Here is a 284,418-nt window from a genome sequence, read left to right on the forward strand (position 1 = left end):
AAGTTTTGATCTGAAATAGTCCATTGTATCTCTGGCTGTATATTTAGTCTGACAGTTGAACAGCCACTCAGGCCTTACGTTTTTGCAGCCTCTAACAAGTTACTATTATTACTACTTTTTTTATAATTGTTCTGTATTTAAGCCCATCCATTCACCGATTAATCATGATTACTTTTACTGTCCTTGCTGAAGAAAGCAAGGACAGCATCATATTGTCAGCATAGTGTTGATACACTGATACTCAGTGTGGGGATACTGAGTTTATAGTGGTTTGACGTGTTAGATTTTTGCCACATAAAGCACTTCTGCTTGTAAGTAAAATATATTTATTTCTTCCACTTTAAAAATTACAGTCATATTAAATACATTCAATTTTTACTGAAAGTTTAATTTATTTCAATAATTAAATTCAATTAGTTTTCCAAATATCTTCCCAAATATAAGTGTTATGAATATTTTTAAAGGCAATTTGTAATTTTCAAAGTAAAAAAGAAACAAGCTGCAGTTTAAAATTATTCTTAAGATCCAAACATTACAAATACCAATCATAAAAAAAACTAAAAGGCAAGAAACTAAAGTATTTAAAACACATTTTGTATCCAAGCAGTATTTTAAAACCGCTGTAAACATTTTTGCTACATCATACCAGCATTTAGCCTTGATACACTGCTGAGAAATAATATAAAGAAGAGAAAATTTTTAATCATAAACACGGTGTAACAACAAAACACCTCAGTTTAAAAAAACCTCCACGCTATTGTGTTGGGAGCCTTTTGGAAGCTACACGTCATATCTATGCGTCGGTCTGAGAAGAAGGACGCTCTGATTACGGAGAGCGGGCTAATGTTAACTTCAGAAACTGCTTTTTGGGCACATTTTTCTATTCAAAATAAAAGTGTTACTCGAACGTTTTGAAACATTTTTGACAGTAAGTCCCAGTCGGTGTTATTTCCCCTCAGAAGAGTGAGGCTTTTCCCCCTCCGAGCTGGTAAAACAAAAAATAGTTGGCTAACATTGCACGCTAACGGCTAATGCTGCGTAGTTTCATTTCATTGAAAACAGACTGCAGTAGCCCGTTAATTTTTTTTTACGCCTTTTGGTGTTTTCTACGACACATATCTCGGAGACTGACATGGGCCTGTACTCAATACATTTACCACATAATCGATAGGTAATGGTTTGCATTTGAAAGTGTTGACTGTGTGCAGTTCCTGGCAGGGATGTTGAAGTGTTTGAATTTGAGGGGAATTCCTTGTTTAGCTACAATTAAGCAACACAAAGGGCCTTAACAAAAATTTTAAATTAAAATTTACTATTAAAGTATCATAGTTCTGTGGTTGCAATTATTAAAAAAGTATTAGACACATGTTGCTCCTTTTAAAATTAAATTTATTTTTTCATCCTGGAAAATAAATAGTATATCATTTTTGCTCAAACATAGCAGATAATTAAACTTAAAATATGACCTTGCTTTCATGAAAACTCAAAAATATCCATAAAAATGTATTATGTGAATTCTTAAATTAATTACATTTAAAAATAAAACATGAATCAAAATTTTCTGTATTTGTTATGATAGTCACAGGTCTGATCCAATCAAGGGGAAATTAGGTAATTCAATTTACTGGCCAATAAATGCATGTCCATTTCACTCTGCATTAGAACGACAGTCCCCAGTTGTGTCTCCCCATATTTACACACTCAGTCTCCTAACTGTGATCTCAATAGTACCATGGAAAATGGAGCAGGAAATTGTATAATTTTACATGATACAAGTTTATAATGAGCAAAGTGTCTCCTGTTCAGTTAATGTCTGTTTTGTTGTATTTACATTAAAAATTTCAATTGATTATTTATACTCATCCATAATTTTGCAAAGTGAAGCAGATTAAAATCTCCGCTCACAATTATTCGTTGTTGGCCTGGTGTTAATCTGTTGAAGGTGTAATTTTTTTTACGATGATTCACGTCACATTCACACTTGCAGCAGTTTATTGCTTTCACCGTCGTTCTTCTGTTTTGTTTTTAGCAATAATGAAAAGAAGAGCAGATACAACATATTCACCTCTGCCGAGGACGAAGAGGCGGGTCGATGAAAGCAGCTCAGATGACGAGTCATTATCTAGACAAGGTAAGTAAATTTATGTTCACCATTAACGAACAAAATGCTTTGGCAGTTTAAAAGAATTAAATAAGTGCTCTTTGTGTGCTAACCGGACTAACGTGCTCTTTGCACGTTTTCATTATGGATTTGATGAGCTAAATTTGCCCTGGATCTGTCAATTCCAGATGTTTTTAAAGAAAAAGAGATAATATCCTAAACTTTATAGACTGACACACACCTATTGTTCTACTTGTATGTGTCTTCTTGTCCAGACTCGAGCCAAAATGACTCCCTCAGTGACCAGGAGGATCACAGGCCGAGCTTCTCTATGCCGTCTATATCAGCATCCTCCTTTGATGCCCAAGACAATGACGACTCCGCTCAGACCTCCTCAAAGTTCTCCATGTACAACAGCGTGTCGCAGAAGCTCATGGTGATCAAATCAAAACCTCATTATATTTTTAGATATTTTGAGATCTCTGAAATCTTACTATTTTGTAGTCAGATTGTTCAGAAGAGTATTAAATCCTGTGTTTTAATAACGTTTCTGTCATGTCTTCTTCCACAGGCAAAAATGGGCTTTAGAGAAGGAGAAGGTCTGGGTAAGTTCAGCCAGGGGCGCAAAGAGATCGTAGAGGCTTCTACCCAGCGTGGAAGGAGGGGTCTGGGGCTCACGCTGCAGGGTTTCCAGGGAGAACTCAATGTTGACTGGCGGGATGAACCAGAGGTCAGCAAAACCAGTGCTCACCTTTTGTTGTTTTCACCACTTTTACGTTAGACACGTTTTGTTAGAACAAAGATCTCAACTTTGTCTTCACAGCCCAGTGCAACTGAGAAGGTCGACTGGTTTCCAGAATGCACCACAGAGATCCCAGATGCAGATGAGCTGAAGGACTGGTTGATTCTGGGACCAGTAATTTATCAACATTTATCAACTTTGACACATTTATTCTTGTTTTTTGCTTTATTTAAATTTATGTCTTTGTTTTATCTCTGGGCAGAGAAAACTAAAAATTGAGGATGAAACAGAGTTTTGTACAGAAGATCTTCTTCACACGCTTCTACGGTGCAAGGTGATATTGAAAATACCTGTTATTTATTATGTCTGATGTAATATAAGAACTGAAGGAAATAAAAGCTACTTAACTAATTATGGCACTAAACTCAAAGAGAAGTTTTGTCCTGATAATTTATGTGTATTTCATCTACAAAGAACATTTCAATTTTTAAACTTTTCAAACCAAAGCTGCCTTCAGTAAAAATTCAAAATTTTGATATTTAGCTAATTTTTTCTTCTATGAATTATTGCGAAACTTTCATGGTGTTGGGTACTTTTTTCATCTTAATCCAAAATGTTGTGGTACGTAGACGGTGTTTGATGATCTGGAGGGCGAGGAGATGAGGAGAGCCCGAACACGCTCCAACCCTTATGAGACGATCAGAGGAGGAATCTTTCTCAACAGGTAAAGGTTTATGCTGCAAATCACTAGCTGCTCTTTTTTTTTATAACTCTAGATAATGTTAAAATAATCTTATTTATAATTTTGCTCTGTTGTATAGGCTCATTTTGTACAACTCCAAGTTATAGGGTTTTTTTTAGGTTACAAAACATACTTACAAAATAGAACTGACTCATTTGTCACAGTTAATGAAGAAATGTTGTATTTAAATGCTTTTCGTTTCTAAAAATATTAATTTTTACTAATGGCATTACAACTCAATGAAAGATCAAAGCTGTATGTAAATTAACATTCACTTTTTTTAGTTTATATTCTCAACTGAATGCAGCATGTGAGAAAATATTGAATGAAAGTGTAAAAGCCATGCTGATAGAGAATTACCATCTATAAATACCACATGGTGGAAACCTTTAAAATGTGTCAAGTATGGGAAGTCTCTTTAAGAGATTTTGACAGTAGGATAAAGGTGCTGATTTATGTTTTCTTTAAAAGAAAAATAAACAATTCTGAGCCCAAAAAGATCTCTACAACAGTGAAGCAAGGTTTATAAAGATGTTACAGAAATAGCCACTATGACAGATCCAAATGCCTTCAGAGCAACAAACTAAATATAATAACTTTTATTACTTTTAGTAATTAAACAGTTATACCACAATTACAATTTTAATGGCATAAAAATATTGAAAAGCAAGGAATTTTGTGTATAAAATTGTTCTTGTTTTGTCATCTCATCACTTTTTCTCTGTATTTAGAGCAGCCATGAAAATGGCCAACATCGATCACTGCTTTGACTACATGTTCACCAATCCGAAGGATTCTCAAGGGGTGAGCATGTTACACCTAATACACACGGTATAGAAATTCTGGTTACAAAACGCAGACCCACATAAACACATTGATCAAATAAACTCTCTCATATTGTGTAGAAATCCCTGGTGAAGGACCGCGAGGGCGAGCTTCTGTACTTTGGCGACGTCTGTGCCGGGCCCGGTGGCTTTTCAGAGTACATCCTGTGGAGGAAACGCTGGCACGCTAAAGGCTTCGGGATGACGCTGAGAGGGCCGTGCGATTTCAAACTGGAGGATTTCTACGCAGCGCCCAGCGAGTTGTTTGAGCCTTACTATGGTGTGTTGATAAAACCGTCACGTCTCAGAGGGCAGAAGAGAGGCATCTTATATTTGAGATCATAAATGATTCAGTGGAAGCTTGACCTGTGCTGTGTGTGTCCCAGGTGAGGGTGGAGTGGACGGGGATGGCGACATTACACTGCCTGAAAACGTGACCGCGTTTCGTAACTTTGTCATGGAGAACACAGACAGAAGAGGGCTGCATTTCCTCATGGCAGACGGGGTAAGACGACTTCTTAGCAGTAACTGCCTGAGGTTTTTTTTCTTCACATGTTTCAGAAGCATGACGTAAGCCTGGTGTTGTCAGTGTAGTCAGCTGGTGATCGATTTTGATGAGATTTCTGGCATTGGTAGGGTTTCTCTGTGGAGGGCCAGGAGAACATCCAGGAGATTCTCACCAAGCAGCTGCTGCTCTGTCAATTCCTCACTGCCCTCTCCACTCTCAGGACAGGTACAAGTGTGTCTAAATGTTTTCAGAAAACTCAACAAATTCGTGGAGCTCTCTCTAAGGAAATGTATCTTCTCTTTTTTCTTGCAGGTGGACATTTTGTATGTAAAACCTTTGACCTCTTCACTCCTTTCAGCGTGGGTCTGGTGTACCTGCTCTACCTCTGCTTCGACAGAATCTCTCTCTTCAAACCCGTTACCAGCAGGCCAGCCAACTCTGAGAGGTTGGCTCAGTGACAAAATGATCCAGACAAGTTTATTTGTGTTGAACTCAGGAATGAGACATCTAGATTTCTCATACCTGAGAAGTATTTAAGCCTCGATAATTAATCTCTGTATAGATCAGTTTCAAAATCAGCCTTTTTATGGCTGTAACAATTTAAGACCCGCTGAGGTATTTTTCATCTTCCTTCTGTTGGCCAGGAATCACGGCATTTTGGATGAACTGCAGCTGTCTGATTGATCTTTTTTCGTTCAATGACACCATTACTTACTTTGTTTTTAACCCCACTGAGTGTAATTTAGTGCTAATTTATGGAACCAAAACCAATGACAGCAGCTTTTACTTAAATAAGCTGGAGGAAATACTGACCCACGCACTCCAGAGGTATAAAGGTCAAAGTAATAATGGTTTTAGAGCATTTGAAGTGTTGTAAACTTTTGCCACATACAGTAGCTTTTAACATTGACCTTATAAAAGATTTACAAGACTAAGATCTAGAGGTAATTTAAGGCTGGTTTTGTCACCACTGCTTGGGGGATTGTTGGACTTAATACTTAATGGCTTACAGAATTCTGTTTATCTCTTTATAGTTTTATGTTTCCTGTTAAAATAGCAGTTGGTCTAAATATTAATCACCATTGTAATGCAGCTCAGTTGAAATTAAAAATTTAGGAATGCTTTTAATTGGAAACCTGAGCCACAAGTGTTGGTCACATTGATTCCCAGTCTGAGTTGTTAGAAATTTGCTGTATAAATAATTTTGACCTTGAGTCATCGGTACTTTTTGGTTATTTTAATTTTATGCAAAAACCATAAATGATCATTACAAATACAAAAACATGCACTTGTCTTATTTTTATATATATCCCAAAAATTCACCTTCTCTCAAGCAGTTAGATTTCCATCAACAACCTGTTTGTCGTCTGTTGCTGCCAGTTCTGTCTGCAAGATTGACCTAACACTAAACTTAAAGAAAATTTGTCAATCTACTTTTCTGCTTTTGGCCAAGTATTTGTGATACAATTTCCTCCTTTAAGTAAAGAAGCTACTGTGTGATGTTCAGGTACATCGTGTGCCGCGGTCTGAAACCAGGTTCGGACGCTGTCAGAGAGTACATGTTCAAAATCAACCTGAAACTGAACCAGCTCAGGAACAGGGAAACCGATGTTACAGAGGTGGTTCCACTGAACATCATAAAGGACGACACAGACTTCTTTCAGTTCATGGTCAACTCCAATGAGAGGTAGTGACGCCGTTTTCAACACGTTTTACCAGCTGCTTATTTAACAACAGCCCTGATAAAGACTGCACTCTACTGTGTCTTCAGCCTCTGTGTGGTCCAGATTAAGGCCTTGGCTAAGATCCACGCTTACGTCCTGGACCCGTAAGCAAACACAACTGGGTGCAATATTTGTGCTAACTCATAATCAGATGAATGTCATGTCTGACAGTGACTGTGTTGTCATATTTAAAGGTCGCTCTCAGAGCCGAGACAAGCTGACATCAGGAAGGAGTGCTTAAAGCTTTGGGGGGTGAGTGGAGAAACTGTAAACTCTACAGATTTACTGTAATTTGAACACCTTCTTTTCCAGAGAGAAATAAAAAAAGAGTATACATCAATATGTAAATGTTTCTTTTGAAAGAGCTGAATAATTAATTTTCTTAGTTTTTTTTCACATAACTGTTGTTTTATACTGTCACTTATGGTTAACTGGTTTCTGATTCTAGGTACCAGACAAAGCCAGAGTCGCTCCTTCTTCATCCGACCCAAAAAACAAATTTTATGAGCTGACAAAGGTTTGATATGAACGATATGGAAATATTTTTGTCTTTTATGTAAAATCTTGAAAAAGATCAAATGTTGTTGTGTTTAAAGTGATTTTTCTTTCCTGTGTTGTGCCTCAGAACTCAGATGTTGATGCGTTCCAAAGCAAGGTAACTCCTCTGGACTCCAAGACGCTCAGTAAGCTGCGACAAATTTTTGACTACAGGTGCATTGTGGGAGGTGGAGAGCAGATCTTCCTGCTTGCACTGGGGGTAGGTCTGAAGGGACAGGGCTTCCACTATAATTTATTTATATCTAGAGCAATACCAGAGTGCCAATTATGTGCTTTCTTTAAAACTCGTTCTGTTATCTGAACGGTGCAGAAGTCTCAAATATACACGTGGGACGGGAAAATGCCCCTGCGCTGGAAGAAAATGGAAAATTTTAAGCTGGAGCTGCCAAGGGAAACACTCCTCAGTGTGGAGATCGTTCAAGAACTGAAAGGGGAGGTGAGAACCGGGCCAAATCTTAATGTTTATAAAAACAAAACAAATGGAGAAAAAAAAGATCTGAATCAAATATAACACCATCTGTTTGGTTCTCAGGGTAAAGCTCAGCGCAGAATCAGTGCTGTCCATGTAATGGATGCACTGATTCTTAATGGTACTGATGTAAGAGATCAGCACTTCAACCAGCGGTAAGATGTTGGTTCTATTACAAAGTTATCTGGATTTATCTTTAAAACACGTCATTTTGTTCGTTTTGGATTCACTCAAAGCAATTTAAGGAATCGGAACTTTTCTCTTGTTGGGAACATTCATGTATGTTTTTGGCCCCTCAAGTGATATCTGTACTACAGACATCCACCACAGTTTAAAAAAAACGTGAAAAGAGCTGAGATATGTTACTGTTGGCCACAGTGTTCCTGTTTATGCTTTGTGTTTTTAATATTTGTAGAATCCAGATGGCTGAGAAGTTTGTGAAGGCGGTGGCGAAACCCAGCAGACCAGACATGAACCCGATCAGGTGATAACTGTACCAAATTCAGCCGTTTTTACCACTTCTTTCACTTTTCACTGGAAAACATCGAACTTAAATTACAAGTACCTTATATTTTATTGTCAAAATTCATCTCAAATTTGAAATTGAAGTCATGCTGCCAAATTATTTTAATTTAAGTGGCCTCTGGTACTATATAGTAAATATTCACATGCTTTTTTCTCCCAACCAGAGTCAAGGAAGTTTACAGACTAGAGGAAATGGAGAAAATCTTTGTCAGGTAAAAAAATGGATCTCCCATTGGCTACCTGTAATTATAGGGTTTCTCTGTTTTCTTCAAGATCAGTGCTATTTTAGTTGTTTTCTTAAGAAATTGTCTCCATCGATGCAAATTGATCTCTTTTTTTTCCACAAACAGACTAGAGATGAAGATGACCAAGAGTTCAGGAGGCGTCCCTCGTCTGTCCTACACTGGCAGAGATGACAGGCACTTCCTTCCCACTGGCCTCTATATCATTAAAACTGTCAATGGTGAGTATTTGTGCTTTTCCATATATAGCAGTGGATGTGTTAAAATATAAAAATAAAAGCAAAACTTTGTTTTTCCTTCCTTCAGAGCCGTGGACGATGGCATACAGCAAAAACTCAAACAAGAAGTTTTTCTATAACAAGTTAACCAAGGAATCGACTTATGATATGCCACCAAAGGCTGCTGCTCCTTTCCGGTAGGTATACGTCTTTCTGTACAGAATACAATACATTGCAAAAGTGTCCATACACCGTTAAGATGAAGGGGTGTTAAGTGTTAAAAGCTTTAACTGGCAATGATAGACCAACAGAAAGTAAAGTGGAAGGAAAACATTGTTCCCAGAGTGGAGCTTTGCAGTCCACATTTTTATTTGTGATAAACTTTTAAAACCAAGTGTTGTTTTCCTTCCGCTTATAACTTTGCACAACTTTTTGGTGGTCAACTACATAGAATCCTAATCAAAGACAGTAAGTATAATAAATGTCAGAAAAGTAGATAACCTCTGAAATATCTGGTTTGTTTTAATTCTTCAGCGTCTGTCACTCTGAGCGACTCTTCTGGGCCTGGGTGGAAGGTGTCATCGTCCACGATTCTCAGACCCGAACGGACCCAGAGAAACTGTCCAAAGATGAATTTTTAACCTTCATCCATCAACGTCACCAGTACTGAATAAAGTAATGAACCTTCAAGAGCTTCGTCAGCTGCAGACCGTCCTCTGAGGCACAAAGTGATGGAGCGCCTCGGAAAAGGCCGTGTGATCCATTGATCATTATTTATTTGACAATTAAAGGACGATAAAGTCTTCAGATTGTAAAACGTTTTTTTATGTGGCCACTCAACTTATTGTTCATTCATTAAACTGCTTTAAGACCACTATCAAGCTCCTTGCTTTCATGACTTTCAGGGAAGTTTTTTTAACTGAAGGTATGAATTATTGGCTGTCCTTTGAACCAGTTTGCTTCCTCGATATTTCCTCCCCCCTCAGTGAACTACACTGAATCATACTGCCTTACACAACAATATGGAGACAATGAAAATGATGCTGTTTTTACCATGCTTTGACCTCTCTTGTGCGTCTGTGTTTTCTCAACTTTTTGATAGGTGATAGACTTTGCTCTGCTTTCATACATCACTTTACCAGTGATGGGGTTAAACTATGCATCAGTGTCTATATGGTCAGTGTAGCCTTCTTTAGAACTGCTATAATGCCATGACTCGTCTTCTTCACAGAAGATGAAGCTGGATACTAAAACCAGCCGCAGTTCTGCTTTGTCCTCACTTTTTTTCCAGCCTGGTTGTAGCAGCTCACTGTGTGTGACCTAAAACTCTGTTTTTACATTTGACTTCTTTTGCTTTTTGTGCCTGACAATTGTAAACACTGCAATGTATTTATTTTTCTGTTGAGTGAAATCTCAAGTTATTAGATGTAAATAGTAGTGAATAAAGGGATGACACTGTTACCACACATTGGTGAAACTAGATTAAAGTCAGATAATCAAAGATATTTTAGAGCTTCATTTTTGCCTGTTTTGCCCTCCATAATTTATGGTACAATCTATAAATAGGTGTATTTTTTATTGCAGTGAAATAATCTAATACTAATTATTTTTAGAAAAATCCAACTATTAATTTGATATATTTATTCACTGGGGTTAATAAATACTTTAGGAAACAATTTCAATGAAAAACTTTACATCGCTAATGTAAAAAACAGAAACGTAGCCGGAGTGGAGCATTATTTAAAATTTATGCTGTTTTTTTTAAAGGGCCAAAATGTGTGTGGAACTTTTAGTGATCTGTCACTTTTTGTCCCTAAGATATAAATGTGATGTTTCAGAATACCCAGTTTCTGTCACTCTTCTGAATGGATCACTATCTGTAATAATAATGGTAAAGGCAAGACAACAGGCCATTTAAGTAACTACAAGAAAAAAATTTGATTCTAGAATGAATTTGGTCCATATTGACAAGTATCAAAAAGTGTCCCCACAACAACCTCGTTTAAGTTTTTTTTAACACATCTTTACTATTGTTGAGGAAACTGAATGAAATGTTTTTACATTGTCAATGATTTGATCAAAAGTTAATCCTTTGAAGAAAATTGTCAATTTTATATTTCCACCAAGAAACCATTTTTAAGTAACATACATTTTAAACCTGCCAAAATCGTCAAGTTCTGACTCCTTTTTGTTTGTTTGGGTTTTTTTTTAGAAGAAACAGAATGACTCGTTTTGAACATATAACAATCTGGGCTTTTATTTTGAAGTTTGAGTCACTCAACCAATCAGATGTCAAAGGTTGTTGACAGGAAGTTCTGTTGTGAAACATCACATTGCTTGTCGCACCGAGGAGAGGATCAAACGCTCTTATCGGTAGGTAATTGCTTTATTATTTTTGCACCAATGCTAGAAATGAAACAGTCGGATATACCTGAAGGTGGGGATATGAAGGTTGCTTAGTGACACTCAAGCTAGAAGTTAAAAACAGGGCGTTGTCGATGATGATGTAACCTCGTTTTGTATTCTTTCACTCAGACCTTCAGCTGCAGGAGTTTGGAAGCTGAAGATTTGAGGATTTTCTCTTATTTGAGGAGCAGCTGCCCGTCAGTCATGCTGAAAGCTCTCGGACAAGCTTTTTTCTCCACCGGACTGCAGAGTCCTAAATTCACAGCAGAGGAGGCGAAGGTAAATTATTCCCAGTTGGCTCATAAAACCAGAATTTCAGACCTTTAATTGCTCTATCCTCCCGTCTGTCATGGGACCGGTTTTCTGGGTGATGTAGATGAACTCAGCACAGCTCACAGTTACATTATTCAACAGCTGTTCTTATTATCTCTTAACACACTCACTGACTGAACCTCAGATAAAAATGAGAACCATTACCGTTTCTATTTCTCAATATAAATTAGTCACTATTGGGCAAATATGCACCTTGGACATGCAACATTTTGCAGTTTGGGGATTTTTTTCTTTTTTAATATCTCATTGAGATCTTAATAATAATACATAGAATTGTTTTTAGTTGACTAAAACATTAAGATCAAATAAGAATGGCACTATTAACCAAGCAACATAATGAGTTTTTATACTATTGCAAACATTTTGTTCTATGAAAATAAATTAATTAGTTTAAAAACAAATAAGTTTTGGTGGAAGGGATTTGAACAACAAACAAACAAAGGGATTGGAACAACAAAATTGCATCAATATACTGTATTTACTATTGTGTACAACTTTTATCTGCATAATGTCTGCTTTGTAAACACTGACAAACATACAGTCACTATATTCAGTGTTTACATACAGTGAATATAAAAAGTGTACACAGCCGTAATGAAATTGCAGTTTTTAGAGATTTCAAACTATTGGCAAACCAAAATGACCAAATCTGTTACAACAAAAATAATTTAGAGCAAGAAAAATCTACTTAGTTACACTACATTTTGTTGCTCGTACTTGTGACAGTGCAATGACAATAAAGTTGAATTCTATTCTATTCTATTCTATTCTAATCTATTCTATTCTATTCTAATGAATGGTTGAAGCACCTTCCTATTCAAATACAGCTAAGTTTGGGATAAGGAAAATTTAACATGGCAGTGGCAGCATGATGCTTTAGGGTTGTTTTGTTAAGATGGATCAAATGTGAACTGTTCCTTAAAATAATACAGCATGAATTGATCCCAAATAATCAGTTTGTCTTCTGGTCGATCTAAAGATGGATATATGTTTTGTTTTGAAGTTGATCCCAAGCATAAATGCAGGTGACAAAATGACAAAAAGACTGGTTTCAGTGGAAAGTTGGAAAATCTAGACTTAAAACCGTGGGAAAGACAACACTTTATCTTTAGCACAAGTGATGCCCCCTGAAAGAAGACTGAAGGCTATAATTAAATCAAAAACTGCTTTTACCATGTATTATTTTTAGAGAAGCATTTATGATATTGTGATCATTTGAAAAGAAAATGCTTAGCCCAGAAGTGAAAACACCACCAGCCTAAACTCTGATGATCATGGGTCTTTGTTCAACAGGGTCAGGACTATGAGATCCGCACCTACCATCCCACCAGGTGGATGAGCACCACTGTGAGTGGGATGCAGGGCGATGAATGTACGAGCACCGGCTTCCGCAGGCTCTTCCGCTACATTCAGGGCAACAACAAGACCAGTGAGTCCGTGTGAAACTTTGACGCATGAACAGAGAAGCGGGGGTAGAAGCCACCGTGTTTTTGAGAAATGTTGTTTGGGTTTTTTTTCTTATGCAAAGCACTTAACTTTACAGAATATTAGGCACTTAATTAGAAAGAACCAGTCAAGTGAAGAAACGTGCAGATAAACTGCAGCTCAAGACAAAGAAGTTGATGAATAAATGCAAGAGAAAGGGCACTTTAGTTCCTGCTCAGCAGTTTGCAGCAGCAGCGCTGCTTTTGTGTGACTCAGCAGTTTGCAGTAACATTATTGATGATGTTATATATTGTTTGTGTTGTTCTACGCTGAAGTCTGCACCAGAGGGAGAGTTCTACCTTTAAACACAAGATTTAATCTTTTCAATCCACCATCTGGTCAGGGGTCGTCTTGCACCAAAGTTTTGATTCAAGCAACAGAACCCGATATTCTCCCAACAAAAGCTCGTCACGTCTCAAACCAGGAACCTGTTGCCTGCTTTTTCAACCCTCTCCAGAGACCAAGGTGGAGATGACCGCACCCGTCACGTGCCATGTGGTCCCTGGAGCCGGCCCCGCCTGCGAATCTCAGTTTACCGTGTCCTTCTACATCCCAGATGAGCTTCAGGAAAACCCACCTGAGCCCACTGACCCCGATGTGTTCTTGGAGGACCGGAAAGAGTTCACTGCATATGTCAGGTAATGGACACTGGCAAAAAACAAAACAAAATGGAGATTGGGATTTCTCCTGCCCTGAAAGCATTGGTAAATAGAATGGTGGGTCTGGTGGCCGTGCAGTGTCAGTTGTTGATTTGTACATCTGACTTAATTGAATTAATGGCTAATCTGGATCTGGTATTTGATTGAAGACTCTACAATAATTCAAGAGAGAAAAATATGATGATGAACTGAGAGAAGAATAAAAAAAGGTGGAAGGAAATGACATAAATTATGATCATAAAAAGAATTTTAATAATAATGAAATAGAAACACATGGAGGGCTAAAATATGTCAGTATAACCTGTAGTTATGTCCACATCAAGCAGCATTGCATCATTCACATCAAACCTCCAGTCAAGTTGGTTTTTCTAACCTTTGTAACTCAAACCAGGTTGATGTTGAAAGCACATTACTGCCTTCTAGTGGACAGGGTTATGCCCAATTACAGCTAATTTTTGTATGTGAAATATGTTAATTTAGATCTATGGTACATGCTAAATATTAAATCATCTCTTTGGTTAAAGAAAAAAAACAGCTCAAATAATGTGAATCTTTACTTTTATTTTAGATAGAGTCGCGCAAATATAAAGGGCTTAAGTTCTAATTCATGATCCTATTTCCAGGACTTATGGCGGTTTTTCCAATGACAACTTGAAGCGGGAAGAGCTGCTGAAGCTTTTGGAGAGCCTGAAGAGGGACGGTGTCGAATTTGTCGACAAGCCGTACTACACGGCCGGGTATGACAGCCCCTTCAAACTGACCAACCGCAGGAACGAGGTGTGGGTCCTCAAGAAACAGAGCAGCAGTAAAGTTGCACCTATCAACAACTTAACAAATGCTCAGACTAATATTGAAAAGGATGAGTCGGTCATTTACCATTTAGATGCACTTATTGATTTTGATGACAAGACCAAATACTTGGAAGATGCAGCTGTGATTGGTACTACATGTCCAGCAAGTGGCGCTAACTGGATTAAAAAGTGCCTTGATTTAAAAAAAAAAAAAATTAAAAGCACATAATTTTTGCTTTTGATTGTGAATATTCTTTTACTGGTTTAAAGGGAGATTTTATTAACTAACAGAACAATGTGTTAACTTGAAATGAGTGTGAAAGCCAAGCATTGGAGCAAATGCATCTGCTGCTATTGCTCCATATGGGAATAAACAGACCAAAAATCTTGTCCCATCTCTCGTTAGAGATGTTCCACAACAGTTGCAAATGATTTCAAACTTTTCCCATTTTTGCCACACTACAGCAAATTATTATTATTATTATTTTATTTTTTTTTTTAACAAAAACATTTCTATCCAGCATCCTATAGTCAATATTTGGTAAAAAACCTTCTTTCATTGCAGTTGCAAGCTTTTTATGGTATTTACATTCCAGTTTTGCCACCTTTAATTTGACTCGGTTCTAGAAATTGGCCAATTCTAACAGAGGAATGAGCTCTGACTGTTTAGCTGTGAATCTCCACCACAATTTGAAGTCCACTCCTCCCAAGATATTTAAGGCCACCTTCCTATCAAAGCACTTTGCCTGTAGGCCAAAAGCTTCATGTTGTTTTAACCTGAACAGAACTCCCCCTTCCACATGAATGCTGTGTAAGCTGTTTGTTCAGACTGAAAATGGGACTTCCTTTTCTTTCTTTCAACACTCTCCCATAAAGGGAGAGTGTTGAAAGAAATTCATTCAGAGCATGCAGATTCTCCCACCTGAGCTGTCAATCCCTTCAGCTCCCCCAGACCTACCAAGGTTCACTTTTTTTCCCACTTGGTCTGTTATCTAAAATCTTGATAAATGGAAAATGAACAAAGATAATTCGCATTGACTCATATTTTTATACTTTTACATTGTAGATGAAAATGACAACTTTAGCACTTTGCAGCAGATCATTTGGCCCTGCTTGGCGTTTGTCAGTTTGAGAACTCCCAGCTTACCTGGTCTCAGACCTCACCCGCAGCCTCTCCCATCAGATCCATTATGATTAATGGATCTGATGGGAGTCACTATTTCTGGATGCGTCACACCACTGGAGACTCATCATTTGTCATTTTTCTCTGGAGCTAGTGATGGATGAAGGCATGTTAAGTTAGCAGGTGTCGCTGTGTGGCTCAGACCTGCGACACTTTTAGATATCTAGAGGGTTGCAGATATTTACAGAAAGGCAGTCATAAGCACTAACAGGAGATTTTTTATATGAGTAATTGTGTGATACAATGTTCTTGATTGCTTCTAATATAATGTTGAATGTAAAGCGTTTTCATCAGTAATAAAGAGAACTAATTAATGTACTTTTTTGTAAAATCTTTTATTACATTTACCTCCACAATTCATTTGGTGACATTTGATTTGTGATGTAAAAACGTTCTGATTGCCCTCCACACTCCAACGATTGTGACCTTTTATCGGCCAGATCAAATCTTCGCCGCTGTTCGCGTTGCCCTCGTCTTTCTAAGTTTCATCTCTGCTGAATCACTCATTTTATTTATGGCTGGATTGTTCCCAATATCATGTTCAGACATTCAGCACAATTAGCTTTTTTGTTTTTCTCTTTTAGAACACAAAAACACACGTCTCAGTTTAATGTAATTTAAGGTGCCCACTGAAGTGTAGCATCAATGCTGGAAACAGTTACATAGGGATGTTTCCTGTTTTAATCTGAATGCCAGAGTCGGGCATTTTAGCTGCGTCACTGTGGAAGAATTGGTGAAGAATTAATTGAGACTTTGGCGCCTAATTGTATACCAGTGGTAAACGTTAGCCATTTATATGTTGGATAATATTAGTTTGAAGCTCGGAAATTTAATAGATAGTGGTTCAGGCCCAAATGGGAGTATTAAATCAGCAGATTTGGAAATCTCTTCAGAAAGGAAACTAAATAAAAAAAACAATGATGGTGAAGTATACTTCCTGGCCAGAAGAAAGTTTCCACCTGCATTCAACAGACCAAACAATTACAGTTACCAAACAGCTGGCAATAGATGGACAAATGGCTGACATATAATGGATGAATGAACAGACAAAACGAGGGAAGAACAAACAGATGAAAGGATGTAAAAATTTAAACTAAAGGATTAGGAATAAAGTTTTGAAAATGTAAATATCTTGAAACTTCAGCCATGGTAATATTTCTTTTTCCATCCTTATTCTGACCTGTAGAATACTTCAAATTCAATAATTTCCCAGAATGTTAGAAGCTCTGGCTATGTACAGTGTTTGTTTTAATTCATCATCTAAATGTGACAAAGTTTACACAAATGAGTTTGTATGTATTAAAACCTAAGTCTCCAGGTCAGACCTTCTCATATGTGAACTATTCCTCTTTGAAGCGCGGAGAACAAAAACCAGCTACACAAGGAAAACAGGACATCAAATTTCCCTAAAAGCCTTTTTCAAGATTTTAACATGTTTAACACATAAATTTTTAAAATCCACTAGCATCTCCTGGAGAAAAAAAAAGAAAAGAAAAAAGGTAAGTGATCAACAATTCAAACAGCACCTAGACACTGACTAGTTTTCAGCTCTGTGGAGCCGTAGCAGCATGTTGACCAGGTTGCAGTATGTTGCAGTGCTGGAAATATTCCAGATTACTCTGCTGATCTCTTTTTTTAGTCACACCCTGTGAAGACGCTGCGCAGATGCACGTGCTAACAGAAGGACAGCAGGAAGCGTCTGGAGTGTGATCATAGCCGGGAAGGGAGGGTATTGATTCCCTTCTGATGGCCAGATGGAGGCAGCTTGTGGAGGACAGGTGACTGCTGAATCACACAAAACTGTATGAGGAGATCTGTGTTTCCGTTCCTCTGAGAATACCTTCCAGAGAGCTTTTTTTTTTTTTTAGTTTAGTTTTTTCCTACAGTGTGGAGTCAGAACGGCTCACTGTTGCTCAGATCCCTAACGAGGATGACCAGGAGGAGATGTAACTGATGACTCCATAGAAAGGGAAGAAGAGAGGAGGGGGTTGAGCTTTCCAGATGACCGAGGAGCATGGCATGACCATGACGCTAATGAGGATATGATTTGGTGCATCAGGCAGCCAGATGGCCCTGCATCACCCAGAGAGAGAACTGACATATTTAAATATCACCTTATTTATTTATTTATTTTTATTATTACAGACGTATAAATTAAGCTTGGCACTTCACTCCCACCCCTATCTGCCAACCAGTCTCTAACAAAGCTGCAGAACTGAGATGTTTCCAAGCACGAGACAAGCGCTCAGTCATCACCACACAGAGGCTGAGAGAGACACACAGGCTGGTACATCACACGCCTGTCATTTCGGTGCATAAATCTGAAGGGAGCATATTTATCCAGCTGTGAGCCCCAGAAAAAAAGATTTACACAAGTCAGGAATGAGGACAGGAGCAGTAGGAGGAATATTAACAGAAATGTCTGTATCAAACTACAAGCCTACGCTCATGGCTCCTAAACAGCCTAGAAATCTATGGAGGTCTAGTGTTTTTCCAGGTCTTGTACTTCCAGATTGTATTCTCAATCCAGCTGTCTAAGTTTTGTACACATCCATCATCTGTTGGTTCATCAATCCATTGTAAATCAGGACCATCCATTCATCAATCATTCTATACATCATCCAAATGTTCATCTGTGAGCCATTATCATCCATCCATCCATCTTTTAGTCCAACATTTGACCATTCATGTTACATATTTAATTTCTGAGCAGATTATTGCCAAAGTAGTTCTTTGTATTTGTACAGCAATCTAAATCTAAAACTCCATAAAAAAGTATAGAGTACTGAAATTTGACATGAGACCTATGAAGCAACCCTCCTTATAAGGAATAAGGAACAAAATCCCAATGCCCTGTAATGAGAAATGAACAATTTAAAAGTAAACACAGGGCTCTAAAGTTTTATAGTTTATAAAACAATTAGTCAGACTTAGTCAGACATCATAAAAGAAATAGTTTAAGCTCTACACACATCAAACAGATTTGTCGCCAGACAAAAACACACTCTCAGATTGAGTTCAGATTAACAGCCAGTTCTGTTTAATAATAAACTCTTTGGTTACCCACATGAAAACTAAAAGAGCTGGACAATAAAATAAGATCTTTTAATATACATTTACAGGTTTATATTTAACTCCCAAACACAACTCATGACTAAAACGATCTTTAAAACATAATTCAAAGTCACAAACAGAAACAGATCTAAGCACAGTGCAAAGTCTACAAACTAAAAGTCAAGATTTTTTTCATCCAGTCTTGGTAACGTCCTCACTGATGCCATCTCTAGGTGGCAGCACTGAGCCCCTCTGCACGTCCCGTGGACCACTGAACACATTAACGGCTGAGCTGTGAGGAGAAAGTAAAAAGCTGGTGTTTCTACAGTTGAAGGTGTACCGTCAGGCTTTCTGTCTGCTGTACCTGGTCTTCCATTCAGTTTGACTTTGTAAACGGTGCTGCTTTCAGTCACTTTCTAAAGCCAGTCAGCAAAACACAGAAACTGAGCTTTTACAAGTTGAGCAAAAACCACATCTTTACTTTCCAGTCTGTTCAAAAACCACAGCTGCAAAGTTAACTGTTTACAACTCCGATTCCTACAAGTCACCTTAGCTTGCCCTCAAATGCTTGTTCTTTAATTAAACTAGAGGGAAAATTAAAACATTTAAATAAAAGACACCAGATGTTAAAGGACGACTTCTTTTAACAGGCGGTGAATCACTAGAAGATTGAATGAAATCATAGGAGCAGAGCCTTTTTTCCACTTCAGATAGCTCTGCATGGTTTGTGATCAGGTGACCACCGGCATCAGACCCCTTCTTCAGAGGCAGCACAAAGGGGGCTGGAGCTCAGGGAGGGCCCTCTTTGGACCCCCTTCTAGGTTATGTTCCACATGAGCTCAGCTCATCAAGTGCCATTGGAGTCTGTGAGCATGGGGAGAGTCCGGACCTCCGGGTTGGACAGATCTTCAGCAGTTTCTCCATTCTCGCTCTCAGCCAGCTCCCCTTCGCGCTCGCAGATCACGGTCATGGGGCTGCTGAGGATTCTGTTCCGGGCGTTGTATTTACTGCTGGCGGCAGACGGCGGCGTGCGAGAGCGTCCGTACTTTGAGATGCCGATCGAGTAGGGCGAGGACGTCGGCGACGACAGACCCTCGTAGCGGCTCCACTCCACTTCGGATGCCCGCTTACCTCGGCTGGGAGAGCTGGAGGGGCTGTTTGGGGTCATCGGCGAGGTGGGCGAACCCTCCGAGCCCTCCGAGCGTGTTCGCTGGGAGCGAGGGTCAGTGGAGCGAAGCATCTCGGCGGCAGACATCCTGAAACTGGTCTCGGAGCGGCTTCCCTTCTTGAGGAGGAGGGCCTTGAAGGAATCGCTGCTGGTGGAGGTCTTGCGGAGGTTGCGCTGGATAGACCCCGCTTGGCGGGGCAGCGATGACACCGTCCCCGGAGACAGGCTGGTGGGGGTTGACGGTGGAGACTGGGACTGGCTCCCAGTTAGGGATTTGTCTTCTTCAGACTCCCTACGTCCCAGAACTTTCCGCTTGGACCTGTGGACACAAAGACGACTTGAACAGTGAGTTCAAGGGTTAAATTAGCCACAACCAGTACAATAATCTAAGTACAACACATGTAAATCTACCCAAAGCAGTTTTATTAGTTTTGTTTTACCAGGTTAGCAACGCAAAACCAGAGTCAGTTGTTGGGTTTTGGTAGCAACATTAAAAAAAATGCCAAATTTAAGCTATCTTAAACACTTTACTCAAAATTTAAGCACTTTTAAAACAAAGAAAATGATATCAAGCACCAGTAGGGATCTCAAGAACCTTTCTTACAGAGTTACAGGATATTTGTTTGTTGTGCACCACTAAATAGTGTGCAGAGTAAAATTTCCATTTAGACCGAAGTGATTAAATCAGAACACTAGAGTAAATGTTTTATTTAAAAGAGTCTGATCCCATGCCCCAGTATGCCTTGTAGCGCCCCTGTGAGAATGTAATTAAATGCATTGAAAATGCAGAGCGGGAACCTGATGCTCAAGGTAAAGATATGTGAAAGACATATGTAGAATCTGTAATCCTCTAGACTTCACAAAAAAAAAAAATCCTCCATTTAGGAACAGGAGAGAAAAAAAAAATTAAACTCTCACTGGAGGTCATAAAAGGGAGGACTGAAAACATGACTGATTATTAGAATCTCACTTCAAAATGCATTTTTGGCCTAAATTCGATCTCATCCCTGCAGCCTCCCTCTGCAAGTTGCTGTTGTCACTTGAGCATTGCATAAGATAGGGAATCTGAATTCAGTGGACCGTGATGGCAGCATACTGAACAGCATCAACAGTTCTGGAGGTGAACACATGTGCAATATGAGACCAAGCTTCAAGCACGCTATCGATCTCTTCCTGCTGGTCGGTTTAGAGTGTTTTATTTCAGATAAGTTTTCTGCTTGGGCTCTGAAGACTTTTCACACAGGATGTTCATCAGTAACTAAAAAAAAAACAAAAAAACAACAACAACACAGAAACCAGATGTGAAAGCTAAAAATAACTTGGTGTCTCCCAGCTTCAATTGCTTGGTCAGAGTTTAAACTCAGTAAATTTTTCCTTTACTGTCTCCAATAGGTGACCACACTGAAAAATCTGGATTTGTTTTTTTCTTTTTATGATCAAAGATATTAAATTAAAATCTTTTATGGGTTTAATAAAAATCAGATAGAGGTTAGTGACATAAAAATAGGGATAAAATTCATGAATCCTTAATTTTTTTGTGCTCAACACTACTACCTCTACTAAGCAACCTGCTGCACAAATTCATATCATCCTAAGAGAAACAGTCACTGAACGTATGTTGCCCCAAAATGTCCAATTAGTTTTAAATTTCTGACCATTTTGCTGCTAAAAATCTCCAATTGTGATCATAAACAGGCGTAAAAAAAAATCTCTAAATGTCTAGCACTTCCAGAAATCCTAACGTGAAATTATTCTTTACGCTCCGTCCCCCCCGAGGTGTTGTGGAGGAGGAGTGTGCCAAACAAATACAAACAACTCGCCTGCGAGCTGCATGCAGTCTTCATCTTTAATTAGGCTGCACAACAACAACAACAACACCATACTTGTACACGTGACGCAAGGGGTGTCATAAACGCACCGAAAACCCCTCATCTGAACGGAGATAAAATCCTGTGAAAATGAAACGCTGTGAAGCTCAGGGAGAAGTCCGACTGCCGCTGCCGTCGCACGTGACCGCGGAGCACAAACTGGCGGGCTGCATGGGATATTTATGCGGAGCAAGGCAGAGCAACGTATGCAGAATGTGTCACAGAGAGCAGAAACGTGAAGACTGAAGATGGGAAAGTCTCCAGTGGCCTCTAACCTAGATTAGGACTTACGGGTGTTCAATAGTTAATAATAAATGAAGAAACTGTCTTTCTTTTCCCTCCTCTCCTGTTGAGAATGAGCAATGATAATGTGACTAAATGAACACAGATGCCTTCATGAACATTTAATGACTCATTTTGGCTTCTGAAACATCGTGTTTCATCATTAAACTGTCCAGAAAAGGCTTGCTTCAATACTGGATAGTGCAGGATTAGTAAAGTTATGTCGGAGAGGTGAAGAAGTGGAGGATAAGAAATCAAGTCCTGAACAGTGATGGAGAGGAAGGAGCTTATCAGTTTGTGAGGATGAGAGAATTGGATGATGATAGAGGGTTCGGAAGCAGGAACGATAAATAAGAGGCGGCTTAGGAGAACAAATTACATTTCTGAAGTTGGACCCTGAGATTAGGGGAGTTGTGATGAGTTCCTACCTGTGAATCACAGCAAAGAGGTCCTCTGTGGTTCTGGGTCGGGTAGCAGTGGGAGTAGGGGTCACCATGTTCCTCTCAGACGCCCCGTTCGCTGACGGGGACGATTCAGCCGTGTTGGGTTCAAAAACCTCACCTGGGGGCAAAAAAAAAGGCAACTTATTTACATCTTCATACAAAAAACAAGACATAAAAAAAACCACTCATGTCTCCATCTTGTCGCTTTAACCTGGCGATATCCAAAGAGGTGGAATCCCTGACTGTCCTCTTACATTCTCCTCCACTCCATATGTCGCCTTCTCATCCTTCCCTCGCTCAGGTCTGAGCATCAACTGCCTGCAGTCACAGTTTACACTCGCCTCGTCCTCCCCTTCATCCTCTCTACAGGATCAGTTCCCCTCCCTTCACTCCACCATGTAGCCCCTCCCCCCGCCGATCTCCCTCCAACCACAAAACAGCGTCTCCCCTGGGACACGTGCCCCCATCCTTACCTCATATGAAGAGAGTGAGAGAGGGAGGGAGAAGGGAGGAGGGGTGGACCGGGCCAGAAAGGACTGATTTAGGGAGATGGAGTATGGAAGAATAGCCCCCAAAAAAAGAAAGAGAAAATGGATATTTGGACTGAGTGGTTTTCCTGTCACAGATTCAAATATCAAGTTCTCAATCTATTTTTAGCCTATTCTTAAAGTTTTAAACAAAAAGGAATTAAAGGCAGACAGAAGGCTCAATAAGAGTAGGATGGATGGAGAGGAGGACAGATGTATAAATAAATGGCCTGGCAGATGGGTCAAAGATTAGATAGTCGGATTGATGGGTTGGAGAATGGAGGGAAAGCTAAATGCAACTTTTCGACAATGAGTTTGGAAATAAAGTCTGGAAACACAATTATATTTCCAGCTCTTTTTTTTTTTTCACACTTCAGATCGGAAAGAAAAATCCATGCTTTTCCAGCCTTTGTTGGAACTTTCCAGAGAGAGTGTGGTGGGATGGGTGAAAAAGAGGAAGTGTGTGTCAAAGAGAAAGTCTGATTTTATGCAGCAGCACTGCTGGCCCAGTGATAAGCCACAACATTCAGTTTTCATAACCAGAAAAAAAAATCTAATTTCAATTCAAACAGCAGCCAATAGCTCAACTTCTAACCATAGAAGATTATCAAATAAAGCTTAAGTGTTGAAGTTTCTGGCATTAGGGTCTATCCTGTTAAAAATTAATACAAAATCGAATTCAGACCCACCCATATCATCATCCTTGGAGCTGATGGACCCAGTGGTGCTACTCAGTCCATCTTCCTCTTCTTCTTCTTCATGAGCCTCTCCATTTGCAAGTTCATGATCAACGCTTCTGTCTTCACTTGTACAGCAGGAGTCATCCTGGTCTGGTGATGTCTCACCTCTCCCTGACAGCTCAAAGCTTTCTTGAGTATACTCCTCTTCCTGTTCCTCACTCTGCTCTATCACCTCCTCATCTATCTGCCTGTGTGGTGCATCCACCTGGTCATCTACTTGGGTTAGAGGAGTTGCATCCTGAAGCTGTGTCTGGACATGTTCGCCTGTGCTAAACGGCAATATCAGAGAAACTTTGGGTTTCTTGGCAACGGCTGGTGGCTTTTGTTTGACGGGGGAGCTACGTTCCTTGTTTTCTTCACCGTTTAACATGCGGTAACTCTGCTCTTCAGTTTCCCCATTGATGGTAGCGCCATCTGGTGTTTCATCTGTGAAACTGCAGTCCAGTGACAGCTCTTCCAGAAACTGTGACACAGGTGAAGGCGGGGTCTTGAGCAAATCCTGTTCCGATGAGCCAGTCAACGAGGTCAGTACAGTGGGATGCCCTTGAGAGTAAGTCAACTCCTGGTCCTGATGTTTCATACCCAAAATGGTTTCTAGACTTGTTTCGATGTTGTCTGATTTACTGTTGATTTCACTCTCTGGTCGTCTAACTGAGCGGAGTTGAACACTCTGCAGCGCAAACGGGGTGATCAAGGGCTTGGGCGACTTTGAGGGGCTATTGGAAAGATCTGCCATAGGAGAATCTTTTGCTGTCTTCTTAGGAGGAGAGGTACACACTGAAGCAAAAGTAGGAAGTGGAGGAGGTGGAGGGGGCCCTATGGCAGGGAGAGGCGGGGGAGGGGGTGGACTGAGGATCCCATTGAAAGATGAGCTGGTATGGATTAGCATGTCTGGGGACGGTGGAGGAGGGAATTCTGGGGAAGTGGAGTGAGCAGGGAAAGAAGTATCCTGCGGAGGTGGAGGAGTAGAACTTGGAGGGGGAGGGAAGGGTGGAGGTGCATTGAGAGGGGTGGTAGGAGCTGAGGAGGAGAACAGCAGTGGTGGAGGTGGTGGAGGGGGACCAGAGCACTTCAGACTGTCTGAGGTGTTGGAGGACAGCGAAGTAGAGGAGGATGAGACAGAAACAGAGGAGAGGAGAGACGACTTTCTCTCCGGGACTTTCGGTCTAGGTTTTCCACCCGACGGAGACATGGACCTGACGAATGCGGGTACCGGCGTTCCAGCTGTGGGAGTGTTTGACTGACTGGAATAGCCGCTGGATGGGGAGGTGAGTCTGTGTACCCGGTCCGGTGAGGAATTGGAGGGTTTGCTCTTTGCAGACACCTCTACGTCCTGAGATGGAGCCCCCTGGGTGTGACCTGCTTTCTGAAACTTTCCTGGATGAGCCCCAGCTGTGACCCTATCTGCAGCATGGCCAGGAGGTGTCTGGACCCTCTGGTCAACTTGGCTACGTGGGTAGTCTGAGTAGTATCCCCAGGACTCGGCATAGTCAGAACGCAAGCTGCTGGTGTCACTGGGGGTGGGCGTGAGGTGGCAGAGAGAGTACACGCTTGGCATGCCAACACCATTGGCATTAGCTGCTAGTGAGGCTGCAGAGCTACCTGCACTGATGCTGCTCTGACTGCGTGACCGCATCACCCAAGGGTCATCATAGTCACTGCTTGGACTGTGCGATGGTGAGGAGGGCGAAGCTCCCTTTTCCTTTCCTTCTCTCAGTCCCATCTGTAAGCTTTGCTGCAAGCTAGCAATCAAAGTCTCACTGAGCATACTGCCATTTGGCATATTAGCACCGCTAATGGCAGCGACGCCTCCTAGGGGCTTCTTTGCTGAAGGCTTGCGTCTCAGAGAGTCTGTGCGAGTCGGGGGAGGAGGGGGTTTCCTGGACTTGCGGAGGGAGATGCTGCGGGAGAGGGAGCGGTCACTGTAGAGGCTTCCAGAGTCTTCCTCACCGACCATCTCGCGACACTCATACATGCTGTGTCTGGAGGCTCGTCCAGCTGTGGCGCCATGCCCGCTACCGTGACTTCGGGAGCGTAGACCTGAATCCAGGTGCATAGAGGTGTAGTACCCATCGTTATCCTGAGAGTAGAGTGAACTTGAGTCGGTGGTGGTCCTGGAGGAGTGTTCCAAGCTGCTGTAGAGCTGGTTGATTGGGGTTGAGCAGCTGGAGGTCAGGGTGCGGTGTGGAGTCATCACATTTTCAGGCGTGTCATAGATCCAATTCTCTTCTGGTAGGTAGGACGGTGGAGTGGGGGCCAGGGTGCTGCGGCTGTGGATGCTGCTGTCTGAGTGACCTGACTCACTAGCTGGCCTGGCAGGTGTGAGACAAATGTCCTGAGGTGTGTGTATGGGGGTGGAAGTGGTCAGGAATGGACTTTGGCCAAAAGCGGTTGGACTGGACATCAGGTGGTCGGTGTTGGTAGAGGATCCCTGGCTGAGTGCTCGAGACATAGGGTAAGCTGAAACTGACTGACTGGAGGTCTTGAGGCTAATCACTTCAGTCGAGCTAGACAGTGTGGCATTGGGGATGTAGGAAGTGGAATAAGCAGCATGAGGGGAGACAACGCACGCCGTGCTGCCTCCCCACTCAGCAGGGTGTGTCCCTCTGACTTCTTGAGACTTGGGCCTGGGTAAAGAGTTCATCTTCGGAGTATTCCTCATGTGCACCACTGTGTTGTCAACCTGAAGCTTCCCAATCTGCCTCTGAGGCTGGTCCTCTGGCTTTTTGGGCGTGCTGCTATAGATAGGATCAGCACTGAGGGACACCCTGGCACCTTGTCGAGGGAGGCTATGAAAACGGGAGGGGTCTCCGTTAAACAGATGGGGCATCATTACGACCCCCGAGCTGTCGCTGCTGGAGATGGAGATGCTTCCCGTGGAAGAGGAAGCAGATATACCGGCCATCTGAGCGGCAATCCCCTGTCCTCTTTGTGCCCGGATTCTCCTCATACTCGGGGGGACAATCTTCACTTCCTCCGTCTGGCAGCTCGAGTCTCTGGTCTCTGAATGTCGGAGAGTTGAGTTGACGCTCCCCACTCGGCCCAAAGTGGAGTACTGTCCTGGGATGAACATGGACTGTGGCCGAAGTTCTCCGCCTCGCCCATTAGCTGCTGTGGGGGAAAAAAAGAAACATGTGATGGTGAAATATCTTTTTTTTTGGTTCAACAGAGCCTTCTTCTCATCGGACCGGACTTTCAGATGAACTGGGAACAAAAAGAGATTACTAATTTGATTTAGCGTAACCTTGTCGCATGCATTAATAGAATCTGGTCTTTGTCATTAACGAGGAAATGATGATGGGAGACACTCTCCACTACACTTCCTCTCTGAATCTTATTGTAGCTCAGCCTAATAGATTACTGACCACTTCACCCACATTAACATTTACACAAAAGACACATGAGCATGCATGTGCATTGCAAACATGCTCATTCAAGATCAGAAACCCAAGAACATGCACCGAAAGAAGAGACAAAAAATACGCATACTAACCATTCTGGCTTGTGCACAGTCTGAGGAGTGAATGTACAGAGAGAGGATGTCTAATCTCATTTATGGATGGTTGTCCTGTTGATGTTTGTGTTCGCGCACTCACTCCTGCGTCCTTTCCTTTCTCCCTCCTCCTTCTGTCTCAACACCATGCATACACCCTCTCCCTTCCTCTACTAAAAGCTGGACTGACAGCTTGGCTGCTGCTTCTGCTGCAATAGATAGATTAAGCTACATCTCTACTTTGCAGGCAGCTCCAGTGCTAAAGGAGGGAGGGGACAAAGCAGCGGGATAATTTCCCCGGAGCGAGCTCTGCAGACACTCAGACGCTGTAGTCAAAGGGGGCACTAAACAGACTTTAAAGCTCCATTCCAATCTATCCTGATTGATCTCAGTGACCAAAGAAAGAAAAGACACATGAAATACTGCAACCATGTGACAACTGAGGGAAATGTAAACATTAGTCATGCTGCACTGTTAGAGCACTATGTCAGCTCAAAGAGCTTAGTGTCGCTTAACACCCAGAAGAGTAACTAAGGTTAAAGAAGCATATAAACTTTTGTAGGGATAGTTCAGATCTTGGAGAGTCATTTATTCTGAAGCACAATTTCCAGAAACAAAACACCTCATGTCGCTAGACTTAAAAAAAAAAAAAACAAAGAGAGAAAAAACTATGAAAGCACAATTATAACCACAAAAAGACTTGAAGCCTTTATAACTGGCTGTTGGCTGTGGGCTCAGTTTAACTGGGTGGAGAGCAGAATTCCAACAATGAAATATGAGCTGCTGCAAGGCTTCTGTCAATTACCAGCAACTTAAAATTCATACACATTGAACTTTTTTACATTTTGTCATTACACCCATGAATCTCAATGAAATATAATGGGATTTTATGTGACAGACCAACACAAAGTCGTGACCAATCTTGAAGGGGAAGAAAATTCCAAAACCTTTTCCTTTGATAAAATGTTTTACAAGGAAAAATCTGAAAAGTGTGGTCTACATTTTCTTCCACTCCCTTCTAAATAAAATTTAATGCAACCAATGACCTTTGGAAGTCCCCTAATTAATAAATGGAGTATGTTTTATTTAATCTCAGTATAAATTCAGAAGTTCTGTGAGGAGCTCAGTGTTTTTCAAAGTGGGGGATGTGGCCCTCTGGCAGGTGCTTCACAAATTTGGAGGAGAAATTACAGAAAAAGGCAAAAATTAAAAAGTAATTTTTTAATCATAAATTTCTAATTATGCTTTTTATTATACAATGTAAACTGACAGGGCGGGCAAGAGGAGCTTTAATCAGATAAGCAGCCATAAGATCCATGGTAGCTCTGGAGTAGCTGCAGAGATCCAGAACTTTGGTGGGAAAATCTGAATGGCTCAAACCAAGTCATGGATATATCACATGGCAAACATGTGGAAAAGACTAAAGGTGAAATCCTAAATGCACAATGCTTTCTGTGGCAGAAAAATTAGCTATAGCTAATAACTATAGCAAGACATAACGTTTCTCTTTATATAAAAAAGAAAAGATAACCCACCAGGCATAGATAAGAAAAAAAAGAGAGAAAGCTTTCAATGGTTGTGACAGAGTGCAGGATGCTCATGCAGAGAGTTAGCACAGAGGGCTCCGCAGAGATCCGTACCTAGCTCCTGGTTGATGTTGTCAGGCAGCCCTGATATAGTCTTTCTGCGTTTGACCTTCTTGGGCCGGCGGGGCACGGTGTCAGTGTTAATGAGGGAGCGCCGGATGCTGGCCTGGCGGTCAAACACTGCCCCTGGAGGCCGGGAGGGCGAGAGCAAAGGCAGGCAAGACACAGGCAAACAGCACTCGGTTAGTCAGAAGGAACAAACTCAATGACATGCAGAGGGTTTCAGGGTTTTTAAAAAGCTCAACATGCAACATTAACAGGTCAGGAAGTGAGAGTAAGTTCAAACATTAAAGTACTTGTTATCTTGTTTTATTCTTATTAACTTAAACATATTCTTAAAGCTTTAAAAACTGATTAATTTAATCTATCAAATGTATAAATGAGACTTAAATCTAACCAGAATTTCTGAACTGTCCCAGCATTTAGCAGAGAGCAAATATACACAATAACGCCAATATATTAAATGCATTGTTCTTATTCACATAATCTACAACTATTACGGATTTATAAGCAATTTAGAATCACCTAGCAGCCTCAGATTATTTAAAAATAAACTTTAAAAGCTGCAAAGAGTTCTTAAGGATGTTTGATGAAGAGAAATTATCCCAAAAATTGACGCTTAACATCTAAATTTGAGTGAATACAATTAGAAAATATTAGCGTCATGTAATAATTGCGAAGTTCTTTACAACAAAATGGTTTGGCATTTGGTTAATGTTTATTTCTTTAAAAATGAGAAACTAAGGTAGATAAAGGTAAAAAAAAAACATGCACCTGGTAGACACAGCATGACATGAAGTGTGCACATTCACACAGACAGTGCTTCATGCCTCTCTCACTCTCTGTCTAGCTTCCCTTCAGAAAGGCTGAAATGTCAGAGTAAACTCCCTTCCTTTGTGCTGTGTGGCTAGCTGGTGACAAGCTGCAGAGCGTCAGGGAAGCAGGATTTGATCGGAGGCCAGATAGTGTCTCTCAGGCTTCTCCTCAAAGTGACAGTAAAGTATCTGATCTCTCCACGAGTCTGCACGTGCGCTTTGGAAGTTCACTCGGTGACCTGAAGTGACAGCAGCTGAAGTCAATGCTAAATGAGTGGAGTAAAACCAGATTAGGCTCTGATTAGTGTCTGCAGGAGCAGCTGTAGGTAAATAATGAGTGGTGGAAGAATACAAATAATAAGAATGCTTCCATTTATGTTTTAAACACCAAATCTTGCTAAATGAGATGTTCCTATTGGATAGCAGTGAAATACAAATGACATGCTAACAGGGTTATGTCAACATGTTTTGCTGGGTCCATGTGTCAAAAACAATGGGGATCTGACAAAGTCAGCAAGAATCTTCGACCTCTGGAGAAGCTGTCAACAGATTTTCACACACAAACACCCACTCACACATACATAGAGGAAAGGTGAAGGTCAAACCCATTCAGATAGGATGGATTAGGAGATGGAAAGTAAACCTCCATGACGTATAGTTTAATTTTTTCTGCCTAAGTGATGCGATTCAGTTCCTGATTAGTTTATATTCAGCTCAGAGAGTAAAAGAAAGAAAAGGCGAGGCAACTTGTTTCCCTTCTGAGCTGTAAGAAAACAATATAACACACCTGTAATGTTGATGGGCACCACATCTGTGGGCACGGCCTGAGCCGCCTGCCTCATCTTCTCCTCCGGGGTCGGGAGGGGCGGAGCCTTGTTCCATACCACCTGCCCGTCAACTTCAGACGCCTCCCCGACCTCGCTCCCACCCTGTGGCGTCGGGGATCTCACGGAGAGCTGAGATTTGTCATCCTCCGCTGACGAAGCTGTCGACTGGAGGAGGACAACAAAACGAAAGTTTAATGCGGCGGAAAATATGAAGCTTAAAAGAAATGGTGAGAACCAGCAGGAACTAGTACGACAAAACACGGGAGGAAAAAAAAAATGTGTCTGAAAATCAAAAAAACTCCAGATATTTGTCTTAAATCATCAACTGAAGGCTCTTCATGGATTGACCTTTAAGTGTTTCTGGTGCTATGAAGATGTTTTATGATCAGTCGGATCCAAATGAAATCAGGCCGTTGACCAAACAGCTGAAGATGGCGCAATAAAAGCTGCAGGCCAGCAGCAAGGAGAGAGACAGAATCATTCAAGCGGTCAACTGAGCTGGAACACTAAGAGCCCTCAATCATAAAATCGCACAGGGGAACAGACAGTTATGTTAAATTGAGCCATTAGTCACCAGCAAACCAGTCATTTTAACATCTTTGTGTTTTCATACAGAGGACAACTCTTCCAAATAATCCTGGAGAGATCCCTTCACATTCATGGTGACACACAAGCTCTGGTTGTTTGTTCTGGATGTAGGGGGAGGATGATATGGAACAAATAGTAATTTAAGTTTCTGAAAATACTGTCAGCTTTGTTTTTCATTCAACATTATTAACTGGAATTTCTTGAGTCAGTTATAAATCAAAATTCTTAGTGTGATGAGAAATGTTCCATAATAAATGACAGGCGATACGATAAATGCCCACCCCTAAGTGGAGGTGTGGTGCTACTGACCGACTCCCATAACACACCTAAAGAAGTGACTCTTTAATTTAGTCAAAGCTCACTCTTAGCCCAGGATTTAAGAGCATGGCAAGTCTATAACCTTACTGTGTTTTACAGATTAAAATAAAAGAATTCCTTTAAGATTAATTTATTTTGTTGATCCAGACCTCTTTAAAAATAACAATTAATTATTTGGATAGTGAATATTTATTGTTAATGGTGTTAAACTTTTGAGTGAAAATGGTGTTTAATATTCAGTGGAGCAAATTAATAAATCTTAAGCTTAGCTGCAGTTTGTGGAGTCCACACCCCACTGACCAGAAAAGCTTTCTCAGCCAGAAAGGAGCTGATATCCGATTCGCTAAGCCTGGAGTGCTAAATGTGCTTTCACACTCTCTTCACTCCAGTTTGTGTGAAACTGTTTTTAGATTGCTTTTTTTTTTCCTTCTTCTTCTTCCACCCACTAAAGAGGCATGATTAGTTTAACTCAGTCAATTCAGACAACCAACTCAGTGATTGGAGGACAGAAAGAAGAGCACAATTTTTGGAGCTCGACCAACACACTGAGAGGTGAAAAAGAAGAAACGCTGACCACAAGTAAGGCACTTTCTCAGTTTAATCCTGTTGGCTATCTGGTGCTGCCAATGTTGACAGGCGAAGATGTTTAAGTTCATATCTCTTTCATGCTCTCCCTCTAAGAATAATGTTAGGCTTCAGTTTGTCATCAGAATTAGGCTATAAGCTCCTGATAATCCTTTGAAACCAATTTTAAGCATTGCGGTTTTATTTCAAAATTTTATTATTAAGTTCACTTTAAATAAATTTGTAATCTTGAGGATTATACAATGTGCTTTACTGGAAAGAAAAACTACTTAAATTATTACAAGTCAGACTGATTTAAGAACCTTAATATAATTTAAAGTAGTTTTAGCTCATCGTTATTTTAGATGTATGCAATTATCCCATATATGCAACTCTAGGAAGTCTAAAAAATATGAAAGCAGGAGCTTAATGAAGGATCATTAGGTATAAAGGTAACAGAACAAGGGAAGGGCAATCTTAGGGGGAAAAAAAGCAGAGTGGTACTTTGGTAACAAGAATGGATTGTTAAACATGAACCCAGTTTCCCTTTCCTAAACAGACTGTCAGGTTTAGTTAGGATCAGGACAAATACTGATGGCAGGGAAAGGAGAGGGCAAACAGCAGAACGGATGACAAGCAGACAAAGAGGGCAAGAGTGGAGTGGAACTATGGCTGGACTTGTTGGAAGTAGGTTATTGTGAAGAAATGAAAATGACGAGAGAAAGGGTGACAAGTTACAATAACTGTGTTATAAAGGTCAAAGGTCAGAGCATCCTTAAACTGCAAAATAGAAGTAAGCTGGAACATAAAATCCAGAGAGATAAATATTGAATTTACTTTATACTGGTGACAGAGTACATGAGTGTTACATAAAGTAGCACCAATATATACATATCATGACTCAAATTAAAGCTCTATATCCTGTCTTACTTATTTTTAAGTATAAATACAAAATTTCCCTATGAATTTATTTATATTTCAATTGAGATTACACTTCAAATGTAACACTTTTAAATAAACTTTCAGTACGAAGGACTGATGGATGAATCCATAAATCTAAATTATAGGACAGGTAATAAAGCTTGAAAATACAAATATTTCATTACATTTACAAACAGCTATAACATAGTTGATCTTTTTCAGACTATACTCTATTTATATAACGTGCTGTTTACCAAATATGTTCAATAATCACAAGTGTATTAAAGAAAACTTACTTTGTTTAGCTTCATAACCTTTGTTTCTCTTTTGTGTATTTTCTCAATTTTCTATTTATTTTTTTCTAATTTTGTTTTCCATTACTGCAATAAAACCACTATGAACAAAATGCACACCACTCTAAGTTTGTACAAAAATGAGTATTAAGTGATCAACACTATGACTGACTAAAGCTAGATAGAATAGCAACTCAGAAATGTCTGAAAATATGTATTTTCCTTTCTAGCCACTAGAGGGCAGACAAAGATTGATTACAGGCTTTATAGCAGGCTCCTGCAGAACTTTAGGACATGCTGGGATCATTAAATCATTCCAATTAGTGAGTTTCACAGCATGGACACTGTAAAGACAAAGAGAAAACCGGTTCACAAAGACCACAATAAAAAAATTACCTTAAACCACACTTTTAGTTCAGCAACTTTGCTAATGTTAAAGACATATTTTCAGCATGTTAACTTACACATCTATATGTGCTTACACACATACCTTTCTGTCATTTTCATCATCCTCGTCATCCTGTAGGCTGCTGGTGGACTGTTTGGGGTCAGAGAAAGTGGGACCCTGAGAGTAGTACTGAGAGCTCCGGAAGCCATCTTTCCTCAACTTATCACATTCTGGAGAGGCAAAGATAGATAAAAATAATAAAAAAAAAAAAAAAAACATCAATGGCAGTAAGAAGGTGACACGAGGGCGTGCTTATGGCTATTGCTACAGCTTGAGTAGAAATGTACAAGTTAAGATTGTACACTTTCAGTTTACAGAGAGTTTTTCTCAAATCAAGGCACTTAACTCAATTTTAGCTACAAATGGGGAATGGAGATCTGTTGAGCTAGACAATATATCTAGGGACATGATGCCATTTTAGCTTATTCAAATACCAGTAATATAAACACTTCCTCCTTGGAACCGGATTTTATAACCTATGACCTAAAAGGAGAAATCTTGGGTGTTGTGAACTGTCTTCTAGCACTTTTTCTTTCCATTTAATTTCCCATTAATATGCTTGGACACAGCACTCTGAGCTTCTTCAGCATTGACTTTTGAGGTCTTACATCTCTTATGGAGGACATCGGTGACTGTCTGCTGGAAAATCTGCAATCTATCCAGGATTTAATGAGTTCCACTTGTCTGACTTAAATTACTCAAAGTAACTAATTATTTTTCAATGTATTGAGATTATAACACATTAAATATTGAGCTTTAATCTATTATTCCTATTTTATACGGCACACGTCTGCTATGTACATTTTCTGTTGTCCGAAGAGAAAAATATTCTAAACTGAGCTTGTTTTGTACATCTGACAGTTGTGTGAGTGTGATCCCTTTTGTACTCTGCCAAGTGCTGCTTCTGTGTCTTTTTGTCACCACCTGCTGTCATGAGGACATGATGTGCATGGGCGTGTGCGTGTGTGTGTGTGTGTGATCTGAAGAGGTGTATGTGTTTATGTGGAAGCAGAGGAGGTGATATCAGTTTCAGTCTGTCACACACAGATGGCAGAACCATCCCTCTCTCCCCTGCTTCCTCCTGTTCTCACAGGGGGCATTTAACACACTGTTGCTCTGTTTGTCAGTGTCTGCAGTTTTCCTTTTTTTTTTTTCTTTTACTAGTGCCTCTTTTGTTTTGCTTTTTTATTGCACAACTTTTTGAGTATAGCCCACCTTATGTATTCAAAATCTAAAAACTCGATTTCAGTCAACAAGCTTGAGCCTTGATTTAATGTCACATCAACAAATATCCGCTTCTTTTTAAGTATTTTTTTGCCTTTTGAAACTTTGCTAATTAGGACGAATGTAAAAAAAAAAAAAAGGGTTAGGGTTAAAAAAAACACTTTTACTTTATATAATTGTTTTTCATACACACGCAGAACCTCTTGATGAGTTCTGGCTGCGTATCAAAGTGCACCCACCTTGCTATTCGCTTGGCACCTCAGAGATCCTCCTTTTGATCCTGTTTTATATTTAATTCATCCCCAAAGCTAATTACAGCCTATCCCGACGGAGCGACACATCGATGCATGTATAATACTGTCAACTAATGGAGCCTGATGGGGCCAGCACACAGAGCCGATGTAAGAACAAGCTGATGAGGTGCCAGTCAGTGAGATGGGAATTAGAAAAGGATGATGGTAATTAGGAGGATGACAGAGAGAGATTGGTGGAACATGATTTGAGATGGCTGATAAAAAAAAAATACACCAGAGAGAAGTGCTTTCAGTTGCTAGGCAGGATGGAGGAAGAAACAAAGGAATAAAACAAGTAAAAGATGTTCAGTGTGTTTTAAAGAATGACTAGATACACAGTCTAAGAAGTATTTTACACCTTTATAGCTAAACTATTACATCATCACATCTTATTTCTTCTTTTTTAATTTAGTTTCTGCAATTTTAAATTCTGTAGTAATAAGGCATTTCAAACAAAAAATGTAGCTTTTTTTTGTTGGTGAATTTACAAACCTATCCAAAGAAACAATCTGCCAAAAACCACTAAACAATAATCAGATTAACTATGAGCAATTATAATCTAATGCACAAGTAAAGATTTCTGCAGGATGGTGCAACGTCGCCACGGTGTATGTGAATGCATTGGAACTCTACTTTTTCTTTTCCCTGTGTTTGCAGCAGCAAGGACAAACCACTTATTCACACTTTAATCTGTGTAATCATTTTCCATATTTTAGACCCAGTGCACTCCAACGCAGACATTTCTGCTTAGTGCTGATTTTTTTTTTCCATTCAAAAAAAAAAAAAAAATTCCATTTAAAAAAAAAGAAACAGCCATGTGTTTAGAGGTGCATGCTGGTGGAGGGTTTTTAGACTTTAGTGAAAATGTGCAAAAATCTCTGAATGTGAACGCTGCATTCTGTTATTGAAGGAGCTGAAATTAAATGTTTACGTTTCTTACATGTAATTCAGTTCTTGAAGGCAACTAGCTCACAAGTTTTTCTGCAACTCATCATGTGAAAAGGCCTCCTATTGGTGTCAAAGGGACACAGAGTATTGATTATTCCGAAATGTGGAGCAGTAAGCAGAGTCATGTGTCTATATTAATGTACTGTAGCTGGTTGTGCCTGCATGAAACTGAGATAAAATCTTATTTAATTAACCTTCGTACCCCTAATTTACTCTAGCCCTAAAGCATACAGTAATTTTCTCTGGGTCACAATCCAACTAAAACCTTTTAATAATGAAAATATGAACCATTTTGTGTAATAATGATTGCACAAAGATACAAAAATTAAAGTTTATAATACTCAATGCTGATTGTGATTTTTTTTCTCCTGTTTTTAACGTTAAATGTTTGTATTTTCATTTGACGTAAAATGTTTTTGTTGACTTTAAGAAAATTCTGAATCCAGAGAATTCTGGATCAGGATGGTGACACATGGAAGGACTGTTTTGGATTTTTTAGCTACAAGAAAAATGGAATAACAGTACAAAGTTGTAACTGATGTGCCGTCATCAACAAAGTCTGGCAGGCCTCCTGGAATTGGACAGGTGCTTTCCCTGGACACCTGTTGTCTGTCAAATAGGACACCTGGGGGGTGGGACTGTGTTGCGTTACAGGGGTTTTCATTCAGGTGATGTTTGTGTGCTTTTCTGCTTAGCGACATTAATATTTCAGGGAGTAATATCTACTAGTAATAGTTCAAGGGTGAAACAAAAAATGGGAAAATAATCAGCAGTGAGACAGGGACTCCAAAAACTGAAAGCATCATTTTACGACAGGTTGTTCCACATTTGCTCCGGTTTCCCACCATTAACTCCAACACCCAAGGCCAGACCAGTGTGTAAACGTTCTGTTTACAGTAGTTCAACACACACACACACACCCACACACACACACACACACACATGCATGGACCGCATCAACTTCTCTCACGATTATCTGAGCAATGAGGTGATAAGGAGATTTTTCCAAAACCTCTTAGCAAAACCAGTTTCAGGATTCACCGGTATTCCTGCTTCCCTTTCTGGGAAACTGATCATTTCATATACACAGTTGTGTCTGTGCTGCAATGTGACTCCATGTGTTTACTGAGCAACAAAGGTGTGCCTTGTCTCTAAATACACCGGACAAACAGGAAGGAGGAGGATCTCACAGTGTTGTGTTGCTGGATAAACACAAAATTACGTGTTTGGACATTTTTTTACTGTGTCGCGCACAAAGACTAATTGCCTTGACGCAATGAGAAATGTTGATCTGTTTACTGTTCTAGTGATCAGAATTATTTAGCCAGTAACACATTTATAACTACACAGAAGACTTGTCCTTTTTAAAATTGAAATATCCTGAATCATTTGCATTTTGTTGGATTTTTTTTAATGACAAATCTATCTTTGGAGCTAGAAATTAAATAGCACCTTTGTTTAAGATAAATACCTATTTTTAAAATAGTCTAAATGTAAATTATCTCAAGTTAATTTACATTCTCTCTTTGGCACACCCTTTTCACAAGGGAGAAATTCAAATCATCTAAGAATAAACAGGACTATTTAAAGGAATATCATTTGCTTTTCATTTGTTTGAGTTTGCTTTTATAATTCATAAATTTAGAGATTCATACATTTTTGTCCTAACAATATTAGGACAGGAACCCCTATAAAAAAATTAACTATTTAAAATAGAGATGCAAAAAGAAATATAATGTAATCAGAAGATTTAAACCTGGTTCAACCCTGAACAGTGAGAAACTGGTTTGTATACCAGTTACCATATTAAACACAACCAGGTTGTGTTGGCAATAATACTCTTGCAGGTGACAGTTGCTACTAAAAGAAGACGTCTCCATGTAAGCCATTTTTACTATTATCGAGTTGTTTGAACTGCATTTTCTAAGTCGCATCACGACATGTCTACATTTTATTCAGGCTGCAAGACAAGAAGTGAACAAGGCTTTCATTAGATAACAGGAAGGCTGAATGGAGTGAAGTAAATCTTTCAACCTCTCTCACTGAGCATCCTAGCTTCAACATACTTTAACCTAAGGCTCTCATACTCTATTTTGTTATGCTAATGATGCTAACTGCCATAAAAAATATGTATACGGTATATTTATTTATTTATTACAAGCAATGTATGACTTAACAAAGGGCTTTTTCAAGGTGTTTAGGTATTTACTTTAGGCAATCTTTACCTCGTAAAGCAGTCTTAAGGTTGACCTTTGCCTGCCGGTGAAGGTCTTCTACACAGGGCGGCCTGCTGCCGGGGAGGAAGACGTTCTCCTGTTGATGCCAGGGAGCCGTGTAGTGGACCGTCCATTTGCTCTCCTCGTCCAGGTTAGACACAGCTGCAGAAACAACAAAGACTAGGTTATAAACTTCATTGAATTACCTGTGTGAATTACTTTGCACCTAAAGTACCAAGTCCCACCATCCATTTTATATGGGGAGTTGTAGTATATTGATAAAAACGATCAAAAATGCTAATGTAAAGTCATTATGAATTTCTTTTTATCAAGTAGGGTGAAATTTGAGAAATATCAATGAAAGTATGCCTCAGTATATCTCCTCAAAGAGAGCATTTTTCCATTTCTCTCTCAAAGTGTTACCTTGGCTTAATCAGGGATATTTTTTACTATAGGAAATTGGCCTAAATAGTAGCTAGAAGCACAATAAATTGAAATAGGTTGTAGTATAAAGTCTTTATAAGGCAATATACAAATGATCTTTGAATTTTGAACGTTTTAATGGTTACTCGTCTCCACAGTTCAAGAAAAATACAGAACTGCCAAGGGAAATAAACTAATTACCATTGCTTAATTAATGGGTAAAAAAGAGTTTGGCTCCCAGTAAGAAATGGGAAGAAATGAAATGGCAAATTGTGGGTATGAAATAACCCACACTTTCAATTTCAGTCAATTGGTAATGACTGAAAAGTGATTAAAGAGTGTGTTTACACAAACCGGCGGAAAAGAAGGAAAGAGAGGACTTAGGTGGTCTTCGAAAGAGGTGCCAGATTCCCCACCATCAACTCGACACTTATTTGAGACATCGCAAAGAAGTTTCACAAGTCAGAGGGGAGGAAAAGAGGTACAGCACCATCTAGGACTGAACTAAAACCTCTATTCAACCAAGCCCTTTACAACAACAAAATGTTTCTCCAAGAGACAGATGTTGTGACACACTATTTCTATTTGAAAGCACAACATGTACAGCATTGTTCCAAACACAAAACTACAGAGACTGAGAAACACTCACTATAGATAACCTTCAATGTGCCTTTTATCAGACAGACATTTTCTTCACGCCACTGGAATGAAGGAATTTCTTCCTAATCTGTGTATCCATTTCCATCTGTAGCCACCATTACCTCACTTGATGAATGAAAATTTGGTTCAGACTCTTTAAGCTTACCAAGAGAACGCAGCCAGGCCAAGGTTGGCGAACATGGATGTAGAACTAATTCCATTTAAAGCAGCATCTGTTTCACCCTCATGACCACTACAACTCTGAGAGATCGGCACAAGTCCCGACCGGAGCAGGATGAAGGGGGCTGGATCACAGCAGTGGATGTAGGTGTGGGGAGTGTTTTTGTTCTTTCCTACACAGGTGCAAATGAGCCACGGTAGAATGCACTGCATGTGTGTGTTGGGGGTGGATGGAGGCAATAGTGGATAAGAGGGGGGGGGCGTAGAGCTACAAATGGGTAATTAAATAACATGTAGCCGCTTTGATATACAGTTAAACTTTTAATATCTCTCAACAGCGACCATTACAAAAGGCGCTTCTGTCTTTAACCTTAGAGTTAAAGACATTCATTCTTTCTACCTCAGAGAAAATTGGTAGCAACTCTTAAATTTGGCACCTTCATGCCTCCACAGCTCATTCATAAATGTTCAACCATTCACTGCTTAAGGAAGAGAAGGTTCATTGTATTTATTCATGTCCCCTCTCCATTACTTCTTTTTGTCGGTTCCTCCATTTCTGCTACGTGTGTGTTACATGTAGTCATCCTGAATTGCAAATGGCCGATGCAGGCGAGGAGTCTGGGTCCACCCGCTCAACATTATTGTTATTGAGTAGAATAGCAACATGGGTGAGCTCTAAAACCAAATTTTTAAAAAGTGAGGAAACGCAAGCATGAAAAATGCTGAGATTTACTCCGATTGGTTACCATTGCAAGGCAGGTTTCCACAACAGGAACGTTTTCTAGGTGCAAGGGTAGGTTTCTGGGGCCCTTATTGCCCCAATGCGTCTCCACAGCATTTACCAAAGTGACAACAAATTATCAGGTTACAATTTTTAAATGAAATGTGGTGAGAAATTGCCAAGCACTTTGAATTGGTTAAATTTTTTTAACATTATACTACAGTCATGTGTGCTCATAGGAGAAAAGAAAAGTTTGTTTTGTCTGTTGAACTTCAGGAAAACCGCAAAATATCCAAAACGGAGTTTCTATAAACCAAGGCTGAAGACACGCATTGCCATTGATCAACAATAACTAAAACACTGATCAATATATGAGATGTAAATTTGGTAGTAATTATTATGATGGCAACTCAAAAAATCAAAAACGCTGTGGGTGGGTTGTTGGATGGCTGCCCTAGCGCACCTTAACTTAACATGTTTTCTGGGGGAAGCCCCAAGTACATAAAGCACTTTGACCTGCCTTGTTGCTGAAACATGCTACACAAGTAAACTTGCCTTGACTAGATGTTAAATCATTAGTCTATTTACAGCAATCTGTGGACAAAGAATGTAAATAATTTATTCAAATGTCAAAGTTTAGGGTTTTAAGCCCTTTTTGTTATAAAACAAATAAATTATGGATCATTAACAGATTTTTAAGAAGTAAAGCACATCTGCTGCTCCAAGTTTGTGTCATTTAGACTCCTTTTGACACGTCTTTCAGGCATTATTGATTAAAGTATGACAAAAATAATTTTACATCACAACTTGCATCAGATCACTCTTCAGCAGACTGTGAATAAGAGCTGATTTTAAGCTAATCAAAGATTTCACGTTCACCTTTTTTTTTTTTTTTCTTTTTTTTTTTTACTGTCGCTCACACACACGCAGACGGGACAGGTAGCCCCCTCCCCCAGCCTCCTCTCCTACCATGGGCTTTGAAAAGAGTAGTGAGCAGACCAAGGACATGGAGACTGGGGACACAAAGCCTGTATTGTCCCACCGCATCAGTCTCCACATCAGGCGTTTCAGTGCCACAATAGCCCCTAGCTTCCAAACACACACACAGGACACTGGCGCATAAGTCTTTTTGAAAGTTCAGTAATCCCTCTGTCCACTGACATCCCGCCCTCCCTAGGCTCCTACCATATAGAAACTGGGAAAAAAGAGGCTAGTGAGAAGTTTGAGGAGCACGTTATGAGAACCAGTAATGAGAAACAGGCTGCAGGACAATGGGAACATGGTGGACAGAAAATAGTCTGTACAATATCTATGTTCCCTCTAAACTAAGTCCTTTTTTACCCTCAAATCAATACAAGTTACTGACATTTAAACTACATTCATGGTTCCCCAACTGCAGACCAAAATCACCTGATGGGACTGGAGACGTTTTAGTTGTACTCAAGAAAAATTATGATACAAATTCTTTGCAAACAACCAAAGAAACTTTGCAGCGATTAAGTTTGATGTGTGCAATAAAAGTTGCAGTAAACTACTCAGAATCTCTTGGAGACCATCTTGACCCCAACATAAAAATGAACTTTCTTCTTCACGTTTTTAAAGGGGAAAAGCAAAAGTTGTCCAAGACTCCAAAACATTCGTGACCGGTCGTTTATTTTCCAGGATACAAAATATGCTGTGAGGAAGCTTTTATTTTAACATGTGAGAACACTAAAGGGTGGAGGTAATGATTAACAACACCTCAGCCTCAACTTTGACACAAACATAAGCTATAAATAACCTACAGATAAACTTTTCAAGCAGCTTGTCCTACGTCAAGGAGGTCTAAGTCCTCAAGTGCTTAATAAACACTCATTGATTAAATAAGTCGTGCAATATTATCCTAGGAGTACTAAGCCCAGTCTACTTCATCTGTGTAATACTTATAACTTGTATTTTCTTTACTAAATACAGAACAAAATCACCACATTATCTCTGAAAGTAAAAGGAATCCAAATCATCTGTTGTGATTTAAAGTATCTTCATTTTCTTATCAATGCTGCGCATCAGTACCACAAAATCTTTGACCAAAGGTTACCTGGTAACAGGGTGAAACACAGCGGAGGCAGCGGTAAGGCAGAGTGGCCACAGGAGACTATTAGTTGTAATGAAAATCGTTTAAACATTATTAATTCAAGTATTTTTTTTTCCCCCTTTGCAGAAGTTAAAACATGAACAGCTGCCGGAAATCCATATATAGAGCCAAAATTTTGTTTTAATCTGATAACAGCAAAAATGTTTATCAGCATCCAAAGGAATAGAAGAGATAATCTTACCCTTCCTCTTGAAGTACTTAATTACAGATTTTAACGAGGTCCCAATAAATACCATTATTCCGACTGAGTGTGATATTCTTAAACAAACAAAAAAAAAAAAAAAGTGGCAGAAAATCAGCCAAATCCTGGAAGTAAATATGGATATAGGAAGATGAAGATGTGCTGCTGAGGACGCTCACATTCTCACAAGTCCACGCGGGCGTCTACTGTGCTGACAATACGTCTCTAACCCTACATCTCTCTACAAACACACACACACACGGTCCACCAATCCACCCCATCATCAACACTACCACGCCTCCAGCAGCCAGTCCGGTCCTCAGAGACACACACAGCCGGAGGAGAGGGGGGTGGGAGGGGGTGAAGCCCCGGCCTCTCTCCTTCGCTGTGCGATGGTTACCAAGGAGTTCTGGCAGCCCAACCCTTTACTTCTCATCATAACAGATTCTTCTGCAGCATCTTTGTGCATCTATGCTGACAGAGCTGAAAGTCAAAGCTTTTGGTTAAAGCACACAAGCTTTGACAGCTGATAATTATTCTAATATATTTCTCTTTCTTTCTTTCCCAAGCTTTCTAACTTGCTCTTTGACTAAAAATCTATAACATCAGATCCTTAGACACTCCTACAACCAGGAAAACAATATGCATCAAATTACTGCAATCACACTTATCACATAAAATTTAATATTAATGAACAATTTTTAACTCGTAAAAAGACCCTTGCGTCTTTTCAAATAATCTTAATTCCCTCTGTCTGGCTGTACCTGATTGCTGTGTTCACATAAGACCATTGCATCTGTGCTACATAAAAATAGACCCAATGTCCAATCTGTTGGAGTCTATAGCACACGAACTCCAACACCACTCTTTCAGACACACACCCATTAGTTTAGCACAGCCCCGCTTTTAGTAGCCGTATTTAATTTCAGCCAAAGCGGTTGAAATATAAAGGGAGGTGAAGTCAAAGGGGTGCAACAAGAGCTCGAGTCAGACAGCAAATGATCCCCGACTTTGTATAGAAGGGCTTTCAGTTCTCACTGCTTTCTGCATCTCTCATCAGCACTATAAGTTCAGCTTTAAAGTGCAGAGACAAAAGAATGCTGACAATTTGTCAGAAGATCAATTACACAGCTTGTTTCTCTAAATTCTGAAGCCTTGAAACATTTGATTTAACTGGAAGTGATACCAAAACTATGCCTATCGATATACACAGAAAGTTAGAGAAAACATCAGCAAGTGCCCCTGTAATTTCAGTGTTTCATATCTTTAAACTCAAAAAAGCATAATGAGCCAACAATTCAGTGACCCAAATTTAGCTAAAATTGCCATAGTTGGTACACAAGTGGTTGCAAAAAACTGAGCAGGGAATGACAACCCCAATAAGAGGATCTTTAACCAGAAGGAAAATACATTCTTCGGTATCTTCATGCTGTTTTACACGATCTGTAATTCTGGTCTTTATAAATGAATGGAAATAGGCTAAAACCAGCATCGGCAGGACAAAAACCTTCAAAAATCTGAGATCACAACCAGTAAAGACTGATTTTACTGTGGTAAGAGCTGGGTGGTTAAAACCAAGCTTGTACAGTGCTAAGCTATAAAAAAACATTCTTGACTACAACTTTAACGTTTCACTTAGCTGGACTCTAAGCCTTTAATCAAACTTTTAAAAAACTGATATTTGGATATTCCTTTAGGCTTTTTGAAACGTTGAAAACATCACAACAACTTTACATACATTAATTAATCAATGCATTACTAAATAACCATACACAACCCTATTTTAGACAGTGAGTATCATGGAAGCATTAAGATTTTTGCATAATGTTTTCTTAGTGAAGAATTACCTTCTTGTTTTGCTGATAACCTTTCATGCATCTACACTATACCTTGTCCACGCGTACAGTATTAGTTTAATATATGCAGACACGAGCTCAAGCAGCTTCTGTCATTAGAGTGCCTATTGTTCTGCAGGAGGCGTTAACAAGCACGCACCCACTGTCTGACAGTCAGGTCAACATCTCTATCTGCTGAGGGAGCACTTCGAATCTAGGCCACCTCCTGGATTAGGGATATCCATTCATACGTTCATCTGCTGCGCCTCGCTGAAGAATGGAAGCCCCCACTTTAGCCCAGCCCAAACACTATAAATCTTTCATCTGTTCATACTCCAAGCAGCATATGAAGGAAGTCTAAAGACTGTCTGGAAACCTTAGGGGGAAAAAAAAAGGACAAAACAGATTAAAATGACTAATGTTATTAAAAGGGAGTCCTATTAATGTTAGTCGTTTGGCATTTCTTAAATTCAGATTATAAAAGCGTAAGCGGCTGGAATCCTTTTTCTTTTTCACACAGCCAATGAGTTTAGTCAATAAAACAGAAATAGTGAAAATTACTTGCAAATGTACTCCAGTGATTTTCAGGAAAATTTGCTTAAATCTTGAAATTCTTATCCAACCGAAACCAGAGTCGCTTAAAAAAAATGTGATGACAGGAAGGCATTTAAATTTGCTCATTAAATTGTTTAGCAGTTGTGTATGAAAAAAACCCTTTTAGTATTATATCCCATGACAACACTGCTACAATCTTTAAATGCTTGAACGATTGTAGTAGTCTGTAGAGGGAGAAATCAGAGGGAGGTAATGTCTTAATAATGTCTCAGTGATTTACTGTGGCACAGAGGCCAGGCAAAGACCGATGAAGGACCGTGGCTCTTCCTCCTGTCGCTGGGCTCGTATTATCTTTTGTGTTTCCCATTTTGTTTTCACACCCCGTTTGGATCTCCCCATCAACCTGGCAGAGGCAGCTGGACAATGTCTCTCACATTCAGGCCCGCCTGGAGAACAGTTGTCTACAAGTTGGAGGGTTGGTGGTTTAATCCCAGGGTTTCCCAGCACAAACCTCAAAGTGTTCTTGTTGGAGAAACAGAACCACACACTTTGCTGGATGGATTTATGGATGTGTGATTGTCAACTTTGACCTCTGTGAAGATTCCTGACACATTACCCATGTCTAGAATCTGTCAGTTTCTGCATGTTTTTTAGCATTTTAAACACAACTTTTAATGTATAAAAAGTTTCCTTCATGCAGATATTTGTACAAAAGTTATGTTTTATATGCAGAAAAAAATCTAACTAGATGACAGATGGACAGTCAGATGCACAGATAGACTGAGGGACAAAAAATAGTGGTTCGACGGTTGGATGGAAAACAGATGATGGACATCCGTCGTGTGGACGGATGGACAGATGGATACGTCTTACAGTGACTTCCACACTATTCCATACTGACATATTGTTGTGTAAAGTAGTTATCAATTCAAGAAGCTTAATAAAGCTGTAACATCTGATGTCTAAACAGGCATAAACCTCGCCACGTCTCCCAGCATCTCTCCTAATTACGAAGAGAGTGAAGCCGATCCTTCAAACCCTTCAGCTCTGCCTGAACCACTTTGAATCCAGTCCCTCCTGCCATCTACTTTCACAAATCCCAGTTTTTCCCTTTTTCTTCAAGTGCTTTCATGACAGCTAATGTACTCGAGTGCTATTGATTTTACCTTCCTCTCTTCTCTAGTGAACCCCTCTAAGGCTCAAACCTGGCACATCTTTCTCTCTCCTATGCAGAAAAACAAAATTTCCTGCTACATTTTGCATCAATGTGAGAGCAGTTTTCATTTTCTTGTACTTTAATTTAAAAATACCCAACTATTTTCATCACATAGGCTTAACTGAAGCAGTGAATATACCACAGAAATATTTGAAGCTGTTTTGCATTTCTCTTACATTGCCTCAATGTGGTTTAAATGAAAATCAATAATTCATAGAAAGCAAAGCTGTGTATTTGTTCACTAGCAGTTTTCCATTTTCACATAACCGAATGAGAGCTAAACAGTAAGGCTCAGTCGAACCCGATCACTTGGCTTCTCTCGCTGCTATAAAGCAAGACATGAATAATATATTAGTAATGAGTCAGAAGGGTGAAAGAGGTAACATGACATGATCATGGTAGAGGGGATGAAACTGTAAGCGTCTGATCAATGCAATGGACATAGTTCAATGTGCTAAGGTTCCAGAAGCAAGTCTGAGAACATTTATGAAAAAGCCTGGATCTAATATAAAAAAGACAACCTAAAGAAAAAGTAGTACATCTCCTCTCCTCTGAAAGTGCAATACCCTCATTGGAAACTATGACTGAAAAAAAAAAAAGTTTTGCAGTTTCTTTTCATCCTTTATAATGGAAAAAAAAAAATTAACCATGAACTAAAACTTGTGGAAAAGCTTTTGTAGATCTGCTGTTGTAGGCAGTTTTACAGATAACAAAAAAAGGGCAGTTGAGAAAAGTTCAACTTTTCACTCTAACTTTCACTAAAACCCGACACAAACAGAAGTCGAGGTGACAGACAGGCTCGGCTGAATAAACAAGTGCTGAAAGATGTTTCTCCACCCCACCCTCTCCCCCCAAACACTAATGATTTTACCATAAGGTAAAGTTCCCGCACCACACCTCACCACACAAACACACACACATTAATTTTATACACTCCCATACTCACCGAGTGAAATTTTCTCACTCAGCAAACCCAATATTTTCATCTCAGCTCTCCCGTTTATGTATCTTTTCCTTGTATTTCTGTGTTTTGGTATCTTCAGTTCTTCACCTTAAACATTTTGGATTCATCCTTCTGTCTGACATGCTTCTCTGAATCAATACAGACATTAATAGTCTCAGTCATTTACACCACCATAATAATGTTCTTTCTTACTTTTTTTACATAACTTGATTAAAATTAGAGATGCACTCATTGGGATTTTTCTTCATCAAGATTATTGTTTGTTTTTGTTTTTTGTTTTTTTTAGTTCCAACCTGGTGATTGCATTTTCCAATGTTCTAAAGCACACACAAGAGAAACAATGAGCCAAATGTGATCTAATGAAGTTTTCATTTTTAAAGTAAGCTGAAAATGTAATATTTATAAGATGACAAAATCCGTGTTTGTGTCAAAGCTAATCTTTAGCAGATTTGTATCTAGCACATAAAATGTAGCAAAGTACACGCCTAGTGTTATAGTGTTGTTGCTGAGAATTGGAGGAACACTCTAGAAGCAAAAATTGGATTCTTTATTTCGCAAAGCAGCTGACAAAGAGTGGTTAAAATAAATCATGTTCCTCTGGGAGCCTCTGTGTGAATACTTTGGTTAAAAAAAAAAAGTAAACTTCTATAAGGTTTCTACAGCTTAAACCTTTGATTTAAGGTGAAAAAAGAAAGAAGAGAAAGAAGAACCAACTCAGCAGTCTGCATGTGTGTGTCTTCTCTGTTGAAAGGCAGGAGGGGCCTCCTTTTATAAGCAGCTCTTCTTTTGTGATCCATGTGAAAAACCTTCACATTGGAAAGACAAGCTGCTAGCTACGCCCTTCTTTTACAACCAACATTGCAAACATGATCGGACTGCGTTCTCCGTGTTTGTGTGGTTTCATTCAGCTGTTTTGATGTGGTGACAGATATGTTGCTTTATTTTCTGTTTCAACACTACAGAGTTCTCAAAAACGTAATGTGCGTTCATCCTCAGGGTGCCTTTTGAAACAACACACAATACCAATGGGGTGAAAAATCAAAGTGAAATACAAAAGGAGCAGAATTACGCAGGAGGTGTAGTAGGATTCACATAAAAGTAGAGACATCGTTTGATGTGGGAGGACCTCAGATCTAAAGCTTGACTGAAAAGGTAGATGTTTGAAAATTAAAAATAAAAGAAAGATGAGATAAAGACAGCTGATGGAAAAGTCAGACGTGCAGGGTAGAGGGAAAAACAGAGAAGAGATGAAAGTGTGAATCCAAAACCCCCATTTGTAGGTCTGGTTGAAAAAAAATAAAAATACACACAGGAAGGCAGACACACAAACATACACCACCGCCCAGCATGCTCTGCAATCGTGTCTAATTTTCTCTCCTCCAGCGTCCGACCCCAACGATCAACAAACACCTTTGAAATTCAAGCCAGGATGAAAAGGCATGTGGGGCGCACTGACAGCAGACAGAGGATGGGGCTATCGCCATTTGACTGTGAGGACAGGCAAAAATGTTCAACTGTTTAGTCTAAAATGAAATCTCCCAAAACAAGGTTGAAAACAATCACCAGGAGAATCCCAAAATGACAAGATGAACAACCGTTGCAAATTCAGTTAACAGGCCTACTTTTGTTACCTAATGTCCTTAGTGGATAAAGGAGCAACTCAGGGAGTTAAAATGTTGTTGTTTTACAAGAAGATTAATGGGTTTTTGGAGCTTTCAGACTATGTGACAGTTATGTGACTAATTTAAGACATCTAATACCCCGTCATGGTGCATTTGTAGCCAACTGTCCCTGGCAATGCCGTTTTAAACCACCTGCCATCTTACTCCGCTGGCTTAGCGCTGAGAGGACTAGGAGCTAAAAGAAAAACAGTAAAGCCAAAACTCTAGACGTGTGTTATTGAATCAAGAGCCACAAGGACTTTTTTTTTCTCTTGTGCATAATTTGCTTGGCCATCTGGAGATTAAAGTTTAATGCTATCTACACAAGTCACCAGTGGTCTAATAATTTCTGGCTAAATAAAAAAAAAAAGTTCTGCTCTACCATTAAAGCTTGATTCCACAGACAGAGATGAGTGAATATTAATCAGCACAAACATATCAGCATATTAAGTTTTGGTTGTGGCATTTCAACAGCACCTGCTAATGGTCAATTTTATGTCATCAGTTTCTAATAATTTTTTCTAAAGATTCCTACCAGCCTCAAGCTTAGTGATGACATTTACTGAGTACCATTTGTTCTCACTTCACTTTTTATGTTGGGTAACAAGTACACGTTCACAATATGACAGAAATAATAATAAAAAAAAAATACTAACGTTTACAGGAAGACATAATACTGTGATATATTTCTTAAATAATGCACTGATAAAATTGTGAGCAACACATATTTTCCTCACTATTTTCTTATAGTAAGGACGTTGGCCTCTAAGATCAGGACCAGGTGTGGAAATGAACAACAGCAAAAGTCAATCTAACTGGACAAACATATACATGAAGCACTGAATCAATAATGCTAGTTAAAACAATATTTGGGCTAATATGTTTAGTTAAGTTTCATAGAGTGGAGGTAAATGTATTGATTACTTTCTGATGTTTGGCCAGTTACCCTCCTGTAATAGTTCTCTTATTCGTTTGTTGAGTGCCACCACTAGGATCAGACATTCACATAAAAAGCAGGTAATTATTTTAATAGATGAAACATAGCTAAAAGACACAAGTGCATTGCTCTAAAATGAATTGTGATAAAATATGGATCCGTCAATATCATCCTCCACCACATAAACAGACCTGAAGAACATGTTTGACGTGATACTTTAACGTCACTGCAGTAACACAACCCTGCAATTACAATAGGATCCGTTACCATCCACCCATATTGTCTCTGCTCTTATCGACTCTTGGACTTTCTTGTTCTCTGGTGACTCCATTGAGGATCACCCACATCAATAACCACAATCTGGTTTTGAGGGTAAAATCTATGACATAAGATGACTACTCTGCACTGTACTGGCATAAAGCAATCTTTATGAGACTGTAGATGGACGTGAACATCATTGTGCAATTGTGAATAGGTGCCTGCAGCGATTTTTGCATTTAAACAACATAGAATGAGACACATGAGCCTGGATAATAAAAAGAGGTCAGCACCGTTGTGCTTCTAATGTATTAATATATATTCTTTATCAGTTTGTCCTGTTAAAATAGAAGACTCTGGTTTCAGGAAAAAAGAGGTGGAGGGCAGAAACATTGAAAGTACCCACAAACAACCCTGACATTTTCACACAGCTGCACATAAAACAATATTTTGGATTCCACCCTGGCTTCCTGCCCTACATTTCAGCACCAGGTCTGTCTGCTCTCCTCTCCTGAGGGGGTTTGTGTGTCTGTGTTTCCTTCCTCTTCCTTCATAGCACCAAACAATTATTAATTCAATTCTATAATTAACTTCACATATGAAATACAATAAATCTGACCTTAGACAAAAAGAAGGGATACATCATGCAGAACTTGCTAAGGTCCACACAAATTTAGCTTGCTGTTTTTAGTCATTCCTGATGAGATAAATACAAAAACAATCCAGAATTTAAACCAAAAATGTAACTATTGTCAGGCTTGAAACAGATAACATGCCAAAATTAGCATGGCTGGATGTACAGATGGAACATTTAAATAAGATGATTAGGAGTTAGGTCTGCAAATACAAATACTTCTTCATACTAATTTATTGTTTCTATACTCGTCCAGTCATTGAAAGTACTTGAGTTAAATCCCATCCTTTGACTGAGAGAAGCCTGGTAAGTGATTGCTATTTACTTAAATGACACTTCAACTTGGTGAGGCCCCTTTGCATGTTGCCATGGCCCCAAACATTCAGCTCCTGCTGATGCAAAAGAGTTTGTTTCTGATTTAGATTGAGAAGCAGAGATTTAGGTTAAGTGCCTCCGATAGCTGAAGGGCACAATCCAACAAGCCACCTGGAGCTAGCCTGTATCACACTTAGGAAAACCCTAGCAACATGTATCTATCAGGCAAGCATAAGGACACCACTGGAAGGTGGACTAAAGCCATATTACTTAAAATGTCAGCATGCGTTTCATCTATAGTTTTTCTTCAAGAGAAGAAACGCTGGCAACGCATGCTTTGACCTATTTCTTACAACGGATCTCACTTTCCATTGCACTTTCCACTGCAAAAACAAACCGTTCAATCAACAATCAGAAATAAAAACAAATGATCAGCAATCACAGCTAAAGGAAGAGGACGAGACAATCCGTTTGACAATGGGGACACAACTAGAGGGCTGGATACGAGATTGGATGCTGGCTCTGGTGGCTGGCATCGATTCTTTTTTTATCGTAATGCATGACTGCATTTGACACAGCTCATCAGACCTGCAACATTGATCCAGTCAGTGTCATCTCTTGGTTCATCGCAGAAAGTGTTACAAAGATCACCAATTCTCCATAAAGATTAGGGAGTAAAGATAAACACTAAAGCCTTCAACAAGACTTGAAATCATCTCTGATCAATTCACTCCTCCTCAAATTCCTAACCCTGATTATGTCATATATCTTATATTGCCCCTTCTAACCTCCTCCCCAGGACTTACCTGTTTCATATCGACTAGTTTTGATTTGCTGTCATATCGTAATCCTCAATTATTTTCAGGATTATTTTCAGAAACCTTTAATACTTTGTTGCGGATAAACTGCTTCTTAAGTTCTAGATATTTTAGTTAGCATTCCAATCAGCACAATGTGCAAAAACTATATTCCTAATATTGATAGACATGCATGAATATTTAAACACAACTTTACAAAGACAAGTGTCAAGGACAAGTCAGTGAGCTCAAATGTAAATGATCTTCCTCCCCAAAACGGAGGAAACAAAAGAGTGTGGGGCTCCTTGGGAAAGTCCACTTTGTACACAGTGTTTCAGTGGATTTCACCTTCTAATGCAATGCTTAGTGGCAAACTATGAATTAGAGGTCATGACTCCCAACCTAGGTTGACCTTCTGTTGGTGGCTTTCAAAATAAAAAGTAATCTTTGCGCTTCAAACAAGTTTTCTGTTGTTTATCTGCATGATGGGCAGTTGGCACACCTCAAGATTGTACACAACCTTAAAGAAAATCCCACCAAATCTAAAGGGTCATTTAATTTTTTTGAGGTCTATGAATTTAGTGAAAGCAGAAAAAAAGAGGAGGGCTGGAGGTTTAGCATTAGTTCGAGAGAAGTCTGTAACCTGTTCATAGACTGGTCAAACGTTGGCTGAATTATGCAATAAGTACACAAAATATACAGTGAAAGCCAAATTTATTCATAACCTTGGCAGATTTAAAATTAAATCTTTTCATTTTCTAATATAGTTCTTCTGACTGTGTGTAATAATAATGTACTGGAGGAACCAATTCTAGACTTTTGACTTGAATTGGTGAAGGGAATTAAAACTTAAGAGTGAAGACAAGGAGGCTCTCTGATCTCAACAACTTAAAGCTCATTACCAAAGACAAATCATCAAAAATACAAAACGTTGGCCAACTATAAAGATGAATAAAATATGAATGCCTCCTTTTTTACCCTCAGTTTTTGGTTGTTGATTACAATATAGCCCACTAAAGAACCTAAATATAACATCCTTCAAAATAAACTGACCAGGATCAGTTGACCTAATATGAGCAAACTGTGTGTTGTAATCCCTGTTACTTACTTAAAGTCGAACTTAGTGTTCTAGGATAATTTGTAGAGTTAAACAACACTTACAGACATACTGTGCCTGTGTAGTAGATCTTTAATGTGGAAATTTGGAAATTCACTATATAGATGTGTGTATTAAAGCACATGCATGTGTTAACCTCGACCTCTACCAATGATAATCCCGTGTTTAGACCTCGTCTGGAGGTTAAAAAAAGCATGACCCCGAAATCTACTTATCCATGCGTTCCCTCCTTCTCTTCCCCATCAATCCCCTCCTTCCTTAAAAAAAACGCCCATGCTTCCCTCCTCCCGCTTCCCATCCATCTAAGCTTCCCACCCCCTTCTGTCCCATCTGGGCAATAATGGGCAGGTTGGACGGAGGCTTCAATTGAGAGTGTAAACCTCTCTTGGAAGCAAAGAGCACCCCTCTCCTAATGGGACTCTGGGGAAATGATTACAGTTCCCTTATCAGATATTCCAAAAATTTAAGACCAACATCACTCCAAATTAAATACCTCATGTGGCTTTTTTGGGTGTAGATAAATGGGCGCTCAGAGCCTGAGAGGAAATAATTAAGACACAATTCTATCTAGTTAATGTCAAAATGTTTTCAATCTGTTAATTTTCTCTTAGAAAATATTCTACAAATGCAGTAATCAAAACTACTGAGTGAAACAGTGATTACTAAATACAGATTTTGAAGCCTCAGATTATTTTGTTTGTCTGTACTCTTATGACCCCTACTGGTGAGAATAAGCAATAACTTGAAGCTCAATCCAGGTTAGTTTCATGCAAAACAATCAACAAATTTAGCTCATTTTCACACAAATAAATAAATAAATAAATAAAAATAATAAAATAAAAACGTACAACTATCATCAGCTAATTTCCTCCTGAGGTTGCACAAATAAAGAGGCAGCTGCAGCTAGTTTTGTTTCTACATTTTACTTTGTCTGCATCCCGAGTCCACCTATCCATGTATATGTAGGGAAAACCTTCAAATAAAAGATGTTGCCATGGTGAGGACAACTCATTAAGGCAACAGATTTAAAGAGGCTCTTAAAATCACTTTCTCTCTCCTCCATGTCCCTTTGCTCTCTCCTTTATAATCAGTCTCTATGGGGGGACATGAGCTTTTCAGAGGCTCGACTGGGCTTTGAATGGCTCAATGGAAGCCTCCAGCTGACTGGGACCTAACTGGGGTCTAGGATTGAAGCTGGGGATACACCAGTAGAAAAAGAGAAATAAAAGATGGAGCTGGTTAAATGTGTACTCTCGGATTAGTTGGAATGTTCTTCACTATTTAATCATAAGCCATGTGATTGAATTAATTTAGCATCAGGGAAATACCCAAACATTAACAATGCATGCACTTTTAATATCATTTTTGCAAACTATTAATAGAATACGCTGCAGACAGGCAACAGGCAGCTCATCGGGGCAAGCGGGGCCAACGTAAGCAGACCAGACTGAAAGCAGCGTGAGGTGGAGAAATCTCCCTCTTATAGCAGCTCTCATTAAAGAAATGCGCTGTGACTGAGGTCTGTGCAGCCAGTGATTAAGCACGCTTAGCCAGCACCACCACTTGCTTAGATTTTTTGATTAAGACTGGTGTGGGATTTCAACAGGCGAAAGCTGGAGTTGGAGGGGCCTGGAAAAAACTTGCCTAGCTCATCGGCAGTGGATTAAAAATGTATTTAATAGGATGTGCAGGCATGCTGATTAATGTGCTTTATTTAATCTAACCCATGTGCAAAGCTTATGAGACTAACCGGCTGACACAAAATGACAGGATATCTTATCAGCAAAGTTGGTTGCCATCTTTTTATCGATCACAGGTGTCTTGTCTGTCTTGCAGACACAAAAAAATCCTGTGAAACTCGGGTCTGCTGAGAGAAATACGATACGACAGAAAAAGAAAATAATAGTTGCGCTCTGAAGATCTCAAATTCATCTTGATGTTCTCCCACAATTAAACCACCAGGTGGCTCCAAATACCAGAGAGAAGTCAACAGGAAACCTAACATTGAACATAACAGGATGTTCATTGAGTGAGTGAAGACAACAACTAGAAACACTAGAACATAAACCAAAAGGTACCATTGTCATGATAATCTGATATCTTTATAATAAAAAAAAAATGTGCGACCATCTGCTTTGTCACAGCTCTCCTATTCTCAATCCTCTGACTAAATTAATCAATAATGGGAAAAAGGTCCCTGCAGATCCCAGTGATTATCTGGTTGTTATGTTCTAATGTGATAATCATATCACTAAGTAAAACTCCATTGTAAAACATATGGGGCCGAGAGTCTCTCCAACACCTGATCCCTTCGTAGTGACACTGCTGACTCAGTCCTCTCCTTCATCACTTCCAATCTCCTGAACGAAGAGCCAGCTGAGCCCAGACACATTCATCATCAGTGACTCACGTTTACGACAAAAACCCATATCTGTGACGCATCCCGTTATATGCAAGTTTAAAATTATGTGGAATATCTGACGAGATACGTGGGCTGTTCAGTGTTGGGAAGATGCACTTAAACCTGCTAAACTGGATACATAAAGCTTTAATACAAAACCATAAACAGTAGTTTGCAGTTACAATCTGCCATAATACGTATTTTAATGCTGCCTAAAATGTAGTTACTTTTCAATTTAAAAAATATACACACACGCTGTTATGCCACTCTTTTAAATTCCAACTCCAAAGACCTGCTTTCAGATAGGATGTTTGCAACGATAAGTCTTCAAATGATGAAGAAGTGACGTGCTTTACCTCTGAAACATCAATAACATCTAATTTTCAACAAAAGATTAAACAAACTGTTTCTTTGAACAGCTCTTACTGCTGCTCATGTGCAAATAACATAAATTTGGCAGCCAGGGAGAACTAATGCTACATTCAGTCAGTACCCAGAAACCAAATGTTCGTTTCAACTTCAATACCAAAAAGATGTCCAGTAATAAAACAAAAACAAACATAAGTTCTAAGAGTGAAATACAAAATAAAGTGTTTTAGGAATGACATTCTAGTGACACACTTATAACAGTGTCCAAGTGATGCCAGAGAAAGTAAAGCGATATTAGAAGATATTTAAGAGAAAATAATTTTCTGTGACACATCTAGGCAGGTCTTCTGTTCATTCAAGGTGAGAGTAAGAAAGGACAAGAATTTCTGCAGATAACAGGAAGGGTGAATGGAGTTTTATTTGACATTTTGGAGCTTCCAGCCTCTGTTATGGAACATACTGGATTTAGAAATACTTTTGTAAATCTCAAAATTAAGTAGTGTTTTTATTGTCTTCATAGACTTTATTACACTGGTCTCACTTATGCTAACAGATGCTAAAGCTAGTTGAAAAACTCAGCTGTGTAATAACTTTTAATAAAAAAATTATCAAGAGGTCAAACTTGTAAAAATGCATGATTAAAATAAGTCTGCCATTATTTATCAGCTAAATGTTTTTCTGACACCCATTTGACTAATAACTGACCAGCTTTTCCTCATGAAGGTTACTGAGCTTAAAGCAGCTCTTCTAGGATTCTGTGTTTATCTCTCACCTGAGATTATTGGAGCACTAGAGGTTATTGTAGTAATAATAAATTACCTTGTAAGAAATGACACATTAATCCAGTTAGCAGAGATGAAGCATTGAAGACTAAAAAAAAAAAAAAAAAGAAAAAATTGAGACAAACACAGCTGCTTTGAAGAAAAACAGCCTTCACCCATTTTACAGTTGAATGACCCAAACCAACCCCTGACCCCCAAATCCTTAAAGTGTGTGCGTGCACATGTGTGTGAGAAATCCCCTTCTCCTTCATCTCATTAAGCTATGTGTCAGGCTCTCCACTCCATTGTTCTCCCACCTCCAACCTGCTATTCATGGCTGCTGTGCACATTCAGGCGAAGTGTGCACTTGTCTGTATTCATCAGTCTTTGGGAATGTGCTGGATTTAGGTCTTGAGTTTTGCAAGGGAATCTAACATTTCATTGTTCATTTGTGAGCCATTTACAACTAATCCTACACTACTTAGGTCAGGAAAAACACTGAACGGATGAATCTTCCATTTTGGGGTCATAAAAATGTCCAGGTTTGCTGAATTGCTGAAGATGCAGCAATGAGGTGTTCTATTCAAAAAGGAAGCTTGAATAGAACAGCTCAAGCTTCCTGTTGAGCTGTTCTATTCTTCTTTTAAATGCTAAAAATGATGATAAAGTGATTATGTTTGTGTGTCTAGGAAACAAACAAAAGGAGATTATGATGAAGAACTGTGGTCAGACCCCTTTCATATTCCCAGAACCAAAATCATATTACCTTAACTGGATTTTAGCTGAGCTTCCCCCCATTCTAAGAGTCAAGAGCCATTTCATTTAGCCTCATCTCGTTACTCTATAAGCCTGACCTCTCTCAGGTGCCCTTCCCCAGGGAGCAATTGCTTTCATTGGCCAATAACTGACCCTGCCTATTTCCATCGAGGGTTTATGGGGGATCCTGTCAAACAGCTGCTCCAGAAAAGAGCTGGAGAAGAACAGAAAGATAAATCTGGTTTAAAGAAATCTGACTATAATTTAAAGCCATAAACGCCCCTGTAAAAAAGGAGACCACTTTCTAGAAAAATAACAAAGAAAACTGAAAATGATAAATCAGCATGAAATCAAGTAAGCAAAAGTGAACAAAGAACGAATTAGCCAAGTTCCAGTCCGGGGGAGTTTGTCAGTAAGGGGATCATTAATCCAGCAGTTGGACGCTGATTAAACGTTGAGAGCAGGGACAATACAGTAGCAAAGGCTGCTACATCTTGACCTGTCAGGGCGCATTAGTCCAAGTGATTGTGAGGACGTTTTATGGTTGCTTGGCAGCACTTTTTTAAGCTTCAGACTTTTTTTTTTTATTATTGTAGTTTACAGTTATAAAAAGTGCATGGACCAACAAAAGAGCCAAAAAAAAAACTGATTTAAGGTTACAACAGATCCTGCTCAGCACAGCTTTGGTGTTTTATTTATAGAGATTTGGTATATTGTGTATTGTACAGTACACAAAAGAAGTCTACACATAAGTCAAAGGCATTTCATTCCACCTCATCATGTCTCTAATGGTTCCTTTATGTAGTGGCAGAGGTGAAAGTGGGTCACTGCCATAACCCAAACCGGGTGTCAGCTCCTTCACCCCCGGACTGTCAGCTCTCTTACACACGTCCCTGCGTGCCTGGCCCATCACCTCCAGCTGCTTGCCATTATGTCCTGTTCCCAGGGGTGGACACCCAGTGGAGCGGCTTCAGTCATGTGTCCCAAGTGACACGCAGTCATGCATGTCATATGTGCATGGCTGGATACAGAAGTTTCACATTTTGTCGCATGACAACTACAAACTTCAATTTTATTAGTAGTTTATGTGACTTGCCAATGCAAAACAACACTTAGTCATTATAGTCCCCGTGAGTCAATATTTTTACAGGAGTTTCCTAATATATTGCGGTCACAGCGGGTCTAGAGGCATGATACGTAAATAATTACGCAACATTTTTGCCATCCAGGTAGTACAGGTATACTGAGATAAAGATATCTTTGTATCATTATTTCATCCATAGTCTAGAGGCTAAAGGTTTTGCCCATTGTTCTTTGCAAACTAGACCAAGATCAATCAGATTGAATCGGGTGGATTTGGGATATGTTCAACTGGATTTAAGTCTGGACTTCGATTGGGTCATTCCAATACCTGAATAAGCTTTGATCCAAACTAATAAATTGAAGCTCTGAGTGTTAAGAATGTTCAGCTGATGTCCTGCTAGCAGCTGAACCTCCACGAGAGTTTCCCCCAAAAATGCCCTGCATTTAGCTCTATTCAACTTTCCTGTTCCTGCAGAAGGCAATTATTGTACAGTATGATGCTGTCACCACCGCGCTGCACAATGGGGGAAAGGTGTTCAGAGTGAGGTTTGATAAGTTAACACAGACACAGTTCCTGATAACACAGACATTTTGCATCTAGGTCCAAATTTCTCATCTGACCAGAGTCTAACAAGATTTATCATAATCTGCAAAAATAATTTTGTGCCTTCATTTAACAACAGTTTTCCAGTTCTTCCACCTTATCTATAAAGAATCGATCTGGGGGTGCATGGCTAATAGTTGTAGAGGTTTGAGTATTGAGTAATGCTATACACAATGGGTCTGACTACTTTTGCAATGCATTGTACCTAGAATGTTAACGTCAGCAAATTTCAAAGGCAGGTATACAAAACTAGAATCCCAAGTAAGAAACTTCATGCATTATGAACAGTATTTTTGCAAGCCTATGGTGAGGGTCGTTTGGGGTTTCCCTGGATGAACCCAATCAATGCCAATAGGTAAAGGCGTCTGGAGTCATAAAGTCACAATCCATATCCATCCCACAAAGGACATCCAGCAAATCATACAGAATCACACACACACACACACACACACACACACACAGAGAGAGAGAGAGAGATTTACCCTCAACAACAGACGGTACAGATCATTCAGTAACAAGAGGATGGAAATCAGCTAATGGGAAGAGACAAAGCCCAGCTTGGAAGGCTTCTCCTCCATGTGTTGTAACCGTTGCTCTGACAAATGGTGTGCAACTATTTCCCTCAAACAGTTCAGTGACTTCAAAGAAATCTGTAGATGAAGCTAAATTCAAACGCATGAAAGGTCTACAGGCAGCTTTCAGATAGCAGAAGGCACTGCAATCACAACGCTTTCTTTAAAAGCGTTGATCGACAAGATCTACAGGACAAAAGTTGTTGTCTCTCAATTTTTTACCTTTTCCCTCCAGACAGGTTGTTGTTTTCCCCAGTGACCCTTCAACCACAGGTCCCAGCAGTGGTTTGGGCGTCCAGAGAGAGTCCTGTTTCTGGTGCACCTTCGAAACGGAGAGGAGACGTTTGCGCAGGCAGCCTTCTGGTTTGGGGGACCTGGGGCTGGGGCAGGCCTGACCCTGGAGGCTGTTCCCCATGTTGCTACAGGGCTTGAAAGAGCACAGAGTTTGCTTGCCGCCCGGACGGTCTTCATAGCAGGCTCTGTCCCAGCAATTGACCGCTGGCTCAGATGAGAGGCACTGTATGTATGTGATCATCCCGAACCAAGACCTAACCCCCTGCCACCTGCCCTCCCCTTCTCTCCAGGACCTAAGCCCCCCAACTACTCCTCCTTCTTGTCCAAGCCTCCTTCTCAGGATCCTCTGCTGGAGGTGATGTGGTTGAGACCTCCCCCTGCACTCAAACCCTCAATAGGCCTCCCCCCTTCATTTCTAGGAGGATAGGATGGAGATCTAGAGGGGTTTCTGAAACCCACATGGGATTCTATGCCCCCACCTCGTCTCCTCCTACCGTTTTTGTCTTTGCTTTCCTCCTCTCAGGGATGCTATTGACCTGAATTGATTTGCCTGACAAAAAGGGCGTGGGGCGGGGAGGGTGGTGCAAACGGTGTACGATTACAGGAATCAACTCCAACACAAATATTTTGCAGCGCTATTGCAGCACAAAGTTGTTGAAAACTGAATCATGGCTGTCAGTGGGATGACTGAATCCAAGCATCTTGCAAAAACATGAGTTGTAAGCCACAAATTTGACCACAGTACATTTCTGCAATACTCTTAAAACAGCAAAAGTCAATTTTAAATCCAGTGGAAGCGAGTTATTTGAAAATACCTGTGGTTAAGATATGCTTTATGTTCCTCCCAGAAGCAATGTGGTCCTAAAACACATTATAAACAGAAAAAAAGATCTGCAAAGCTCAAGAAATCAGTTATCCAAAAGTGAGTGTCTTTAAAGGAAAATCCAAACTTTCAGACGAGTCCTCAGAAAAGCATCCACAAGCACCCTTCTTCCTCCTACTTCCATTTGAGAAAGCAGCAGCATTGTCCAGAAGTCCACATGGTCTCTCCTCTCAGCTCCTCCTCCTCCCGCTGCTCCTCGGTACTGCTTTTCTAATCTGTAAAACCAGATTATCTAGCCACCAGACCCTTACTACTAGCTTCTGATTGTGACAGACATAAAACACAGATGGACACCAGGCTGCTGGTAATGAAGTGCAGTAATTCTTCAACACAAATGTGCAGAGCTTCAGGAAAAATCACGCAAACTTCTGGCAAACATGTTATCCTGGGCCAAATAACAGATTTACCTCCATGTCAAAAAAAATGCCAGAAGTTTAAACTTACTAATTATTGAAGCTCTGGCCTTATGCCTTGGAGGCTGCAGAGGAGCACCATGTGGAGAGCAGATTGGGAAGTCTGACACAAACAGGTGTAAGCACAGCAGACACCAGATGAAAAGTTAAGTGGCAGGTCAGTAAATACTGAGAGATTAACAAACAGGTTGAGAGTAGCCATGACCAGAACAAATCTTATGTCAAGTAAGAGAGAACTACATGTTGGCATCTAGATGGACAACATCTAAATCCCAACATGTAGACATGGACATGTGTTCTAGAAAAATGGGAAATGTGGAGGAAAGTGACTAAAAGAATTTAATGGCCAAATATCTCCCCCTAGTGGTGGCTTAAACAGATCCTGGCTGATGGCATTCATGTTTTTTTGAGGTGTAAAAGGGAAGTATAAGGGAATCATACACAGTAAGAAGAACCGTATAAATGTTTCCTTCATTACTTTGGAAAAATATGAAGATTACTTATGAAAGGAAGAAATGACCTGTCTCCAGTAACGCAAGAAATCATTTCTTGCATGACTGGCAGCTATGAAATTCAACAATCCTATCTTTTTAGAATCTGTGAATGCGTCATACAGCTCTTAGGTTTAGAAGTTACTTCTGAAAACAAATACTTTCAGTATCACTTAGGTGCTAAAACTAAAGTGAGGAGATAATAATAAGGCTCAACCATCTGTTTCAGCTTTCAAACTGGATTTAGAAACATAGGCAGTTTTTTAAGGTAATTAGACTTTTTCTTTTCACATCAGCTTACAAACAAGTATTTTTCAATAGTCATATATTTCCACAGTTTCTCTTAAAATTAATAATATCTAATTTGAGTGATAAAAGGGCAAACAAAAAATGGCTAATTAGTCGAAAGTCTAAAAGAATTTTTGAAAAATCAATCAGATGCAAGATTAAGTCTATACAATAACAAAAAACATGCAATTAAGGATAAAAACAGCAACTGTAAAATCTCATTGTACTGCTTGATTTCAGTTTGCATCACTCTTTATAAACTTCAGCAATTCAGTGGATAAAATCTATATTAGAAGACTGTTATAATCTATGTAGCTAACCATGTTTCAGGACTAGAGCTGCTGATTTTTTTTTTTCAGTTTCACTCTTAAATCCTAAATTAATATTAAAAGTCAAAAACACCCAAGTAACTGTCTTAAGCTAAAATTTACTTTATTTTCATGGGAAGTCTATCTCAACTTGTAAAACTCCTAAAATATTCCAGAAAACATGTTTTCCTCAAAGTCAAACAGATTTCTGTGAGTCTCTGGATCCTTTCCTAACTTGTTTATTTTTACAAAACTAGTTCAGATTTCTCCATTTTAATTTTAGAAAATCTATGAGGTTTTAGTTCAGGGAGTCATTAGCTGACAGTGATTGCCTGTTCATTTTTTTTTTTTACAGCAGAGCATAAACCTAAAAAAAGGAAGAGGGACTGAGTGACTGTCACTGTGCCAAAGCCGCCACAGATAACCAGGGGCTAAAACACCCATTACCAACAGTTATCATTTCCACAGCATTTGGTGAGGCAGCCAACACACAAGCCGATTAACCAAACCCTAAACCATGGTGCTCTCACACACAAATTATAAGTGACAAACCATGGAATGCACAGGAACACACAGACACAAAAAACAAAGTGTGAAAACACACAGTTCACAGACTGTGGCCTTAACTGCACTTATCCTCAATCCAACTGCACACATGCATGCAACTGTGCACAATAAACCATTAACGCACAACCAATTGAACACATATTGGACATCATTTAGTTGGTTCTGTGTGTTCAGGATCAAATTCCCATCCACTTCCTGTCAGTGGTCACGTTAGTGACTCTGAATACTTGTGCGTCCTCTTCTGGACGCAATGCTCAGCTTAGGTTAGGATGGGATGTATAGACATGTTTTTACATTCTTGTGGACGCACACACACATCTGCACAGATATTGTGTGTTTGGAATGGGGGGGAGCGGAAGGCCATAGGAGAGAAACAATGGTTTCCATGGACACGTGTCTGTGAAAGGACTGAGAGGAGCACCTGCATGCTGAGTAAGTCCTCTGTCTGGGGAAGTCTTCCACTCGTCCACAGGGAGTCGACCATTGTCTTCCCATGGTTCACTTTCCCACTCCGTCTCTCTAAACTTCACACTCGCTTCTTGGGAAAAGTTTTTCGTACCTTTTAATTACTGTTTCAGTTTAAAAATACAATAAGATCTTGTTATTAAGACTCAAAGTTTTTAAATTTCTACAGTTACAAAAAAAAAACTATTGTTTTGGTGAGTCTATTCAGGGGACAAAAGGTTTACTGCAATCCCTGCAGATCCCACTGACGGCCAACAGGAACTCCGGCCAAGAACAAAACTTGTTTACCATTTATCAGTCAAATAATTAAAAAGGGCATAAGTAATAACTCCAGATTAATTTTAGATCTCCAAATGTGGCACATTTTAAGTTTTAAGTAACTCAGATACACCCTACAAAAGATTACAGTTCTAGTAACATAAGTAAATTTAAAAGATCAATCAGAAAACAAAAATACAACCAACAAAAACTGCTTTTCCCTGACTAATTTTTAAATTTTTTTGAAGATCCCAAATTCCTCTTTAAAAATTTTAGTTTTAGCTTCTTTTTTTTTCATTTTACTTAAAAAAATCATTATATCATAATATTTAAGTTTGGGTGGATTGCATATTTATGATTTCTGTAGATGTAAAGAGATTCACCTTTAACCTGAATTTAAAGTATAAACCCACCTCCCTGCCAGAAATATTTCTCCTCTCCTCTTTTCATTTCCACACCTCCTTTCTTCCTGTCCGCTGCAGAAAATCACACTGTCACATCAAGCGTGAGAACATCCATCAGCGCCGTGATCCACGCCAAGAAGGCGAGTATATGGGTCAGCTGAGGGTCAACAGGTCACAGTCTCTACAGACATGGACTGCACAGGTGTTTTGGTTGAGGGGGGGGTCCATCACCATCTTACAAGTCTGGAGAGCTCAACACAGTCAGTGGTGTAATTTAGACTTGTTGCTTCAACCAAGGTAAAATGTGACTCAAATGCAACCAGGAAAATACTCTTCTAGGTATAAAACTACAGCTTAAACTAAATGGGCTTAGGAACGGTAGGCTGCTTTTTCCACTCCAAAAAATAGCTAAAAGTGTGACCTAGTGTTGAAATATTCTTTGTTCTGCCATCCATTTTGTGAACCATTGATTTGGTATCAGCCACACAACATGATGGTGCCACCTCCATACTGAACAGCAAGAGTTTTTAGGCATCATCTTCTTGTAAATGTGGCTAAACAGTTCAGATTGTGTCAAATTAAATCTCCAGCTGACCTAATCAAGCTGTTATTTCAAGAAGAAAATTAGAAAACGTGGAAATTGCTTAAAAATGCTTGTCTGAGTAACAAATCAATACATATTCCTGTGCTTTCATACATGAAGTGCTTTTATACATAAACTGACGCAAATTTAAAACTAAAAGCAATAATTTTAGCATTAATTTTACAAGAAATGTGATACGTACACACCAAAAATTTATAGAAAAAAACCCTAATTTTTTGACTATATGTTGTAGGTTAATATTGTAAAAGGCAGGTCACATAAAACTGTATGAATGTCCACAGCAATGAGATCAGTAATAAACTGATCTAGTTAAGAGTCTGGAATGTTTTGTTGTTCATAATATGAGCTTGACAGATTCTTCAGGATACTTTAGATTACACTGTCAATGCCTTATTTTCTTAACAGAAACATCAACAGCCTCCATTTTCTCACATGTTGGAGTGAATTGAAGAGATCAGTTACACAGTGGACCACATTCAGCTCAGCCAAAAATATGTTCTTGCGGCCTGGACAGAGCCCAAGACGGCCTTAAGCAAACTTGCAACTAGGTGGTCAGTTGAACTCCAGGCAGGGCTTAAATTCACAGACGCCAACAGAGATGAAGAATTTCTCTACCCGTCACACGACGGGAAACCTCCTCATCCGAATGACATCTTCATCTTCGACTAATCCCTGAACACATCCCGGCCCATGTTCACGTTCTCCACTGGGGCTCAAGCCCTGAGATAACTTATGTAATGCACGAAAAGCCGAGCCGAATCAGGGAGCATAAATCTACCCAGCACACAGGCCTTATGCTCTTATACGAGGTTTTGGTTTTGGTGGTGGAAACAGATGGGAATTCACTCCAACCGCAGCTGGGAGTGCAGGAACACGGACAGAAGAGTGTCACATCTGCCTCAGAGCTCAGGGGGAGCTTGTTTAAATAATACAAGCAATCTTTCAGCCGCTGGCAAACTGTGTAATCTAGTGGTTGGATCACAGAATTTAACATGATGCAGAGTATTTGGGTCAGTATGCTAAAGAGTTTTGATGCTACAAAAGCCAAACTGGACGCATTTCAGCTGACATGAACCGAGTGACGGTTGAAAATGTTCATGATCAACATTGCTTCAGTAAAAAAATGAAACTTAAAAAAATAAATAAAATTGGCAGTGCAACATCTGGTTCTGTCCATGTTTGAAGAGTCCCAATCTCTGTGGACTGTCTTTCATGATTTAGTGCATACAGATGAAAAACTGGGATACTGAGAGATACAGTTGATGTATTCAGTTTATATGACCTAATTTCCTCTGTTGTGAATCTACAAACAGCCCAAAAAATGGCTGCAGGGGAATAATTTGCTAAATAGCAAATAGCATCAGTCAATTAAAAGCAGATTTGTTTCAGTAAACATATCATCCAGCATTAATTTTGGCTTTTTAAGACTGTATGGAAAAATGAAACGTATTGATCAGTAACAATAGATAAGTATTATGATAAAGTGTTTTATGTAATTCTAGTTTTAGTTTCAAGGTTTTCTTGAACTTTATCATGTCTTTGATGCTGTTCAAAGTTAGATGTGAAATAAACATTACGTTCTTACATAAGGAGACTAAATGTAGTTTTAAGGCACACAGATCCTTACAGAAACAGTTTTATCAGTTTATATCAGCAGGTTTATGAAGTATTTAAAAGTTACTGCGAGAGTAAAACAATCATTTGGCCATACGTCAGCTTTTGGTATCAAGGTTTTAGATGATCACAGTCCTGCCCCTCCCCCACCTGTAGCTACACACTGCAGGTCAGCTGGCTGAAAGAAGGCATCTAGCAAAAAAAAAGAAACCAAGCTGTTTGGAAATATTCACTGTTAAAACTACAGGAGTTTATGCAAGTTAAATTCAAGACTTTATAAAACCTTTTTTAGATCATTATGACTTTTTTTTTTAAAGTTATGAATAGTACATAATGAATTCACCTCGACAGCTTCTATTTAAACTTCAAACAATACAAGGAAGTTAAAGCTAATATCCTGCAGCTGATATCCCTCATTTTAAATCCCTTCTTGATTAAAATACATGGTTTTCCACGGCAGATGAGTTGGCCATTACTTTTGACTTCACTTTCCTAAAACACTCACTCACACAAGAGACTGAATATCCAACTCAACTCCTTCTAATGGGGCTAAATGACCTAATTTCTCAGCACATGGAATGAATTAATGAAGCTAAGACATTTCTGGACAAAAGAAAAAGAACTCTATAAACAGAAGAAGCAATGGATGAACAAATGTACAAATTTCAGAGTTTGGATTGGAAACCAGGCTTATATTTGAGGTCCTGCAGAAATCCAGACTTTACTTTTATCAATTTGATGCATTTAAACTCTCTGTTAAGCGGACGACGGACAGCTACCTTAGCAGATAGCCTGACTAATTATAAATCTAATATCAGCTCGTATTAATTAATTTACTACACACAGAGCAAGGCAAAATGGCATTAGATTCTGGCCAATAAACATGTAGAAACTTCTACTGACCTGAATCAACGTTTATTCTCTACATATCTACACCAAAATAAATAAATAAATAGCACAAATATTCTTAATATAATAATGTGTTATTCAATCAGGTGTCTGATTACATGTTCAGCTTCAAAAGTGTGGTTCAGTATAAATATGATTATACATAGAAATGTAATATGTTTTACACGAGGTTAACAAACAATTTCCATTTCCAACCCATTTCAAAGGTTCCAGAAAAAAACACAAATTGGTTTCCTCTTACCATCAAGTAATGACCAACACATGGCTTCACTTTGCAGCTGCTGCTTCACCAGCTGTTACTGTGGTCAACAAGCTCACACATGAAAGAAAAAAACGAGTTGTTGCTTCTTGAAGACCATGAGCAATTAATTCAAATGACAACGAGGAGTGTGTAGGTTGAAAAATGTTAACTGAAAGGAAAGGATAGGAATAAAGTTTATTCATGTGGCTAAATCAGAGCCCAGAACAAAGAAAGAAGTGCTTAAAGAGGCTAAGAAGCTGAGTTTTTCCCTTTACTAAAGAGAAGCGCATAAGGAAGGATGTGGAACAAGGACTGTCAGTAAGGGAGGTGGGAGTTTAACTTTTCTTTGTCTCACAGAGTCGAGAGTTTGTTCACAGAAACGCAGACAAAGCAGACTCTTCGATGTTATGAACTCATACTTACCTTTCAGACAGAACATGTCCCTTCACCGCCTCATGCAACAATAAACTAACACTGGTTTCTTCCCTCTGGTTCCTTTCTTCCGAGTAATCCTCTGTTGTGCACTCTTCCTCCTCTCCTCGTTTCTCCAAACCACTCGCTCTAAACTGTCCGCATGCCGACACTCAGATCCTGACATATTCGATCCGCGCTCCATCTCCCTCCCTCTCTCCTCTCTCACACACACACACACACACACACAAATGTGCATGCTCTGAGTGGCAGCAGGCCAACTTCTACACTGCAGGAAACCGCTCAGAGACCACCCCTCTCTCTCACCCCCACTGATATTCCTGCCCAATCAGAGGATGAATGTGATATTGAAGCATAGCCTCTATCTACAACTCAACAACCACGAGTTTCTGTGTTGGTCTCCTTAAAGCAGCTAGATGCAGACAAAAAAATGTAATAAACTCGTAGTATTGGGTCAACAAATTAAATTAAAATTAATTTAATAGCATGAAAAAATATAAAGAAAGCGACCCCGCCCACCCTGTGAATGTGTTTGGGACACTGGTTGTAGACGGGAATCTGGGCAGTCAGCAGTTTGCAGTGAGACAGGGGCCCCAGTTTGAGACTGATCTTTTGTTCACTGATCAAATATAATCGCTTTAATCCTCACAATTCACCTATTTGTTATCAGTTGCAGCCACGAGCTTGGTAGATTACAAGCCCTACGAACTTGACTGCCACTTAACACAAAGATGAATAAGTTTATTAAAGGGGCAATATTATGTAAAATCAACTTATTTTAGCTTTATATCATTCTATAATGTTATCACTTTATCAAAAACAAACTTGGAGTATGGCTTTGATTCTTACATGCATGTTTGAGAAATTCTTTAATGTACCATGACAAATATTAAGAGATGCCTAAACACTTGATCACAGAAAGCACCGCCTATTTCCACAAAGCTCCTCCTTGGAGCTGCAGTCTCCAAGCTGACCTTTTGCCTCACACAGCACCCCTCCTTTGAGTCTTCCCCACACAGTTCCTCCAGACTAGCGGCAGCTTCAATTAACAAAAACCTGGTGAAACCTCACATCTGCTGAGCTTTTATTCAAGTAAAACTTGTAAATGGCATAATGGAGAAGGACTGTTGTGATGACATGCTGAAGGCGGAGTGTCATAAAGAGCAGAAGCTCCTTAGAAAGACAAAGGCCAATTTCAAAACGACAAATTGCGACGTCAATTTGCAGATAAATCTAATATCAGCTCGTATTAACTAATTTACTACACACAGATAATATGTTTGACAAATTATGTTTATATGTCAAACATAATCTTTTATGTTATGTTTGACATATTAAGCCTTTTTATAACTGAAGCCAACATAGTTGCAACTTCATAATTTGACACCTTGAAATTGGGTCTCTGTCTCTTTAAGCAGCTGCTCTTTCCTAGATGAAGAAAACATTACGTATTTGAATTATCTTGGCTTTAGTCTAAACTGTTCCTCAGGAATTTCACAACCACTCATCATTTAAATATGTGACTGAAACACTTCATGTATTTGTTTGTGACACAAACAAACATACGTTTCTATGTATGTATTTTTTAAACCCGATCCTCTCCAGAAACCAATTGAAAAGCACTTCAGATAAAAAATAAAAAATAAAACAAAACAAATCAAGAACACCTGTGTGTTCTAAGTTCCCAGGTTATATAAAATCTTTGGAGTACGGGTAAAATTCTAAAGAATCTCTATTTGAACACCATATGAAATAACATAAAATATTGCTATTTCATTTAATTATTAAAGGGTTGAAACATCCATTTTGTGTGTATTTGGCTCTCAGAAACAAGCTGATCCTTTGTCAATATGGCCTGTGGGCTCCGACTCATCTGCCTTGACCTCATGTCAGTAATTAGAGGCAGATCACCGAGTGAATGTGTAAGCATGACAGCATGACTGTCAGCATGAAAAGACCATAAAAACAGAGTCCCAACTAAAAACACATGTAAATCCCTAAATAAACCCACCTGACCAGCCCGTAAAAAAACCCTCATCAAGCTGCCACTTTAACTGGAACGCGCTCAGCCATAATGGCCTCAGTTTTAAGCATGTCAATAAAAATAAAAAAGCTATGCCTCAAAGGCAACTGCTTCAGCCGAATTAAATCTCCATTCTCATGGAGCTGAAGCTTTTAAAGTAAGAGGGAAATTCTCTTCAAATATTATAAACCATGCCAACATAATCAACCTTTTTAAAAACATTTCAAAGAACATTTCTAATTATTCCTTAGTAAAACATATTTGATAAAGAGACCGATGCCTCAACTCTAAAACACAGTTGACTTAATTGTACAACTGAAAAGAAATGCACACTTAAATTAAGAACATTTATATTTTAATTTTAACAGTAAAACAAAGTAAAAACCTTAAAAAATAGTTTCTCCTTTTTTATATCTAAATACATACCGAGGACATTTTGGTTTCAATTATTCTTTGCATTCCCTTGCTCCAAATTAAATTCTCCAGTTAATGTTGCTTTACTATACGTAGCCTACACATTAAAAATTATATGATTTTTTTCCCTTTAAATTTCCATTTACAAAAGACAGTCATTTATTTATAGATATACACACACACTTTTTATTTACCTTTGTATGCAACTTTTAGATGGTATTTTCCATACAATCATACAAAAAACATAGGATACTTGTGATAAGCAAGTTGCTATAGTTTACTTAAAAAACTAAATTGTACTGGTTTTGTGTTTACCGTTTCTAATATGAGATTTGTTGTTCAACAGCAACAACTAATTCCTCTCCTTCTTGTGATAAAGTCTGCTATCTGACTCTTACAAGACATTAAGCAACAACTGGCACGGTTACACGTTTCCTGATTGGACAGGCCCTCCTACCTGTGGTTACTGAAACTTTGATCAGACCGCAGTTATCAGTCTCCAGGATTGTCTCTAGATAAAACACCGTCATAAGTCTTGGATCATAATGGCCCTTACTAATGCTTATCAGAGTGCTTCACATCCATTCTTACATGCAGTGCTGCACAAGTACATTATGGTGTGATAGCGTGAGCTTTGTGTGCTGTCTCAGTGCGTGATAAGAATGGGCAGATAAAAACGACAAGCTCCTTGAAGCAGGCATGAAGGTTCAGACATGCAAACAGGGGGAAGTTTGCATGTCTTAAATATATTTAAGCATGAAGGCCTCTTGGTTAAACATGTTTTTTGGTCAAAATAAAACGGAGTGGGAGAAAAAATACGATCTGTCCCAAAAATGACCCTGACAGAGCTTTACTTAAATTGTTGACAGTTTTTAAGCTGTTGGATTGTGTTGTGACCACATCAATGGACTGGATCCAATTAAAATAAGCTGCCATTCCTCTATCCCTTTAAAACTGAAATCCTGTTCAACAAATATAATCGCTTGGCTTTTTTTTCTCTTTCCATTGTTCATCATCCATTTGTACCATTAGGGAATAAGATACCAGAACAATGAGATGTTCCTGGAATGAAAACCAGAATAAAAGATGCAACTTACCTATAGAAGATCCCATTTTGATCAGCACATAAAAAAAAGACAGAAAACTGCAATTAGACACAGTTTAAACCAATGATTTACCCATTTATCTTAAAGGAAGCGTGCGTGTTTGCTATTTTAATCATCTATGTTCAGCCTCATGATGCATCCATGTACTGGGAAAAGGGCCACAATATAAGATTTCCGTGTCTGATTTTTAATGTGGCCTTGCAGGTTTGTTCATATCTGCTAATCTGGATTTACAAATGTTCTACATGGTGATGATGAGCTTATTTCAGTGTATGGAAATGTGTCCCAAATGCTCTCAGACTGTTATGCAAGAGTTTCAATAAGCATCTCGCAAACATCACTTCTGTTCCAAGCAGACACAGCCAAAAATGTATAAATACCTCCTTAATAAAATTTATATGAGACCGAATTCTGGTTCTGATTGCAACAGCATTTCAGTGCCAAGGTATAGTGGCAATGTAGGTTAATCTGTGTTCTCAAAAATATTACCAGCCGAACCGACATACTGTAGATCCACAGAAAACCTCAAGCAAATACTACTAAGCCTCACAGCACCCAACTTTCATGTCAACATGTTTTGCATTTGGCAAAAGTCAAAGTCTTGACTCAGAATTTGACATCTGTTACATTTTATTTGATGACCTCATGTACTGTAGATAACAAACAGCTTTATGAGAAGCAATAATGTAGACAGGAGCCCAGACAGGCCTCTGGATGACTAAAGTTTAGCTTTAAGTTAGTTAGCCTTGAACTTTGCAGACAAGATTTTTGAAGTTTGGCATTATGACAAGCAGAAATCCAGAAAATGTTCAAGTGGAAGTTCTGTTGTAATGATCAGATTTGTTTTTAACTCCGAAAATAACTCCAGCTTTCACATCAACTTGCCCATGAAAATTTACAACTTCACTAGCAGAACCTACAGCAGCTTGTAGGTTCCTGAGCTTGTGTACCAGGCGGCTCAAGAAGGTCAAATTGAGCCTGACCAGGAAACAATCAGCTGCATACCTATTACCGTGACAACAGAGGCAAACACCCAAAAAAGTCAGGCAGCAGGCTGCGTCAAAAATTGCAGGCTTTGAGTCTGAAGGCAGTAATTTTAAAGCTATATTTACTCTGAGGCAGTGCGCATGGCGGCCCACGTGTCTAGTAATTGGGTCTGGTGAATGCATAAATGTGATCTCCAGTTGTTATACATGCAAAAGTGGAGAATTACTCTAAAGTTTCCTTTGCAAAGTATACAGAGTACGAGTTGTCTGGACGAGAACAATTTCAGAATGACCCGTCTATGACTCCGACTCTGGCCTAGCATTAGCTATAAAAAGACATAACCGCACATAACAGAGAGACAGGAAGAGACAGAAGACAGAGGGCAGCGCTAGATTAAGCTACCAGACCATTTGCATGGGAGAAACAAAGGGTTGCAAATGTGACACATGTCATTGTTAAAAGGTCTGGCTGGTTAAAAAAATAATAAAAAAAATCAAGCCTGGTCTTAGTAAGGAATAAATATAATTTATTAGTGTCCTCAAGATTTGTTGCTTGCCAGTACAACAAACTTATAATGGTAAAACCGAGGATTTATTAAAAAAGAGTTGTAGCTTTCTGAGGAACTACATGTGCAGTAAACATGGATAATGTAGACAGACCACATATCAAAACATTATCCAGGAAAATATTTATTTGGCTCTAAAGACACTTTAGATAATAAAAAGAAATTCAGGTATAGTGAAATCAAGCAACAAAAATTCCAGTAACATTGACAAGCAATCCATTTTCAAGAAACTTTAAATAACGTGTTATTTTTGCAACACATTGTTTGTCTGACAAACTGTTTGAAGAGATTGGAATGGTACCCAATGAGTCATCAGTTTAATGTTTTATGATAAAAACATCTAACATAAGGAACAATTTAAGCTTCACCAAGGTGCTGCTCTTTGACTTATAGAAGCATTTCAAGCCCTCCAATTATTCAAGTTATGTGCATCTCAGAGCTGTTATAGAAAATGGGCATGTTCAAACACAACACAAAATTGAGACGTGCAATAAACAACAACAGTGGCGACAAGCTTCACATTCCTGTCAGGGAACTTATTTGTAGATTAAAATGCTCTCATTTGTTCAGAGTGACAGATTAAAAATATGATATAATTTGTAGTAGTTGTCAAATTGAACAGAGACAGTAGTCTAAGCAAGGACCAAGTTAAATCAGAGTGCTTCAGTACTATTTCACAAAAAGAGAAGATGCATGATACTGGAACTACAACAACACGACTAGGCAAGATTTAGCATTCTTGAGAGAAATTGGAGAATTGTAATTTTTTTGTTAACATTTTTTTAAGTATTTGTTGTCAGTGCCCAATGATTCAATCCAGGTTTGAGTAGTCCATGTATGAAAACCTTCTTGGTTGTCTAATTCTGAGGTGAACTTCATCTTAAAAAAAATACTGAAAATGTTCTCTTTTGTTTTCCAAAAAGCCTAAAGTTATAATGTATCAATAGCTGTGACATAAGGAAAGCTTGTTCAGTGTAGAATGATTCCATATCTTTAGTTTTTGAATTAAAGAGGATCAAATACAGTCCTACTTTAATAAAAACTGTCAAATAGTTCTGATACACTGGGAGACTGATTTTAGCCACATGAGCTACTTGTGCTATTCAAGACACAAGATCTGTTTCTTGTATCTTATTAAACCATTAGGTGAGTTATTATGAAGCAGCATTAGTGCATTTTGCATGTAGGTTTCAAGACAAAGCTACAGCTACAACCACCGTTCTATAACTCTCAGTGACAGCTGACTGATGTATAAACCAAGATACGATCAGTGTATAAATGGACTAATCCCAGGCATAACACCCAAGAATCTCTATGAGAACTAGAAATTACATTTTCAAATCAACCAAGACGGCCAAATAGGAAGCATAAATTCATCCATTTAGTTCACTTGTTCACAATAGTCAGTCATCCAAAGATGACACATACCCTCTGTCTGACATCAATCCCTCAGTAGTACCAGGCTGTGACACAAACATTTACATGACGTCACCTTCTTCCGGTCTGACAAGTCTTTATTTATCAATCACACACACGCACATGCACAGAGCCTTCTTTCACTGCCAACTCAATGTCGACCCTCTAAATCAAACAGAGCTCCCACTCACTCGCCATAGCAACACGGAAGTGCAGGTTGTAAACACACAGAGAAAGAGGCAATAAACAGACAGATGTGTTTCTATATTTACTTCTCCATATAAATAAAATGATTGAATCATTGGTCTTAGAGGGAAAGTGGACAATTGCATGGGCATTTCTTTTGATTTTTGTGTTCTTTCTTCATTCTCACCTATTTTGTGTTGAGGTCTGTACACCCAGTTGTCATCGTCCTCAGCCTCGTCTTTTTGAGGCATGTGAAGATGAGTGCGTGAGCGCGAGCGGCGGTTGGGAACCAGATGGAGATCGCTTTGACTGTGGAAGAATCGTCTCCCCTGGTGGGAGAGGGGGGACATATTGAGCCAACTGAGAGCCCGCGAAAGCCCTGCTGGCTTTTCCTTGTGGAATGAAGCAGATCGCCGGTCTCCTCTCATCTTTCCTCAGAGAAGCAAGTTTAGGAGGAGGTCAGATGAAATAGTTTAAGAAAATTAGCCTCCTTAGTCACTGATCCAGTGGTTGAATGTCTGTTTTAGGAGTAACTCCAAATATTAAGGGAAAGCAATCCAAATCCACACACATTCCAATCAGATTCCACATTGAGGAGTAAATTAGTTTCAGGAGGAACTTCATCCATGAGCCAAGTATGTTGTCCGACTCCACATCACGACTTCGTCTCAGCAGCTCCCAACTTTCGACCTCGTTCATATCATCCTCCTTTCACAAACTGAAATTCTTTCTTCAAACCATCCTTCCACATCTCCTCCGTTTCTTTTTGCTTTACGTCTTTGGGCATGATTCCAAAACCCAAGGGAGTAATTAGGCAATCCAGTTAGCTGGAAAAACAACATCCACCGCTTTATGCAGGCTTTCCGTAATAAAAAAAAAAAAAGGGTGGGGAGAGAGATTTCCAAACTTCCAGAAGATAATTAATGTTCAATCACAGCGGACTGGCAGTTGTAATTTACAACCACGTGTGTTTTCCAGCGCTGTTATCTCTGGTCACTGGAGCTAGTAAGGTGGCACAAACCGTCAGTGCAGCGGCAGACGAAGAGGTTAAGAAGTGTCAGTCTCCCTGGGTCTATTCCCAGCCTGATGGAGGTATTTGCATGCTCACAGGAGAGCAAAAACACAGTCACATATCTTATCCTCCTGCCAAATAAAGATCTCTCGTCTTCTCCTGATTCTTCTAGTTTTTTCCTCCAGTATTGAAGATGCTGGTAATGGAGGAAGAGGTGAACCAAGGAGGGGAAGGTTCTTTAAAAAAAAAAAAAGCAAAATAAAGAAGAGAAACAGAAAATGCTCCAGGCTGTTGGTAGCCCCCAAGTTCAGGAAGACCAATCAGCTGATCAGCAACTGAGATAAGACGTATCAGAAAGACTGCACCTGCTGCACACCCAAAAAAAACAAACGGTTTTAAAAAGAAAGCCCTGTCTGCTGAGGATTCCCAGAACTTTCTGCTCCTGGAGAGAGCAGACTGCAAGTGTATGACTGTGAGGAGCTGCCGAGAGTACACCCAGCCCTAAAACACACTGAACTGAAATACGAGTCAGCCCTTCCCTTCTTCCTTATTTCCTGCCTTTCTGTTTTTCTGCGATCCCTGATCTCCGCCCATCTCCTTCATCTGATAGCCAGCATGGCAACTACTCCCCACACCCTCCTTTGCACCTTGTTTTACCTCTTCTACCTTTTCTGTTTACTCTCCGTGTTACTCATGCTCTCCAGTCTCCTGCTTCCCTAATAAACCTGCATTTCGCCGCAGGACAATTCAAAAACCCATAAGAGCTTTCTATAGCTGGTATGCACTGCATGTTAAAGGCATGCGAAAAAAAGTGTCTTATAGTTCACAGCATGTTTGGGTAGCTGGCTTCAGCTCCCTGACATGAAGGGAGCAACTGGAATAGCAGGGTAGTTTAAAAATCAGCCAAACACTAACAAATTTTGTGGGGAAAAAAACCCACTTGTCATACACACAGTCACACACAGGCCCTCAGGAACAACAGCTCCTACCATATTTATTAGGGAGGTGGAGTTTTCCCACCCAATTGTGAATGCAGAATAAGCATGTGACCACCAAGGTGTGACAGTAGGTTGTTTGTTCGAACAGCAGTAGTCTGTCAGTTTCACAATCTTAAGTAAACTCACCCATAAAAAAGTTAGTGGGTTACTTGTTGTAAAATAACCTGCATCTTTAAGACACTATGTTCCATCTCGGGATGGATCGGTTACGTTACTGAAAACTGATTCCTCATTCGGTGTAGTCATGTAGTGTAAACCAACACTCCAGAACTCGTTGCTCATTCAGGTTCCTCACATTAATTTTTTGTTTTTTTCACTTTAAATCAGAAAATAAATAAATATAGCTGTGTTGCTAAGTTCTCAAATGGTAATCATCAGGAACAAATAGCATATTAATATACAGTGACAGATATGGCTGCTTTTAAAGACCTTTGTTCAGAGTGATGACACACGAGGCCACAGTCCGTTAATATTTAACCAGGACTATTTTCTATTGAGCAGAGACGGAGGGATCAGTTTGGCGTTGAAAGACTAATAACTAACAGGCCATTATGTTGATGAGGAAATTAACTAGTTCAAACATGCAGGCATTAGACAGGGTACCCTCAACACCATGGGTGAAAAAAATAAAAAAGTGCAATTTCTTTCAAAGCCAATCAACCCCCTAGAGAACAAGAAAGCTGAGAAGGTCAGCATCCTAGTTCAACCCCCTACTTCATTTTTATTTCATGAAACGTACAAGCAGTGCCAATAATCAATACGAAAATCGATACCAACGGCTGGATCTTCACGCAATGCACATCCGGTCAATACTGGGTTGGATTTAATGCTCAGGTACAAAATCACAATAAATATGTTGTCAAAGTGACAAACGTCTGACTATGTCACCATTTGTCACTTTGATGTGGCTTAAAATAAAGCAGTTTGCAAATTATCTTGCAAAAGCTTTCACATCGTTTGAACTTTCTCACATTTTTCTATGTACTTCAGTGTTTTTTATTGGGTTTTTGTGACGACTGACATGAATTTGCATTCATCCCTTTCTAAGCATATACCCCCCCCAAATAAGGGCGAGGTTCGGCTAGGAGAGAGTTAATCAGAGAAGCAGCCAAGAGGCCTGTGGCAAATGTGAGGAACTGGAACCACAGAACCGTTCCTGGAAACAAGGTCTGACATTTCCCTCTGGGATTAATAAAGTATATTGATTGATTCATTCATTCATCAGCTTTCTCTGTAGGATAGCTGGAGTCAGTCTTGTAAATAAAGGTAACCAGCTCTGTCACCTTAGGGAAGTTGCAAAGCATTCTGGGCATGCTCTGGGAGGAGACCCCAGGACAGACTCTGAGCTTTCAGGAGGAACTTGATGTTCCCTCTGGCCTGGGAACACTGCAGGATCCCGAAGAATGAGCTGAAGAGTGTTGCCAGGATGGGGAGCTGCTTGGCACAATAAGTATAGGAAGTTGTCCATCAATGAAGGCTCAACACAGCTGTCCTGGGGTCCACTCCTGGTCTGGACCTTTTACTTCATATCTTCCCTCTTCTCTCTCTGACCCCTGGCTTGTCTGCTAAACTGTCTACTAAAGGTCTTTTTCGAAACTAGAGAGACTTCTGGGTAACTTCCAGTATAAATTAATTAGGAGATAGTCCTCTAATTCCAGTGAGGGTAACAGAAAATGTTTAGCACATAATTGAAAAACACCTAGGAAACTTTCAAGTTTTTTTGCTTTCATCCATCTAAATTTTTGAAAAATCACTCCTATATAATGTTGTTGCTTCTTTCCTGCTCCACAGGAGAAGATGTAAAGAATCACATGCAGTAGCTCTGTGTGCAGTACAGAAATGAGAATAATATATAAAAAAAAAAATCATCCCAGTTTAATGAGATTTTTAAAAAGACCTCTGACCGTGCAAGTTACCATGAAGGGAGTATGTGTGTTCAGGTAAATGCTGTCTGGTTATCTCAGACGGGAGTGTGATTATATCAGCACAGAAAGTTAGCTGTGGTTAGCCATGAGATGACACATGCCTTAAACATGTACAAGATAAGATCTTACCACCATTAAATCATAAGAAAGGAGACAGGTTAATCTGAATTGCTGGATAATTAAATAAATTAAAAGACATCTAAAGATTATCAGGATCCTAAGAAATGCAATGCAGCTTTTTTCCTGCAAACAACAAAAACCTATTATTTGATGACTTTAAGTCAATTATCGTAATTTGCAAAAAATACAATAATTCAGATTCCCTTCTGAATTCACTGATTATCTGGATTACACAAGAAAATCCTGTAATTTTAGCCAACATAAAAGCAGCCCTTCTAAACTGACTAAACTACATATTGAGCTAAATAAACACCCCAAAGATCAAATACATCAGCTACTTCGTACATTCACTTCTGCACGACACAAATGGCGACATATGAGTACGATCTGGTTGCAAGGTAACTCAATCCAGCACAAGAGCAACCACTGACACTAAATACACCCTGATCAGACGCTCTTTTAAAGGATAAACATCACTTCCTGAGCTTTACGAGAGAGAAAAACAGCCCACAGAAGTGCATCCACACGTCCACAATTGTCTCATCCAGATAGAAGCCCTGGCCGGGCGTCCTTGCCAAGTTTCAAATCCCAGCAAGTCGAGTTGGTTTCTCAGCAGCAGCATGTCTCCAGAGCCAGTTAAACACAGGGGTTCAGCTGCACCGCAGAGGAAACCTTTTATTACCCCTGAGCACCTCGCATTTACAGGGACAGTTACGTGGGAGTTTGCGCTGGTGCAAGGCTGTTTCTATCCAAGACCACATGTGGGAACAAACTCACAAAAGCAGAATGCGACAGAGTTGGTAAAATGTTTTTGTTTTTGCATTGTGGGTGCAGATTTTCACACTATTAACGAAATGCTGCCTGTAGTACGACAAAATGAGAAGCTAGAAAGATCTGCCTTTAATTAAACGGCACAATTTATCTAGCCTTCACTTACCCTGCCTGTACCTCAAGAAATCTATGCTTATGTTTGTTTTTGCACATTTGACAGCTTTTTTCCTGCAGAGTAGACAAATCTACAGTAGGAAACTGAGAAGAGCAACATAAAGAAAAAAAAAAGTTTATATTAAATTGCTGCAACATGTAGTATGAAAACTGACTGATTTATAAGAAAAAAAACGCTCTGCATGTTATGGATTATCCAGTTCTCCCATAGGTAGAACTAGTTTTGCAGGAGCTTGAGTAGTTATATTTACACTACATCACATACATATAATTGATATGTTCAACACTACTCCTGTTTTCCTTGCATGTCATAAATTACCACGTACTAAACTGTTCTATAAACAGGTGAGATATTCCACAACTTGTAAAGAATCACAGAGGCCCTGCAGGGCTTGTAGCTAAGCAACAACCCTCTGAAGGCAGACAGGAGGGCTGCTCAGCTCTCTCGTCTTTCTCTCTCTCTCTATATATATATATATATATATATATACACACATATAGAGAATTAAGTAAAACTCATTAAGAAGGATCTTTGTTCAATTATAACCAGAAAAAAAATTTCTGAGGCTTACAATATGGTTTCCATGGTATTACGAAACGAATCGAGCCCACAGCCTCACAGATCCTCTATCGAACTTATCAGTGGAGATGCGTTGTTTATCCACAGATTTTTAATTAATTTAACACCAAACCCGTCTGGACATTTGTTTCCAAAAAACTCAAGATTTATTTTTTTTTACTGAGTTACAATTTATGAATGCGTAACAGAGATTATATAAGCACATTAAAGTCTGAGCCTCCAAACTTTAATCTCGGAATACTTTTTACAACTTTTATATGCAATTCCCATTTCCAACCACATGGTGGCACTACTTGTTTAACTTTACTTGTCCCAAACTCTCTTGGGCAGACACTTTAATAGTATATTGCCTTAATGCAAAGTCAAATGGGCCACAAAATATCTGCAGATGCTGGCCTTTATTCATTTATCCATGTTGAGCACCACAGAATTAGGCTTCAGTTCATAAACAATGAAGGCCTGGAGGGAAATAAAGTTTGTGTATTTACAAGACCCTCTGTCTGAGTGTGTGTTGTGCGAAGATAGCAATCTATAGTGGGTGATAACGCAGTTATTTCAAACATTCAAGGCCTATCTATGGCCTCAGTGGAATAGCACTTTTAAAAATCACACACACACTTCGGGACTTGCTGAGTTGTTAAATGTTGACCATACTTCTGGAAACACAAAGGTCAACAGGTGTCAGCCAAGTTTGAAGAAATCCCTATTCCCTCTAGCCATGTGCTTGAAATAGCTAAAATCCAGCGGTCATACAGTAGTGTCGCAAGAAAACAAATGTATATATTTATATGTGATATTATGTGGAGGGCTTTCACTGAAGCAGAGAATCCATGTCAGTGGTGTGGTCATTTTTTCACAGAATCGAGAGGCTTGGGAAATAGATGGAACATGTCATTCTCCATTTAGATATTGTACAAGTGAATAACTGTAATTCAACCTATTCAACAATGACAGCAGCCCACTGTCATTGTTGTTGCCAATAAAATTACAGTAAAAAATAATATTCTTAATGCGAGCCCCACGTGAACTACTTTTAAAATATAGATGTTTTAAAAAAGTGTTCTCACATTAGAACACAATGAAGAGAAGTCCTGCAGCTACAAACCTTTGACCTCTTACTTGTGACCCCAACGTGCCAACAGACTCACAGCTGCTGCTCAGTATATGCTTAGAAGTGTGGCTGTGTGTATTTTAACAGTTATGCACTGAGGATCTATGGATACTGGGCCATTTAATGTGTCTAAACACCCTTGTACTTCCTTTAAACAAAGACGTGTGTGTCTAAGACCTACATCTGAGAAGCAGCAAAGTGTTGCAAAAGGGCCTGGAAGCAGACTTTGTCCCGGGTAAAGGTTTGTTCATGATACTGCCCTCGAGTATATTCGGCCAAATACTCTGACATGCAGGCCATCTGAACAAAAGACGAGACAACAGCTCTGAGGTTAGTCTTAAAAAGAACAGAAAGAAGTGGTGCTCCCGCTTATAGGACAAATGAACTCTGGTAATTCGAGAACACCCAGCAGGGCTGCGTCCAGTGGTTGAAGCAGAGAAAGGGCGCGGCCGACTATGCATTCCTGATCAGTCATGCCTGAGCAGAGGGGCCAGTCCAATGGACCTGTAGCCAGATGTGTTCTGCATGGGCTTTGGGCGTTCACATTTATTGTATGTTTCTGGTTAAAGTCTGGCTATTTTAGGAGGAATATGGGACTGCAGTAGTAAGGAGTAATATTTTGCATTTATAAAGACACTGTCATCATTTTTACTGATCTCTTTGCACTTCTTTGTTACAGAGAACAAATGGAAGGTAACTTGCTTCCTCAAGCAACTATACCTGAATGCCAAGGAGGAGGTCTGAATCAAGCACGCAGCACTAAAAAATGTTTGGCACCCTGACTTGTTTGAATGTGTCAAAGGAGTTCCTGTTTGTACTTATCTAAAGGACAACCTGTTTGTCATTGCTACAGTATTCACCTGGGCTTGTGTCATCCTACTGGGTGGTTGAACCTGTTTTAAACTTCACTCAGTGGAAAAAACCATTACAACAGCTTCTTTGCTCATACATTACATGGTACAGGTGTACATAGGCATAGTTCACCTTGTACCTAAAAAGGATTTTAAACTGTGGCTAATAGATGAAAATATCTTGGAATTTGAAGTTATAAAATCAGCTCATAAGAAGGGCTGTGTAAGGCTTGACTGTATGCTAATGGGGGCATTTCAGCCATTTGATGCTGGTGTCTTGGAACAGGGACAGTTTTAGATCATAAAACTAAAACACTAAAAACTCTTGAAATTGGAAAAATAAATATCAAGACAAGAAAACAATTGAAGGCAAAAGTCAATATGTGTAACCAAACTGGAAGAAACCAGAATCAGATACAGTAAACCTAAACATGACTCATCATAAGTTCAAAATCAGAAGGAAATACAGTGGAAACACCAACAGGTGTGCCATTACAGTCTATGGATAACTGGGTGAATGATAACCTTGTTCATAAATCATGTGACTACTGGACAGAGAGAAAAATCTGGAACTTGGTTCCCTGTAACATTTAGATATGTCTCTGCTTCAATGAACCCAGATCAAATGATGAGGTCATTAGCAAGACCCTGTGGGACTAAGGAGGCCAATAATTCAGACGTTTTGGTCCAGGCATATGTCTGCAGTACAAGTTTCCCGGGTCTTGAGGGTCTGGAGTTTGAGAACTGGAGACGGGCCAATTGAAAACAGACGCTACCAAGTCAAGCACTCATCGACACACTTTGATTTCTAAGTAGTTACAAAGTATGTCAAGACATGTTTGCAGTTTGTTTAAGCTGTGTGAGAGAGCAAGACTTTCACCAAGTAACAGGAAGGCTAAAAAGGAATAAATTTGCTTTGTTTTATCATTTTCAGTATTCAATGGCTGTCCGTCATATAATATTAATATCACAAAGGACTATTTGGAATGCAGTTTTTGTTGGCCATTACATTACAAATGTAAGGAATCCATATTTTGAATACATATCTGCTGGATGCTGCATTGCAATGACAGGCAAGAGACAGAGGAGGAAAACTGAAAACAGGGGATTTATTGCAACAGATATCACTGCAGTGTGTAACAGTAGCATCATATATTTTTTAGATCTGGTAGCCCGAATTGATCTCCAAGAACTGCCATCCAACAAAGCTGACCTATTAACTGTTTACGAGAAAGAATACTTTTTATTGGTTCAAGTCCATGTGTCAAAAAGGTCAAACGTTAAAAAACAACTATTAGAGGTGGAATAATGGTTCATGATTACATTTTTAATCCTGAAAAATATTAAAGTTATTAGGATGTTTTCGAAAACCAGAGTACATAGTGCCCCGGTATGAAACCAAAGGACAAACTTGATCTATGCGTTTGCCACAGAGCTACTTTGGTTACAAAGCCAGGGGATCTGTGGTTGCACTCCAATAATGCTGAACTTGTTATAGTGGTTATGAAATATAAACAACACTCATATTTCTGGCATTTCTTGAGAAGAGTCTTTTGAAACAGAAAATTCCATCCCATAATTTAATGTGGTTTAAATAATTTTATTGCAAAAAGTCAAATAAAGAGTTGAATTATCTAATTAGTCCGTAACTATTCGAGGCAATAGCCGGGTTTCTAGCAGCAAGGTAAAAACAAAACCTTTTTCAAAATATTTTTTTCTGTCTTTTTGGATCATGCTGTACTACTGCTGTTGCTGCACCCTGTCAGTCAGCTGCTCGTAAGAAGACTTCTTTACAATTTTAGTGTTTAAAAGAAAGACAAATTTGGCTGTTTTGAAATACTTGTTGTCAGCACAGGCAGTCCTGGGGTGCCCATGCTTGATCTATGGGTCAGTTAAATAGGCAGACAAGGGTTAAGGAAAAGTTCAGCTCATGTGCTGACAGCCAATTTGGCAACCCACCAGGAGTCAAATCTGGCAACACGCCCATCAAACCCCAGAGGAGCCTGCTTTCTGTTGTGTGTCTGACAGGCAGTGTGAGTCAAAGGGCGGGGGAAATACCAAGCACAACAATAAAAAAAAAGACCAAAAACCTTCTTAAACAGAAGGGAAAAGCACCGAAAAAACAATGGGGGAAAAGGTGTTTTGCAATATTTTCCAAGTGTTTTCATTTATAAAGCATTTTTAACAAGCATACAAGCGGAGAGAGGAAAACTAATAAAAGCCAGGATGTGTGAAGAAACAGTAGCAGAGGCTGCTGCTGCAAGTTTGTGTGGTCCTCATCAACAAAACTCTACCAACAATTATTCTGTTGGTGTTAGCACAGACTTAGAAATGAGGGTAAGATTCATATGTGGTAATAATAAAATGCAGAACAGACAATGAATAGAAGAGGGGAAAAAAAGAGATAAGGAGCGACAGACGAGAATTATGCTGATTAGGCAGGCGGCAGGACGACCGTTAAAGAGACAAAAGGGGCTTGACTCAGTCTGGCTGTGTGTCGTCTAAAGCTGAGAGCTGTCAAAGAAACACACACACGCTCACGCAGAGTAAGTCTACCGTTACTCTAAGCTCATTCCTTCTTATCTGGGTTCACATCAATACATCAACCTTTCACAAACTTCACAAAGCTGGACTGAGATCAGCTTTAATTTACCAATAAGCTCTCATAAACATACAAGTTCGGGCTCATTCCTGTCTGCAACCTCGCTCCACGCTGCTGGCTGACTTTCCTCCTTTCCGATCCAAGAAGATCTTCCACAGCCCATCATCCTTAGAGGAGGACTTCAGGATGCAGCTGAGATCAGATCCTGGATGTGCTGCCTGCCAGCCGTTACATGCTGGGATTATAAGGAACATTACACACTAACTGCAGGTGTAATAGCAAGCAAACAAAGTAATGAAGGCAAAGAGGGAGTTCATATGATTAACAACGTTAAAAGCTGTAAAACGGGCCTCAATCCCCCCCATTTATGTCCGCCCTCTGTGTACGGTTCATCTAAGGTTGATTTTTTTTCTTCTTTACAATAAATCTCCCTAAAACACCCCAAAAAAACAGACGAGTTTCAACATTTTCCCTCTTTCTGGACCTCTCTATTCCTCATTATATGCTTCTTTTGTTCCCACACAGTCTCTCAATTCGTGGGGAGGAACATAAACTCTCGGCCCACCTCGGACTCCGAGCCAAAGGCCACTGGTTGCGACCACCCGCCCACCCACAGCGCAGTCGGCGCAGCAGGGTTTTCCATGCGAGTCTCTGTGAGCGCGTTTCCTTGCAGCTGTCCTTCTTCACGCTCGACTGCATGCATGTACCTGTGCCAGCTTACAGGTGTGCATCTGTATCTGCCTGCAGGCGTCTGTGTGTCTGGTTACGCAGTCCGCAGAGGGAAATCTGTGCAGTTGTTTGTTCAAGCTCTGCTCCCACCATAATAACAGCACGCACAGGTCGTCGTTACAGGATGGACAAAAATCATTGTTTTACTTTAATAAAATAGTGGAGACTGAAATTACAGCCCTCTCAGATCGGCATTGTGTGTTTTTCATCGTATCTCAGGTTCCATCGGTTTGTTGGCCTCCTCCAGGGCACCGTACTGTTTTCAAATCAGCTCAGATTTCTGGGATTGTTGGGAAGAAAACATCTACTAGAGGTGGGTTGACATATCTGTTATCCATGGATAATCTTTGCTCGGAGGAGCAAGTGAACAATGAAAATCATCCCTCCACCTTAACTAGGATTTTGCTTGTTCCACTGAATCTTTTTCATTATTAGTGAAAGCTATTTGTGTTTTTCCAAATGTTATTCAAACTAATAACAGAGAAAAAGGCTAAATAGTTACCGCCAGATTTCCTTATTAAAATAAGTGATGTTCCAATCAGTTTGGCAGATGAAAATCAGACAATTTTTCCCAAAATATTCCTTCCAATTTAGTAAGAAAATGAAAACCTCCTCTTCTTATGTCACTAAATTCTTCAACAAATGCATTTTTCTTGGTGTGCTTCTTGTTTTGAGCTTAGTAAAAATCAGATACAGCTCAGAAAACATGATTTAATTTATAAATTGAATTAGTCAAGATTTTCTTTTTAAATAAAACCACTACCCTCAATGAACCTGCAGCTTTTTCTTCTCTTTCATAGTGAATGTTGGTACACTTAATTGTTAAGTTTGTTTTCTAGAAAATCTAAACCAGAATCAATAGGTTTGAAATCCAGGGAAAGCCAGAAATCGGTATCACTTCAGAAAAGCCTGATCAGGGGAGCTCTCATAGTTAAGGCTAATTCCTCAAGTAAAAAAAAAAAAACTCCATGCAACATGAAAGAAGAAGTTTCATAATGAGCATGAATCCTTAGCAATCAGAATACCCCTCCAAAACACTCCATTCCAGTCAATCATTTGCGGTATTGATATTGCACAAACCAATATTGTGATGGTCGTCTGTTTGTGATTTACTGTGGGTACTTCTAGGAATCCTGCAACATCCATTTGGTTCATTTATGTTTTATCCTCTTACTCAAATGCTCATTTAATTAGGTGGTAACACCAGAGTTAATAAAATGTGGGGGATGAGAGCAGTTGCTATGGTAGCCAACAACACTGAAGCGGACAGGCCGGCACATGCAAACACACAATTTGAATAATTTTAAGGGGATGAAAAACCCTGAAGACACCTTGGAGATATAAACATCCATCAGTCAATGAAACCATTTTCCCCTAATTATGGAGGAAAAAAATTATCCATCTTACACACATCCTGACAGATGACTGGAAAATAGCTACATGAAATAAAATCTTTACTTTTCGGTTGCAAACCTATGACAAGCTAATAAAAAAAACTAAACAGAACAAAGTGGAGTTAAACTGATCTTAAATAAGTGCAACACTGAAAAAGAGACAGATATATTTACATATTTCCTTGTTTGTCCAATTGGGAAAACAGAAAACAAGCAACCCAAACAGGCAATGATGTCACGGGTTTTTCACGGATCCGTGAAAAACAGAGAAAAAACAGGATGCCCACTCAACACCTTCCTGACCCCCCGTGCATCGCCCAGATGTTTAGGGTCTCAGAAGTGAGGTTTCCACTTCCTTAAGAAAAAACATTTCTTTTCCCCATGTGAAAATAATGGGACGGGCAGTAAATCTCTGGATCCAAGTGACAAGTCAGACCTGTTGGACAAGTCAGCTGGAGCTTGAGACTGCCGGCGGGAGAGGGAGACATGAAGACGAGCAGCGTGAAGAGGGGTGATGTGGGTCATAGGGGTGTGAGAGCGGGTCAGAGCACTGCAGCGAGGAAGCGTTATATGACTCAGCATGAATAACGGATTCGCTCTGGGCAACTCCTAAAGGCTTTCCAAATGTGCCCGACGTCAAAGATAATGACCTGAACAGATAACTGGTTTTATTTTAGTTTTTGTTCCCATGTCAGTGAAGACACCCAACGAGTAATTTCCAGTTCACGGTACTTGACTGTACTCCTAAAAAGACACAACATCCACTTTATGGTCTTTTAATTATTCAAAATAGTTAGAAAATCAGCTCCACATTTTGGTTCGGCAGCCACCACCGAAGCTCAGAAATTACAGAGTTTCTATTATTTCCTTAACATCTAGATTCCTACAAAGAGAAAAACAACCAGATTCAAAAAAGTGCACTGCAGAGTGTGAGTGTGTAATCTCACAGGACTACAGAGTGTCAGACAAATAAAGCACTTACCTATTGAGATGTGGAGGAAGGGTCAAAGAGAGGTCAGATGAAAGCAGGGTGAAGGTCATGTGAAGAAAAAACAAAAAAAATTCTATGTTTATTTGGCAGATGAATTTGTTCAAATATAACCTGTGTGTGCTTTTGAACTTGACAGGAGATAAATGTCACTGCACACTGAGGCAAGGCTAGCCGAGGTATGTTACAGAAAAAAAAATACAACAAAAAAAGCTTCAAAGCTTTACTTAAGAGGAAAAATATGTAAAATGAAAAAAAAAAAAGGCAAAACACAATTTTAAAACAGATAAACGAAACTTCAACTTAACTGACAATGATCAGGTAAAATTCAAAACCAATTTTAGTGTCTGATCCAAAAGATTTTACAAGATTTGGAGTTTAATTTTACATTTTCATTTAAACTTTTTTTTTTCAAATTAGCATTAGTAAAATTAGCAATTAAACAATTGGTTATTAAACATGTAGACTATTATTGTTGTTAGCAAGTACCACATCCCTGGTTCCAACCCCTGTTTTAATTATGTGACCTGATGCGGACCAAAGAGAAGCAAAAAGCAAATGAGGTGAATTAGCTGCGCTTCAGTCAGAGGCCTCATCAGATTTGCTACAAGACTGACTGCTACTGGAGTCATTGTCATAAAAATACTACCACTGTGTCATCTAACCTTTTATTCATACAGTGATGGACACCTTAGGTGTGTGGGGGTTTTTTTGTTGTTTTTTTACAAGCCACATTTAAAAACTATACATGAAATCAATGTAACAGCATCAGCTGCATTTCTAAATCTAATGGGACAGTAGCAACACAGAAAGCAGTCGGCACATACAGAAATACAAACTCCCGGATGTGAAATATGATCTCTGAGCCAAGCCTTCTGTGTGCAAAAGTTAAATAGTTCATGATGTCAGAGCTTATACAAGCTGCATTGATGCTGGGAACCAGCTGACGTGACACAACTCTAAAATATTCAGTAATTCAGGAGTGAGAAAGAGGAAGAGGAAAGGTGAGATGTTTCAACTTTTGGTATTCTCCCAATTAGTTTATTTAAAATAAAACAAAACAATACAGCAAAAATGTCGCTGATCAAGCATTTTGGGCAAATGACTGTTCGCGCCCACAGGAAAACCCCGTACGCAGCAAAGGCAAGAAAACTTATAATAATTTTAAAAAAGAAAAATATCAAAAACAAAATGATCACCAAGATGAATTCAAAAAAGAAATATCAACCTGCCTGTAAATACCTAAGCCAGTTATAGGCTAAAACAGAAACTCCTCACGTGTGAAAGGTTGTAAAAAAAAAAAGTGTTGATGAATGCAATCATCACCTCAGATGTGTGGACAGTCGACTAGAGAAAGCCGGTAAAGAATTATGAGTGTGTGTGTGTGTGTGTGTGTGTGTGTGTGTGTGTGTGTGTGAACAGGACAAAGTCCTCGGGGCTTTGACTCATTTGAACTCTTCTTGATGCTACAATGAGACATGACCAGGCAGTCGCTACTGCTCAGCTGAGTTATCCTTCCAGATGAATCTAGGTCAGCCAAATAGACAATTAAAATGCTTGCTTTTCACAATGGGTCATATAACTGTTGCAATTATAAAAGAGGACACAGATAATAATAATTCTCTTTGAATTTGTTCACAATCGTGGTTTCAGCTTGACTAGCCTGATTGGTCAGAAACTCAAAAATCTCATCTTTTTTAAACAATCAATATACCATAATTAACCATTAACAGGTCACAAGCCCAGCACTCTTCAGGGCAGAAGTTACTGTCTAAAGAAGATCTATAGTTTGACATTTTAGTATCAGCAAGGTGATTCTCTGTTTTATTCTTCACAGTGTTCAGCCTTTATATAAATGCTCAGTATGCCCACATTTGGAAATCTCGGTCAACATCCTACATTCTCTAAAGAAAGCCAATACAAACAGACAATGTTCATAATTAATAATGCTGACACCTCAAACTGTGTCAATTGTTTCTTAGTGCATCTGCACCTTTAACATCTGATATCTCAGAATTTGATACTACTCACAGTATTTGCAGCTGTGAGAATGACCTCCCATTGGAAGCTGCATGCATTAAAAAGCAAGTCTGAACAGTATCTATAAATGGAGCTTCACACTTTCCTGTCTTTAATGTTAAAAGAATAGAAATACATGAAGAACCATCACCTTTGACACGAATTTGCTCCACAGCTGAATTTCATCTATTAAGATGGAATTCAGTGAAAAGTCCGTCTTCCAGTCCGCTGGTCTGGACTTCTTTCAACTCTCAGTCCTGACCTTGTCCAGCCTGCACACCGCCAGCCTGAACAATGCAAGCTCAGATCCCACACTGCAGCACCTGCTGATCACCATCGGCTCTTTATCCGTCTTCCTCTCCCAGTTCACACATTTTTGTTCTTTCTTTACCTCCTTGTCTCGGTCTCTCAGTAGTTTAATTCTCCCCAAAAAACTCACACCATGTCCCTGGCAAAGATTGTTTCATATTTAAACAATGTGTTCTATTAGGTAATGTTTTATATGCAAGTATTTGCCGAGATGCTCATCCAAAGAAACACATGCACAAACATGCATACCTGTATAGGGGGTCTTCATCTGCTTTTGGGATGAAATCCTACTTGCTTTCACAGGCATCTTACTTGAAAACTGCACATAACACTGACAGGACGACTTCAATTTAAAGGCTACACACGAATCAGCAGGCATTCTCTGCACTGCCACACACATGCTGACCAATCAAAAACCTGTTATGAAGAAAGAAGAGGGGGTGTACTGCGAGTGGTGAATTCATAGGAGCCCCTAATAGTGACCCCCTGCAAAACTCAGGGTTTCTGCAGTAATGTGGTCACTATCTGCCACAGTGTGCGGTTGCCAGGGTGACATAAGGCGGCCTGTTAGTCAAGTTTAACGGGATCTCCGGCCCCTTTGAGATATCAAGTTGGGGGGTCAACGGCAAAAACCTCAGGGTTCTTTGAAGAACTAAGCTGCAGAACAATACAGCCTGATGCATGGGCAGGTTTCATTTGTTGTGTATCTGCTTTGAAAGAGTGAATTCAATGATCTGAGCCATCTCTCATGGTGCCTTAACAGTGATAGTTTTCTTACACATGTAGCGTATTCCAAGCAGTCCAACAACTTCAAGATGCATCTCATTTGACCAGAAAGCTTTCTTCTACATTTCTGCTGTTTCCCCTAATGTGACATTAGTACATCGTAAATGAGACTCCTCAAGGTTTTTCTTCCAACAGTGCATAGCTAATTGTGTTCCTGTCAACAGATTTTCCCACCTAATCTGTTTTTTTTCCTGCAACTCATCCAAGTTGACATGCACCTCTTGCCTATTTCTCCTAGTTAGTCAGCTTATGTGGACAGTCAAGCTCTTTTTTAGGCTTGTAATTGTGCTATCCTCAAATTATGCTTATTGAGACTTTCTAAGCGTTGGATATTATTTCATAGCCAAATCCTGCTTTTAAACTTTGGCTCTGCTTCCAGGTTGACCTGTCTGCCGAGTATTTTTCTCAACTACACTGCTTTGTGTTATTCTATTAGATAAATTTCTAATAAAATAGAAATTTTATTGTAATGTGACAAAATACTTCTGCACAAACTGCATGTCCACACCTCCATGTCATTCTGCAGGACAACAGCTCCTGTCGTAATGAGACGATGCAATTGGCTTATACAGCTCCACATCCATCTTGCAGACTGTCATTTCAGGTTTGCCTCTAAATGCTGTCAGCTCCATCCTTTGTTTAAAAGGTAATTACGCATGTGGCCAACGTTTAGCACCGGTTGTTTTTTATGGTTTGCTTTAATCACAACCTGCGATGCTTTGCGGAAGTCTCTCCACTAACCCTTCCCATAGACAAATCCATCACCGCCGCTCTCGTTTTCCGATCCAGCAGGAAACAACTGCGAGAAACGTGTCACATCCTGTAGCTGGACATGGTGACAATCACAAAGAACAATCTGAGGGGTGCAATTGGATGAGGCAGCTGTCTGATTAAGAGCAGTTTTCCTCTGAGCTCTGAGCGTAGTGTCTGGGGAAAGAGGAGGATGGCGGCAGGGGCAGGAAGTAGAACAGGATATAGTTGACAGCGCCATCTCCCACAGGATGCTGGGACTTGCAGGGTTGACAAAGGAGTAGTTTACGAGGAAAAGGCTGGAGATAGATGAGGTTAAATCTAAATGCCAAAAAATAAAAAATAAAAAACAAGCGATCAGTTTTTAAAGAGATATACTGAAAAGGAGCGCCCCAATCCACAAATCATTCAGTTACAACATGCTCTACTAATATCGTCAAAAATAAATAAGAGCACAGTTATGTTAGAGAAGGACCTGAGGGATTTAAATGTTAAATTTTACTGAAGAACTTGGTTCTCAAAACCAAGACTTTTTTTCATTAAATTTACCTCTAAATGCATTACTCTCCTCCTATTTTCCTCCATTATTGCACCGTTAGAAACAATGAAACAACAATCTGGTTTGTGTTTGAGGATAAAAAACTGAGATCTTAAATTAACTGAGACACAAAAAAGCTGTGTCTTGCTTTTTTTCTAAAAACCCTTCAGACTGTGCAATAAATCTGTCAGCATTTTCAGACAGGGGACTCCAAAGGTTGCTTTTCTGAAAAGTTTAGACTTAATTGTGCTCTATTTGATAGTTTCTCAGGGACAAATCACTGACAACATGCAGAAGAATGCTCCTTTTATGATCCATTGCTCATTGATCACTCTGTCTGCATGCTTAATTTTATTAGTTTGAACATCGGAGTAGAACAATAAACTGGCAACATTAAAAAGCAGGATTTATCTCTTCTCTAAAAGGCTTCATTTCTGTACTCAGAGAAACAAATAACATCTCTGTTTCTATGCATGCGTCTTTCTCGGACGAAGTCATTGTTGACGCTATTAGCAGAAATTAACGTGTTCGTTTATATTTAATTCAGCAAATACCCCTGGTCCAGTGATTCCATTTGCAGCTGTGTCTCTTTCCTACATAAACTCATGGGCAAAACTGTAACCATCATTAACTCTGTATGCTCTCCACATAAAGACTGGAGCTGAGCCAGTGCTTCCAGGTTCCTCTGCTTCCGTTCAGACCGGACGGAAACAAAGCCCGGTTCTGCTGAAAGTGTCTGCATTAAAAGGAGTGGTTTCTTTTCACCGTCGTCTTTGCTGCTAAGCTAAAGAGTCGATGCTAACACATGAACTTCTGCAACTTCTAAGGTTTTTGCCAGCTGGCATTATACAATATAAGCAGTTAAATTTCCCAATGTTGCATCAGATGTAGGACTCACCTGTGTGTGTAACTATGTGACTATATGATTGTAATCCAATGGAAAATCCAAGGTATGCTTTACTTGAGTTTGAATGCAATTACATTCTAAGTCTGAATAGTAAATGGGTCTGTTTGTCTTATAAAGAGCCTTAAGATGACATTTGATATAAACACTATACAAACAAACTGAATTACACCAAATGTCATGTTGTGTCATGCATTAATTTATTGGCTCTTTATTTGACGTGCTGCCGAAACATGTCACTGTGTGTGTGTTTGGTGCCAGGTAGCATCAATCACACAGATGACACCACACAATAAAAAAAATAATAATTTATGCAAAAGTCTGCCAGTCTGCTTGATGGGAATTAATTATTTTATGTAATGCCTTTACAACCTAATGCACGATGCAGACAGAGCAACAACAATTACATGCACCTAAAACCAAAACATTTAGACTAACGCCACTTATCAGTGCGACTGACATTATCTGCAAACACCTGATAAAGAACACATTCGTCAGCAGAAAATAGCTTCACATTTTTGTGGTATGATTAAACAATGGAAATATTTACCAGGAGAAATGGGGTTCATATTTCTAGGATTTCATTAACACATCAGGTCAGAGACTCGTTGTTTTAGAGTTAAAGTTCACCATTTATTTATGGTAAATATTTTTACATTGGGCAAGCTTTAAAGTAAAAAAGGACAAGAAAAACAAATAAGAAGAATGAATGTGATGTGAAAAGAGGGAAGGAAACAAAAAAAGAAATCCAAGAAGGACACAAGGAAGAAAAGCGATTAAAAAAACGAGGAAGGAAAGAAAAGGTAGACTAGAAGGAACAGAAAAGGGTACAAAGAAGAAAAGAAAGAAGGGCACAAGTAAAGAAGAGAGGGAAGAATGGAAGAACTTGAAGATAAAAATGGAGAAAGGACACACGAAGTGAAGTCAAGAAAATGGAAGCCAAAAAAGGAAAGTAAAGGAGTGAATGAAAGAAGGAATAAAAGGAGTCAGACTGAAAATATTGAAACAAAAAAGGGATGGCAGTAAGGGTTCAAGGAACAAAGAAAGAAAAGAAGGAATAACCACACAGAAGAATGGAGGGAACAGAGGAAAGAGGGATGAATCTGAGGAAGTTAGAATGGAAGAACACACGGCAAAAGAAAAGGAAGGAATGAGGGAGATAAGAAATGAAAAAATAGAGGGGAGAAAGAATGGAAAGACAAAAACAAAGAAAGAACAAGGGGAAAAAAAGACCTATACATTGAAATAGCATCTGGAAATGCAAAGCTTATTTTTCACACTTGTTTTCTTTTTCCCTACTTTTCTAGAACTGGAAAAGTACTGAAGTCAAATTCTTCAGTTTTCAAGAGACTCTAGGAACTCTGCGGTAACGAGATATTAATGCAAAAACTAACCATAAAGTTACTATTTTGTAGCATCAATAAAAATTTGACTAGATTCAGGTAAGAAGGAAATTAGCATTTTGCTATATCCGGTGTATTTAAGGGTTTGTACATTTACTAATGCACTATCCCATTCCAATACAATCAATTCAATTGTCTCCAACTGACCAATGTAGACAGAGTCAGCTCCAAAGAATCTAGTATGTTAGTGTGTGTATGTTCTTTGTGGTTATACTACATTTCATGCTGACTGGGGCATGCACTGGGCTCATGCAGACTTCAAGTCGCACAATAGGCTTCTGTGTGAGACTGTGTGATGGCGAGAAAAGATTAAAAAAAAGACGAGGGGAGAGGACGGAGTCGACTTTGTAGGTCAAAACAATTAAACATGCAAAGGTTAACTGTAAGAAGAATCAGACTTTTATTTACAAAAATTGCCCTTTGTTTTGAAGTAGTAATCAAATTAAAATTCTTATGTGAAGAATTAAAGAAATAGACAATGACCTGTCAACAAAATTACATTTTTGTGAAAGTTTAAAAAAAAAAACGGGTCATAAGAAATATTGGGGCTGTGACCTTTAATTGCTTAACTGCACATGTGGCAAAACTTAGTCAGCTACACCCAAAGTACTCCACCCATTCTGTCAGCAAACTGGAAACTATTGGGGTCGTGGCCAAACCACACATTGCTCTGTTGCTTCAAACCAAACGATAAATATGAACCCCAAGTTGGGGAAGCCATGAGCTAAAACAAAGAGAGCGAGCGGAGTAGAGAGGAAAGCTGCTTAGGACTCCAGTGTCACCTCCTTCCCTTTCATCCCCAGTACAGCCCACAACCACATGAAAGGACAACTGGGTTGAGTTTCCACATGAGGAAGAGACAGGGGTGTATGGATGTGTGCATAGACAGCTCAGATGGTTATGAGGAGGTCCCTCTGACCTTATGGCCCCAATCTTAAGAAGTAGAAAACAGCTGTTTTCCTGAAGACCTTCTCAGTTTCTACAACACACACAGACACTCATCCCTGACCAATTAAGGACCTACCCAGGCCATTGGTGGCTGTTTACCATACACTCCCTGCTTTGTCTTTCCTTCCCAGTAATCTCCCTTTATCCTTCTTTGCTTGATAACCTTTCAACTTTTCATTTTGTGATTCTGAAAAATTTTATTTTATTACACCAATGGTTACCCAGCGCTCAATAACTCATTAACCTGAGGAAACATAAAAAGCCTCTTCACATAACATTATTTACAGAGGGAAAAGCTATCAAGCACATTGGGTCCTATGTGTAAGTTCAGCATTTTGTCTGCGTATGTGCAAACATTGTGGTCTTCAAAAGTTAATTGAAATTAATATGGCATTTGATTTGTTTTTAAATGCACAAATAATACTGGTTCCGTAAAGAAAAAAAAAACAGACTTTGAAAACCAGAGGCATATTATGGGTAGAAGCAGAGCTAAGAATGGAGAATAGGATTCAGTCTCTGTTTTCTTTCCCCTTAAGATCTATTGATAAAAGTGTTTAATTACTCAAGTATTTTAGATAACACCACTCCTCTCCTTTGGTTACATGTTGCCCATCTGCGTTGTTTAGTCTGGATGTCATCTCTCCATCAGGTAAATGCAAAACATTGGCAGTTTTTACTTCTGCTTCAGCTTTAAAAAATAAAACTGGGGATGGGCCAGATAATCCCATTTTGCCTTAATGTTTAGTGGCATTTACTGATGTGATGATAAAATGGTAAAAAAGGAAAAAAAAAAACTGGTAATAAATCATTGCTGCCTATAGCTAGCGCCCTAAAATGCATGTTGCTAAAAAAAAAAGTCAATAGCTGAAATTTAAGTATTAGACATTGTATACTAGCAAAGAAAAAGTAGCAATGTTTTATAGCAAATTGTTGGAGTCATCTGATTTTTTTGAGCAAATGCTGTAAAAGAAGGGGTTACTCCTTTATTCAGAGACTAGAGTTCCTTATTTCAAATCTACTCCTTGAACTCCTTCATATTTGTCATTTCAACAGCAAAAACTTGCACAAGGTAGTTCATCATCCAAGGATGATGGGAAGAAAAGACAGCCACTTTTTCTAGATTACTTGCAAAAAATATATCTAAAAACTATAAATCCACTTTTTTCCACCTGCAATATATACTTTGTGTTGGTCTGTTACATAAATCTCAACAAAATACATGGAAGTTCATGGCTTGTACTGGTTTGTTACAAGACACTTTGGCCATCTGCCTTTCAGGACACTATATTAGGATTGTAGCTGGATTTTCAGTATATTGCAAGATCTTAAATTCAGTTAAGAATGTCTGTTTTTGTGCTCATCATGACATTTAGCTTATGTGACAATGCTGATCTGCTGAAGGGAATGAGAAACAGTTTTTTTCCCTCTCTGACAAAAGCAAAATCTGTTCTTTAAAAGGACACAAAAAAGGCAACACAGAAGAGGGATTAATTTCTCTTTGGAGATGAGTCAGCGTGAACACCGGGCAGAGAGGTAGACATCCCAGTAGCCTGTGTCTGTTTTGCACGTGAGAATAACAATGAGGCATCAGGAAATAGCCACCACAAGTGTGTTTTCAGACACACCTAAAGATTATGGTCTGCTTTCATTAATATAAAGGTTACACCCTGCGGTTAAATAAGCTGCTGTAATGTTTTTATTTTATTAATGTGAGCATTTCAGTTTGGTAAACAATTAAAGACAAAGAGTGAGAAAATACAGCGGACAAAACTGATAGAAAACGGCAGAAACACAAACAAAGACCAGATTTGTACATAAAATATAGATAAAACAGAAAGATTGATAGATTTGGCTTTTCCTCTCAGCCCTGGGGGATCTGACATTTCCATCCAGACCACTCATCACTGCCTCGCTTTTCCTACAACAAAGACCCTTAGTCTCATCTCCAGACCTGCCAGGTCTCAGAGGGGGCGCAGCATTGCTCCCCAAAGAACAAGAGCTCTCACTTGGATCATTACCTGCCTAGCTAACCCAATCTCATTCAGGACCTTAGAGCCTCTAGAATGAGTTTCTCCAACCGTCCCAGGAGGATGAAGGCGGAGTGAGGCCTGTAAACCTGGAGATGTAGCTGATTGGGCAGATTCAGTTCAGTGTTAGCAGACTTTAGAGCCACACTGTTGGGGCTGAGGGTGTTTAAGTGTAAAAGGGGCATGGTGGGGGATTTCTTTTATGTGGTGCGGCCTTGTTAGCAGCTTTGGGGCCCCATTCAGGCTACTGGATCAAACGAAGGAGGGATGTGTGTGTGGAACTGTGTGTGTCGGAAAAATAGAATTAAGAATCTAAAGAAGAAGAAAGGATTTTTTCACCACAAATATTTCTTTTAACAGAAGTAACCTCCAATGTGTTGGCTAATCCTCGCCTTTTTCCACTATTATATTGTAGACATTAAATTCCAAGTTTTTCAGACTCAAATTAGTCGTGTTCTCAGGCCAATTGTGGCCAAAACGTTCTGAATTTACAGCAGATGTTCAATAGAAATTAGCCTTAAACTAGAATAGTTAGGATGGATCAATGGATGGTTGGACAGATAAAGTTACAGAAAATGTTGAGTGAAATTATACATTCATCTTAAACATCATATTGGGGAAGCACTGAAACTCAGCACACACAGAACCAGAACACAGGAACCTGCTTTCAGCTAGAAACCATCAGAGCCAGCAGTGAATCCAACATGAGTGAAACTATCCAATGAAACAGCAAAGATGACACGACTGACAACAATAGTTACCTGATACGCCGGTACCACAGAAGTACATTATGTCCTGCAGCCTGAAGCTGGCCATTCAGTTCCTCGTGACTCATAATCCAGTGTGCAAATATACATGCCAAACATAACAAGGTAAATGCAGTGACCTAATGAAAGCTTTGGTGTACCAACCATTGATTGGCAAGCCTATAGATTGAATACTAAAGAAAACAAACAAATATAATTGCAATACAGTGAACCCTCGTTTTTCGCGGGGGTTACGTTCCGAAAAGAACCCGTGATAGACGAAATCCGCAAAGTAGTTACCTTTATTTTTTACAATTATTATACGGCAATTAAATGTAACTACATTGAAACCAAAGAACTAAGCCTGTTTTCAGGCCTAAGCATTTTTTAAAAATAAAAATAGAACGCTTTCTTACAAATAATTACAGTAAAATAATCATTTTAATCATCAATACAAAGTACAGTAAATCAAATTGTGACTAGTGTATTTCACTGTTCCTCTGACTGTGACGCTGGGGCCTGACTCCGCTCTCTAGTGTCGTTTTCTTCTGAAGCCTGTGATGCAGGTGTGTTTTTTCGAGAGAAGAACATAGTTATCGATAGTTGTTGTCGCTTTTTTCTTCTGGACAAAAATATTTGCCAAAATTTGCCTAGTTGTAATGCGTACATTTAAATACTGTAACGTTATTGGCACACAGGTAGAGAAGAAGCACGGAGACTGTTTAGCCAATCAGGACGCAGGACACAATGCACTGTGAAATAAAAAACTGCACAAAAAACCCCGCGAAGCAGCGAGGCTGTGAAAGGTGAACCGCGTTAGAGCAAGGGTTCACTGTAACCGGTTCCTGTGTAACTGTGTGTGGAAGGAACCCAGTTTCCTTCAACACACGGTTGAGACAGCATACCTTAGCTGGCAGTGACCTCAGTACTCAAGCTTGTGGCCCAAAACTTTACCTATTTTCAAATTCAACCCCTTTCTCATCTTGGAAAGCACTGTCTCAACACTCGGATTTGTGATGGGAATGCCACCAGTCTCCAAAACATCTTTTTTCCCCTTCTTTCTTTTAAATCTGGCATCCTCAGAATGTTTAGACAAGAAAAAACCTCAATGACTGGCAAAGTGGAGAAAACTCAAGCCAAAAACAACAACAGCAGAAAAAGCTCAGACAGACACTAATATATTCAGAGGATATGGTTTACAGAGGAAGCACAGAAGTCAACATTTACAACAGCCTAAAGCAACATGCAATTACTCATATCCATCATTACATCCTTCCATAGCCATAAATCCTATAAACCAACAGGTAAGACATCTGTAGACATATATACGCTTGGTAACCCATCAGCTATTGTTGTCTGATCTTTTCACTCTTTTCTGCTTCCATTAATGGCTGTTCAGACTCCAGCAGGGATTAAGAAGATTAAACAACTCTATAGTTCTATGAAATTATCCTTATCATAATCCCCACCATTGACTCTGAAAGTTTAGTTTGAAGCACACAGGCAAATGATGGATTTCACAAGAAGGACCAACCTGACTACGACTTCAGGCCAAACATATGAAATCACCCAACACCACATCTTGTGCAAACAGGAGATGCTGACAGTGACTAAGAGCTGTAAACCGGTAATCGTCTCTTCTATCACTCTGATGGAAGCTTTGAAATTATCTAAAGTTTTGAACACACATCCATACATGACCTTATAAAACCCCACACAATGAAGTCTCTGTAGATAAGGCAGACAGCGCAAACTGCTTCTGGGGGAAAAATTCAGTAGCCAATGGGGATTCCAGCTGGCAGTATGTCATATTTCACAGAGCAAGAAACACACATGCACATGCTTTAGTGGGACAGTACTGCAGGGAAGTGGGAAGATTGATGAAACACGGAGGACCTGCATCAAGAAAAGGGTGAAAAAATAAAACCATACCATTAAAGCTGGTTTTGCTTTTTCGTTAATTAAGAAATTACCAGCAAAAAAATAAATAACTTCAAAGTTTCATATAGCCAAGTCTGCAGAAAAGTCAGAGCTACCACAATGAAAAGGCTTAGAATCATGAGAGGAATGGATCAGCATGTCCAAACATGTTATTTTTAACTGAAAATATGTGCAGCATTTCTAACTAAATAAAATGCAGATTTATGTCGACATCTAACACACCTCTGCATGTTGAAAGTTCCCTCCTTGCATTGACTCCAAGTAACCTTAAGGTAAAAGATTATCTGAAGAAAAGAAAGAAATGGCTCTGGGCTTTATTGATTACTCTCAATCCTGCAGCCTTCACAACCTTTGCGATACAATCAAGGCATCCCATGCTGAGAATCCCAAGACATGTTCTGCCCTAAAGCAACTCATAATGTTTCACTTTTGACAGGAACGTCTTGCATCACCTTCAAAGCTCAAAATAAGCTCAGCAAAAATAAACAAGTCTTATCATATTCTACTCACCTTTCTCACTAATGCATTTAACAGTCTGGTTCAGATGAGCTTCAACCTCTAGTCTAATCACACTTCGCGGACACAATCAAAAACTCCCCTGTCGTCACATGCTTGTTCAGCAGGAGGAATTATGGCAAAGTTAGTAACTCAAGGAAATCAACTGAATTTCTTTAGAAAGGAAAATTGGAAAATAAACTGAGCTTCTTCAGTGTTTTACAAGGACCAGACTGGAATGTATGCATGTATTGGAATGTTAAGTTGACTTTACATTTTTCTGATATAAACTGGATCTTCTTAAAGTGACTTGAGATGACATTTGATGGGAATCACCACAATAGACTACTTTGAGCCAATAGACTACTTTGATGCTATTTTTTGTAGAATATTTTAGGTGGCATGCATTGAAATTGCGTTTATCAAAAATATATTTGACCAGATGAATGAACTTTCCATGTTTTTTTCCATCATAAAGACAATAAGATACCTAACTAGCATCAACGCTAACTCCATGATCTACTTGGATTTTTCGCTCAGTTTTTTTACATATGTTATAATTACAAGATGTATTTAAGTTGTGAGGTTCTTCTTTCCAAAGGTTTTTGAGTCAGTCTATAATGTCATTACAGTGTACAATAATAATGTATTATTTTCAATAAGATTGCACAACCCTAGTCTGTTTTATAATTACACAGTTATATTTATCACCAGTATGAATACTTGTTTTTCTGTGCAAAAAAATAGATCATGTTGCACATTTTATTTTAGAAAGTTGTGTGTATGTACCATAAATCACAATAGTTTTACCCCAGGTCACCGGTATATTCCAAGAATCTCAAGAAGACCAAGCCAAAGTCAAACAAACATTTCAAAAGGGGAAAAAAATGTAATCACTCAATAAACTACAGTAAAGGGTGCGGTATTTATATTATGGCATATGACGACGATAAACCCTTCAGTTAGAATTGAGAACAGTGTATTTTACTGCTGGTCTGACTAAAATACAGACATACAGCGTGGTAGCAGATATGAAATAAGCTTCTTTTTTTAAAGAGAGCTGAATCATGGGTGTGATAACTTATTTTTGTCATTAAAGTGGAAAAAGTCTTACCATGTTAAAAAAATAATAAGTAGCAGTTGTGGAGTGAAGTGTTTTATGTGGTACTTTCTCATTCTGAAGGGATTTCTCTCCTTACAAAGCTCTTGATGCAACAGTAAACAGAACTCACCTCAACAATGTCAACACCCTGCTTCTACCATCATCTCCTCACTGTGGCGACAGCTGATGAAAAAGTACTTGCAGACCTAGAGGTGGGACTTTTCTGTCACAGAACTCTGGATCTAGCCTAAACTAAAATAAAACAAAGCTAGTCCATTAAACCGTGAAATTGCTCAATGCAAGCGATGGAATGTACAAATAACAAAAACTGAAGTGTAAAAATGGCCTCTTGTGAAAGAACAAAACAACTTAGCGACCTTCGTATTAGCTTGTCTTGTTTATTCAGCTGAGGAAGTTCAAGTTATGCGAGGTCACCGATGTTTAGAGGACTAAATTTATGTCTGAAAACACTCAGCCAACAGCTGTTTGCAATGACTTCTCTGCCAATCCAAATATAACAGAAAGGTCCCAAGTTTGCACTATGGACTTTATTCCATCATTGCTGATATAATTACACAAAGCATATTTTAACATCCTTAACAAGGATGGATCCAGTATAGTCTCTCAGTCACAATGCATGGCTGTGTAAGTCTGAATTCTATAAAAATAAAAACCCTTTCTTCACCATAGAGTTAATATAGAAGCGAGTGCAGTAATGTGTAAATGCAGGACAACAATAGCCTTAAAGCTCCTATTATATGAGCCACCACCTGCTGCCGTTTGTCATCATGTACTGTATAGATGCATGTTTGCCTGCCACCCTGTCTCCTCTCTGTACTCACCGCTGTTAGATTATAATATTCCACACAGGATGTAGTGAACCATTTAAGTTGTTAAATTTAAAGCTGTTAAGATTGCATGATTCTTCTTCTACAATCAAACGTACAAAAACAGAGTTTTACATTTGCAGGTCCACATGAGTTTATGCGGACCTCCGGCTCTGTTTTGGAACCCAAACTTGGGGTTTTCCCCATAGATGATTATTCGTATGAAGGAGATTCAAGATAGGCAGTACACAGTGGATGGTATTGTATTGTAGGATCAATGGAAAAGCCACTAAAGGTTAACCCTAACATGCACTTACAAAAAGATTAACATTTTTGCATGCATGTGAATTAGTACTTGATGCGCAGCCTGTAAATCAAACCGCTCTGGTGACACTTAAATAACAAAAACATAATAGCCACCCCTAAACTTAAAACAGTGACACCTTTCTACTTTTTCAGCAATCTGAGATTCAAAGCAAACAAGCTGGTATTGAACTCCATATCCCCTCATCTCTTCCTCGTCACAGGATAAACATCCTACATCAAGGCAGACAGACAAGGCAAACTATAAATTGCATAATTATACACAAATGAAAACAAAATCCACATGTGAATGCTATTGAGTCTGCAACGACAACAGACAATATTCCTTAGTGATTTAAGGCTCCTGTAAGCTCCCATTCCTCAAACCCCCAAAAATCCTCCTCAATCCCAGCACAATCATGCAAATCTAAAACAAAAAATGCCAAAATATCAACCAAGTTTAGTCTTAAAGTATAGTAGTCCAAATATAATTTTTAATGTGGTTATTTTGCTGTTTTCTGTATTTTTAGGCATGAACTTTAAATAGGCATGATTACTGATATAAAGGCTTATAGAACCAGCAACATTTTCCATTCCTAATAAAACAATTCAGTGGAGCTCAGAGAAAGTGCCAGAGAGGAGTTCTGACCTTAGATTGTATTTAAAATAGAGTGCTGCTTTGTTGCCCCTCCCCCACCCGTTGCAACCACATTCTTCCTTCGCTTAAAATGAAAGAGAGAGAAAAGTTAATCTGTTTGGAAAAACTTCCAGCCACAAAACACAAACAGCCATGCCATTCTAACAATGGCAATAAAACCCACTGCTCTTCATCAAGCAACAGTTATTTTAAGACCAAAGTCAGCAAGACTACAACCCAACTAATTAACTAGCTAATATCAACTTTATAAAGAGCAGCGAGGCAGAAAGATCAATTATTCTGAACAATTAGCTCACATGAGGCTACTACGTTCGGCGGGTGTTGACATTTAGATTTTTGCTTAAGCCCATATAGAAATTCTGAAACAAAAATATATTTTCAAGATATTAATAATGAACATGTTCAATTATTTTACCTTCAGTAGTAATGATTGTCTTTTATGTTAACTAAAAGCAAGTGATGATGTGAAAACTACAAGCTGCTTGCAGCCCAACATGTATGATTATCTTACACACTAATATATCCAAGTAATGACACCATCTGCGATATAAACAACCACAGCAACAGAAAAACAAAACAGTCTAATTCATTTGTTAATTCGGAAACTGGTTATGGGTCAAAATATTTTAGATAATTTGGAAGATTTTATTAAAAACCACTAAAATCTTATATCGTGCAGAGTTTTATGACTTTTTATTGGAAGAGAATGTAGAAATACCACAAGTTGTGTGCAACGCAGAGAAAAGCATCTGTGTGTGCGTGAGTCACTTTAATCATTTTCACACCAGCAGAAAAAAAGGCCACGCATATTTCTTCTGACATGATTAGAACTGCAGCGGCATGCTGGTTGAACAGTTCTGGTCGTCAAACACAACAGACGAAAAACAAGCAAATATGAGGAAGGTTTTTTTTTTTTTTTGTAAAATAAAGATGAAGATGAAAATTTAAATGGATTATGAAAGAGACAAGGCAAGCAGAAGATGAAGGGAACCAGAAGGCTCTTATTTGTTGTGTTCAGCATGACATCAAAGTGCTAAAATGGTTGAGATGACAGAGGAACGCTGTGGAAACCATATGAAAGAAAAGAGAGACAAAGAGTAACAGAACAGAAAAAGCTGGTAGAAAAGAAGAGAATGATGCATTATGTGACATCTGTAGATAGAGCCATGCAAAAACTGAACATTTTTTAAAAAGAATCTATCGTCTCTTTAGGATTATATTTACTGCACCATTCCAGTCTCTTGGACAATATGTCTTGCCTTTAATTTGGCCTGTGGGAGTTGAGGGGGGAAAAAAATATCATCCAGGCTCATCCATCATAAAGAGTTTTCACCAGGGATTTGCTGGCAGCTCCGCTCCCGTTTGTCTTTCGAGGAAGTGTATTTCGTCCCAAACATCTGGTTGTGTGTGATACTTTTCCTCCGTAACAATAGCTGTGTAAAAATCTGCAGCGTGACCTCAAACTGGAATTCTTCAACTGCACTCTAAATAAAACCGTTCACAGTTAAAAAAAAACAAACAAAACAAAAACAAACAATTAGACAAACCTCAATTATTTGGTACCACTGTAATGACAGAACAATCTGCCGATGAGCCCAACTAAAATCTTATTTGGACTTAGAGAAGATATGACAAAGTTTGACTCCAAATTTAGTGAAGCCGTATCTTTTTTTTAAACTTGCGTGGCTCTCAGTTGTAAAAGAAATGCGATAAACTGAGTGCATTTCTAGATCTTGTGTAAAACAGTAGAACTAACATGTGCAAAATGATGAACATGTGGAAGCTGAGATTTTTTGAAAAACATCAAAACAAGTTAGATCCAGCATCCCAGGGGACTCTCAGTTCGTCCTCTTTCTGAAAACCATCACCGCAGTGGGGATTAAACCGTCTCCTTATTGGCTGCTTATTACCCCACAGCAACCTCAACTACCGAGGAGCTGGCAGACCAGTCCCACATGTGGCTTCTCTAAATGTGGGAACATACTTAAGCACATGTGGATATCTATAATAAAACAAAACAAACAAAACAAAACAAAAAAAAAAAACACATTTTTGGTTCTGGTTCACTTTGCAAAATGAACCAGTTTACAATGTAGCTCAGATGTAGTTTTACACCCAGTCAAGCCACCGTGAACAGTGTCATTTTATTTTGGGCTCACAAAATAAAATAAATTTGGAAGTTTTTTTATTGAATAGAATTAGACAAGGCCTCTGTTGTCGGAGCACCATGGATGATGACAAACAAGTGTGTTATGCCAGGATTCCTGGACTCCTCTGAGCATTGAACAGGACTGTATCCAAATTCAGGGAGGTCTGAACAGAAGCGTGAGAGAGGGCAGCTGTGAACTTCACACACACAAGAACTCTAAAAGTCTAAAAGGTCATCATAAAGTTCATTAAGTATTTCTACATTGTTGAGGATGTAAAAAATGAAACCTGCAGAAACCACAGAGTGCAAGGAAGAATGTACAGTAGGAAAAATTAGAGGACGGAAACAATGACAAAGCTAAACAGGATGATGGAAAGAAAGAAAGCACAACAAAGGAATGAAGGTATTACACAAGGAAAGACGGAGATCCAAAAGCACCCTGGAGGGGAAGGATGATTGGACGGTAAATGGAAGAAAGACGGACACGAGAAAGAGATTAAAGAAAGACACAAGGGAGGGAGGACGCACACAAAAAAGAAAAAACAAAAACAAGAAACTGAGAAAAGGAAAAGGACACAACAAATAAAAGAAAAGAAGGGAGGGCAGAAGGACAAGACTAGGAAACAAGAAAAAGGAGGTGGGGAAAGGTAAAAGAATACAAAGGAGGCAGGATAGGCAGAACAAGAAAAAAAAGATTTGACATATTTCCATACTCATTTTTTCTTTTTCCATATTTCTGGAACTCTGTCATACAATCAACATCAGAATCAGCTCCCTATCAATTCTCCTGAAGCTGCAGCTCTTTCCCAGTAATTTTCCCCATGTTTCTCCCCTCTCACTGATCCCTCTCCGTCTGTACAACTGGACCTGAATCTTTTGTTCCCCGTGGGAGCAGGTTGACCTCCAGAACCAGGCCGGGCTCCTCTCTCCGGAGCGAGTTCTGTGGGAACCGACTTGTGGATTCTGCCAGCGTAATGACTGCTCTCCCATCAATGAAAGGCAGGGAACCGGGGTGAGACAGAGTGAATAGTGAGCAACGAGAAGTGAAGCAGGAATAAATGCGGCTTGCATGAGCATCGTTGGGTGGCAAACCGGAAAAGAAATCAAAACAAAACGGTAATTAGTTTATCCAGGCATGAAAGCACTTTGCAAGGAAAACAGACTTGGATCTCAGTCAAGCGAGTTTTTGCAACTCAACCGGAGTAGTCTCACCCCAAGTAACAACTGTCCATCAACAGACACTTGTGTATGGTCCCAAAGACACACCAGGGGTCTTAGAGGAACACTTTGGCATTGCAACACACCCTCAACATGACAGCATGGAGCAGATGAAAGATAGGGCAAAGACATGTGCCTATAATTATCTGAGGGATAGAGGAGGAATGCTCGGTGTGGAAGAGTGTGAGGGAAAGACAAGATGAACTACTGGCGTTAGTGGGTCAGCTGGAAACAAGTCTCCTTTTTACTCTGTGTGTCAATGTGTGTGTGGGTGTGTCTCCAACGTCAAGCTGGTGGGCATCAAGACGTCTGACAGGGAAGCCCAGAGACTCATCCAACTCCAATTAACCTTCACCAGTTTGACCTAGATACATTAAAAATAAAACACTCCCGGTTCAACGCAGGGCTATATTTGGCCGAAGGACTGGGAGTAAAACGCATAGTTAAAAACAGCGCTCACATACATACAGTGCCTGGCAGAAGTATTCACAGCCCCTTGAACTCGTAGAATGTCATACACGAGTCAAGTTACAACTACAGACTTTAATAAATTTTATATGATTGACCGTCATAAAGTTGGTGCTGTCGTGGGAGAACATATCCAAGGTTTTTAATTATTTTTACAAGTGAAAATATAAAAAGTGCGGAAGGCATTCCTGTTCATTTCTGTCAGTTAATACATTATAGAGTCACCTTTTGCTGTAATTGCAGCTGTAAGTGTGTCTTTGATGAGCACTTTTTTTAAGACAGTGATTTTTAATCTACTTTTGGTCTGGACTTTAACTAGGTCTTTCAAGTAATTTCCTCTACTCTCTGATTTCAACTGAGAGATTTCCAGCTACTGTTTAGTCTAAACAAAATGGTCGCCTCATTTCACACGTATGGGTGCAGCAGGAAACATTGTTTATCCAAATACAGATGACTCGGCTATTTTGGCCCAAAGCAGAAATCCAAGCTGGGCCATTCAGCTTTGTTTAACTCTTCACTCTGTGCGTGTCAGGTGTTCCCCTGCTGAAGTTCCACAGGACGACCTCTGAACTTTGCCCTGACGGGATCTGCTTCAGCACAAACGGATTAATGGTAGCAAAATACACAAAAGTAGATGCCCCGTTTGACCTATTCAGTCCAACCTTGATTACTTTAAGTCGATGTGCACACATTTACTATGTCTGGCCCCCCTTTAACTCAATAGTGGTCTTCCAGCACGAAGGGGCCCCTCACCCGTAATATGATCCACCTCTGAACTAAGGTAAAACCTCCAGAGGAACTTGTCAATGGTAAATATTTACATGCAAACTTTAAGGGTGTATTATGTAATACAGCAAATTCAACACTGCAGGCCAGCAAAAGTCAACATAGGATTAAGTATTAAAGATAGAAAGAACTACAAATCCAGCTTTGAAAACATGTAACAGCATATGTTTGGCAATACCACAACCTGCCTGTGCTCTCTGAAGTCACACGACGCGAACAGCAACTTTCATTCAGAACGCCGCCAGCTGATCTGACATATTCAAATGCAGCACTCACTTCCTGGAGTAACCCTGCAAGGCCCTTCAGAAGGCAGGTGGTGGTTTTCACCTTTATGTGTGGAAAGATTTAAAGTAAAGCTGACAGGCCTCTGCTGTAATAAATTGGAAATGAGAGCTTCTGTACACTCAGGGCTGCGCTTGGGGCCATGTGTGAGCTGGCAACTGAGAGTCTCGCAACGTAACACACCGCATTCCTGCCTGCTCTCCCTCACCTCGTCTTCAGCTGCAATGAAAAAGCATAAACGAGTTTCAATGGGAAGAAACCAGGGTTGTGCATTACAGACGAAGAAGTCATGGTGTGTGTGTGGGTTTTTTTTTTTGTGTACTCCTTGAACACGCCTGCTTCACTCCCATGTTTTTATGCATCTATTCCTGCTCATCATACAACGCTCTCACTTAAGTCTGGGATCTGTCAGCTCAGCTTAAATTCCCACAACCACTTTTGACTCTCTGACAGTGACTCACAGTCGGACCCAAGACAGGATGAACCAACTACTGTCACAAGGACGGAGAAAAAAGGGGAAACAAAAGCCTGTGAGTCAGAACCGAAACCGCCATCTTTCAATGGCGCTTAGTAGAATCTGGGCTGGACGTCTGAACACTACTTTGTAACATTCTTTAGAGGCAAATTAGATGAGCAAAAGAGCTCTGACATAAATCAGGAGGTAATATAATTCCATAATTATCGTGTTCATGAACATTAGAGCACAAAAAAGGGTTAAGTTAAAGGCACAGACACAAAATGACTTTTACTTCAGATCTAAGTCAGAACTTCCTAATGTTTCTTCTTATGGAGTGCTAAAAGTGACACAGATGAATAAGATAAGAACTTATCATTAAACAAAAATCTAAAACAAATACATTTAATAATTCTCCTTTTTGCAAATTGTTAATTTTATTTAAATGTTTAGTTGATAATTGTTGCCTGCATTAAATAGCTCTTATCTGATCAGTATAACTCAGGGGTGTCAAACTCCAGTCCTCAAGGGCCACTGTCCTGCAGTTTTTAGATGTGCCACAGGTACAAAACACTGGAATGAAATGGCTTAATTAAGTCCTTCTTGTGTAGATCAGTTCTCCAGAGTCTTGCTAATGACCTAATTATTCTATTCAGGTGTGGTGCAGCAGAGGCACATCTAAAAGTTTCAGGACAGTGGCCCTCCAGGACGGGAGTTTGACGCCTGTGGTATAACTGTTCTGTGCTGGAATCGCTCAGATACAAAAGTCTATTTGATAAGCCAAAGCAAAACATCTCATGGCTCACTGTTGAACAACAACCATAACAGAATAAAATACTAAAATAATTTTACATAATCTTTACATAATTTTAAACAAGTAAGAATGTGCTGTGTATTTTTCCTATATGTTATAATAACAAATCTAAATGATCCTTGGACTTTTGACACTCCATAGAAATTCTAGCACCACGAGTATGTTTTTGAGTTTACAGAATGTTATTAAATTAATAGGAAGGCGTGTGAATAATTATCCAGCAATTTCACAACTCAATGAATTCAATGTTAACTTTATATATTTTTAGAAAAATGTATTTTAAAATATCAGCTGATAAACAATACAATTAAAACACAACTTGAAATCTTGATCCAAACAATGAAACACTGACTATTCTAAGTAACTGATACGTTTATGCACATTTTGTTTTTATCGTAATATATAGGGGGTTTTTTATTTATACTGTGGCACTTTTGGCACTCCACAGTCAGTTCAGGCGCCAAACCATGAGTCAGTGTCTGAGTTAATATAGAACCAGTGTGCGGAACAAGTAGCAGCTTTACAATGACAAGCAAAACAAATTAAACCCCTGGAGTCAGGAAATTGATTTTCCATTTATCCCTCTGTTGACCAACTTTGTTTACATCTTTGAAACTACAAGAAGAAGCAGAGGAAAGGTTGTCTGCGAGGCTTTCTGTGATCTTGTTCGCCAATAAAGTTCTACAAACAGATGGTCAATAAGATGAGAGGAGATCCATCACTTTTGAAAGGACTCTATGCCCTCTATCAACATAAGTTTGAAGGAGGACAAAGACAGCAATGTGTTCAGAGGACACAGGTCAGTATTCCCTGGTTGTGTCAATAGACAAAATGTGAGTCACCTTGGACTTGAACAGACTGTAAGAGAATGTAAGAGAATATAGACACCTGTCGGATAGCTGCCAGTTGTCCAAATAACTAAACTTTCAGCAACAACGTAAGCACAACAATAAAGCCTACTGCAATACACCGCGCATTTTCTGGGGTTTGGTGTAATGTTTACAATGAAGAGGCAACCGTGTAGAACTTACGGATTTTAACTTTCTTTGGATCCAACCTGAGGACCTCAGTCTGCAGATTGTGCAGGCGCCCCTGAATCCTGCAGGACCTTCTGAACACCATCCCTGCCTCCATTTCGATGCCCAGGAAGATGTCGCTGGCATGTCGGGAAAGGTCTGAGAGTTGCTGGATTAAGCTGGTCAGCGTGTGACAGCCAACCTCATCCAGAGAAGAGTATAAAACAGGTCTTCGGAGTTTGCGTCTCCCGCTTCCTTCCCTCGGTTTCCAGCCGTCCCTCGCCGATAACCGACTCACACGGCGCGGCTCAATAGTCCTCTGATGAAAGGGCATATTTAAATCATACCAATAACCTCAGCGGGAACCGAAAACTGCACACGAAAAAAAAACCCCGCTGCAAAACAAAGTATGTTGTTAGTATAAAATTACATTACAACAAAAAGTAATATTCCCAAGGCTATGGAATCCCTCAATCCCGCCATATTTATTGTTTTCAAAGCATGGCACTTTGTCCTGCTGCCGTACACCGGAGACGTTGCCTCTCAAAGTCTATTCAAATTCAACCAGACACAGAGCAAGCTGCAGGAGAAAAAAAACACAGCAAGAGGAAAAAGTCAGGAAAGAAGTCTGTACCAAAACCCGGAGAATACTACAACCACCTGTAGGAACTGGAGAGGACTCAGTTTACCTGCCTCCTTCTGAGTCAGCGGCTTCACGGAAAAGCTGGAGCGGGTTTTCTCAATAACGGAGCACGGAGGGACAGCAGCGAGGGAAGGATGGGTAAAATAAAACGTCTGTAATTTCTGTTGCTGTTTATTCATGGCAGGCTACATCAATCTACCAATTTTCATACGTATCATATTTACGTTCTGTTTGAATTTCCATAGAAAAAGCCAGAGTTAAAAAAAATCATTATAATAATAGAGTTATTATAATCAAACCTCTGATTTATGTTTACTTTTATATTTATATTTAATAGTTTGTACATTTACAAGTTTTGAACAAGACTTTACTATTTCCTTATCAAAGCTATTCCAGATTTTTAAAATTTTTTAGGACATTTACTGTTTTCTTGTAAAGCACTTTCAACTAGCAAATGATGAATGGTGCTACAGAAATAAACTTTCCTTTTGCAACACAAGCATGTGCCTTTAAGTTCGTGCTTAGTTTCTTTGTACATTGCCAGTGTTATAATGAGTTGTTCCAAACAGAAGCATTTTAATGGAACCAATTTAATGAATGTTTTGTTTGTCATTGTTATCTAAACCATTTATAATTCATGGGTTTCTACTGTAGCATATACGTTGCATTTCCCCACATTTATGCACTGCACACTATGTTTGGAATTGATCAGGGATGGACATAGCATGCTTCATTTACTTTTTATGTTTAAATTGTCTTTTGTTTTATATTACATTGCTATTTTCTTTTACATTATATCACCGTGGCTTTTAGCACCATTGTAGCTGACTCTCAACAATAAAAAAAATGTCTCATCTGTTCTTTCAATTTACAAAAGAGAATTTGTAATAAAGGGATGGAGTACCTATATTGTTCAGGATGTGACACTTGGTTGTATTACATGAATTTATAAATCCATGGACTGTACTGGAGCAAAAAAAGAAAAATAAAACTAATGTACTGCTAACCTAAGGGTGAAATTGTTCTGTCGTGTAGTACAAAACAAGAACACACTGAAACAGGAGGAAGAGCAATCATTTACTCCTCCTGGGGACTCAATTCAACTTTACTGTGAAAATAATGTAAGAAGCAACAAATTCAGTAGACTTATGTGATAGCAGTTGCGCCCCCTGGTGTCTGTAAGAGAACATGGCATTTATACTGAGCTGCCTGCATGTGACCCAGGCAAGTATTTTGTCATTTCTCAGCAAACTGGAAGCTCCTTCCTTCTTTCCTCCCTTCCTTCCCAATAAGAATGTACAAAGTGGCAATAGCTTACCAGCTCATTCACTAGTAGTGAATACAATGATACACCCATTGTTAAGGAGTGTTTTGAATGTGTGACACCCAATGTGATTCATTTATAAAAACAGGAAAGACAAGATTGATCATCTTGCTAGGCATGATTACGATCCGTGTTTGTCATTCAACCCAAAGGAAATGGGTTTGATAGAGAAACAGAGTGGAGATAGCTCACCACTGGTGGGAAAAGGAACCAGTCTGATACTATTTACTCGCTGCAAGGTTATTACTTGTGTCCTTGCATTCCCATCATTGCTTCCTTTGTTTGGTTTAACATATGTATGTTCTGGAACTGAAGTTTTTGTTTTCTCACTTGGGAGCTGTTTTGAAAATAATGGCAAATATGTCCTTGTTATTGGATAGGAGGTGCAACTGTGAGATTAGAAAAGCACTCAATAGTTTAGTACCGTAAATGGGGTTCCGACACATTTTTTTTGGAAGAGCCTGGAATTTACTGGAATCCTGTAATTTCCAAGTCTGCAAAATTCAGGAAAAAGAGAAAATAATGTAATTTTAATTCTTTATTTCCTGTCCCATTATCAATATAGTGGCCTTCTTCCTCCATTATTCTTCCCTTAATTCTCCTTCAGTATGTTGTTCCTTCTCTTCTTTATTGCTAGTATTTTTAGTTTCTTCCTTTTCAATTTTTTCCTCCCACACTTTTGTCTTAACATTTTTTCTTTCCCTCATGTCCATCCTTGTTTTGAGTCTTTCCTTCCTAGTCTCCTTATTCACCCTTGTCTTTTATTCCTTGCTTCTTCCATTTTTTTTAATCGAAGGAAAAAAGGAAAAATATATTGTGTATTTTTTTCCTTCTTTCACCCTGTCCCTATATGTTTTTCCTCTCTTTACTCATTTAAGGACTGACTCAAAATTTGAGGCTGGAAAAAGAGGCAATTTTTACATTCTTTGAACCCTGAAGCAAAATTAGACATTTGGCATTTTTATTACGCAATTTTGTGAGGGTAAAAAAAAACAAAAAAAAAACCACCCTATTCATATTTTGCATATGGAATAGCAATAAAATCCTTACAGATTACTCAACAGATCTAAAACCACATTGCAGTTGAATGAGTACATGTAAAAATAAGCAAAGACAAGGGTCAGAAGATGAAGTTTAATCAAGATTAAATATATGCCCAAAATGATTTTGCAACTTATGAATTCAAAAAACAAAACCTAAAACTTTAAAGTAAAGAAGATGAGCTTCTCAGTCATACCAATAGTCTTATACCTTTGTCCTTTTAACAAGTCATTGGGCAAAATGAAACTCTCATTCACCTTATAGTACAGTGCATTGATTTCCAAAACCATCGCCTTCCTCCAAGTCTTAAACCCCCACACATAAACCCATTCATTTAATTATTTACAGACAAGGCTTGACCACATAAAACCAAACTTGTTAGAAATAAGAAACTCGACAGAAACACATCTGTAGGTACAGGAATGGCGTTGACTGAGCCATATGTAGTGACAATTTGATCCACAATTCACTAACTGCATTAGAGTCAGGCATATTAAATTACTGGAAACTCGTGAACAAACCCTTATTTGCCTTTGGATAAACACACACACACAATGCACAGTGTGATAAAGCCAAAAAAGAAAGAACCCTTTTCCTTCAGCCATTTAACAAACCCCAAGTTTAAACAAACGTTGAGAGCACAATTCAGCAGACACAAAAAACATGTGGATGCATAAATGGAGATGAATTTGAATGCAGAACACAAGCCAGTCATCTCACTTTTATTCCAAACACGAGAGATGAAGATCGGTGCGCATGTGAGGGAATCCACACCAGGAAGAGTAGAAAAGGAACAGCATTTATGCAACACCGATTTCTGCGCAGATGTAACATAAGTGTCGTGACCTGAAGGAACTTGGATTGTTGCTCGGGCTACAGATTACCTACAATGGAGTCAAACACAACTCTCTCAAGTAATATTGACACCATCTCATTTAAAGTGATTTTTAAGGGATTTGTGTTTTAGTTTAGTCAGACGCAGGACCCATTGTGGAAAAGGAGAGAGGAAACAGCTGCCTGAAAATAAAAAACTGCATTTAGAAGTAACTGGACTTTAAAGTTTTTTCTGCACCTTGTATTTAGATGAATTAGTTCACAAGCCGAAGAGGCTGACACTTCAGGTGAACATACTGTTTTATCACTTGTCCTTCATAAATTAGGCCAGCAGTCTCCATTAAAGAAAATGTACTGCTGTTGCAATATGCCTGTCATACAGAATCAAGTTATGAAGATAAAAAAAAATGTACAAGAAGCAGTAATCTGAAAACTCTTCTGCCTTAGCTAAACGATCCTCCCTGGACTTTACTTAAGCTTAGTAACCATGGAACAGAACACATTATGGTTTCACAACAAAAACAGTGACTATGTTTGTGTACACTGATGATTTTAATGTGGTATTTAAGCGAACCAGAGGGTCTCTGGAAAAGGCATAGTGTTATGAAGCACATTTCGCAGTATCGCTGGAGTTCCAGAATCATCTGTGTTCTCAAAGGGGGCTGAGGGGGACACATGACCACTATTTCCGACAAACAGGAAAAGTCGGCTCACAGTGTTGGACATGCCGAGTTTCCATTCGTTTTTAAGGGCGTCAGTCACACAAGGCCACGCTGGGAAGTCCTGGGCCGGTGTGGTCAGCAGGAGAAGGAGGAGTCCAGGGTGGCAGAGGGGGAAAGTGGTGAAACACAAGTTTAGAGGACACTCCTACAGCTTTGCGTATGCAAGTGCAGCAAGGTCAGTTAGTGAATTTACAACAGGAATGCACACTCTTTTTTCCCCAAAAAGGCTCAAACAAGATGTGTAGCATGGTTGGAACTTGTTTCAGGCCAGCACAAACAGAATACATCAGTGAAATCTCCAGTTTAAGGGCTCCCGATGTGTCTCTCTGCCTCCCCCTGGTGGTTTTATTCCTCCATAACGGTTCAATTAGTCCTTCGTACACAGATACAGCCTGCCTTTTACATACATCTCCACCTACACACACAAAATATGAACAAACACTCTCCCTGTGTCTTTAGTCAGGCTTATCTGGTGTAGTAGACTCTGTAGTAAACACTCTTGGAGCGCCAAAGGGAATAGGAGTTGTCAAACTTTAGCAGGTAGACTCCACGGCCAGGGTACTGGTGGCTGCCGGCGTACACTTCCTCATGACAGTCCCGCCGGTAAACCGGCACAATCTCATCCACGTGAGGCTTCCCTGCCTCCTTCTTTGCCTTCTCCCCCTCAGTGGGAGGATCACCTGAGGACAAAAGGACAATGGGAAAGTTTAGACCGTAGAATTAAATAATAGAGAAATTATTGAATTAAGTTCAGTTTAAGGCATCAAGATTTTTGTAAAGTTATGGTTTCAAAACTTCAAAACTGTTCCTTTGATAATCCACTTTACATTATGTATTTTTGTTCTGTTCTTTCCGATTTTTTTCCCATTTCTAGCAGTACTAAAGACATTTAGTATTGCTAGTGTGTTTTGAGTGCAGGAAGTTCAAGGCTTAACAAATGCAAACTAACTGAATGAGATCCCTTACCTTCATCATCATCGTCTTCGTCGCTGGACTCCGACACGTGCACACTGACTGAAGCAGAGGCAGCGTCTGTCCACTCGAAGAACACCCCAAAGCCAATGTCATAATAGTCTGTTGCAAACTCCCAGAACAGGTAAGATCCTTCCTCATGGGTGGGGACGCGCACCGTCACAACCTCGCCACGCCCCACCGTGATCACACTGTCAGGATCCTGACGGATCTTCTCCTTGAAGTCCTTGATCTGCGGTCGCGTCCACATCGATGGTGCAGCGATGACTGGTGGGGAGTCTGCTGTGAATGAGGGAGAAGAAGCAATTTGTGATCTGTTGAAGGGATCTGCTACCAAACAAGGAGCCCAACCCTACATAAGGCTGTGATGCGTTGATTAATCAAATTTTCTGGTTTTAAAGATTTAATTTGTGGAAAATCTGGATTTTTTTCCCCCATCAATGTAATCCTTGGATTTCCATAGTTCAGAGTAATGATGATATGTTTTATAGCTTCTATTTATTATTTATTTCAACCTTTAATTCAGATCAACTTACAGAACGGAATGATTGAAATAGGATATTTTTGGTCATTTCTAATTCCTTTTTAAGAACAAAAAGTAAGAAAATAATTTTATATATATATACATATATATATATATATATATATATATATATATATATACATATATATATATATATATATATATATATATATATATATATATATATATATATATATATATATATATATATATATATATATATATATATATATATATGTGTACATACATACAGTGGTGATTTTTTTAAGATACATGACCCAGCTCCATCTCTGGCTGATGAATAATTTGTTCATAAAGTGCATGTGTGTGAGAATGATCAGCAGAAGTGGTGAGGTTTTGCTTACACAGCTATCCCTCTCACATTTTGTCCTCCACATTATCTCTTACTGGGACACCAGTTGTCCCAGTTTGTGTTTTGGAATAACATCAATGCAATTTCCTGGATGACTTCTTTTTCCTTTGTGACTGGGACTTGTGGCCAGAGGATACCTAAACATATCATGTATCACTTGGTCCAGCACTTATCCGCCCTGCCCTCAAGGTCACATAACCAAGCACAGAGTGTCGTTTCCTTCTGCCATTAGCTGCACTAAAAGGAAAATGTGGATCTTTCTTTACGAGTTCAAATCCTGCGTGTGTTTTTTTTTCCAAAAAGAGGGAAAAAAAAAAAAGTTACAGCCAACAAACCTAATAAAGGCCCGTTCTCTGAGACCTCCTCTGCCGGCTCTGGCTCCTGCTCCCTGTCCATGCTCTCCGAATAAGAGTCCGACTGGCCTCCATTGACCGTAGGAGCTTCCTCACTGGAAAGTGGTGAAGCACCACATAACGTCCCAGCTGCTGAGGCGGAGGTCACATCGCCGCTGTTAAAGCTGTTAGCATCCAAGGAGCTGTGCATCAACGAATCATTCTGCTGCTGTTGTTTCTGTAAGGCCGCCTAAAACCAAAGAACAGCAAAAATTAACCATCACGCAGAATACTCCACGCTGATACTGGAAAATATTTTAAATATCCAAAATAAAATACAACAACTAAAACCAATAAAACGGAAATAGAAACTACAAACAACGAAAAAGGCATTATGAAGTCTTTGTGAGCAATATAGTCCTTCAAACAATATTGACTATCAGAAGGAAATTATCAAGCTCCTTTTAATTTCTCATGCGATTAACTGCTGATTGCAGCATGCCATAAACCATAAACTCTGACTAGCTTTGTTGAGGAAAACGTCCTAACAGCATGATGCTGCCACCATGTCTGACCGTGGAAGTCATGTGTTCAGGTTGGTGTTATTGCAAAAGTTGTCTGCATGAAAACAAATAAAATACACAGAGTTGCAGATTGTTTTACAATATATTTTTTACAAGAGTTATAAAAACCCATGTTTTCCTTCTGCTTCTTTTTAGTGGTATATCCCATAAAACTCCAATAAAATCTGTGGTTGCACTGTGAAAAGGTTCAAAGGACATGCATATTTTCCAAGGCCAGACCAAGCTGCTGTCTCTCTTGTTGTTGTTGTTGTTGGTACCTGCTGCTGAGCCAGCTGGACCTGGTAGAGCTGCTGCATGTACTGCTGATAGTGCTGCTCCTGGAGCTGGCGGATAAGGCTCATCTGTTGCTCTGGGTTGTTGGGGTACTGCTGCGCCGCGTACTGTTGGAACTGCACTGCTGTCTGGGCGTTCAGTGCCGCCATTATCTGTTGTCTGGTTGAAATAACAGAGGAAAGCTTTGAAAGTCAGGATAATCAATAACAGGTTTGCCTGTAAATGTCTGATAATAGTGAAATCTAGAGGTCAGTTTTGCATTAGAACTCTACAAACACCTCACTGTGACACATACTTCTGCTGCTCTATCCGCAGCCTCTCCTCCTCTGCTTGTCTCCTCTCCTCTTCCTCTCTTCTCAACCTTTCCTCCTCCTCAAGTCTCCGTCTCTCCTCCTCCTGCCTTTGCCGCTCTCTCTCTTCCTCTTCTTGCCTCAGTCGCTCCTCCTCTTCTTTCCTAAACATGGGAAAAAACAGAGAATATGGGCTCAAACATGCATGACTGAAAATCAAAAGCAATTTTAGGCACAAAATTGGCACTTCAGGCACTTTTAGTTATTGTATTAATATACAACCCTTAACTGAATTGTGTGTCATGCATGTAGATGGAATTTTGGTCAAATTAATACTTAGACATTGCAGCAAACTTGTATACTTTACCTTTTCCGCTCCTGCTCCTCCCTTTCAATCCTGTGCGATATGACGTAAGGAGCAAAGAGGTTACAGCATTTATTGAGAAGCTTGACAAACTCCACCATGGCCTCTTCTTTCTCCATATTACCTAGTGAGGCCCACTCCTTCCTGCACAGAAAGCAACATGGAAGGTACACAGCGCAATTAAATCATGAACAAACAGCCACGATAATTACCTGCTAGTTAGAAACTTAAATAATCTAATGCAGTACAAGAAATTCATCAAACTCATAAAATGTTCTTATTTAATTTAGCTCTTAATAATAGGGGTCATAAACTGATATTTGATCTAAACCACCCTCTCTGAGTCAATATGTTGAGTTTTCATAACAACACAAAAACAAATATAAAGACTACATAATTCACATGAAAGTAAAGTTGTATTCTGCGGTTACCTTCGATCGTTTCCCAGGACGTCAAAGAAGCCAACTTCTGGGGAAGCATCGGGATTATAAGGGCCCAGCAACACCTGTTTGTGAAGGGCCACAAGCCGAAGCTTCTCCTCATATGTAGGATGGAAGGCCTTGCCATCTTTATCTGATCAGGAAAAAGTGGAAGAATTTAGTTAGCATATTCTTAAAGCTAAACTATGCTGAAAGAAAGCCTCTGAATATTGCAACATGTGATCCTCTACAAAGAGGACACAGAAGAAACTGCAATTTCAAATCAATATGATCATCTATGCATAAAATCAGTAACAATTAAATGACTGAACCAGGAGGTCACCATGACAATCTGTATAAACTAAGCAGGACTTCTTTGAGAAAAACGGTGGTCAGAAAGGCAATGCTTAGGACTCAATAAATATTACAACTGCAATATATAGTTTTTTTTAGTGAAGAGTAGAACATGTAGACAGGGACCAGCAGATTTATAATGGCACTGGCCAACTGAGGAGATCAAAAGGCAGATTTATGTACTGTGTGATATTTAAACAAGTAGAGCTAACCTAAACTGACAAACTGGGGAGAAAATACAAAGCAGAGATTTTCTTTGTGCAGAGTGGCAACCAGGCCACTTAGTTGTTTGCACAGTCATCAGTAGTCTTCTGTGCTAAGAAAAACAACCCACATAGCCAGTACTGGAGTTGATCACGCTTTGAAGTATCTCTTATTTTTGCATGGGTTTAAAATATAAGTGAAGGACTTGGAATTAAAAGAGGCGGAAACATTTCAAGAGCATGCTATTCTGTAGAGTTAGCAGAGCCTTATAATTGGCAACAATGTTAGAGTGGAGTTGGGAAGAAAGCAATCAATACTGTCCAACATTTATATAAATTCGGCTAAAAACAACAAGGCGTGCATCTGTCATCATTTGTAACTCTTTGACTTCATTAAAATGCACCAATAAACGTTCCATAGAGCTGCAGTAAAAAAAAAAAAAAAAAAAAAAAGACAGGGCGTGTTAAAAAGCCCCCAAACAAGTCGCTGTAAGCTGCCACATTCATTTCAGAGTGGCCAACTGCTTCAGACAAGCAGTTGGCCACTATATCACTCCAACTGAATAACCTAAACCCCGAAAACACAGCGGGTTTACATCGCATGCAACCGAAGACCAAAACCTCAAGCCCCTCGCTCTTGCTTTACGCCTCAACGGTCAGCTAACATGTCGTTAGCTACTGATTAGCTAGAGAGCTAATAGGCGACTGACAGTTAGCAGCTAATGGTAGCAAAATGCTAACCTCAGTCAGGAGAAAACCGAGCTCACAATACATCACGCGCTTTAAAAACAATTCCTGCATAACAGCGCCAGAACAGTTACATCTTAAGAATTTAACATACCTTTAAAAAATTTAAGGGCCAGTCCGTACAGCTCCAGTAAAGGAAAGCCCCATTTCCTCTCTATCGCAGATTTGCCTGACTCTCCATCGTCGCCCTCTTCGTCCGCCGGTGTATCTGTCCCAGGTTGAGTGGGAGCGAGATTCGGTTCTTCTACCTGGTTCTGCTCGCCCTCGGGGTCCGGGCTAAGGGTGAGGCCGTCGATGGAAACTTCGAGCCGGCTGGTCGTAGCGCTGTCGAGGTCGCCGCTCTGAACCTCTGTCGCCATCATTGTAGACTGTCAGCTGAAGCAGCCACGTACCTACTTCCGTTTAGACCTGACGGAAGATCCGTTTTTTTCTAACAAGTAAACAGTGACGAGGCTTTAACCCGAAAGGCAGACACATTCACAATGGATTATTTACACATTTACTTCGTTGTAAAGCAAACTAAAATAAAAAGCAGTAGGATCACAGGAAAAGTGAATGACAATTATTGTTTAATATACATTACTTAAAACCAATGGAATGTCCATGGAATATTCATTCCCTTGCTTATTCTGATAACATTTTTTTGTCCTTGATAGCTCCTGGTCTCTCTTGCATCTGGTGTTCACTATCAACCCATATTTGCAAAATTTGATTTTTTTGCAGCTTAATTTCAACCTTTTTTCTTTATTTTACACAGAGACAATGTACAACATTTGATTGACATTTTCTAAAGGAAACATACTGTAGGGAAAAAAACATTCTAATTTCCACCTGTAGTGCCAGTGCAGGTTGAGGTCAAGCATAATTTAATAAACTGAATTGATAAAACAAGCATAAAATCTTTGGATTCTATACATTTCCAATAAATAAAGACTCACATCTCATTAAAACCAGTCAAACCATTCCAAGTACAACTGCTAAGTTTGACCGTTGCTTGATTTATATATCTTCACCATTCACATTAACAAATGGCTCATTTGTACTGTGTATAAAATAAAGCAATGCTGCAACAAGAAGTGTGGAAAAAGATTTGATAAAATTAGATGTCTAACATGTACCTTATAATGAGAATGATGAAACATCTATTTATGAATGAACTTTAGCATCTAAAATTTAAGTTGCAATGTCATGTGTAAAGTTCAAATACCAAAGGACTTCATCTGAATCAACTAAACAAATAAAGAAATCATGAAAGATACCCAGAGCCCTTCAAAAACAAAAGTTAAAAAAAATAATTAAAAATAGGTCAGACATTTTCAAAAACATTGGAGTAGATAAATGGGCTACCACATGAATCTGACCATTCTTGCAGTAAAACTAAAATACCTCTTAAATACACAAAGACCACGCTGAAAGGAAAGGCCCATAAGGGAGTTGACATTTTCACGTATCTCTGCAAACCTTTGAGGTTGATCTACCAGCCTGTCTGTAGAACAGATGCATGTGGGCCAGATCAAACTGTTAGTTTGCCAAGTCTTTGGAAGGTGTGAGCATGTTTTTGGATCCTGAGGAAGCTGCTGACTCTGAAATGGCCATTAATCCCTATTCATCTCTGGTGTCTGAAGTGCAGTCCCGACTGTACACAAACACTGATTCCTTTTAACAGTTTTGTTTCATTTCTGTAGCCTAAAGCTTAATGATCACCCAAATTAAAAATGAATCAAGACAAAATTGTGTGTCAAAATTGTAAGCTTTCCTACCTGTTTGTATTTGTAGAATTGCTTCTAGGAAGCACATCGCTCTCTTAGAACTTGTCACTGACAGTCACAAGGGAGCTGGAAGTTTAACACCCCAATTTTGCATAGCAATATGGTCTGTGTTCACAGGCAATATCCAATTAGGGTTCTCAGACAGAGTGGCCGATAGAGCTGTGAAAGTCCTAAGTAACAAGAGCACCTTACCTGAACAAAGGTGAAGGTGTAAAAGCGCTGAGATCAATAAGCATTAACATTGATGGGAAATTACACAGCAGCTCTCAGGTACTGCAAATTCACAAAGCCAGCAAGTTCACTGCTATACTCAGGCTGGGTGACTTACATTCTCTATTTTTTTCTCTTTCGAACTAGGACGACAAAAAAATGGATGACTTTAACATAACTATGTTGCCAAACATGGAGCCTTTTTCCTGTGGTTTACCACAGCATGAGATTAACCCTCGTGAGTCACCCAGAGTCTGGATTTCATTTAGTGATTCTGTTTTGCAATGTTAAAGTCAACCCACACCCAGAGAAGTTTCATATATGGTAAAACACAAATTTTTCAAAGGACATTTACATAAAACCCGCCAAACTTCTGATCAAGTGCACTGTTAAATTATTAACCGGATAAAAGCTAATTCTTCCTCATCTTGTCAAACAAAAGGGGACAAATTATCCTGTCTGCGATCCTAGCTGGGCTAATGACTTGATCCCTCTCCTATACAGGTGAGTCTACTAATAACAACTGGCCACTCCTTTGGGCTTCTTTTGAAGTGGAGTTTGTATATTCCAGTTAACATTGTCCCACTTAGGAAGACAGTGAAGTATAATTTTAATAATAATAATAATAAAACATTATTAAAACATAATTTACTACACAATGTGTAATTGTCTAAAAGAAAAAATAATTTTAAAAATAAATAAAAGTTTGAAAAGTGTATCATGAATTTGCATCCATACCATTTGAGGCAAAGCTGTCAGCAACCTTACAGCTGCAAGCCTTTGGGAAAATCTGACAATTCTGCATGACAAATCAGTCAGAATGAACAGAAAACATATAAACAGCAATTTTAGGCTTTACCAGCAATTTTAGATTGGATTTAAGACTAGACTTCTATCTCATGAATAAGAAATGTAGCTCTTTTGGTATCGGTTGTTGTTCTGGCACAAGTAGAACATCAAACGCAGTCTGAAATTTCAAGAATTTCTCTTCACTTTGTCAACTTTAGCCATGTTTTAGAAATTAAGTCCCACACAATGATGCTGGCACCACCATGCTTCACCGGGGGCATGGTACTTTCCCTCGGACTGTACTGTCCGAGGGAAAGTACAGTGTTCTTTGCCACACACTGCATTTTGCATATCAACCAAAAAGTTCAATATTAATCTCATCTGATCAGAGCATTTAAGTAAAAAATAGTCATCAAAGAAATGACTCAAGGAGGTAAAAAAAAGTATTTGGTAAAAAGTCTACTCAAGTACTGAGTAACTGATCCAACTATGAATAATTTAATATTTAAAAATAACATCAGGCAGACTAAAATCTAAAGTTAAGGGGAAATTATAGTATTTCAAGGATCAAATTGACAATTAGTTACGGAAAATAATAAAATCAGGTAAAATATGGTTGTTTTTTTCCAAATCAGTTTCTTTCAATATAAAACTTATGAAACTTTAACAAAAACTGTGGGTGTATCTCTGTGCCTGGTGAAGTTTTGGTTAAAACATGTTTTTCATTCAGTGGGTAGAGAATCCAAAACTTCCGAGGAGCTAGACTTCATAACAAAATGACTCAAAGTAAAAAGTACAGTGTAGTAAAAATACTGCTAAAGGTAATTTTTTCCAAAAGGTTACTCAAGTAAATGTAAACTGGTTATTACTAAACTTTACCTGTCAATTTAGGTGAAAGGCAATTTCTATAAGCTACGACTTCCTTCCATTTTATGCTAATTAGGTGACCACACTTTTCAGGCTTTTACGTTTAAAAAACTGAAAAATATGTCTACCAAAGAAAATCCCAATAAAACTTTGAAGTTTTCAACTATAAAATTACAAATTGAGAAAAGGCTTAAGGGTTTAAAATTAGAACTCAAACTATAAGTTAAATTATAATTTTTCATTGTTTTACTTGACATGAACTGGGTTTGCAAATTCAGTACCAAGCCAAAGGATTCTGTCCTCCTCCTGTCGCACGGAGAGCCCTTTGAACTCCTGCCCTGTTGGGAATATTTCCGTCCAGTTTCCGACTGTCTCCCTTTGAAGACTACCGGTCCATTAGTGTAGCTTCACTCATTTCAGAAGCGGATAAATGTTTTCTCTGTCAATGTGTATTGAAGCCCGCAGCTTCCATTATCCCCCGCCTTTATATGGGCCCGCGGCCGCTCCACCGCTCCGGGTGTGATGGTTTACACCTCCGCGGGCCCGCAGACGTCTGAAGTCGCTGCGCGGTCGCTCCAGTGCCAGTCGGCCCCGATGGCTGACCCATTCACACGTCCAGACAGCAACTACCTTTGATCGCGGAGGGATATATTAACTCGAGCAAACTCGAAGGATTCAATCTCAGTTGGACACTAAAGGTAGGACGCAGAGGACCATGTCTGCGGTTCATGGGAATACGCGCGTCGGGGATCTGAGTCACTTCCAGATGTATCAAGAGGGGCCCCTGCAGTTGAACAGCGCGGGATCGTCAGGTAAGTTTCTTCAGGATCTAAACTGTCTGTAAAAATAGTTTCAGCAAGTACTCTAGCTGATTCTTTGTGTCATTTTACGCATTTCCCCAAACTTCTTCTAGACTATGGCGCCTCAGACGTTACAAACTACTTTACCTCAACAAACCCTGGTGCGAAAGAGGACAAGTGCGTTGCTATACTGACCCACAGGAGAAAGAGGACCAATTTCACCCAGCAGCAAATAGAAATTCTGGAGAAAGTTTACTCTGACACCAAATACCCAGATATCTACTTGAGAGAGAGACTGGAGGCTCTGACTGGGCTGCCAGAGTCCAGGATTCAGGTAATGTGCTTTAGGTTGATGGATTTAACTCAAGAGAATCAGTTTTTATTGATTACTTGTGACAAAAATTAACCACTCTTTTTTTATTTTCTTGCCTCAGGTGTGGTTTCAGAACAGAAGGGCCAAGTCTCGTCGCCAAGTTGGCTCCTCTAAAGTCTCCAGCGCACCACCAGGAGGCCCCTTTGGGCAACTTCAAAGCAGAATGTGTCCAGAGAAAGGTACCTATTAAATAAGTCAAAGTCAGTAGAACCCCTTTGCCCCCTTTGGATTAGGGATCTTTTCTTACTTGGGTTCTTTCTTTTCCAGGCTATGATAGCCATGTTACTGAGGTACACAGGTCAGGAGAGGATGGTTGGACCGGCGTTCAGCTCAAGTCCAGCAGCTACGACCGCGAGCTACCTTCCTGCATCTACGACAAGGGAACCAGAGCCCCAGCAGAGCAGATACAGATTAAGCCTGCCGGGGCCGTCCCAAGCTGCTGCATCTCTCTTTATCCCAATGAATCGGAGCACCATCCAAGAACCAAAACCAGCATGTCTGGCAACCAGGGCCCACAAATTCTGGTGGAGTATGACAATTTCCCACCAAATAAAACGATTGGACCAGAGATGAAAGTTGTGATTCCTCCCTTACCGACCCAAGAAAGCTTCAGCAGGTCATCCCCGCAGGAAAAGGAAGGTCAAATGCGGTATCCACAACTGAAGTCCACAGAAAGGTTCAACCAGTTTTCTCCAGTCTTTAGTGTAGAGGCACAGGACATCAGTGACTCTGATTCTGACTGGGAAAGTGATGCCATGGCTGGCTTCCGTGGCTTTATGTGAAGTGTACAAAGAGTTAATGTTAATAATATTTTTATTTATTATAAAGCTGTAATAAGACTGAGTGTTAAAAAACAAACAAAGAAATCTCTTTATATGTATTAACTTGAATCTATTTTTGAATAAATTCAACAACAATAAGCAGTTGAAATCGCATGTTTAATATAAAAAGAGGAAAACATTTATATACAATTGCCCTGAGGCGTTCTCATATACATCTGTACAAAACAAACAGGAAGGAAGTGTTGACTGGAGATCTTAAGGGTTAAGTCAATAATGCAGGCTTCATTTGTGGGGGGAAAAGGGAGTTGCAGCAGCAGCCATGCCTGAGGTGGAAATGCTAAGATCTTAGAGTAAAAGGCATCGAAACCCAACATTTCTCCTTTATAAAAATACCAAAATCTCTTTTCAGTGCACACAAAAATTACAAAAGCCATTTCTGAACATACTGCAGAAATGTTAACAATAGTCCTAATAATCATATAATATACAATTATCTACAATCAGTTTTATAAAACATTCTTCAGCTTCCCCTGTGCTTGCCAGCGGCGGAGCAACAGAACAAAACACTTACAGGGGAAAACATTAGGGATAGGAAATATTTCTTCACAACCATACACATCTATTCAAAAATAAATAAATACAGACTATAAAACTGTTAGAATTAATGTTTGGCACATGGAAACCAATAAATAACACCTAAGAGCTTGGAGATCTCAACTGTGACAGGTAAAGGTAAAGGTTAGTGATGACAGGAGACTGTTTCAGGCTTGTATTGGTTGGTTGCACAAACATTTTTACACAATAAAATGGGTGGGTAAAATACATGACATCTTCCCTCTGTTTAGAAAACCCCAGGAATCCGAGACAAACTTCGCCCAAACTTGGGCTTGCACAACGATGAGCCATAAAGTCAACACGGCCCAATGTTTGTCGCCTTAACAGCTCCGTTTCAGGAGACGGCAATAGTAAGCCTCACTTCAGTGTGTGCATGCACCTGTGTGTGTGTGTGTGTGTGTGGGCGTCGTTATGTGTGTGTTAGGGAGGATGCAGAGACTCAGACCGCATTGGTGTTGTTGGCAGCGAAAGCGTGCAGACTGCCCAGCTGACTAAGACCACTCTGGATGTGTGCCACGTGGATTTCAACGTTATTCTGAAAGCAACTGGAAAAAGATTAAAAAGGGATTAAAAAAATAAACAAGCAATGCCTCCTAAAAGTTTTCATTCCCAAATTTTAGTTTATTCTTTTTCAAAATTGTCCTTTTAAAATACCGTGTGGTTTGTGGTTGTAAACAGTTTTTATGTGAGAGATCAACACCAATTAGTAGCATAATTGAAGTTGTAACAAAGATCTTAAAAGTTTGGCATGCGTTATTTTCTACCAGGTTTGTACATCTGGACACAAAATTCTATAGCCCATTCTTTGCAAAACAGCTCAGTGTGAGCCCGATCAAATACAGAAGTAATGCAATAAGATTATTAATTGGATTTAAGTCTGATCTTTGACTGGAACCTTTTAACATATGATTAGGTTGTGATCTAAAACGGGTGTCCAAACCTTTAGCCGAAAATGCTGCCAGGCCAAAAATATCAAACTACCTGAACTATTACTTAAAATAAATAAATCATTTTAGTTTTTAATATACGTCACTTGATTGCTTGTAGACTAAACATACAACATTTAATTGCAACAAATAAAGTAGATTCATTTGCATTTGTTAAACAATAACCAAAAAGAACAGCATTCCCATAGCATGATGGTACCACAACCGTGTTTCACCATGGCATAACATTTTTAAGGGTTGTGTGCAGTCTAAACTAAACTCCAAATAGAATTCCTTATAATTTGTAGTGGCAATGTGATGAAAAGGTAAATATATCTAAAGTCACAATTATACATTTTTTATTCACCTGGAGCGTGACTAAAAAAAAAAGTAGAAGGAACTATTTGTAGGTGGTTTACCTGAGGTTGGATGAATCAATTGATGCTTTGATGTCATTCAGGGAGTCTGTTAGAGATTTAAACTCAAATGAATTCAGATCTCCTCCGTCTGCAAGACACTGAATCAAAAACAGGACACCATGTAAGGATTTTCCACACATGAGCATAATCAGTCTAATTCTGTCATGTGTTGCCGTGAGAGGTAAAATGTCTCTCTATTCTCCAACCTTTATCTGTAGCAGCAACGCAGTGAGGCGGGAGACGAGGTGTGTGAGGCTGGCGTTTGTCACGCTCGGCTGGCCGTCCCGCTGTGTGTTGCTCAGCTGCACCATCTGCTGGGCCTCTTCTTCGCAACGCCGCCGCAGATCTGTGGGATGGTCAGCTGGAACCATGCCCTGGTCTGGAGAGAGCTGAAAACATAAACAACTCTATGTAGCAAAGCCTCTTGTCCTCCACTTTTTATTACCTACATGGTTACAGATAAACAGTTACAGATAGTACAGACAGTGGGATTTGAAATAAATCTCAGTGACTGAGCCTGGTTGTATTTAAGCATTCATTTTTGACTTACTTCACAACAGAACTGCTGAACTTCATGCAGCACCTTGTTCAGATCTTTATTGAGCTGCTCCAGCTCGAGCACAGTGGTGGCATATCGCTTCTGGAAGTCCAGGTCGATTGGCATCGAGTACGACTTCTGAACACGGGAAGCCAACATGCAATAAGGTTAAGCGCCACATCTGCATCTTCTAAGAATTTACTTTTAGTCATATTAGTTAATGACTTTACCAGTTTCTCTGCCTCCGTGTTCATTTCTTTTAAGTGCTTTATGTGCTCTTTCTTGATCATGAGGATTTTAGATAGCCTCGTCTGAAAAGCAGAAAAATGTGTTTGAAGTGGCGCTAATTTTTAATTATCCAAACCTTTTGACAGGAAATACTTACAACTTGGACCAGGAATTTTACAGGAAATCCTCCCAGTGTTTCTCCCTCTGTGCTGGGCAGTTTGCTCTTCCATGGTGAAGCGTTCATAAGAGGATCATTGTCCTGGTTTTAAAAGAAAGAAATTAAAATGTATGTTGATAACCAGTTTATACAATACGAAAAGACAATTACACAGATTGACAAAAGTACAACAAAATGTAAAATTATTGTGCTGTAAAATGACCATCCAGTGTTTGCTTCAATACTTGGGGGTTTTTGGAAGTTGTGATTGTGTTAGATCACCTTCCTGATTGAAGTGAGTTTTCTTAGCCTAATATTAGCTACTACTAATATTAGGCATCCATAACATCTAACTGAGTATATACTACTTTTGCCAAGAAATGTATTAAACTGACAAAGTCAGATATGGGAATGTAACTGCGGATGAAGCTAGTTTTACAAAATACAGACTCAGAGTAAGAATTCATGCTAAGCCTTTCTGACTCTTGAAAGTTGATCATCTTTTAAATTCTCAATAGAATACATTGAAGTTTGTAACATTACAAAATGGAAAAAGGTTCAGGAGGCACTGCCTACTGAGGAGAAGCAGACCAAACCAAAAACTGTCATTGGATGTAGGTTTACCATCTGAACAGGAGTGGTAACAGATGGATAGGGCGCTCGAGGAGGAGTCATGAGGTTCTGTATATAGCGTGTTGACCGGTGCTTCTGTGCGAAGGCAGAGATGGGCATTGTCTCATTGGGCTCATTGCTCTGTAAAACAGAAACATTGCTAAATATTAAAAATAATTAATCCACCATTTCCTTTGCTTATGTATTTGTTAGAGCAATTGCCTACTGTGGTGTTATTTCATCAACAACAGAAGAAGGTAAACGCTTTACCAGGACTTCGTAATCAGGCACAGTGTGAGTTCCCAGGCCGCTGCGGTCGAATGTGACACGGTAAGTTGCAGCGCTGGTGTCAACAGCATCTATCTGCCCCGTGAAAAGCCCGTCATGAACACCTCGAAGCCGAGCTGAAGGACAAAAAAAAAAAAAAAAAAACATTATTTGATTGCAATGATGTGACTGAAGTTAAAGCACATAACGTTTTCATTCCAGAGACCTTACCTGTGACTTTAGTTCCTATGATGAGTGGTAACGGGATTTCATCGGGAAGGTCTTTGCAAGTCGACACGTCTGACAACTTCCTCTGCTGCAGAAGACGCATCTTCTGACGCTTTTGTCTCAGGGCCGTTCGCTCTTCAGCAAAGAAGGCTGATGAACACCTAGGTGGATCATTAGAGTCCAGCAATGAGATGCCAATTCTTTTCCACTGTAGAGTTCAAAGTTGCTCGTCGAAAAACTAATGAAAATGAGCTAATTTATCTTTTATTGTAAAAGTCAAAGCGCACCGTCTTGGTTTCCCCATCAGTCTCCTGATTGTTCCCCACTCAACTCGAGTCAGTTTTCTTGTTTTTAGGTTGGGAAAAGATTCCTTTAGGCACAAGCAAAATTCATTGTCGCCTTCAAAAAGAGGCCTGGAAAAGTAAAAGAACATAGCTTAATGAGGAAAATAAATAAAAACTAAAATTTGTAATTTTATTCTTAACTAAAGATATTTACAGATTATAAATATAAGTACACAGTCATATTCAGTTAATTAGAATACAAGTTCCGATGAGGCTCGCTTATGTCATGGAAAAATTACTATAAGGTCACATTTGCTGGTCATGTCATATGATATGCTTATGAACTATCACCAAAAGAATTATTTGGGTTTCATGTAGAAGGTTAGAAGTTGTTTTTCCACTACTGCGTCAGAACCAGACTATCTCTCCCTTTGTTTAATTCTTTATCGTTGGTATAAAACTCATGTGTTGTCTCTGCCTGGGAGAGCTTAGCAAGCTTTTCATCCAGACCTGCTTCATTACTGATTGTCCTACAAGCTCTCTGTATTGTGCACAATATATGAATAAACCTGATTGAGTGATTTCACCTGAACAGTGCTTGGAAATAGAATTTTTTCCACAACAATTTGGTGCCGTGACCCGGATCCCTCGACTGGACATCCGAGGACGTCGACGAACAGCGTTAAGGCGCCAACCTGGACTAAACACCAGCCTCAAACCTCGATTAGGATTTAAGAGAGAAGAGGGCTGTTGGTCGGCTCCACGGATCCAGCGCTGGGATCAACGAACTCAAAACCACTGTTATCAGGTGGGATACTCACTCAGGCTAACAAATTAATTTTACAAATTCTAAATTATAAAATCTAAAATAGTGAAGGATCCGATAAACCTTTCATCCTGGGGAATAGAGATTGGCGTGTTAAGAAAAAACGTTGGGTTAGAGTCCCACGAGAGAATAAATAAAAGAAAATAAAAAATAAAAAATTATTAAAAAAAATTAAAAAATAAAATAATAAAAAAATAATAAAACAAACAAAAAATAATAAAAACATAAGTGTGGGGTGAATGTCCCCTCGACAGCCGGTTTTTAGACCGAGGAAATGATAAAGGGAACCACTAGTTTCTAGGCTGAAGGTCCTAGTTAAAGCCCTTATCGGTGAATAAGGCAGGTATTTTCTTCAGTTTTAGTTTTTTTAAATTAGGGGAACTAAACCTTTAGAGAATCCTAAAGACCTTTGTTGGAAATAAAGGCCCCTCTCAGAGGAGTAAGAGGCAGAGCGACCACAAAGCTGATTTGTTGGATTCTCGGAAGACTTTTGCAGTCTAAAGAGGATATCCCACCCAATTCAGGAAGAATCGGTGTACGTGGTTCCAGCAAGCAATCTCCTCCTCAGGGTGAATTGTTTGACTATTTGATAATGAAATATGGAAATATATATATATAAAAAAAGAGTGTGCTTGGTGTGAATGAATGTGTGGAATGATTTTAAATGTGGAATTTTCCCTGCAAAGTGAATTAGAAGCAGAGGAAAACAAATAAGGAAAGAAAATGCTGAACATAAATATTTAGTGGATAAATTACTGGCCTTCATATTTAAAACAAAATTTGTTTCGTTTGATTTTTTCTCTCTTTGAACAAAAATGATTTTATTTCTTAAAAGTATCAATCAATAAACTTATTTATAAGGGACCCTTTCTTACTAAAGGCATACTGGATGGAGATTAAATGACTAAAACTATATGACCATGCAAAAGGTTAAAATATGATTCATAAATACATACTGTATGTATAGGAAAAAAACAAGAAAGGTAACAAAACAAGCCCTAATCAACTTCTACTTGCTTCTCTTTCTCTCTGTCTGAGCCTCACTGCAGTGCATCTGACCTCTGACCTCAACTCCTCAAACCTGTCCTCCCATGGACCGGATGCTGTCCCTTCTACAAAACCAACTGATGAAAGTGACCGAGAGAATCGAGAAGATGAAGAAGACAAAGAAGACCTCCATCACATTCAGGGGACGACTGTCAGGTCTCCTGCTGGACATTCAGACTGAAAACTGAGAGCAACTGAGCTTTAAAATCCTCCACTGGTCTGAATCAGTGTGGAGAAAGAAAAGATAAACATGCTTCTGAGCTGTGAGAGAAGAAGATGAAGAACTATTTGATGCCTTTTTCATCTTCGGACAACATGGACATTGACTGAGGGATGATCTGGACAACCCAAAGAGCCAACACGAGAACCAATTGGACAGACAGGAAGCCGGAGGAGAGAGAGACGGGGGAGGATTTCACTGCAGCGATGCCAGCAGCAGGAGTGGAAAGGGAGCGAAAAGAAAAATAAAAGACATTTAAGATAAGTTATACACACACATACAGCCACTGCAACGAAGACTGCTTGCTACTAACCCTGTACACATTTAGAAATTAGTGAGAAAGAATGTCTTCAAAAGAGTTTTGTGCCCCTGTTATCTCTGAGTCCTGAACAGAAGAACCTGTATTAAAGGTCCTTTACGGGTCCATGAGCCATAGATTGAGAAACTGTGAAGGGAAACTGTAATAACTGTGCTTCTGTAATAAAATTATGCCATTGAAATATAACAAATAAGATGTTGGAGAACATTTTAACCAAAGCTATGGTTCTGAAAGAAAAGTTTTAAAATAAATAAATCATTTAAAAGCTGAACTGTTGCAGACACAGATAGTAAATATAATGTTATCAATGAGAATTACAAAGTGGTCCTATATAAAATACTGGTGTCCCTTGACTTTCCTTTCTTTTTGAAATTCTATGCTGTATTACATAAAATATTACTAATTTTTTTTCCTTTTGTGTTAAGAATTACAAAACCTTGCTACTGCTGTGTTTATAATGTTTTGGTATACCATATAATATTTGGTTGCGTTTAAATTGAACAAAGGAAAGTTTCTATAAAATACAGCTGTGATAAATTTGAACTTAGAGGTTAAAAGGATTTTGTTGTCCTGGAACTACTAGTTATGAAAAAAACTAAATAATTTAAATAATTAATGAAGCGCTTCAGCAAAAACTTGATCAATTGGTTGATATGATCCTAAATTTCTACCTTGATCTTCACTAACTGAAATCATCTGACTAAACCTGACTTGATGCAGTTTGTTGATGGTTCTGCATAATGTGACCATGCTACTGATCTAACCTTGTTTGCTGTTTTGCATAAATCACCTATGTTTGGCTCCATGTTCAAACATTTTCCTGCTAAAACGTCTGTGCTAGTAGCACTAACTGATGCATGAAAACTAGTTGCTTGTGTGCTATTATTCTCACTGATTCCAAGATTCTTATTATGTTGTCTTATTGCTAAAACTTGTCCACTATGCTTTGTCGAGCCTCACAGACAGTGAAAACCTTCCTTCCATTTCCTGCCAAAGTGCTGCAGCCATCAGACCGGCTGACGGGTCCAAATGCTGGCAGAGGCCGTTCCAGAGGATTTTCCAGGTGTAACTGGTGACCAACACACCTGCTGAAGTCCAGGAAGGAATAACCTGAATCCACACCAACCACTGTGAAGGACTACCTGTCTGTAATGTGACTACATCACAACTCTAAATCTGAAACAACAACAGATTGGTGTTAAGTGCTAGTAACCTCTGACACCCAACATTCCAGAAGAGGAAAGAAACGGAATGAGGGAATATGGAAAAGATGGAAAATAACAACAAACATTGGTTGCTTTTGTACGTCAAAAGGCTCCCCAACCAAAGAACTATTGCTGGTCCACTGGCGAGTGGCCGAAGTGGGGAGTGAAGACTGAAATAAATATTTAGTAAAGATCCTGAGAGAGAAAGAAGAAAAACAAGGACGTTCATTACTCATTGTTCCAGTTACAGACATTTGTGTTGGTTATTTCTAATATTTCTTGTTGTTGTTGTTTGTTTTCTTTGTAAATGTTTTAATGTTTGGTTTTTTTTCTCCTCCTTAATTAGTTTTGTATTATGTTTTTATTTTATTGTTTCTTGGATTTTTATGTCTTTAATCATTGGTATGATACCTCCTCACTTTTCCTGGACAGAACATATACAGGGCCGCCTCCCTGGCAAGGAGGGGTTGCAAGATAAGTTTTCCTACCCAACTCAGAGAAAATATTGTTATGGAGTAGACAAGGTTGCTGCCGGTAGGTTTTTCAGATTCTGCGTATATGTTCCTTTTGTTACATCTTCCAGGATAGTGTTGTGTTATGACTGAGGAGGGAAATGTGTTGATTAATATTAAATATTTTCATATTTATTTATAATCAAAAGGGGGGAAATGTCATGGAAAAATTACTATAAGGTCACATTTGCTGGTCATGTCATATGATATGCTTATGAACTATCACCAAAAGAATTATTTGGGTTTCATGTAGAAGGTTAGAAGTTGTTTTTCCACTACTGCGTCAGAACCAGACTATCTCTCCCTTTGTTTAATTCTTTATCGTTGGTATAAAACTCATGTGTTGTCTCTGCCTGGGAGAGCTTAGCAAGCTTTTCATCCAGACCTGCTTCATTACTGATTGTCCTACAAGCTCTCTGTATTGTGCACAATATATGAATAAACCTGATTGAGTGATTTCACCTGAACAGTGCTTGGAAATAGAATTTTTTCCACAACACTTGTCAGATTAAAAGTAGCTTTGAAAAGTTCAAGTGGGTATGAAATATACTTTCATACCCACTCATAATATTCTGAATATTATGTCAGAATATTATGAGTGACATAATATTCTAATCTCAAAACATGAATGTCAATTTGGACATTCATGTGGACACAGTTCATTTTTCTACTTGAACTGTATCTAAAATGACAAGCAGAACTCATTTTTCCTGATTTATGTATCCTAAATCTCGAAGTATTAATTACTATGGGGAAAAGTGAGAATTTACCTGTCAATATTGGAATAAAACCATTCATAGATGCACCATTTGTGAGCTTTGGGTAGCTTAAGAAGGTTTCTCAACCTCAACCCAATTTTTTGTGACGCCTTCTTATCTGGTGTTACGATGTTAGAAAACTTCTGCAAGACAAGTAAAATAGTCATTAAGTAAATATACAAACACAATAAGTGAACATTCAGTTTAATGGACTCATCACAAGGCTTTTTTTGCAAGACAACTAAAAATGCCAAATCTTTTATTTTTTATTATCTAATATTTTTTAAGGGCAAGCTTTATACAAATGTTTTGGCAGAAGACTAGAAAGAAATGTGGAAAAATAAGGTATTAAGTCAGAATTTTTATGAACGAACTCCTTTGTAATTATGACATGTTAGTAGCTTTTTACCTGTGGTGTAGTGGTGACCCTCTGGCTCCTACGAGGAGATCTGGAAGAGATTCGCTGCTGTGGCGGTTCTTCTTCATCCCGAAACAAACGACTTCTCTTAGAACTCCGCGTGGGCTGCGGAAACAAACGTAGGGTTTCTAAACAAACTTAATATCGCTCAAAGAAAACAATTATTAGACATTCTCTTTTCATCTCTTTGTGAGAATTTATAAGCACCTGGCATGTAATGAGATAAAAGCAAACTAAACTAAGTCTTCATTTTTTCTTGGGATGTGCAGTGGTGGCGCAGGGGTTAAGCACAACCCACATAAGGAGGCCTTCGTTCTCAACGCGGCCGTCGTGGGTTCGATTCCCGGCCTGGCGACCTTTGCCGCATGTCTTCCCCATTCTTTCATTACCCACTTTCCTGTCAATTAACTATCAAATAAAGGCCACTAGAGCCAATAAAACCTTAAAAAAAATTAATTAAAAAAGTCTTCATTTTTTATTAAAGCAAACCTGCATAAAAAAATCCAATAAATATTGACAGGAAATCCCTAAAAAAGAATTTGATTTTCTTTTATACCAATGCGAGAAATTTGCCCCTTTGTTATTCCATACCAAAACAACTTTTAAAAAGCCTTTTAATATATGATAACTCACTGGTACAATAACAAGCCACATGATCCGGATCATTCCATACCGTGTCCATTGTGATGGAAGAATGTCGTCCTCGGGTGTTATGAGCTCTTGTGAAGCTGTTCTTTTCATTTAATGTGTTGGATAAACTGCCCTCTGTAAAATAGTCAGTGGATTTGTTTAAAATAACATCACTACTAAACACTACTAAGGAAAAATCAACATGTTGTCTGAAACATAAGAAAAACTGAAGCTGACAGCACCTAGACAAAGAAAGTGACCACCGACCTTTTAGACTGACGAGCGCCTCAGCTGAGGAACCTGAGGAAAGGGAAAAAAAATTTAACTATGTCAGACAAAAACAAAATAGTATAGAAAGAAATTAAATTACATTATAATTTGTTTTAGAATTTATACCCATGTTTTCTGTATTTTGATAATTTAAGACATTTGTATCTCAGTCTATATTGTTTTGTCCCCCACAAAAAAGACTGAATTAAATACTTTCAACCCAAACCATCACTGGCTGAAATGTGTACACTAGAGATGAAGTGGAACATTTTTAGGTGACTGGAATCAAATGTTTCACACTTCATCCATAAGTTAAAACAACAAGGTCCCATTGACAGGCAGACTTAATCAGTCATTTTCACTATTAATGAAGTACAAAAAGTTAAGTCAGAAGAAGCCCAAAAGATGCAAGACACAAAGTAAACATTATTTTCAACAGAAACACATGAGGTGTTCATTCAGGCTACTAAAACAAAAGTTGGACCACAGAAGATAACAGGTAGAGGAAGTTAAATTACTACTACTACTACTAAACTACTAATATATTTTTACCAATTAGCATTATAAACAAACTAACAGCACTGTTTAAGAACTTGGATTGAACTAGAATGAACACAAATGACTTTGAATTGGTCTACATAAGTGGACTAAATTGACAATATGTGAAGCTTGAAGCACATGTGTAGCTGCTAAAATGAGAGAATGACCTAACCTAAAACATAAATGGAGTCCATTTTCCTCTCTAGTGTTAAAGGTGAACACATCTGTTGTTTACTTTGAAATGATCTTATTTTGTGAAACAGTGCGCACTGCATTTTCAGATTTCCAGATAAAGTGTAAGTGAAACACTGCCTCTTAATGTAACTGTCAGGATATCAGTGATACAGAGAGAGACTGCTCAGTAACTTTAGACTGCTTTTCAGAAGTAAGTGTTTCATTTTTATTTGACCTATTTATAGCTCTTAAAGGCTAATCAGAATTAACTAAATTGACTTGTAAACACAAAAATATAACAACAGGAATTGACTCAAGCATTGTATTGTTTAACAACAATATGCTATTTCTGCTGACTTCCACAATCTGTTGTTTTTAAAAAAAAGACAATTTTTTTTAGCTATCAATTTTCAAACGGAATTTAAATCTCTGAGAATATCCTAGTTATCCCCTCCCCTCCCATTACACCAAGCTCCCATGAACCATTGATCCAAGGCGGACCTTTTAACCCTGACAGCATCCACACAATTCCAGTAGAAATAGCTGACGAAGTCATTAAGGCCTTCACCCTAAGTTTGAGCTGTCAAGTGTGGACTGTAACGCGAAAACATGCATTAAAGCAGCTAACGTTAATACGTTATAAAGTTATTATAATAATTAATTACATTATCAACGATAGTTTCAGTTGTTGAACGAAAAACTTAAGAAGCCGATACGTAGCGTTTAACCAGGTAAAATTACCGTAGCTAACGAGCCGTTGGGATAAAACTAAGCCACTGGCAGAAACAGAACTAAAGAAACTATGCCCAAGTACACAAATTAATACCTTGTAGCTGACGTCGCTTTTGTAGTCCTTTTGATATTGCTAATAGGGTCTTGGAGTTAGCATCTGTTAGCTCACAGCTAAGCTAATGGCATTTGTTTACTCGGTTGGGGTGAAGTAACTTGTTCAACTCTAACGTTAGCTCTGGCTAGCCTACCGTGCTAACAAACGGTAGCTGACTAGAACAAACCGGTGCATCTAGATTTAAAACGGACTTTATAAAGTCAGACCAAGGCAACATTATTTCTATTACATGAATGTGATTTTGGCTTTTTATCCGCTCTTTGTCTCATCACCAGAGCACCGCAGCTTGTTTACGTTGTAAAACTGTTAAATTTGTGTTGTTACTCACTCTCGTCTAACAGCTGGTCCATCTCCGCCATCTTGAATTAGCCGCGCCGCTTTTTCAAAGACGTTGTCAAAATGCATTCTGGGTGGGAAATCTGTGTGGAGGGCGATTTGAGGAATAAACATTGTATAACTCAGCAAACTGATGACAGGAAAGTAGGTTTGTTTCATTAAATTACATCAGATACAAACTTTACATTACACATATCCACAAAGGGGATTGTAATTCTCACCGGAAACATTTGAAAAACTGTTGGGAATGATATCCAAACCAGATTCAGCCTCAGGCACTCAGCAACTAGTCTTTGTTAGAGGCTTAGCACATTGTGAGACCTACGAGGGTATAATCCCTTAAAAAGTCCACTATAATGATCCTATGTTGAATTTTCCCAACTGTATAACTGATAATAGCAAATAGCCTATTTGTGAAATAACACATTCTCAGACAAGTCATTTTTATTGAATGAGATTGTACAGGTAATGAAGTGCATGTCTTAATGTCAGATGGCATCCGCTCAGATCATATCTAATGAGGGATGGTTAACTTTTTCACATTTTGCATTATTACAAGCATAAACCTCAATGTTATTGGGAAAACCAAGTGATGCATAACTGTCAAGTGGGAGGAAAATCATGTTTTTCACATTATCTTCAGCCCCCTCCACAAAAAAACAGGAGTATTTGTGTTTACTTCTATTGTATCAGATTCATTAGCAAATTGCCTTCACAACTCAAATATACATAGTCCCCATGTGAAAAATTAATAATTTTTTTATTTGGAGCCTTGCTTCTTTAGAATTAATTAAATTTTGCTTTGCAAAACAACAAAAGAAACTTCATATAGTTTTGTAAGTACCTGGCATTGTTTTTCAGTGGTTAACAAACCAGTCTTACTCCTGTTCTTGGCTTGCAGCTAATAAAGCCCCCCAATACATAAAAAAAAAAATTATTTGAACATGTCAAACTTAAAAACTAAAAGCAAACTAAGTACAAAAAAAATAAATAGATAATTTAATGTACATACAGACATTCTTAGCTTAAGTTAAACCGCAGAAATATTTTTAAAACTTGATTTTTATAAGATTTATATTTAAAAACACTGCTCAGTTCAACACCAAATCAGAGCAACTGCAGAAATCCTGAAGCCTGCCACAGGTTGCAGATCCCACAAACCGCATACAATGTGAAACATGAGAATAAAAACATTCTACGGGGATGAATTCTTTGGAATGTTGGTTCAAGCTAAATGTAGAGAAATGCAGGAAACAAAACGATGCAAAAAACTTCAGACAGTTGAAGGTACACTGTCCAGTACAGTGACAATCCATTACCTTAGGTGAGAGGTTTTAATCAAAATATTTTCATTTTATAATCCTGTTCAGTTGCCCTCCATCTAATCTGATTTGAGATTAACCTAATTTATGAGGAATGGGCAGAAATTTCATTCTTCAGGTTTGTTTAAGAATCATACCGCAAAAGTCTTGCAGCTGTAACAACAGCAAAAGTTGGTTCTCTGAAAAAATTACTTGAAAGGGGAGAATATAGATGTAGACCTCACTTTTCCATGTATTCTTCCACTGCAGAGTTATATGCTAGCTTGTGATAAGCATAAAATTGCAATCTAATTTGCAGTTTCAATATAGCAACACAAGAAAAGGTTAAAGGAACATGAACAAGTTGGCAAGGGACTTTAATAAGGTATGCATGAAAAACAAACCAGTTTGTGTGAGGTTGATTATGCAAAACAGGAATTAAACTTAAATATCTGGATATAATTACCACATGGTTTAAATTCAACCAAGTCCTGGATCATCACATGAGCTACGAGACCTTGTAGAAGAATAGAAGTTGTTTTTGCGATCAGGAAAAGAAACTAAAGTGACAAATATTTTAGGATGCAGCTTGTTTTATTGCCATGGAGGTAAGCAAGAAAAGTGGGACCTTTAAAGGGGGAAAACAGCATGATAGAAAGAACAAACCAAATATGTACATATCAACCGTTAAAACTGGCAGTCTACAAAATGCAGGAGTCTAGTTCAGAAAAAAAAACCTAACCACAGGTATGCATGTGTGTAGTGTGCATGAACACAGCTCAAAACGGCTTTTACACATGAAGTAGGTGTTATTTATTAAGTTTAATGTTCAGGATCAAATACGATCAACTCCTGATGAACATGGTTTATCACTAGTCCTTTTCCTGCACCACCATGTGCACTACACATGAACTAACTGTTGATGCCCAGCGCTACAAGCTACACAACCTGATGAAAAGTAAAACGATTTCACATGGATTAGGGCATAGTGTAGCTTCACTCCTCTATATGCAATCTGCCGCAGAAAATGAAGCCAATGCATGTAGCTGCAACAGTGGTCTTTTTCTTTTTCCTTAAAGGGTCCAGACAAGATTCTTTTCACCACAGAGATGTCTGGTAGTTAAACCTGATCTTCAGGAGATACTTCAAGTTTATCTGAGCCACATCATAAACAATGTACCTGGAGGAGCAGTGGTTAAGGAAAACGAGATGTACAATACAGTCCAATGCATTTTATCATATCCAATATATTTGTCATGTTAAAAAAAGAATATTGCATAAATTACGATGTAGAATTATTTTTGGCTTTTTCCATTTTTTTATTAGTCCTGACCACAACCCCACTCTCCCCTCCGCTCATTCCCACTCTCAACCGTCTTTTGACTCCACCCAGTTTGCAGGAATTTCTCAAACTTTGCCATGTGAGGGTTTATTTTTTTCAGAGGGGAATTAGTTGCACTTTAATAATGACGTTGCTCTTTTTGTGTTCAGAAGCTGAAAAAAAGGAATCATAGTGACAGCAGAAAGAAAACTGGCAAAGCAAGAAAATTAAAGGGTTATTTCTCAAAATGACCTTTATGTTCACAGGTATAGTGATAAAAAAAGGATACTCGTTGTACAGTAGACTTGTGTCATCAATGTTAGTATTGACTCCTTTTCCCAGAGGCACTTGCACCCCGTTCAATGTGGCAGAAGCATTTGGATCAGGAGCGGTTCTACCCAAACCTGGAAATATAGAAAGACAAAGTAAAAAAATTAAAAACACAAATGAAACAAAAAATTTAATCTTCAATACAACCTAAATATAGGACCTTTATAATATTTACAGTACTCTCCGCAAGAATTGACACCCTGAGTAACAATGTACAAAAGGCCTTAACATAAACTAATATTTGGACAGAGCAGAACAACCCCACTAAAAATTTCTGAAAAGTCATATTTTTTAATTTAAAAACATTGATTCAATGGAGGAAAAAATATCAATAAATAATTGGCTTTAAGAAAACCACCAGTGACATAATTTGTGGAATGCCGAACAACTATATAAAAGCATAAGAGAAGAAGATTTCCAGTCTGTTTTGAGGAGCATGCTAAAATCTAATTTTATTAACAAAAAAAAATATATATATATAATATGACACAGTGACCCATTTCTATTATCCACTCTTCCAAATGTATTTTTGTTAGGGATGGACAAAAAGTGTGCATCACATGATCAAGCTAATATTTGATGAAGCAATAGTGAAGGTTCTTACCTTTAACACTGTGCTTTCCCTTTGGTAATTTTGTAATGTGAGAGGCTTTCTTCAGTTCATGCCTGTGTTTGTGACACAAAGGATTGTGTTCACTTATACAAACATCAGCTGTTTTTAAACTAAATACATACATAAAGTTGCCACTCACATGTTGCCTAGAGCGACCTCTGCCAGCAGAATGAGTCCCACAGGGTCTGACTGAGAGGTGTGACAGTAGTTTGCACTCTTGGACACCATGTCAGCAAAGTACACACCTTTGCCGAACATGTAGCCAGTCTGAAACGTTCAAGTGGAAAGTATTAGAATTTGAAAACAACAAAGCCCTGCGACAAAGAACACCTTCTTAGCATACAGGACACTCACCACTGGGGCCTCTGGAGGTGCAATGCGGAGACCCTGAGACAGAATACCAGCATAGTTTGTGGCGCGAGAGCCGTGCCACAGTAGCTGTCGATTGTGTAGCTCCTCGAATGGACGGTAGCGTTGGTGCTCTCCTTCTCGTGCAACTTTGAAGATCTTAAGAGGAGATAACATTGTGAGCTCAAATTTATTACACTAAAAGAAGTCTACTTGAAGAAACCAAGTAACTTATACAGATTTTATAAACAAACGTGTAATAGTGACGTACGTCTTGCACTTCCAGGGTGTAGGTGTTGTGTGTAGCCGCGTGGGTGTTCTTAACGTATTGCATTATGATCTCAGCCTCCTGCGTGGTCTTGTCAACAACCTGTGGATTATCAAGCATGTTACGCACCTTTCTCGGACAACGGGAAATAAATAAGAAAATGTTTCGCCTCTTACCTCGATCTTAGTTTTGAGTTTCTCATAGTTGATGTCAATTGGATCGTGCTCGTTGTCCTGAGCTCCTCCTCTCAGCAAGCTGTAGGCGACCTCGATGTCCAGCAGGTTGTCCAACATCTCAACTTTAGCCTGCAGAGTGTGAAATGACCATTTGCTCCCGAATTCAGAACTGCTCTTATCAGAGAAATTTAAAGAGAAGTAGATTGTTGTGAGTGGGACAAAATTTTCACCTGAATGTAATCCAGGTTGTTGAGGAGAGGAGGTTTCTTCATGCCGAAGTCATGAGGAATGAGGGTGTAGAAGCGATTGGAGAGATCCAGTATCTGTGCCTCAGGTACGCTGTCTGACACAGCCTATAATAACAATAACAATATAATAGTTATTAGCTATTAACAGTTAATAACAATCATAATAGTAACAGACGCAAAATCTGACAATAAATGAAACAACAGATCAACATTGCCTAATAAGAAGATATATGTCTGCAAAGAGTCATGCAGTACAAGACTTTTTTAAAGGACAGTGCAGAGAAGTTGTAAAGTTTGTTATAGTCTGTCGTGTAGAGGGGCTCACTGCTGGCAGCAAATGATACAGGTTTAAGCTTGCATTTAGGTGGAACGTCTACGATGTAATCAAGACTACTTAAGGACGGCTGATATAACTATCAGAAGATGCTGACAGTCTGCCAAAGCAAAAAGACTGCGGCACTGTCTAGAAGATGGGGCCCTATGATTTCTGCCTGGTGAAAAATTCATAAATACAACAAAACCCAAGTGAAAAGAGAAACCCAATTTGTTTATGACGACATGTTATCTTAATGAATCTGCCTTTTCTTAGGAAAAAAAACCTTTTAAAACTTTTGCATAACGTTTCGAATGAACCAACAGTGACAGACTATATTGGTCACTGCAGTTTTCTTTCATTGGATGAACACGATGAACCGAAGCTGCATGCTGTGACCTGAATGATCAGCAAGACATAACAAAACAGGGAGGAAGCAAACTGCTCAATCATAAAAAAAAAACCTATGTAAAATAAGGATGCTGTTTTATTAAAGATGTTTTGTAGCGAGAGTATTAAGTTTGTGTGAAAACATTTTTTGGGTTCTTCACATTTATGTAGCATATGAAACATGCTACAACTTCTTTTTTCTACGCAAAAATATTAATGAACAACTGACATATTTTAGTAGCATCAGGATACTGTCAAATCATTTCCATTATTCCTATATTTTTGCTATTTAACAGCCTAAGTCAGTTTTATACAAGGCATATTTTGTGCTCGTCTGTTCTTTGCTCTAAAGCAAACTTCACTAACAAAACTGCACAAAACTGGTGAAAATCTGCTGGAAAATGTAATTGTAATTTCAATTTAAAAGAAAAAGTCTTGATATTATTGCCATATTACCCAGATATAGCAAGAACATCAAATTTTTACTGTTACCAACCTGCTGTACTTCCGTCAGAAGAGCATAGGCACTCTGGATTTGTCTCTTACTCAGCTTGCCAAGTGGCATCTTCTGCAGATCAATCTGTAAACAGGACAAGAACAAAAAGACCTCGCTAATTGTAAAACTAAAACAGCATATTAAATTTGCAGTACAGACAAAAAATACAAAAATAAAAAAGCCTCAGCAATTAATATTTACTACTTAGAACAAAACTGCAAAGAAAAAGGACAAAAAAAAAAAAAATCTAACATCTCACATTTTAAAAGAAGGATTACCTCAAACTCAACCATGGCCTTCTTCATGCTCTCTACATCAAAGATCATCTTGATCAGATCCTGAACTGGTTTGTCCAGCTTAGACTTAGTGCCAGCAGAGGCCGTCAGCCGTCTCACAGCTTCCTCATCCTGAAAAGAAAGCATTGCAAAACAAAAAACCTCAAACTGCACTGGAAGGTTTGTTTTTAAGGTGTGTGGGTCTGTTGGTACCTGTCCATAGTCAATCTCCAGAGGGTAGAACTTGTTGGGATATTTAGTGAAGTTGGGGGTACCCCAATCATTTCCAGTCTTTTCCTTATAAACCACAAGGAAATTATCCAGTGCAGAGTTCTTGTCGTGGAATTTGTCCAACTTGTTGCCTCCGATGGTGGTGCCCACTCTGCCCCAAGACCTGAAAACCCAGTATCTAGAAAACACATAGCAGAAGGACACATGGGTTAAAGTGGTCGAAGGGAAATAACAACCTGAGAAGCAGCATAAGAAACTATTGTGTGAATATTACACTACAACAAAGGGATGTTACCTTTTTTGTACATCATCCTCCAGCAGCTGCAGCTTATAGTAAGAGTTTGTGCCTCTGACGATATCCACAAGACCCAAAGTAGCACTGTACATCTTCCCATTCTGTTCCAGGACATGGGCACTGTTTTCAAGACCTGCAAAAACACCCATTAAAGTTAGGGGAAAATACGACAAAAGACAAAGATTACAATTATAGTCTGGGAATTTTATATCTACCCGAGTCTGGATCCACAGCAGCTCCGCCTTTGACTGTCAGTTTCATCTTCTTGGTCTTACTACCACCTGTATGTTGACAACTTCACTTAATGACCCTCTTTTAGCACTTACACCACTAATAATTACTGCCACTAGCAGAGTTTACCTTCTTCCTCCTTTACCCTGCCGGTGCTCTTAGCAGACAGAGCTCCAGATTTGGATGTTGCAGCTGGAGCCTGAGGTTCAGCCTTAATCTCTGCGCCCCAGGGAGAGATGGCGTGAAGAGACACCAGCTCCTGAAGAGCTTTACCCGATGACTTGATGTCTGTGAGGAAATTCTCTGAGACGACTCGCACGCCTGCGTCTCTCACTTCCTCCATCTTTTTACCCATCTTCTCCACCTCCTCTGAAAAGATGGTTACAAAAAAAACAATATCCCATTAAAAATGACATTCCAATTGTCACAGGCCAAGGTAGGTTGTTACTCACTCTTAGAGCTGAGACAGAGAGAGGCCTTATTGGCAGTGCCGGTAATTTTTCCACCCAGTTCCTCCACAGCTGCCTTCAGATCGTCTTTGTTTTTAGATAACTTGCCGACAGCCAGCAGCTTCATACCAGTCAGAGGTTTGTCTATTTAATAAAAGGTAAAAAACAATTTCCAAAACTCACTCTTTGATTCCAAAATAGAATCCATTTGAACAGGATAAATTTATTTGAATGAAAAAAAAACAAAATAAATCCTAGCTTCATCACATTGCTTTGCAAAAGGAACTGAAGTGGAAATTGAAGGATATGTGGTGTTTAAAACCTCAAAAGCTTGGGATGCATTTGAATGAATAAAGTCTGTTGTTGTGCCAGAGCTGTAAACCCAGAAGAGAAAATTTGCTCAAGCTCAGTCAGAGTGGCTAACGCTTGGCACCAATACTAAATGTGTTTCAGGTCCAGGATTTGAGTAGACCATTCTAACAAATGCAACCTTAATCTAAATTAGGATTGCAAACAATTAATTGTCTTATGATTATTTGTTGATTAATGGTTTATTGGAATAAAATCAGTTCCAATCGATTAATGTCTGCTTAGACCTTTGTTTGTGTTATAGTTTGGCCGCCACCCAGAAGAGGGCGCTGTTGGTCATCCTTAAGTGGAGCCAGTCGGTGTGCAAAGTAGCAACTTTGTGTCTGTATTTAGCAACAGTTTCTTTCTCAAAATTGAACACCATGCATCATTTCATTCCACTTCACAGATCGTTTGCGTTCGCCTACATTATAAAAATACTCATTAAACACAAAATATGAGAAGGTTCAAAGAGCTGTGAAAACTTTTTCATGCCACAATAGATGAGCGGACATTAGATATTTAAAATCAGGTGTCCATAGTGTCCTAAAACAAATGTTCAGTGTTCCCTGACCTGAAGGTGCTGCTTCCAGCAGTCGCTCACTGGGAGCACTGGAAGCGCTCGCCAGGGTTTCGGTTTTTGCTGGTTTCAGAGTTTGAGAGGGAGCCTCCTTGGGGTAAACCCTGTCCTGACCCTTGAATTTAAATTTCTTAAGAAAAGGAACTTCGTGGAACTCCTGAAATGACATGTGAAATGGCCAAATAAAATAGAAATAATAATCCAAAGTAAGTGTGTTTTTCACTTTCCGAATGCTAATAACAAATAGTGACCCACCTTAGGGATGATAAAGTCTTTACGTGAAGGAACTTTGGTTTTGAACACACACTTTGTCCAGGCTGAAATGTCTCCAGAACAGTAATACAAATCTCCTTTAAACACCAGCTGGCCCTTGCACTCCTTACAGGATTCCAGAGCACCGAAGGCCATGCCGTCCGCCAGGCTGTCCAGCACCTGGGTGGAGACAACATTCTCTTTAGACTCTAGGAAATCACAAAACACTGACATTTACATAAAAAAAAATTTCTATTTCTAACCATTTCAACTGTTTTGAAAACACATGCGTTAAATCTGGCCTTCATTTTTACAAACTACAGAAACTTAAACAGAAACCCTTAAAATAAATTCAAATTTTTCAAAACAACCTTTTGCCCCTTTAAAGTTCTGTACTTTTAATTTCATACCAACTCCTGCATTTTTTTAAAACAACATTCTACAAATTTGAGAACAAAATAATTACCTTATCAAAAGTTGCTTCAAAGTTCTTTTTTAAAAATCTGTACCAACTAAGATCAGCACCAACTAAAGCCTATTATAAGTTGACTTATGAAATCTGTCAACATTTGTGTAAATACGTTACACAACTCTTTAAAGCTGAGATTGTGAATCTCACATTAACTCATTTTTTGAGCAAAAGTAATAAAAAAAATTAATTAAATTAAAAATGAAAGAGTCAATGCAAACACCAAGATTCTGGTGTAGGAATGTTTGAAGGCCAAAAATAATCATGAAAGTGCCTTTATCTAATTTTTGAATAAATGTGGATTTATGCCAGTAATTCTTGAAAAACAAACCTAAAACATGTCATGTCAAATGAAAGATACAGTAGACCTAAATGCAAATTACCGGTTGATTGAGTTATAGATACTGCTACGAAAGATTATATTATATTTTATGAATTTTATGCACATTTACCATCTGTACACAAAATGTGTAGTTTTACCCACAGAACAGGATTTTTAACTTTTTTTAAAAATCTCTTACGTTGGACTCTCCAGAGGGAACATCCTGGCCGTTTGCAATCAGCAGCTCCTTCATGTCGTTGACTGAGCAATGTTTCTTCAGCTTGTCTTTAATCCCCCAAATCAGCTGGCTTTGATTCTGTTTACATATGCAGACATGATGTGCATTACCCAAACCAGTTTATCAAGGCCAAAGATCTCTAAACGTTACTTTATGTATAAAGAAGCAAACAAAAGGACCTTCAATTGCTCCTCAAGCTTCTTCTTCTCCTCCTCTTCCTCTTTCTTCTGCTTCTTTGATGCTCCATCCACCTCATCCGCTTTACGCTTCCTGTGGAAACGAACCCAACTTCAGTCGCAAACTTTGGCGGATTTTCAGAGCTCAGAAAGGACGAAGGAAAAGGTCAGAAAACATCATCATCAACTTCCTAAATGAGGCGCAGTGGGACAGAACACAACAAAGGTGAGAACCAAACAAGCCTGAATCTGACACCTTTATTCATTAAAACTAGTTCATTAGGGCCCCATTGGTTAACGGACATGCATCCAAACGCAAGCTGGTGCACGTCTGCACCATCCCTGGCGTCGCTGATGATGTCCGGACAGGAAAAATTACCGTCCCAGAGAGACCATTAACGCAGCGTTAATGACCGCCCGTCAGGAGCGTCCTTACTCTGATTTATTTCCACTTTAGGAAAAAACAAGACAAAAAACCTCCGTGATCGGACAACAGATGACAGGAGGAGTAAAGAAAGAAGCTATTTAAATCTGAATCTTGCAGATCTGTTCATACAGAAGACGGCTGTTGTCTGGGTGAGACAAATGATGCTCCAACAATCCTAAACGACACATTATGAACCGGTGAGTAACCATACAGCTGCAATGCCTCATATTATTAAACATAATTACACTTTAATGTAATGACAAGTTTTACAAGGATACCAACCACAAAAAGCTGAGATTCCAGTTATTTAATTGGCCATTATTGCATTTTAGGTTTGTTTTCTTGGTGTTTTCATGTTTTGTTTTTTTAATTTGGTCCAATTTATTTGATTTGTTTCCCCCTCAAGTCCTTCAAACCTTTCAGTTCTTCTGAAAAAAGTCCTTCTGTTGGTTCCTCAAGTTGAGAAGTCAAGTTCAAGGTGAGGAGTTTTTAAATTACAACTGACTGAATTTTTCTAAAGCAAATTCACTTTAACTTCAGTCTTATTTTTAGTGTATGTTTTGTTTTATATTATTTATGTTTGTTCCCTTCTTATTTTTCTCATTTATTTAATCATTTTATTCCTACTTGATATTTTAAATTCCATCATCTTTATTCCAAAACTTATAAATAAGAGAAGTTAAGTTCCCTTATTTTTGACAATAAATTTTATATATACATTTAGAACGTTTATCTGATGTTTCCACATTAAATTTCAGTTCTGCATTTTATGTAACTTTTTTTAAATATAGTTTTCAAATAATTAATATTGTTACAATGACTGAGGTGAGAAAGAAAAAAATTATTTTGGTAGAAACAGTTTTAAATGTATCGGAAAATTAATTGAAAGATTATTCCAATTTTTGGATCCAACCAAATGTCCCCTAGTGTTAGAAAAGCATATGAAATTGTCTGATTTACGTCAAAGTTGAAAAGTAAAAAGTGAAAAGAATTTTGTTTTATAATACTTCGCAAAAGTATTTCCACATTTTGTCATGTTACTACCACAAACTTTTTCAACAAACCATCACAAAGTAGTAAATAACTGTGAAGCAAAAGAAAAATGCTAAAATAAACTTTTTACATATAAAATCTGAAAAAATGTGGCATACATTTGTATTTTGTTACTTTAACTTTTAAACCCCAAAGTAGTTCCAGAGCAACAAATCAATGTCAGAGGTCATGAGTCATCAGTAGGCTTTCTAGTTTCGACATTAAACACCTGAACCCAGTAGATCGACTGATTAACTCTAGTTTTGGGATGGTTTTCTTCAGCTGGGACAGAAAAGCTGAACGATGGGAGGTGGATGGAGCTACAGGAGATTAAGAACAGTTTTGCAAATTTGATCTCCATCCAACCTGATTAAAGTTCAACTGTTGTATAAATAAATATGGACAAAAACTTCAATGTCTTATTGTAAAAAGCTGGTGAAAGCGTTAGCGTACGCTAAATGCCTTACAGCTGCAACTGAAGCGAAATGTGATACTACAAAGTATCGACTCAGAGAATGAATACAAATAGACGCCATATTTTGCAGATTAGTTGTAAAAACAATCAGGTATTCTTTCCTTCTGCTTCACACTGATGGCCTTCTAATCTTTGTTATGACAATACTTTTATAAGACACAGCTTATTTGTTTTCACAAATAAAATTTGACTTTGATTGACTGGTGTAATTTGTCTTGTTAGGAGAATGATGGAGGACCCAACGGCTCCTTTGTTCCTCCACGATCTCAAACAAAGCACCAACTCATCTCATGGAGATCCACTAAACGTCTCATTGTTTTCCGTTTCCCCGTCTCCATCCCGTCCACCTGCTGACGTTGTCATTTCCCCCAACGTGCCGTACATGACGGCTGAGCTCATCATCGCCCTTTTGTCTACTCTGGGTAATTTGCTGGTCTGCGCCGCAGTGGGTCTCAACCGCAAGTTACGCACCGTCACCAACTACTTCCTAGTGTCGCTCGCAGTCGCAGACATCTGTGTGGGCATGATCGCCATCCCCTGTGCCATCCTGACAGACACCGGCTTACCGCGTTACAACCTCTACCTGTGCCTCCTCATGCTCAGCGTTTTGATCATGTTCACGCAGAGCTCCATCTTCAGCCTCCTGGCGGTGGCTGTGGAGCGCTACGTCGCCATCTTCATGCCCTTCCGCTACCATGTCCTGATGACGCCTCGCAACGCCGTCCTGGTGATCCTCGCCACATGGTTGCTGGCCTTCCTCATCGGGCTTGTGCCTCTCATGGGCTGGCACAAGACGCCGCCCGATTCCAGCTACTGCTTCTTTGTGCTGGTGGTGGACATGACCTACATGGTCTATTTCAACTTCTTTGCCTGCGTGCTGGCTCCCCTCGTCATCATGTTCCTCATCTACGCCCAGATCTTCATCACGGTCAAACAGCAAGTGCGACGGATCGGAATGGAGCAGCGGAGCCGCGCCGAGGGCCAGAGCCGAGCGGCGGCCAGCATGCGGCGGGAGATGAAGATGGCCACGTCTCTTTTCCTGGTTCTTTTTCTCTTCACCGTCTGCTGGATCCCTCTTCACGTCATCAACTGCTTCCTGCTGCTCTGCCCGCGCTGCCCCGTGCCGTTCGAACTGCTGCTCGCCGCCATCATCCTGTCGCACGCCAACTCTGCCGTCAACCCGTTCCTGTACGCGTACACCATGACGGCTTTCAGAGACACTTTCAAGGCTATTTTCTTGTGCTGCAGGACGTTGCGCGACAGAGAGGAGTTGAACCAGCACAACAGAGGAGAAGAAAGAAACACCAGGTCGAACCAGTGATCCACAACAACACTGAACCTGTAAATATTACTGTCTATTTCTCCAAGAAAAAATTCCAAATATTAAAGAACTTTCTCCTGGTCCGTACTGGGAGGAGAAATCTGCCCTACAGTTTAGAATAGAATCAAAAAAATTAAAAAATCAAACCAAATCGAGTCCAATGTTTATGGACTCCGTCCGGTTTGATTTTTTTTTTTTGCCTGATCCAACCTGACTAATTTTAATTAAAGCCCCATGCCTGAAGTAAACCTGACATATTATAAGACTTTACAACACATTTCTACAAGTCAGCTTCGCATTACCGTTACTCTGCAATATTTTGAGCTGTTTGAAAAATTCCAACAGTTTTTTTAAAGGGAAGATGTTGCACTTTTCAGCCAATATAGGATTATTACGGTAATTCCTGCTGTTGCAGAAAGCCCTGAAAAACTCCTCACAGGCTTCCTTCCCCACAAATCCGGTGAAAACAGTGGAGGAAAGAAAAGTTCTGAGTGTTTTTAGAGAGCAGAATGTTATGTATTCTGTACATAGAGAAGAATGTTCTGTTCTGTACATACCGAACATAGCATTCTCCAACTCGTTCTACATGTACTTTAGTCATGTTAAACGCGCCACTTCAGACAGAGTTTGGAATGTGCTTTTTAACCAGATGTGCTCCACAGCATCCTCCTCATTACTCTTCAACGTGCCGTCAGCTCCGGTCAGCTGCATGTAGTTCAGTGTCCATGTCAGAGGTGTTACCTCCTCGATGCATTCTGTGTGGACAGTTGAAAGTGTCCGTGCATCTGCACCAAGTATAGTCAGGGGTGTGAATTTGTAATCTGTCAAAATGACAGATAGGCTTCAGATTTTTCCATCGATTAAAAAAAACAAAAAAACCCCCCCAAAAAACAGTCAAATACGGAATATATTCGGTTAACGCGACTCCTGCTTGTAATGTGTTTCTAATATAGTGTGAAAAAAACGTGCCAATTTTTCATTTGAATAACTGATAGAAAATCCGTTACTAAAATAATGTATAGTTGCAGCTATATTCTCCATATTTATTCTCCAGGCCTGGAAAGTACTTTAATCCCAGGCTTTACCCAGACTGTTTAGGAACCTGTTTGTTCTGTTTTTCCTCTCACCCTTCAGATTTGACAGCAGGCAGCCTCTTCTTCAGCTCTTCCTGGTCTTCTGCACGCATGGCGTTGAATCCCTTCAGCTGGGCGGCGCTGTATTCGGGTCTAAACACCAGCTCCTCCCTGCGGGACACGAAGCACGCCGTGTGGTACCAGCGGTCAATCAGGCCCAGCTGAGGCTTCTCTGGGTCCACTGTCTTCTTGGACACACGAATCTGGTCCTGAACGAGAGTCCAGAAGATGCCAGACGTGTGAAAAAAACAAAAATCTCTGCAAAGCAACTAGATTTAGTTACTGTCCAGTGGGTGCAAGATTGGTGCAAACCTTTTCTATTTTCTGCTCGCAGCCTTTGCATGTGCTGCGGTTCGACTTGGCATATTCCACCGCAAAATCATTCAGAGTCTTCTCTCCTTTAGCTGCACTCTTCTGGCTACCCTTTCCTGCAAAAATGACAAATATGTCAAAAATTAATTAACTTAATCCAGCAATATATTTAGAACAATAAATGGGAAAAGCCAATCATCATAAACTAATCATCAGATGTTTGTTTTCCCACTTTACACTGTGACCGCTAAAAAAAATACAAAACACACACACTGTTGACTTAACAAGACCTTTTACAAGCCATTTAAACCAGACAGCTTAATTAGGTTCGCTTAGAAGAACAGACGAGCCAGCGTCTTCACGAACCGAGCACTGACCTATTCCGACAGCTCCGCCGCTCTCGATGGCTTTTTTCACCTTCTCCTGGTCCTCCCAGCGCAGATCGGAAAATCCGGCAATGTCGGCCGTGGACTGAGCCGCCGCTCGCAGCCAGAAGCAGGAGAAGTGGTGCCAGTGGGGGACCTTCCCGTCAAACATGGGCGACTGCAGGACGAACGTCACAACGTCCACAGAAGGTTTACAACGAAGCAACAGCAAACATTAGATATGGGGTGTGTGTCACATAATCATGTGAACGTTTCAGCGAGGAGATGCAATCACAATCACTTGAAGTTTTTGCTCCTCTAAAAGATTTAAATGGTCCTTATTGTATTATTTGAAAACTAGAAAAGTTGAATAAATAAAACGTAGTCATATTTTGAATGTGTAACTGAAATAATAAGCAATTATTTAGACAAAATTGTAACAAAATTATTTTTTACACTTTTTATATCTTAATTTAAGGTTATACAACTGGAGGATTATATTTTTTGACATGTTTATGAATTTAAATAAATCTAGAATAATTCAACTATTTTCTCCGATTTTGACAAAATATTTTATTTCTGCCTTATGTAAACTATTTCTGCCAATAGTTTTAGTAAATCAAAACAGAAGGCAACTAATTTGCTTAGAAATGAAAAAGAAAAGACTATCTAAGGAGATTCAAATATTTTTAGTTTTTCGAATAAGAAGTGATCATCTTTGTTTACGCTGTCAATGATGTAAATAAATCTATCAAATGAAAAACAAAGTTAACAATTTCTAGTCAGAAATGGCTATGCTTTTTTATCTGATTGATCCTGCAAAGTCAGAGGATGAGGAGAAAAAAAAATAAAACATTTTATACATTTTTTGATTAATGCTCATTCAGTAACATTGTCAGCGTCAATTAGGTGATAAAACTGGTGGAACTGCTGACTTTTGCTGAAAGCACTGACTCACTAATTAAACCTGAACTAAATAATTACCTTTTAGAGTTAAAAAGGAGAATGACTGCAACACTGGAGCTGCTCCATGGGCCATGAATCAGGAGGCTGACTTTAAGAAGCCTCATAAGCAGGTTTTAGACTCTCAAAATAATTATTTCTCCATGGGGAGGTGCAGCAGTGTGTACTGTTTGAAGGAGCTGTAGATTCAGTCTAAACTATATTATTCTGTGCCAATTTACTGATATATACCTTTTGAGTCGTCCAGGGACGTACAAGACAACAAATGTAAAGGAAAGCTGAGCGGTTCTTTGTGAGCAACAACTTAGCACACAATGTCAGCCATTTAAATGCTAACTAGGGCCTCACTGAGCTGAACAGAAACCACTTTTTCATCGTCATTTTCCAGCTTTCTATCTAGTATACAATGACTCCATGTGTCCACAATAAGCCAAATCAGTTATAAGCCAGTATGCATTTAGTTAGCTGCCCCACAAGGGAGATTTCTTGGATAAATCAACAGCAGACGTCACCATCTCACCTGAACCATGATGGCCATCCTCAGCGAGTCTTTAGCGATGCTATCTTTGCATTTCTTGCAAGACGCGCGGCCGCTTTTAGCGTACTCCGCCTTGTAAAGCTTCTCCTCCTGGTTCTCCGCCATAGCTGTGTGTGGTGATGAAGCAAAACAAAGCGAAGAGACTGCGAGAGCAACTTTCTCCTGGCCGGCGACACAACAATCACAGGCAGAGTCAGCGAAGCCCGCGTGCCTTCACAGAGAGGAAACTGCACGAAGAGCACTCCCTCTGAACATAATTTCAAAAACGTTTTTTAAGTAATAAAAAAAAATTACATTACTATTATTATAATTGTTGTTATTATTATTGAGCAAATATAAGTGCCCGAGGAATGCTAACACATAGATATAATCAGATTTTGAACATCCCCTTGCAGCTGTCACTGCATGTTTAGGGTTATTGTTCTTCACTTCTGCATTAAGCCTTTTGCTGTCCGTCTCAGGGTTCATTTAGCCTTCCTCTGATGTCTCTGTGGTAATCTTCCCACCAGTTCTGACCAGCTTCCCAATTCCTATTGAAGTTGCCACCACTGTGTTTCATTTTGAGTTCAAGGCACAAAAGCTTTTAATTGAGACTTAAATTAAGCAGTAACTTGTAATGTCACAAGCTGCAAACAGGACTTCTTGTCCCTTATTTCACATCAACTAATTTTTCTTGTTTTATTCAAACTGTTTTACGTCTTTATCTTTAATGCATTTTATATTCTCGGTGAAAGCTGCTAGTCTGAACCTTGGGTCCTTAAGTCTTTAGCTATTATCTTTTTTTGATTACATTCTTTATACCACCGAGTGAACCATCTCCAAAATAGACGATTATCAGGGAATACCCGCGGTAGCTGCAGTCATGACTAATGGAGATGCAGAAAAGTCGAGCTCAGTATTTCACTAATACTGTTATAAAATTTGATTTCTTTACACAGTCTGGTTCTAGTGTTCGGGGAAAATTTCGAAGAAAAAAGCTTCTTACCTGTTAAAGGTATTGGATTCATAATCCACACTTTCCTTTAAGATTAACCTTAAATCCTGCAGCAAATTTTCTGGAGGATTTCTTAAAAAAAAAAAAAAAAGTGCACAATTTCCACATTAATCACGAAAGGGAACATTTGAGACTGGTGCTACGTTGGAGGAAGAAATTACATAAACATTGAAATAAACAAACAAAAATAATAAATAAACAGGAGACACAAATTCCCCTTTGCCCATTTTATTGGCTGAAGTTATAAAAAAATAAATAAAATGCATATCTATAAAGTGAATAGAACTTTTTTCTGTTTTTTTAAACATCTGTATATTACTTATTATGACTTCACAATAAGAACACAAAATAACAAGCACATACTACATCAGATCTGATATAAAATATATGGTTAATTAAACGAATTACATTCTTTTTACTTTGATTTACAAGAAGAGAAGAGTTACATGAGTTTTGAATTCATACAAAGACAAAAAAAAGAGAAACCAAACAGGAGATAACATGACTACACACAATGTACCTGTTAACACTACTACATAGGTGAACAAAAATGAAGTAAAAACATTTGTTCACAGTTTAATAGGCCATTTGAGCTGGTCTTATTGAGGTATTCTGTGTTTTGGTTCAAAAGTCTTTCATCTAGCCAGAATATTGTTCCAGCAAAGAATCGTTGGCTTTTCCTTAACTAAACAAAATGGCATAAAAGATGTCTTCAAGTTAATTTCAAAGCAATGTTCAGAAAACACCACTCTGAACCTTTATCACATAGATTAAGAAGTTACAAAGGACTTTCCCAGTCGGAGAAACACAGAGGAAACCAGAAAAAAAATCTTTGGCAAGTTTTTACTTGTAAACTTGGAGAAACACCATTTTTGGACCATGTGGTTTACTTCTTGCAGCATTCAGCACTGCAGTTTGCAGGGGGTTAAACCAAAGTTCCCATTGGCTTCTCTCATCTTCTCCTTGTGCCTGGCCTGGACGAGGCCGTGCACCACTCCGGCCAGGGTCATGCGACCTCCCGCTCGGCCCCCTGAACACTTCTCTCCTCCAACTCTGCCCCTCTTACTGCGCATGGTGCTTATGAAATATGTACGAACTTTCCCCTGGCATTCACTTACCTAAGGCATCAAGAGGAGAAATAAAATGCAAAGGATCATTTTTAAGTCACCGCCAATGCAGTTTACTAAGGCACACAGTATTTATACAAGCAAAGTCTTGCAAAAGTATTCACCACTTTTGAGGTATTTGTTTTTCTACATCTTGTTATGTTACCACAGCAAATATTTGTGTATGCTACTGAGATTTCTTGTGCATCAACACAAAATAGAATATAAACCAGAGCTTTAAAGAAGAGAAGCAAGCTGTTAAAAGAGAAAATAAGTCCTCACTTCTGTGTTAGGATGACCAAGTCAAAGTTCAGTTCGAAATGTAAAAACAATGGTGTGAATATTTGTGTATAGTATGTAATTTTCTACTTTTAGAAAGCTCTTAGTGTGACTTCAAATAATTTTATACCTAACTGAGCCTAGAAATGACTTAAAATGTCATTCTTATGACTTACTATCTCCATGAGACACTTTATCTTACCCCCTTAATAAATATCTCTCCTCGAAGTTCCAGAACGAATCCCCATTCTGCCAAGATCTTGCGGGTGGCCTCAGGAACCTGGATGTGTCCGCTCACACCTGTGCTGTCCATGCGACTGGCCAAGTTCACTGTCGAACCCCAGATATCATACTGGGGTTTGCTGGCGCCGATCACACCTGCAATCACCGGTCCATGGGCAATACCTGGAAGAGTCCAGTGTTAATTAAATATTTGGTTGGAGGTTTGCAGCCAAAGACATCACAACAGGACATCACAGTTTCTTGTCCATAGACCTTTAAGAACTTCTTGGATTGTTTGGCATCTTGAAAAGTTTCAATAGAAATCTGGTGGCTTCTACCAGAACAGTGAAAATGCGTCATCAATTGATTTAGCCAAATAAGTAAGACAAACATAAAGTGAATCATCTTCCATAAACCATCTCAATACTTAGGCCTAAGACTTATAGAAAACCTGAGGCATGAGGAGTAAGAGATCATAAGATATGAAATGTTTTTAAAGAAACAAAAAGGTGCTAAAAAGAACTAAACAATAAAACCCCAACTATTATTTCATGATAGTGTGTGGTGGTTTGTTTTCACCAAAAGTTTTTGTCTTAGGATATGGTAAAGTTGAGTTAATTTTCAGGCTTTTTTAGCCTTCTTTCACACAGATGGAAGGAGCTACGTGTAGGAGCCCAGTTACTTACCCACACGCAGCTCAAAGCTTTGGGCAGAGTGGTTGTTTATCTCTCTTAAAATCTCCTGCATCGCCAAAGCAAACAAAACCAGCTCACTCAAGTGATTCCACTCATTCAATGATCCCTAGAAAAAAATGCAGATTGATATTGGCCTGTGAAGCCAAGTCATGTGGCAGAAATAAAAACGGACTAAACTTAATCTGATGATCCAAAAAGTGATGTAGAGCAGTGGAAGAAGTTTATATACACTCTTCTTAGTCATAGCAGTCGTTATGTCTTACTTTCTGTTTTACTAAAAGCAGAACAGAAATGTTGGAGTACTAATTCTGTTTTAGGTAAAACCATGAAAGTGTAAAATCTCACCTGCTTGTTTGGAGCTAAACCAGATGCTGCCATGTAACAGCTTCCAATTGTCTTGATCTTCTCCACATAGTGGAAATAAGATTCTTCCAATAGCTTGTTAGAAGAAATAAACAACAGAGTAAAAGCTTAACTTTTTACATCTATGCTTTGTAATTATTTCTGTTATTTTTGCCATGCACATAGTGGTTACTCCAAGAGGCAAACTAATACAGATCCCGCGGTCTCTTGCTAAAGACTCACCTCATCGAAGCCGGCTATAATCTCGTTCAGCAGTCGGAGACAGTCCACTCCTTCATGTTTGACCTCCTTCTGCTCAAAGTACTCATCGAACCCGGCAACAGAAGCAAACATAACACCCACTTCATCGTAGGACTGGGAATAAAGGTCCTACAGTGAAAATTGTGACAAACACATTACTAGAGATTAATCGATCAAACAGCTGGAGACCTGAAGCAACCGATTTTCCTCTGATTGCTGAGTTTTCCTTTACTCATGAAATGCATTAAACTAAGAAATCGCACCAGTTTTGGTCAATAAGCACAACAACCGACAACATGTACATGTTTTAATTTTGGGGGGTGTTATTAAAATCTGATAATAATTTGGAACATAATCAACATGATTTTACGATTCCTAAATTTTTTGTGAAAATTCATAAACATTACATCTATCGAAGAACTCGCTGCACGTTTCCCCCTTTCTCAAAGAAAGTTTAGCCTTTATAATATAAAAGATCGGAATCAGGTAAAATTTGAATGATTTCCACTTAAAAAAAATACTGGACATCGGCATCGGCCAGGAAAAGCCCGATTGATGCGTCTACATTCATCATTCAGCACTAACCAAGGTTTTACATTCACAGAATGGGCCATAAAATGACTCTGCAGCCTCTAGGAAGAGATGCCACCCTTACCTCATCATGTCTGCTGCGCTCCAGAAAATGCTCTGTGACATGCAAGGGCAGGATGTTGTACAACAAACACTCGTTGTGTTCTCGCAGCTCCCTCATGTCCTCCACCTCCTGCTGAGCCTGCAGACGCCACAAGAAGTCCAGTCTGGCAGTGGCCTCCCACTGGAATGCAAACAGAGACAGAGTCACCAGGCACTCTGGAATGTCTCAGCTACACAGTGAACGGGGAATACAGAGAAATAAATCAGCTTACAAATACCTGCCGGCCGTTGTAGAAGACAGCTACAATAAACATCGCCATGAGAAGAATGGAAATCCATTTTCTCCTGATATAATGGGACCTGAAATAACAGAGAGGAATAAAATATGTTACAAATTCCTCCTGCATTTGAATGGACCGGCTTGTTGGCAAAATGTAAAATCAACCAAAAACAAACTGACCAGTGCTGGGCGTCGCTACGTGTGAGTGTGACAAAGGCGAGGTGTATGAGGTAGGAGTACACCATCACCGCCAGCAGCAGCACCGCCAGCTTCAGCAGGGAGTTCAGGCGCAGAAACACGGCACACGTCACCATGGCGACCACGCCGCTCAGCACGAAGATCTAAAGGGACGAGGATGTAGCAGAGAGGACAGGAAGATTTTAATCTAGAGTTATCTCTCCACATTTATTGAAAACCCCGTTGGAGATGCGTAAAAGTCCTTCAATCCAATTAGTGGGAGCCCTAACTAGAAAGTTTTAAATAAAAATTTAGTTGCCTTTGCCAGAAAATGGAAAACTGGTCACTAAAGGGTGTTTGCAAATACCCAAATGTTATATAAAAACAAAAGACCGTACATTCTAACTGAATTCAATTAGAAGGTGTGTCCAAACTTTTGGTCTGTACTGCATGTACAGAGAAATGTTGCAGGTCTTTATCTGGAGGGCCAAAGAGCGTGGCCTAGAAAAATACCTTTTTGAAAATGTGCTAAAGAAAATAAAATGTGATGTCATCAGTATGTGAAACAAGATGAAACAAAACCATTCTTCCTCTACCTCAGGATAAACGCAGATGGAGACTGAATGTGAGCCTGGGCTCTTCTTCTCCATTATGTCAGCTTCTTCAGAGGCTGTTAGGACACACCACACCTAGATGCAACACACAACATATAAAACTGTTCACTTTCCATGATCTATTGGAATTTTATTATTCCATATACTTGCAAACAAAGTGCTGAACTGTTTTGGCTATGTTTCAGCAGGACATCTTTGGCCACATGGTGGCAGCAACAGATAAGATGTCATAATGGAAACTTTGCACTTTACTTGTGGAGATACATGTTTTCACTCTATACACTTGTGAAATAAATGTCTTATATCTTTAATAAAACTGCAGTGTAAATGTGGTGATCAAAAAAGCAGACGGGAAACAACAAATAAACAAAAAGTGTGTGAATTTTCTCATCCCTTGCGTCCATTCCAACTCTCACCAAGTCAGTTGAAGCCAAGCTAAAGTTGGTGATGATGGCTGTGAGAGTGAGGAGGTTTCGGGCGCTGTTGTTTTCGTGGATGAGGCAGCAGAACTTCTGCAAAGCAACTGGAGTCCACTTGAACTCCTCAGCAAGGGCAACCAGCAGCAGTAGCAAGTAGACAAGAAGAAAGAGGAAAAACTGGAGGACAGCAGGGAACAGTCTGCAGGTGGAACACCCAGCAGGGACAAGAGGAGGAAAAATGTTAATCCAGGACAAAAAAATCGGACGGGATGGCGAGAAAATTTTGTCATTCCCTGCCATCTCTTTCTATACATTCTGCATTTGATTGTTTTGGGGTTTTTTTCCCACTCAATTCTTTGCCTACTTGGGAATAATTCCAAAAAGTATAGTTTTGCTTATGTCTTTTTTAGTTCTCTCTTTATCTCACAGTTGTTTTTTGAGACGTCATAATATTTCTTAAATGCTGGTAGTCTGTTAAATAGTCTAAATGTAATGCTCCATATCTTTAATAGTCTGCAACTCTAATTCTTCAAGCTTCCTGCATCACAAAGAAACATTAAACAAGTCAGCATCTTCACACCTGGGGGTAGGGATGACGGCCTGGGCTGCCATGAGGAAGAGGAGCACGATGAAGGAGCAGACCATGTTGGAGTTAAACATTTCATCTCTGATCTGGGAGAACTAAATACAACAAAGTAACTTCTTTTAGTTCATTTGAACTATTTAGAAAAATCTGTGATATTAATTTCTTAATACTGAGGAGAAGTACATTACCTCCATACACTGATTATGAACTGCAACTATGCTGTACCTTGTTCTCTATGTGTGTGTCTTTGAACACCAGGGTCAGAGCAGTGATGTACTCCTTGCGCATGCGCTCACTGCTTCGAACCTCGATAGCGTGTTTGATCCGTTTGTTTATCTCTCTGGAAGTGCTCTGCCATAGACTGGGCATAGAGCCGTTGGTGAAAGAGGCCAGAATCTGTGGAGGAATAACATCAAAAAAGACTGAAGAAAATAAAAAAGCTAAATAATAAGCACATGAATGTAAACTCCTTAAATCTATTTTGTGTCGCTACACTTACGCAGTTCATATCGATAGCATTACCAAAAGGGATCTCTGGGTTCCAGGTCCGAATGCTCTTCTGGACTTTTATGGGTTCAGGATGGTCGTCTTGATTTCTGCCTTCTTGAGGACAAATAAGGAAGGTGTCGATGTTGTGTTTTCGCAGAAACTCATTCCTGTCACGGCCATGACCGTCCTCTGTCTTGTATGTAGTTCCCAGGCAATCCAGGGTGGCCCTGGAGATGTGGATACGTCTGGATAAGTAACAAAAAACAAACACGGGTTACGCATCTTCTCATCACATGTCAAAAGTGACCATTCAGGTGCTTCTCTGTGCTTATTTGTGGTACACCCACCCAGGTATTCCTCCTGCTTCCAACTTGTTGGCAATGCTCACATCCCAGGACCAGACATCGAACTGCCATTTCTGCAAGCCCAACACCCCACAGAGGACGGAGCCGGAATGGATACCGATCCTCATGTCCAAGTCAAATTTCAGCTTCTTCTGGACGAGTCTGGCATTTTTAAAGCAATTAAAGAAACTTTACTGATCCCAACAACTATCAAACTCATGATCAAGCATCACCTGATACTGTTTTAAAGTTTTAAGTAAATTTTAAGTAAGACATTTCCTTTTAACATCATCGGTGCCCCCTCATAGAGAAGAGTAGAAGAGATGCGTCCTTTCTGTGTTCAGAACAGCTCTGTCACAGAGGTGCTCAGTGTAGGTCGAAAATTACATCTGGCATTTTTCTTACAGCAACAAACTGAACTTGGTCTCTGATAAATGATGCTGTCAGTGTACATTCTGAACAGCTCAGATGTTTTAAAGCACTTTACATTAAAAAATGTGTTTCCTCTCCTTCACTGCGGGGTATTTGTATTTTTTGGACAAAAATAAAATACTTCCTCACTAATATTATTACCAAAATATAACATCTAAAAAAAAAGAAGATAAAATTACTTTAAAAAACAAGAATCAAATGAGGCACTTTTGAGGTCATTCTAACCTTATTACCAAACTTCTTTGTGGATTTTATGAAACTTCAGTGCTAAAGTCAAGCCCACTGCTCACTGGGTACTTAAACTTCAACTGGGATTCTTTTCTTTGATCTGATTAGATTAGATAAAACATTAGGACCAAATATGTTTTCTACCTTGGCAAATCCATGTAGGGCCACTGTGGAAACCACAGCCAAAAATGTTGGAACCCGCATTGTTTGCCCCCATTTATTCCATATTGGACCCACCTAGATATGCTGGCTGGGAAACATACAAAAATGGTTTAATGGACGTAAAATCAAGCTTCCATGTCCAAATCAGATTTTAACTGGAAAGAAACTAGTTGAACACGTCAAAAAGAAGAAAGCATAAAAGATCCCAAACTCGGAGCAATCTTGAGAGCCTGTTCAAAGAAACCAGCATTTGTGTTTTCATTTATTCACACAATTCAGGTATGTAGACTCACTAAATATCACTCTCTTTCTGTAAGGACATTAACTCTCACCGTATTGTGCTGATCATAGCCAGGCCCATTTCGACGCAGTAATGTGCATGAGCAAGCTGCGGCTCCGGTACTCCCGAAACACAATAGTAACAGTCTCCCAGTATCTTTATCCGCAAACAGTGATGCTCCTGTGATAAGATATAAAAGAAGAGCTCTTTAGAATACAGCCAGCAGAAAAAGATATAGAATTTAACATACACACCTGTGAAAAAATTAGGACATAACAAAAGAGTAAAACAAGGTTAATATTTGTTGTTGAACTGCAATTAATTTGTTTTTCTCGAGATAAAAAAAACAACAACATTAGACATCAATATGTGAACATTACAAAAAAAATTACAAAAGAACTCAATATGTAACAGATTGGTTATTCTTAGATGAATGTGAGAGATCACAGAGAAATGATGGAGGTTCTAACCTCAGCTAGTCGGTCAAAGCGTCCAAAGAGCTCATTAAGGGTTCGAACCATTTCCTGGGCTGACAGGTTTATAGACAACTGGGTAAAGCCCTTAATGTCTGCAAAAAGGATGCTAGAGAGAAGACAGAAACAAGAATAGAATTTAAAGGGCAATTTAAACATGTTTAATGAGTGTGGACAGAATTATCGTTTGCCTAATTCAAAATCTTACATTTTGAATTAGGCAAAATATAAGATTTTGCCTAATTAAGAAACCTTACATTTTGCCTAATTCAAAATGTATACTGAATTACAAAAAATACCTTTTGTAATTCAAGATGTACTGAATTACATTTTGAATGTAATTCAAAATATAAACTACATAATTCTGTAGTTTAGAACTAAACTACATAATTCTTAACTTCATTAAAATTATTTAAACCACAGTTTAAAGCTTTGAAACTTATTCTAATCTGCATATTTATGACTATGTTTTTTGTTGACTCTTGGGCAAAAGAGAGAGGGCCCTTTTGCAAGAAGTGGCTCTGTTTGCCTCTCTCTGCTTTTTGTTATGATCACTCTTTAAATCCTAACTTGCTTTAATTCATATTTGAACATGGTTATATTATGGGTGGTAATCAAGAGGTCCACAATTATAAAGGCCATGAATCGCAGAGCCACAATCACAAATGTGTGCCAGTGTAAGTACCTGACATCTTTATACTGGTGGATGTAGATCTTATAAAACTCGTGTGGGTTGAGTTCGTTCTCCAGGGAGCTCATGTCAGCGATCATTTCTAAAGCAACAAAACGAGGGAGGATTGACAGGACCAGTCGCTCCTGTCAGGCAACAGGATAAGGAAGTATCAATGACTGGCAATTCAAGGACAATCATAACAGAAAAATGTAAAAAAATGATAATTCTTTTACAGTTGTATTGGAAACGTAATCAATTATAAATTTAACGATGGCACTTGGCTTAATGGAATGTTTTGATTGTTGATTCTATGTTGCAAAATTTTGTGTTTGTTATGATGTAATTAAAGCACTTTGAATTATCTTGCTGCTGAAATGTGCTATACAAATTAAATTTGACTGGTTGATTGATAATTATCTAAAAGGTTGAATGAAAATAAAAAATTTGAGAAATTAATAACTGATGATTTTTTTTTGTCACTTTGTACCTGTCTTTGGTTCTCTTGCTCAAGTTTGAGGCGACCCTCAATGCAGCGCCGCGTCTCCAGAAAAACCTGTCGCTGGGCGTGGTCTGTCAGATAGTGGATGAACAAGCCAGCTGTGTTCATGCCCATGTACAACAGGCCTTTGGCAAACACCTGGAATCAGCGTTGATATGGGATATTTTAAAATTTTATTTCAAACGATAAAATCTAGAACATTAGGATTAAAAAAGGTTGAAGGAAATAACTAGCTAATAATAAAATAAAATAAATCCAAAGTAAGAACAAAAAGAGAGATGAGTTTTATTGAGCCCTTTCCTGCAACCTTGTCCTGCACACCTGAATTCCTCTCCCTACTTTCTTGTCCACCACAGAAAGTCACTCATAAAACTTCATTTAGTCCAGAACACAGCCACTCATGTCATATCCAAAAGCCTTTTCACCAACATCTCTCCTGTCTTGCAGAACCTTCACTGGGTCAAAATGCATCAAATTTCAAATGCTTCTTCTTACATTAATGGTCATTCATGTTTCTTCTTTTTAGATACACTTGTCTTTTTTTTTTTACCATGTTGTCATTTTTTTTCTTGTGAGTCTCTAAAATGATTTTTTTGGGTGAAAACTAATTTTTTCATATTTGCTTTACTCACCTTATTCAAAAGCAAAGCATCATTGTAGTGGAACCATATCTCCATCAAAATGTGAAGTATTGGGGTGAGGAAGCCAGCACACATTGCCCACAGCAGAGGTAATGGCAGGAGTGTGTATGTTGCAAACAGTGTGAACAAAATATACCATGATGGGTCTTTTTCTAGTCCATAAGCCAGGCCCCCTAGGATCTGTGTGGTCTGCGACAGCCAACTTGCAATGCCAGCATAATGGAGCCACTGTGGGGACATGGAGTCTTTGCAGGTTAACACTAGTATGCAAAGAGCTGTAGCTAGCACCATGAAGATGCCAGTCAAATAGCCACGCAAACAATCCGTAACAGCATCCGGGGCCAGTGCCAGATACAGAACCAACATGTGGAGCTTAGTCACAGCATCAATTACATTGGTGATGGCTAGAGAGTTCCTCCTCTGGTGAGAGGAGTATTGCTGGTAGAGTTTCTCCAGATCGCGGGATTTGAAGGTGTGCCCCAGCATGGGTATGTTAACGCTGTGAACAGTGTTACACCAGTTCACGAAGAAGTCAGCGTCGCTGGTGTAGTGCTGCGTTGGAACCCTGATGCTGCCATGCGTGCTGGTGGAGATTCGACTATGGACTCTGAATGTGGAGGAGCGGCGTTTTGTGACTCCACGGGAGGCCTTGCTGCGGATTTGTTTGTTGATCTCATCTATGTAGGTATCAGTCACAAAGATTTTGCGAGCTGGTTCCACACCCACCTAATGAAGAAAGGAAATCAGTGGCTTGCAATGAAAAATGCCTTTACTAGAAAGAAAACACGTTTTTTTATTAATTTTTCTGCATTATATTTGGTCTATGGTACTTTTGTCATATTTTAGAGAAAGTGAATGAAATAACTGGCACATTTTCATGGTTTCGACTGTGAAGCTTCATGTGGAGGCTCTATATTACTACAAGACCCAAATTGGGTGAAATAAAGAATTAGTGTTACTCAACTTCACCTCAAATCAACAACTAGACAAATGCAACTTGAACACAGAAAAACTAAGGTATAGACTGAACCATGAATCACCTGAGAGTTGAGCTCTTGTTGGGTAATGATGTGTTTTACTGCGTTCTGCCACAGCATCTTTTTTCGCCTGAGCCCAGGAGACAGCGTGCCACTCAGACATCGAGGTTCATGAAGCTCCATCGGAGAGACCTCCCTGGTGTCAGCGAAGGTCACCATGGTGACCTCAGCTAGCATTACCCATTGGGCTTAGATCAGGAGGAAGCTGAAGACTTGAGGTGTACCAGAGGAAAGGAGAAACAGTGGCAATCAGAAGATTGAGAAGAAGTAGATCTAGTCATTTTTACCAATTCCTATGAGAAGAGAAGCTTTATTTTCAGGATGCTAAAGTGTTTTTTGAGACACTAATGTTATTCGCAGACTTTTCAACTCAGACTCTACTTAACCTTTCTAATTGGATTCGGGTCAGTACTTAGACTTGACTATTGAGCAGAACTGTCTTTGCTCTTAACCACTCATCCAAGTTGTACAGGTGTTTGTTGATATCTAAACATTATCCAAATACACCCAGGTTCCATCAATGATAATCTGTCCTGGACCTCATGCAGCAAACTCATGTTTTACAGATAGCATAAGGTTCCTAATCTAACATAGACTGTGTTGTTCATGTTTTTGGTTTGTGCAAAGTTCTGCTCAGTGGGCTTTTAATGGTGCATTTGAACAACTGTTTTTCTAGGATGGAATGATTATCCAACATACAGTTTGTGTTGATTCATTCTTCAAAATATCAACAATGTGTACAAATTCAAAATTTACTGGATGTATTCTGAAGGTTCCTTGTGTCTATTAAGACATTTATACCTAAGAATACTTTACCAACTCTCAAGCACCAACCTTCAACTGTGCACTGCACAGTCCAGGTGGAAAAATTGAAATGAAGAACTAATCAATAGCCATTTGATTAAAACTTGGTCTTGCCACAGGACAATTACCCCATGCTCACAATAATAACAAAAAATTACTTAAACTTAAGCAATGAAAATCAGGAAATGCTTTTGATTTTTGATTCAAGCTAATAATAAAAAAGACAAACTATTTTTAAATTAGAACTGGGACAGATAAAGCATGTTAATCTTAATACCATCTCACAAGCAAAGCAGTCAAACATCCACCTAGAATTATGCCGTGGTCTTGGTGATACAATAAGCTTATAATATTAGCACTTTCATTAAAACAATTTACCTTAATCATATCTCCAAAACTGCAACACAGTTTTGGTACTTATGATTAGGTAATAAAGGAATAAATAATTTCTTAAATTAAATTCTAAAGAGAACAAGGCAATGTTAATTATAGATCAAACTTAGCTCATGTTTTTATTCCTTCTTCTACCAACTAAACAGCAACAAACATTTATAATCTACTTGATCTGTTTTGAAATTCCTGAGGCAGATTTAGGTATTCAGCAAACACTCAAAAATAATACTTGTTTGGCTCCACATGCTGACAAGGTGTGCGCCATGAGGAAGGCAGCTTTCAACTGAATTATCTGGTAGCCAGAATTAGTTCTGAGCTGGTTTATGGAGAGTTAAACTCCTCCAGGTCCTTCTTGCCTGCATTCCAAGCCTCTAAAAGTCCACTGTCACCAATCTCCTTCTCTCTAAGATTATGTGTTCACACACACGACAGGCTGGACGTAAAAAAACAAAACAAAAAATCTGTTTAAAACAAACGCTTTGTCATCTGGGCATTTAGAAAAAGGAAATAAAAGTGGGAACAAGCAGAGTTTGTCTTTGTGAGTCATGTTTAATTACTCGAGCCTGTCGGTTGCCAACACGTATTTGTTTCGATGTTGGAGTCCTGTATACTGTTTTTACAACTATTCTGTCTAATTTGTATCATGTAGAGTACTAACCTCTTTTGTTTTACATATTATGCCCCCACTCCTCAAATCCAGCGTTTGATAGATGTAATCAGCTTGTCATAATCCACTTCTGCTGACTCCATTGTACAGCAATTGTAGACAGATATCATAATAAAGATGTATCCCATAAAGGGAAAAAAAAGTGTAAATTCTGAGGTAATGAGGACTCCTGTACTAAAGTCATCTTCCCATCAAAGATGTGTGAACCCGCGCCTGTTAAGTTGTAGGTCACCACCTGGACACTTTTAAAATGAAGTCAACAACTGCGACAAAGCGAAGCTGCGGAGTGAAGAACACTAAGAGGATTAATTAGTCAGCAGCCACTCTCGCTGACCTGCAAAGCTTAGTTCACTGTCCTCAAGACGGGGCCAGGATAAATGAAACACTCTCATCTATTTAAGACAGCACCGACATGTCAATGAAAGAGCATTAAAACAAAAACGTATTCGCAACTCTCTTCCCATGCAGTCTTGCTCATGTAGTTCTCTCCCACTATGTCACAGAGGCGATGCCTCGCACACTGCTACTGCCCTCTTGCTTACTGCATGATCTGTCTGTACAATTACAGGCTGTATACAAATAAAAACACTGCCAAAAGGTCTTTAGAGTCTGCCGGCGCAAAAACAGCCAGGCTGACTCACCCACCACTTCTACAGCTCCCAGAAGGGATTCGGCTGCATTCAGGTGCAAATGAAACTACCCGTGTTAGACTTTTCTCTAAAAACAGATTGTTTTAAAGGTAATAGACAGCGATTTATTTGGTTAATAAAGATGCCTCTTTAAGATTTTGTGCGCTAAGCCTCTGCTTTGTGTTTCATGAAATAATAACCAATCCAAACCAATTTTATATTTTACATACTGTAATAATCCAGCACCATTTATGCCTTTATGAAAGTGCCCTACTAATTTTTCCCACCACCAAACTCTGGTTATTTAACTTATATTACATATAAAAATCCACCAATCCAACCATTTTCTTCTGCTTATCCAGGGTCGGATTGCAGGGGTAGCAGCTTAATAAAAATGTAGAACATGTTTTTTTTTCCTTTTCAGATAATTATTATTTGTAAAAAAAAACCTTTTGATTACATTCACTACCTTCCATGGTGTTTTTTAGTGTCTGTTTCTAATTAAAGCTGATCGTTTTCTTGAAGTATTTGTGTATGGTATATATTAAATACTGTATGTGGCAAGAAACAAACAGAGTAGACAGGGAGATGAAGCAAGCTGGAAAGCTTGCAGGTTGTGAAAGATATTTTACTGGGGCAGGCAATCACCTTCCAACAAGACACCAAGCCTAACATACAACCTGAGCTATGATGGCATGGTTTTGATCAAATTACATGTGCACCTGTTAAAATGATCTTGACGAAGCTCAGACTCAAACCCACTCAAAACAATTGTGGAAGAATGTAAAATGTTTACATATATTTACAGACACTCTCCACTCTGAGCCTGAACTAATTTGCAAAGATGATTTTACAAACATTTCAATGTATAGATGTGAAAATCTGACAGTAACATACCCTGAAAAACTTTGAGATATTTTTGCAGGTGCTTTGATAGGAAGATCGACTCGGGGGCTTGATTGGAAATGAACACCACTCCTGTAGGATTTTATTTTGAAAATAGTAATATTCATGAATCCTTTTCCTTCACTTCCTCCTAGTTTGTGTTGGTTTGTCTTGTGAAATAAAAAAATGCATGATTCGAATGTTTTAAAATCAGACAAGGTTAAAGGGAGATTAATATCAATAAAAACATTCATGAGGAAAAACTAAAATTAGGATTAGATGCTTGTGTCATAAAATATTCAACACAGTTTATCTCAACTGTTTGTGAAAAAGAGGAGATAAATGAGAGACTTTGGTGCCTTGAGGACTCCTCTGTATAATAAATAAAATCTGTATTATTGAGAGCAACAGTCCTGAATATTGTGGAGCACGTTTTCTCACTTGCCACATAATTCCCGCGTCTCGGTGGTGGTAAGCTGTTTAAAGTTTTTTAAACTGCTAATTGTTTCCGGGCAACACTCAAAGCCCCTAACGCTGATCTAATATGCTCCCATCTGTACCTGTGCGGCTGTGTTGCTGAAACCTTTCATACCGATTACTGTGCTTCTAAACATAGCTGGCCGTCAGGTCTGTAGCACGTAGCTTATACCACAACTGAAATAAACCATCGTCTTCTACTCACAAAGTTAAGAGCCTTTTGATGCATCTCGTGATGCTGTGAAGGAGGAGGAACGCAGTGAATATCACTTTAGGATTTTAAATCTTCTGATTGTTACTGTTGGTCATCTGCTTGCATTTAATTCACAGTTTCATTCAACGAGTGATACTAGTTTGGGCACAAGCCTAGATACAGCTTAGTGTTAAGACCAACTGCTTTGGATGCCCAGTAATTAGATAATACTCATTTGCACCAAAGCCAAATTAACAACAGAACTGACCCTATGGCCTGGAAATCCATGCCAAGAATCTCACTGATACCAGACACACATCTATTTATGTCCGCCAATGTGCAACAACGATAACTTTTAGCACTTTTGCGTCCTGCATGCGGTACATTACATACTTCCAGGTCAAATTGCAGAAATCTTAAAGTGTTAACTTAGGAAGGGGGTGCTAGCAGTAGTTGGCCAAGCTATATTGTGCTTAGATAAAGCACAGTAGGTTATAAATAGTAGCTATAAATAAAGTGTAGAACAATCGGGGACAAAGCGGAGTCTTGAAAGGACTCTACCTCAGGTCTATTTGAAGAAACAAGTTTAGCTTGATTTCACAGTCTTTTTGAACACTTTTGTGGCATTATACCACTCACATTCACATAACATTTCACACCATTTATTTAATTTAGATATTATTTCACAAATTAGTTTCAGGAAGTGTGACATATAATCTTTGCCCTGTAATAAAATAAGCCATCCCCCAACACATTATTTTGTTCTTTAAGTGATTTTAAGCTTTTTATAGATCTAAATATACATCACAGACATCACACACATTACTTCAGTATGAGGAGCCCCGCTATAAAAGAGGGTGTTTTCAGAATTTGAAAACACCCTGCATTTCATGCACACAACCATGTTTAATAATTGTATGTTTATGTATTAGTATTCTGAGAATAACTATTTCTATAACATCATATTTGTAGTATACATCCAACTAATGAAGTCCACAGCTTTGTCAGACAAACAATACAGGATGTGCGCTAATTATGTTCAAACTTGATGACAACAAAGTGGTGTCCAAGGGGTCCCCTGGTGGGTTGTCACAGTTAACAGCTAGGCGTCATCTGCTCGGGGCTAAAGGGATTTAACGCTGGCCTGAGCCAAGTGAATACTCCCCCTGGTATAATTTAACTTTAAATAACGTGGTCTACATTAACTAGTTGTATGCTAAAGGCTTTGAGGATTTTGTTTTCGCTTAATGGTAAGAAACAGCTTTTCTGTCATTCATTAACGTTATGTTAGAAACAGCTAAGGTGTTAGCATGCTGAACAAGTAGCATAAACAAACGTTAGGTTAACTTAGAACAGTGTTGTGTGAATTAGGAATAGGGTTTACGTTTTGTTCACATATCATGTGAACATTCACACTACATAGCCACCAAGTTAATATAATCGGTGATGTTTAAGTTATAGCAAGGAAAGCTAACCTCTACCAAGGTATATTTGTTGTCATAACATTGCTGTCCGAATTATTTTTAACATTCACTCGTTGCATTTCAGTAACGTTATAAGACTAACTAAAAAATTTAGAGCCTCGACTAATATAAAGTATATTCAGATGTTATCTAAATTTGTTCACGCACTAGCTAAGTTTGGCATACTGACATTAGCAGGCCAAAGAAAAGCCGGCGGGTTTCCTGACTCTCGAAGCCCTGGCAGACACTCTCCCCAGAGCTCACGTGCATCCCAACTTTCCGTCTGCTTGATTAGCAACGCCGCCTTGTGACTGAAATCCAGCATGACAGGTGAGTAACTCGTCAACTTCACACCTGCACCAGAAATGAATTGGATTTTAAAGAATCCGCATGAAAAATATATATAATCAGATAATTTTCATGAAAATAAAAATATTTACTCAGCTTCTCGTGAAAGAAAAAACCACCAATTCCTTTCAAGTATAAACTTGTTCCAGATGTGTGCATGAAACAAGTCATCTCAGGACAAACTCTAGCACATTTTTTCCCCTGTACTTGTACCCACATCACATCCAAGTCCACATTCCCTGAACTTCAAACCCACTCACTGAATGACAGTCCCATGGTGCCCCTCGTTCCCAGCCTATCTCCACCCTCTTCTCCTTGTGGTTGGATAGTGAGCTCCATTGTGTCTGTGAGATGTTTTTTAATGAGCGAGATTCACACTGAGCCTGGAGCTGCTATTGAAGGATTTGTTGCTAATCTCTTAGTTAATGCGGACAACTTGACTGTGCTAACATAAATTACGAAGAAGCCTCAGGACAGGGACATGCAAGTTGGTATTCAGCAGAGATCGATAGTGTACACGTTTTCTCTTGGTGGTTGTAAGTGTTCTGCAGAAGTTGGTTTTGCAGTTTAGTTTTGTCAGGGGGAAAAAGTGCATGGTTTGGTGTGGTGCTTTTTGCAACTAAGGTCATTTATTTGTGTTAGAAAACATAATTTCCAGTGACTTAAAATAACAGAACAGTTTCACTTTGTTGGTTGCAGATTAAGATCAGTATTTTTGGCTTTGGTGTTTTAAGTTACTGCGTCTGGGTAAAGTAAAATAGTGTGTGTGTGAATTGCCCACTATGCCACTGCCTGCAACTGATGTCCCAGCCACTCAGAGGCTGGCACTGGACTGCCGTACCCTTCTGGACCATCGCGTTGGCAAGGGTAAGAGAAAACACTACTTCTATTGTTCTCTTTGGACATAGAGAAAGAAAGCTTTAAAAGAAATTTTCTTATTTGATATGAAAGTAGTAAAAAAATAAATCCAGGTGCCCTTTTCTCTTATGTTCTTGTTCTTTGCTCCTTTGGTAACTTAAGACAAAATAATTTTTCTTGTAAATTCAAACACACAAGTTATTCCAAACTTACAGGAGTAGTGGCTAAGATAATAGAAAACATCCCAATATAGTTCTTAGGCAGTCAAGAAAAGCATTAATTGAGTTGGTTAGGTATGGATAAGTATGGGAAATAATACAATATGAACAAAATTTCCCCTATCCCACTGACTAAGAGATCCATCTATCCATCTTGTTCTTATTTCAGATTTCACATTTAAATCCTGACCACTGGTTAAACAAGAACTAAAATGACTCTTGAAGTATGATCCAATAAGAAGTATGGAAGTTGGATATATTTTCACCCAAATACATTTTTTGTCATCCAAACTAAATTAAGACTATGCATTTTCTCTCTGAAAATGGAGAAATAAAATTCCCATCTCTGTTCTTACTGGAAGCAGGAAGTCACTGAATAGCCTTTCATGCATGTTGTTTGCTCTGTGGAAGGAAACTGAAGAATTCACAGGAAATGCGTGCAGGCTTTAGAAGACCATTAATACTCCGCACACACAAAGCCTGGTACAATTTAGCTTCAATCCGGAGGCTTTCTTGCTGTGAGGCAGCAGTACTAATGAGTTGATGACTGTGCAAAGGGGTTGAACAGTGGATTGTTCAGGTGCTTCTGTCTTCAAATTATGCTCTTATGAGTCTTAGCATGTAAAATTCTTTGTGAGAAGGAAACGCAACTTTTTATTAGTGAGCACTGTGCTGTCTGACCTTGAGGTGAACTTACAGGAAACTCTTGAATGTTTTTTAGTGAACTATATTTTTGTTTTTAGAAAAGGACTCGCTGCCTTATTTGTTATCTGATCAGTTTTTTTCCTCAGGTACTTCTCCAGCTCACTCCAACCCATTTATTAAAATCAGTGTTATGTATATTGAATCATAGAACACACTGTCAGTATTACATGGTCTATATTAATAGTCTGATTGTGCCCCACCTAACTAACTCATTGACTTTGCCTTTGTTTTTCTTGAAAGTGCCAGATTAATTGTCCCAACTAAAGTATTTGCAGGACTGTTTATATTTTAACTTTATATCTGGGTTGACGCATTAAGCTGCTGTCTTCGATAAAATTACAGTTCTTTCTGCTGACTTTTTGTTGTTGTTATATGGAGCATTTTCTGAAATGAATGAATGGATTGTTCATAAGTTAGCATGTTTCAGTGTACTTTTGATTGATAGTGTGCAAGGGTAACATCTACAGCTGTTCTCCTGGTGTATAAACTTAGTGCTTTTCTTTGAACTTTGTAAACGGAAATATTATTTCATCTGTAATTTTTCTACTGCTCTCCCACAGTGACAGCTGTCAGAGCACAGTATTAACAGCAGACCTGTTGTGTTATTGAACACATCTTACATTGAGCATATTTGAAAGTGGGAATAGAGATTCCTTAGATCAACAAAATAGAAAGGGTTTAATTTTGTCAAGAAATCTGATACATCACAGTTTTTTCCGCTGCACAGTGGCTGCTTTTCAAAAGATCATTATTAATGCTTTTCATTTTTGGCATTGCACCAAACGCCTGATTTTGTAGCGTTGCCAACAGACGGTTTGTTTGGTAGCATCTGGCTGCATTTTTTCACTGTACTGTATGAATGCTGTGGAGGGATATGCAGAACCTTAGAATTCAGGGTGATTTTTCACACTAACTTTACTGTTTATGGGTCTACCGAAAATTTAAGACTGGAATCAAAATGTTTGCATTCCACTCATTTCTGTATTGGTGCAGAAGATGTGCTTTGTTATATAATACCATCTTTTCTTCAATCTTTACGTTAGGTGTTGTGTAGAAATACACTTAGAAATGATTAAATGTATTCTTGATTTTTAACCAAAAAGAATCATAAGGATGGCGTAAAGTTACATAGGCTTTGTGTAACGGTAACAATAAAGAGGAGCGAATGTGGGACACTGACCAAAGGAAAGAGGAGGTTGTGTGGGAGAGAGGTGTTCTCCCTTTCTATCTATCTTATCTACTCATCATATCCATTTCTCCAGTCTGTATCCTTCTTTTTTTCTCCTGCAGCTGATTTAGGAGAAGTGTGAAGGTCATAGTTGGATGTTTGGTTCTGTATATCTGCACTGCTTGGTTGACAAGGAAAGCTATTGCAGAAGAACGGGGAAAATCCAAGGTCATCACTGCGTGATTTCTCTCTGACGTTGTCTTTTAGCTCTCCATTCGTGCGCAAGTGTGTCTGCATGGCAGGGAGGGTGTGTGTGAGCGTGTGTCACGGTGAGTGATTTCCAGCGATGAGACTCGCTATGCACCAATCACGGTGCACGTTTGTATGCTTTTTAGCTCAAAGCACACGTGCAGGCATTTATCCCAGAGTGGGCTTTCTGTCTCTCTTTGCCTCTCTCTTTTGCGCTCTCGCTCTCTCTCTCTTTCTCTCTCTCTCTGTGTTTGTGTGTGTGCATATGCGATTGGATTTGTGTACATTTCCAGTGCCTCTCAGCACAGCGGCGTGTCTGAATGAGGAACTGAAGCTGCATTGAGGAAACATACAGTTCTTGTAGTGAAAAACTCCCCACATCACAATCGATGTACGGTAAGAATATCATTTGTCATTTTTTCCACTGTGCACTGAAGTGTGTTTTGTTCTGGGCTGCCGAAGCCTGTGAGTAATGCCCTGAACTCACGTTGAGCCGGTTTTCCTACATTCTGCAAATGCTTTCCTGCTTAGCTTCCTTCTGATAGACTAAAGCTGTTACCGAAGTGTAATGTCTCTTGAGAGTGCATTATGGAAACTCTGGCTCTTGTGAGGATTTATTCAATTAGGTTGCTGGACTGAAAGAAGACGCCGCTTTGAGGATGTTCCTTTTCTGTAATGGACTCTCATTTGCTTAAATCTTTTTAAATTATATTATTCTTTCTGCAATTTCTGGGGAACGGGGTAACATTCTTTGAAAAGTGCTGTCTTGAGTCGTGATTCATAGATCGTATAGTAACCTGCACTTCTTGAGAAATTGGAGCCTGGAAAGCATTTTTGTAACAGTTCAAGATTTTGTCTTTCTGGCCTTTCGTAGGGCTGTAAATTTTTAGCTACAACTTATATTTTAAGAGTTTGGAGACACTGTGTACGACAGATAAAAAGAAACAAAGTTCTGTAATGTAGTTTGCCTTATCTAGCCCTGATTTAAAGTGTGTCAGCATGGCTTTATGTCTTGAGAATTTGTTGGACACCAGCTTTTTGGTCTCTTTATACCAGCTGTGTTTGCTGCCACCCACACAGGATGCAGTATGTGCTCCGACTTTGTCTCACTGCTCCATATTTCATTGGCTGAACGTCCCGAAGAGTCTATAACTCTGATAGAAATAAGGAGGGATTGATTGATGATGTCATAAATATTCACCGAATTCGAATTTGTGTCACTCTCTTGACGCTTCCTCGAGGCACACGCATATAAAGAGAAAACTAATTTCTTAGCCTGTGTCATGCTCCTGTAATACCGCCAACCTGCTCTCTGTGATACTCGAGCTTTCCCAAACTCTCAGCAACAGCTTATGTGCCCAATGTTGCCAAATCAGCTTCTGCTCATGAATTTTGTTTGTTCACTTGAATTTTGTTGTATTTTTGTCTCGTTTTCATCCTGACTTTGAAGGATCTCTTTTGTGCTCAAATTCACTCTTTGAAGATATTTGAAGATGTAAAAATAGCACAAACGTACTCTGTCCCCCCTCCTTTGCTCTTATGTAATGACAACCCTGAAGGGCAGTATGCTTTGTGATAATTTTGAAAAAGTGACGTATATTTATGGAGGTGATGGATTATATTTTGCTTTTGTGTTTTTGTGAGTATTAAATAAGTGTGTCCCGCAAAACTCTACGTGAGCACATGACAGTATACATGCAAAACAATAAGTTTAAATATTTGAAAATCTATTCATCTATTTCTCTTTGTTTTCTCTCACTTCATTTTGTTTTTCCTGTGTTTTAGTCTCGCAACCTAATGTGAAAATATTAAGCTGACATCCAGGGGAAAATGGAGAGAGTAATCTCTTAATGTAGCCACGCATTGTTTTGAGGATAAAAATACATTTGTGATTGGCTAGGTGATTCTAGGGGTTGGGAACCCTTCACATCACACATGTTGCAGCAACAAAGTAGTGTGTATTTTCATGAAATTTTATGTGTTAGACCAACACAAACAGGTACATCATTTTAAAGTGGGAGGATACAGTGGAAAGTTTTCAAAATTTTTTATATCCAGCGCCCCTCTAGTCAGATCTGTGATCTAGATGGATGGAGCTAAATTGGGTATAACCCTTGAAGAAGCCTCAATGGATACTTCAAGAGAAGGATTTCTATATCTCAAAGTGCAAAACTGGTAGAGACATGTCCTAAAGGATTTGTGGAGATTGAGATTTTTATTTGTACATCTCATTTACAAGTCATGTAAACGTAGCTTGTTTGCACCACATTTTATTCAGGAGTATGAGAATAAGGATCGCAAATACAGTCCACATTTTCTATTTGTGAAAAGTTTGAAATCCAATTCAGCATCTTTCTGACACCTCACATTCATACAATGCGTTGTGCCACATAATGTCCCAGTAAAATGTGCATAAATTTGAGGATATAAAGTTAAAAAAATGTAGAAAAGTTTATGCAGCTGGGATACTTTTGCAAGCTGCTATATATTCATCCATGAAAGAAAGTTCTCTGAGTCTGACAGTTCACAGATGTCCATCAACTTTTTATCTACACGTTTTTGTTTTTTTTAGCGGTGACTCATTCTGTTTGTGTGCCACCATGTTTATTTTCTGTGGTTATTATTATGCCGTTGACGAGGGTCCATGTAGGCGTGAAGGAGCTTGGTGTGTCGTCCCTATATGTCGGTCAGCTTGCTGTGCAGAGGAGGTGGATGTCGTGAGACCCCCCCCTCAAGTATGTGTGGTTCTTATCACTGTCATGCGAATCCTTGTCCACCCACCTTGTGCTCCCTTCCACACCAACCCATCATTACCAGCCACACAAAACAGTTTGCCTTATTTTTTTTTTGTCCACCAGCTGAACTTGCAGGATTTTTTTCTCTTGATGAGTCAATTTCTAACAAACACTCATTATAATGAGCTATGCTGCAAAAATCTTACATGCGTTTTACAATTAACCCTCCACCTAGCCTGGCAAAAATAAACACATGGTGGACTCATTGTTAAATGCAAAACGGAGGCCATTATCTGAGTAATAACATGCCTATATCAACAAGCAGCAGTGGAAATGCAAATGTTTGCTGTGCAGCAAAGTTTTATGAAACATCGCATCAATTACCATGTCCATGGGACTGTTGAATTTATGCAAGTTTTACTTTACGACAGTTAAACCTTCAACCCGAAGAAATTGAATTTGACACCTTCGAAAAATTAATTTCCTCTCCAGCGAGCAGACAGGACAGGACAGATTTGTGCTGGATGGGGAAGGTACAATAAGTCCCTCTAATCTGTGACTCATTTCAATCCACCTCCCCAATCACACTTCCATGTTTATCCCCTACCACGTCCTGGTTCGTGTTTCTTTGTGTTCAACTGTCCCCTTCTTCTCCACACCACACCGGGGACCTGCCGCATTTTCATTAATTCATCAGTGACTCCTACTCTCAGGCCCCAGTCCAGTAATGCAAGCATGAGAGAGAGCGAAGTAGAGGAAGTGGGTGCAGAAGGTTTATTAGTGTTTGAAGTGATGGAGGAGAAATGCTATGAATAGACGCACAGCTCTTTGAGATAAGCCCCAACACAATACCTGCTGTGGAGTTCCTGCTGTGAACAAAAAACCGATTGAAACTCAACAACTCTTATAGTAAATATGTTTAAGGTGCTTTTCTTTTTCAGTTTCACTCACCGATTAAAGAGCGAGTATTATGTGTCTTCCAGGCTCACAGTGTTATCTTGTAGCACAATCAAGTAACTATGCTAACTTCAGTTGTTATAAAAATGCTATAATTATCAAACATGACTTAAAAGAAATTTGTCTCCGAAATTGTCTCTGTCTCTTTAAGAAGCCCCTGTTCTTTCTGACACACCGCCTTAAACATATCATCACAACAATCTTTCTCCGTTTTGCTATTTACAACCATTCTTATGAGTGTTGGACTGAGAAGATGTTTGTATAATCAGGTGTTTGCTAATTGCGACTGCCGCTAGTCTGAAGGAGCTGAGTGTTGAAGGCGTGGGGGAGGGATGGTCTGTGGGCTGGAAGCTGTACTGGAGACCGCAGCTCCAAGGAGGAGCTTTGCTTAAATAAACAGTGCCCACTCCTGATTGGTTGACATGGGAGATTCAAGGATTCCTCTTCATCTTGGTGTAGATTAATGATAACCAGGCGAAGCTCAGGCAGCTATCAAGTTAATCTTAGCTAAAAATACATAAGTTTTATTGTATTGTCTTTACTCAATATTTTAATGTTATAAATGCTATTTATAACATTTTATTATTTTGATACTTTATAAGTCAGTTGGGAAATCTGCTTACAGTAAGTTTAAGTAAATATTACTTTGAAGAATGTAGCTCTCTCCCAATGTCTAAAATATGGTCTCATACCTCCAGATCTCCTAACATAATAAAATAGGCATTTATTATGTCAAGATATTTATTAGTATCATTTTACGGCTTAAGGATATTGTGAAAACTTTTTGAAAGAAGAGAGTCATTAGCTATTCTGTGTGCAACTCCGAGATATTTATTCTATGATGTGCATTAGACACACACAGATTGGTGGTTATTTATCGAGGATATAAATACTGTGATTTTGGGACAAATGGCACCAGCTGACAGCTGGTCTGGGAAATCTCGCCTCTGTTTGAGTCTGGGTGTTTTATAACGCGCTGCTTATCATGAGCCACAAAACTATCCATGTTAGTTTAAAGTGTGGAGCCTGAAAGTTTCTGGGGGTTCTGTGAAAATCTGAATAGTGTTGAGTCGACTTCCTGGAGGCTGGATGCAGCGTGCTGTCTTGGAGGAGTGGTAATTGGGCAGCTGGTAATCTTGTTAATGATGGGTCAGGGTGCTCTCGCAATGAGGTTTGCTGTCACATTAGAGAGAAGGGGATCAGTTTATGTAATGGAAGCTATAATAAATCTGTTTTCATTAATTAGAAGTAGATAAATGTTGGACTTTATATAAAAAGAATCAAAGAATTACTGTCTGTGTTTGCCTTGCACAATTTTTTTCCCTTTGCCTGTATGAAGTGTCAGACTATCGTACCCCTCATCACTCGACTCCACTGCTGACGGTGGAATGACCTACTTTTTCCATTAGGTTTTAAGGCTCTCGAACTTGCATGCTGAATGTATGATTTCTTTTTTATTTGTACCTGAAAATGGATACAGCATTCATTTGGAGGTTTTTGGAGGTTATCCCTTTCTTTCATATCTTCCTTCTCCCTGACTGTGCTTATGACTCACCACTGCTGAATTCTCCCAGCCAATCAGAATTCAGCTCTGTCTGGGTGTGTAGTTTGTCTCTCAAATGTAAAATGTGAAAAACCACCATCTTTCCTCATGTTGTGTGTTGCACGATTCAGGACGGTTTTTGATGGGCTGCATGTGTCTGTCCCGGTTGATTTTTATATGTTTAGTTATTCAGTGTTGTCTGGAGCCAACACTGAACCTCTCTTTACATATCTTGCTTTTGCAGTATATCAACTTTTTCAGTGGGTGCATTACTATTTTAATAGCTGTAGTTGTGTTGCACCTGCTGACAGTTTTTACTGGCTCCCTTTGCAGAAGGTTGTGCCTCTGCCTCTTCGTTAAAACATTGTTGTTAGTTTCCCAACCTTACTGTGAATGAAGTTGGTCATATCACTTCAGTGGTATAAATGAATCAGAGCGAAAGATAACGAACTTACTGTTTGACGTGTCTCTACGCGTATCCCTAGGGTGCACGAGACTTTATTACTTTTATATTATTTGTAGGGGGAGATGGAGCAGTTTTTTTTAAAAGATGTGTTGTAAAATGAACCGCCACTTACTTTTACTGCATTTTTCTCATACATACAGGTCTAACTGGTCATGTCTGTTTGTCTTTGTCTGCTTCACTTTCAGGGGTTTGTGGTTGTTGCGGGGCACTCAGGCCTCGGTACAAGAGACTGGTCGACAACATCTTCCCAGAGGATCCGGAGGTGAGAAATGTAGCTGGCACTCTGTTTCTTTTCTGATGCTTTCTCATGATGTCCTTGTCATGATGTGATTGCATAAAGTATATTCCAAAAGTATTTATACCCCTTTATTTTTCTTACATTTTGTTGTGTTACAGCCACAAACGTTGGTGTATTTTATGGAGATGTGATGATTTGAGCAACTCAAAGTAGTGCATAATTGTAAAGTGGAATGTAATAGATACCAGGTTTTTAATTAATTTATTATTCATCGCAGAAAGTGTGTTTTCCAGCAAGACAACAACCCAAAACATTCTGCCGGAGCGACTATGGAACAATTAAATCAAAAGATGTTAATGTCAGAGTGGCCTAGTCAAAGTCAAAAACATAATGTATAAAGACCACATGTCCTTTTCCTTTCTTTTCACTATTCTCCACTGTTTTGTGTCATTTTGTTACATAAAATCCCAATAATATCCATTAAATTTGTGGTCATAAAGTTACAAAATGTGAAACAATTCAAGTAGTAGCAACACCTTTTCAAAATACGCCATAGAAGTCTGTTGGAGCTTCTTAACCCATTAAAGTTGTGATTAATGGCTGATAAAAGCATATTTTTTCCCCACAGATTTGACAATATCTTTTAAATTCCCAAGTGAATATATAGCAAGCCCAAATATAATGTCCTTGATTTAGGAAGAGTAATGAAATGGTGAGAACCAAGGATTTAAAAATGCATGAACATGCATAGCTGTATCCTCCTCTTTGCTACAATTTCCTATGATTAACTTGAATGTGACTCTGACGACTCATAAAGAAAACTCTTTTTGGTGGCGATGAAGAGGGCGATTTAAATTGCAAAGGAAACTTTTCATTAAAGCTGCAATCCAAGTGCAACAACCCACTTTGTCTTTTAAATATGCCAAGAAGTTCTATTACAGCTGCATGAGAACATATTTACATTTTAGTTCCTACTTTTTAGTGTATATAGCTGTGCACCTGGATGTTGCGGCCCCAAAAATAGTTTCTAAGTTTGGTTTCAAGCTGCTGTAACTAATGGCGACCCAGGAAACGCGAACAAATTGAGCTATTTTCGAATGTTCATTCTATGTTACTGACCGTGCAAGCACATGGTCGCCTGTCAGCACATTTACACTATTCCATGGTTTACACAGAATAACTGTTGGTGACGGGAGTAATTATATATTGCATTTCTATTTATACCAAAGCTTTTGACAGGTTTTAGTATTTCTGATGGCTTGTTTTGAGCTGGATTATTATAACTGCCTGTTAGATTTAAGATCTCTGTCATCAAGTGTTTCAGAGAAGGCAAAAGGCTTTTACTCTGTGCTGATTTCGCAAATAAATTTGATTAGAAGTCTGTACCTTATTTGCAGAACATAAAGCAGAGTCGGCTAATAATGCTAATGCTCCCTTTTTAGTTTTGTTGAATCAGTAGGACCTACAATAGCTGTTTGCAAAGCACTTATGCTTGAAAAGAAATCTTACATTTATGATATTGTCAATGTTTATTTGGGTGGCAGGTTACTACAAAGGCTGTGATTTCATTTTCTGCATTGACTAAACTACAAAAATGTCTAAAAGAACATAAGTTCCCTCTCCAAACTTATTGGAAAGGTTCTTCATTTTTGCTGTAGACAGCTAGAATTGAAACAGCTTGAAGTGAACAATTTCTGGTATTTTGTTTCAAGTCTCTTGCTTGTGATAACTGCATCTATTAGTCACAGTTCCAAGAATTTTGCCTGCAAAAAAGAAATTTGGTGTACAGTTGCAGAAGATACATCAGATTATGGAAAAGGACTACAAATAAAAACTGAAATGTTTCATTTTGTGATGTCAAATCTAAATGCTTGCAGTCCCATTGCTTACCGTACATAGGGGAGCAAATAGTTTAATTGTTGAGTTAGAGAAATTCAAGCATTTTTCAGATGCCTGAAATTTTCGGAAAGAAATAGCGAAGTACAAATAACTAACCTGGTTTTGTTTGTGGAAAGAAGAATTGGATTATATTGATGCTGTATGCAGTGAATGGTTGGTACAAAACAATGCCAACAGCACAGATGTGATTAGCTTCAGTTAAAAATTCAGGTTTGTAATATGAGCATTTAATGTTTTCATCTCACAAGTGCAGTGAAAACATTCCTTCATCTTCATCCACCTTTTACCTCAGGATGTTACTTTAATAATGTGAATACAAGCAAGTTATTACATTTTAAATTGATTCTGCTCATTGTGTTTTCCAGCTAAATAAACAAACCTAAACAGATTTCAGTACACTGGTTTTTATTGGTCCTTTGTTTGTTTGTTTGACATCGTTTATTGAAGTTTAAAAGGCCAGAGCTGAAAATAATACGTATTCAAGGAATGAAATTAATATCAAGACGCTAGCTGACTCAGAGCCAGGAATATATTATAGTCTTTGGTTTTTTTGATTATGAACAATCATAATTAAATAAATAATATGAATTTGGCTGGCTGAGCAAAATATATGTAAATATTTTCTATGTAATTCCTGCTCCAAACACAGTCATGAACCACTTCTGGTTTTATAAAGTTGGACTAGATTATTTTCATTTTTCCTTACATCTGGATTGTGACTTTGAGTTGTTTTGGGTTTTAAAATTAGACTCTCAGTGGACTTGGTGTGTTTTTAGCTCTCTTCCATCCTTGGCCGATGTAAAGAGCAGTGAAGTAGGTCATAGGGGGAGAGCAAAAGGGAAACTTGGTGATCCAGTTATAAGCTTATATTTAAGTTGCTTAGAATGAGAAGAACGGTTTCCTTTTTTAATTTATATATATATTTTGCATCTTATATTGATATTCTACCGGATTTTTTCAAAACACAGAAATTGACTTGCTGTGAACCCTTCAGCATGAACATCTACTCTGCCACAAGAGTACCATGGATATTTCTCCTTATATAGAGTAAAATGTCCTAATTATTATTCATATTGGTTACCTCTGGTCTTTCTGTCTCCTCCCATGATACTCCTAGGATGGACTGGTCAAGGCCAATATGGAGAAGCTGACATTTTATGCCCTGTCAGCTCCAGAGAAACTGGACCGTATCGGGGCCTACCTGTCTGAGAGGCTGTCACGGGATGTGGCCCGGCATAGATATGGGTAAGCTTCAACATCTTTCTTTGAGTTTAAAATTATACGTCTTTTCTATTTTCTCTCCTCTGAAACCAATGTTTACAGTTTTCACATTCTAATAATTTGGGTAGGTTTGGACAGGATTTACCTTCATCTTCAATAGAGCTCAAATTGTACAATTCTAGGAAGAATTTCAAATAGCCATGCTATGATGTAATAAGGCATGTGTTACATTTATAATCCTCTTATATCACTGATCTCTAGACAAAATCAGAACTCATCAAAGAGCTTAAGAAGATCTCCTGGGTGATGCATGTAGATGATATTATGTGTTGTAAACACATACAACCCTTAGTCAACCCTTAGTGTTCAGTCCACACTTTATTCAAATGTTGATGATGTTTGTTTAGGACTATAATACTTTGATTTTCACTGCAAAAAATAACCTTGCTTGTTATATTTACACTACAATGTGTCAAACTAAAATGAGCACCTGCTTTCTTGGGAATAATAAAATTCTGTTTTTAGAAAGTGAAACGTCCTCTTTTTTTTTTTTTTCCAATTCAGATATGTGTGTATAGCCATGGAAGCCCTGGACCAGCTGCTGATGGCCTGCCACTGCCAGAGCATCAACCTGTTTGTGGAGAGCTTCCTCAAGATGGTGCGCAAGCTGCTGGAGTCTGACAAACCCAACCTGCAGATCCTAGGAACCAACTCTGTAAGTACTCTGGATGAAGACAATAATGACAATGTGTACGTTAGCAGCTTGTTTTATATTCGTTAATGTCAAGAAGAAACTTATGTGTCACACACGTTAAAAATTCCTCTACTGCGAGAAAATGGGATGAAGGGGTTTAAGGCTACTTGAATTTAACTCGGTTCGATTAATGGTACATTCACAATCCACATGTTTAAAATAATGCCTGTGGTTAATGTGCTTTGTAACTCATCAGTGTTATTTTCATCATGTTGCCCAATTTTACTTTAGTAGTACTAAAGTAGTTTACAACTACTTTGACAGTTTCTGCAAAATTTCCAGTGGTTGGTTGTTATTAGAATTTAAAATCAGGTTACCATTGAAATTACATTTGGTCACTGTGCTAAAACTCCGCATTACTTGATTATCACTTAAACATAGTTGGAAGCAGAAGGCAGTGAAAGCAAAGCAACTAAATTTCAAGAATATCAGGAGTTACATGTGCTGCATTTTGGCTGTTTTAAGGAAGACTTTCTACAGATTTCTTATTATGCAACGACAATGCACATGTCACTACATAATAGTAGGGACTGGGTGGTGGTGTTGTAGTTGTTACTCAGCTGAATTAAAATGAATTTGAGTTAGAGAAGCGGTTCAAGATTGAGTGTATTTCAAGTCCTGTCATAATGTATTAAATATCAAATGCACTTGAAAAAATGTTGACAAAATTGCACAAACTGTTAAAAATCTTGTTTTCCTGAGTTTTTAAGTGGGGAAGTTAAGATTAAATTGTAATTTTACTTAAAAAGTACAATATTTCTGGCATATTACTCTCCACCAATAACACATTCAACATATAAATATACAGTACAAAGCTGCCTGACAACATAATGACCCGTAGCTTTTACAGAAATCAGTGAAGACATCTTGCAGCATCAAATTCATCTGAGTGGATTTAGTGTGTATTTTCTTTCATGTTGAAATTTCAAAGGGTGAGACTAAACCTTGAGAGATGTGTGCTGTGAAAGATCAGAGCTCAGCACAGAACATTGGGAGGAAAGAGTGATGAGTTTCCTCTTGTGTGGGGAGCAGCAGTCAGCACTGCTGGCTGTGCCAGCAGAGGGCACATAAAGGAAATTAAATTAACTACAGACTTCAAGTGCAAGGCTTTGCAGAGTGATGAGATATGGAAACTTCACTGTCATAACGTAGAACAATCGAAGAGTTTGATAAATGTTCATGTCCAAACACGGCTGTATACTAAGACGCATCCAGATGTCTTGTTTTCCACACATTAAGCTCCTGTCATGAGCTTAATGGTTAGCTACTTTTATTTCACTGCTCTGTTATGAACAGTGCTTGAAGCAGGTTTTTATTTCTCCTGGTGTTGCCTGGAATTGCAACAAAAATCATTATAATCTCTCCTCCTTTGTAACAACTATTGATTAAAGCTTTTAATCAAATATGTTCCACTTTCATAACTGGAAGATGCTTCATATTACCAGCAGCTAGATCGCTTTCAGAATCACCGCCAGAGCAGTCATCAATTTGGATACTTTGGATACTTACTGTAATTTAAAAACCTCTACAGATGTTAATGTTTAAGTAGATTAATGAGTTTTTTTGTTACTTTTTTAAACAACATAGTTGTTTTTTTTTTTTCCATTTTTCCCACTATTCCAGATGGTGTTTTTAATAAGATTTTATGAGCTGCTATTATTATTGTCTATGTTGGTGGCTGCTCCTCATTTAATCATCACTTCAAGTACCGTTAAGATCCAACTTGTTTAAAAATAAAATCCAGTTGATAATTTATTAACATGATGATGTTTTGAAGCTGAATGCCAGCCGGTTGACTTTGCTGACATTTGCCAGCCCAGTGGGAGAGCTCCCCCTCTGCTCTGCATTATTCACTCCTAATTAGATTAATTACATAGCTACAGTTTGACTTCAGCTAAATGAAAACTCTTTTGACTAACTTGGGTTTGTCGATACGATTTAAAGGTAATTGGCAACTTTTCTGCCATTTTCCTTTTTCAGTTTGTGAAGTTTGCTAATATAGAAGAGGACACTCCGTCGTACCACCGCAGCTACGACTTCTTTGTGTCCCGCTTCAGTGAAATGTGCCATTCAAACTATGAGGATCCGGACATCCGTACCAAGTATGTAAATAGCTGCTTTGTTTGCTCTCTGGAGACAAAAATATCCACAAAGTGCTGTTTTTAGATTAAGTGGAAAGTTTGTTTTTTTTTTAGATTAGAATTGCGTCAAGTCCTTTCTTTTATGAACTCATTTTTAAAATAGACGCCTTTTTAAAATAACTTTGGATCAAATCAAGCAGTAGTTAAAAATACATAGTGCTATAACTGGAGCTCTTTTTATACTTTGTTATTATTAAGGGCTTTCTGTCATGTGTGAATGTTGCCACCAGGATTCGGATGGCGGGGATTAAAGGTCTGCAGGGTGTGGTGAGGAAGACTGTGAATGATGAGTTGCAGGCAAATATCTGGGATCCTCAGCACATGGACAAGATTGTCCCCTCTCTGCTGTTCAACCTGCAGAGTGGAGAGCGCACAGAGAGGTGAGTGTTCGTGTGCTATTTATTGCATCTGTATTGAAGCTAGCATGTTGGTTTTTATCCAAATGAAGAAACAAAAGTATATGGAAACCCCTTCGTTAAAGGCAATGTTACCAAAACCTAAAAAATATCTAGTTACAGTAGAGATGCACCAATCAGAAGTGTGATTCCAATTACTGATCTCTGGTGTTTATACACCTCTGACCTGCTGATTTTAGTGAATCCATATTTGTCCATGGGAACTATAAGAACAATGTTAATCATGGTTTGTGAGCAGCCATCATACTTGACCAGAAGGTGAAATTTATCATTAATAGAAAAGTAAAACAAAATTAATATGGAGTAGACATTTGAAGCAGTTAGCGTTGCTATAGCAACATCTACATTCTCTTGCTTATCTCTGAGGTTTCCCCCAGTTTTTGCCCTTCATGTTTTCTGCTGAATGTCTTGTTCTGTCGCTAATTGTTAAAACGGCTGACATGTCTCGATATGTTGTAGAAAATTTCCTTTCTTTATTCTTCTGACTTTGATTTACACAACTAAAATTAGCTAACTCTGTGTCTTTTTGCCTTAGTAAAATATTTCCACAACAAAAGCGTTAATTGAAAAAGTATTGGGTTTTGATTTAATCCTCTCTAGGCTGTTCTAATAAATCCTTCTGTTGTGAATTTGAAGTCATTACTAGATTATTATTCTCTTAAGTTCAAGAACAACACTCCTTTTGTATTTCACTAACTTACCTTTCTACTTTTAAACTTTTAAAAGTTGAAAGGTAATTTTCTACTTTTAAGGATTCTACTTTTAGAATATTTACTGATCACAGAAAGTCAGATAAAAGGAGCTACTCAGGACTTTTGCACACCACAATGCCTAACTTAAGCTTAACGCTTTGCTTCTAAAGGCAAACTGTCTTCTGACGTTTACATAACTATTATCAAGCAGATCAGTCACATTTAATATGTGGTGATTAAGCTGAAGCTCCAGCCTTGACCTTCCAAACCTTGACAGCCCAGTCCAGAGCCTCTGAGTCTCACCTACAACTCATGCCATTTATCATTATTGTCACTTTATGAACCCACTGACAGCTCTGTTCTCCTCAGGGGGGTTTTATTAAACCACCGGCACAATCCAAGAACAAACATGCTGCAGTGTGGGTTGAAATATTTAAGAAGACAGGAGAGGAGCATGAAAGGAGGATGCAAAGAGAGTAAAAAGAGGAGTGGGTGGAGAATAAGAGCTCAAGTAGGAGTGTGAAGGTGCCAGTTTGTGAGAGAATCTTCAGATTCTGGAGCCTCACTCTGTTGGCAACGTTCCACATTCAGAAATTCCCTTTGACGTCAACACCAATATCTGATGGATAAGGGAGCAAGGGGGAAGTAGAATACTGAAGGATGGATTACAGAGCATGGAGCTTTAGAAACAGGGAGGTTATTGACAGAGGGAGTCGCAGACAGACTGACACTCTCCAACATGGTCGCATTTCCCTCTCAGCTTGCCTCCTCTCTGTTTATGTTCTGTGGTTCTGCTCCTGCTGTGCATCCTCATTTCCTTCTCACACTGTGTCCTGCTTGTCATTACCCACAGCAGTCAGTGCTGAATCTAATTACCTCAAGGTCAAAATTTTTCCTCCACTGCTGTCCCAGTGGACATGGACTATTTTATTTAAAGATCGGAGAGTTCAGACTAACTTTGGAAGTTTCACTTCCTGGAATAACTGGGACTATATGAAAAAAGATGTTGCAAATATTTTTTTTCCCCTTTCCTAGCAACTCTTCTTTACATGTTAACTCAGCAGAACAGAGAGACTGGAAACACCTGGCAATGAGAAGTTCCTTGCTTCACTTGTGGATAGCTCAGACTTTATCTTTTTACACCTGTTACTAAACCTTAATTAATCATGATTTGATGCTACTTTCCTGAACACAATAAAACAAGCAAATTGATTCAGAGCAACGGTTTAATTGTGAAACTTGACATGAGGGCACATTTACTCCTAAAACACCCTCCCAGCAAATAGCATCTTCCAGCGTTCACATTCAAACGAGCCAGTATGGGTTCATTTTGGCAAAATTCTGTTCACAATTGTGCATATTTATGTCAGTTTCAAAAATGGCTAATAGAATCTCATTCTCAAAGACCAGAGTTGTTTGTATTTAGCAGTTCACATAAAAATAAAAATACCATTGACTAAAGCCTGGTGGGAGAAAAAGAGCAATCTGCTGAACTGCTGACTTTCCAAAATATGGCTCAAGGATGCAAATAGTATTTCCAATCAAATAAATTGTCTAAATTTGGTTAAATTAACATAACTTTTTTAAACTTAAGAATACAAGCCTTAGTCTTAACCTATCTACAGATGATGCATCACATGTTAGGTTTAATGACCACAACTTCATTCAAGTAATTGTAAAGAAGCTCAGTTGATGGCTGTTCTTGTCTCATAACTTTGGAGCCTATGTATGATTTAGAATTATTTTTCTTAATTTCTAGTTCTGCTGAAAAAGCTTTTATTGGTGGGCATCTAAAAATGTGTAATAATGAGTGAAATGTCCCGCTTTGGACAGACAGGACAAACCACTGCTTTAGTGATGTTTACACAATTTATTTGCTCTTTATTGCAGCCGAAACCATCACAGCCAGCAGCAGGATTTTGACAAATTATTTAGTCTGTGTAACTTAAATTTGTTTTAATAAGAATATTGAATGTTTTTGATAGTTGTGTTCCTCACTGTAAAGTTGTAAGCTAGCTAGCGTGTCACTTTTTTTTTTGTGTCGGCTCTATAATATGGATTGAAATATTTATGTTTGCATTTCAAAAAGGAGCAGAATACAGCAGCTTATAATCAAGAAGAGGATCATACTGGACCTGATTGCTTTTAAAGTCAACATATTGCAGTTTGACTGAAAAGGTTTCATTCAAACACAGAATCATCCCGTAGAGCTCAAAGGAGAACTATACTTGTTCTCCTAGGATTTAGTTACTGTAAGATTCTTCCTCCCTTTCAGCAGCACATGAGATAAAAGAGTCAGGATGTTAATAAATAATGCCACCATTGCTGAACTACCAGAGGCTAGTCTTGACCAAGTTATAATGAAGGAAATGATGATTTTAATTATGCATGAGAATAACCCACACATGTATATAGACTTAGGCATGAACATGTCTCCCATGGTTAAAGCAGATGTGCTGGTCTACACACTGCTGTCTTAGTTCCTACTGCAGAAGAGCTGCAGTCGGTAAAGTCGACCCAGTTCTGAATGTTGCAGTGGTTTATCCCATCCTGATTGTTTCAGGATGGGAACAATCTTCATTTAGTAAGAAATTGCTCTTTCTGTGTATGTTTGCTTTACTGACTCACAGCGATTCCAACGTTTCTGTTTTTCTCTCTCTTGCCTGCACTCCTCTTCCTCTCCTCACTTCCTCCCTTCCCGGTCCCTCCTCTCCCTTCGCTCCTCTTTTTTTTTCTGCTTAATCACCTGCACTGCTCCCCACCAGCCGCTCTCCTTCTCCGCTGCAGGCGTCGGAGAAGGAGAAGGAAAACCCCGCGGATCTGACAGAACGCTGTTTCAGGGAGCTGCTGGGTCGAGCCGCCTATGGCAACATCAAGAATGCCGTCTCGCCCGTCCTGATGTAAGGCAAATTTCCAGCTCTTTTTAAAGATCTGCCTCTCTTGGGTAGTTGTTTACATATGCGAACACGTCGGTTAACTGGGGGGAAATGTTGCATCTTTGGGTTCTGCTGGAGCATTTTTATCTTTCTGCTGATCGGTTCAGAGGAGAGAGACAAGGTTGGTGCAAGGGTATCGACTAGATCTGAGATTTTGTTTGTGAATGGGGTGTTTAAATTATATATTACTGTGGCGATGTTGTATGTAGGTCACATCACTGGACAGATATTGTTTTTGGCAGGACATTCTTGATTTTTCATGCAATTTCTTTTGGTTTAAATAATTTGCTAATCTAAATCTTTGCCTGATCCTTTTAAAGCTGCGTTCCTCTTTTTAATGCAGTCCTTATTGCATCAGTTCTCACTCTCATAGTTTTTTACCTTTTGTTTCTTACACATTTATACCTTTTCATTGCTTGTTACGAGGTTTTGTACCTGATGGCTTCATTTTCAACCTCTAAACTAAAGATTTCCAGAGCTTTTGTTTTTTGGAGTGAAACGTTGGTGAAACCGAACAAGTGAAATAAATTACAGTAATTACAATTAAAGCTAAATAGGAAAACAGTTGTAAATTTTAGAATCATTTTACATTTGGGTATTTTTTAACTGAATCTTTAGTACATGATAAAGGATTTTACCACTGATATACTATTGTCTTATTTGCAATGTAGCTTTCATCAAAGTACCCTGGAAAATGATATAGTTCAAGAGACAATGACAAAGATGTTGGTCTACTTTGGTTGCAACTTATCTGTTGTGATAACCTTTAGGAAATGTGCCACAACTTTGGAGTTTTCACATAAAAAGAAAAATACGATATCTGTTATTTGAATGAGAAGAGCAGCTATTGTTTCTGCTTCTTCTAAAATACAGCTACAATAATTTTAGTAATGTTTCAGAATTTGTTGCACAGAAACATAAAGGGAGCATCTATTTGAGACTGTAGTAAAAACTGAGCGGCGCCTCTGTGTTCCTTGTCTTCAGGAAATATAAGGGTTTGGTGCTTTTTCATCTTTTTGACGTTTATTTTTTTTTTTATTTCTTTGATGGTATCACTGCGTAGAAAAGCTCCAAATCCATCACGAAAACACGACGTCTTACTATCTGTGGAACTCCAAAGAATCTGTTGCAAACGTCAAACCACCGACTGATTAAAGACATTTTAGTGGTTAAACTGGACCAATTATATTGATATGTCTTATCTTATTATTTACAAAATATAAAGACTAGCTTATTCATGATGGATTACGGTCACTTGTAAATCTGCTGTTTTTGAAATTTTAAGCACCATCAGACTTAAATTGTTCTTTTATTCAGTATGTACTCTCAGATGCTTATACCTACCTTTTCATCTCAGTTCTATCTTTGCATCTCTTCTCTCCATCTCCTCTGGCCTCTACTTCTCCCTCCCTCCTCTCTGTCTCCTTCCGCTCCAGGCACTTGGACAACCACTCTCTATGGGAGGGAAAGACCTTTGCTGTGCGTTGCTTCAAAATCATCATGTACTCCATCCAGGTGAGAGAGACGATGTACGCTCACACTCCTGAAAACCCCGTCTAACTCTGCTCTCATACTATCTGAGTCCAGATATTATCATGATATGTGTTATTTGCTTCCACACTGCCTCATGTTTTTATTTATCACACACCCTAGAGGCCAAAGCAGATACAGCCTCCAGTGTTCAGTTTGATTAGATTTATGTTTCTGCAGTGTGTTCACATTTTGTCGGGACAAAAAAAAAAAACAGTGCTTACTCATCGGTTTCTTTAATTTTTCACTCATGTTTCAGGCAGTCCCTCTTGTGCTCTTTTTGTTATAGTCCCAACACTCTCACTTAGTAATCCAGCAACTCCTGGTCCATCTGGATGCTAACAGCAAGAACTCGGCCAAAGTGCGGGCTGGCATTGTGGAAGTGCTGCTGGAGGCTGCTGCCATCGCAGCCAGCGGCTCCGTTGGTGCGTCACACCTGGAGAACAGAAATTCTGCTTGGCAATTTTAAAATCTGCTGGAAAGGGCTGAGGATTTAAAAAATGCTGAGCCTTTTGTTGTGTGAATGCAGGCCCTACAGTGTTGGAGGTGTTCAACACCCTGCTGAGACAGCTGCGCCTCAGCGTGGACTACGAGTTGACCGGCTCGTATGACGGCTCCACCAACATCGGCACCAAGATCATCAAAGCTCACGAGGAGCGGCAGCTGCAGGAGGCTGTCATCAGGACCATTGGTTAGCCTGTTGCTTTCATATGAGGCAGCTTTAAATCTGTTCTTCCACATATTTAATGTTTGCTTTTTGTTTCCAGGCTCATTTGCCAACACATTACCCACATACCAGAGGTCAGAGGTCATGCTGTTCATCATGGGAAAGATTCCTGTCCCTGGAGTAAATTTGACTCTTTCCCCTAACGAACCTGTGTAGGTTTTTTCATAACTCTGCACACAGTACCTCTTATAGACATTCTCCCATGACCAAGAATAATACACAGAGGTTCAAAATGTTGTTTCAAAAGAAATGTATTTAGACCCAGGTTTAAATGTATTGTTTCCACTTTCAGGCCTCAGGGAACACGAATGATTCAGATTATGTTGCTCAAGTCCTTGGTACAGGTAAATGTTTGCTTTTTCTTTTAATGATTATAAGATTTTAATGTATACTGTAGGTCTTTTTGTAGCATTTACAAGCAAGAAGGTAAATATGAAGTTTTCTGGGTTTCCCCCAGAAAACTTGCTAAGCCCGGTGGTCGGGGCGCCAAGGCGATCCACCGGCAGCGGCTCGCCGGGTTTTTGTATTAAAAGATGTTAAGTTGACAAGAAATGCCGAATTATTACTGGGTAACTATATGTAACGGGAAAACATCTCCAGTGAAACGCTATTTAAACCCACAAATAGTCTTAAAAACAACTAATCAAAAAATACAATTAAAATAAATATGAATTATTTGCACTTCTGTTTAATCCAAATTAAGTCAGTGGCTCCATTAGGTTCTCTAGGGCTTCAGGGGCCCCACAAATGCTAATATTTTAACCAAACCACAGATATGTAAATGTAACATTTGTTTATTGAGATCATCAATGCTGCTGAATTTGATTTAATGGTTTCAGCATACATAAATTAAAAGAATTTAAATTTGTTAACATTTAAATGTAAAATTTTAAGGAGCTGGCAAGTTTACTTTGTAGAACTTCAAACAACAGTATTTATAGTTAGATTGTTTTGTTATCACAGTTACAATCTGATGCTGTGAGTTTAATTTTTGAGTTCATGCTCTGTTTATTCACGAATATAAATTGTTTAACTGGAATTATAATTTATTGCTTTTTATTTTGGCCAATTAAATTACTCCCCCTTTCCCAAATTAAATCTGACACAGAACTGCTAGAGGTACCAATATTTTTAGCAGCAAGAGGGGCCCCTAAGTCAAATTCTGCTCAAGGCCTCATACAGCCGTGGACCGGCCCTGCATGATGAGTTAAATCCGCTGCACTGCGCACAGAAATGTGCAATAAATGGTAGATTTAATTCAATGCTGCTAATGTGGCTTTAGTAGCTCTTCCATTTCGTGTCTGTTGAGTTTTTAATAAGAGCCACAGAAACTGTTCTGGTTGCTGGAGTTAATGAGACAAGATTATCAGAGGGTGCGCGCATTATCTCTGGCTAACTAAATCATGCATTTGATACGGTTTGATGCATCGTGTAATACATAAGCTTTACAGGGAAGACAGAGCCACATGCTTGGCAGCATGTTGAGATGTAAACGCCACACATAATTGTTCGTTCACAAATATGAATTATTCTCACCGCTCCGTCAACACGCACCTCTGAATTCGTGACTACAAGTTATTCCTGAGGTTCACCTAAAGCTGCGCAACCAGAGCTAAACTGGTCGGGTTTTAAACTCCAACCAGTTGAGTTCTCCAAAGAAACATAATTCCTGACAGGAAGTTGATGTAAATATCCATACTGAACAGCCCGTGTCTGAGGTAAACTTCATCAAGCAGCGGCAGCGTGCGAGGCAACGAGCAAGGCGTGTGATTGGCCAGCGCTCTGCTGGCTTTAAATGCATAAATTATAAAACTATCTATTATAAACTTATCTTTTAGGAATAAATCTGCTCCGCTAGTGAAATGCTCAGAGTAACAGAAACGTTTGCAATCCAGCTTAAAGAAAAAAGAAAGAAAAAAAAATTAAGCAATTTTTTTTTTCTTTTTTTTTTTTTTTAAGAGAGAGAGAGAGAGAGAATGAATATCTGGACTGTAGTCAAATTTCCTTCATAAAGAGATAATTTCCTTTCAAAATTAACCTCTTAAGGTGACAACGGGTTTCCAGACCACCAATATGCTCACAGCATTGCCAGACACTTTCCTGGACCCTCTGCTGTCCTTCTCTCTAATCAATCACCCGGAGGTCCGGTTACTTGTTCTCCAGATTCTCCTCAGCCTCATCGACAGGCATGACAACAGGCCCAAATTCTCAAAAATCTGGTGAGTAAGTCTTTTTGCAGCAGCAAGAACGGGTCTGCAGTTGTAGTCTTGTTGAGTTTACAGGTTGCACCTGTTTTGCTGTCTTACTGTGTAGCATCATCTCTGACATCTCTGTGCTGAAACTCAAAGTTGACAAGTGCTCCAGACAGGACAATTTATTCATGAAAAAGGTACTCCTTCATCATGCTTTTAGTCATTTTTCTGTGTTTTCCCATGCTGAAAATAAGCAAAACATTGGAAACGTATGGAAATTCTTTATTAAATCTGTACTTTCCCCGGGATAAATGGATCTAAAACATTAACCTCCATTCGCAGCATGGCCAGCACCTGTGCCGACACATCTACCTTGGCTGCAAGGAACAGAACAGCGGCCAGCAGCACTATGAGACCCTCTATACTCTGTTGGGTCTTCTTAGCGTGGAGTTGGCAAACGAAGAGGTGGTGGTGGACCTCATCCGACTGGCACTCGCCTTGCAGGTATGGATGAACATAACGCTTCATCAAATCTGCTTTGAATAAATGATTGGGGAGTTTCGTTTATTTTGTTTGTGTCCTCTGCAGGACTTGGCCCTGTCCACGGAGGAGGGTCTGACTATTTATAACCGCTGTGCTGTGCATGCCCTCTCCGCCGCCTACCTCAATCTCATCTGCCAGCTCACCACCGTCCCAGCCTTCTGCCAACACATACATGAAGTTTGTGTCTGGGTTTCTTTATGTGAATCTTTGTGTCTTCAGACAAACATGTCATAAACAGTATTTTTGTTTTCTTGCTCTTTTCCAGGTAATTGAGGTGAGACAGAAAGTAAGTCCTTACCTTTTGCCTGAGGGTGTCTTTCTTCAGAATCCCAAGTAAGAAACAACCTTTTTAATATTCTTTTGTCGCAAATATTGTCTTTACTTTATTTACAAAACATGCAGTGAATTATTGCTCTCTCCTATTTAAGGATTTTGTGTCGCACTTTCTTGTTTATAGGCTGCCACCTCTGCTGGAGAAGGTGGAAAGTGGTGTTTTGTTTCTCCAGTCGAAGATTGCAGAGGTCCTGGGAGGAAGTGGTTACAACACGGACCGACTGGCAACGCCCTACGTCCCACAGTACACCGGTAGGAAGCGTTAGGAGAAAAAAAATCCAAATACTTTGTTCACTATTTAGTTTGAAAACCAGAGTGTGATGTAAACCAGATCTAGTTAGGATATTAGACCTACATTTGAACAACCTCATAGACTTAATTTCTAAAAACAGTAAGCTCAAAATTATTTTCAGAATGAAATGACAGAAAAACTGGTGCAAGTTAATATTCCAGTACTGATCAAATTTATAGTTTGCTCCACGTTATATCAGGTTTTCTTCTAGAAGTCCAGCCTACAGGATCACATCTGGGGTTCCTCAAAGCTCTATTCTCAGGCCACCTTTATTCAGAAAATATTACTCCTACAAATCAGATAAAGGAGTATTACAATATCTCAAACTGTGATACATCATCTTACCATGTGAATGACAGAAAGCTTTATGTTTGTTTCATCACATGATTTCAGTCCCTTATTTGTCTTGAATATCAGTGAGTGTATGGGTCAGAGTTTCATTCAGCTTGAGCTGGAAAGACATAAGTCATTGATTTTGGTCCAGGAGATTAAAATTTAGAGACTGGGAGTGAACTAGCAGTTCTGATCAATGGCAAGAACTTTATTCAAATCATGGCAGCCAATACGTTGCCAATAAGTTGTCGCCCTTTTTTCTAGATGAGGACCGGCTAATCAAAAGAAAGAGCATTGGGGAGACCATCTCGCTTCAGGTGGAGGTTGAGTCCCGAAACAGTCCAGAGAAAGAGGAGGTAAAGATCAAGAAACCCCAATGATCTGTAGAGGTCAAAGGCATTTCTTTGACACAAAGACATTCATTTGACGCTTGTGTTTCTCAGAGGACTCCGGCAGAAGAAATCACATTTGAAACCCTGAAAAATGCCATTGGTATGTCTACTGTTTCATTGGCTTTTAGTTGCAAATACAATTCACCCTTAAGTGAATTTGTGCTTGTTCCCAAGAACTGAATTTGTCTAATTATTTAATTCAATAAACGGTGAAATTGAGGTCTTGTGAGCTACAATTAGGAGGGGAAAAAAGGTCACTTATATATATATATAATATAATATGTTAGTTCTTTAGTCAACTAACATTTCAACAGAAGTTCTTGAATTTGATTAGTCTGTTTCTGTCTCCCTCTAGTGGACAGTGCTGGTATGGAGGAGCAGGAGAGGGAGCGGCGGAGACAAGTGGTGGAGAAGTTTCAGAAGGCACCATTCGAGGAAATTGCTGCCCATTGTGGTGCCAGGGTATAAAAAGAATTGTCTTTACATTTATTTATTTTTTTTGTTTTTTGATAAACCGTGTAATGATTGTAATTATTAATTTGCCTCTTTTAGGCCACGATGCTACAGAGCAAACTGAATCAGATATTTGAGATCACAATCAGGTAAAGATGAGATTTCACTTGTATTCAGCAGCAAAGATTTTAACTGGCTGTAATTTTACAGAACCAGGGTTCATATATATTTGGAAAAGTCTAAAATTTGTGGCGGCATTTTTCTGGTCTGGATTATTATGGAGAAAGCAAAAGAAAGGGCTTTTCCCATAGTTTCCTTTCTTTCTATTCAACCATAAATTCATAGTGAACCTGTGTATTCATACTTTAAAAATGTGCTATCAAGAACATGCTACCCTTGAAATCTGAGTGTGAAAAATTTTGTAATTTGGACATGAACATGAACATGTACATGACCAAAGGTTGACTAATTTGTCTCCTCTCTTCTCCAGACCCCCTCCCAGCCCATCTGGAACCATTTCCTCGGGTTACGGCCAAAGCCAGAGTCGATCTGTTCCCATTTATGAGATGAAGTTTCCCGATCTTTGTGTGTATTAGAGCACAAAGTTTCGCAGCGACGCAACGAAACTGATTAACTTTTTTTTTAGGTTCAGGGATGAGCTACCGATCTTTACTGTAAACTGATCTCGATCGTGGAATCAGACGTTAGATGAAACTTTAGAGCGAGACACTTTATAGTTGTGTGAAAAGGTCTTTTATGGTTTGATTGCAACCAGAACAAGCTGGCAAAAGTAATCAAAACACAATAAACTCTCTTGATTTACTTTTAATTGTAGAAACTCCACTGGTTGGATTATCAAATTTAGAGATTTCCAAGAACTGTGACAGAGAAGCTTTGTGTGTCTCCTGGATCTGGGAATGTTACTGGCACTGTAATCTCTGGATGTTCCTTGTGTTTTTTGTTTGTCCCAGACAGGGTGCCATACCTAACAAAATTAGATTAACCCAGGGGTGGGCAATTAATTTCTTCAGGGGGCCGCATGAAAAATCTGAAATATGTTGGAGGGCCGATCCAGCAATGACTCAAATTTAATCTTGACTCATTATTCATTTTCTCATACCTCTTGTTGTAATAAAATATTTAAATCATATTCTTTTGTTAAGAAGAATATTCAGTAAATATTAATAAAAATTAATTTGTGGTTTGGCTGAAGTAAGAATTAATACTATCAAATTAATAGTTTAAAAAAATATCACATGTGAATTTATTTTTAACTTTTTAATCTCTCCACAATTGAAATGGTGTGTGTTATATTAATCAACTGATCAACTGCATATATGAGCAATAAATGGTTTTAAGTGTTGGAAAAAGCCTGACGAACCTGCAGTGCTGCAACTTGAAGGACTAACACAAAAGTACCTCCAATCAGATGCAAATGAATGGGAAAACAAGTACCACAAAGTACTTTAAATACAGCAGAAACTTAAAGAGGTACACACACAAAACTAATATCACTTTAGGTAACATTAAAATAACTCATTACAAAATGTAATTACAAAATGAAACTGTAATGACTTGAAAACTTGTAAGAACCAAAACTGAAATACTACAAGGAATAGACAGCTTCAAGTATCTTTGTCCTGGATTCTCTTAAATAAACCAACTTTTTTTCCTGTGAGATTTGGACACCCATCTGTTGTCAGGCCCACCAGTTTGTCCCTGTTCAGACCCAAGCTTTCCAGACACGCATTTACCTCTACTAAGAGCTCACTCCCTGTTGTTGTCCCTTTCATTGTGATGCCTGCCAGCTCCAGCTGGGCAGTGTCCCGTATGTCACAGCTCTCATCCAAAGCCAGGGGAAAATACCGGTTCTCAAAATCATTCACGCTGTCTTTCAGTTGCAGCACCAGGTTCGTCGCGATGTCCTCAATCCTTCTCGTTACGTTTGCGGCGGGAGAGGGAGATGTTCTCAAAAGCGTCTTTATTCTCAGGACATATTAGCACTGCTTAATATACTCTCCGTCAGAGAAAGGTTTGCTCTTCCTAGCAATCTTGTGGGATATGACAAAACTTGCCTTGACTGCAGCTCCTCTAGATGCCAGGCGTTTTGTAAAAAGTGTTTGTTGAGCTTGCAACTTTGAAAAGTTCTTGTATCTCTTTCTCGTGTTTGGTCACGTGACGGTGGATATTATATTCCTTTAACACAGCCTCCGCGCACCACAAACTAACACACGGCCTTGCCTTTGACTTCAATAAAGAAATATTTCGCTGTCCATGCCTTGTTAAAATGTAGAATTCGAATCAACTTTTCTTTTTTACCGTGAGATGACATTTTGTGGGGATCTAGCTGTCACCTGTTGCTGTGCGTTAGCATTTACGTCACGCAGCATTCATAAACGGTGCGTCAAGCCCTTTCAAAATAAAAGACAGCTGTGTCGCATGCACACGAAAATACGGTGTTTTGTTTTGACTGGGGGGACGCGGGCCGGACAGGGATGCCCAACGGGCCATATCTGGCCCGCGGGCCTTAAAATGCCCAGGTCTGGATTAACCAGTCTCATTTTTCTAACATTTTCTGTTTATTTATTTAGATCTATACACTAGAGAGAGTATTTGACTTTTTTCTTTTATTCATGAATAACTCTTGTTATTCTGTAGGTTTTCTTTGCCTTCTCAGTGTTGGCCAAAAGTGCTTTTTCATTTTGTGATGGGCATTTAATTCCTTATTTTTTACTCGTATTTATTTTGATTCTAATAGTTTCTAACAGAGAAAAGATAATTAAAACAAAACCTGTGCCACACGTGACCACACAAACTCCTGAAATGCAATGTTTACAACATTGGAAAATACTATAAAAATAATTATTTTTTTCGTCCCATATAAATGTGTATATATATATAGAGAGAACTATATAAGTCTATAAGCCTATGTACAGAGCAGGGATGTTTTCTGTGTGTACATTTCTGTTTTTAACTGTCGCTTCACTGGTTGTCTCCAATAAGTTAAGGGAAAAAATCTGAAGCAACCAGCAACACATAAAATCAAAATGAGCAGTCTACTTCCGAAACAGAAGCTTGTTCCAGCAGCTTCACCTGGACCTGCATTATTACCGCTGCATCCTCGGCTCTGCAGGATTGGCTTCCCAGCGGTGCATCTGTCTTGTCGAGATTTAATAAGCCATTTAGTGCGCAGGAGCGTGCAAAAAACACACACAGGTACAAAAACAAGGTATAATGGCAATAATTTGGCATGAGCCTGGTAAACGCGGTCCTACTGTTGGTAGCAGATTCCTTTGTGCATTGTCGAAGCGTGCCTCTTATCGTCGTGGTGCTGTGATGGCTCAGTGTGTGACGTTTTAAAGGAATGCACTCCCTCTCTTGAGCTTCTTTGACTGAGTTGCATCTGTCTCATTTTATGTAGATGCAGAGTTTTTTTTCGTCTTTAAACATGTAGGGTCAAATGCGTCCATCAGTTTACCAAATCGTTGCCCCCCCTTTTTAAAAAAATAAAATAAAAAAAATAGTGTGAGTGGGCGTGTTTGTTCATGTGTCTGTGTAAACACAGATGTGTCTTTATCGTTGTTACCGGAGACCAAACCCTTCAGACACAGTTTACAGTCTTGTCCAGTGACTGACTCCTCCTGGTTCATGAAGAACAACCCGTTGATGCAGCAGCACACAGCTGCCCGAACCCTTCAGTGGCGCATCGTAATGCCGTATTTTCCGAATCAGATCTGTAAATCTGTCTGCTTGTTGTCATTGCATTGTGTAATGTGATACTAGCTTACGGCAATTCTGACTTAGTTTTTTTTCTTCATGACATGTCTGGTTAATAGATCCATTTGCAATGTAGTGCTGTAGTACAAATTGATTCATTCTGTGGACTTTGCACTTTAAAAACTGGATTACCTAGTGACAAAGGCAGCTTTTACATGGAGAAAATGCCTTACATGTGTCATACCTGACTTTGCATGCTAGTCGACTCGTAGCTGTTATACAATAAATGTATCTCAAACCATGAATGGCCTGACTTGTCTCTGATTTCAGTTGGTAGGAGAGACAGTGAAGCCACATTACAACCACAAACCTGAATGTATTTTCTCTTCTAAGATAAGCAAAGTGGAAGAACAATGATTGATAGTTTTTGACTTGTTTACAAATGAAATGTGGGGAATGAAGCAGACGAGCTGTGACAAACTTGTGCTGAAGTTAAAGCGTGTGGCAGCAGCTTTTCCCAACTGACCTAAAACCAAAACTCTTTTACATTTGCTTCACAACTATATGCTACTTTGCATTGGTTTATCACTTAAAATACTGTAAAGTTTGTGGTTGTGACATGAAAGAATGGGGAAAAGGCTCAAAGCAGTTTGGATGCTTTTGCAAGATAGCAAATTTTAATGGCAATTTTTTTCAGTCGGTTGCTCTCATCTATTTTAGCTTTTTACTGCACTGTCTCATTATTACTTGTATTAGATGTTTGCACCCAACCAGCAGGTCATCTGATCTTCTAATTTAGTGCAGAAAGCTTTCATTTCTGACTGTAGCCTTTAACCACAACTGATGATCTATGTTGAATTAAGTTAGTCCTGAAATCCGTAATTTTCAGTCTTACTTTTGCTACATCAGAGTGAGTTTCCATTTCTTTTTTTTTAATATGCGGCTGTCTGATACAAAAGGACTTATGATCCGCCTGGAGGGATATGTAGGCAAAACTAGACTGATCATATTGAAAGCTTTTCAGATATGAAATACCAACATAAAGAGTATTTGTTGTCTTTTTTTGTTTTGACTTTCAGGGCAAAATGGCTGCTAGCAGAAGTTGTTAATCGTCATAAAAATGCGTTACATTTAAGATGAAATCAGTCTGAATTGTCAATTGCAAAAACTGAATATTTATTTTCAGAATAAATTACAAAAACAAATGAGTCTGCCACTAAGTTCACACATACCATCCACAAAGAAATATTTGAACAGATGACACATTTAAATCATTAACTGAGTTTCCAATAAGAGTTATTACTTTGAACCTCTCAAGTCATTTCCAAGAACTTAAAGCAGGTTGTGCTTTCTTTGTCTTCATATAGGCCTTTAATGAAATATTAGTCCCCAAAAATGGCATTCTAAAGATAGCAACTAATTTCTGGAATTTACATTAAGACATTATGGAAACTAGCCAAGAGTCGTTTTAAATTCACCTCTCTGCTCTTATTTTAGTACCTTTACTCTATTTGGTCTAGCTTTTTTTTTTCTTTTTAGCCCAGTATCATTTTCACATCCTTCACTAAAATGTTCTTGAATAACTTGGACAGCTTTTCCCGGGGTTTCTCCTCCCACAGCTTCACAAACCCATTGTTCTGTTTGGATGCAGGCGGGCTGCCCCATCTGAAGTGACTCATCCTGTAGGTCTCGGCTTTTCTCTCTGGTGTGGCCCGAGACCTGAACCCGGCTCTGGACCCGAGCACATCCTTATTCTGATGCTTTCCTTTAACAACGCCTCCCTTTGATTCAGCTGTGTTCCAGCTCAAGTGTCTGCGCGCCCGCAGGGGAAAGACCTCCTCATCCAGAGCGGAGGGGAACACTTTAACAGGCCTGCGCTTTCGGCCGAAAGGCTTCCCCCAGCGGAAATGCTCCATTGCATAAGAGCGGCGCTGGTCATTGTGGGCTTTCAGATCTCCCTCTGGTACTGTGCCTTCAGAAGCCAGAGTGGAGAGAATGATGCTGAGCAGCAGGTCACCCGTAGGGCTCTCCTCATCCTTCTCAGGATCACCAAAATTATCATTCTCCTGCTGATCTGCGACCCTGGGTGGCTTGATTTCAGGATCGATTGCGGGGGTGCAGAGGTGAAGGCAGTCCTTTGGGCGGGGGAAACCACACAGACAGCAGCAATATATTAAAATACTATTATCTGTTCTGTTTTAGCACAAAAACTTGAACAGTATCATGAAACATTTTTTTTAAAGTGTCAGCTAAAAATTTAGCAAAAAGATTTCACACTTGGTGCCTGATTGAGCTTCATTTAATCATACATCCTTAAAATGCAATAACCTCATTGTTCTCTCTTAAACTTATACTTACAAGTTCTGGCTTTTCTAAAATATATACTTTCTGTCCTTTGAGTTACCCTTATATTGATCTGGATGTACGCTTCGACTTGCTGTTATGTTGAAAAATTGAATTCATTTGAGCTTTTTTAAGTGTTTTCTTTGGAGAGAAGAATACCTCTCAGCCCTTCTCCTTACTCCAAATATGTGGGAACTACACAAGATACTTATCACATGTAGAAAACAATTCGTCCTTGTTGGAAACTGCTCCAGCTCCTAGAGTACTGCTGTCAGCAACGGGCGCCTGATTAAGTTCTAAATACAGGGAGCAAATTTGGAAAAGAAACAAAAATCATGAAACCTTTTCTCTTTCATGGCTGTAAGTAACTTGAGTGGACCAATCTCCCTGAGATGAAGCGGCTTTTAATTCCCAATCAGACAAGAGGATGGAATTATAATTGGATGATCCAATAGTTATTTATTTATTTTACTTCGATTAAAGAAAAATACTTGCAACAACAATTTACAGAGAATTTAGAAGTCTGTGACTGCAGGAAGTGAACAGATTTCTTTTGGTCATAAAATGGAGGAGCGAAGCATTTGCTGTCAACCTCTCAGCTGGTAGGTTTTCTTCTCAATAACTTTGGAGAAATGTGCTGTTTTAATGTTACTCCTTCCAAATTGTTCCTCCAGAATACCCCACCTGGCCCATTCCTTTGAATAAAAGGACAGTTGAGCTCTATTTCTGGTTAAGCATAATCAGTGGATCTAATTGCAGATATGAAATGACGCAGACCATGAATCAGAAGGAGCTTCAGAAAGGTGCGCACACTTTTCCGACCACCTTTTATATTTTGCTACTAGTTTATAAATGGCTGATTGACAACTAATAGGAAACTGTTTCCTTCTTCTTGAACTGCTTTTATTATTTGACCATCTAAATGATCCCCATATTTTCTTCTTTGACTAATAAGGAAAACTAAAGCACAGGAACAATAGATGAACATTATTTTAATGATTCATCTTTTGGACATTTTTACATAGCAGAATTAACATTGAATCAAAGATAAATTAATAAAACTTGCAGCATTTCCTTATTGGAAAAATAACTTCCATAGCTGCTTAGATTTAAATCTACTTTCTTTACCAAAGTTGAACAAATTTTATTCACAATGTATAAATGACTATTGGATAATCAACTCTGCCACTTATAATTAAATAATCTTCCTGCATAATTTTAGCTTGTAAAGGTAGAAAAGGTACATATCCCAAGGTACAAGAATATTCAGAAGAACTTCATGTTCTTTTAGAAAATCTTTAAAAAGATGAACCAGAAAAAGCTGCAGAGCTTCATTTTCTATCATTGTTCCAAAAGATTGTGTTATTATGTGTCATTATTTTGTCATTATGGCACAAAATGACAGGAAATAAGTGAACAGGCACAGCAAATAGTGCTTAAAAATAATTTGACTCACCTGTATTATGTCCTTGTTACTCAAGTCTTTGCACGTGGAGTTCTCTAAGCACACTGAGCCAGACCCAGAGCTGCACATAAATCCCATCAGAACCATAAACAACCAGCACTGACACACCATCTTCTTCTCCAACTCAGAGCTGGAAAAGAAAAAAAAAGGAAAAGAAAAAGAAGCACAAAGTGTTTAAGAGCACTGGAAATGTTTATGACCCAGCAGAGGTAAATCTTCACTTGATCACAGGGTAGAAGAATTTGCCGGACATTAGAAGAAACAGAATCTTTTGATCTTTATTCTTGTGTAACACATTCCTGCCTTATATAACTCAATTTGCTTCAATGCTGTCTTTGAGATGAGATGATCTGTATAGCTATGTGTCATGGTTGAATAATAGCTGAGCTCAAATACCAGCGGTGATCATTCCTGCTGGAGCCCGCATTGTAGCAGATGGTCGTGTTTATCACATGCGTCTTATCTAAACCTGGTTAGTGAAAGCAGAAATGTGACGGATTTATCAAAGGGGATACACAGTCACTTTTAAATAACTTACTATAAGAAAACTTGAGTAAATACAAAATGCAGTTTTCAAATGATAATGCAAGTGACGATGTAACTTATCAAGTGAAATTTTTTATATATTTTTAATTAACTATTTTGGTTCGATTTCATCATCTACTTGACTGACACACTTGTAGAATCAAAAGAATGATCTAAATAGGACCTGTCTGATAAAATGAAATGGGCAAATATATCTGAAAAAGCAGCACATCATTTTCTGATAGACAGATATTCAAAGGCCTGATGAAAATGACTCAAAAGTGCATCAGTGACCCGTCTGGGAGATCAAAACACAACCCAGAAGAACTACTGATGACCCAGAGACCTTTGGGAAAATATTCAGTTTACTGATGAGATGAAAGCGTTATTGGTAGAACTTTGAAATTTTCTCTATCAGAAAACGTGAAAGGAGAATGTACAGCCATCAGTTTGTGATATGATCCAAAGCAAAGAGCAAGAGCATGGATGCATGGAAGGATGAATGGATGGATGGATGGAGAAAATTTTTTATAGCCTTCTTTTCTTTTGTTTTTTATTATTAAATCTGAAAATTTGCTTGTTTTTTTCTGTAATCTCCTTTTAAAGACAATTTTGAAGCAATGAAACAATCATGAAGAAGCTGTTGTTGTTTACAGCTGCCTAAAAACACACAATAAAGAGATAATGATTATGATTATATTGCTGTGAACTAATTAAGTGAACAAAATGTGCTATTCAGTGCTAATACAAACATTTGCAGCTTAAGAAAGATTACTGAGGCTACCGTGTTCGCCATCTTCAGGACATGTAGAAGAAATTCACTTTCAAGGACTTTTCAATGCTTAAAATCCTTCTCAAGTAAAACTTTCTTTCCTCACTTTATTCATTGGAGATTTTTTTTTTTTTTACAGATTTTAGTTCAAAATTATAATTTTCTAATAATTGTTCTCATTATCAAGTTTTTAAACATTTAAAGTTCAATCAGAATTTTTTTTTTAAGTTTTGTTTTTTTTGTTTTCTGCAGTTTCCTGGGTGATTAAAACAGGTATCAAGTGTGTGAGATAATAATCTTGACTATGTTTAGAAACTGGCTCCTGGTGCTTTTTCCCTCCCTGCTCTGTTATTGTGACTCGCTGGTGGGCTTTTTGTTTTTGTAGCTCCGGCAGAGACTCATCTCTTGCTACAGCATGACTCACTCAGCTGAGATCTGCGCTGATATACTCACTTTGATCAGAGGAGCCTACAAAGCTACAATAAAATAAAATGCGTTTTTTTTTTTTTTTTTTGCATAACATTAGAAAACAATCAAAATCAGACCTTACACTTTTGCAAACATCTGCCCAAATGCACTTTAAGGTACTGCCCTTGTTTGTCATTACATTTGCTGCTATTCATATCAGTGCCATTAAAATAAATTATTATTATTATTATTATTATTATTATTATTATTATTATTATTATTATTATTATTATTATTATTATTATTATTTTTACCTTTTTCAAAATTCTTGTCTTCCCTTCTTGCTTCCCCCCTCTGTCTTGGCTCCTCAGATCTCGCAGACTTCCAGTCACTCTCCTGCTCCAGCTTTCTCCGGTCCCAGTAATAAAATGCTCAGTAGGAGATAGGCTCGCTGCTGCCTCTTTTGATGATGAAAGCTCTTTTTATAGTTGGAAGAATTAAAGAGTGTTGAGTCTCAAGGCCTCTGGGTGTGATTAAGGTGCGGCATCAACTTCTCTGCTCTAAACGGGGAGGAGTGTGTGTGCTTTTGCGCATGGCCGCCCACACGGCTCCTGATCAATACTGCAAGCTCTCTTCATCGCAGAATATAAAGAAAAAAAAAGAAGAAATCAAGCATGACTAGAATGGTTTACCTTACCTCACGGTGCTCTTTATATTTTCTTATTTTAATTCACTTCTAGAATGCCTCAAATATCCCATATAAGTGATCATTGGGATGTTTTTGTTCTTTCCGGTAATTTCTTGAACTGAAGTTCCCCTTTAATACATAACTGTTAAAACAGCGGCTCTTTAGTTGTGAACAATGGAAGGTCTGGGTCAGAATCTCTAAAAGGCTTAACCTAATTGCTCATGTGTGAACACAATTAAGGGTGCTTGTAAAATCAACCTGACCAATTTAATCGTTTTCTTATTGGGTTTTTTTTCTCTTTATTTTTGGAAGTTGTGCGTGTGTCCCTGAGTGGAAACTTCATTATAAGGATCTGAGTCACTGGCCAGACGTCATGGGAGACGAAGACACACAGACAATAGCACACCAACACAGGTCTTCACAAAGGGAGGAGGAGTGAGGGAGAAAAATCCAACCAACTTACTTTTTTTTTTCCAGTGTGAAATTTTATGTACCGTCACCTGCAGAAGTGTTCAGATTTTGCCCAAGGACAAACCACATGAAATGGGAGGCGACTGGTCTTGATATAGGAGGAAGATGTGTGCTTGTTATGAAAGAGGTTTTAAAGTGTATCAACTTCAGATAGAATGGCTGAATAGAATTTCTATTAGTCTAAACCCATTCTGCCATGTCCCTAAATACCGTCATTCATCTTCTTCATCTTTTATTTACTCATTCATCATGACCTCTGTCCAAATATATTTAAACTTTGCACGTCAGAAATTCTGAGTTTTACGTCTTCTTCCACTCAAGGCTTGAACTACAGTTAGTTGAGAGCTTTGTATGGTTTCTGCAGTTATAACACTGTAATAGGTTGATTCCTGTTGTTTTACTCTGTCCATACAGAGTAAAGCCCTGAAATAACCAGGACCTCAAATTTAACGATGATGAAAATTTATGTGAATTTAATCAAACTATTAAACCTAAAGAAGTGGACATTTAAATTTTCTTTGTAAAATGTGGGGTAAAAAAAGAAATTTGTGGTGAGGAATAGGTAATGTTTTTGCTGTTGTTGATGTAAAGTTGCAGACTTATGTAATCAGGAAGATATTGCACCTTGTAGGGAAGAGTGAGAGGAGGAAACCCTTGGTCTCCAAGAAGAATATGACAGACAGTAAGACATTTTCAATAGTATTGTGTCTGAACTTTTTCTCAGCTAGAAAAACTGTATTTGTTGACATTTTTCCCTTTCAGAGACAAATACAAAGTAAGACTGGACATCAATATATCAAAGTTTTATAAAAAAAGAACAAAATATTGAATAGGTGTTCAATGTTTATGTAGTTATAGATAAACAAAAAGACAGCGTTTTCATGATTTCAAATGTGATAAGAATGAATTTCAGGTTGTGAGCCTGCCGTACTTATCAGAGGTTTATGTGGGGTTGCTTTTTCAGCCATGAAAATCAAAGCTTGCTACAGCACATTGATTTGCTGCTGTGTTCCCTGATTGGGCTTAAGATACAACAAAGTGCTTAATCCTCACACTGTTCACTGACTCGCTCAGATTCAGGGCTTTTGAACCCTCAGACAGGGACTTGAGCGATGGCAAAACCTGAACGCCTTATTTCACAAGACAAGATGGAAAACAGATTCTGAAGTAGATGTCTAGAATTGTTGGGTTATCTGCATTTTTAAAACAGACCACCAGGTCAAAGGATAAGAAAGCTCTTTAATGTGTAGTTGCTGGTAAAATTATTAACCCCCACTGCAAATGTAGTTGTGTGCGCAACAAATTATCAACAAATTGGGTTATAGAAATTTAAATAGCACAACACATTCCAAGTGGTTTCTGCTAATTCAACACAAAATTTTACTTTTAATGACAACTCTGTCTCAAAATCCCTCTTAGCAGAGCACACTTTTCCTGTTATAACATGCAACAAACGTGACTCATGGTCAGACACAACTACTGAGGAATGGGGAAAGGACTCCACTTCATCAGCAGTCTTAGGTTTGGGGTTTTGGGTGCTGCAGGTGACTTTTTCAAATCTCAATTTTTTTTTACTTTTTTAAAGAATTCAAATTAGGCAACAATGATGGCCACTCAAATCTTCCAGGGCTTCTTCTGACGCCAAGCTTTGGTGGACTGTGAGTTGTATTTGGGATCATTTCCCTGATTAAGTCCAGTTTGTCGTCCAGATGCTGCAGGTTTTCAGTGTCATGGGAAATGATGCAATCCCAGAGCATCACTGAAAACACCCACATGCTTTGCTCTTCTTGTCAGTGAATGCTTCATTCTTGTGCCTCCAGACATGCCCCTTTTTCATAGGCCTGAAAGGTTTTCCTCTTTCTCTTTTATAGTGCACATTGGAGCTGACTTCTCTTGTTTTGCTTGCGGCATTCAGGCATGGAGCCCTCCAGTATTTTTATTTTATGCCTCTGTGAAAACTGAAACCTCAGTGGCTGCTGCCAGAGTCTAATCTTTTGCAGTAAGTCAGAGGTTTTTGACCAGTCTACTCGAAAATATGGTGGCGGCCACTGAGAACTTCCTCTTTCTAAACTTCTTTAGTCTCTATTTCTTTGATTTTAAACTTGTGAGCTGCTCTTCCAACTGTATCTCAGGAAAACGTCCAGGCCTTGTACTATCTATTTATATCATTTTATGACAAGACAATTATATTTTTGGTTGAGTTTTGTATGTCTGAGACCAAACCTGATTCGCAGATGTGTTCTTTTTCTTGCATACTTCTTTTCAGGGGGTTAAATGATATTGAGATTTCAGCATAAATAGCAGAGAGCATTGTATTTGAATACATGTCTTTTAATATTAGTATAATTCAACTACTAAAACAGGTTCTTATGTGGGTTGCTCATTGCTAATACCCAAACAAATTTGAACTTTTCCAATAAACCCCCCTCTCAGTGGGGGTTAAAACACTTTAAGTGCAGCTATGTTCTGTAATTTGTTCATGTAAGGCCCTGTCAGCAAAGTCAAGCAATAACCATTGCAGTTTTTCATTGTACCTCAATGAAAAACTCAGCAGACTTAGTCAGAGGCCTTGGAGAAGCAATCTAAAGAAGACATTCATAGTCGGCTTTGTTAAGTGAATTACAATAATCAATACAAAACCAAATAGATGTTGTCTAAAATCAGATTGCATTTCCTTAAACTGAGAAAGTTCCCATAAGCAGAGTTTCAGCTCTACATCTGTAAAAACAACTAGGCATTTAAACAAGAAATATGACCGAAAATCAACAGCAATAGATGGATAATAAATTTCCTTAAATAAGCTAAAAATATATGTGGTAAAATCTGCCCTTCAGGTAGTGGTAGTGGTAGAAATAATTATGAAACATGTTGTGGCCCTTGGTGTTGTACTTCTGATTTGCAGGAAAGTGAGTCCTAAAGTAGAAACAGGACATTTGTAAGAACAAGACGAACAACGAACCTTTCATTGTACGTTTACAAGTTTCTGCCAGACTCTTAAGTGGACTGGAAACAACAGAGGAGGCTTAGAGATTACTATAGATATCTGCTGCTTGATTGTAATGATAAACCACAGATGTGCAAAGAATTCAGCTTAGTGCTGTCTGTCAGGCCTGTGAGCACACCCCCACACGCACAGCAGGGGAGGAGAAGGAAAGCACATGGGGAGGAGGCAGAGGCGCTTGAAGACTGCAAACTGTTTTAGTTGGCATTGGCAGTCGCTCCCATGATCACAATATCAGACATTCAGAAATAAATCTTCTTTGGTGAGACATCAACAAACCCTTATTGGTAAATACGACTCTACTAAAGGCAGATGAAAAATGTGCAGACATGAGCAAATTGTAGATGGGAAAACAAGGAAACAGTTTAGATTAATTTAACTTCAAAGTTAGTCTGAATATGAAAGTCAAGTGTTCATGATTTCCCCTTATAAAAGCTGAGATGAATCCTTCTTTTGCCTTAATCATAAACAACAAGAATAACTTTCTGCATGAGGAGAAGAGCATGACTCCTCAAATATTTGTCCAAACTTGCCTCAGGCTTTGATGGTAAAAATAAAATTAAACCCCTGATCAGTTTTATTTTTCATTTATTCAATTTTGTGGCCTGAAAATGGAAAGGGTGAAGGGACCCTTGGTTTTGTTTGTTATTCACAGCACCTGCTTATAAATGTGAGTCATTGTTCTATATAAATGCAGAAGGTATTTTTGAAATAGAAAGAGTTATGCAAATGCATCACACCAGCTGCATTTGAGCTGGTGTGATGCATTTGAGAAGTTTCATCATATCTGACATACTGCCACCAATGGACAAAAGTGAAATAAATACTGGTAAACCATTATAAATCTTGATCCAATTGGTCAGACTTCATCTGACCCTAAAGTGTTTTGGGTCAGATGAAGCAGCCTATTATGAAAGTAAGCAAACTGGAGAGCTTACAGGAAATTACTGGATAAAGATCAGGTTACAATGTTGTAGTTGAATTATGAATACATGGTCTGATCAGTGTCTCAAACCCTCAGGCCAGTTAACTCAAATTACGGATTGTTGCTGCTTGCTAATACTGATGCGTGTCTGCAAGCCATGGTTATGCGTCTCCCTGACGACTAATTACATTTCCTTCAGGAAATAAGTGAAGTTTATTACCCAATAGGTGTGAAATGTTTCTCTGACGTGGACACTTCACAGTCTATGGAAGGGGGAGTAGGTGCTTGAGGTCGTATATAATACATTTACGTAAGGCCCACCCCATGGCAGATAAGCCTGAAAAAGAAAAATTGGGGCTTAGAAAAGGGAGTTCTGGCTGAACATATCTCTCCAGATGGTTTCACTTAGATTCTAAGCTTTAAAGCAAACCTCTTATTCAGCACTGATGTCTTTTCCTGCAAGCTCACACACAAAAAAACTAGGCTGAATTAATGCAGGATATCTGCAGTAAATCTAAAGCAAAGAGGAAATATGTTATTTTAAAAAATCTTTAATCCCAAAATCTTCATAAGGTGATGATTGTGTAGACTTTATGTTTCGCTTTGGTTTTGGTTTTTGTCCTTTGTCTATTGTTTACCATGTTTGTTTCCCACTATTCCCTGTAGTATTTATAGCTATATTTTGTGTCTCTGCGTTTGGTCACTTCCTTTGATTTTATTCCCCATTGCTTGTCTTGATTCTTGTTGATATGCTGCAGGTTCTTTTCATCTTCTGCTCTATTCTCTCATAAGGCTGCTTTTTATTTTAAAATAAAGATGTCAAGTTCAATATCTCATTGAAAAGGCAATTTGTTATCCAACATCTCCTTATAAACCAAGACACTTGTTTAGACATTTGTGAACAAACTAAGCAATACAAGATGAAATACTGAGAAAAAAACCAGTAATGACATATCATTATTATTATTAAAGATAATGCTAGGGTTTAAACAATGAAGTTGCAGAAAGCAAGAGTGAGACAAAAAATTATCAAATTACTTTTTCACAGAGATTTAGATTTTATTCTTCAATCTGAAACTGTAAATAACTAAATAATGTTTTGTTATTCTCTGTAGGTGTTTTTTGTTTTTCATACTGTCTTTTAAATTCATACTTTTTATGTTTCAGCAATTTTGCAGATGGTAAGGCTTAATCAGGCTCAAAGCTGCCTTTGATAAATTGATGGACCTGCCTTTGAATGCCATTAAAAGCAATGTAAAATGCTAACTGTTTCACATTTTCTTTTCAAACCACATGCAATACTGTTCACAAATGCAAATATATGATAAAATGTCCTAATTAAGCCATAAAATGTATAAATACATTCTGAAAATAAATACGGCAAAGGAACACGACTGACACTGGGATTTTGCTGCTGCGACTTCCAGGAGAGCCACAAGAGGTTGCAATTTGTTCACAAATCTGACATCTGTGGGCTTCTTCTGTCTCCTCAGAATGAAGCTGTTCATTTTACAGGATATTCTGCAAGGAGAATATATGTATATATATATATATATATATATATATATATATATATATATATATATATATATATATATATATATATATATATATATATATATATATATATATATATATATATAAGGACTACAGAATGAGACTACAGAAAAAGATAAAGATGTGTGAGAGATGGCTCATTTGTCAGAAATCTCTGACAGCCTCACACTGCTTCTGAATAGAAATTTCTGACTTTAATTAACACATTTTTCACTCTCTTCTAGAGAGTGAAAAAATACCTCTAGAATGGTACCAGTGCTCTAGAATGGTAACCAAACTATAATATAATGCTTCTTTTGTTAGTGTAGAAATTATTCTATTTATTTTGTTTAATATAAAGATATTAAAGATAACCACCTTTTTGTTGCACATTTGCATAAAAGTAGGCCTACATGCTAAAAATATAGACTATATGCAGATAAGTCGCCCCATTGACTGTGTGACTCATTTGCCCGCCTAAAGACAGACAGAAGGGACATGGACATGTGAGGGGTCTCCTTTGTTCCGCGATTAGTCTCCTCCGTGGCCCCTGGAAAACTATTAAACGAGCAGGACTTCTCACAGGAGCCCCGCATTCCTCGGATTCCTCGTGTCTGATGTCACAGCAGAGAGGACGGGGCTCCAGTGGCGTCTGGACTCACGGATGCGTTCACGGACAGCGAGACCTGAGCTTCCCATGTGGGATTTTTCAAAAGGTACAAGAATTTAAATAACAGTTTTTTAAATTACTTTTAAATGGAGTTTTATTTTTTATTTTTAATTTATTTTGTGGGTTGAGTCTATCTATCTATCTATCTATCTATCTATCTATCTATCTATCTATCTATCTATCTATCTATCTATCTATCTATCTATCTATCTATCTATCTATCTATCTATCTATCTATCTATCTATCTATCTATCTATCTATCTATCTATCTATCTATCTATCTATCTATCTATCTATCTATCTATCTATCTATCTATCTATCTATCTATCTATCTATCTATCTATCTATCTATCTATCTATCTATCTATCTATCTATCTATCTATCTATCTATACTTTTATACAGAATAACATTGATATACGTTGACACTGATTTTCACGTCTTTTTTCTTCAGCATCTGAACGCATCGTGTGCTCACTGCTCTCTCTCCGCCTGTCTGAACGCCTCCATTGGAACAGAGGGGCCAGTACTATAAACATACCGAGAATCCCACCGAGAGACTACGTGAGACCACGTCGTTTTTACGCAAGTGGTAGAAGTTTTGCAGATGATTTCAAACTTTTCCGTCATTCTCAGCAACAATCAGTTTGAAATACTCATCAACAAACGGGTTGCAGCAGTTTCTGGACTCCCTATTGCTTCTCCGACATGCTTTTTGTTCCTAATGTTGCGTTCATATGAAACGATGAAAAGTCTTTCAGGTTTTCAGGACTGAAGACGATCAGTTGACTGTATGCGGATTATCTGCAGCGAAGAGAACTTTCTTCCACTGGAAGTAAAAAACAGGATGTAGCGCAGGATAAAAGGTGAGTTTTTGTTTATTTTTTACTTGGAAAACTGCTTTTTTTACTCTTAAAAAGTTAAAGCAATAATTTGGGAAAACTCGGACTTTCCTACATCATGTAGGCCAAATGGCTTTGACTCGGAGCAAATCTGAAATGGTTTTATGCTAAAAAACCTCCCCACCCCCTTTTCACATCAGACCTCCGCGTAAAAATACTGCATTAAAACTCTGAACTTTCAAAGTAAATCAAGTTTATGTTTAATTTCACTGTAGAAATCAGATGTTTTTGTAATCGGGACGGCTCGAGTGAAAGATATGACCATTACGTTGGCGAGAACTTGAATTTGTCTATTGAATACACTGTTGAATTTGTCAGGATTTAGTGTGGATCTAACACCTGGATTAATTCTTTCAGTCCACGCATGTGATCAACAGTGCGTGGAACCGTTCACGTGAGCTTGTCTGGGGTTTGCCCTATCTGATGCAAACACCCTCACACTGTGCAAGCAGAGTTTGCGTGAAGAGGGATGTGTTTGGACACGCAGCACTGTGGACTGCAAGCAGCAGAGAGCTCTGTAACGGAGAACATAGTTGCTGCAGGCGTCGGCTGCACACACACACACACACACACACACACACACACACGCACACACACGCACGCACACATCTGACTATCTTTAAAAGCTCAGAGGCCTGCTGTGTAAATTACATGGTGCAAGTGACTTGGGAGTACACCCTGGTGGGGAATTTTAAAGCACCAGGACTTATTAGAGCTGTAGCCTTCACCCATACTTCCTGTTTTAGAGGTATTTTTGTCAGGTTGTAAGAAAGGAAACTTACAGATATTTATGGAGTCCCAGAGGCATGTTTTTGTTGAAGGTCAGCCTGGTAAGACTATAATAGGTGTTTACCACATAATGTGTGCTTGCATTCAGAGAGAAAAGTGGCTATTGTTTGCACTGCCAGTGGTCATTTGAGTCTAAAGGCCATTTGATTACTATATAGGGGAAAACACACCTGTAATTTTGGTCAAGTGCTGCACGCTGTAGCCCACCACAGGAAAAGAGAGCGGGAAAAATGAAAATAGGCTGCTCTGGTCATTGTTGTTATTTTTACACTTTTCAAATGTGAGCCAAAAATAAATAAATTAACAAAAACACATGTAACATCTGATTTTTATGAAGAAAAAGTGAATTCTGTGAAAAGTCTCGAGCTAAAAGACAAATGATCAGAGTTTCATGCACAATTATTGACCTGGTTTATGCCACCCAAATCCACTTTACACCTTAGCTACACAGCATTGTATCTCTTTCAGTCATCTTTGAGGAAGATATTTGAATTACAAAAAGAATCCATCAATTCCAGCCTGTTACAAAAGAACAGGCAATAAGTAAAGTGACTCAATGCATAAACTCACATAAGTGAGTTTTTATGTAGTTTAAAAATAGAGTTTAAACTGGTTAATAAGGCTTTGTTTTTAATACAACCAAAACATTAATCAGGTTTCTTGGGGAACAAACATATTGGTGCACAAGGTGTATATAATAAAATATATACACACACCACTCATATTCTGATGACCTTCAGCAAGTCAATGCAATCAATCAAATTTGAAAACATTTTAACCGATTTGAATAATAAAGTAAACTTGGCTTATTTGTTGACAATGAGGATCAGTTGGGAATGTATGTTAATTTGAATTGGTCTGTGTGATTTTTCAACAGTTATAAATGTTAGCTTGCATTATTCATTCCAACTGTGTGTGATCATTGTGTCTCTCTGATATATGCTGAAGGAGAAGCACTTTGGGGTTGTCCTCCTTTGGTTTTCCATCAACTTTGTGGGTACCGCTGGCAGTACATCAAAAATTCAGCATAACACTACCACCACACTTTACAGTTAGTCCAGTATACTCTTGACTCTGTCTTACAAACATTTCTCTCGTCATCTTGGCTTGTCTGACCATAGAACCGTTCTCTGCAAGGGATTTGGCTTGTGTATGGGGTACACCTTCATGTTGGCCTCATGCTTGAAGGTTTCCCATTTGGAAAAAAGGGCCTTCCTTCTTGGTCAACACGGCTGTAGCTCACTTTGATGCTGAATCATTTCAATTGGGACAATGGCGATGGTATCCCACGAACTTCCAGGTGTAGATAGGCTTGGTGGCTCCTTGGTTGTTCTAAACCATGTTGGGTTGGATTTGAAATTTGGACACAGTTGAGCGTTCCAGTGGGACAGCAATCCCAAACACACATCACAACTGATTTATTTATTTTTTTCTTTTGTATAAATAACTTCAACTTTTGGTGAAGCAGAGTGGTGCTTCTCCTGCATCAACAAATTATGCATATGACATATAAAGACTCCATTTTGTTGTTCTTTTTCATTATCTTTTGAGGATGTCTAATTATTAATGTCAATTTAAAAAATAGTGTATTTGTAGAGGTTTAAAGCCCCAAATGAAGAATGCAATGCATGTCAACGTCTGATTGGCCATCTGTGTAATAATGCAAGGTAAGAGAATGCAAGCTGATTTTAATTAGATGCTTGGAGTGGTGTGTCACACAGGGATGCTTTTGTTGCCGCTCTGAGTTGTGTGCCGTCGTGCAGCCTGGCGAACGATAACATGACTGAGAGCGTGCAGCGACCTGCCCAAATCTCCCACACTCCACCAGGTGTTTCGTGCGAGTTGTCAGTCACAGCTGCTGGGCCCGACTCCCTCCGCAGATCAGACCTCCACTCACTACCAGGACGGGGCCAACAAGTGGTATTTTATGGGCGTTCAAGCATTAAGCAAGAGATATTTTTCCATTTGATCTTCTGTTTAGGAAAGAGTGTGACTTTTTCTGGTCTTTGTAGTCAGCGTAGTGTAGACGGTAGCAAAACTGCTGCCTTCACAGACCTTTAAAAATCAGAGCTGGTGCCTGAGGACTCGGCTGAAAGACCTTGCTGTGTGTTGGGAGTAAAGTCGGGTGAGTGCGGTTCCTAGGAGGGGGGACGGGTTGGTGGGGATGGAAAATGTGAAGAGCACCGTGGTTTGGCAGCGGCGGGCCTGATGACTGCCATGCTGATGGTCTGAGGTTTTTGCTCCTATCTGTGTGACTCCATGTTTACTCTCTGCTCTCCTCACCAACTGCACCAACACGATAAGGGCACTGTTACATCCTTTCTGCTTCCAGCTTATCAAAATGCTTTTTCTTTTCTCACCAAGGTGCTGGGAATCACTGATGCTTTACATTTACACGCCACCCACTCTTGTTGTATCTCTTGCCCTTGATGTAATTGTACAATCCTAGTTTGGAAAATCAGTTTCTGGCATTTATCATGGTTCTACTCTCCCTGTGCCTGTCGAAAGCTCTTAGCATTACTCGTTCGATTCAACCGTGTTACTGCCATGCATCTTGTGTTTGGAATATGAATTCAGTACGTCACATATAGAGCTTGATTATGTACTTATATGACTCCATTTGAATTTCTGTTGAATTTAAATTGCAAGTTTTTTTGTTTTATTTTTACTTTGGCCTAGAGTTAAAACTGGCAGAAATGTAAAAAAAAAAAAAAAGTTTAAAAGCAGTCTCTGACTAAATTAAAACTAATTTTATAAAAAAAAAACACATTAGAGATATTCAAATTCAGAAATATTGAATAATAGACAAATATTTCATCACCAGAATAAAGTTTGAATGCTGTTCTAGTTCAAAGTAAGCGGAAGTTATTGACCTTCAAACAGCACACTCTGATTGACGTTTCCGTGTTGATTTGTATGGGAAAGAAATACTATATTTTAACCTCCGAATGGTGTAAATATGGATGAATTGCTACTATGTCTTAAAAGTTACAGGCTAAAAGAGAATCTATGTTGTGGAAAGGCTTTAAAACATTCACAACATTTCTTTACATTTGCAAACAAATGGTTCTTAAAACTAGAACGCATACTTGACCAGCATGTTTCTTCTGATTGTAGCAGGTATTATGACTTTGTAGTAGTCCAACCAGAGTTTTAACTTGAGTGAGGAGTGAGATGGAGAGTCTAGGGAGGAGTCTAAACAAAATATCACAAGTTTAGTATTATTACAATATTCCTTTATGCAAAACACAACTGCTTAGACTGCAATATGTATTAGCTCAGTCTTTAATTAAACAAACACTTGTTTAGTTCAGACTCAAAGGTTTTAGAAGGTAAATAGTTGATAAAGTGGTTTAGTCATTAGGACAACACAACTAATGAGTTTATTTGCAACAGAGCAGCACAGAGTGTGAAAAAGAGAAGGAGAAAGAAATAAATTCATTTTAATTGTGTGTTTAATTATACAGTAATTTGGTTATTCTGGCAATCTCTCATATTGCATGTTTTCTTAATAAGGAGGTGAGTAGTAACTTGATGGTAAGGATGCCTTTCAAAATAATATCATCAAATGCCGGTGGAAACATTCAAATAGCTGGTCAGAATTTAGAAGAAGAGTTTGATCGCTGTAATGCCAATAAATTATTTTCCCAGATTACTTAAAAGAGCCAAAATAATTTTTGTGAAAGCATTATTTTTTGAAAATGTAAATGAAAACAGGTATTTCTTTTAATTTATAATTCTTTGCACCATTTTCTTTTCTTTTTAGAGATGCCTTTCTCTTGTCCTATCAGAAACAATCTGCTCGGTTGTTGGCAGGAATGTTGAATTTAAATCTTCAAGGCGTATTAATAACTTTGGGCTTATTTATTAATAGCTGGTGCTTTTTTATTTAAAAATAAAAAAAAACACTTCCAAATTTCTTTTTTCGCAGTGTAACCTTGTATGCTCTTATTCCATTCATGAGTTATTTGTACCTTTTGTGCTAAGGAGCACTTTGTCATGTTTGTTGTGCAGATACTAGTCAGTTACAGAGGAAAATATTGTTTTGTCTCAATTAATAACTCTTAACATGCTACACAAGGTGTTTTGTTCCACATAGCCTTCCAGGAAGTAGTTAATTAGAAAAACATTTTGGAAAAGCAAAAGTATGGGAGTTGAGCATTTTATTTTTTTTTTCTATGAGAATAAATTAGCAAAAGTCATTAATATTGCTGGACGTGCAATTTTCAGCCGGACCTGCTCTGAACTACTCTACAACATCCAGCTTGTAGTAGTTCAATCCCAGGTGTGCCTACAAGCAAACATGTGGTATGTCTCCTATTTTTCAGGCATGATGTAAGCTTTAGGTGTGATCTCATCATATCATTGTTTTCTCCTTACCTCTCACAGTATTGGTTGTCATTATAGTAGGTGGAGAAAGATGATTTATGGGCTTGTATTGCTGGTAGTCGTTTGCAACAAAGCAATTAGCAAATTCCCTTAGTTTTTCTGACTTCAGGTGTGATGACATCCTTATTGCAGAGACTTCTTAGACAACTGGAATGCAGCAATGGTCAGCTTTGCAAACCCAAAAATGCAAGAGGCCCGCTATAGGTGAGAAGTCAACGTCAAAAACAAAAAATATTGTCTCTTTGTGAGAAACTGCAAGTGCTGCTGAAACAGAAACATTAATTTGTTGTGGTTGTTATTGATTGCTCTTGAAGAAATTAGGGAAAAAAAAAAGATTTCTTCTTTTTTGTTCCAGGAAAAAAAACTAATCTTAAGGCCTTTAAGTTCTTCTTGATGGATTATTCAGTAAGAGGGGCTGTGAATAGCTAGCTTAGTGAGAATGCTGATCTTTGCTTTGTATTTGCACAGTAAACATAAATCTAAATGACTGAAATAGTAACTTTTATTTCCAATGCATATATTCTCTGAGTTCAAGTCTCTCAGTAGAGATTTCAGGATACTTAGTATGAATTTGTGGATGGTACAGAGTATGATCTTACAGATAACCTCAGTAAAAGCTGTTACAAAGTTGTGTGTGGTGGAGGTTTTTTTTTCTTTCTCTGAACAAACTTATATTTTAAGGATGAGTCTGTGAAATGAACTCGTATCGGTGGGAAACTGGTCTGCGAGTGCATTTTGCAAAAATCTGCCGACATGGCTCCCCCCCAACTGTCTGGACGTCACCTCTGTGTGAACGCTGTACTCTGTGTGTTCGTCACTATCCCTGCGTTCTCACGTAGCGGAGAGAATGTTCTGTGTGTGTGTGTGTGTGTGTCTTTGTCCCAGAGTCGGAGCTGCAGAAGGGGGGACAAAAAAAGGGCTGCAAAGTGAGAAAGCAGATGCTCTTGTTAGAAGCACACTGTCTGGTCGCCTGGCTTCACCATCTGTTTGCAGCTGCTCATGCTTGCGTGTGCCAGACAGTAGGGATGTGTCTGTGGACAACACGTGGTAGAGTGCATACTTCTGTCTTTATAACTGTGTGCACACACTCGCATGCATCTCCAAAGCTTTCACGCTTAGACTTGCTGTTACTGATTTAAGGACTACAATACAATAAGCTAAAATAATATCATTAAACATGTTTTTTTTCTTCCCTTGTTGCTGTAAGCGGCCATAAATCTTTTTTTTTTTTTTTTTTTTTTTTTTTAATTGGGTGAAGAGATAAAATCAATTGCTGTGGAACGGGTTTTTACTGTACTGAAACAAGGAGAAAATGATTATGGAGCTAATGTGTTACATTAGGAAAGCCAAGGTTATTAAAAAGCTCCAAGCATTTCCAAATCTGTCATGTTCCACGACTTGCAGAGGTTTAATGCTTGAAAAGATAAGAGCACCTGTGCTGTACTCTGTTACCTGCTGAATGCCTTGGTCTCACCAGTATTTTGCAGCCCGAATGAAAAAAAAAAATCATGTTTGATATTTTGTAGAAAATATAGCTTCCTTCCAAATGGCTTTCTACACTTTCTGTGCCTCCTCTGATTTGATTAGCATTTGATTATGCTGAAAAAACTGTCTTCACTAGATAACGGCAACCGCACTGACAAATAGTTTTGGCAGATTACACAATTATAATGCATTCTTAAAATTACATAACCTAGGCTTTAACAGTGTTTTCAAAACTGTTCAGGATCATTGACTAAATCTGCCTGCCAAGGTTAGCTCTAATTCTATTGTTTCACCTTCGCTCTGAGGGACATCTTGTTCCAAAACTGACACAAAACACTGGTGATAAAGTTTAAATCTGAGATAAATTTAAAGTCTAATTAGCTGAGATGTCAGGAAATCAGAACTTTTTTTGGCTTCCGTCTCTTAAGTGTTAGATTTTTGAGGAAAAAAACCTCAATTTGCATAACCAACCCGAACCTTCTTAAGCCACATCCTCCAGATACTACCTGATATGCAGTACTGATATTCGATCCAGGTCTAGTTCGGGTTCAAACTGTAAAAAGAGTGCGCCAGAGGAAGCGTAGTTATGAGCTGTGAAGCACTCTGGCCATTTGTTTTGCTACAGCGCTCATGTGTGACTGGAGTTGAAGGGGGAGCGGAGGGCGGGATGAGACGGTGTTGGTATTTGAGACATAGCAGAGCGACAGAGATCAGATTGATTGAGTTACGCATGCTACACTTGCCTCCTCGGCTCTCTGTGGCCTTCCTCTAATGGAGTTGGCAGTAGATAGGTGACAAAGTGCTGTTCTGTTCCCACTATTGTGTGGGACTGAATGTGGCTGCCCTGCACCAACAGCAGAGACAAATCAGCAGCTCTCGTTCTGAGCAGATGCTGGAGTGAATAATAAATTGCTTTGTTTTTTTTTTGCTTTAAATCAAGCGCTTTTCGGTAATAGCTGCTGGGACCTTTTCCAATCAATCACATTTAAGGTTAGTAATTTAGTCTTGCCTACAGGCATGCTATTGCACTTAATGCACAATTTGTTTTGATTGCATAATGCCACCTGGTTGGTTGTAGTGCTTATCTTTGCAAGTTTGGGTTTGTGATATCGTCAGGTGTCTCTTGGGGAAAGAAAAACAAAACGCCTGATTTTGTATAAAGGTTTGTTAGCGGCAAAAGTTTTATCCCTGAGGGCAGAAACCTGTTCCAACATTGTTTATTAGCTCGTTTTATAACTTCTTTTGTCAGCTGCTGACACATTAATTCTTACCCCCCTCTTACTGATGCTGCACACCTGCCAGACTGTCTCTTCCAGAATATGGTGCATTACCAATAGGAAATCAATTAATCAATAAAATTTTATTTGTATAGCACATTTCAGCAACAAGGCATTTCAAAGTGGCTTACCTCATAAAAACACAAACATACAATATCAATCTGTTGCAAGGTTGACAGGAAATACAACCCAATTTCCATGTTGCTATGGGAACAATGGTCCAGCTTCAGTTTTAATTAGTTCAGTGAAAATATAAAACTTTCCATGAAAACCTGACTTTCATTGACCACTTTGAATTATCCGTAATGATGAAGGTCAAAAACTTCCCACAATGCATCTGTAAACTGTTATAAAAGAAAAGATCCCGTATAATTGTGGATGGTTTTAGCGGTTTAAGCACACAGAGAGAAAAGAAGCGGTTTACCCTTTGTCGTATCACTTTGAAGGGGACAAAGAGAAGAAAAAAAAAACTGGTTTCACGTATATTTAGACAAAGCTCACTCCCCCTTAAAAATACAAGCAAACCCTGTTCACTCAGTTTTCTCCATTGGTTTTGCTCCACCACAAAATTACAACGTGCAAATTTCTAAGCGTATGGGGCTGTTTTTGGAAATAAACACGAAGGCAGGGATTTTGTAGCAACATTCTTTCTCTTTATTTATTTTTTTGCATCAAGGAGTTGGTTCGATCCCAGCCTATGGTCCGTCCCTCCGTCTGCATTACCCCACCACACACACCCAAACCGCTCCGCTGATTACTGGCTTAAGGTATCACCAAGTGCTGTCTAGTCTTTTGGCTAACCTCCGAGGAACTTGGTGTGTGCGTGTGTGTGTGTGTGTGTGTGTGTGTGTGTGTGAGAGAGAGAGAGAGATCATTTGTATATGTTTGTGGTGTGCCCTGTTCATGCATGTCTACGTTTGCACACTGCAGTGAAAGTAAGTCTCTGTGTGTTTATCTACGGCTGTTTAATTGTTGACCATGATTTTGCAGATTTGTGTTCTTGGGAACCTTTTTTGAGACGATGTGGGAAGGTTTTACTGTAATGATGTCACTTTCCCTTAAGCCAGAGCCGGATGGGGGTGAAGGCGACCGCTGGGGTCACGATAGCCACATATCTCAAAGCTTTGCTGGCTTAGCCACCAAATATAACCCATCGGTGGCTTTCTTGCCGTGTGTGCAGATGAACGCCTCCCAAAAGTGTACAAATAAGATGATAACTTGTTGTGCGGAACCTGCATTTGGATTCAGAGGTCAGGAATGTGCTGTGCTGTGGCTTCCAGAAGAGTTACTGCTGTTGCAACAGGCAAGTGTGAAGCAAAGTGTGGCTCACATTGAAGCAATCAACACGGATGTTTTTAGGTTCTTGACAGCTTTCATTCAAGCTGCTGCTGCGGTGCATTAATTTTTTTAAATTTTATTTTATTTTTAATTCCTTCCTGCTCACTCAGCCACATCACACACAAACTCTCGCACTCTGCTCCTCCTCGTGGTGTATGCTCGTGTCAGGTGTGCTCTGTTTTCCCTTGTCAGGGCAGAAAGGAATCTGGGCCGGGATCCAAGCTGACTATTAGGAGGAGTGCATTGCCAGAACGGGGGACAAGAAGCAACACATCCACTACTCCTCCTCTCTCTTCCTTTCTGCTGCTCATCTCTTTCTTGCAGGGGATTTTTTGTGTGTGTGTGTGTGTGTGTGTGTGTGTGTCAAATTCTAACATCTGCTAAGTTTCTCTCATGCATTTCTTTCTTTATCTTTGAAATATTTACTTTTGAAATTAAAATCAAATATTTTAAAGTCTCTACTGTCGATGCCTAACCTGCTTAGCAGGGTTCTGATTAGAGTTTTAAGGACTGAAATTGCACAAATTTTCTGGTTTTGGGATTTTTCATTTAACGATTTCTATGTATTGAGTGAACAAACTCCATGCTCATCACATTGTGCTTGTTAGTATCCTGAGCAATGCCAGTTTTTGATATCAGCCATATGGGCAGTTATACAGGGTGACTTTAAAAAGGGGTTCACATGGTCACCAGGTAAAGAAACATGGCTAATCTTCCAGTAGCAAGTATTTTATCGCTCTTATCGATGTGATATATTTAATTTGTTCTAGATGGATATTTGCAGCTGCTGACTGTAGATTCACACCACTGCCTCTGTCTACCATCTCTGCCTGATCTGGCCTGATGTGAGCTAAGCTGTGTAAAACTTTAGGATAAATCCATGAGAAGCTTTTGTGTTCAACGTAGTACTACTTCGCTAGTAATTCTGCTAGTTCTTTCTATTTGTATGATTCTGTTTCTTTATGAGATGAAGACAAGACAATATCACTGGAAAACATGATGTGGGAAGTTTTGATAAGAAATGTATTTACTGATAAGAGCCCAGGGTTATTACTCCTTCTATCTAGGTTCGGAGAGTCATAATAAGGTTCAAAGAAGTTTGGTAAAATATGAGGCATTTTTGCTATGTTGTTATTGACTTTGTTTTCTGTGTTTTGTCTATCTTTATACAGCATCTGCTCATCCTCCACATCCTAACCCTCCTCGTTTTCCTCCTCTCTGGACATCTTTGGGAATGGGCCAGCGCCTTGCCTGGGTGCATCTCTCTGCCCGGTGGTGTGGCTGGCGTCGCGCGAGAGTGAGGAGGGCGACGGGCAGGTCATAGAGCCTCCCCTCTCCTCTTTGTCACTCGTTTGCCCTCGAGTGACTTTTGGCCTTTGACTGAGCCGCGACCCCCACCTTGACCAGCCATGCCCTTTGGGCTGAAGCTGCGGCGCACACGGCGCTACAATGTCCTGAGCAAGAACTACTTTGTAACAAGAATCCGGCTGCTGGACAACAATGTGATTGAATGCACCCTGTCAGTGGAGAGTACGGGACAGGAATGTTTGGAGGCAGTGGCCCAGAGGCTGGAACTGCGGGAGGTTAGTGCCTTACTTTCTTACTTTCTGATGCTCCATAAAAACATAACATTATATGTCAGAATATAATCTGTACAGTCTACTGGGGTTTAATTAAAGTCCTTCATAATGTGGCATTAGTTAGAGACAGTATTGCCTTATTGTCTTTGCTTGTGTGATTGTCACACTTTGCTCCTGACACCCAGTGTGTGTCTCCTTGCCCTCTTCTGTCGCTGTTGTTTGTCTCTAACGAAGCGTGGCTACCTCCATCCTCTTGTCAGGACACAAGAAAGAAATCACCTTGTCACAATTAACCTCCCCTTTGCCTTTATGTGCTCCTCTTCTGCTTCTTTGTAGTTTTTAGTTTTTATGTTTTCTTCATCTATACTGTGTCAGAAGTGCAAATTCTTGGAAAAATGTTCAGATCTTTTGAAATGTGTTTTGACACGTGGAGTTAAGCGTTTTTACGACTAGAAACCTGGAAAGTTTGACTTTGTGAAGGTTCATTTGTATTCAGTCCCGTTTACTTAAAATCCCCAAAATAAAATCCAGTGCAGATTAGTGAATCTATCCAATATCTGGTTTATCATTGTGTAATTTATTTTTGTTAAAGCTATAAATGGTTTAGGACTCAGAGGTTTGTTTGTAGAGCTGCACAGTCGACATCTTAAAACAAATGTTACAATGTTGCTATAGCAACAAACTGTTTGGATGTAATCTTTTGTCAGATAGTGATTTTTCTCTATGATGCCAACATTAAATGCTTAACTTTAGTGGCTGGAATGCTAAAAGTCTGAAAATCTAATGCTGCAAACTATGGAAGATATTTAGGAAATTGTGGATTAATAGCAATTTATATCATTGCAATATTCAGCAACATAATCACAATTACATGTCCTCCTGATATCATGCAGCCCTATCAGTAAAAAAAAAAAATAAAAAAATAAAAAATTGATTAATAATTGTACTATAAAGATCAAGAAACACGCCAGACTGACCAGGGATGAAACTGTAGAGAAAGTTAAAGTGACACGCTACACATGGGACGGCACCTTGAACGCACCATCTGTATAGCGATACATGGTAGTGGGAGAATCATGCTATTGGGATGTGTGTTTGCCTGAACCATGATGGAAACTGATGAATGTGTGTGTGTTTGAGTGGGTTTCTGAGGTGTGGTGAAATGCGTACTCACGTAGTGTTGTAGTATTTGCCAGGTGTTAGCGATGCTATGAATAAAGGGATGTAACACCACAACTTTAGCAGCCATCTGCCTCCTTTGTGGACTTTATCTCAGGATGTTGTGTGGGTTTGTCGCTTCATCTCTTACCGTCGGTATACATAAGTGTGACTTTGTTATGCGAGCACTGTATGCAGCAGCTGATGCCTCCAGCTGGAGCAATTTTATTAAAGGAAGGTTAAGCAACACAGAGGAAACAGATGTGTTTATCTCTCTGTGGTACCAGTGACTAATAGATGACAACACACACACGCACGCACACGCACGCACGCACACCCACACATAAATGTCAACACTTCTCAGTAAATGACAGAAATATTATTTTAAACCTGGTGGGAAAAAAAGTATAAAATTAGCAATACTGATCAGGTCGCTGTTTTATAAGTGACACAAACAATAATATCTAATACTCATGAGTTATTGCAGTTAAAACAAAGTAGTTGTAAAATTAAATATGAGAAAATCTAAAGATAAATGTTTAGATTTTTTTTTAATGCTTGATCAACAGTGTTGGTTTTAACTCTTATAACAAAAATATTTCGCTCCTTGCTTGAAAAGGATAAAATAATAAAAGATTATATTACATTTGAAGACAGTAGGAGTAAAAAGAAAAGTTTTCGTCAGGTAAAATTCAATCTGTTTTGGGACGGAAAATAACTAAATTGTATAGTTTTGTGAAAATCCCAAAGATGAGTACACAACCTTTTGCCGTATCTAATCGTTTTTTTTTTTTTTATCTTTCACATTGTGAGATACAGAGCTACACTTATTGTAGACTACGGTAAAATAAATGTAGACTAAAATTAACATTTGGGATGGCCCCGAAATGGTAATCGTAGTCTTATTTTCTATCAGTTGGCGTAACTGTGAAGTGCCACAACACTGGGAAGCTTCATTGTGTTGAAAAAGGCAATATGAACAGGTGTGGTGATACTACATTTTAGCCAGTAAAGCCCGTGTAACCTCTTGTGAACTCCAAGAGACGGCTGATTGATTAATTCAGACATGACATTTTATTCCACCTAATGACCTTCTATTCTTTTCTCTTTTCGATTTGTAGACCCATTACTTCGGACTGTGGTTCCAAGGAAAGACCCAGACACCAGCGCAGCGCTGGGTAGAACTCGAGAAACCCCTCAAGAAACAGCTGGACAAGTTTGGCAATGAGCCTCAGCTGTTTTTTGGAGTCATGTTCTATGTTCCTAATGTTTCCCGTCTGGAACAAGAAGCTACCAGGTAAAAAGTCTTAAATAAATCTCTGGTTTATGGGCAAAGAGAGTGTGACTTTAAATGAGGTTGTTTGGTGTACAATGGGGGCAGATGGTTCAAATGTTGAAAGTTTACATTTTATAATTTTGTTGTTTGTTATTGTGGAGCTGTGTGAGGAATATCTTGCAAAATGTTCCTGATCACATTTCCAGCATCTTGCATAAGTTTTATAATCCTTTGAGTTTTAATTCAACAAATAGTTTTTGATATTCCACAAATCATTTACAATTGATGCCTAATGTTGTTGGATTTAATCAATGTATTTGAAAAGCAATGTGTGACTGGGTTTATGTTTCATCTGCAAACAAAAACAGTATGCGACTTCTGTTGTGTCGTTTGAACTCCCTCCCCCAGGAAACATCCTCGTTTCTGAAAAGGTTCCTGCACTGAAAATGCGCCTTATTTTATTTCAGTTCACTCATTTAAGTAATTACCAACCTATGTTTCTAGATATTTTAGCAGGTTGATAAAATGACGTTTTTCTTATACTGAGCAACTTTGTTCTTTGAATTTGTCAAATTTTCACATCGATAGCAAGAGTATAGAACAAAAAGAGCTTCAAAGTCATCAATCATTGCCATTATTTCCTTTTGCCACTGTGTATAGTCTGGGAGTGTGTTAGCAGGGTTGTGAATGAACATGTTGGGTAACTGTGAAGAGTGCATGCAGGGGTCAGTGTGCAGCGGACAGTCTGGCATGTCAGACTGATTTACGCAGAGAAAACACACGGTGGCTCGCACTCTGCAGCTCTTCCTTGCGGAGAGCCGGTGAATTTGTGGCCTCTGCCCCACTGGATGTGGGATAGGTTGATGGCAGGTCGCAGCTTGACAGCTTGACACAAGAGTGAATTCGAAGGTGTGCGTCTGTTTATTAACCATTTCTTGCGCTGAATGTCCTCAGTTTTTCTAGAAAGGCAGGATGGGACATGAACTGATGTGGCTTCAATGGAAGAAGGAGCTGTTTTTGAGCAACTTGTGCTTGAGACAGCGGAGGAAAGTGGGTGTTTACACTTGTGTTACACAGAAACCAGGAGTTAGTCAGGTTAAAGGTTGGTATTCCAGGAATCCCCTGCAGGGTTTTATGATGTGTGTGCATAGGGGTACAAGGAGTTGTGGAGGTTATGATGGGGGTTTGAGGACAATTTAGGAAACAATAGTTTCCCTTTTTTTTTTTTTTAAGCCCACCCTCTTTTTGTTGCCAACCTTGAACATGGCGTCACCTTTACTCCTTTTTGAGAGCAGATCTCTCCAAGTTGAGGGCCGATAGTTCTCAGTCATTTTCTCAGTGTCTCTTCATCGTCCTTCTTGTTCCTCCCCCTCTTTTTCTTCTTCTGTTTGTCAGGAATGCTGGCACAGCCGTCCAGCGTAGGAGGCGGACCACACATTCCTCACAGCAGAAGTGCCGGGGATAAAAGGGGGAGGGGACGTCTGGTTTACTAAAAACACACACACTCCTCTCACACTGCCCTAAGAAGCCAGCTGCTGTCCTGTCAGAAGCGTTAGCTATAATACACTGCAGTGTAAGATCATACATGCTCCCTGGGAGTTTCTGTGCATTTTAAACTTGAGAATGATAACTGTTCTCAAGAAATTTGAAGTTTTAGAGCAATTAACCTTCTTTATGCATCTGTAGGTTTTTTTTGTAGAATTCACAAGACTGAACACAGTCTTCTCTAAAAGGGCTATTCTTTCAGATAATTTGCAATTTAAAGGTTGACTTGGATCAGATCCTTTAAAATGGACAACTTCTAGATACCTGGTTCAGAGAAAGGGGGAAGGTAGGCTTTAGCTTTCAGGCACAAGTGGAGCCAGAGAGAGTAAAAGTTTGGCTGCAAATTTTGGCTTTAGATGATGAGAATTATATGTTCTTGTGTTTTTCTAGATTTATGGTGTACTTTATTAAATAACCGCTGACGAAACAGAAAAACATTCTTTAAACTTTAATAGTGAATCACACACCGAAAAAAATAAATAAATAAAAAAATCAAAACCTTTTTGCTTGAAAAAGCAAATCGTTGAGTGTCTTTGTGTAAATTTGCTGAGTGTAATGTGACTTGTTTTGATGTGGTCAGGTCTTTGAAGTGCAGGATTTGACTGATATGTAACCTGAAACTGGATCTCATTCTCTTCCTGTCTCCATGCAGCTGCACAAATGAACCAGAGCACTGTTTAAATCTCTGCATGCTTTTTAAAATTTTTTTACTATCCACATGAACTTGAATTATGTGTTGTATAGGTGTAATTGTAGTTTAACACAATGTTAGTTTACAGTTCACCTCGAATACATTATTTAGTATTTTTCTTTCATTCTTTTTTTTAATTAGCAAACTAGATTTCTGGCATTATGTCCTAAAAATAATCTTTACTCTCCAGGTAGTTTGTAGTTAACAACAAACATTTACTTTGTATTTGTGCTGGTTGAAAAGCAATATTAAAAGCAGGAAAGGTAATAATCCCGGTCATACCATTTTATTTTTGCAACCATCATCATTTCACTTTTTTCAACCATCCATTTCCACCATGCAAGCTGATTGGATGAATATTTTGATGGTTTTTAAAATGGATTTACACCCACCTCAACATTTACTGTCACTCCTGGTAAAGATGTTCAAAACTCATTGAAATAAACAAGTTTTATGTTGCCTCTAATCTAATTTAAATGAGAAAAAAACCTTTTAATGTCCTTTAATAGTCTTTTAATAGTGAAGAAAATCAGTGGTGTCACTACTATGCACATCTCTATCTATTCCTAGACTGAAAATTTAACTGATGCAAGTTTTCAGTTTATATTTTACTGTTTAAGCAGGGAACCCTTCTAGGAACCTTTAATTATTAATCCACAACTTCCTGCTTCACAGGAGTTGAATATGATGAGACAGAAGGCCATTTTTCTAAGGTACCCTTTAATTGACAATAGTTCTAAAAACAGAAAAGAAGATTTTTTTTTTTACACAGTGTCAGACAGTAAACTGCTCAGTCAGAAATGGTGTTCACATGTATAAGACACCAAACTGAAAAGGTCAAGTGTTTCTGCATCAGTCAGACTGCTTCTTTGTGCCACATTGACAGGTGTCAATGGCGAGGTGGCTGGCAAGGTGCTTAACTAGCTCATCAAAATTGGTATTATCCATTCAGATTGTGGGAAGTGAAGGAATTTGTTACAAGAAATGTAGGCAATCGGCACAATTGATTGTGAAATCTCAGCTATCCGTAGACAGAGTGTGCGGTCTGAGTGGCTCACAGAATACACAAGGCATGTCGGTGTGTACTTTTAGTTTAGTGTTTTTGTTTTTGCTTGTTGTCAGGAAGCAAATCTTCTTTCAAATGAAATATCCACTTCACATTCATCCAGTGTTCAGTGTTAAGGGCCTAAAATGCAAGAACTCATTGAAGACGTTAAGAAGTGTTTAAAGAATCGAAAACCTTATAGAAGCAAATTTAGATTACAGGAAATTAGCCAGTTGGTTTCTAACAACCATCTTGTTTGAAAGAAGAGGAAATATATTTTCTGATTTCAGTGATGATGTAGTTGAATATTTGGTCACCTCTGTTGATTCTGCTGACACAATCAGTATCCCTGTCTGAACCATTTTTTTGTGTCTGGCATAAAAAATGCCCCCCCGCCCCCATTAAATCAAAACAAATTCTTTTTATCCTGGCTTCAAAGGCTACAGTAAAACAAATACCAGAACTTTGTTGTAATAGAAAATCAGCTCAATACTGACTTTCTCCTCTGTTGAAAGATTAACAGCTTTATTCCTTAATACTCCAACACATTTTATGACCAGGTTTGCAATTAGATATGCTGAGGGTCTTTTCTCAGAAGATCTCTTTCAGAGAGCGAGTTGCAGTCGGTGTGTGGTCCAAACCTTCTGTTCCTCGATATGAAGGGGAGGAAAAGTGTCTCACAGAGAGTGAAAACCGTAAATGAGAGTTGTTGACCGGAGCGAGGCCAGCTGGCCCCAGCGGCCCCTGAGGCCACCATCAGCAGCAGCCTTGAAATTGAAGCTTTGTTCAGCTAGTTTTCACCAACACACGCACACACAAGCAGCTGTACTCTGTTGCGCCTCTTGCTGATTCAACACATTTCAAAGTGAAATTCTCTTGCCACCCACACAAACCCTCACAGGGCTGAGGGGTGCTCAGGGTGATACCCATTCAGAGGTGGACGGAGTGAAGGAGTGGGGGCCCGGGGGATCTCAGCCATATGTACACGCATACTGACATCCAGTCATGACAGGATTGTTGTCCAAGCCACTCGGACATCTGGTTGCATGTCTTTTACTACTGGGGCTTGGACATGCGTGGGTGTATAAAAGGCTCTTTGTGCCTTGTTGCAGTGCCTGGAAGTCCAGCAGAATATTCTGCTTTGAGGAAGAACCTCCCAGAAGAAAAGCTCTACCTTATGTATAAGTATGCAGATTCACCAGCTGTTACAGCAGCATGAAGTCATTCTGACATACCTGTTTGAGATACCAAAAGGACTTTATTTTAAACAAGAGTGTGCAGTAATGTTTCTGCATGTTTTTGGGTCATTGGGGAAATACTAATGAGTTAGCTCCTCAATTGAAGCTAATCTAAGAAATTAGATTTAGCCTGTGTTGATTTGACCATATGTTTTGGGTTGTTTTCTTACTATAAGATTTTTTGTTAAACATTCCTGGCATTTTGAAGGTGTTCAGGCCCAGACCATCCTGATCCATTCTAAACAGTGGGCTTTTTCCCACCACATATGTATCCTTTGAATCTTTTGGCAACACTCCAGCAAAGCCTGTCACAAAGCAACCTTCTCATCTGTTCAGAGCGCACAGTTCCAGTTAAAGTCCCAGCAGAGCCTACCAAACTCACAGATTTATCTGTTGAATGGCAGGGCAGAAAAGGTTTCTCCAGGAAACCTGGGAGGTTGTTATGCTATTTACAAGATCATTATCATTTTCTATTATGCTATAAAAAGAGCTCAAGTTTAAGCGCTTCCAGTTGCTTAAACTACCTAATTTTTGAGATGTAGTCACAGTCAGAGGGAGTTGCTATTTTCTTGTTGCCTTTTCCTGACATGTTCCACTGTCTTGCCTATTTGAAGAGGGGTTAATGGAACTAGTAGTTTTTCCCATGACCCGGTCAAGTTCCAAGTCTTTGAGTGCCAAGTTCAGGCCAAGTTTTTAGTCTTTCAAAGACCTTAAGACTTTGGTCTGATTAGTTCTAACCTTCACTATGGCTGAATTTGTGTTTAAGATTTTTGTTTCAGTGACTGCCTTTGTCAATTACAATAGTTTCTTTAGATTATTACAAGACCAAACTGAGATAACAATCTCAATTTTTACCTCATGGTAAAAAGGTGATGGTACTTTTTTTTTTTCTTTGGATGCTCCATGTGGAGCCTTTGTTTTTTTTTTTTAACCACATCTTTACTTTCACAGCTATTTCAACAGTTTGTCATCTAATTCATCTGGCCTCAACTATGAGTAAACACTATCATGTTGTTTTCCATCCAGCCTCAGAAAAGAACCGACCGCTGCCAACTTTAACATCCCCTGAGCGCTGTACCGAGACTGCAGGGAAAACATGGAGGGGTTTTGAAAAACAAAGTTCACAATCGTTTGAAAGGTTTTGTGTTCTGAAAGGCTCCTCCCCCTTCCTGACCACATCAAGCCCCGCCCCCGTTTGCTCCAGCCTCCTCCGTGGTTGGGGTTGGCTTAATTAGAGGGTTGCCACGGGAACAGAATGGCATCTTAGCCAATGGGTGTAATGACAGGGTGAGGGGAGGAGGGCGGGGTCAGATTATAGGTCTGTGAGTCTGCCTAGAGGAGCTTGAAAAAGAAAAACACAAAGAATCAGCAGAGAGAATGTGACAGTATATAAACTCTGAGCGATGCGAGGTGGGAAATGAAAAGTTTTACAAAAAAAAAAAAAAAAAATCCTGGATTTAGTGTATTTTTGGTCATGCGAGGGAGTGACCAAACCTCTGACTGTGTGGTTTCTAAATAGTCTTGGTTGCTCTCTGTGCATTAACTTGTGTGTGAACATGTGTCAGAGAAGGTGGCTCACAGCCCACATCAGGAAGACGCAGCCCGTGTGCCATGACAGCACAATGGGAAACACTGTGGGAGTTTTCATGCAGCTGAGCCGGGTCACCCCAACAGCCCTTCCTGTCCTCCTGTGTGGCCACTTTCATTCTTCATAACACAAACATCCAGCAGGATGATGGCTAAAAGTGGATAGAAAGCAGTATGGAACTTCAGGAGTTTTGTTTATTACAGCCCTTCAGGTCTTTTTTTTCTCTTTCTTTTGGTGAATTTTACGACATTTTCTGATACCAGAGTGTGGGTTTAACAGTCCAAGCTCTGTTATTTTATTGGTTTACACTTGATGAAACCACCGCCGTGCAAAACCACAGTGAAACCTGTCATAGTTTGCCTTAGAGCAACTTTAAGTTTCCTCTCTCATGTTGTATACTAAAGATTTGAATCAGTTCAACATGCTCTGTGTTCCATGAACAATTACAGAGTTACAAAATTATTTAGTTTAGCTTCCACTTGGCATTCCACTAGAGTCAAAAATGAGTCAGTGGTATTTCAAACTGGGGTGATTCATTCATTCCTCACTTCTGCACCAGGCCTCTTTGGCTTTGTTCAAGAGAGCCAGAATAGTCTTGACGCACAGTTTCTGTTGCACTGACCAGGAACAGAAGAATATGTCTTCTGTGTGCTGTCAGCATGTTTGCAGGCCTTCCATCAGTAAAACACAAGCTCCATTCTCATTCAGTGGATAAATGTGTTGCGCTTCAAGCCATCATAGTTTCCAGCATGAGACTTTAATAGGTTGGTGTCTCAGAGACTGTGGCTTGGTGAAAAATCTAACATTAACTCTCAACAAAGTCTTGAGGGTTTCTGAGAGTTAATAAGTCACCACCCACCTACTCGGGTTTATTTTACCCACAGTTTTTCTTTTAACGCTACAACCAATTCCAAGGCTGCTGTTCATTAACTTCATAGCACTTCCGGTTTAAACAAACAGGCTTTGGCAAACGAAACATTTACAAACGAGGCTAGCCTGGCTGAAAGTAGCATAACCTACATCATCTTTCTAATTTAGAATTTGCCAATGAACATTTGTGGAGATGCCAGAATTAATTCTAATGAAGTGCCATGAGGAAGTTGGGTTTGTTAGTTTACACAAATAGAGAAAATTGTCTACAATTCATATGCTGTGTTTTAAAGATTTTGTAACCGTTGTAGGACATTGATTTGATGTGGCTTTAGTTTTGAATAATTTTAGCTTGACTCTATGCAGAAAAAGCACTACAATTATTCTCTTTATGTTTGGCAAATTGAATAAATCTGTGTTATTAAAAAACCCTGCTCACAGCTCAGTGTAGTATCTCCACACCTCAGAGGAAATAATTGTGAAGGAGCTATTTATTGTCCTGTACTCTCACAATTCGTAAATATTGTCCTCAGTCTGCTGCACTGTCGCTTTTTTTTCTTAATCTGCTACCATAAAACTGTTCAAAATATTTTAACAGTCATATGATGGCACTCATCAACTCACAAAATACTTCCTTTCTGTTTTCAAAATAAGAGTCAAATTTCTCAAGTACTATTTAGAATGCCTTTAGTCAAAAACACTTTTTTTTTTTTTTACTTAAATTGAAAGTAGTGTTTTTAACTGGCTGTCTAAAAGATTGATAAACAGTAGAAGGGAAGGAATCATGGGTATCTTAAAACATGACCCTTGGCATTTGTTAAATTGCTGTGAAAAAGACTTTTGTCTTTCTCTACTCATCCATTTTATCTATCCAAAAACATCAGTTATTATATGTTAACCGTATTAATTGTCAGCCTCAGTGTCATACTGAAGATGTGATCAGATTCTTTTTTTTCCTCTTCTTAATTTACTCTCTTTTCTCTGTAGGTATCAGTATTATCTGCAAGTGAAGAAGGAGGTGCTGGACGGACATCTGCAGTGCACTGTGGAGCGGGGGATAAGATTAGCTGGACTAGCAGTACAAGGTAAAGCACACTCATGGACAATAAAAAAAAATCACTTGAAGAAATTCCTAGAGAGATGGTGCAAACTCATTGTTGCTCGGGTCATCTTGACTCTCCTACCTTATATGGCTGCATTCCACGAGGAGAATCCAGTCCACTTGAGTTCCTATGGTATCAATCCTAACACATGCACACACAAATATGCCCTTTTAGTGCTCTCTGGCTTGTTCCTGGATGTAGTCTGTGTCCCAGGAGGGAATGTAAATAGAGTGTTTGCTTATCAGCAGCTCCAAGGTTAGCGTTATAGCATCAGGAAAACTCTTATCTGTAAGGAGACAAGATCCTCCACTTGGCCTCCTTTTGTTCAACAAGCAGCACTTAGTGCTCAGTACAAGCGCTATCTAAGGAAGGAGCAGGTCATGGAGATATTTTGTTGCCCAGAGCTTTGATAATGCGTTGGACACACATTTTTGTAATCTTTTACAATAAATACAAGTACAACACAAATTGTTGAATGGTTAATCTGATCAAAACAGTTAACATTAATGTATTATTACAAATTATTAGCATATTTTGCACCAAATTGTTGTTTATAAATTTCCACAAAAATAAGCTTTTAAACAGAAAAAAACTACAGAGTGATGTAGTTTTACATAGTCTTTATGTAATGAAGACTAAACATTTTATAGCTCTGTCTAATTGTTTGATCTTGATAAGGATAAAATAGGGATTATAAAAAATAAAACAACTGAACTAACTTAGACTCACTTCTTTTCTTGTACTGTTATGGTCAACCTTTTTTGAAGGAGTGTTTTTCCTTTATTTGCTGTAAATGTAAGACTTCATATGAAACACAAATCACCTGAAGGACCCATCTCAAATGAGAAAGTAATTATTTCTGTTCTAGCCCTTCAACTGACTTGTATAAAAGAAGGCTCTTACTTTATGCCATAGATATTTTGCCACACTAGCCTATAAAGGTGTGGTTAGCATGTGTCAAAATGATCAGCTGCATTGCAAATGACTATTATCAGTAATTGAGACTGCTTTAAATGTCAAATTGATTTTAAATTTCACAAAACAATCTAAACTGCAATACAATTATAATACATTATGCTTTCCTGCTATATTCAATATCAGTTCTCATACAAAATGATTTGTTAGAATTAAGGTGTATATATTAAATGCGTTACTTTGGTCTAAATTATTCTCATTGCTTGTCTCTGATTTGAAGCTGACTTTGGAGACTTCACCCACTTCCAATCTCAGGACTTCCTCAGAGAGTATGTGCTCTTCCCAGTGGTGAGTCCTCAAACTACTACTACTTCCCAGCTAAGGATCGCATGCCTTGTGCTTTCCATGCATGTGTTGCCTGAAGGCATGCATTCTTGTGTGCTGTTAACTCCCCTTCACACTTGATAGACAGGCAAAATTGCTACTGAAGTGGGTGGTGTTGTTGAATTTGTATGAGAACTAGGTGCTTTTTATTAATGCAGCTACAAAAACTATTGTTGAATCTTCACAGGTAGATTGCACTGGTGTCTTCTTTTTTCAGTAGTTTTATCATTTTTCTGATCTTCAGCATCTAACGCTCTACTTGGCTGATATTCAGTTTCCTTTTTGTCTTATTTGTTGTTTAGTTTGCCTTTGTTTTTTCCTTGTAGAACTGGCCCAATGGGGATGAAGTGCTGGAGGAGTGGACCAAGAAAGTTGCTGAAGAGCATAAGAGTCACTGGTACTCATTTAGACATTTTAATCTGTATCAACAGTTCTGGTCAGAGATTTACATACAGTTCGATGCTTTGGGGCATTTTTGGGGTCCCTGTGCTAGACGTGTCAAAGTTTCATCCACATAACCCGAAATGTTCTACTTGGATAATAAACAACCAAGGCTAAAGTTTATTGTATAGCTTTTCCACTGCCAGTGGAAGAGCAACAACTTCCAGTTTGAAACTTTGACAGAGTTGTGTGTTCCACCAGCGTGATTCCAGAAATCACAAACAACCATCATGTCTTGTTTTGCAAAAATAAAAAAGAGCATGCTAACATTAAGCATTTGAATTGACTTTGACTTAGCGCTATTGTAAATTTATGGACTCTGCTTAAGACTAGAAATCAGTCAGGTTAAATTAGTTTTACCATTTCTGATGATCAAATTTATCCAGTATGCAGTATTCATCCAATTACTATATGTATTTATGTATCTGAGCCTCATGTATAATTATGACGTTGGGTGAAATACAGAAAAGGAAAACAATCAAATTTATAGTTGAGCACCTAATTTTTGCTCATAAAATGCATTTAAGCTGGTTGATGTTTGATCAATTCACCCCTCAGCGAAAACTGAGGGGTGAATTCACTGGAAATGAATGACATTTATTCTGAAGATTAGTGAATGTAAAAGCCTGACCCTAATTTAAATGGTGTAGAAACATTCACCAATAACAGGGATGGTCCTGTCTCATGCTTTGTTTCTACCTTAAAGTGGGAGGCCACCAGCTGAAGCAGAACTTTTGTACATCAAAGAGGTGGAAAAACTGGACGGTTTTGGCCAGGAGAGTTTTCCTGCAAAGGTGGCTATAAAACCAAACATATATGGAAAAAAAAAACTTAATTAGAAGAAATTCTTGACTGTGTCTTTATTAAATTTCTTCTTTTTTCTGCAGGACAACTACACAAACGACATTTTCATCGGTATGTCCTTTGTTGGGGTGTTCGTCAAACACAGAAATGGCAGATCCATCATGCTCCACAAGTTAGTGTTTTTTTTTGTGTGCTTATTTTGCATATTTTGCACCGATTCAGAACCCATCTTTCAGAAAATCATGCTGCTGGTTTAAATGCACAAAATCCAAGTGTTTAAATGTGTTTCTCTTTCTTTCACCATTCCTTCTTCTGGATGTATTTCCACGCGTGCAACAGGTGGAAGGACATTGGTACCATAGCACACAACAAGTCAGCCATCACAGTGGAGATAACAAGCAGAGACGACACCATCAATTTTCACATGGTGAGTGTTGTGTCTGCAGGTGCTCTTGGTATTCATACACAAACACGTCCTAGGAGGTGGAAGGTTACATCTGCATATGGGGGGGATGATTTCCAATAAATGTGCTTCCAACAAGTGCTGTGCTTGTTGATGTCCTTTAAAATGTGTTTTTCTCCTGTGTGGGCGTGTGCATGTGTGTTTATCTGCAGGAGGATATGGAAATGGCCAAGTACATTGCTCGTCTTTTCACGGCCAGACACAAATTCTACAAACAAAACAAAATCTGCACAGAGTAAGTCTCGAGGCCGAGCAAAAGGCCACTGTAGAAATGAGCGCGGGATCCTTTTGAAGGTTATGTAATGGCTAAGCATGCGGTGCCAGTTAAATGTTTTTGCTGGCTCTGTTAAAAAACTCTATAAATCTTTAAAATGAATTAACCTTTTATTGCAGTGACATAATCTCACAGTGAGCAAAGTTATCCAGCTGGGGAAAATCCAGGGAAATTTGAATTAGTAATTAATCACTTGAAGTTTTTGTGGGGTAGAACTACAATATGATACATAAGCCAATATTTCTGGATAATTGGCTGGCCAAAGATCCATATTTATTTTCTGACTGTACATAGTGAGCAAGGAGGTACAAATAAATCTCTAAAACTCTGTGTTAAAAAACTGCAACAAAACGTTTCCATAACAACCATTAATGCTGTTTTCATGTCAGCTGGTTTATTTGGGGTGATGGTTCATGTTTGACCATCAGAAATGTTAACATGCTGTTTTCTAAGCCTTACTGGGATGAGCTGGAATGTAGTTCTTCAGTCAGTTGAGAATGATGCGTTCTTTGGCACAAGTAATGAACATGTAGGAAAGTTCTTAAGTATGGTGGAAGGTCCGTGGTTCTACAGGCCCTGAGAAACTTGCTAAAGTTCTTGGTGTCTTGAATTCTTGAAACACTCTCTGGTGGCCTCTGCCAGAAATGTCAACCAAATCAAATCAACAGAAATAGTGAAAACCATGGGTGTTTTTGAAATGAAATGTTTATTTATTATGATCAAGTAAAATGTCAAAGAAAAAAAATTATATTAAGAATTAAAAAGCAAACAACAAAAAATGATAATAAGGCTTGAACATAAAAACAAATATTTCCATATCCAGTTTGAAATAGGAAGACATTTTGTCTAAAATTTTCAGTGTGAAATTATGGTTCTGCAATGAAACAAATTTGTTTTTAAGTTGTTTTTTTTTATTATTATTTTTTCATACTTTCTTACCATGGATGCCAATAAAAGTTTCCCACACTTTATATTGCAGTGTTGTCAATAAATTAATTATACAGTGGTGTTTACAAAATGCTTTAATATTATTAATTTCCTTCTTGTAATAATAGACTTGATTGCTCTATTTTCTTGTTGAATCATCATTTATGTTGTTGGTTGTCTGTTTAGGCCCACTCACTCTCCTGCGCCAATCAGAAGGAGACCCACATGGACTCATCGCCTGTCTCTGGTATAGTCTGCAACCAGTAATTTTCATTTATTGCTAATTAATTACTGTTTATAAGTGAGAAGCGAGACCATGAAATAGTTTATTTAGAAAAGGGTTACACAATAAGCCGTTGCTCTTCCAGCCTCGGTTTGAATGTGGGTTGGTCTTAAAAGTTATTAAGGGTGTTACTCCCAGTGAGACAAAGACGGCAGTAATTTCTTCCTCCTCTTTCCAGCAGACCAGACAATGGCTTGGCTAAAATTGTCACAGAAGATGATTTTACATCTAAATCTGTCACATTTGCTTGATTCCTTATTTTCATGCTGTCATTTATTTGTATTTAAACGCATTTCTCTGTTCAGCCCCGGCCCCAGTCCTGCAACTTCCAGTCCGTGCACGAGCATTATCAGGACATGCAGAGCTCTCAAGGTAATTGTAAGAAACATTCTCGCACAGACATATTTAGAGCAAGTTTCACTGCCTTTATTTTACCACTTAAACCACAGTCCGCCTTAAGATTTTTTGCCTCCCCGACAATAACTCAAACATTTCGAGTTTGGCTAATTGTGTCTTTCCCATCAGGCGTGTGACTCATGGCCCCGTTTTTTATTTTAACAGTCTCCCAGCCAATTAGAGTCCCAACTTTTTTTGTTGATGGGAGAGGGGCAGAGCAGTGACCTCATGCATGCTATGCTCTTTCATCGACTTGCTCACACAGTCAGACTGCCTTATAATCCAAATTGCTTTACTCACGTTGGCTGACAATAAAAACGAAGTGGAAAATCATTCAGGGTGTGAGACTGTACGTGGGCGTGGGATCATTCTGTTGGCTGATCTCAAGCATCACTTAAGTTTCTTTGTGCGGACCAAGATTGTGCATCTGCTTTGCTTTCAAATAAAATGATACTATTGACATTTTTCTTAGTTAACAATGTCATTTAGCTCCTACTTGTTTCATTTGTTTCTAAACTCTTCTTGTAGGGAAGTGAGATATTTTTGGAAAGATTTTAAGCTGCCTTTTTTTGGAATTCTGAGCTTTACGTACACAATTTCTGTGTGTTTGGTAGAATCAGGGACAACATGTTGATTTGAGAGGTGAAGGGGGCGAAACAGTTGGCTTACATCTAGCGGAGGAGGGTGAAGTTTTAAAACAAAAAAACGCCTGGACTTGCACACCAGTGTTTTGCTTGTTGGCCTATCAGATTATATCTACCCTATATAAGCATTGTAAATTTCAAAATATGTATAGAACTACAGCTTAGAGGCTTAAAGGCTTTTTCTTACCATAATATACATTTGGTCATATTTGTAAAGCCTAATTATAAAACTGTGCTAAATGATTAGCAAAATTTATTCTTAATATCACATTGTGAAAAGCCAGTGATTTGCCTGTGAGTCTCCGATCTCTCGACCAGCATCTCTAGCATGTGAACACTGGTACTATTTAGGTGCATCAATTATAAATAAATGAATGATTTAATGAATGAATATACTTTACTAATCCCAAGGGGGAAAGCATATTGTTGGTATGGCTATAGTCTGAAGAATAAAAACAAAACAGTTTGACAATTATACTGTGGCTCAGGGGAAAAGATTGAAGCCCCTGTGAAATGCTTTCAACTCCTCTGGATTTAATAAAGAGCTATACGTTTTTACTATTCAATTTGTCCACCAACAAGAAGGATATATAAAATCGCATTCGTTATTCGAGGTTTTATTGCATTTTTCCCACAAACTGAATAGCATTAGTTTTAAAAAGGAGAAATAGAAATGGGAACAACACAAAGTCTTCTGCCTACAGCTTTCTTTGTTGTCTTTCGTTTTTGCTCATAAATGGAGATTTAATACTTTTCTGAAGAGAATAGGTCATTTCTCCTTTGCTTTTGAAACAGTTGTTTTCTACAATAAATTGCTCACAATAGTGCGTTTATTACAACTCATTCAAGAAAGATGTGCAGTGTCTTTCAAAAAGGCTTTGCCTCAAAACTTTTTCACATTTTCACATCTCTGTATGGGAAGTCAGTCTTGCACAACATTGTGTTTTGCATGTTTCCCCTAAAACGGTGAAAAAGGGGCCTATAGAAATATGACGCCACACTTTGCAGATTTATATCCTAAAATTGTCTCTTCTGTCTTGCAGACAGCATCTTCCATGAGGACCTTTACTACAAGTCGGAGACCAGTCTTGATCTTACCTTCAGAAATGGGACTGTACCCAATGGGAGCATGTACAGCAGCCCCAGTTTGAGCTCCCTCAATCGTTCCCAGACTTTCATCCCCCCTTCGCCCATGTCGTCCAACCTCAGCATCCCAGGCAGTGAGCTCATGTGTCCGGACTATATCCCCAGCCACCGCCACAGTGCCATCATCGCTCCATCGTACAGGCCCACTCCTGAGTATGAAGCGATCATTCGGCAGAAGCGAAGGATCGTCCCCACTCACCACGACCTCCACAGCCAGTCACTGCGCAGTTTGAACATTAGCAATGCCTGTGCTTACCGTAAGCCAGAGGCTCTGGTGTACAGCCAGCCAGAAATGCGAGAGAGGGGCCCCTATCATGGCCCAGGACCCAACCCTGGACCTTACGCTCCACAGGTAGAGCTAAATCCCAGATTATGAACTTTTTTTCTTCACCTTCTGGTAAAATAAGCCTTACGTTTTTGTAATCTGTAATAATTGTTCTTATTACAGATTAGCTACAGTAAGCCAGTGTCCCATGGACACCATTCAGGGGGCCCAGCCAACAGCCATGGTCCATGTCATTCGCCCTGCATTAATGGTGTTGGAGACAGCAGTGGAGATGTTGGAAGCTCAATCTCTCACACTGTTAGCACACCGGAGCTTGCAAACACCAAACAACAAGGAGCCAGCATGGGAAATTATGCAGTTAATGCTAATATGCTAAGAAACCATATGTCAAGACCTCCACCACCTTATCCTTCTAGCTCTTTCCGCCCGGCGACCAGCACACCAGATCTGGCTAGCCACCGGCATCGCTGCATCGGAGGCAGCAGCCCAGAACTGGTCACCCGCATGGTGCAGCTCTCAGTCAAGACCTTCCAGCCGGACAGCTCGGCCGTGGTGCATCAGTCTCTGCAGGAAGTTAGTGAACCTTTAACGGCAGGCGCTAAGCACCGCTCTGCCTTGGACAAGAGGCACAGCATGGAGTTCATCAGCAGTATGAGAGGAGGTGGCATCGAAGGCTTGGCGATGAAGGGTATGAACACGGCTCTTCATCGGAGGAATACTCTCAGAGAGCAAGTGATGCCATCTCAACCTCAGCCCCAACAACAGCCGCCACCTCAGCAGCCAAAGGAGCTTCCCATGCAGAAACCTTCCCAAAATGCACCTGAGGCTGCAGTGGTACCTCCTACAGGAGTGGCTTACCAGCATCAAAAGACTCTTTCCAATGCCACCATGCTCATACACAGTAGTGAGAGTGAGGAGGAGGAGGAGGAAGAAGAGAGGCCTGAGCTGGATGTTCAGATCCCAGGCCTCAACGACAACATCAGCATCAGCGCTCAGCTCCAGGCGGCTCTGGCTAAAATGCCTAACAAACCCCCTCCAGAGTACCCGGGCCCTCCTCGAACTAATGCCAGCTCTCAGATCCGTGGGCCCAGTCACAGCACTGCGCACCACCATAACCACGATCAGACACCACACTGCAATCAAGGACCTATGGACCTGACTCTGACACAAGGTGTCGGCGGACCTGTGACTGGGAGTGGTGCTGGTGGGGGCGGGACGCTGACCAGAGGGGACCAGAGCGGGGTAAACGGAGCAGTGTTGGGCCCATCCATTTCAGAACCAGACCTGACCAGCGTGAAGGAGAGAGTGAGGAAGGAGCCGGTGAAAGAGAGGCCGGTGTCCGAGATGTTCTCTTTGGAAGACAGCATTGTGGAAAGGGAGATTGCGCAAAGGGTAAGAACGTTTTCGCTTTTTCTCACATTGCAATCGCAGCTGATGTATTTCATTTGGATTTCATGTGTGAGGCAAACGCATTGTGAATCATTGTGGGGGAAAAATAGTTTCCATGATTATTTGTGCATGTTTTGTGCATTTGTATTCAGCCTTACAGCTGTCAGGACTGAAATCTTTGCCCATTCTACAAAAAGTTCAAGTTCGATCAGATATGCTACAGATTCTCACTTAAATATCTGACGTCCCCATTCTAAAAGATTTAAGACTTTTGCAGTTTTTGAAGGCGATGAGTACTTGCAAGATTATGTTGATGTTAATTGTGGACTCAGCAAATAATTATTCAAGAAAAAAAAAGTTTTGTCTCACTTTACAGGATTCATACTCTTATTAATTCAGTAAAATAATAATAGTACTGGATTAAGAACAGTAAAAAACTTCTTTTATGACTAAATGCAAATACTGAGAACTTTCTTCCTCAGTTGCGTTTTTCTATGGGTTAACTGACGGTATTATTTAGAGTCGTGTTTTAAGGTCCTTCATCTTCCACAAAAATGCAAATAATTTGTATATATGAGTTATTGAGTCTCATTATATTTGCATTTCCAATTGTACTTAGCAAGTATTTGTTATTTAGGCACAGAATCACCTTTAATTGGACAAATGAACCTATCCTGGTACAGATGTTAAATGGTGTCATCTGTTGTTTACTTGCTGGTCTCACAGCTATTGATTAGCAGTAATCTAGGTTTCAGCACATAACAAGGCAGCACTGGCCTTTGAATCCCCACGGGCAGCCAAAAGCCTGTACAAATCCCTTAGATTATTTTTCGAGTGGGGTGTCCTCGACACCACGCTTGAATCCTGGAATGGATTTAATCACTTGTTGGTGACAAACCATTCTCTGTACTACTGACCTGGATGCAGGTTTAGTTTGAAATTCTCTCTAAAAGGCTTTACTCCTGTCCGAAGCTGCTCGCACATATATCTACCTGCTGGCTTATCTGATATGTAGCGGTACTCACCCCCCCGACCCTCAAGCCCTCAAGCTGTTGTTTTGACTGTCCCACAGAGGATGAAGGAGGCGGGGCTGTCTTGATGGCTTAACAGCGTTGCAGATTAGGCAAAGTAATCCTTGTTGGAAGGAGGGACTGTGCAATGTTGCTCAGAGTTTGACAAAAGTGGATGAGCTCCTTGTAAGAAAGGAAGCTTTAGAGGTAGGTGGATAAAATAAAGAAGAACAGACATTTAAAAGTGTGTTAGTAAAGATAAATATGGGCAAAAGAAAACGGAACAATGACTGTTACCGCAAGTTTTGATCCAGGGACTGGCATTAAAATCTCCATCCCCAGTTCTGTTCGTACGCACGTGGCAACAGAGGTCACTTGCCTTTGCTGCCAGTAACCATGACACCTGGATTTTCCTCTCTCTTGAAGACGCTGGAAAGACAGAAGATGTCCGTGGATTCCATGAGGAGGCCGCTGATGATGGCGGCGCTAAACGGCCTTTATGTGGCGAGGATGCCCGTCGCCAAGAATCAAGCTGAGGAAGGTGCCAAGTCGACGTCAGACGAACGGGTAAAATCTCTGCTTTCATCAAAATATTGTTTTGTTAACATGATTCTTCTAATTGAAGAATTAGAATAATCATGCTGGTTGAACTCCAACAAGATGATTGGCAGCCAATGTCATACAAATATTTATTTAGAAGGAAAAAGAACCACTTGACTGATATCAAACTCATTCAGCCAATTATACAGCACACCAAGCTAAATTCCAAGCATTTTATACATTTTTTGTAAAACTTTTGTTTACCATGAATCAAAAATTTCAACTCGTTATTCTGTTTGCTCCATTTTTGATTTGAAGGGCTGTGAAACCCAGTTTTTGTCCCAGGCTAACGTTAGCCAGGTTGCCAGGCTAACGGGGGCAATCCCCTAAGTGGGCTGTGGAACGCGTGGCATGGTGCAGCTTATCGTCTCTGGGCTGGCTGCTATGTAAAGAATGTGACCCGGCAGAGTGTGAGCGAGAAAGAAAGAAAGAAAAGATAGTCTGCCCTCCCAGACATGACTAGCCTAATAAACACATACGGTCTTAATAATGAACGCTGTAGACTTCTACTTTGCTTTCAGCAGTGGCAATGCACTTTAAATGTGTGAGGTTCTCTGATACCAAAGGTCTTGCTCCAAAAAGCTCGGGACTTAACAGCCTCTTGTAATGAATGGTTTGTAAGAGGGTAACCTAACCTCTTCCATCTGATCATCTTCAGTGTGAAACCTTAGAGCTGAAGCTGGAGGAGGACCGGGTCTTCACAGAGTACGAGCAGGTGCCCAAGAAGAGTACCGACAGCCTTCTCACCACGGCAACGCTGCCCGAAAACGCAGAGCGCAATCGATTCCGCGACGTTGTCCCGTATGAGCAGAACCGGGTCGAACTGGTACCCAACAAAGAGAACAACACGGGCTACATTAATGCCTCACATATCAAGGTGAGTTCAGTGCATCAATGGTAGATGGAAAAATGGTTTTAGGGAAGATCGCAGCAGCCATCTTTATGTGACACTGCTGTCACATAAACATTCCCCATCTGATGGGAATCCCTTATTCTCAGTGCAAAAGTAAAAAAAAAAAAAAAAAATTTCTGCAATTCAGCATAAAGTAACTATTTTATTATTTTCACATTCTTCAGGTAAGCATAAAAATATAGTTTAAGCATTTAAGAAAAAAAATCTTTTTAAAATATGGTTTTGACATGTGTCATCCTCCATATGATTATCTGATTCTATTCATTGTTTTTTTTTATTATCATACTCACATACTACTGTAGCCAGAACAGTGAGCAGACAGAAATCAGAGTTTTCTAATGAGTTGTTAAGTGTTACTTTGTTTCTGTGTGAGCCGTTTTATCCTTCTTTTGCTCAGAAAGGCTGTGTGGTAGCACATGATGTGTCTGCTTTGAGAACAAGACATCCTGAATTTGGGTTATTTTAGTTTTTGTTATAAACAAATGAATACAAATCCAAACAATAAAAATTGTTGCTTTAAAAAAAAACATTCAAAGATCAAGTTCATTTGTACAACTTTTCAGACAACAAAGTCAAGCCCCTGTGCAGCACTAATATCACATGTCCTAAACTAAGTAAAGAATAAAGTTAATTAGTTTTCTTCTCTGATCAGTTGGGTTTTACTTCGGAGAAAAGTGTGAAAAGCAGTCATTGCTTTCAGAACTTTAATCCCTCCAAGTTCTTAGAATTACAAAAGAATGTTGTCCAAACTCCAAACATCTTAAGTGACTTGAGTTGGCCTCATTTTTTTCCAACGCTGAGAAAGATAAACTCAGTGTACACAGCAAATTGTAGGACACAATAGTTTGTTTTATTTAAATAGGCCTAATCACAGGTACACCTTCGTAACCTCTGACCTCCCTACTAGTAAAAATGACTCTATGTTAAATCACAAGGTTGCTTGAAGAATCTGCTGTGATGTGCTTGTTACGCAACAATGCTACACTCTGGAATTTTCATAAGATTACATTTTGTCAGTTTTGATTTTGCTTTGTGTCTCATTTTATTACCAGTAAAGGAATTAGCAAGAGTATAAGATAACCTTGGGTTTGAATTTGAACTCCTTATACTGCTCTCTAGTGGTACATAAGGAAACTATCAGAGCATTTCACATATCTGCCAATTAAGGGTATTAAATTTCTTCTAATCTAGATCAAATTTTAAAGACATTGAAATGTATTAGCTGTTTTAATACCTTCTTATTGGATTTTGTCTGTTGTTGTTCCCAGGTTATGATTAGAGGGGAGGAGTGGCACTACATTGCCACGCAAGGCCCACTGGCCAACACCTGTGGTGACTTCTGGCAGATGATCTGGGAGCAGGGCGTCAACGTCATCGCTATGGTTACAGCAGAGGAGGTAAAAGCACATTAAACTTAGAGGTTGTTTTTTTTTACATTTTGCTACAATCTTTAATATATTTTATTGGTATTTTTTGTGATAGACAAAAATTGTAAAATAGAAGAAGGAGGTGATGAATACTCTTTTACAAATTAAAATCTTAAAAAGATAAAAAAAAATTTGTTGCAAATTAGCTCAAGATGGCTAGTCGGTCATATTGGGTGGAAAGTACCAATTTTCAAGTCTTGACACAGATTCTCAACTGAATTTAAGTCTGTACTTTGACTGGACAAGTCTAACAAACAACTGAATGAACTACTTAAGTTGTATTTAGTCATTGCCCTGCTACAGGATGGAGTTGCTGCCCAGTCAAGTCCTTTGCAGTCTCTAACAGATTTCCTTGCTTTTCATTTTCTTTCATCCATCTTCCAACAAACTCAGACCGGCATCCTGATCCCTTCAAAAATGTTGTTTTGAAGTGCACAACTAATAGTTGTCTTGTTGACAGATTGTCCCACATGAGCTCTTGTCTCTGCCACCCCTCCAGATTTACAGGTGTCTTTTGACCGCTATTGTGGTCAATGTGTTTCTTTTAATCAGCACTAAAAAACATGTCCACTTCAGGCTTTGCTTATTTGCCATTGACAAGAGTATTATTGATGTATTAGTTTTGTCTTTTGTTTCTTCAGCATTATGTTTATTGACTTGTGCAAGGTTACAAATGAAAAAGAAAGAAAAGGTTACAAATGACCGAAGTAAATAATTAATACACTATTTTTTATCAATTTTTCACCCAGGAGGGCGGCAGGTCCAAGAGTCACCGTTACTGGCCCAAACTGGGCTCCAAACACAACTCTGCCACCTACGGCAAGTTCAAGGTGACCACCAAGTTTCGAACAGAGTACAACTCCTACGCCACCACAGGTCTGAAGGTCAAACACCTGCTGTCCGGCCAGGAGAGGACGGTTTGGCACCTGCAGTACACCGACTGGCCTGAGCAGGGCTGTCCTGAATATGTTCCTGGTTTTCTCTGTGAGAGGACTTGTCTTATTGTCAATACTTTTACTAATCAGTGTCTAAAGACGCCACCTACCAGAACGCCCATCTTTTCTTCTTCTTTTTATTTTTTTTTCCAGCCTACTTGGAGCAGATTCAATCTGTGAGGAGGCACACCAACACCATGCTGGATACCTCAAAGAGCCTTAATCCTCCAGTGGTGGTGCATTGCAGTGCCGGCGTGGGTCGCACCGGTGTGGTGATCCTGGCTGAGCTTATGATCAGCTGCCTGGAGCACAATGAGGTGTGTAGATGATGGCTGCAACTAAGCTGCAGTCGGTGCACTAGTTTCAGCGTGGTGGAAATAAACCTGTAGTATGAGTCACCAAGGAAAACATTTAAAAATATGAGGGGCGTCAGGAAACCTAATGGGCCTTTTATGTATCTCTTTTCTATGACTAACATCAACCTCCATCGTCTTTGTTTCCTTTCAGCCAGTGGAAGTTCCCACCATGTTGTCAGAGCTGAGACATCAGAGGATGCTGATGGTGCAGACCATCTCCCAGTACAAGTTTGTCTACCAGGTGCTCATTCAGTTCCTCAAGAACTCTCGCCTCATCTGAGCAGGAGTCCTCAGTGTCCAACTAGACGATGAGATCGGTACCTTTCTACTTAGCAGTTTGTGTACATTTTAGTGGAGTTCAAAGCAGACTTCTCTCAAAAAGTGTAGCCCCCCCCCCAAAATTAACCACTTTTCCATATCATATTCAGATTTAACTCTTTGTTTTTCCCATTGCATTTTGGTTCTGTCGTTTTTCTGTTGACCATACATGTAGCTGCGTTGTCTCCTTGTAGGTCAGGTGAACAGGCAGCTTGTTGCTGTGAGCGTGAATGTGGGAAGTTTCCCACCTGCTACATGTTTTTACAACAATCTTAAAGCCAGTGTTAGGACCTGCAATATGCTGCATGAACAGTAGGTTGCAGCAGTATTACTACTCTAAACTACATTTTTACTCTGGTTTGCCAAATTGAGTATAAGTGTTCATTTGTTTTCAACACAATAATGATTAATGCAGCAATTTTTTTTACTTCAATATTGTAACAAGTGTTTTTATTTATTTCTATGAAGACTGTGGTCACCTTCACTTTGCCATTGGCAGACATGCTGTTCTTCTGAATTTGTCTTAACCTTTTCTTGTTCTGCTTTTGGTGAAATTTTCCTTAGATTTCTTCAATTTTCATGTGAAGATTTGCCAGCTAAGATGTTTTGTGTGAGCTTAAGCAAACACAAGAACATTTCAGAAATAATATATTTTTGTTTTGTTATATATTTCAAACCTTTATAGTGCTTAAATTGAAGATAATTAATGGTTTTACAACTGTGCCTTACTGAAATTGAATTTGTTGATTTCTTAAAAAAAAAAAGAAATTTGATATTTAATTTGTTGCTTCAAAATTTCAATCATGTTGCTTTTTTACTCTGAACAAAATAAAAGGCACTATACATCTTTCCAAGAGAAGAAAATCTGATAGTTATAAAACCCTAAACCCATATGTTTCTGCTTTTCTGAATTGTACCTAAGCTAACTATTACGCTGTACAAAATGGTCATGTCTAAATGTTTTATATAGTTTGCTTTTATTGACTTGGTAACTTTAAAATACCGAAACATAAACTATGCATGCATTTTTACATTTCAGTGTATATATTTTAGTATGTGATCCCAAATATGTATAAGCTTTATAACATTTTGATATTCAAGGGTTTATTTTGTTGCACTTCTTTTCTATTCAACAGTATTTTTGTCACTTCATTCCAGTTTGTTTTATATTTAATTTTTGCCCCACGTTCCATTCTCTTTTGTTTTGGAAAAAAAAAAACCTTCAAAATTTGCTTCAAATTATATGTACATATGTTTCTGAATATGCATTTTCAGTGCATAAAGTTCTGTTTTCTCACCCCAGACATGTATTGAGCTGTTGTACTTGCTTATTATGCAATAAAAGCATTATTTTCTTTAATTTCTGAGGCCCTGAATTGAACTGTTCTTTTGTGTTTTATCTCTTATTTATAAACAACATGATCCCTGTTGTGGTGAGACATTCATTCTTGGACTTCTAAACATGTACAAGATATGAATTTGTAATTCCAGACAAAACACCTGATTGGTTGGTGTAGCCTTGTTTTGCACACAGACCAGCTACTGCTCCATTATGTGAGTTGAGCATGAACCGGATTTGTTAATTTATTTTGTAGAATTTTTTAAAAATTACATATAAGTAACTAATAAAACCTCCAAAAAATACCAAGAGGTGAAAATTAAGTCTAAAGAAAGAGAAAAAGTGACATTTAAATAATGTGAATTTTGCCATGCAGTGTACATATGCTTACTTTTACACATACTTTCACAATCTGTTCCATAATAAATTGGCTTTTGTATAAAAATGTTCTGTGTTTTTCACCTTAAACAGCTTCAGGTCTTCTTAGAAGGTGTCTGCACCCTTCTAATATTTAGCGACTTCTATTTATTTTTTTTCCAGGAGAGCAACAGTGAGATCAGGCACTGATGTCTGTAACTCTGCATTCTATTCGTTGTATAATTTATCATAACGGTGTTTGGCAGAGGTCAGGGGTTCATGCTGACAGGGAAAGTTCTACACAAAACTCACTTGTCAGTATGCATGTCCATGGCAGTGATTGAAACACCTCCATCGATTTAAAGGCTGAGTGAATACTTCTATAAACACTTCTGGAAACACTTCTGGCAGTTGAGTAATTGTGTTCATTATATTGACCTACTAATATTGATAATTTTTTATTTATTTATTTATTTATTTTACAGTCAGGAAATTCTTCTTCATGAGCAAAGTAAAAAAGAAAAAACCCAAATCTCACAGTTCTGTGAAGCCCGGATCAAATCAGTCCCAAAATTGTCTTCACTTTTGTCCAATCTCTTTACGTAAGTCTTTGAGGAAAGGGTGGTTCTTTCCATGAGCCACCTCCATTATAGCCATTGCCTATCCAATAAACAAAATATTTGTTTAAAGTAATTCATGTAGTTTCAACATAGATGTATAATTAACTTGTGACAGGTAAAGTCAGCAAATTTCCAGCTGTATTTTCTTTGTGTCACTGTTAATTAGACAACAAAACATTCTTATCAAAGTTCTTGTCAACAAAATCTTTCTCCCTCATCAAAACATTCAGGTTAAACAACACAAATGCTTACATACGCTGACTGTAACCAATAAAATGAGACAAAAATACTGATGGTAAATACAGTTCAATCAAATCTAGGACCAAATCTAAACATCCAGTCAACAGTGCTTTGTGCAAACATCGCATTTACTATTTATTTCGTCGTCTTATCAGAAGAAAACAACACAAAATGCCACTTTGTGCAGAGTTTAAATAAATCCATCTTACCTTCTTCAGAGCACTGGTGCCCTCTGAGTTCCTGTCCATATTTATGTAGATTCTGCCCATCTTCAGGTACATTGATGACACATTCAGCGAGTAGGGGGGATAAAGCTTGCTGCAGCAGAGAAATTATGCACACCAAATTTACAGAAATGATTAAATGAGCTAAACAAGCATCTTTAGCACATTTATTTATATGACAGAAAGAATACTCTTATGGCCAGGTCTAAAAGAACTGGAAGAAATTCTGAAGAAATATTAAAACTTGAAAGCAAAAGTCTGTAATCATTTAATTTAGATTATGAATGTTCCAAAAAAGAAAAAAAGAGAAAGGTTTTGATAAAACTTTAAGAGAAGTATATATTTTATGTAAATTTTCTGATTTACAGAAAGTGCTTATTTCCTACAAAAGTGAAAAACTACAAAATAAGCAAAAGCACATAAACCCTTCCTCAATCCCCCTTAAAAACCTACTTGTCCAAAACAAAAACGTGAATGCTTCGATTAACACAATAATCTGAAGTAGAGTGTAGCTAATGAAAACCAAATTACTTTACAGAGTCCTTGAAAAGTATGTTTTGTCAGATTAAAAGTAGATTCAGACTACAAAGGTTCATATATTTATTTATTAATCCAACACAAAAGTAGCCCATAAGTGTGAATTCATTGGTAAAGGAAACATGCTTTTCAAAGATTTCGGCCTCTAAATTAGCAAAGATGATAGAGATTAAATTGAATTCAACAAAGAATTGATTCGAGGTTAAACATAAATCTAGCAGTGCTTTAAAGTTTAAATTCTAACATTTTTAAAAACTATGCATCATTTTTCTTGCTCTTCACATTTTGAGACCAATTTGTTTTGGTCTCTGACATTAAATCCTTGTTGCAATGCAACAAAAACCTCAAAAGGCCTGGATGCCTTTTCAAAGCAGTCCAGGCCATCCAATATAAAATTAAAAAAGGACCCCTACAGATAAATGGTTTAATTGAATAATTGTAATGTTAATTTATTCATTCACATTTTTAAACAAGAAAACAAGATGGCAAAAACAAAACTGTACCAATCTGCACAGCATTTTATCACCTCTGTATTTTGATACCTGTAAGGTTTGAGGATCTTCTCGCCGTATCTGATAGCTCCATCTGCATCCTGCATGTAAATGCAAACCCCCATGGCCTGGTACATCATATGGAGCATGTAGACGTTGGAGTCATCAAAGACCGCTCCCATTTTCTCCAGGCTCTGCTCACACATGTCCAACAACTCACTAGGAGGTGCTGCTGAGTCAAGGATGCATACACACAAGCTGAGCCAAGGCTTCACAGGAGTCTTTAAAAGTTTTTGCTTAGCTCTTCCAGTTTTGCCTTTTTAAAGAAAGATGCGCATCAGTCATTTGTAAATATTATCAAGGACATTAGATATTAATTCAGGCAGTACGTTTTTTAAGATGCATGGCAAGGAAAATTTATATATTTATCATCTAAAAGATAATAATGCTTCTTTCCTGAAAAGATATTTTTGACATGTTTTAGGGCCCTGAATTCCCTGACAGTGTTCCTGGCGTAGCGGATCATGTTGTCGACCACATGTGGCTCAACTGGATCGCTCTGCTTGCGAATTTTCAGCTTTGCCTTATCCTGTGGATGAAACATGCCAGAAAATCTTCATTTAATTATCAAGGCACAAAAGACATCCATCTATGGCGCTCTTTTGCTAGCAACCCTAACAGGTCTTATACATAAAACTAAAACATTCCCTCATAAAATAAGAAAAAGTTAACTGCAGTTTTTTTTTTTACTCTGAGATAATAATACATTATTAATACTTCTTAAATGTATTATCACAAATCATTACCAGAGGTGCCAATAAATGTGGAGGGGGCTGAAATTTTATTTTGCATTTACTATTCCTTGTGCCTTACTTTGGACTTGGTTTTGCATTCCAAGCAATCACAGGTGAAGTAGTAGCATTCCCTCAGCCTGTTGTTTCGATCATCTGTTGGATAAAGGAGGTCTATGTAGCTGATGAGAACCTGGTTGAGATTTAACACACACACATTTACCACAGAGCATGTTCTCTGTCTTTGAAATTATATTTATTATTTGCTGCCCTATAATCACCTACAAATATAACATTATGAAACAACCACCTGTCATACAACACTTTCACCCTGCTACCTTGAAAAACTCGTGAGTGAATTTCCATTTACCTGGCTGAATATTTTCTAGAACATGAGCATTTTTAAAGATATGACTAAAATTCTGCAGAACGATTTCTTAGACATGTGGTACATCTAAATGCTAAATGCCAACCCCAGATTAAGGTTAATGACTTAATTATTTGTCAATTATTTTAAGACAGTAGCAGAATGAAACTTTTAAAATCATTGTCGTCATTGTATTTTCCTGTAAACTTTCCAGTGGATCAGCTCAAACTCTTTCACTCAACTTAAGTCTATAACACAGCTCACAAACTATAAGTCATCAAAAAAACAAGCATTCCCCACACACTTGATGCAGCACTAGAACAGGATGTGACCTCTTTTAGTGGCATGCATGCCTTTTCCTCACTTCATCTCCAGGTTTCATGTCCTGCACTGCCCGGACTTCAGCAGATGTGCCATTATATGTTACTATGACGCTGGGAAGACAGCTGTGGTTTATAAGTGCCACACTGTGGGAGAAAAACAGCTTGTAAATAACAGCTTTAATTTGGATAAAACACATGTTTTACGTAACATTGATCACAGCAATAACATGAGTAATTGATAACATCTATTCTTTTTAACTCTGTAGAGAGGTTCTTGACTGGGAAGAAGCACACACATGCCTCCAAACTGTACAGTAATAAGTTACTGAGACCAAGAAGGCTGTGAGTTCTAATGCATAACATAACAGATGAAAAAGAAGTCCTGTGTTGTATACATGGATGGAGGAGAAAAGAGTGAACATGAAAGGGTTTTGGAGAATTAATAGTTAATTGCAGTAGTCATGGTGACTTCTAATTGCACTTGGCAAAACATGTCTACCTAATGGCAGGTTTGAATATTTGCTGCAATGACATGTAGTGATGTTCATCCCTTCATGACGCTGACAAGCTTATGAGACATACATGGTGTTTTCTCCTCCTCAAGGAGGCTGAAACTGATGGTGGAGTCATAGAAACTTCTAAAGATTTATAGTGAAGTTCTGCAGATTACAAGGAAACATTCTTGTTTAGATGCGATACATGTGGTAGTACTGTTATGATTATCATTTTGGATGGTCAAGAAAGCAAAATAGAACAACAGATGTAGCTCTAAGAATACTGTGCAGTCATGTTTTGGTTGATGTTAAAATTAGATTTTACAGATTTCAATAAAGCAACGTAAATTTTTTTTCTGAAGATACTGGAGTGATTTTCCACTCGTCTGAAGGGAACCATGTAACGAGCACAAGACCAATAAACCCCATTCAGCAATAGTCTTTTCAGTTTTGCCACTGGATTTTTTAAAAAGGTTTACTATGTTATAACAGCATTCCATGCTTGTTAGCATGCATATGAGGATTTCTTCTTACTCTGGATAGACTGCAGTACCAATGTGGGAAAGTTCGTCATCTTCTATTGTAAAACCATTACAGGCAACCTGTTAAATACAGACCATTGGAATAAATGAAAAATAAGAAAAACGCTATCTGCACACCTAAATCAGTAAAACGCAAGAAATAAATAAGTCTTTGTGGTACCTGGGAGTAGAGTGTAAGCAGGTCTTTGTGGTCAGGCAACTCCAAATGTTTAGGGTAAAACCGATGGAGGGCAGCAATGTCTGTGTCGGTTCTCTCTCTTTTTTCATTATCTTCATCCTCTAAATCTGTTGCAGTGAGGTAAATATTTCAATGTTTCCATTTTGTCACCATTTAACTATAAAAATACTTATACAGTGTATTATAAAGTCTTTATACCCTTTGAACTTTGCCGCATTGTGCCATATTTTTAAAGTAAATTTAGTTTTTCTTTTCAAAATATTTCAACCTCTGCTGCGTTAGATAACAGAAGTAAAAGTCTAGTTGCAATAAAAAGCCTTTAACCTCTTTACCAGTATGTAATAAAAGTTTTTACTCACGCGACTGCAGCTCTTCAATGAGCAACATCTTCTCCGAAACACATCGCTCTTTCATCATTTTCTGATTTGGGATAAGCACATTTGACATATTGTTATTAAAAAAAAGTACTTGGTTGAAACAGTTCAAAAATACTTTTTTTTTTTCATGTTGAGACCAACCTTCTTAGCAAGGATTCGAGCAACAAGGCGGGTTGTGTCTGACGGGCACCAGTTCTCTCCAAATGCATTCATGGCTGAACACTCCAGCTTGTGCATGGCCCAGTCTCCTTTCTTCACATAAAAGCACATAAAATACCTCACACTTGATCAGTCAAGAAAGAAAACATGTCAGCAGGTATATCTATTTTACAGTTTGCAACAGACTTTGGCATTATTGATGAAACTCTCTCTTTTGATTCTTGTGTCAACCAACATTTACACAAACTACAACTGAAGCCCGGTTTCTTTGTAGAAACCGATTTTGTTGATGTAGACATCATTTACAGGAATGCTTCTGCCAGCTGTCTGACACAGAGACACAGTCTTTCAAAGTGCTTTAATATTAATCGCAGGAAGTAATCCTCTCACCCATCAAAGCACTTTGCATTCTTTGGGCAACTGGACGTCATCATCCAAATAGAAACATCTCTTTGGAGTAACTTAATATATAAATCAATACTTAGTCGGTTTCTGTCGTTCTTTTTATATCCTGTTAAGGGTGCAATCTGCACTCTCAGGACTTTATAACCCTCTATTCTCCATCTGTCCCATCAGAGCTGGGTAAATGGTCCCTGAATATTCTAACCCCCAACAGCAACACCTAAAACTCTCCAGCTTATTCACTCTCTTTAAATTCCTTCTCAACACACTATTTAAGTCACAAATATTTGTTTTTTCTGGGATCAATTGTCTCCTGTGTTCAGTTGTGTTTTAATGCAGTAGTTTGCGTAAACAAATTCCTCAAAAAATGAGATTCTGGTTCTCAATGAGGCTTGCCCATTTGGATAAATGTGTAATAGAAGATAAATAAATGTAAAGAAAAAAATAAACTTTCATTTTAAAGACTGCAGAAATGTTCCTCTCTAATATCCAGTTTATTGCTCATGGGGCTGCTGGAGTTTTGATTACGTAGCAACTACACATGCAATAGAGGTACTGCACCTTGCAGCAAAGAAAATGAATTTATATCAACAGAAATATTAGAAATATGTTAACTTTATAACCTTATAACTTTAGAACATCTTAAGCAACCAGTGGCCTCCCAGTGTTTTCTGAGATTCAACTTAGTTTAAGTTGAATTCTTTTAATTTACCATTATCAAGACATAGTTTAGCTTGTAGCTGCATTGGAAGAAAAGATTAACACCAACCAAAGAATAACTTCATCACTCTGTAGCTGAATACTAGATGCTGTACTAAAAATAAAAGAGTTATGCTAAAAAGTAACTTGATATTGGACCAGCTGTTTAAGTCATAGAATGCAAACACAGATCCTTCAGGAGTTGAAGGTTTTCTGTGTGAAAAATGGTCAAAAATCACAACTGAGAAATAAAAGCAACCTATTTCTCCTTGTCGAAGTTGTCATCAGGTTTTTGTGGGAGGTCTTAAATAAATTCTAGTAAGCATGTTTAAACCTTTTTTCAATGAGTTTATTCCATTTGATCACACAACACACACAGCATCATCTGTAACTTCTGTGATCTCTTTGTATGACCTGGACATGTTGCTACAACCATCTGGTGATAATTTCTTGTCAATTGTACCTTTAAAAATGTATTTTATTAGAAAGTTGTTGATATGTTCAATATGTATTTTACTAATGTTTCCTACCTGGCACTTTGCATTGCAGTAAAAAGCTTTCTTGCACTTCCCGCATCTTGCCAAGCCTTCTTTTCTATAACAGAAAGGTTTATTAGAGTTTGGAAGGCATCCAGTAGAGACAATTATCCAACTTCCAAAGAAATAGATTGGTTGATCTATTATTAAATTGCACATCATATGTCATTTGTTCACAGTTTTTAGCCTGTTAGTCACTTAAAACTAGTCGATGAACCCGTATTTAAGTATTTATTTGATTGCGTCTGATTTTTACACTGTCAGGCTGCAATGAGTGTTTTGTATCACAATCGTTTAAATGTCATGCCTCATGGACAAGAGCAAGCCGTTGCTGGTGGCCTGCAGAAGAGTTTTCAAGCATTCTGTGGTATTAATAGATCTGGCCTCAAGTCGGACCAGTTGTCTCTGTGACATAGAAACAGCAAAGCAGTCCAGATTTCTGTGACATTTTCAGTGAATTAACTAATCTGTGGACATGGTGACATATGTGAAATATATAAGGTGCTATCATGAATTACCAGGTTAGAAAACATTGGATAATGCTTAGGAAACTGACTGCAGTGGACTTTTTAGTTACAATATGCCTAGACCCCAAATAAGCGAGTACTAGTACAAACTATTTGTTCATGTGTTGAACTTTACGTCATTGTCTGACTGTGTAACTTTTAAATTAGTTTATGGGCCTATGCGGACATATTGTGACTGGTAGAACGAGTTCATCCTGGGAAAATGTCTAAGTTATTTATAAGGTGGTTTTAATGAAACAACAATTCATGCTGATCACATTCTCATATTCTGTTACAATAATGAAATTACGATCATAGTAATGGATTTGACATTATTTAGCAGGTAATTAGGCAGATATGTAGGCTATATATCCATGCCACAGAAAGAGGAAGCACAAGCAGAACTAAAATAGATTTTATGCTGTGACAGTTTCTATGGTGCTGGTAGATCTAGAGCTACTGAGTTAAGATTCAAGTTCAAAGAGACATTTCCAGTTGTATTCATTCATTAATAGTAATAAATAAATACAGTAACTTTTAGGCTTCTTTACCTGGTGAAGCAGAACTCACAGTAGTTACCTCTCTCTTCGACCGACAGCACATAAGAATATGGTGGGCTGGAAAACAGGAGCTCTCCGACTTTAAAGGCCTTGGTAACCCGAAGTCCTCGTCCCTTCCCAGGACTGTCGAACTTCTCAATTCCTTCAATGAGACCGGTCATTGCTCTGTAACTCTGGCAGCTTTAACTACTTTCGGTGTGAGCCTGGGCCTTGTCAAGAGGAGTGGGGTGTGGCAGACACACTGCTGTTAAGTGCTGGCATGTCATCCTATGCTGTTGCAATTTTAGGCTTCGGTAATGGCTCTGACTGTAGCCCCTAGTGTTGGACCCAAATTTACACATTATTCAGGGAAGATAATTTAACAATTCTATGTTACTTTATCATGGAATTGACTAAATACAAGCCAAATCACAGCATGATTTGGCTTGTATTTCAGTCAAGCCAAATCAATAATCTTATTAAAATACATAAATCTCAATGAGAAAGAGAGAAAAAGAAAAAGGGGAGAAAAAGAAAAAAATAATACTCAGAAAAAAGGAGAAAGGAATAAAAAAAGTGGTTTAACATAAAGCTTTAAAAAGTTTCAACTCAGAACTCCAACTCTGTGACACATTTCCTGTTTGTTTCAATTAATCAGGATTTGAAGAGTCACACATGAGTGTTTATAACACCAGTAAAAACTGTTAAACATACATGTTGCTTTTGTGTTGAGTGTGTTTACTCACCTTTCAAAAGTGCACTACATTCAGCAAAGATGTAAATTACACTAGTAATTTTCTTTTATTTCTTAGCTTATGAGGTTCGTTTATTGTAGCTGCATTTTACTTGCAAAAGTCTTGCAAAATGTAGTGAATGTATTTAAACTGGCTGTGAGATTCTGTCTTCATGGTTGTGACTGTGTTCTAGCTTATCTGAGAGCTAAACTAGGTTGGCAATTTATCAGCAAATGCTAGCTCTTTCATGGGTAGAAATGTCAGCAGAGGTGTTGTGTCACTGACAACTCTCTTAAAATACTTTACAGAACTGAATGATGAAAACAGTAATGCAAAGCCTGTACTTATATTGTTAAGACAGATTATGACCCAGCAATCCGTGCTTGGTGCTTAAGCAATTTGTCAGTCTAATTTACTGTAGACAGTAAGGACATAACAGAGTCTATGACCCTTTAAGTAAGAGGAGCAGTGCACCATGCTTCACTATCTACCCTATGAATGTAATCAGTGGCATGAGAACCATGTGAGTCCAGTTAATTGAATCATGGCCAGTTGCTAGGAAATCAGGACTAAAATGCTGGGGGAATGTGAGTAATTACCAGAATAAAAATACAAGATTTATATGAAGTGTAAAAAATGTATGAAAGTCTACAACACAAATCACAATATAAGAACAGAAGACAAGGAAGAATAGGGAATCTCAAAATAAACTGAACTAAATATGGAACAACATAAGTCACATATCCCCAAATAATCACATCACAAAATCAGAAGACTAAGAATCATAACATGCAAGTTGTGTTAAACTAAAATCTCCTTAATTAATTAGCACATAAGTTAAATCAAGGTATCAAAAAAATAGGTTTCTTTACTCATACAGGTGAATGTTTTTTTTTTTTTTTTTCATAAATCAAAGACCCAGAAAAGATTGGATAGAGTAGATAGTGAAAACAATCCACAATGGGCAACTTACTATAGAAGAAAAACAAAAACAAAATGAGGAAGGGAAAGGTGTAAGAAGCGTCAGAGTTCAAAGAAGTAGAAAGAGCTGATCTTATATCTACGTCTGAATACAACAAACTAATAAAACAATAAAACAGTTCGTCAAATGTTTTTTCGTGACAATTTAAATACAATAATGGCCTATAACTACAAAAAATGCCATAAAAATATAATGATTTTACATAAATAAGCCGATACCTAGAGAAATGTAAAATATGCTTGACTCAGTATTGATTGATAAAAGAAGATGTAGCCTAATTAAAAAAAGAAAACGTCGTACTATTTAACTATGTAGCACCATCTGGTGGTAGATGTCTATACTGCAATATCAATTTCACAATATTATCTGCAGTGTTTGTGGATCAGTCATCTAATTGTGTACCTTAAATGTTAATTATATCTAGGTGCATATGTCAACATCACAGTTTTTGATGACATATGCATGATACTGATATTTTTATCAATCACAGTCAGCAGGAAAGATCAGCAAAATATAGCGAGCCCCGTGGTTACATTCAGGTGTCCACTTTTGTTGCATTGTGCCATCATGTGGCTGTTTTTTGTAAGTGCAGATAAAACATTTAATTTAGATCAAGGGATCACAAAGTCTAAAAGAAAATAGACAGATAGCAGTTTTACTATGAGAAGTCACTAAGTGAGTTCTGATATTCCTCCTCCCCCCTCCTGTCCTCCCACAAATGTAGACAGGGAGGGCTTAGGTCAGGGACAGGATCTTGAGTGAATTGAAATATTTTATAATCAACCAAAGCAGACACATTACAGTGCATGCCTGTGCACTCTCTCAAACTCACACACACAAACACATAGTGAAGATTTGCCCCTCATCTGTATCTGAAGGCTTTATCCAACCTTGCCCCAGATTTCTACGATTTATTATAATTCCATTTTTTTTTTTTTGGTCTTTCAATCTAAAGATTTGTTCCTCCCTGTTTTTTAATAACATGCAAGCAAGGGAGGCATGTCCCAGGGAGATTATACTGTCGTCTCTGGCGTCTCGTCTTGATTACATCAGAGGAACTGGATTTGATTTGGAAGAAACCCCCTTGTTTTAGTGCCCGATCTCTTTAGACCTCCCTGTTGTGCCGGATTCTTGCTTTTCACAGACGAGGGGGATGATCTTGATGAATATGATCTGGGAGGTAGAAGGATTAGGCAAAAGGATTATAATTTCCAGTGATGAGAAATAATAAGAAAACAATAAATCCTGAGTAGATTTAGTTCTCAAGAAAACCCTGTTAGGGTAAATCAAGAGAATAGGAGACAGGGACAGAGAAATTAAATGGATCCTGAATCTGGTCTGGGAGAAGATCAGTCCCTCTTTTTATCTTGCAAGCCATAATGTAATTGAAGTTCAACTCAAACATTTTGTTGATTTAATTTACTTGAGAATTACTAATATTAGTTCAATAGATTTTTAACTTCACTGAACTTGAGATGATAGTGTGAAAAAAAAGCTAAACCCTTCCTGTCAAATAACTGATCTGATACGCAAGTTAAACAGAGAAAGACTTTTGTTCTGGGGTTCTGCTGTTGTTAAACCTTTTCTGGGTGTTAAAGTTAACTTTCACAACCTTTGAAAAGATAAAGAAAGACAACCAGACATTAGGTTCACTTCAGCTTCTATTCTTGGTCTTGTGAAAAAGGCTGGTCCTTATCAACATTTTTGCTGCTAGGGTAAGGAAAACAAAATCTAAGGGCACCAGTCAGTCTCGTTTATAAATGATAGATGGGGCAAACAATGTAAAAACAAATTGGGGCCACATCTGCAACAATTCTTGTGATACATTGAGTGGCAAAGAAAAAAATAAACTGAACCTGAAAGAAAAGCTTTCAATTCACTTGTCTGTTTATGTTCCACACTTCACCAATGCTCATGGTGAACTGGATACAAGTGGTTGAAATCCTTCATGGTGGGTATGAACTCAGATTTACGGAGAAGGTTAAAATCACCATCAGGGGGAGTTTGCTGTATGATCTGCAATCTACATATCTGAATCAAAAGAAGTCACTAAGATTTTTCAGACCATCTTCAGATCAGCAAGCATCTTGACCGCCTCTTCAACAGTCTAAAATGTTTTGACACCCTGATTTTTGTGATTTGGGTAATGTAAGGGAACTTACATCTTCATGCTTGACCTTTTGAACTTTACACTTCAAAAAGACTAAAAAGAGCGACACACACAAAAGATTTTACAGCACAAAGTAATGCAGATGTAGCACAAACATCTTTAGATTTGAAGAACTTTGGTAATAATCCACATTTCATCACGTCAGGTAAAGATTCATCATATAGATAAACCTATAAATTAAGAGTTTTGATGCTTGACTCAGCTCTTTCTGAACCAGAGATGAGGAAAATATTCTATGAATATGCGATGACTGGATAGATCTTAAAACTTGTAAACCCCTTTAATCAATTCTCCTCAAATCCACAGCAAGGACAAGAACCATGCTACTCCTTCAAAATCCAAGGTTTTATAATTAAATCTCTTACGACATCATAAAGAAAGCTTTCCCTCTGAATCTGAGAAGAGTGATCCCTCACTAGTTAGAACAAACTCTTGGTCCCCTTTCTTAGAAACTGGATCCACTGCCTAGCTCTCCCTCTCTACAAGAGATATCCGGTGCTCCATGAAACATTAAAGAAGCAATCAATGACATAACTTTACTAGACTATATATATATATATATATATATATATATATATATATATATATATATATATATATATATATATATATATATATATATATATATATATATATATATATATATATATATATTATTTTTTTTTTTTTTTCAAAAATCTGTTTATTGTCTTTTACAATTCAAAGAGACATACAGACAAATAACTCACAGGTGCACAAAATACCTAACAAAATTAAAAGAAAAGAAAACACATTAACAATTTAAACATTCAAGGTGACCAGCATTAGTTGATTACAGTAAGACAAAATATTTTAAGATTGATATCTCAGGGGAGTATGTTGAGACTTAGTCCAAGAGATTTAATCACAGTCCACAGGCTAGGTATGAGGTGATGGCAATGTCCTCCCTGGTTCTATGCATCCCGACGTCAGTGTATGAGTTTCATACATTTTTGAGCAAGTGAGTACATTTGGAATTAACTTGAAGATAACAGGCTTACCGTCACTATGAGAATAAAAACATAATCAAAATTAGCTAGAGAACATTCAGTCAATCCTCATTATGAGTATTTAAATTTTCCAAGAATAGCAAAAACTTTTCCCATATCTTTTGGAACACATAGTATTTACCCTTAATCATAAAGGTGAGCTTCTCCAAGGCAAGAGAGCTTGATAATGTAGACATCCAAGTTTTTAGTTGGGGTCTGGTTACAGATTTCCAGGACCTGGCTATACTATATTTAGCCTGCACCAAACAATAAATTATGGACTTTTGATCGACCTTGCTTATTTGAGTTTGAGTGGGAAAAATTCCTAAAACACACAACCTAGGACAGAGATTGAGATCAATACCAATGATAAGTGAAAGTTTATCCAAAACCTCCTTCCAAAATTTCTGAATCTCAGGACATTCCCAAAGGCAATGAATCAAACTGCCTTTATCTCCACACTTAGCACATGTATCCGGGATGTTGGAATTAAATTTATTTAGTAATGTTGGAGTAACATATGTTCTCATCAACCATTTGTATTGGATTAACTTAAATTGAGTATTAATAGATTGTGTCTGTGCCTTTAGACAGGGCCTCTGCCATTCCTCTACTGATATGTTACATTTCAAATCTTCACACCAAGCCAGTCGTTTGTGTTCTGAGGATGTCTGGGAGCTGTCTTTGATGATGTTATAAAAGCGGGATATTAGGCCCTTCTTCAAATGGTCATTTGTTGCCAATTCTTCTATCGAAGTAAGAGTAGGCAATGTTAGAGAATTTTGAGTACCCAAGACGAAACTTCTGATTTGCAAAAACTTAAAAAAATGTTTAGTTGGAATGTCAAATTTTTGTTTCAAATCTTCAAACTTCATCATAATCACATTATCAAATAAATCTGAGATTTTGCTTAAACCTTTAGCAAACCATGTTTTAAAGCCCATGTCTTTCCTACCTGGTTCAAATGACATATTGCCCCAGATCGGGGAGAATTGGGATAGTGTTGGTATTTCATTTTTGTACTAGACTATATTTTTAATGTGTGTAAGAAATGTAGAAGACATGCTCTGTAAACCTCTTGATAAAAACCAAACTCATGATCTTATATCTTCCTTTCTTTCTCTACTGCCCATCTGAGTGCTGAGGCTGTTTTTACATCAGTAAGAAACACTATGTAAATGTATAACTCATGGTTAAACTGTTGATGGATTGATACAGAGCAACACCACATTGGGGACCTCATAAAACAGCTGCTGCTAATTCCTCTTTGCCACTAGGTCATAGATGAGGCCTGAGTGTGAAGTCCAGAGTGGTTAAAGATCTCTGCTTTTGAACTCAGACCTCTCCACTTAATGTCGGTGCTAACCAGGGGTCAGGAGCAGGGCAGCTCTACAGAGATGGACAGTACTGTGTGTTTCCATTAAGTGGAGAAAGTAGAGACAGTGTAATTGATAAGGCTGAGTTGTTTTTATGAGTGGACACATGTCAAGACTGCATGCAATGGTCTCTGCATTCCTCCAAGAAGAGCCAAAGCGTTGCACACATTCCACATTCTTCTTGATGAACTCATTGACTCTACTGAGACAATGTCTAGCATTTCTGCTCGGCCCTTGTTGGCTGGTCAGGGAGCCAAGCCTTAAGCCTTAACCCCTCTGTCTCCACTCCTGGCTGGGGGGGAGAGCGACGCCGCACGACCGTCTTAGCCCTGTGGACTTTGCAGGCATGGAGTCACATCTCCCACTGTTTATCCATGTGTCTTTGCTTTGGCTTTGGCCCTGTGCTGTAGGCCACCGTGGACTGAGTGGGGTCCTTGCCCTGTGTCACCACCTAAGCTCTGCTTTCACTGGAGGGCTTAGCGCCTTACCCTTCGGCTGTTTTATGAGCAGACAGCTGGGCTAATCTGTCTCCCTCTTCTGTCTTCCCCTGTCTTTTTTTTCTTGGGTCTTGCTTTGTTTCTTCTTTTAGCTCCTCTCTGTTTTTGTCTTGTCTAGTCTAGTGCTTTTTTTTTTTTTTTTAGCACTGCTGGAGTTTTTTTGTGTTATCTCAACAAAGACATATTCATGATTCACTCTAATTATTATATTTTAATAAATTAGCATTCCTGCACTGATTCAAAAGACATTGTAAACATTGAAGATTATCTATTTATTATTCTTATAGTTGTACTATACATCTGATGGGGAAAAAAGATCAAAACTGTGAATGGAAAACAATGAAGAGGTTTACCTGAGACCTTTGATGCATGTTTCTACATTTTGGTTTAACTTAAAAATTCATCCAAAGAGCAAACAAAGAGGTCATTTTTTTTGTTACTGCTTTAGTGTGTTGTTTTTATTTCAAGGATGTTAGGCCACTCATCTAAAATATTAAAATATGAGCCTAGGGCTGCACCGATTGCAGTTTTCTGGCCAATGGCCAATTACTGATCTTTTTACTTACTGGTTCTGATTTTGGCCAATACCAATTTTTTTTTTGTTTGAAATGTTGCTCAATATAGTAAGAAAGTTGCTGAATTGGCAACAGTGGTGTAACTATTGTTAACTGTAAACATGCAAACATAACCTGGTGGGCCGATCTGTCAGACAAATCTTTCTCGTGGGAGAGCCGAGGTTAGTGACTGATTTTTAGACATTTGCCGAGGTAGATAAGATCGGCTTTGCATGTTAAAATTGTCCGCTCACCGATGTCCCAAAATAATGGAAATCAGCACTGATAAATCATTTCACCTCTATATAAGTTAGTTTGTCCTCCTTAATGTCTCATCAACGTAAGACTTTGGAATATATTATATATATTCCAATATATATGTATTGTACTAATTAGGGTATTGAGAAACAATGAAATTTGTGAGTGGGCCTCTTGGTAATATTCGGGTTCTGAAGTTTGCCAAAATTCAGATGTTTTGCAGCATTGTTCTCCCATCCTTTCCTCCTCCTCTCCCTCCTTCTTTCCTCCTTCAAACTCTTTTCCTACTCTCCAGCATCCAGCTAAACTTAGATGTGACAACAGTTGCAGGGTGACGGCAGCGGCTAAATGCGATCAGAACAATAGCTTCCTCCTTCTCCTCCTCTTCCCCCTTTAATAAACTGCCATTGTTTCCCCCACTATTGCTGTTTCAGGGAGTTAGTTAGCTATGCTAATGAAGGTTGGGCTTGTGTGGGTTTAGTGGGATGGGATTTGATGCTCTTTAACTGGGCACTTCTAGAAAGGAGAGGCGATCATAAGTGTGGCCAGGCAGCTATTTGCCACCAGTCAAATGTCACGAGCGTGTTGATGTAACACAGCAGTGGAAGCAGGTAGAGATTTGCAGCATTTCCTAAACACTTGCCTGTATTATAATTTTTCATGTGCAAAACAATAAATCTTTTTCTTGCACACTGCAACGAATGCATCCCCAGGCAAAACCCTTGGAGAGAATAAGTTGAGTAAGACAAGATGCAAAGACGATGGTTAAGTATAGTTCAGTCAGTCATCCAATCAGTCAGTAAGTCTGTAAATAGCCAAGCCGATGGCTCCTTTGAGCTTTCCTCTAAGAGGAATTCTCTTTCTCCTTGGTGTATTAATAGCGCCTGTGCATTGTTTCCTACAGCAGCACTCCTCCAATCAAAGGAAGTTGGCCTGCCAAGTATACAGTTATTTTCCTTTGTCCCTATGTTTAGCAGGCATGTAAGAGTCAGATATGTGTGTGAGAGATACTGGATGGATGAAGGTACTTTGGGGCTTTATGAGTAAGTGTGTGCATGCTGGTGGGGATTATCTCAGGATGTCTGTTTATTTATGCCTGTTATCATATATGTACAGTGATACGTCCTTAAATTGTTTGCATATGTCTCTCACTCTGTGTCTTTTGGGTAAAGGGCGGGGATTTCGACAAATGTTTTCACACACTGCATATATGAATTACAAATAGATTTAGAATGATGCTTTGTTAATGCTTTTGATTGGAGTGAGATGTTTAAATGTTTAACAAAGCAGTCATTTCACTGTTCTGCAAAGTGTCCTGCCAGAATATGATGATGAGCCATTTTCTAAGTGGAAGAGGCTTCTGAGGTATTTAGATTGTAAATATGTCAAAACCTTAACCTAGAGACTGACAGGGGACACAAGCATTCAGACACCTTCACTTTCCAGAGTTGGCAACAATCAACACCAGTTTACTCTTTAGCAACTCTTGGAAAACCTCCTGAATGAATCAAACAGGAATGATTGGATATAGTTTAGGTAAACTGTGTATATTCAGTGGAACAGTTCAGAATCTCTCTGTTAAACAAGATAAACAAAACAAACAAACCAAAAAAATAATTTCTTACAAAGACATTACAAAAGTTAATTTATCTCAAAGTTTTCACATTTTCTGACATGGAGAATGTTCAAAACCAAACTCATAAGGTGAAAAGCTGACACTCAGAAATTAATACAACAAGTATCCTATCTCTAATAAACTGGGTGACTCCTGAGGGCAGTTGCTTTCTCTGGGTTTAATTTCAGGGTGTCACAGTTCCACTTACTAAACTTAAATTCACACATGTATTTTGAGATTTTTGTATTTAAAAATAAAATTACTTGATCAAAATTCACAATTTTGTCCTAGTCCTACCAAATATTATGCCAATAAAATTCTCCGACGTTTGATATTGTAAAATGTCAAAATGTGAAAAAGTTGAAGAGTAAGAAATGCTGTACGAATATCCAAGCACATACCTGTACAGACATTAAAATTCTCTGATAAGTGACCCAATACACACTCTCAGTCACATTTAATGTAAAACACACTAAGTGACACGCCGGGTGAGATGAGCTGGTCATCAGGTGGCCAAGTGGTGGCGTTGAGGCATCATCAGTCACTTGGAGTCGGCCAGTGACTCACCAAGGACACAATGGTATTAGTGAGATTCTCTGCAATGTGACAGCTTGCTCTGGCTAAATGGTGTAATAATCTACCCCTCCTCTCACAAACCTCCAGCACACACGCATACACATACACTTATGCATTTGCCTGCTCCTCCTGCTTGTTTGCCCTCCCCATACCAATTGGCACACACAACATTGTCTTAAGCTATAAAAAAGATTTTTGCCTCCCCCACCCTCCATTGCAGTAATTATTGAATTAATGCAGATGGAGAGAGACATCTGCATGTTAAAGTGTTGGCCTCTCTCTTATGCACAGCAGATGTTCCCCTGTCATTTGCTCAAATTACGCCACGTGGATACAGGACAGAGAGCGAGGGGGATTCAGGAGGGAGAGAAAGTTACTCGCCAAGGCGACATTGTCTTGCAGTCCTCCAAAATATCTACTACAAAATTGTCTTTACAAGCGTGTTTTAAGACAACCCATGCTTCCTCTTCTTAGACATTACTTTAGGAGAGCTGTAATTGCTCGTTAACAGTTTTATTTTGGAGACAAGCTGATATGAACACTTTCCATATTCTATAAAGCCGACAAAAGCAGTTTTGGCAGTTCAGGTGTCTTAAAACCTAATGTAATAAATGGGCAATTAACAAAAAACAAATAAAACAGGGGTATAGTATTACTTACGTGGGTTATAGATTTCACCTAACAAGAAGGTTGGGTTTTTCAACCCCAAATAATTTAGTTAAGTTAACAAATTAGTAAGAGAAAGGTTCACAAAGAGTGGGATAACAAAAGAATTTCCTCAATCTAGGTTCCCAAAGTGGTAAAACTCTTTTTAATGATTGTATTGTAACCCATTAACTGTCATGATGACACCAGCGTTCTCATGCCTTACATGTAATCATTTGAGGGGGTCAGTTAAGAGGCTAATGAAACAAAACAAAAATCTTACTTCACTTATGATACATTGCAAAATGTATCCACATTTAGTTTAAAAACTAATCTCTGGTCAAAGTTTTTAAATCACCTTGCACAAACAATTTAACAGACAAAATGGTTACAACAAGTGTGAATATCTTAAAGCAATTATTCTGCATATCCTAAATCAAAGCTTTCACTGGAACCTGATGGACGAAAAAAAAGCAAACAAATAAAAAACAGAAAAAAACACCGTTAATGGATGAATTCAGTTCAGCTTTAAATAACCTAATAACTTATCTTAGATATGAAATGCTGAATGTATGATTTAAAATATCCAAATTATACTTTATCATGTCAAAAATGTCTGAATGTAAGTATTTTTATTCATAGTTAAACTGAGCAGCTGACCGCTTGATCTTGACTGCAGAGGAGGACATTATAATAAAGATGAGGCTGAAATGACAATATCCTCTTGAAGATTATCTGCTGATTATTTGAAGCAATGTTGAGACTTGAAAAGAGGCCGTTTGTGAGTGAGCCTAGAGGGTGTGTGTCCCTGATGAAAGATAACCAGGGGACCTTCTCCTTGGGATTATATTCCAGGTTGGTTCAGCCTCATCTCCCTGGATTATGTTGATAAAAACATTCTTGTATTATATTTCTGTGCTTATTGTATTAATACTCTCAGGCAGTTCCCTGAAAAAGCTCCGTCCCACGCCTGCTCTAAGGTAATCTTCTTCCACTTGAGCTTTTAAAATGTTTGGAGGGGGGCTGCTGTTTTCGTAATACCTATTCTCTTCACTCTCAAGGTTATATTTGTCATTTCACATTGTTTGCTGTAAATTATACATCTTTTTGATGAAAATATTGACAGCAATGGAAAAACAGTACTGTTTTTCACTCTGAAGAAAAACAGCAATGCCTTACAAATATGTTTGGCAGATTTGTGTGATTTAGTCATACATGGCTTTCAATGTGCCAACATATGTTGTAAGGTATCGAACAGTGGAAGCAGCTTTAGCTTTCAACATTGCCAAGAGGTAGACTTTATCTTTAGAATTAATACAAATAGTGTGACGTTGGAATGTGAGCTCTCCAGCATTGAACAAGAGGCATTCCTATGTGACTTCATCTTGATTAAACATTTTATTAACAATCTAAAATCACCTTTTTAGTTTATTGACATGACAGAATGATCACAATAATTTTATTCCCTGAAATTTGTGATGTTGCTGATCATTTTGTATATTTAGCCTACTGAACTGGCTTTAGAATAAGACATTCTAACATCGGTGTTATGGAATTCAAAGTTCTTTTAACTCTAGACTTTTAGTTTTATTGCTACTTGTCTTCTGTCCCACATTTCAGTTCAGTTGCAGTTATGCACCTGTATGTTGGCAGCAAACTGGCAAAAACCCATCACCTTTAAAAAAATTTCACTGAGTGGTAAACATTTTTAATTGAATTGTTAGCATTTCTGGTTTTCTATGGTGAAACAGAAAGCAGAAAGAAGTTAGTTTGATATATTGCATTTCTGTCTGCAATGCAGTTCCACATATCAATAATTTTGATTGGTCAAAGAGACTGCTATTTTTAGCTGAGCATATTTGTTTTGAAGGTTAAAAACCATTTCAGTCTTAGTCTTTGTCTGAGAAATTTTTACCCACGGATTTCAATGGGCTCTTGTAGAAGGTTTTGTATCTGTGTTGGAAGAAAACGTTTAATTAACGATAAAAAGGCATAACTTGTTACTAACTCTACAAACTTCAATGACTTCTACTCAACCAATGATTCAATCTGACTCTAGTGTCAGATAATCACTACCTGACCTTCATGTTGAAAATGAAGGTCAGGCACTAATCCTACCTACTCAGACCAGATTTGGGTTCTTTAGAGCTGAACTGGAGAAGATCAAATAGAGGCAAAATTCCTTAAAAATCATTAAAAACCTGAGAAGTAAGTCAACGTGTTGTTCAGGATGTGCTTTTCTTTACAGTCCTCACTAGGTTCCCCTGATACCTCCTGATAATGGCACTTCCTCGTTCCACTGCTACACAGTCGGGTCCTGTAAAGTTGAAGTTGGTAATAGTTTCCTTACCTGTAGGACAAACATGTCACATCACTGTGAACTTGTTGGAAAACTAAATACATTCTTATAGTGGTGGAATCTAATTAGATAAACGGGTATATGTTGTTGTGGGGGCAGCAGTCTAAGCAGAGAGACACAGACTTTCCTCTCCCCAGTTGCTTGGGCCAGCTCCTCTGGGAAACCCAAGACATTCCCAGGAAGTCCCTCTGTCATGTCCTGGGTCTTCCTCTGGGTCTCCTCCTGGTGGTACATGCCTGGAACACCTCAACAGGGAGGCATCCAATAGATGTCTTAACCAGATGGTTCCTCTGGATGTGGAGCAGCCATGATTCCACTCTGTGTCCCTTCAGGATGACCCAGCTTTTCTCTCAGGGAAAGTCCAGACACTCAGTGGAGCAAAAACATTTCAACTTCTTGTTTACGAGGTGTCGTTCTTTCAGGAACATAGATTGACAAATTTTCCTTTTGTCCCACCTCTCTCTTCACTATGACAGTCCTGTACAGCACATGTCTAATTAATCTACAGTATATATTTTCAGTATTTGAATTTAATCAATGAAAAAAATTTACTTTTCAATAACATTCTAATTTACAATATTTACCAATTCAAAGCATTATCATCTTAAAATATAATTTTCTTGTATGCATTGCAAGTTTGAGCTTTGCAAATTTCAACCAATACAATAGGTTATTGTATAAAAGATGAGTAAAGAAGTTTTTTTTTTGTTTGTTTTTTTGTTTTACTGTTTAAACATAAATAGTGGAATACATTTACTTTCACATGCAACTTTCAGTTTTATGTTTTCCCTCAAAAGCATTGGATGAATCAGCCCTTCCTCACACACACACATACACACAGGCAGTCCCTAACTCCCAAAGCCCAACAATCCAGTGGGGTCTGAACAACTTTCTTCTGTTCTCAAACCAAAAGCCGTAAGCCAACAGATGCTTTTTTGCTATCAATGCCAGTTATCACTCTTAGCCGCCTCTGATAAGACTTTACTTTCTGACCCAGATGTTAAGGAGTTCAATTTATCAGATGCACCAGAAGAGCTGACGGGGAGGTAAAGGGATGAGTGAGCCTCGAAAATACCCTCCGGCCTGAGAGACGAGACGTAATATACCACTTTTTTTTTTTTTTATTCCTCTTTGGCTGGTGTTGTTTCTGAAGCGGCGTTAGTGCAGTAAGGAGCTCAGCATCTAAAGAGGCTTTGGTATAGACGGAAAGATGGGCCATATTACAGTGAGGCTAGAACCCTGCTTGATTAATGGGCCTGGATAATCACCTCATCAAATCACTCTCACTTATTAAATCTTGTTTAATATCGTAATGAGGGCCCTCCTGAGCTGCTTTGGTAAATTCCCCACTCTCTGCGGCTCTCCAGTGCTCTTGCTTTTCCTCTTCATTCTTTCCGCTCTAACAGGAAGACTGATTATACCAAGTTCCTCTCTGCCCTTGTCTATCTCTCTTCCTTTTGTTGTCTTTTATTTCCTCACTCTCTTCCTTTGCCTTTGCTCTGCTCCTTAGCTTACAGGAAATATAGAGGGACTGATGTCTCCTCTGTCCCACATGACCCCGGAAATTGAGTCTTGGCTATTAGACCACCAAGAAACATCATACAAATTCTCAGAGCTTGAACTGGTGTATACATCGTCTCTATTAATTTAATGTTTCTTATTTATGATGGATGATATGCGGGATTCTTTTTTTTCTTTCCCCTCCAGGGCTCTTTTGTGGGCTCTAGTGTCTTTTATGTGAAAGTAGGCTGACAGAAAAGGGGGAAGGAGAGGAGGGAAGACATGCGCCAAATGTTGCTGGGTCCAGGAATCGAACCTGTGACGGCTGCGTCGAGGACTCAAGGCCTCCAAATGTGGGTTGCGCTATCCCCTACACCACTACAGCACCTCAACATGCTGGATCCTAAAAGCATAAATCCCTGTATGTTGGGGGGTTAGGACCTGCTTGAAGAGTGATGGCGCTTCCCAAGGCTTTAGTATGCAGGGAGTTTATGGAAACACTTCAGGTGAAGTAATATCTCTCCTGTCTCCTTCTGCGTGATTTGTGATCTCAATCTGCACTATCACCACATTGCCTTGGTTACTCCTGCATGTGCATTTTTGTGTGCAAGAGAACAGGCTTGCATCTCCTTTACTTGACCTCCAGGCTCACAGATATGCCTTAGAAAAAAAACAACGTGCCATTGTCTTATTTACGGTCTTCAGTGTGTCACTGTACAATCTTGGTTGCACAGCTGTCACTGTGTGCTTCCTCCAAGGAAAGAAAAAAAAAATTCTCTTTCCCTTATTTGCCTTGTGCCTCTCTCCTTTTGTCTTTCAACAATCCCCCTTCCCAGCCCCGCTATAACTGCTCTCATCTCAAAGTTGGACTCAATCCTTTGTCGTCTCGGAAAGTAAGCAAGGCAACAACTGGCTCAAGGTGACCAGTTCAGGCTTGAGAGAGAGGTTACGGCTGCATCTTCCCCCTGAGTGCCTTCCATTTTTTGCCTTTATTGTTGGGGAGCAGCTGTTGTATACCTGGACCCCATCAGTGGCGCCTATGCTGGGTATCTTGGCAGCCAGGCTCCCTAGGCTTTGGATACCAGAGTGAATCAATTCTTAAAGATGACTGTCTGTGTGCTGTGTCACATGGACAGGCCTAGAGTGAAGGGCTTAGGGGGCTCTGGAGCTGGAATGCTCTTTGATGGAAGGGTTAGAGAATGAGGAGGGAGGGGAGGAAAGGAAAATATGGGGAGGGGCTGAGGGGATACAGTCCTATTGTTGTGCCAAGGAATGCCCTTGACGGAGATAGAGGGGTATTGTTTATATGCCCATGAACTCTTTTGGACGTGGAGACTTATTGTTGAAGGACCTTTGAACATTCTAGCATCTTTGCTGATTTCATTAGTGCCTGGAGAAACAGAGCAGTGGGTGACATTTTGTTCAACATACACAAGTGATGTTACTTTCCTGAAGACATGTGAGAATGTTAGCATCAAAGTACCTGTGTAAAGGTTGCCGAGTTACTTAGTGGATCTGACTTAATATCCAGACCCGTAACTGATTACCGGAAAAGATTTTCAACTACTGTTGCCATGAGCCTCTACAGAAATCAAGGTATACCGTGATCTTAAAATGATATGTTAAAATTGTCCAATAAACCATTCCTACAGTCCAAAGCTTTTTTCAAGATGTCATAGAAATTGCCTGAGTGACCACAGTCATTTTCTAGCTCCGATAAGGATCCAGTGCTGCACCTCTCCAGCTTGTTGCTCTGACCTGCTGGTCAGCTGAGTAAATAAAACCCCAATATTTTTTCTTAAATACAAAAAAAGACATATTGAGCTTTTGGAGAATATTTTTGGTTGCAGAACATCTACATTTTCATGGCATTTAAATTAAGCAAGCTTTACTCAATACTCATACCAAAGTAAGTCTCTATTCATGCTGCAATGGGCCACATCTAATCCTTTTAATGCTGGCTGACAAATTAAAAATGGTCATAATGAGAATTCTTTTCTCACCTTTACAAAGCAATGACTTTGTTGGACCAACCTTTCTCTATCTTTCATTCTAGCTGATCTGTTAATAGACCAGAAGAAGGAGCGTAGTTGTTGCATAAGGAGGTTAAGGATAGAGAGACATTATAGTTACGGCAGTTACAGCAGCAGTGTGTTTTTGTGAGTAAAAAGCCTAATAGTTAATCTATAATCATATCCATTTTATGACAAATGAAATACCACAGCTAGAGACCCAAGCCAGAGACAATAGGTTGTTTGGCTGATTTGAGGATGTGCTGGTGGAGCTGTGTGTATGTATGTGGTGAAGGGTGGTTGGGGTACCAAGACAGCCTTCCAAACCCTGCAGCTGTCCCGTTTGTCACTCCTTGTCTTGAGGCTCACTCCTGGCTCATAGCTCCAGCCCCATGGATCGAGGGCCTCTGTGTACGTGCGTGCATCTCAAACTCCAGAACAATACTGTGGATAAAATGTGTTGCACCATGGAAAAACCAAACAAGGCACCAGACACAAAAGGCAAGTTGAACAGTGTTAAGACCCCTCCAGTGTGGCGGGACCCGAGGCATGAGGTCATCATTCTTGCATTAGCCACCTTTGTCCTGCTGCCTGATTGACAGGAAGGGTGGCTATTAAAGACAATCACGGGATCAGTCACAACTGTGGCCAGAATGTCACTCCAGATACAGCTGATCTTGATTTAAAAAAACGACAACATGTTCTAACTTTGCTGTAGAACTGCAGGTTTTCCAAAGCGGAGTGTGGTATGTTGTAGGAATGCACAATTCATTACATGGATAGACAGTGGCAGTCAAGCTCGGTAATGATTTTGCACCTCCAGTCTGTGCCTCACCTTAATATAGTTTGTGAATCTTTTAATCTGTGCTGATAACAGGTGATAAACTTTAACACACAGCTAATATTCCATGAGGAAGCCTGTGTGTTTGGATGTGTGTGCGCGTGCGTGTGCGTGTGTGTGTGTGCGTGGGCGTGTGTTTGTGTGTGCACTGCAAAGAAAACAAATCTCACCCTCCCTCTCGCTCTCTCCCCCCTTATGTCTCAGAGATTAGCCTTTGCTCAAACACCTCCTGTTCATCTAAGTAATTAAAACATTAGAATTACTGGATTATAAACTGCTTTTCATTTAATCCAGAACTCAATGCTCCCATCATCTCGCCAAATGGGTCAAAAGGAAATATAATGGGCCTCTGTGATTTTTGACTCGGGAATCTGGAAGAGGCAAAGGATGCCAATAATGGCTATTAAAAGATGTGTATTCATGTTTGTGTGCGTTTGTGAAAGCGAGGGAACCCAAAGTGGCTTTGCCCTCACAGCCATCTGTCTTGGACCCACTAGACCCAGTTTACACTGGAAGAAGCCAAACTAGTTCAGTTTTTTATCTCTATCCCAATGTACAGTTATGCATACACACACAAAGGCTGATGCACACACATTCACAATAATCTATTTCTTTTATGCAGGGAAGAAAAACACTTTTAGAAAAATAAATGTAACCTGAAGCTCTGTCATTCCAATGTGAAATATTCTAAAAGTTTGTTCTTGGTATATAGAGCACAGGAAGTTTGATTTTATTTGATAAAATAGCTTTGTGATGTCTGAAGCTAGTTGTGTTTCTATCTTTCAAGTTGTATTTTTGCTTTAAATGTTTGGTGATGGTATAGCACTTATTACAATATTTTCAAAAGTATACACACCCCTATGAACACTCAGATTTTGTCCCATTACAACTACAAACTTCAATGTGTTTTATTATGACTTCACCCCTAAAAAGCAAAATGGTACAAACTGCCTTCAGATATCACCAAAAGACTAAACAGAGTTTGTGATCTCACTATAAGAAGATCTGTTCTGAGACGACCTCAGACGTGTGTTGGAGAAGATTTGTGAACCAGCAGCATCATGAAGACCAAGGAAAACAGCAGGCAGTTAAGAGATAAAGTTGTATAGAAGCCTAAAGCTGTTATAGGTTCTAAAATATTATTACAAACTTTAAAAAACTCACAAAGAACTGAAAAAAGAATAGGACAACTGCAAAACATCCTAAAAACCCACCTACTCTAGCACACTGGGCAAGGAGAGCATTATGAAGCTTTTAGATGTTCTGGCTAAAGTCTGATCAAATGAGACCACAATTTAACAAACAATATGTGGGCAGGAACTTGAACTGTAGATCAGCCTGAACAAACCATGGTGGGGACATGCTGTGGGGATGCGTTTCTTTAGGAGGAGAGAGAATCTGGTCAGAAGTAATGGGAAGATGGACTCAGCTGAATACAGGGAAATCCTGAAAAACTAACAAAAGAGGAAAAGTGGTTTTCTCATAAACCATTTTCCTCCAGTCAGGTGTGCCAAAAAAGCTTTAGAGATTCTTCAAAAACAGAAACAGACATTTAACCGCTGGAGACACAAATCAATAATGAGAGAAACAAATCAATAATGGTTTAAATTAAATGATATACATTATAAAAAGTCCAAAGGTATTAGTTTGTGGCAAGATCTGGAAATTAATGTTCACAGATGCTCTTCGTCTAATTTCAACAATTCTGTGAAGACAAATTGACAGAATTTTACAATCATTACTGTAAAATCTGGTTTTAGAAAGTAATGACTCAGGACGATTGAATGCCTCCAGTTATGTAAAAAATAAAAAATAAACCAATTGCAACATTAAATCATGTGTTCAATGTGAAAATACTCTTGCAGTCTGTGTGTTTGTAAAAAATCTGTCCAAAGATACCAGGATTGTATTTTTGGGGTCTCTTTGGTTTATAAAAAAGTTGTTTTCCCTCAGAGTCCAGACTTCACCTGTAAGGCATCAACAAATGGTCTGATAAAGTATAAATACCTTTTGAATTGTCTACCTTCAGCACTCAATCTCATAGGTGCACAGATTCCCCAACCTTCACTTTGCTTCTTTTTTAAGTTTACTTCCTCCCGCCTCAGTTTGCCCCCCTCTGACTCTTCTTGGCAGTCAACAGGAAGGTTTGCTTTGGGAATTCACAGCTGCTGTCCTCTCACCTTTACTGTCTAGAATAATTTGGAGAATCAGCACGTGTTTGGCATGTTGTCTCTGTGTGTACGTGCGTTTCTGGGTTTACAAAACAGACAGAAAGTTTTTAGAAGAACCGAAGTTTACATCTTTACCTCATTAGCACATATTTCCTTACAAAGACAAGGCAAAAACATCATTTATAATTATTTTATTCAGTGAAGAAATAAATGACAAAAGCATCCTATTTTGATTTTGATCAGATTTATTTTATGATTTGGCTCAAGTATGTTTGTCAGCAATTTGAAATATTCTTGGGAATAATTGTGTAAAATTAACACTCCTCTTGTTTGGAGGTTAAGCCTCCTAATATATAAAAATATGCACAAATTTTAAACAGTTCATTCTCTGATGTACTCAGAATTTACTTAGAGTTTATATCAATGAGATGTGGAACAGGACAATGAACCAAGGCAAAACAGGAAGTACACATCTGAATGTCTCAAAATAATAAAAACAATACAACAGTGACAAAAAGGTTTTGAAGTGGCCTAGTCAAAGTCTTGTCCTAAATCTGCTGCGGTGCGATCTTCATGCTCAAATCTGATCATTCGTGCTCAAATTCCGGCAAACTCTTGATGTCAATTGTTGCTGGTTGTTTGTTTAGGGAGCAATTACTTTTCATATAAGGCCAGACTGGTTTTGAACGCTTTTGTCCTTAATAAATGAAATCATCATTTGTTTTGGTGAATATGAAAGAATGTGAGCATGCTGTCCTCTGCAGCATGATTTCCGTCTCTGGGTGTGTGTTCTGTGTGTGTGCTCTTTATGGTTTGTGTTCCTCAAAACAAGGGGGTCCAAGTTGACACAGTGACAGTTCCTCGCGGAGCAACAGAGGGGCCCTGCTCTCCAACAACAGAGGCTTTGTTGCACTGCTCCTCTTGGCTTGTTCTGGACTTCCTTCTCCCTCTCTTTCTCTCGCTTTTTCCTCTCCTTTTTTAGTGAGCCCATTTTCTTGTCTGAAGTCTTAATTTGGGGCGCTGGCCAGTGGAGAGAGGGAAGTGAAGGGGGACCGAGGGAGAGAAGAACGGGGAAAAGGGAGAGGAGGCGCGGAGTGGTGATTGCTGCAGACGGACGGCGCTTTGTTCCTTCTTTCCCAGGCTCCTCTCTTGAGCCTCCGAGGCTCCAATTGCGCTGAAGCCTTCCAGCGAGAGTGGCAGAGGGAGGGAAGAAAAAGAGGGCACAATGATCTGTCCAACTGGAATCCTCTATTACATAGCCTATATATATATATATATATATATATATATATATATATATATATATATATATATATATATATATATATATATATATATATATATACACACATGCAAAAAACAGAGGAAGAACAGGGGGAAGAAAGAAGTACAGATTAGAAGAACTAGCAGAAGAGGAAAACGGGGAAACAGGATGAGAAAAGGCTGAGGGACAGTCAAAAATGTTGTCAATATACACACAGTGACCACTAGGTGTCTCCAACACTGGTGTCACAAACGGGTGAGCCAGAATTAACACCCTACTGTACCAGGAAAGAAAAAAAAAGATCTTCATTTAAAACTGGATCAGTTTGAGCAAAAAAAAAAAAAGGATTTTTGATAGAATTTCACATAAAATAAAAATGAAGCAACAATGTGTGCAAACATTTTTCTCATGGTCCACTGCACACACACCCACACCCAAACCCAAGAGAAGGTGATAAAAAGCTTAAAATGTCACACAGAAAGGGAATAAAGCCTTTACTAGGGACGACCCAAGGGTGTGTAAGGCCCTAAAGAGAGGTTTATTTGAGGCTCTCCCTTTTGCTGAAGCTCATCTCAATTATTATCAACTTGTGAATCTAAGTTTAATCTTTTCTTTACAACCAACAACTGAAAAAAAATTACTCTCTGTTGGTCTGATTTATAATGTGCACTACATGTAACACAAGCTGCAGAAATGATTACATTAGCAATCAAACATTATTATAACTTTCAAATAGTGAACAACTTCCTTAATATATATAAATAAGGGTTGCAGTGACTGATCATCTTTGTGTCATAGTGTCAACAACACTCTGTCAAGAGGAGAACTTTAGTCAACTTATAAACTTTTGAAATTACTTAAAGTGAGCCCCTGTTGGAGTGTACAGGAGTTTAGATCATAAAGGGATTGAGGTAACTCAAATTAGGTGTAAGGCTTCTTGTTTTATGGCAGCACCATAAGGGCAATGCATAAGCATCAAACTTATAAATAATAAATACAGCTGATAAAAACGATTCATACCATATTTCATGTGAAATTTCTTTATTATTACATCCTTAATAAAACGTTGTATGAGAAAATGACTATTTTCCATTTGTTTGTTTTTTCTATTTTAGAGAAATATTTTACATTCACATCTTGCAGAATACCCAGGATGTTTTTAGTTTATTTATGCAAAATAATAATTTCTTCTGTTGTGCTACAGTTGGCTGTTCTTTCTTTTATTTAATGTGCAAAAAAAAAAAAAAAAAAAAAGCTACATGTTAAAAACAGTGGAAACCAAATATGATTACAACCATTTGTGAACCCGTTCCGTATTACTTCAAGTGCTCCTTGGGACCCCCAGACCAGCAGCGGGCCCTAAACAGTTGAAAAGTTTGCTTATAGTTCTGGCTTTGAATTTTAGTATCCTCCCTTCCACAAAATAATTTCATCTGTTACGAACCAGCTGCATTGAAACTTCGAAGCAAACTTGTCTAATTTATAAAAAAAGGGCTTTTAAGGATAAATGCTCTTGAACCCAAGCGTGTGATAAAGAGCGACCACGGAGGGAGGAGGGGCACGCCGAGGGACCTTGGGGAGTAGAGTCAACGTTTTGTGTGCCGGAGCAGGGACAAACTTTGGGCAAACATTGGGAAAGGCTGGCAGACCTTTTGAGATAGTGGGCCGTTGATCTGAAGACTGGGAAGCTAAAGTCCGCTATCTCCTGTGTGATACGGCAGCCAAGGTCTTGCTGACACACAGAACAAACATGGATACCTGAAGACAATGACCTTTGAACCACTAGGTGAGCGAGATGGGGGGAAAAACAGGAAGTGGTGAAAGTGACTCTGGTGACTTCCACCCTGCAGGCCAAGAATGAACCAGGTGTAATGATTGTAAGTACATGGGTCACTGTACATAAAAAGCTCACTCACACACACCTTACAAAACACAGATGTGGTGTGTAGGCGTGTGCATGTGTGTGTGTGAGATGCAGGAAGCGAGAAAGTGAGTCTTCAGATGTAGCGACAGATGGTATTTGATTACAGAGCAGACGGTCGGTGTTGTACAAAGATGCTGTCTCAGCCCAACCTAAGGAGCTGTAGCCTCCGGTTAAGGCGAGCGGAGGGAGGCGGGCGGAGGACGAGAGGGAAAAGGAACATAGGAGCAAAGGAGGGGGGAGTAAAAAAGAATAAAAGCGAGCAAGAAAGACACAAAAGAGGCAACTCCAAAAAATGAGCATCAAAGCAAAAAAGAGAAAAGCAAGTCAGGCGAGAACAAAGGAAAAAAAGGAACAGAGCGATGGGCTGGCATGCTGGAAAGTATACAGGAGGTCATGATAAGAAAACAGCAAAATGACGCAGAGAGAACAACACCATACTTTTTTTTTTTTTTTTAAATAGCCTTTTTAAGTAATTCCCAAACTACTAACAGAACAACCCCCCAAAAAGGTAAAGTCTGTAGGCGAATCTTAAACATGTTCTCTTTTAGAAACTTTAAAACAATTTAATTTCTGGACAGCTATCATTGAGGGATCATTATGCATTTTATTACAACTTTGTCCGGAGTTGATAAGCGGACCCAGAATACAGTTATTGTCACTGTAAATAAAATGTAATTAATGAGTCTTTGGGAAAAACCCCCATAAAATTATAACTATCTATGTATCTAATTGTTTTTGTATGATCACAGTTCTTTACTCTACTATACCTTCAACAATTTTAGGCAACTTTGCATCAATGATGGAATAAAAATAATTCCCTCTCTTTGCAGTAAATAAGTATCAGTGTCATGTCAAATAGACATGAAAATACCATGTCAATCTGTTTCGCTAATATGTGAATAATTATATATTGTAATAATCAAATTCTTGAAGTCCATCATTGCAGTCTTTCAGCTGTTAATTCAAGGACAAAAACCTATTTCATAAAAAAAAACAAAAAACAAAAAACAACTTTTTTCAACTCTTATTTGCCACATCATAGAGGCATGTTCTCCACAATAACAGAGGGCCTGGTTCATGAATAAAATGCATCGGAGTATTCAATGCTGGAGAAACAAGTTTGGAGATATCAGGATAATTAAACCATTTTCAAAGGTCAGTTTCTGATCTGGGTCTGGGCCAAACTGCCAGTCAGTCTGGGCCCAGTCAACAAATGTTAATTGT

General features: G+C 38.8%; 13 protein-coding genes across 29 annotated transcripts; 6 read left to right on the forward strand and 7 right to left on the reverse strand.

Annotated features, from left to right (window-relative positions):
• The first annotated feature begins 791 nt into the window (after window positions 1-791).
• On the forward strand, window positions 792-10,130 carry cmtr1 (cap methyltransferase 1). Of its 3 annotated transcripts, none has more exons than XM_044106563.1 (24): window positions 792-1,171; window positions 2,030-2,131; window positions 2,377-2,537; window positions 2,673-2,831; window positions 2,925-3,017; window positions 3,106-3,177; window positions 3,473-3,567; window positions 4,317-4,389; window positions 4,491-4,689; window positions 4,796-4,914; window positions 5,046-5,142; window positions 5,230-5,362; window positions 6,425-6,604; window positions 6,689-6,745; window positions 6,836-6,893; window positions 7,090-7,158; window positions 7,267-7,398; window positions 7,510-7,635; window positions 7,732-7,823; window positions 8,084-8,152; window positions 8,358-8,405; window positions 8,544-8,656; window positions 8,742-8,850; window positions 9,188-10,130. In XM_044106563.1, the coding sequence occupies exons 2-24, from the start codon at window positions 2,035-2,037 to the stop codon at window positions 9,321-9,323; spliced, it is 2,487 nt and encodes an 828-aa protein (XP_043962498.1). In that variant the 5' UTR covers window positions 792-1,171; window positions 2,030-2,034; the 3' UTR covers window positions 9,324-10,130. The 3 variants fall into 3 exon arrangements, with proteins under 3 accessions (XP_043962498.1, XP_043962500.1, XP_043962499.1); XM_044106565.1 differs by having other exon boundaries at window positions 792-988; XM_044106564.1 differs by having other exon boundaries at window positions 794-928.
• Window positions 10,131-10,945: 815 nt separating this feature from the next.
• Window positions 10,946-15,828, forward strand: hebp2 (heme binding protein 2). Its single transcript, XM_044106575.1, has 5 exons — window positions 10,946-11,026; window positions 11,189-11,338; window positions 12,686-12,821; window positions 13,335-13,515; window positions 14,160-15,828. Exons 2-5 carry the CDS (start codon window positions 11,264-11,266, stop codon window positions 14,554-14,556), a joined length of 789 nt encoding a protein of 262 aa, XP_043962510.1. The 5' UTR covers window positions 10,946-11,026; window positions 11,189-11,263; the 3' UTR covers window positions 14,557-15,828.
• A 2,577-nt stretch (window positions 15,829-18,405) lies between these two features.
• Window positions 18,406-111,290, reverse strand: nhsl1b (NHS-like 1b). Of its 8 annotated transcripts, none has more exons than XM_044106566.1 (8): window positions 110,381-111,289; window positions 38,196-38,348; window positions 33,548-33,675; window positions 30,334-30,538; window positions 28,726-28,857; window positions 23,542-26,703; window positions 22,311-22,443; window positions 18,406-20,051 (listed from the first exon to the last, which is right to left on the reverse strand). In XM_044106566.1, exons 1-8 carry the CDS (start codon window positions 110,697-110,699, stop codon window positions 19,412-19,414), a joined length of 4,872 nt encoding a protein of 1,623 aa, XP_043962501.1. In that variant the 5' UTR covers window positions 110,700-111,289; the 3' UTR covers window positions 18,406-19,411. The 8 variants fall into 8 exon arrangements, with proteins under 8 accessions (XP_043962501.1, XP_043962508.1, XP_043962502.1 ...); XM_044106573.1 differs by lacking the exon at window positions 110,381-111,289 and adding an exon at window positions 90,000-90,045; XM_044106567.1 differs by lacking the exon at window positions 110,381-111,289 and adding an exon at window positions 74,355-75,632.
• A 2,161-nt stretch (window positions 111,291-113,451) lies between these two features.
• Window positions 113,452-120,791, reverse strand: acbd3 (acyl-Coenzyme A binding domain containing 3). 2 transcript variants are annotated; one of them, XM_044106577.1, is made up of 8 exons: window positions 120,458-120,791; window positions 119,072-119,213; window positions 118,644-118,784; window positions 118,282-118,440; window positions 117,971-118,145; window positions 117,133-117,379; window positions 115,896-116,180; window positions 113,452-115,609 (listed from the first exon to the last, which is right to left on the reverse strand). In XM_044106577.1, the coding sequence occupies exons 1-8, from the start codon at window positions 120,723-120,725 to the stop codon at window positions 115,395-115,397; spliced, it is 1,632 nt and encodes a 543-aa protein (XP_043962512.1). In that variant the 5' UTR covers window positions 120,726-120,791; the 3' UTR covers window positions 113,452-115,394. The 2 variants fall into 2 exon arrangements, with proteins under 2 accessions (XP_043962512.1, XP_043962511.1); XM_044106576.1 differs by having other exon boundaries at window positions 115,896-116,183; window positions 120,458-120,790.
• Window positions 120,792-124,732: 3,941 nt separating this feature from the next.
• mixl1 (Mix paired-like homeobox) lies at window positions 124,733-125,953 on the forward strand. The gene is made up of 4 exons (XM_044106578.1): window positions 124,733-124,810; window positions 124,912-125,132; window positions 125,233-125,350; window positions 125,439-125,953. The coding sequence occupies exons 1-4, from the start codon at window positions 124,765-124,767 to the stop codon at window positions 125,951-125,953; spliced, it is 900 nt and encodes a 299-aa protein (XP_043962513.1). The 5' UTR covers window positions 124,733-124,764.
• Window positions 125,954-126,090: 137 nt separating this feature from the next.
• lin9 (lin-9 DREAM MuvB core complex component) lies at window positions 126,091-138,630 on the reverse strand. 3 transcript variants are annotated; one of them, XM_044106579.1, is made up of 16 exons: window positions 138,551-138,630; window positions 138,322-138,412; window positions 136,430-136,462; window positions 136,206-136,297; window positions 135,524-135,637; window positions 135,127-135,257; window positions 130,231-130,356; window positions 129,947-130,104; window positions 129,719-129,852; window positions 129,461-129,589; window positions 128,837-128,938; window positions 128,682-128,762; window positions 128,464-128,589; window positions 128,120-128,302; window positions 127,914-128,011; window positions 126,091-127,113 (listed from the first exon to the last, which is right to left on the reverse strand). In XM_044106579.1, exons 2-16 carry the CDS (start codon window positions 138,350-138,352, stop codon window positions 127,008-127,010), a joined length of 1,644 nt encoding a protein of 547 aa, XP_043962514.1. In that variant the 5' UTR covers window positions 138,353-138,412; window positions 138,551-138,630; the 3' UTR covers window positions 126,091-127,007. The 3 variants fall into 3 exon arrangements, with proteins under 3 accessions (XP_043962514.1, XP_043962515.1, XP_043962516.1); XM_044106580.1 differs by lacking the exon at window positions 138,551-138,630 and having other exon boundaries at window positions 138,322-138,423; XM_044106581.1 differs by lacking the exons at window positions 138,322-138,412; window positions 138,551-138,630 and adding an exon at window positions 137,973-138,113.
• A 1,575-nt stretch (window positions 138,631-140,205) lies between these two features.
• On the reverse strand, window positions 140,206-154,808 carry parp1 (poly (ADP-ribose) polymerase 1). Its single transcript, XM_044106582.1, has 23 exons — window positions 154,548-154,808; window positions 153,077-153,242; window positions 152,700-152,815; window positions 152,382-152,596; window positions 148,003-148,093; window positions 147,785-147,901; window positions 146,798-146,974; window positions 146,537-146,699; window positions 145,618-145,758; window positions 145,295-145,534; window positions 145,150-145,215; window positions 144,935-145,067; window positions 144,622-144,817; window positions 144,412-144,540; window positions 144,134-144,217; window positions 142,917-143,039; window positions 142,687-142,815; window positions 142,514-142,612; window positions 142,249-142,401; window positions 142,034-142,161; window positions 141,886-141,947; window positions 141,241-141,355; window positions 140,206-140,810 (listed from the first exon to the last, which is right to left on the reverse strand). Exons 1-23 carry the CDS (start codon window positions 154,668-154,670, stop codon window positions 140,729-140,731), a joined length of 3,048 nt encoding a protein of 1,015 aa, XP_043962517.1. The 5' UTR covers window positions 154,671-154,808; the 3' UTR covers window positions 140,206-140,728.
• Window positions 148,106-151,268, forward strand: LOC122825292 (adenosine receptor A1-like). The gene is made up of 3 exons (XM_044106583.1): window positions 148,106-148,623; window positions 148,833-148,904; window positions 150,156-151,268. The coding sequence occupies exons 1-3, from the start codon at window positions 148,616-148,618 to the stop codon at window positions 151,252-151,254; spliced, it is 1,179 nt and encodes a 392-aa protein (XP_043962518.1). The 5' UTR covers window positions 148,106-148,615; the 3' UTR covers window positions 151,255-151,268.
• A 973-nt stretch (window positions 154,809-155,781) lies between the features above and the next one.
• On the reverse strand, window positions 155,782-172,229 carry si:dkey-206f10.1 (adenylate cyclase type 8). 3 transcript variants are annotated; one of them, XM_044106585.1, is made up of 21 exons: window positions 172,133-172,229; window positions 166,435-166,643; window positions 165,386-166,120; window positions 164,742-164,891; window positions 164,267-164,397; window positions 163,579-163,690; window positions 163,161-163,288; window positions 162,010-162,168; window positions 161,673-161,907; window positions 161,399-161,569; window positions 161,168-161,268; window positions 160,585-160,786; window positions 160,151-160,243; window positions 159,558-159,718; window positions 159,376-159,457; window positions 159,120-159,278; window positions 158,447-158,593; window positions 158,207-158,299; window positions 157,853-157,907; window positions 157,147-157,349; window positions 155,782-156,677 (listed from the first exon to the last, which is right to left on the reverse strand). In XM_044106585.1, the coding sequence occupies exons 2-21, from the start codon at window positions 166,606-166,608 to the stop codon at window positions 156,462-156,464; spliced, it is 3,507 nt and encodes a 1,168-aa protein (XP_043962520.1). In that variant the 5' UTR covers window positions 166,609-166,643; window positions 172,133-172,229; the 3' UTR covers window positions 155,782-156,461. The 3 variants fall into 3 exon arrangements, with proteins under 3 accessions (XP_043962520.1, XP_043962519.1, XP_043962521.1); XM_044106584.1 differs by having other exon boundaries at window positions 157,853-157,967; XM_044106586.1 differs by lacking the exon at window positions 165,386-166,120 and having other exon boundaries at window positions 157,853-157,967.
• On the forward strand, window positions 172,141-202,303 carry LOC122825294 (protein EFR3 homolog B). 3 transcript variants are annotated; one of them, XM_044106588.1, is made up of 23 exons: window positions 172,141-172,272; window positions 181,375-181,451; window positions 184,444-184,571; window positions 185,112-185,262; window positions 187,282-187,403; window positions 187,673-187,822; window positions 191,316-191,450; window positions 192,923-193,001; window positions 193,306-193,441; window positions 193,546-193,707; window positions 193,784-193,895; window positions 194,036-194,087; window positions 195,790-195,962; window positions 196,057-196,132; window positions 196,278-196,439; window positions 196,524-196,655; window positions 196,744-196,811; window positions 196,936-197,063; window positions 197,701-197,792; window positions 197,880-197,928; window positions 198,184-198,290; window positions 198,381-198,430; window positions 198,772-202,303. In XM_044106588.1, the coding sequence occupies exons 1-23, from the start codon at window positions 172,266-172,268 to the stop codon at window positions 198,875-198,877; spliced, it is 2,454 nt and encodes an 817-aa protein (XP_043962523.1). In that variant the 5' UTR covers window positions 172,141-172,265; the 3' UTR covers window positions 198,878-202,303. The 3 variants fall into 3 exon arrangements, with proteins under 3 accessions (XP_043962523.1, XP_043962522.1, XP_043962524.1); XM_044106587.1 differs by lacking the exon at window positions 172,141-172,272 and adding an exon at window positions 173,136-173,157; XM_044106589.1 differs by lacking the exon at window positions 172,141-172,272 and adding an exon at window positions 175,685-175,884.
• Window positions 202,304-203,214: 911 nt separating this feature from the next.
• Window positions 203,215-208,195, reverse strand: LOC122825296 (pro-opiomelanocortin-like). Its single transcript, XM_044106590.1, has 3 exons — window positions 207,826-208,195; window positions 205,798-205,936; window positions 203,215-204,133 (listed from the first exon to the last, which is right to left on the reverse strand). Exons 2-3 carry the CDS (start codon window positions 205,915-205,917, stop codon window positions 203,534-203,536), a joined length of 720 nt encoding a protein of 239 aa, XP_043962525.1. The 5' UTR covers window positions 205,918-205,936; window positions 207,826-208,195; the 3' UTR covers window positions 203,215-203,533.
• Window positions 208,196-215,311: 7,116 nt separating this feature from the next.
• On the forward strand, window positions 215,312-252,348 carry LOC122825297 (tyrosine-protein phosphatase non-receptor type 14-like). Its single transcript, XM_044106591.1, has 20 exons — window positions 215,312-215,669; window positions 226,156-226,566; window positions 228,843-229,018; window positions 236,962-237,059; window positions 238,273-238,340; window positions 238,703-238,773; window positions 239,524-239,611; window positions 239,705-239,793; window positions 239,961-240,048; window positions 240,237-240,319; window positions 241,472-241,532; window positions 241,874-241,940; window positions 243,652-244,106; window positions 244,203-245,432; window positions 246,866-247,006; window positions 247,698-247,916; window positions 249,221-249,349; window positions 250,129-250,363; window positions 250,468-250,631; window positions 250,822-252,348. The coding sequence occupies exons 2-20, from the start codon at window positions 226,393-226,395 to the stop codon at window positions 250,948-250,950; spliced, it is 3,765 nt and encodes a 1,254-aa protein (XP_043962526.1). The 5' UTR covers window positions 215,312-215,669; window positions 226,156-226,392; the 3' UTR covers window positions 250,951-252,348.
• A 790-nt stretch (window positions 252,349-253,138) lies between these two features.
• On the reverse strand, window positions 253,139-260,981 carry LOC122825298 (N-lysine methyltransferase SMYD2-like). The gene is made up of 12 exons (XM_044106592.1): window positions 260,722-260,981; window positions 259,659-259,722; window positions 258,010-258,120; window positions 257,851-257,911; window positions 257,474-257,598; window positions 257,306-257,373; window positions 256,319-256,421; window positions 255,670-255,780; window positions 255,265-255,385; window positions 254,848-255,022; window positions 253,754-253,862; window positions 253,139-253,344 (listed from the first exon to the last, which is right to left on the reverse strand). Exons 1-12 carry the CDS (start codon window positions 260,889-260,891, stop codon window positions 253,264-253,266), a joined length of 1,299 nt encoding a protein of 432 aa, XP_043962527.1. The 5' UTR covers window positions 260,892-260,981; the 3' UTR covers window positions 253,139-253,263.
• Between the last annotated feature and the right edge of the window lie 23,437 nt (window positions 260,982-284,418).

Source organism: Gambusia affinis, linkage group LG22 (assembly GCF_019740435.1).
Source record: "Gambusia affinis linkage group LG22, SWU_Gaff_1.0, whole genome shotgun sequence".
In the NCBI taxonomy this organism is placed as follows: Eukaryota; Metazoa; Chordata; class Actinopteri; order Cyprinodontiformes; family Poeciliidae; genus Gambusia; species Gambusia affinis.

Bases quoted from the DNA above. Each gene is read 5' to 3' on its own strand.
- cmtr1 (XM_044106563.1), top strand. From the start codon at position 2,035: ATGAAAAGAAGAGCAGATACAACATATTCACCTCTGCCGAGGACGAAG. The intron at 2,538-2,672 runs GTGATCAAATCA...CTTCTTCCACAG, and splicing joins GCGTGTCGCAGAAGCTCATG to GCAAAAATGGGCTTTAGAGA. The intron at 2,832-2,924 runs GTCAGCAAAACC...TTGTCTTCACAG, and splicing joins ACTGGCGGGATGAACCAGAG to CCCAGTGCAACTGAGAAGGT.
- hebp2 (XM_044106575.1), top strand. From the start codon at position 11,264: ATGCTGAAAGCTCTCGGACAAGCTTTTTTCTCCACCGGACTGCAGAGT. The intron at 11,339-12,685 runs GTAAATTATTCC...TTTGTTCAACAG, and splicing joins TCACAGCAGAGGAGGCGAAG to GGTCAGGACTATGAGATCCG. The intron at 12,822-13,334 runs GTGAGTCCGTGT...AACCCTCTCCAG, and splicing joins TCAGGGCAACAACAAGACCA to AGACCAAGGTGGAGATGACC.
- nhsl1b (XM_044106566.1), bottom strand. From the start codon at position 110,699: ATGCCCTTTCATCAGAGGACTATTGAGCCGCGCCGTGTGAGTCGGTTA. The intron at 28,858-30,333 runs GTGTGTTATATT...CCCGGCCTCCAG, and splicing joins GGTGCCCATCAACATTACAG to GGGCAGTGTTTGACCGCCAG. The intron at 22,444-23,541 runs GTGGGTCTGAAT...TTTTGCCCCCAG, and splicing joins CTCCAAGGATGATGATATGG to GTGAGGTTTTTGAACCCAAC.
- acbd3 (XM_044106576.1), bottom strand. From the start codon at position 120,725: ATGATGGCGACAGAGGTTCAGAGCGGCGACCTCGACAGCGCTACGACC. The intron at 118,785-119,071 runs GTAACCGCAGAA...CTTTCTGTGCAG, and splicing joins GTCCTGGGAAACGATCGAAG to GAAGGAGTGGGCCTCACTAG. The intron at 116,184-117,132 runs GTTTGTTGGCTG...CCTCATTCACAG, and splicing joins AGAGAACGGGCCTTTATTAG to CAGACTCCCCACCAGTCATC.
- mixl1 (XM_044106578.1), top strand. From the start codon at position 124,765: ATGTATCAAGAGGGGCCCCTGCAGTTGAACAGCGCGGGATCGTCAG. The intron at 124,811-124,911 runs GTAAGTTTCTTC...AACTTCTTCTAG, and splicing joins GAACAGCGCGGGATCGTCAG to ACTATGGCGCCTCAGACGTT. The intron at 125,133-125,232 runs GTAATGTGCTTT...TTCTTGCCTCAG, and splicing joins TGCCAGAGTCCAGGATTCAG to GTGTGGTTTCAGAACAGAAG.
- lin9 (XM_044106579.1), bottom strand. From the start codon at position 138,352: ATGGCGGAGATGGACCAGCTGTTAGACGAGA. The intron at 135,258-135,523 runs GTAAAAAGCTAC...CTTGTCTTGCAG, and splicing joins GGGTCACCACTACACCACAG to AAGTTTTCTAACATCGTAAC. The intron at 128,590-128,681 runs GTAAAGTCATTA...TCCCGTGTTCAG, and splicing joins ACACGGAGGCAGAGAAACTG to AAGTCGTACTCGATGCCAAT.
- LOC122825292 (XM_044106583.1), top strand. The intron at 148,905-150,155 runs GTGAGGAGTTTT...TTGTCTTGTTAG, and splicing joins GTTGAGAAGTCAAGTTCAAG to GAGAATGATGGAGGACCCAA.
- parp1 (XM_044106582.1), bottom strand. From the start codon at position 154,670: ATGGCGGAGAACCAGGAGGAGAAGCTTTACAAGGCGGAGTACGCTAAA. The intron at 142,613-142,686 runs GTAAGAGGCGAA...GATAATCCACAG, and splicing joins AACTCAAAACTAAGATCGAG to GTTGTTGACAAGACCACGCA. The intron at 141,356-141,885 runs GTAAGAACCTTC...CTATATTTCCAG, and splicing joins GGGAAAGCACAGTGTTAAAG to GTTTGGGTAGAACCGCTCCT.
- si:dkey-206f10.1 (XM_044106584.1), bottom strand. From the start codon at position 166,608: ATGCTAGCTGAGGTCACCATGGTGACCTTCGCTGACACCAGGGAGGTC. The intron at 162,169-163,160 runs GTGAGAGTTAAT...TAAAAATGCCAG, and splicing joins GCTATGATCAGCACAATACG to ACTCGTCCAGAAGAAGCTGA. The intron at 159,458-159,557 runs GTCAGTTTGTTT...CTGTTATTTCAG, and splicing joins CGTAGCGACGCCCAGCACTG to GTCCCATTATATCAGGAGAA.
- LOC122825294 (XM_044106588.1), top strand. The intron at 187,404-187,672 runs GTATGTAAATAG...TGTTGCCACCAG, and splicing joins GATCCGGACATCCGTACCAA to GATTCGGATGGCGGGGATTA. The intron at 191,451-192,922 runs GTAAGGCAAATT...CTTCCGCTCCAG, and splicing joins GCCGTCTCGCCCGTCCTGAT to GCACTTGGACAACCACTCTC.
- LOC122825296 (XM_044106590.1), bottom strand. From the start codon at position 205,917: ATGGTGTGTCAGTGCTGGTTGTTTATGGTTCTGATGGGATTTATGTGC. The intron at 204,134-205,797 runs GTGAGTCAAATT...CCCCGCCCAAAG, and splicing joins GTAACAAGGACATAATACAG to GACTGCCTTCACCTCTGCAC.
- LOC122825297 (XM_044106591.1), top strand. From the start codon at position 226,393: ATGCCCTTTGGGCTGAAGCTGCGGCGCACACGGCGCTACAATGTCCTG. The intron at 239,794-239,960 runs GTTAGTGTTTTT...CGCGTGCAACAG, and splicing joins AGATCCATCATGCTCCACAA to GTGGAAGGACATTGGTACCA. The intron at 240,320-241,471 runs GTAAGTCTCGAG...TTGTCTGTTTAG, and splicing joins CAAAACAAAATCTGCACAGA to GCCCACTCACTCTCCTGCGC.
- LOC122825298 (XM_044106592.1), bottom strand. From the start codon at position 260,891: ATGACCGGTCTCATTGAAGGAATTGAGAAGTTCGACAGTCCTGGGAAG. The intron at 257,912-258,009 runs GTTGGTCTCAAC...ATCCCAAATCAG, and splicing joins CTCGAATCCTTGCTAAGAAG to AAAATGATGAAAGAGCGATG. The intron at 257,374-257,473 runs GTACCACAAAGA...TGTATTTAACAG, and splicing joins TGCTTACACTCTACTCCCAG to GTTGCCTGTAATGGTTTTAC.